Source organism: Crocodylus siamensis, chromosome 5 (assembly GCF_052110815.1).
Source record: "Crocodylus siamensis isolate JL-2025a chromosome 5, ASM5211081v1, whole genome shotgun sequence".
NCBI lineage: Eukaryota > Metazoa > Chordata > Crocodylia > Crocodylidae > Crocodylus > Crocodylus siamensis.
This window is the reverse complement of record NC_143399.1, coordinates 108228595-108516952: the sequence shown is the minus strand read 5'-3', so window position 1 is coordinate 108516952 and position 288358 is coordinate 108228595.

Here is a 288358-nt window from a genome sequence, read left to right as displayed (position 1 = left end):
TTTGAGTGACGTGCATTGCCCCCTCATTCAACACTTGTTTTTGTTTGTGGGGGGGCTATATCCAGGGGTTAATGCCCCCTGTTATTTTCTTGCAGTGTGGAGAACAGCTGAATGTTTGTAGTACTACATACTGCATCCATGCTCATTTGGATTTAGCCTCAATGGCTGAAACCAGTTTAAGATAAACCTGAATGAATGTAGTATCAAGCTTAACTGATGTAGGTTAAAACAGTTGATTCAACTTCTGTCACAGATCCCCTCCAGATTCAAATTAACTCATAGTCCCCCAGCATCCCAGGAAGTTTGCAACTCCCCTGCAAACCCCCACTCTCAGGGTAGGTAGGCTGACCTTGGCCCAAACTGTCTACTCCAGCCAACCAGGGAGGCATTGTCCAGCTTCTGACCTGGGCTACTGCAGGCTTGTGCTTGCATTTCCAGAATCAGAAGTGAATGTCTGGTCACTTGCTTATCAGTTCAATCTATGCATCTGAGACTTACCTGCAAAGATTGAATTGATTCACCCTTGGGCTTTTTGATTGTATTTATCCTTAGAGTAGATGACAGTGGTTTGCAGGCTGATTCTCACCCATCCCCAAATGCAAAGAAAAACATTATATTTTAAAGTTTTATTACTCCTATTGCTCATATTCCAGATTTATTGAAAGGAAATAATGGATTCATGGAAACTGGTGCAGGAAACTGATCAAAAGCTGCTTGTTGGTGCCACATATGTGACCAAAAGGTGATGGAAGAGCACATAAAGAGATGTTTGTACAGGAATGGGTTTCACCCACTGAAACTGATTCTCTCTGTGAACAGTTTCTGTCTTAGGACAGGCAGGATGCTTTCATAGCCTGTTGTTAGTAATGGTCAGTGTTTGGAAACATCCAGAGTGTGAGCCTTAATACCCTAATTTTTCATTGCAAATACTTTAAAGCATATTTGTAACTCCATTGACTTTGGAAGGGCTTAATAAATGTAAGTGGTTTCTTCAGTATGATATAAGGTCTTCTGAGAGTATCCTGTTGGCTTACAAGAGAAATCAAGCTGTATGTAACTACAGAGCACTTACGTTTTGTTTACACACAGTTGCACCAAAATACCTAAGTCACTTCCAATTAAATCACCTGGTATCTTGGTGAATAAGTCAGTGTGTGGCCTTCCTTATTACAACCCATTTCAATATAGATTAAATCAACAATATTATAAAAGCAATTGAAATAGGACACTTAATCCAAAATAAGAGTGTTTACATGTAGACTTGTGAGAAATTAGCAAGAGACAGGATGCTGATTTGGTTGCTGTGGTGAAAGTTTGGGTGTAGATGAGTAAGCAGCAGCCTCATAATAAAAGTAAAAGACAATGTTGAACAAAAATATAGGCTGCTAATTATATTTTTGTATCAAATCTGAAGCGTTATTGAAAAAGAAAGAAATATTTAACTAGCTAAAAATTACTTGAATGTTAAGAACACAAAAAGGGAATGAATATGACCAGTTTTGACAAACTAGAAAGAAACTCTAAAGAAGATAAAAATATTTACACGGGATTTTACATTTACTCGTAACTACACTTATCTAAAATAGAAGTTCACCCAGAGGCATTTTCTATACTGGTAATAGATCATGAGAAAAGCAAAGGCTTAGAACTTGTTAAAGCTCAAAGACTCCTGGGGATGGTGCTTCTCTGCTTAGTTTTGCATTGCCTCTAAAGATTTCTTTTCTTTTTAGACTCCAGAGATTATACTTTGATTCTTTTTAATCAAATTTCCTCTTGGTTTATTCCATGAAGCATTAATTATCTGTAGGAAAACAACCAGGTTAAAAATGGCTGTGACTGGAATGAGGGGTCCAGGGAGGTTAGGGGCAAAGGGGAGGAAGGGGCAGGATATTAGAACAAGATCTCTTGCACAAAGTTGGATTTTGTATTCCAATATAATTTTTATCCAGACCAGATCATATTCTTAAAGTATAGAATTAGATTTTTTTTTTATTAAGTTCACAAGGCCAACTAGATGTTGAAAAGGCATTTGAGTTGTCTAAGTATAAATATTATGAATTTAAAAAGTTTGGCTTGAAGCAGACTTTTATTCATCCCATTTCTATATGCTTTTAATAGTACAACAGTCTAGATGTGTGCAGTAATTTTTTAAACCAAACAATGGGGATGCTCAACTAGATTGTTCTCTTTTACATCTCCCATTCATTCTGATATTTTAGGGCACTGACAATCAAACTTAGGATGTCTGATATCACCTCATGAAGCTAGGTTTTAAACATCTGATTTTTTTTTTCCACCCACAGTATTGTAGTGATATCTTCTGGTTATATTTAATCTGTATTTAACATAATTAGATGTCTATATATAAAATATTGTGTCCTGAGTGACTTCAGCAGTTAAACTGTGGCCATTACAGGGGAGACCAGATTCAAGACAACCAGAAATCAGGCACAAATATGAAGTGAACAAGAAATATGTTTCAAATTGTATCCCTGTATGCTTATCCATGTTCCTTGGATGTTGCACAGAACACTGTGAAAGATCAGTTTTGCGGTTATACTTCCATGCACAGAAATATGGGTTCAGTTTTAAACACTGTGGGAATCTACACATGTATTTACTTTACTTCAGTGTAAACTAAGCCTCAGTAAGGGTTTTTGGCACTTGTGAGGGTTAGGGACCCAATTTCCACCCAGTTCCCTGCAGTCCTGCAATGGGCCCTTGAGGCCATAGTGGGGAGCGCTAGGCTGTAGCCACAGCTGCCAGCAACTGGCAGCCCTCTTTAAAAGTCAGCCTTTCTTGCTGCTTTCTGGCCAGCCTCTTCCTTGACCAAGAGCAGAGTGTCAAGTGCAGGGGCAGCATGCAGCAGCTTTCCCCTTGGCCACTCTGCCTTCCTACACTATGGCTCTTCTAGCCCTATCACTGGCAGTTATGACCAGTGCCGTAAGCTCTGGCTGGTCATCATGCTGGTCCTTCTGGCCCACTGCGCTGTCAAGTGGCCCAGGGCCATCTCACCCTGCCCAGCTATCCCACAACCAGCAACTTCCTGCCTGGCCACAGTGCACCAACCCAAAGCTGTCTCTGCCACTGCTGCCTCCAGCGACACCAAAAAGGGGCCATTTCTAGGGCTTCTCTCAGCCTCCTGGGCCTTCTTCCCCACCCCGTCTGGGCCTGCTGTGCCAGTCAGGATTGATAGTGGCACATCATCCGACAGATGGATGAGAACAGGATGAGTTTCAATACTGAAAAGTACAAGGTACTGCACATAGGGAGGAAGAACCAGCAGCATACCTACAGGCTGCGGAATTCCCTTCTAGTCAGCACATAGGAAGAAAAGGATCTTGGTGTCATTATTGATTGCAAAATGAATGTGGGCCGCCAATGTGGGGACGCGGTCAGGAAGGCCAACCACATCTTGTCATGCATCCACAGATGCATCATGAGCAGGACCAAGGAGGTGATCCTCCCCCTCTATGCGACATTGGTCAAGCCTCAGTTGCAGTACTGTGTCCAGTTCTGAGCGCCACACTTCAGGAGGGATATGGCCAGCATCAAGAGGGTTCAGAGGAGGGCCACTTGCATGATCAGGGGACTGAAAGGGGATTTGGTGGCCATCTACAAACTGGCCAAGGGGGACCATCAGGCTATGGGAGAGTCCCTGTTCCCCCGAGCACTACTGGGAGTAACAAGGACTAACGCCAATACATTGTCTGAGAGTAGATTCAGGCTATATATCAGGAAGCACTACTTCAGAGTCAGGGTGGCTAGGATCTGGAACCAACTTGCAAGGGAAGTGGTCCTTGCTTTTACCCTGGGGGTCTTCAGAAGGAGGCTTGATAATCACCTTGCCAGAGATGTTTGACCCCAGCATCCTTTCCTGCCCATAGCAGGGGGGTCAGACTTGATGATCAGCTCAGATCCCTTCCGACCCTACCAGCTATGAAACTATGAGACCTGGGACAATAAGCAGTGGCTAAACAGCCTGATACAGCAGCTCAGACCCCACCAGGAGTGGCAGGACACTAGCATACACCCAATCCTCCCTGCAGATGCCCAGCTGGCCATTGCTATGCTGAAGCTGGCTATGCCTGCCAGCCTCTTGTACATCAGACACCTATTTGGTGTGGGCAAGGCAGCACCAGGGAGGCTATCCTGGAGGTGTGCAGGTCCCTCCAGGATGTGCTGGAGCACACCATGCTCTGCATCCATGACCCCCGGTGGTGGTGGCAGAGTTCCATGCCCTGGGATTCCCCTAGTGCATTGAGGCCATGGATGGGACCCACATCCCCATCACCTGCTTGTCCCATGGAGATCATCCCTATTACAATCACAAAATTTCACTCCACTGTGGCACATTCACCCACATGAGCAGTGGCTGGGCATGAAGAACCCATGATGCTCACATGTTTTGCGACTCCAGGCTGGTGGAACTAGTGGAGAGTGTGCACTTTGCACCAGAGGTGTGCGACCCGCAGCTGGGCACCATCTTGGTCCTGCCCCTGATTATCAGAGACTCTACCTACCCACTCCTGTCTTGGTTCATGTGGCCCTACACCAGCCACCTGTGGCAGTAGTGGCAGGGCCCCCACTGAGGCTCCAGGAGAGCCACACACCCACCAGCAGGGGCTGGGGAACCAGGTGAAAGAGGCAGTAGCTGACCACTTCCTCCTGCACTCCCAAAAGTCCACTTGCCCCCCTGCGCACAGACCCACCCACCCCCATTGTCACACTCACTACAGACACATCAGATGGAAAAGTCTTTATTCCCTTCGCATTACACAAACCCCCTTCCCTCCCCAACAAACACAGACGCTCTACCACCCACCCCACCCCACCCCACCTCCACTCACCAACAATAAAAAAAACCCTTCCCAGGGCAAAGTATTTACAAAATGATTTTTGTGGTGTCCACAAAAGTGGAGTGGGGAGCCATGGAATGGGGTGCCTGGGAGCAGAGCCTGAACCCAGACAGCCAGCCCCACAGCATCTTGACATTTCCCCATCAGTCTGGATGCTGCAGCAAGTGCAGCAGGTGGGGATCTCACTCAGGGATGATGGTGGCTGGTGCTTCTTTAGTACAACTGACTCCCCTTCCACCAGGCAGAGTCCAGGCCCAGCAGGGCTGGTGTTCAGTCCTGGTACTGCTTCATGCACCTCCAGCTCCATGTCCACATGGAGCTTAGGCAAGTGACAGGACTGGGCCCAGGAGGGTGGTCTGGTTGGCAGTGGACCCAGGTCCACTGGGCATGGGGACCTGGGATGGTTGGAGATAGTGAAGGTCCTCCTTCAAGTCCAGGCTGAGTCCTGTTGCAGGTGATGGGTGGTTGCAAGAGGGTCTTCAGGGATGAGGGCTGGGCAGAAACATGCATAAACAAGACTGCCAGGCCCAGGATGGTGGCCAACACTAGATGGTTGTCCTTTGGGGCCTGCACTGCCTGGCCCATCATGACATTCTGCTCCTTCAGCACTTGGATCCACTCAAGCTCCAGTGCCGGGAGCTCAGCCCAGAACTCCCAGTCCACCTATTCCTTCACCTCATCATGGGCAATGGCCTCTGTATATGACCTATCCTGGTAGGCCACATCATCCACCATCAGGTTTCTGAGGGCCTGATGCAAACAGATGGTGCCACACTGCACAGAAGCTGCCTGTAGGTGGCTCTGGGGGGGCTCACAGGTTCAGTGAGGGGCTACAGCAGTTTGTAGCACCCTTCAGTTCCCTGCTGATGCCAAAAATGCTTCCCTGGAAGCCACACAGCAGTGCAGTGACATTCAGCAGCATAGGGGCCCAACCAGGCAAGCACAGATACCCTATGGCCTGGCTAGAGGGACACACAGGGCTTCCAGTGCCCTCAGGCTGCCTGTGGTATGTACCTAGGGCACAAAATGTCTGCAGGCTTTTATAGCTTGTAGACAGTGGGCTGCCATAGAGGCAGCCCAGCCCTGAAGCAGGAGAGGCTCCTCTCCTGCAGCCCTGGGCAGACCTGGGAGCAAACTTGCTCCCAGGTCACATCTACTCATGTGTCACTGCGCAATAAATAATTCTGCTTATATTTGCTACTTGCATTTGCAAGTGGCAAATTTAAGTAAGATTAAGGATTTTTACTGCAAACTAAATGTGTGCACATGTAGGTGTGCGTGGTTACTGTGCAGTAAATTACGCTAATATGCAGTAATACATCTTGTGTAAATGCACCCTGTGTGAAGTACATAAAATGATTTAATGTCCAGGAAAACAGGAAATAATGCGTATTCTGCAGAAACAGAAAAGCAAGATGACATTCTGGTCTCTGTGTCTGCAAACAGATCCAGCGTTTGCTATCCCCTTATCTATGTAACATTATGGGCCTTGCTCAACAATTAACACACAGAACTGGAAGGGATTTCTGTGTCTTGCCTACTATCATAGGCAGCCACTTGATATAATCCCTTTCATAAACTGATCATACTACCATTATTGTAAGATTGTTCTATAGCTGCATTCCTCTGCTGCTTAGAAACTTTCTAATTTCCAGCCTAAATTTGTTCATAGCTGATTTATGCCCATTTGTTCTGACGCCAATGTTGCTCTGTGGCTTAAATAGCTTATCTCTCTTTTCAGATGCTCACTGCCTTGTAGCAAACATGTCCCTTTCAGAATTCATTGTAGTAAGCTATATGAGCCATGCTTCTTTTGGGTCTTGTATATACCACATCAGAGGTGGGTTTTGATGAGCATGTACTACCCATGCTTGGCTTGCCAAATCCATTGATGCCCTCCAAAGTTGGAATTCCACCAGTGAGGCTGCTTGAACTTGCCCCCAGTGCCTACTCTTCAGCCCTAGGTCTTTGGTGAACCTGAAAATGGACTCTGGTAATGGCTCTGCAGCAACTTCATGAACAAGCATCCAGCTGTGTGTGTCAGTGGATGTCAGTGGACAGGGCATGGATAAAATCTGTTCAAGCCTATCCTCATTAAGACTTGCCACTGATAACCAATAGACAAGTCTCTCTACTCATCACATAAGTATAGTAGTCCTTTCCTGCCCTGTTTTATTTTCAATTAATTTACGTGGCTGTAAGTATAAACAGCATGCCAATTGCTAACTTTCCAGGGCTTTATACAATGGAATTAATACTTTCCTATCTCTAATAGTAGTACATCTCCTGATGCATAGTAAGATAGCATTTATCTTCATCGTAACTGTCATTCTGCTGGTTTACAGTTATCCCATGATCAGTTAATTCACCTGCACTATTTTGACTTGTAACCAATGTTACTATTTAAATGCAAAATATGTAAACAATTTTGGCAGCAAAACAAAAGCCAAGCCTTCCCCTTCCCAATGGAATCATCTCTTTACTAGAATGTAGATTCAGGTCCTGTCTTGCTTGCTGTCTTCTTTGTCCCATGAACTTTGCACTCTCTGATGCCTAGCAGGTCAGCTTCAATAGGAGAAGCAGAGCAGCCTTGCTTAGCTAGTGGTTAGAAGGTTCTTCTGGGATGAATTTGAGGCCCCTCACAATGAAGTGGTCTTGTTAGCCAGGTCTTTCTCTTTCCAGCTGAGTGCTCTAACAACAAAATTACTGAGCAAAAGATGTACACCATTCCTCTTTTTCAGCTGTATATTTTAATTAACTTAATGAATGCTGCCAGATAGCTACTTTATGTGTTCCATGGCTGTCTCCCAGCATGAATTTGAACCACAACAGAGTTTGGCAGGAGTTAGGTGTCTAAGGGGCTGATCTGGATTTCTTTTTGAGCATGTGCAGTAGCCTAGGTATCATCTCAGGCCAAAATGTAAGTGCCTGAGCAGTATTGAATTTCTTGGATTATGGTAAATCTGGATCTTTTTTGGTGGCCAAATTCCATTTAAACCCTGTGTATTTATATGATCTGTTTGGATCTGGTCCTATGTGATGTTCCCACATCATACAGGAAGTGTGTAGCAGAGTAACCAATGGACTTAGGAGACCCATCTTCCTGAACTAGCATCCTAACACTGGACCATTCTTCCTCATGGATTTATAAACAGTTACATTATTCAAAACAATGATGCATTCTCTTCTAGGGTCATACAGGACATGCAAAAAATGCTTCCTCCTTAAATCTTCCTGAAATTGTACTGTTCATCTCTAAACAGAAACATATTAACATTTAATACTTACAGGAATTAAATGCTTTTGCATTCATATATCAAGGAGACAGCAGTGACTTATCTGATATTTCAAATAAGGTTAGTAAGAAAAATAGCCTCTTGCAACATTATGCATGCATGCAAGCATTCAGGCAGACCGATGGAAGTTTAACAGCTTAGTTTAAGTGGTTGGAAAACCTACAAGGAGAAGACTGTGCAAGTGTTCAGAGGGTTGTCTGGGTGCTCTGCAGATGGCACCCAGCCAGGGACCCCAGACCCCAGTATGCTGTGCAGGCTCCACAGCCCAACTAGAAACACTTGACAGCACACAAGGGCACAAGTCTAAATGGCTGGCCACCCCAGGAGACTATTCCCCTTTTCTCACTGCGCTCCCTCCCTCTTTCTCAGCAGTCAGGCAGCAGATCCAAAATGGGTCTGCTGTCTTTTCAAACCAATCATTTTCCCCTCCAGCAGTCTGCAATGGATCTCTACCCCTCTGGAACGGGCCACCAGACCCAGTTTCAGTGCAAGACAAGGGAGCCTGGTTGGCCTGAGGTGCTGGTGGGTTGGGGGCTGCCATGGAAGAAGCTGGGGGACTCCATTCTTGGGGTGGTGTAAGTCAGGTCTTTTCGGGGGGGTGACGGGGAGGACATTAGTGGCAGGGCTTTGCCAGTGTGCTGCTGCAGCTACCAGCACCTGGCTTTCACCAGACTTCTGTCTCAGGAAGCCCTGCAATTACAGCCAGAGCTCTCAAGTCCTGGAGGGGGAGCTACATCTACGTGTGGGGCTGCAGACACAGGCTCTTTATACCCTCCACATATGATCCCCCGAACATGGGACACACTAAAGCTTGTGCCTGTAGCCCCACATATGGGGCTGTAGATGAAAGGCTTTCAAGTACTGGGGGGATACTTCTTCTCCATGGAACACTTGAAAGTCTGCACTTACAGTACTAGGCACAGTGTTCTGCATGTAGGGGGACAAGCTTCCCTTCTCTCTATGCTTTCAAGGGGGAGGGGGGGAAACAAAGAGCTCTGAAATGCCACACAAAAGTAGAAGCATCTCCCCTGTGGGACACATACAAACCAGCTCCCATAGCACTCCTCTCCCTACCCAAGGAGTAGAGGGAACAGGGAGCAAAGCATCTATCCTGTTCTCCATACCAGGCAGTCCCTGGTTTAGGGAGGAAGCAGAGAACATTACTCCCTGCTCCCTCCCTCTCCCTTCTGTTCCAGACTGCCCCTGGTGGGAGGAGGTAGGCATTGTAGCAGCAGGAAAATGCTCCTTCCTTCTTGTCACACTACAGAGTCCAGCCCAAAGAGCAGGAAGCAATAAGTGCCCAGCCTCTGTGATTTTAAATCCTCATCCAGCCAGGGGCTTACTACTAGCTGCCCCACCTGTGGATCAGGGCAGGGGGCTGGGAACTGCCTCTCCCCTGCAGTTCTTTCCAAGTCCCCTGGCCCAACTGGGGAGCCAAGGTCAGGAATTCCTTCCTGCTATGGAAGGGGGCATTGTCCCTGCCTTGGTAACAGGGAGCCCGCTAGGGGCCGGGAACAATGTCCTAGACCTGGCGAGGAGACAGCTGTCTCCTGCCAGCCCTTGGGCTAGCCACCTCCTGGTGGTGGCACACTCCTTGCCAGGCCCTGGGTTAGCCTAGAGCTCCTCCTGGTGGTGGCAGAGGCTCACTGAAGACTCCCAGAAGCAGTAAAAGTTTGCTGCCATTAGTAGCAAATCTGCTCTTGCTTCCCTGCATGTGTAGACACCTTGTGACAGGGAAGCAAGCTAAGACCAAAATACATTTTGTTACTAAGGACCCTACTGAGAGGGTTATAGTACTATAATGTCTAAGAGATTTGTAATTCTGTGTTCTGTATCTAGCTATTAAAATGTAATTGATTGCCAGCTGAATTCATTTCCTTCAATTTTTAATATAGAGTGTGCAGCAATACTTACCAAAATGCTTTGTAAAATAAAGCATATATGCCTCTCCTACTTTGGAAAAAGCAGAAGATTTCTACGTAACAGGGAACCTCTAACCCCTATTAATTTAAGCAGGGTTGAAAGCAGCATTAGTTGGCTACAGGAATGCTGCCATTTTAAGGGGTGCCAGCTGCAAGCACTGAGGAGGCAGAAAAGAGCTAATGAAACCCCCCTAGGCCCGGTTAAAGAGTTAGGGTCACTTGACTAGAAGGGGGAAGAGCCCAGGGTTCTGTAAGCTTGTCTTCTATATCAGAGAGGGTATTCTGTCTCAGGATACAGAAGAGAAATTGTTCCCTGGAAACTGCTGCAGAGCTGCTATTGTCAAGCCTAGTGAAGGATTGTCTAAGAGTGAGGGATGATCTTGTAAGTAGCCCAGAAGGACGTGAGCTTGGTGGGCTCAGAATCCTAGAAAAGTGGAACCTGGGAACAGAGAGAAGTGTGGAGAGCCTCAGAGAAAGGCAAACCCCAAGTTTCATGACAGCTGTGAGGCATGGGCTGGCTAGTAAGGGGTGAGTGGAGAGCTCCCAGAGGATTTCGATGGGGTGCTGTGCATTACATAAAGCAGAGAGTAGCTGATAGTAGGTGTATGAACCAAGGGGTTACTCTAGGGATAGGGTAAGGATCCTGGGAATATTGAAGAAGAGTCTGGAGCATGGTAAAACTTGGGGTAGAGTCAACAGGAAGTGGCCCAATGGGGAGGGGGGATAAAAAGTGCTGGAGGGGAGCGCACCCCACAAAAACTGTGGCTGACTGTGGAAGCTAAGATTACATTAGGGAGGCCCTGTGAACTATGCAAAGTGGGAAGTACACCCCAGATAACTGTTCTGAGAGCAAATTAACCCAGAGGGTGAGGTGGAGGGGTAAAGAAGACATGAGGTCTATGCCAAGGGAGAAAAACCTCAAGAGGCTACTGCAGCTTCCAGAAGCAGCCTCCAAAAATTCATCCTACCATTGAACACTGAAGACATGGCTGGCAGGAAACAGGGCGGGGGGATATATAGGTAGAAGGGCCCAGCTAGCAGATCTGACCACTTGAGGGTGGCAGACTCCGGAGTTGGAACCCCAATCCTGGTATATCCTGCATATATATCTTTGACAAGAGGAAGGGATAGTATAATTCTTATCAATTTGAAAATTAATGCATCTTATATACACTGTTACAATTTTAGGGCCAAATGTTAGTAGTAAAATATCTTAAAATCATATTAATCTACCCAGAATAATGGAGGTAATTTTTTTAAATGGTTACAGTAGTATCAGATAGCTGTTTCAGTATTAAATCTATTAAGAACAATTCAACAATTTACGCTATGTAATGAGTATAAAAAAAAATCTACTGTTGTATCTTAATTAACATGTCACCACTGGGAAAATCTATAGTTCTTGGAGCTAAAACAACCAGTTAATTATCTACAACATCTAACTTTTAGCCATGTACTACATTTTTACAATTTTAAATGACATACGTTATGTTACTTTATGCTTATAGTCTCATAGAATTATAATTTTCATTTGAATTAGATGGAGTCCAATATTCAGAATGCCAAATAAGTGCCTACATAAATTTAATCTCTCAGCATTTTGGTTAACTTTGCATGTGGTCTTTCTGCATACCTTTTTGGGGGTAATTTCTGTTTACAGGAAAGGCTGACTCCATAAGAACAGAAATGAGTGAATGTAAAGTTTTATCTTTTAGAGTTGACTTATTTTGTTTAGTTAGAACATTTTTGTGTAGTGTGTTTAATTTGTTTCCACTTTGTTTTATTTAGTTTAAGTATCTTCCTTCTTCCTCCTAGACCCATATTGCATTTCTGGTAAAAAGCTTTAAACAAAATAATGGTTTTTACCAATTTCTTTTAAGCAAGTATTGCTTTAAAAACTGGTTTAAAATGGATGTCAGTTTACAAGATATGCACAAATGATGTTCCTTTAGAGTAAGATTAATTTTATCTTTTATCTCTTTTTTTTTTGAATGCCTATATAAAAATTAGTAACTGGGGGGGAGGGTTAATCCACAAAATGTGCCTAATTATAACTTTTCAATCTCTTTGAGACTTTTAAAAGAAATAACTATAGACGGTCATGCATTCAGTCATCAGCTGGTAGAACTGATGTAGCTTCAGTGAACTTCATTCCTGTATTGTTCAAAAAGGAAAGAGACATTTTTGCCTGTAAATGAAAAATGCCAGCCTTTAATCCACCTCATTCCTGAAAATGTGTCAGGAGATAGAAGTAACAGAAAAGGGATGAATCAGATGCCATACCCTCAAGGACCACACACCTGGCTCTGTTCAGAACAACAGGAGAAATGATTGCAAAGGTGAGAGCCATCATCTAAAAATATTTTGCCAAAAATGACCGATACATTACATGTTAATTATGGGGGCTGTTGGCTCAATGTCTTCAACTGATGGCAGCTATTACATCACAAAATAAAAAGAGCTCGTGTACCTTAGCTGACCAGAATGCAAATTATAAAGATGTGTTTTGGTATCTGAACATCTTGAATTGTCTTTGAAAGGAAAATAAATTGGCTTGTTTTGTTTAAGGTACTTGTATACTGTATAACCAACAGCTAACACAGCTTATCAAATTGCAAATGCATTTTGTTCCCACAATAGCTTACAAATATATTTATTTAAGATACAGTGTGAAGAATATAAGAACAATTCAACCCTCAAATCCTAGAAAGCTGGGTGACTATGGAAAGATACAATATTAAGAAAGAATTGTTCTACTTAATAGGTAGCTGACATAAGCTTCCCTTAGTCACCCTGTAAGCAGGTTCCCTAGCCTGCTGACTTTTACAGGTAGGTTTGGCTCACCAAGGAGCCCTACAGCCAGTTCTGAAAAACAAAACACAGTTGTTAAGCAACAAATAAATGAACAAAAACAAAACCTTCATCCTATCCTGGGTACTAAGGGCATCTGACTGTTCCTTCCTAAAATCACAAACCTCCCTGTTACACATCTATATAACCCATATAACCAATGAACATTTGCAGGTTCAAAAAAGATTCCAGATGCTGAATTCCTTTGAAGAATGAAGAGACCTTATTAATAGTTGGTAAGGAATCATTCTAGTCATATAATGAAGAACTATTCCCCAATTAATAATTGATATTTATGCCTTGTTTGAATTTAAATATTAGATATCTCCCAACACTGGCAACTGCTATGGGGTGCATGTGCCCCCCCGACAGGGCCAGTGTCCTCCCTGATGGCCAACTCTGATGCTGTCAGCAGGGCTGGTGGCCCCCCTGACAAGGCTGCCGCCATTGGTTGGTCCCCCCCAGCCAGACTCAGGCGGCACCAGTCACTCATGTCTCCCAATTTCCAGTCCTCTCTAGGAACTATGAAAAGAAATACTGTTCATTATCATGGTCTGACAAAAACAAAGCTATGTGTCTGCTGACATCCCAGATAATAACACAACCCATGATGATTTCTTCTCTCTATCAATCATTTTACTGAATGGATAGGATGATAAAATAAAACTTTTGAAATTCCATGAGATTGTTATTGGTTCATATGAATGATTAAAACCACCTCTGAACAGAAAAGAAGATGCACTTTTCTCGTGGGAACTTTGGTGAATATATTCTCACTCACATGTTTGCATCAACATTATAGGAAAAAAACCCCAAAACAATGGAGTATCCATGACAGATATCACACAGTATTAAGTTAGGAGTCTGAACATTGGAACACACCACTGTGCTCCAGTACAGATTTTCTGAAAGACGGTGAAAAAGTCATGTACTTCCATTCTCTTAGTTCCCCAGTGAGATCCTTCCTTATTTCATGGGCATGTCAGGAAAACTGAGAGAATGGTTATTTCACCTGAAGTTTCTGGCTGACAAGACATGTCAGGTTGGCTTGGAATTTTCTTGACTGGGCTTTTGTGGCTGGGAAAATAACCAGGTGGGAGTGGGGGAGCTGAAGATGAAAAATTAGCTAGGCTAGGGTACCTGTCTGATTATAAGAAGTACTATGTTGGGGGAGAGTGAAACAAAGTGAGCAAAACCATGTGGAGAAACTGTGTAGGAACAGAATGGATGATATCAATGGACCAGAGGAGGAAGAATTAAGTAGAGTTAGGCAGAGCAATGAATGAGGGGGAGGAGGGAACAGAAACTGAGAGCTAAATTCCATTTTGTCATCTTGCTATACTTTCTCAATTTTCTGTATCCATCACCCCATTATTTGAGCACCTTCCAGGTCAAATAATTTGCAATAGAAAAGACCGTTGTTGTTGACTTCCTAGAGTCTCTAATACTTCAACCGTTTTGGGATGGGAGAGGAAATAAGGGGTTTGGTAGAACTTATTGGTATTTTCCATAAACTTCAACAGACTTTATACCACTAGACACCAAGCCATAGTTTATTGATTAATGGGTAAAAAAGAAGTAGGTGCCTACATAAATCCTCTAGAGAGAAACAAACCTGTAAACAGCAAAAGAGAAGTATGGAGGCAGACAAAAAGATCAGAACAATAACTTAAGAGTTGTTCTAAAGAAATGTAGACAAGACCATACAGAAAGTTAAACATGGCAAATAAGAAGAGAAACTGACAGCCAAAGCACATATTAAAGCTTTTATTTATTAATTTTAATGGCTTGGTATTGTTATAAAAGCGGTTATGCCATTGATAATGTACCTGGACTCATTAATAAGAAAAATAGTTTGTCACATACTATTGGGATTGACTTCAGGACAATAAAAGTCTGTCCAGTGACCCTAGCCCATGAAGGCAATGGCACCATCAAGAAATTACAATTTAACGTGTAATCTCTAGAATACCATCTCCCCCCATGTAATAAGTCAGTATTGAAGAAGTATTGGGCATGGTATTTTATTTTAGAGTCCTTAAAGGAGTCTCCTGAAAGCCATCTTTCTTCTGAGATGCACACTAGTGAGGAAGATGAAAAAGGTGCCTCAGTCAGTATAGTTGATAAGTGATGATTCTTTGATACTATACATTCTTACTGCCACAGTGTTGGAACACTTTAATTACTCCCAAGAAGGAAATCAAGATAAAAATTCAGATCAACCCAAATGACTGCCAATAAAACTTTTGTATCAAGCTACCATGCTGTATATGGCACATATGCTGAAAATATTTTACCAAAGTCTTAGAGAGTTTGAAAAGATTGGTTTTGGATTGTCCTTTGTATCTATCCTTCTATAAAACTAGAGGCTTCAGGTGCTTTGAGTCCAACTGTAAAGTAATCAAAGGAGTCATCAATCCTCCTCCACTCCGAGCTCCTTCAAAATAGTTTTTAAAACTTTTTTTTTTTAATATATAAAAGTGTACTAACTTTATGATCAAATTGCTTGGGTTTTTCTTGGACTACCAGTCAGCAAACACTGTTATTCACTGGAAAGTTATCTTCCTTTATGGGGAAAAGTGATTGGGAAATGTTGTGTTTTTTCTGAAGGGAGGGATGGGCCTTTTATTCTATTTATTTCTAAGTGTTGCTAGAGTATAAATTAGAGCAGTTATGAATTAATGAAAAGGGGGCAACTAACAAAACAATGATAAATAATGTACTTATAAACTAGATCTTCAACACTTTTTACAGTATTTATATGTAAAACAGCAAAATTATGTATTCAAGTGATAAATCTACTACTCTGCCCCCACCCCTCCCTACACCCCGCTTTACCTTTTTTCTGACAATGTATTATGTTAAAGTTTCTTGGGAAAGTTCAAAACATTTTGCAAGCAAACTGAGCTCTAGCTATCATGCATAATCAAAAAGCTCTCTCTTTCATACATCCACCCCAATCAACTGGAAAAAAAATCTGAAGTTGAGATCACAGTTGCACTCAAGTCAGCAGGAGGTCAGTCATTATTTCAGTGGGTTCAGATTTAAAAAAAATTGTCTTCCTGTCAAATGTTAGAGCATCTTTTTCGTTCAAGACATGGCCAGCATTTCTGAAGTCAAAAGATGAAACACACTATTTGTAGGTGCTTATAACAGGATAACTTCCAGTACATATTGGAATTTAATAAGTCGGGATCTAATTTGCTTAGATGCATTGAAAATATCCCCTATACTTTGTTTTTGTCATCTAGAAAGCTCACAGGGATGCTGGTTTGATCTTGGAAAACAACAATTCTCCAGTCATTGGATGATAGGCATTTTGTTTATATCCTGGTGAACAGGGCATTAACTGTGGTGAAAATACAGCAAATGACAATGAAGGGCTTCTTTAAAAGAAAAGTAAGGATGGCACTCATGAGTGCTGCATTTGATCATTTAAAAGCAGCAAGCATGGGAAATCAATATGTAGTGTGAGAGAACTCAGGAAGAAGCTATTTGGATGACATGTATAGAACAAAGAATATTAACTCTAATCTGCCATTCTTACTCTTTGATGATGAGAACCCCCATTAATTATCCTAAGTTTGGGATTAGTTTGAATGATAGGGTGTGTCTACATGTGCTATTAATTCAAAGTAGGCTTACTGCATAGTAGGTCTACCTGGGAGCACATTTACCTGTGCTCCTTTGCTCCCTCTTGAGAGCAGATTTGCTCCTAGTGGGTGCAACCCTGCTCTGCCCCACTGCAGCATCCAGGGAGAGCTCCAGAATCCCCCTAGGTGCTATCCTGGGAGTTGCCAGGGAGCCCAGGACCAGTCCCCATGCGTAGCTGTCTCCTGTACACATTGAGAGGTGTCCTGATGTGCACAGGGCTAGGAGACAGTTGCTGCTGCAAAGTGCGCCTGGCCCATGCACATGGGAACAAACCTTGCATGACTTCCCCATACATCCTGAGGCTGGCCGGGAACTGTCCTCTTCTGGGACAGGTCCCAACCAGCTCTAGACTCTGTGGAGAGTTCAGCCCTCACTTGTCCCCTGGAGCAGCCAGTAGACTGAACAGGTGCTGGGTATCTCCCAGCTGGATTCCCAGCCTCCCTCACTCTCCAGCTGTATTCCCACTTCCCACTCGCTCCCCAGAACATCCAGCTCCATGTGGGAAGCTGGGACAGGGGACACAGAGCTCCCCAGCCCCAGTGCTGATCAGCTTCTGGGGGGAGCTGAGCAGCATCAGAAATGGGGACAGAGAGTACCCTGTCCCCTATGGCTTCCTGCTGGCTTGGCTGACCAGAAGCAAATGTTTTCCTGCATTTATAGGTAGTAGCTAACTGCATAATAAACTAATTTACTGTGCAATAAATATGAGCTTGTGTAGACGCTGATGCTGTAGTATGCAGTAGACTAATACCCAATATGAGTATATTCATGGCTGTAACACAATGGTCTTCAAAGCATAATGTAAGTTGACAGGATTTGTTTTGTTTGTGTTTAGAATAAATCCATATGCACCAGTTTTCAAGGATAACTTAATATATTTGATTTCATTTACCTTTTGCTGTAGTTTACCAATGCTATTTATGCTAGTATGCTGTAATTGCTGGCTTGCTGGCATCTTTCATAGACCTTTATTTGCAGTTATTCAACTGAAAATGTATTTTTTTTTACAAACTTGGAACATAAATATAGTTGGACAAATATGGACTGCATTTTTATATACTCTGTGTGCCGTGCATAATTATGGACTTTCATGTTCATTTTTGAACAAATTTAAGAATTTAAATAATAAAAAGTAGACTCAGAATCATTTCCTCTGTTGCTTTTTTTGAATGTGTAAGTATGTACAGACACTCAGGAAAGTTATATAGGGAGGCTAGATTGTATTAAAAATGGCAACCTGATCTAACTTAGTTCTGCCACACATAGGAGCCTTACACATAGATCCCCAATTAGGTTGATATAAGTGAAAGTTGTACAGAAGTTGCAGGACAGTTATATCAGTTAAAAAGTGGGTGACTTGATTTAATTTAACTGTACCTCAAGGGTGCATTCAGTTAAATCAGCTATGGCTAAACTATTCTAAGTTAACTTCTATATATGCTCCCAGAACAGGTCTGGGACTGGGAAAGTCCAGCCACTGGACCCAGCACAAGGGCTCCATTCCCCCCCCCCCCCCCACTCCCAGCACTGGGTTATTTTAAACCCTTGGCCCCTCCCCCCCAGACAATCTCTCCTGAAGATAAATTAATACCTGTGAGCCCACCAATCCCTCTGATCTTGTAAGTCACTCCCAGTACTGGTTTTACTGGCATTCACTGATTCCAGAAGCTCATGAAAGTAAGTGGCGGTTTAGGGAGGGGCAGTTTGGACTTGGGGGAGGGGGGAGGGTTAGTTTTCTGGGGGTCAGTTCTTTATTTGGGGCTGCGGGGTCAGCTGGCTAAAAATATTCCTTGGCCCTGGGTGGGAGAGAGCCCCCCACGATCCCAAGAACCCTCCCTGTGAAGCTGCCAGTCCCCAGATCCCTCCACCCCTCCCCCACCCCAAATTACTGCAGTCAGGCTCCCAAGACTGCTGAATGCTGGTAAAAACTAGCCATAAGAGCAGTCTGTGGGATCAGGGGTGGTTTGGAGGCATTGTGGAGGGTTGGGGGGGGTTGATATGATCAGAGAGCCCCTCTGATCCCACTGCCATATGCCCCCATTAGTTCTCCTATTTTGCCTGCCCCTCCTCCCGCTCCTCTGACTTACCTTAGATCAAGGGCTATTTTAAATCTAATGCTATGAACTTCTAGCTGTAATGTATGCATGAAGCCTCAATGTACATTGATATGAGCAGTGCATTTGTAGATGAGTGCACGTGTACAAGGATAAACCATGCTCCTGTGCACTTAATTGTAATTGTATAAAATAGATGGAGCCATGCAGAAAAAGTTTTTTCCTTCATTGGGAGCCAGGCTGTAAACTAGAACCCAGGGTCTGCTCTTTTCTAAGCCAACCTCCATCTCACTTAGCCATGTACCTTCTAGTTTATTCCAGGGCTAGGAGACCAGATCCAAAAGGAGGGCTAGAGAGGCAAATTGAACAACTGCTAACCTTTGGTGTAGTTGGAGCACTATGTTGGCAAGGCAGAGGCTCCCTCTGAGCAACACTGGGGAGGAGGCCTAACGTGGATATCTCCAGTTTTTTGAGCAAGTGGACTAAATTATTTAGCTATTTAGGGACCCTACCTCCTCAATCTAAAGGTTCTTGGGTATAGATTTCTAGATAGTTGTGTTTTTACAGATATGCAGGTATGGCCAGAATGGGTATGTGTACTTAGCTGAATAGCCAGTACATAGTCTGTTGCAGAAGTTCAGCCCATGCATACATGCTTATTGCATCTCTACTAATGCATGAATACCAAAAACACCAATTGCACAGCTAGACAGCTGTTATTTATTTGAACACAAATGGATATAGAATTCCACCCTACAAAGAGTAAACATGAATTGGGTCCACAAAATTGATTATCTTAAAAGTATAAAAAACAGGCATCCAGCTTTGTCTGGGTTCAGTTTAGTGGAGCTGAAGTATTTCTAAACAAAACAAAAAACAGAACAACCCCTCCCCCACATGTTAGATATCAACAGAAATGTATATTATTTTTCCTGTAACACTTATTATTTACCTGAGAGATACACTAAGTTATATCAGGCAGCGGTTAGCCTGCTCTACCAAATACGTGTACACATGTGTACATGTTCAGAATGAAGTCCTGGGGTTGGAAAAACAAAGTTCTCATGCAGCCCCAGGGCTGTGCTTTTTCCTACCTCGTTCCTTCTGATTGGGCAATTTTTAGCCTGCCAACCCCCAAGATGGAACTCCCCATATCCTCTCACCCACCAACCCACCATCTATCACTTCCTCTCCCTGGCTTACTCACAATTCTTGAAATGCACCCAAGAGTGCTAAAAGAGCTAGCTGGCATCATAGCATGGCCAATGGCAAGAAAATTTGGGAACTCATGGCACTCAGGGGGGGTTCCTGAAGATTGGAAGAGGGCCAATGTGGTGCCTATCTTAAAGAAAGGGAGGAGGGAATATCCAGGGAACTATAGGACAATCAGTTTGACTTCAATTTCTGGAATGATCTTGGACAAAAATCATAAAAGAAACCATTAACAACAGGCTAACAGAAGGTGACATTCTGACAGAAAGCCAACATGGCTTTGTTGCAGGTAGGTCTCGTCTGTCGAACTTCATTTACTTCTATGACCAAGTGATGCATCACCTGGGCAGAGGTAAAGAGGTTGATATCATATATTTGGACTTCAAAAAAAGCCCTTGACTTGGTCTCCCATGATGTCCTCATGGTAAAATTGGGGAACTGCAGTCTCGACAACTGCAGACATGATCTTTACAGCAGGTCAAATCCAGGAGAAGTGTCATGAGCAAAATCGACCTCTCTATATGGCCTTCATTGACCTATCTAAAGCCTTTGATTCTGTACACCATGAAGCTCTATGAAAAATCCCGTCTAAAATTGGCTATCCAAACACGTTCATCAGTGTTTTAAGACTTCTCCATGAGAACATTGTCGCAGGACACTCCCGTGCCCTGCTTCTAGTGAGTTAGAAACTTAAGGGGAGAGGTGTGTCGCAGGGCACTTCAGTGACCTGCTCCTAGGAAAAGGTACAGGTTACTTCAGTGACTGGCTCCTAGGAACAGGTGCCAGTTGCAGGGGCAACTGCAGTTCGGTCAGCGGACCAGAAGGGAGCAGGGCCTGGCCTATATAAACAGCCTAGGCTGAAGCCAAAGAGGCAGTTTCCTGTTAACATCAAAGGGTGAAGGAGCTCTGCTGGAGCATTGCAGCCTAAGGAAGCGAGACGCCCTGAACAGCTTCAGCTCAGGGATACTGGGAGGAGAAAGCCCGGGAGGGGATTTGATTGATGAGTAGCCAGAGGGCTTAGAGTTTACATTTAGCCAGGTGGCTTAGTTCTGAGTTACAGCCGGTTGGCTCGTGTTGTTGCGTTTGTTGTTTGTAATTAGACTGGAGGACTGGGTGAGGCTATAAGGGGTTGGAGGAGGCTTCATTAGGGGCTCCACAGTGGTGTGGCGACCCCGGTGCCAGTGAGGGCACTGCACCTAGGGGTGCACTGACCCCAGAGCCCTGAGAAGGGGCACAGTGCATTGGAGGGCCAGGTAAGGCTGAAGGCCGCCTGAGCCCCACAGGAGTCGTAGACCCAAGGAGGGGATTTAGGGGACAGGCACGGCTATAGCCACCTGAGCCTCAATGATGAGGAGCACCAGAGCAAGAAGGGCCCGGTATAGCCTCGGCCTAAAGAGGCCTGGGAACGTCCACGAGGGCACGGGCAACAGTAATTGACTAGACAACGTCTGGGACATCTGAGAGCCTTGAGGCATGGTATTAGGGGTGGTAGGAGCCACGCATAGCCCTTGAGGCTATAATTCACGGATTCCACTAAGATGGGAGACAAACTGGGATACATCAGGGTACCATGTCCAAAGGGGTTGAAAAGGCAGCCTCCCTTAATACTTTTGTCATCGAAGACGTGGCAGGCGAGAACGGTGTATATATGGTGCATTTATACCAACTTGGCACAGTAGGGAGCGCTAGTAGAGATCACGGCCGCTCCTAGGTCCCCGCTCCGTGACAAACATCTCAGCAAACCTTCTCAGCAACAGGAATCAAACAGAACCATTTGAAGTGAAAACTGGTGAAGCAAGCTTGTGCCATCACTCCAACTTTGTTTTCTATCTTCATCTCCACCATAATGCATCTTTTCAACAGAAAGCTTCCACCTGCAATTGAAATTGTGTATAGGATGGATGGAAGCCTCTTCAATCTCAACAGACTTGAGTCCCAAATGAAGACCATGACCACATCCATAATGAAGCTCCAGTATGCAGAAGACAATGCTGTCATTGCTTAATCTGAAACTTACCTCCAAATCATTCTTAATGTATTCTTAGAAGTCTACGAGACTATTGGCCTAACTCTAAACATCAGGAGAATGCAAGTCCCTTACCAACCTGTTCCAAAGGGAGAAACACCCCCCCCCACACACACACACACACTTCCATTCAAATCAATAGGGAATTGCTGGAAAATGTAGATCACTTCACCTATCTTGGAAGCCATCTTTCATCAAAGGCAGGCATCAATGCAGAAATACTACCCCGCTTGAAATGTGCAAGTGCAGCCTTTGGATGTCTGAATCTCTTGGTTTATTTAGCCATTGTCATTCTCTCTCTACTGTATGGCTCAGAAGCTTGGACCACATACAGAAGATATCTCAAGAGCTTGGAAAAGTACCACCAATGGTGCTTTTGCAAGATCTTTTGAATTAGCTAGGAGGATAGAAACACAAACATCAGCATCTTAGCTGAAGCAAATTACAGCAGCATTGAGGGCATGGACATACTAAACCAGCTTTCCTGCACAGGTCATGTTATTCACATGCCTGATTCACAACTTCCCAAGAGAATCTTTTTTAAGAGCTAAAAGAACATCAGTGAAGGAGTGACGGGCAAAGAAAGTGCTTCAAAGACACCCTTATGGCAAACATGAAGAGGTGTAACATCAACACTTGAGAGAACCTTGCTCAGGACCAACCAAAATGGCAAAAAGCTCTTGGGGAGGGACCTCAACACTTTGAAACAGCTTGTCAACAGGCAGAAGAGGAAAAGAGGAACAGGCAAAAAGAACATCAGAACTTCTAACACAGGAACACAGTGCCCATCCATCCTGGAAACACATGTCCTCACTGTGACAAGACATGTGGATCTAGAATTTGGCTATGGAGCTACCTGTGGACTCACTATTAAGATCCTTGGGAAACAATCTTACTCATTCATGAGTGATCACCCATCAGTGGTGGCAGTGAATATGTTCACAAGTGAATTGTGGTCTATAATCATGTGGCTTAAAGCAAGGTGATTGTAGACTGGGTCTTGGAAACAGCTCTGTGGCCCACCAAACCTGTGTACACATTTGGAGTACAGCCATGGGTCTGGGAAAAAACAGACACTCATTTCAACCATGGGGGTGCTCTTGTTCTACCCTGAGCCCCAGTCAGGCTACCTTTAGCCATCTAACCACCCCTTCCTGAACACCACCCCATCAAAATTATGCCTACCTACGGTCAAATGGGTCGGCAGTTTTATCTGGAAAAGCGAATGATTAGAGGTCTTGGGGCCAAAACGATCTCAACCTATTCTCAAATGGGTCGCCACGGTCAAATGGGTCGCCAACTGGTTGGAGGGCCGCACCCAGAGGGTGGTAGTGGATGGGTTCTTCTCGACCTGGAAGGATGTGGGCAGTGGGGTTCCGCAGGGCTCGGTCCTCGGGCCCGCACTGTTCAACATCTTCATCAGTGACTTGGATGAGGGGGTAGAAAGCACCCTGTTCAAGTTTGTTGATGACACTAAGATGTGGGGGGATGTGGGCGCACTAGAAGGGTGCAATAGGCTACAAGCTGACCTTGACAGGTTGCAACGGTGGGCGGATGAGAATAGGATGGGTTTTAACACTGATAAGTGCAAGGTGTTGCACATGGGGAGGAAGAACCGGCACCACACTTACAGGTTGGGGAACTCCCCTCTTGCCAGCACGGAGACGGAAAAGGATCTTGGAGTCGTCATTGACTCCATGATGAACATGGGCCGGCAGTGTGGGGAGGCAGTCAAGAAGGCCAATCGTACCCTGTCATGCATCCACAGATGCATCTCGAGCAGGTCCAGGGAGGTGATCCTCCCCCTCTATGCGGCACTGGTCAGGCCGCAGCTGGAGTACTGCGTCCAGTTCTGGGCGCCACACTTCAAGAGGGACGTGGACAATATGGAAAGAGTTCAGAGGAGGGCCACTCGTATGATCAGGGGTCAGCAGGGCAGGCCTTATGAGGAGAGGCTACGGGACCTGAACCTGTTTAGCCTCCACAAGAGAAGGTTAAGGGGGGACCTTGTGGCCTGCTACAAACTGGTCAGGGGGGATCAGCAGGTATTGGGGGAGTCCCTGTTCCCCCGTGCGCTGCCAGGAGTGACCAGGAATAACGGTCACAAACTGGCGTAAGTTTAGATTAGATATTAGGAGGCGCTACTTCACAGTCAGGGCGGCTAGGGCCTGGAACCAGCTTCCAGGGGAAGTGGTGCAGGCTCCTAGCCTGGGGATTTTTAAAAGGAAGTTAGATGAGCACCTTGCCGGGGTCATCTGACCCCGGTGCTCTTTCCTGCTAAGGCAGGGGGTCGGACTAGATGATCTACCTAGGTCCCTTCCGACTCTAGCTACTATGAAACTACCTCGACTTTGAACCTACTACCCCCGCCTCAATCCTGCCCACTCCTCCCATCACCCTGACTTTGCTTAGATTGTTCCTGGTGTGGAACATAGCACCAGCAAATATGTGCAAGAGTGGGGATCAGATCTATGATCATGCTGCTTAAAGTAAGCCATGTGATTGTAGATTGAGTCCTGAGAGTATCTGCATGAGTGTCTGCACATAGTGTGCATATGTGCCCCCCCCCCCACACACACATTTATGTCCATTACAATGAGCAAAACAATAATACATATGTATATTTGGGAGACACAACATCTATTATTCTTATCATCCCTCAAAAGTTTTCATGCTTTCTTATACCTTCCAGTTTTGTCTATGAACATGATCCATCCCTCACTGTATTTGGTGGGAGTTTTTCTACTGAAATAGAACCAGGTCCTATGAAGTAGCATTCATACACTATTTTCTTCTTAGCTGATTTTTAATAATTGGTCTTTTGGATTACTCCTACCAAGCTTTGTGTGGACTGGCAGCAAAGCTTCTTATATGCAGACTTGAATGAAATGTTAATAAAAAGTCATCCATTTCTCCCCTGCTTCTGGTGTTCTTCCTAGGATAGGAGGGTTTTCAGTGTTTCTCTACAGTTCTGGAGGCCTTGTTAAATAATTCTATGTTAGGGTTTTTGCACACCTTGGATTGGGTGGTGTCAGCAATATAAATATATGCCTCTTCCCATTCTCCCTACTGTGACAAATGTGGCACATAAATATGTTGCCTTTGGGCACTTTCAAAGGTGTTCTGTTGTGTTCTGATTAGAACATATCAGAGCAAATTTGATTGAGTCTAGAGCATGCTAATCGGAATGTTCCAGTATGCTGCAGTCTCCTGGAGTTTCAAAATGGGGGTGGGGGCAGGGAATGTGCTTTAACTAAAGCTTATAGAATGATCTTTAGTTAAAGTGTCTCTGCTGCCAGTTTGAAAGTTCAGGACACTGAATACATGAGATGCAGATATTTTAATTAGAGTGATTCCTCAGAGCTACTCTAATTAAGACACTGCCCCACCCCACCCTGAAGCATGTGTATATATACACACACATATATACACACCCTTTATTCTTAAAACTTAGAGGAAGAAAGGGGAGTCCATCTCTGTCCAACACAAAGCTTTTAGTGTGGGGACCCAGAAGACAGTAACCTGTGTTTTTGTTGACATTTTTGCTTTATCTAGTTTGGTGGGTACCACTTGTTCCCCTGTAACACATGCTTCTGTCATTCCTGGAGTTGGAGAGAAACAGAGCCCTTTTGTACAAAGATTCCTGGAATGGCCAGACTCCCCACCCTCTCTCCCCTCCCTTCTATTTCTACAAGACCAGTGCAGTGCGTTTGTTACATTCTTGCTTTAATTCCATACGTAACACTATGTAATTATCCATTTAAATACTTACATTGGTTACCCACTCACAAACTAAAGATTTTCTTCTTGTGCATAGAGACACCTCCAAATACAGTGGAAAAAACAGATTTTCAAACATTTCTAAAGAATTATTTTACACTTACAAACAGATCTATATTCATTGTGCTTCTTAAAATTTTTATGGCCTTTTTGTGGGCTACTGTAACAGGGGGCCAATCTCAGTGTGGCCCACCCACCTGTTCCTGGGCTAACTGCCTGTGTTCTTGCCCACCACACCTTGCTGGTATAAGTAAGTAGTTAAAGATTTTAACATGCAGGAGGCTGCCCATTTCCTGCCCTGATGCCAGGGGGCACTATCTGCAGCTCCATTCCTCTCCTACACTGCAGCCCAAGCCTCACAGATGGCATCTGGGCATTTTCATTATCACCGGCCACACACCAGGCCCCAGAATCCTCCTATTAGGACCCCTCCAAGATCCCTCCATTCGGGCAACCTACCTCACCTTCGTTCAGGCTATCTAGCTCCCTGAAACTATTTTCCCCTCTTGGGTGTGGTCCCCCCAGGACCTTTGGCTAGCAGCACTGGCTCAGTCAGAACTCCAGGCCCTTGGCTCTTGGGTGTCCCTCATACTGGGCCCCTGGTCCTTTTGACCATCCTGGTCCTGGCCCCAGCATGGGCCAGACAAGGGTACTCTCTCAATCAGGTCCAAGTCTCTAGCCCCTCTCTCTCTCGGGGTCTGCTTTCTGGGCCCTACAAAACAATGGGGTTACCCACCCAGTTGTAGGGGCTAGGGCACCCCAACCTGCCTTTCACTCAGGTGATCACTGGCCTGGCATTTCTTGGGGGCTCCCACACCAATGAGAGCCCCACCAGGCCATCCACTCCCAACAGGGTCCAGTTTTAGGTCATGCCCAGACCAGAAGCCTCTTATCCATCCCCTACAGCTCCTCCCTTACCTCCAGATGAAAGCAGCAACTCTCCAGCCAGGCAATGTTGTTGCCTAGCCTCTAGCAGCAGAACTGCCTTGCTTATATGGGCAGCCTGAATCCAAAATGGCTGCCCTCATCAGGCACCTGGTGGCTGCCAGCTCCAGGCCCTTAAAGCAGCAGGCACACACAGTGCCCTGCCACAGCTACATAACAGAAGGCAGTGGTGTGCTCACTATCTATAGATCTGGAAACAGTATAGTTGCAAAAAGCCAAATCTATGCCATCTCCCTGCCAACTAGGGTGGAGAAACAAGACCTGGCTCCTCACTCCTGCTCTAGGTATGCTCAAGATTAACAATTGGGCAAAACAGATGACTTAAAAGGCTCAGAGATTTTTTTTTCTCATTTATTACTGGATTTGATAATATTACTTAAGTAATAAGTAATAGGCTGTTAAAGTTTAGAACATTATACATAATACAACACTTTTATCTGTCTTTAGATGCCTGAACATATCAGAGAGACACAAGCTAAATAAGGGGTGAAATTCTGACCCATTTGTGTCAATGGGAGCTATGCTTTTGATTTAATGAGCCTAGGATTCTATCAAACTGGGAATAAAACTTGTATAAGGGAAGGAAAACAAGATATTCCAGAAGATCAAAAATGTGTTCTGATATATTTCTATAAAACAAAATGAATCCATGGAAGCAGTGTAGTTTTTTGCAGAGCTAAGCTAGGTCACTTATTTCATCATAAAAGTTCAAACTAAATATTTTAAGAACATTTTCAAACCAGTAGGAAAAATAAAACATCAACTGAGTTGAATATGCTTAAAATGATATCTCAGTTCCTGCACATCTTGGGGTCTTCTTACACATTAATTTTAGGTGGCTTCTGCAGCTCTTTAACCCCTGGGTTGTCCACACATTAATACAGGAAACTAATTTTAAGTACACTTTAAGTGGCTTAAAGTTATACCACTCCAGGAGAGGTTTATCTCTGATCTGTGTTACCCAACTTGTGTTCCGTTAATGTGTAGTCACTCTCCACAGATGAGCCACTCAAGATGCAGTCCTCCAGTAGACAGTGTTCCCTTCCCCTGAAGCCCAGGAGGCAGTTCTGTCACAAAACCAACTCTCCTTTTCACCCCTGGGACTGTGATCTTTCCAACCTCAGGGAATGACTCCAGCTAAAGAGCCTGTAGTGCATAGACTAGCTAGTCAAGTAGCAGGGCATAGCTAGGTCTAGAAGTAGGGGGGAACAAGGTAGGGAGCTGGATTGCATTGTTACCAGATTTGCCCATCACTTTGGGGTGCGCTCATTTATTAGGGACATGTTTCTAGGGTCTTTGTAATTCTATCAATGCGCTGCTTGTGTACTGGTGTTTCTATACAGAGCTGTATATCTCCCTTCTGCAAGTCCTCACCCCCAATGGAGCTATCTTGCAGGACTCAACTTCAATTGGGCTGGGTTCCTCCACTCACCAAATCAGTCATACACACAACCACACACAGATTAATGTGATATGCGGGACCTGGCTGGGTTGATCAGTATGGACAGGCTGACACCCTCATATGCCAGGAATCAGTTCATTAAGGTAACAATAAAATGCAGTCAGACACAAGCACACAGGTGAACAGAATACCTCTGAATCCAGCTGGGTGTCCAGCGGACACCCTCATGGGCCAGCATTCAGTTCATTAGGGTACATCTGAGCCAAACTGGGTCAATCTGCCTGTACAAGCTGATCCTCTTATGTGTTTAAAACTCAGCACATCCCAATCTTTTGCCCTAACTTTCCTAATACTGGTAGACTGTTGATGAACAGACCCCACAGTATTTCTGGGCTAAACAGGGATCTTTAGCTTAGGTAAAAGAAGCGTTGCTGCAGAACAAGTGGGGAAGGAGAAGTAGAAGGAAACATACACCTGGTTACCACCAGTTAGACTATAAAAGTTATTTATTGCTGAGTATATGAAATGTATAATGGCACTAGTAGTAATAGACATGCAAAGGAAAACAATCAAAACAATTACAATACTACCCTGGTTTCACTAAGTATTTGGGGAGACTTAGCTCAAGTTTAACTAACACAATTCAGGTTCAGAAATCTATGCCTAGTGAGAATAGAAAGAGAGCAAGAGCTAGGGTCTCACCAGTCCAAGGCACTTGGGTTCTAATGCTGACAGGTAAATTTCTTAGCACAATCCTCGAAGGGAGATGATCTGTTTCTTCCAGCTTCTCTAGAACAACAGTGGATGGTGTCAGAGAGATTTCTTCTCTTTAAGCACACAGGTTGCTGCTTTTACAGATTTTTATACCCTCAGTTCAGCTTCTTCAAAGTATTCTTTTAATTGTATAAATAATTGTCTTTTCTATTGACAAGGGGTTATCTGGTTTGGAACATCTCAAGAAACTGATCAATAACCAGGAAAAACATAAGGTTAAGAAATAACCAGACACTTAGGAGCCAGCTTGAAATTCTTATGGATAGCAGATATACTGGATGGGATACCTCGTTGTTTCTTCAGAAACAATAAATGTCTTGCAAAGTCACGTTTTTGTATTTTTACCTATTATAAATAGGCCTCAGATTAGCATGAATTTTCCAGATCTTGCTAAAAGGGATTGATTACTTAGAGTGTTCATAAACTTTAAGGGGAGGACTTCCACCAGTCATCCCAGGAAAAGTATGACAGCATTTATGGTTAGGGCTCCAATGGGCTGGATGCTGTGATGAACCCTTTATCATTGTCCAAATGTTGCCCATACCACCTCTGACTTGGTCTCTTGCCTCAGCATTCCCTAACTCGGTAACCAAGTTTTAGTCAATCAAATTTAAATAGGACTCCCATAGTGGGAATGGGGAATGTATGGCCTGAGATGCCTATTAAACTTCAGCTAAGTTCTGGTTAGATGAGGTGTGGGAGGCAGAAGGAGAAGGTCCTTTGTAAATCCAGATCAGAATTGGTCTGATACATGCTGAGCTGTGTGTGTGGATTGATTAGCATTTGGAGCACAGATTCCCCATCATGCAGTGCTCCTCTGCTTTTCTGATCCCAGAATTCAGTGCAGTTCTTGCCTTGGAATCTCTGTTTTCTATCCTGAATGCTAATGAAGGTGCATTCCTGTCCAATCTCCCATTTAAATGAGTTGTCATCTGGTTCCATCTCGGATGAAAATGAAACCAGGGAAGTTGCTCCCTTATCTGGAGGGCTTTAGGTGTTTCCCACTGCATCTTCAATGTCTTTCATAATCAGTTCTTGTTCAGGTAGAGGAGGGGAAAATTCTTTGTGAGTCAGACAGGCTGTGTCCTGTATCAGGGTTCCCCAAGAACACGGAGCTAAGAGGTAACAGGGTCTCCATGAACTGGGGCTTTCTTCTGGGGAAGAGGTAGTAGCTCTCCCAAAAGTACTCTCTCTCACCACTCCTATCACCCATCTACTAGAAAGCACAACCAGTGCCCCTTATACTCCAACGCCAAATCCTAATTTATTAAAACACAAGAACTTCTTTAATTTACTTCTGTTCTTTCCAATGTTTTATTACTTTTTGTTTTATCTTTCCATGAATGACTTCCTTCACTTCACCACTCTTCTCCCACCTGCATTTCCTTTTCATTTCCCATTCCATTACCTACCCCATCCCATTAACTCTCTACCTCCCAACTTCATGTTTCCACATCCCTTCCAGCCCATCTCTCACTTCCCCACCACCTAGATCAGGGATAGAAGCCTATCCTGGCTCATGAGCCACACAGTGGCAATGCACAGCTGTAGCTCCTAGTTAGGTCCCTGCTTGCCAGCATTCTAGTGACAAGTGACAGCTGTGTAGGCAGGGGGCAGTCAAAAAAGGTTTTTAGCCTTAAGGTGTGACTGCTCCAAACTCAACCTAGCACTCACACTGATCAACATTTGAGATGCTTAAAGTGCAATGTGTAACAAGGCCCTCAGAGTTAAAAGCAGATATGGACAGTTTATTCGGCTACTGTGGCATAACAGCAGGATTGAAGCAATGGTACACCTCCTGGGTTTATATACAGAGTGGGGGGCAAGGATGTACAGGCTGGATGCCATAAATATCTGAGAATACCTGCTGACCCTGTGGGAATGCTTAGGTCAGCAGTCAGCTCAAAAGCTAGTGGGCCTCTGGTGTTCAAGGAAACTGTTCATTAAGGCAATGCAAAGCTTCAGATCGTGATTCAGATTTGGAGATGATTTAGATGATTCAGAGGCTGAATCTATGAATCAAAATCAAATTTCTAGAAGCTCTACACTTTCCCAATCAATTCAGAAAAGATTTGGAAAGCCAGTCATTGAAAATGGAAATGGAGGCATCAGGGAGTGAAGGACAGGGTGGGGTCAGGGAATGTAGCAGTGCAGGTAAAAGTGCAAAGGTACCTGGGGAGTCAGATGTCTGGCAGGTTGTAGTGTGCCAGAATTCCACTGTGTATCTTGAGTCAATGAGTTAGTCAGGGAGGAGGCCTCACGGGGGCACACTACCATGATGTGCAGAGGCCCCAGTGCTAGGAAGGGCACACATGAACACACACACCATCCCACAACACCCATGTCATGAGTTTTGCCTGCCTGTGGACCCTTTTGGCACTGGATTTATGACCCAGATACCTTTTTCTGGGAAGACAAACACTGAGACCAACCACAACTTTTTGCATTCAATAATACACAAATTTTAGTTATACATAGTGATAGCAGACAAGAATGATGCAGGCAAGGCAAACAAAATACCCCTCCGTCCCCTGAATTCTATATCTACCAGTCCCAGGGCTGTAATAGAGGGAAGGTACATTTGGCCAACACGCGAGCATCACCCTGTGGCTCTTTCTTGAATGTCAGATGCCAGCACCCTGGAGGTCAAAGGCTGAGGCCCATCCTCCCCCAGTGAGGTGGATGAGATGGGCTGGTGGTGTGCCCTCTGTCCATGGTGGCCTCAGGATCTTCTTTGGGGACTCTTTGCTGCTCTGAAATCCATCCTTTTGTATTCTTTTCCTCCTCCGATGACTCTTAATCTCTGGGTACTGTTGACGGGTTTCCCTGTGGTTGTCATACTTTCCATGCCCTGTTCTATCAGCATATTCCTGTTTCCCAGACCCTTCATATGCACACATCTTAATTGGGTCATTTACTGGTGTCTTAACTTGAGCATGCCCTGACCTCCTGATTTGGTTGGTCCACCAAAACTGGAAATTCCAAGCGCTCCGTGACCTAGACAATGCTGCAGAGTCCCTTATCTCTGTTATGGGTACACTGTTCTAAATTTCCCAGCTCGTTTATGCCGCTTGTCCATTGGCCTCAGACACAGTGTCTGCCCTGAAAGAAGCTGTGTCACAAATAGGCTTTGAGAAACCAATTAACCCTTACTGTTCCTCTGGACTGTTGTTCTAATGCAATAACTACAAGCCAATTCCTAAAAGCAAACTTCCAAAATATCATTTTCTAGCCACTATACCCCACAAACACAAATGAACATATATATTCTCTAATTTTATATACTCATGGAGATATCTATACTTATTTCAGTTATATATAAATTAGTTTATCTATTTCCATGAAGAACATGGAATTGTCTAGTTGGCGCTGTCACTTGGAAGTGAAGTGATAATTAGCTGGCCTCAAGTTAATTTATTCACCTGCATGGCCTGGCCACAGCTTCACTGCTTTCAGTTTAGAAAATAATTCACTTGAAGTATAGTGCTTGAGGCTTCTACTATTGGGGCTGGTAACTTCACTATCTAGAAAGGCCTGTGTGTGCTACTGATATATTATAGGAAATTCTGGGAGGCATTCCTAGTGTCTTCATGCTGCTTCAGGACAGTGGAACTGACCACCCATAGAAGTGTCCAGGAGTCAGCATTTTTCAGGATCTGTGTTCCTTTGTACTGCAGAGTTTACTGAAGGTTATGGTCCTTATTTGAATACTAAGTTTAAAAACAGTGAATAGACATTCCTTAAAGTATAGTGTTTGTAAGTATTGATCTGAAAAAGTAAAATTCTTAAGGGGTGTATACCAGAAGCACCCTATTTAATATTTTTTGGTTCTCTTTCTTCATTTCATTATACATATAAATAATTATTTAATGGATGGAAATTATTCTCTATATTAATCCAGGGGTTGGAACTAAATATCAATTCTCAGACAGATCAATGATACTGAATTGCTTCCAAATCCATCTATGTGCATTTGCTGTCAATTTTGGGTCACTGAAATTTAGATAAATTCAGGCTGTTGCTGGAAATAATGTTTTATGCCTATTAGAAAACTGCAAGATTGAAAATGCCTTTAAAAGCCTGTCAACACTTAAGAGTAGGGAAAACTCATGTATTCTAAAGTACAATGGGTTCATTAGGTTTCTGCATTCTAAAAGCTTTTATGTGCATCTATTATTTATAGCCATTAGCACGTGCTATTAATAATGAAGACTAATGGAAACCAGAGTATATAGGAGTTCACTTTTTCCACTAATTATTTTATTTGTATTTTTTTAAAAAGAAAGCAACAGCTCTGCCATTATTACAAAGAAAAATGTTTTGAAATGGAGATGAAATAAACGAGTAGGAGTACTGCACCTCAGGAAATGGAGCTGCCCACAGGTGTTTCTATGAAGTGAACCATTTAACTTCAAAACCAGAGGGTCTCAAAATGTAAAAAGAGAGTGTTAGATTCTCATCACCATGTAGATGAGTTTTGACCTGTCTCCATATTAAGTAGTGAGTTGGCTAATGTGATTACAGAGCCACTGGCCAACACCTTTGAAAACTCATGGCAATCTGGAGAGATCCAAGATGACTGGAAATGGAATAGTGCCTACATTTAAGAAAGGGACCAGGGAACTACAGACCAGTAAGCCTCACCTCACTTCTTGGAAAAATCATGCAGCAGTTCCTCAAGGAATTCATTTCTAATCACTTGGAGGAGAAAAAAGGTGATTAGGAACAGTCAGCATGGATTCACCAAGGGCAAGTCATGCCTGATCAACCTGATCACCTTCTATGATGAGATGACTGGCTTAATGGATGTTGTGTACCTTGATTTTAGCAAGGTTTTTGACACAGCCTCCCACAACATTCTTTAAGGCAAACTAAGGAAGTATAGGCTGGATGAATGCACTGTAATGTGAATAGAAAACTGGCTGAAGCAGCAGGCTCAGAGAGTAGTAATCAATGCCTCAATGTCTAGTTGGTAGCCAGTATCAAGTGGAGTGCCCTAAGGGTCAGTCCTGTGGCCTGTTTTGTTCAATCAACGACCTGGAAGATGACAGAGTGCACCCTCAGCAAGTTTGCAAATGACACCAAACGGGGGGGCGGGGGGTAGTTGATACACTGGAGGTTAGGGCTAGGATACAGAGTGACCTAGACAAATTGGAGGATTGGGCCAAAAGAAATCTCATGATATTTAAGAACAAATGCAAAGTCCTGCACTCAGGACAGAAAAATCCCATGCATCAGTGCAAGCCGGGGTCTGACTGGCTGGGCAGGAACTCTGCATAAAAGGACCTAGAGGGTTACAATGGGCAATAAGTTAAATATGAGACAGGAGTGTACCCTTGTTTCCAATACAGTTAATGGCATATTGGGCTGCATTGGTAGGTGTGTTGCCAGTAGGTCAAGAAAAGAAATTATCCCCCTCTATTCAGCAGTGGTAAGGCCATATGTGGAGGACTGTGTACAGAAAGGATGTAGAAAAATTAGAGAGAGCTATGGAGGCCAACAAAAATGGTGAGAAGGCTGGGGCACATGACTTCTGAGAATAGGCTGAGGGAACTTGGCATATTTAGTCTAGAGAAGAGAAGACTGAGGGAGGATTTACTAGGAGCCTTCAACTACCTGAAGTAGGGTTCAAAAGAGGATGGAGCTAAACTTTTCTCTGCGGGATGGCAAATGATAGAACAAGGAGCTGTAGCAAAATCCCCAGTTTTTCTTTTTTTTTTTTTAAATTTAAAAATACACTCCCTCCCCTTCTCCTAACATTTCAAACTTTTTCTCTGCCCTCTTTGTCCCTTATAATTGATTAGAAGTAGTACTAGGTAAGCTAAGTTCTTGTATGAAATTATTGTAATAAGCCCCTTTTTATATTGTAAATAGTGTTCTGTTATGTTTGTATTGATTCCATTTTGTATGTCAAGCCTCCATCTTGTGTCCTGGGTGTAACCTATGACTCATGCCTAACCAGTATCATGTAAATTGGTTCCTGAATGAATGGGGGTGAATGAGGGTGTTTAAGAGACAAAGGCTGTAGATCTAAAAATAGCTCCCTCTGAATGACTAAACTATCAACTAGCCGACCCAGCCATCACTCTGCATTGACCCTCCCTGGCTAAAAATTTGAAAGACAAAGACTGCTGCAGAAACCAGCCAACCCACCATTAGAGACACCTGAAACTGTATGTCCTAACCTGGAATGCACATGTTCAGTACACCAGGGTTTACCCTTGCCTGGGCATGCCTCTGCCACTAGGGTCATAGAAGGTCTGCCCCTATAAAAGGGGGCAGTGAAGACAGACCCAGAGGGATGCCTTCTCCATCTGGACCAGCACCACGCCATGCCACCTATCCACCCAGAGGCCCTGCTGGCAACCCCCCTCTGGACAACACCTTGCTGTAGAAGACCCTGACTGGCCATTGAGGATCAACTCACAGCCCAGGATAGGTAGCTATGACCCACCTTCCTTCCCCAAGCAAAGGACCTGGATTTGTCCCTACACACCTTGATTTCAATCCCTCCACCAAGCCTTTTTCTCTCCTGCTACCATTGTGTGGGTGTGTATGGGAGTACTTGTGTGTGTGTATACGTGTGTAGGAACCAATAACTTTGCGGGGCTGTGTAGTATGTTGTCTAATAAACCTGTCATTTTGAAAGCCCGAGTTGGGTTTTTGTCTTATTGACCTCCCAGCCCTCCTTCTTGGTTTCCCGGTTATCTCCTGGCTTTCTGTTTCAGTTTCCAGCATCAGTCTCCCAGCTTTCTGCTTCTCTGTTTCCAGCCCTGCCTCCCCCAACCTCTCAGCTTTCTGCCTTTCAGTTCCAACCCCCTCTGATTTCCCAACATTCTGCCTCTCAGTTGCCAGCCCTCATCTCCCAGCTTTCTGGTTCTCTCTTTCCTGGCTGTCTCCTCCTCACCACCAGGCTTTTCCCTTGCTTCCATCCCAGCACCAGTGCTTCACTTCTTCAGCCCAGCTTCTCTCTGGTCTATCAGTTCTAATCCCAGTCCAAGCAACTTTCACTCCCTACACTTTCACTTTTTCCCCTTAACCTTCCCCCAAGTACCCCAAACACACACAGACACACTGTGTCCAAGTTAGGAACTTACCTGTGTGTACATGTAGGTGGGTGGTATGTGTGTGAACAGGTGAATATATATATTCATGTGCATATATATAATCATGCACGATATATATAATCGAGTGCATTATATATGAATTAGTGATCTGTGTATATGTTTTTGGTGTGCAGGTGTTGGTAACTGATTTTGTCTAATTTTTGGTGTGTATAGTGTATATGTACTTGAATTGGTGATAGATGTGCATGTGTCTAGGCTGGTAATTTTGTGTGTGTGTGTGCCTGAGTTGGTGGTGGGGGTGCATGTACCCAGTGTGTGTATGTACCTAATTGATTTGTGTGTGTGTGTGTGTATGCGCAATTGTGTCACACCCTCCCTTCTAACAGCACAATTTTGAGATCCTGAGTGTTGGCCTGGCCTCACAGGACAACAAAGCGATGGTCTCAAGTTGCAGCAAAGGAAGTTCAGGTTAAATATTAGGAAGAATTTTCTCACTAGGAGGGTAGTAAAACATTGGAACAGATTACCCAGAGAGGTTGTGGAAACTCCATCCTTGGAAGTTTTCAAGACCCAGCCAGACAAAGCTTTGACTGGGATGACCTAGTTGGGGATGGTCCTGCTTTGAGCAGGGGGTTGGACTAGATGACGTCCTGAGGTCCCTTCCAACCCAAATTTTCTATGATTTTATGATGTCATGGCTGCACATGTAGACACTGCACCCTGAAGTAGTTTATTCCAGCTCAAACTGCTATGGAGTTTATTGCTTCAAATTAAGTGCTCATGTAGATGCACCTTGTTACTATCAAAGATTAATTAAAAAGTTATTTCATTTAAAAGAGTCCTTCTCAGTTATTTGCTATTGATTAAATGATGTATGGTTAATTTTGGGGACAACAGATATTTTTTCCACTGAAGTCCAAAGTAGTATGTCTGACTGATGCTCACTTGGACACCATAACTAGTTTTCAACTGGAAAGCTTGGGTTCTGATGTCAGGGCAAACAAATATCAGCCTGAAATGGTATCAGTTTAAAGGGAGCTTGGCCATAGTTTAAAACAAATTATTTCCGATAGGACAAGCTGGGTCCAGATATTCATCAAATTAAAATAAACTTATAGCAGTCTCTGTTTTTGTATATAGGATTATTTTACATGAATTTTAATAAAGCTGCTTAAGATATTTTACTTCATGGTAAGAAGTGATAGATCTATTATTTTCTACTTTACACTAATCTACCTACATTTACTTAAATTATGTCTAATTTATATCAGCATAAGTGGTAGGAAAATCTGGCCTAATGGCACCAAATGGCCTCAGATGCTGAAGCATCCACAAATGAAAATTTCCATGTCATTCCTTCTCCTAAAACACTACCTTATACTCTTGCTCCAAACTACATAGTACAATTCTTCTCCACCTTTAATAGAAAACACCCCTGTACCAGGACCGAGTCCCAGGAGTGACCATTAAGTCTGACCTTGGCAGCCCAATGGCTCTAGCCCTTTTCTGCCTCTAAAGCTGCTCACCCTTTTGCTCTTTCCTGCCACATCTTGATGTTCTTTAGTAAGTTTGGAAAAAGGGAGGTGTCCCAGGAGTCATAGAGAGAGACTAGGTCTATCATCTTACCAGCGCACTGCTCTTAATCTTACTCTCATGTTCTGTGGCCCTTCCTGGTCCATACATTTTCTCCCTCCCTCCCCTCCACACTTCTCAGTACACCTATTGCCTGATAGGCTATTCATAGCCTCTGATCTCTGCTACATCCATGCCCATGCCCCACAGGTATTACCTGTCATCATTCAGGTGAGGGCAATGTGCCCCAAGTCAATATTATTCCTCTTCAGGCCACTGTTCCCTTATTGGGGTCTCAGCCTCCACCCTTTTCCTTTATCTGAACCTATCCTGTTCAAGCACTGAGTTCCCTCCCTGGTTTCTACTCTGCTTGAGCACCTTAAACCCAGCCCCAAGTGGGGCTAAAAGCCAAATCACATTCCCTTCAGGCACCACTGGTATTTCCCAAACCCAGTCCACTAGTTCAAACTCAAACAGAACATACACACACTGTCTATAACACAACTTTCTAGAACACTGGCTGTCTACCAAAATATCCCCATTCTGGGTCTCCATTTTCAACTCCTTACTCATTGTTCTCAAGCTTGGCAGGAACTCAGTAAGTCAACCAGCAACAGCCATCTTCTAGCAGAGCTCTTTCCCCTTCAGTCTCCATGGCCAGAATGACTGCCTTGTCTCCCAAGTTCTGCCCCCTTTCAGTCATATGACTTCTCTGAGCTGGCCACAGGTGCATTTGAATTTGGTTTGCTGACTGCTCTACAGGGTAGCTTACTGACGTTGGCCCCTGTTATAGCAGTATCTTGTCTCTACCCTATTGAGCAAGGCCCACGCAGGCCCTGCTCTGCTGTACCACTACAGAGCTATTTGCTCTGCATTAGGCACTCAGCCTAAAACACTTGGATAGCCAGTTCTACTGCCATCTCTCATGCAGAATCTTCCATCTGGGGACATCCCTGGGCATTTTCTCCTTGAAACTAACAGGATCCCTAGGCTCCCTCTTACACCCATCCATCAAACCATTTTTATGTTTTTTATCCACTATCAGGTTGGAGAAAAAATAGTCATACATTATTAAAAGCAGCATTATTTGTAACAAAAGGATATGCAGAATCCTAATATTAGTTTTAAGATAGTACTATAGCAGTAAAGTATTTTGAATTGAATGTTTCTACCCTTGAATGTGAAGGTTGATGTAACTTTATCTGAATTAAAAGAACCTCTTCCCTGCAGTCCTCCTCACACCCTGCCTCCCCCCGCTCCCTCCACACACACAACCTCCTGCCTGCCCAAGAATATGTTTATGTTTCCATCTAGTGGATGCAACTTACTGTGGTTGAAAAATTTAATACTACTATACAAGTGTCAGTATTCACAGATGACTGTTAATGTATTGGTCCTATTAAAGTGAATCAAGGTTGTATTCCCACACTGACTAATACTGTTTACAGTCCAAGCAAAAGTAGCACAATTTGTTCTAATAAGCACTGAAAGATGAATTTTGAATGCAGGCCAGATCTATCCTAACTGAGCAAGTAAGGAGCAAAATGGTACATCATCTATCCTCTCTCTCACCTCCCCCCCCCCAAAAAAGCTAAAGTATTTAGAACCTAATGCTAAAGTCAAACGATAGAAAATAAGTCTTTTTAGTTGACTTCAATGAGTTTTGCTTGTAAAGTAGAAGTAGATAATGCAATACCTTTACTAGAGTTGATGAAATTAGCTCCTTGAATAATTTATGTGAATTAATAAACAAATATTTTAGTGTATTAAGTGATTAGTACACATTGTTTTTCATTATGCATACAGCTTACAGAGTTGACTGCATCTTTTATGAATATTTTTGAATTTGTTAGTTTCTCTGAAATATTTAAAATTATTACAAATAATTATTTTCATTTTGTGTACAGATCAACATTTCATAGGACTAGCAAATGAATTTTAGTATATCTGCTTTGAGGTAAAAAGATCTTTGCAATATGTGTTCTAGAAAAAAGTATAGTTCATATTTATGTGAAGTATGTAACAGTGCCTGTCACCATAACAGCTAGATACTTATACTCATGAGAGGAAAGATGATCTTATGCATTTTTAGGGTAAGGGCAAAGTTTATTTTCTCCTTATACAGCTAATCATTACCAACACATGAAGGGTCCTAGTGCATGGCTGCGTCATAAATGCAATAAAAATAAATGCTGACAGTTCAATTTTATTCTTGCGCTTAAGGTCATGATAGAACAATTTAGGGTCTGATCTCTGGCTTAGAACAGGCTTGTTTTTATAACCTTAGGCACATTCCATAAAATCTGTGCTTCATTCTACTGAGCTATATATTAAAGTGATTCTATTTTTTACCTTAGAAGGAAGTTGTAAAGAAATATTCATTAGTGTTTATGTGCTTCTGTGACATCATTTTATGAGGGTTATATATAAGGACAGGAATAGATATTCTTAATATAAATGAAAACATCATCAGACATCCCTCACAGTCCTGAATGATATTTTCTATGATTGCCTTACCTGTGGGTCCAAAGATGGATGATGAGTTTGATCCAGAATTAACAGACTCTGTTGCAACTCAGGCACGTGTTTCTGTGGTGGGTGAGTAACTGGATTATTTTTGGCTTGTAACATGTTATTTCTGCTTCTACTATTTTTCCGTCTCCTGTTGCTGTTGTATGTGAGCAAAATATTACTATTATTACTTGTATTACAGTAGCACCCACATACTTTGAGATCAGGGCTCTATAAAATGTACCCTGAATATTCATTAAGTAATGTTCATTCCATGCTTTAAAAAAGTTTATGGTCAAAACAAACCATACAAAAATGATAAAGAGAATACTTCATACAAAAGTAAGATTGAAAATGGATGTACTAAGAAATTAGGTGACTCTTCCAAACTCCGCTGTTGAACTGATGTGATCCTGCATTTCCTGAGACCCAGTTCAAAGATGTAACTACAAGACCACCCTCCTTACTTTCACCTTGAAGAATATTTTGAATTTCCTAACTTAGGTTGAAACAGTTCTATATCTTTATTGAACTATTATAATGTATGAAGGAGCTAGTTGTCATCCGACTCCAATTGCACCACAACTTCAACCAAGCAGTAGCCTATTTCAAGGTAAAGCATCTTGCCCTGAAAGAGAAAATGGAGAAAGGAAAAGGAATGAAATCCTAGTGTATATCCTTCTGTCCCCTGAGGAAAGAACCACAACTTCCGAAGATAGGTCTGTGGCTCAAGGATTAGACTCTTAAATCACTTCAAGATCCATCAATGAGCCGTGGTAGAGATAATCCTCAAATTGAGGTATTGCTGATGGTATCCTGCCAGCATGCACACAGGCAATCCAAACAGAGGGAGGCTGACATGATCAGTAACACTTAACCTCCTAACAATGCTGACAGAATCCTACAATAATCTATTAGAGAAGAACCAAAAGCAGAAGCCAGGACAATTCAACTGAAAAATTACAGATTATTGAAGTGAAGGTATTAACCATCAGAATTAATGACCAAAGAAAGTGGGAAGATTTCTTGATGTCTTCAAATCAAGACAGGCTGACTGGTAGTTGTGCTTTTGCCAAACTCATGCTATCCTGGTTTATTCTAAGGGTAATTATTTGAAATATAATGGCCTATGGCATATAAGAGGTCAGACTGGTTGACATAATAATGGTATCTTCTGGTCTTAAACATCATGAATCCATAAATAATTCTGTTTTAATTCCCAAAACTTTTCACTTCCAGTCATCTCAATGTGATGTCCTTGAGGACCAAGCTGAGTGGATCTCATACTTACGATTTGAGTTGAATTTGCTTAGTTGTATTAAGAGGACCATGGATCCTTCCAGGTAACCTTTTTTATATGGCAGGGGTCAGTAACTTTTAGTTTCAATAGATACTGTTATAGATTAGAAATCTGACATACAGGTTGCATGATATTGGTGCTACTCTTTTAACTGGGTGGCAGAACTCTTAGAATAAAATATTGCTTTACTATCTCAATATTTATATAACACAGTTATTTTAACTAGATATGAGAGAATTAGTTTTCATGAAGATTCCTTCCTTAAAACTCAAACATAAAAGAATGCAACCACAGCAAAAATTTAATTGAACTGTTTATTCTAGTGAATACATAGAATATGATGAAGTGTTGCACAGTGTAATAGGTTTGCCAGTCCTTTATATTCATGTAAATATGAACAGGGAATGTGCTGAAACATTTTTCAGTATAATGGTTTGGTCACTGTTTAAGGGGGACTATAGATGTCAAGTTGCTTGCTCCTTTTTATAAACCCAGGGCAAAGGAATTTAGTAATTGGAAACTGTTAGCTAAGAGCAATGCTCACTGGGAAAATATGTGGGATATAAGAAGAAAACCAGAGTGCTATAGATATGATGTTGGGGAGGTCTCTAAAAAGAAGAGGATAAACAAGGGTTTGGACAGAACTCACAGTGGATCAGGAACTACAAGTACAGCATAGGTGGTTGGAAAGAACCATATGGAATCCAGGAAGAAAAGAGGTCTGTGCTCTAGGTGGATATATCTCAGAACTATTAGCAAAAGATTTTGAAGTACCTGAAGGGGAGGAGGCAAGACAGAGGAAAAAAAGACCTATGAAAGATGGAGACTTGGGATACTGCTGATGCATTGCTTTGCTGTTTTAAGACTCATGGCTGGGTGTTTTAACAGAATGAAAAGAAACTGTGCTCCTCCCATCAAAGAAAAATAAATATATCCTCATAGGACAGCTCTATTCTATAGCTATAAACTGTCAAATCAGAGGGGGAAAAATGAAAGAAGAGAGAGAAAGAGAAACCAAACCAGATACGTCCATAGAGGAAGATGTTTAGAAGCAAAGGTAAAAATGCTGTAGATAACATTATCTGTATAAAACATAATTTAGATTTTTCAGTGAGTCTGGTAAATGTTTTGAAAAATCTACCTGTAACACTTGCAAGTTCCTATTCAATTGGACTGACAGCCAATAGGGGTGTGCAAAGCTTCGGTCTAAAATTTGATTTAGAGAAGACTTGGCCTGATTTGGAGGCTGAATATCTGAATCTGAATCAAGTTGGGAGAATAAAAAAAACACCTCTGAATCAATTCAGAAAAGATTTAGGATTTCAGAGATTTGAAAAGCAGTCTTTCAGGGGAACAAAAAATGAGAAGAGTGAGGGGGAGCACAAGGGGAAGACTGACATCTCTAGCTGGCCAGTGACTATAATCTTCCTCTGAGTCCCCTTCCAATCACAGTGGTCTGGGGGAGGAATGTAGAAACAGTATATAAGCCTCTGTCTGCAGGCTTTCTGTGCCTTTTGTGAGCTGTTTCTGCTTGAGCAACAACATATGAAAGGTACTGGACTGGCTTGCCTTCCTACCTAGTCAGTCTCCTGCTACTTTTTGTTCTTGGAAAGGATTGGATATAGCTTACTAACTAGAATCCCTCTGCTTATCTTTCAATTTATATTTGTTCTTTTTTTCCCAAAAAACTTTTTAAAAAGAAAGGTGTGTTTTATCTGGCAGTGTAATCCATCACTGTGAAGGGGAGCACATATGCTACACACTCACACACATACATCATAGATGAAGTCAGATATTATTACAACACAGAAGAAGCCAGACATTCATAGAAGAAGAAATTATATATAGTTATTAATATTATTAGTTATAGTTACATACAGACTACAAACAACACAGAAGTCCAATAGCGATTCAGATAAACAAAACAGAAGTCAGAGAGCCATAGAAGAAGAGATCAGATTATATATAGTTATTATTATTAATTATGTTTACGTTCAAACTACAGACAACACAGAAGTCAGAAAGTCATAGAAGGAGGAAGAGAAGGAGCAGGAGGAGAAGGAGAAGAATTATTTTAGGTATACACACGACCATAAACACAACACAGAAGAAGAAGTCAGACAGTCATACATGAGAGAAGAAGAAGACACATATTATTAGTTAGTTACGCACACAGAGACACATTTTCCAGCACAGGAAAGATTAATATGAAGTGTGCTGGTCTTCTGGCAGGGGAGGGAGAGGGGCTACAGGGGGTATGGGGAGAGCTAGAGCTGTGAGTCATTTCCCCTCCCCCAACATAGATTCATCCTCTTTCCTGGCAGCCATGAGTCTTCTGCTGCCAGTGGAAGCAAGGAGGTGGGAGCAGTACCTGTCCCTGCACCTGCACCACCTCTCTAGAAATAGGCACCAGCAGCAGAATAACAGTCTTCTCCACCCTAATTTCTTCTCCCAGAATAAGCCTTCCATTGCCAGAGAAGGAGCTGCATCTGGAACCAGGGGACCTGAGCACCATAGCTAAAAAAATTCTGGGGACCAAGGGAGAATCTGAGTTTGTGCTCCACACCCCTCAAAGTTCCCCTGGACTCAGGTCTCCTTGTCAGGAAGGCACCTCAGAGGAGGTTGTGGGGGCAAGTGGCTCAGCTGAGTCAGCTCTTCCTGTTGTTGAGAAGAGGGATAAGGCAGCATCCCCACCCTCAATCCAGTATTGGGGTGTAGTGTGGGATCGCTTTGAGGTGGCAAATGATATCAAGTATGCTATCTGCCAGCACTGCTGAAGACAGATCAGCCGGGGCAAGGAGGTAAAACACTTCACCACCATGGTGATGCTGCATCTCAGAAGGCACCACCCCCTTGCTCTTCTTCCTCCTCAGCCTAGCACTAATGGGAGTGTGCCCAAAGGGAAGTTCCCTGCTCACTCCAAAGCCCTCGATTCCCCAAAGCAAAGGGTGAAGCATTGCAAGGCCGAGCAAAATCACCCACAGCATCGGTGAGATGGTTGCTCTGGATGGCCAGCCCTTCTCCTTAGTTGAGCAGCCAGGGTTCAGGTGACTTATGGTGCTTGTGGCCCCATCCTACCAAGTCCCCACAAACACCACCTTTAGCAAGACAGTGGTGCCCTCCATGAGGCATGCAGGGAGTACTCGAGGGAGGAGCTGCACAAGGCAGGGCTTCAGGTAGCCTTTCACTTCACCTCTGATATCTAGAGCATACAGGGTAAAGATCATACCTCCCTCTCCTTCACAGGGCACTGATACTATCACTCAGGCCATTGGTGGACTCTCCTTCAAGGCTAGTTGATGCAGGAGTCCCACACAGCAGGTGGAGGGAGAGGTACTGCTCCCACCTCCTTGCTTCCACTGGCAGCAGAAGACTCATGGCTGCCAGGAAAGAGGAGGCATCTATGTTGGGGTGTGGGGACTTGCAGCTCTAGCTCTCCCCCTGCCCCCTCTAGCCCCTCTCTGTCCCCTGCCAGAAAACCTGTCACTTGCCTTTCCAAGGGTGGTCATGAACTGCCTGGTTCAGGGTTGGCTCATTGGGCAGTGTGAGCTCACCCACAGGTTCGTGGTCACTGACAATGGGGACAGTATGGTCAAGGTCATCCATGCTGTCAACTTTGTTGGCATCCACTGTGGCGCATAAACAGCACCTCATAGCCAGGGATGCCTTGGAGGGATGAGATGCCATCACTACCACCCAGCTGATTTCAAAATGAAGGAAGGATGTGCTGCTATTTATACCACAGCTTCAAGGGGCGCAAAATGCTGTGGGAAAAACAGGCAAAGCTGAGCATCCTGCAATACAAAATCATGCAGGATGTGGAGACTCAGTGGAACTCCGTATACTTGATGCTGGAAAAGCTGATGGAGCAGTAGAAGGTCATCCATGAGATGGCTTTGCTCAGGAAGGCTGGGATCAGTGGTCCCCTTAACAGAGCTGAGTGGGATACCATTTCCCCGATGGTGGTCCTCAAACCCTTCCTGGAGGCCACCAAGACATTCGGCACTGCCAATGCCCTCCTTAGACAGGTGATCCCCATAGTGAGGGAACTTGAGAACCAAATGAGGGGATCAATGCTTCTGGCTGGGGCAAGCCGCTGTCACCAGACATTCAGGCACTGGTGAGGCAGCTAAAGGAGGGCATCAGGAAATGACTGGAACCCTTGTGGCCCAGTATGGTCCACATGCTGGTGGGCATGTGTGACCTGAGGGTGAAGGGGAGCATGTGCACTGGCAGCAGCAAAACCCTCCATCACTGGGTGAAGGTGCTTGTAAACAGAGTTAGGGAGGCAAAAGGGCAGAGATGAGGGGATGTGGAAGAAGTAGATATACTTTCCCATGCCAGCTCTCCCAGCACCAGCCTTCTCCAACTTCTGCCAATGTGGGCCAAGGGCATGGCTTAGATGTTGGGGTCCAGATGCACCAGACCCCAGCCTTGGGAAGATAGCATTGAGGCTTTAGTGTCTACCTATCTTGCTGAGCACAGGGAGCTGCTGGACTGTGACCCCTTGGCCTACTGGGCAAACTGCAGCCAAATCTGGCAGGATCTGGCCACTGTTGCCTGGGAACACCTGTTCTGTCCAGCAACCGGTGTTCCAAGCAAGAGGGTGTTTAGCATTCCTGGGGATGTTGTGACACTCCACTGCACCTGCTTGGATCCTGGTTTGGTGAAGCAGCTGGTATTCCCGAAGGTGAACCTCCCACTGCTGGTGTTCCCCAAACTCCACCTGCAGATGGAGTGCCACCCTTCTCATTCTGTATGCACCTATTCCTGTTTTATTTTTTTAAACCAGTTAATGCTCCACTCTCCAAGCTGGAGGGGACACTCACTGTATCACCAGCCAGCAAGAAAAGATTGTGTCCCTGCTGAGCTTCTGTGCTAGGATGAATTTGGAGGTATTATCTTGGGCTATGGGGAAGGAGGAGACCCCAGGTCCTGGGCATGACCACTAAAACCGCACTCTGCCAAGGCTGAGGCCTGGTGGGACTGCTAGCAGTGTGGCAGTTCCAGGAAATGATGGTCTGTAAATTCCTTTTGAGTATCAGGACTGAAAGACTGGAGAGAGAGTGGGGATTTTTTTGTGAAAAATGTGCCCCCACAGGTAGTTGGGTATTCTTGTCTTTGTTAGATTTTGATGTGCAGTTTGTGGGGGTACTGGAGATTGTTAGCAGGTTTTGTGGTGTGAGCTGTAGAAAGTTGTCTTCTGGTGATGAGGTTAGGTTAGCAAGGTTTGGTGCTTGTTTAAATTTACAAACCTCTTTTCAGAGCTGGGCAAATGAACTTTACTTCATCAGCCTCCTAGGTACAGAAACTCATGGATTCAATACAAACAGTGGAATTCTGAAACACTACAAACTGCTGGATATCTGACTCCCCAGGCACCTCTCCAGTCTTACCTGCTACATCCTCCTTCCCCTCCCTGCGCCCCCCTCCCCCCCCCGCCCCAGCCTGTCTTTCACCCCCTGATGCCTCTATTTTCATTTTCACTGACTGGCTTTCTTGTCTGCATTGCATGCCAGCCTCTGGATTATTTACTATTCCTTCCGTCCAGTAACAGCCCACACACACAACAACTACAGGTGCTTCCTCGGCCTGATGAAGGGCTTTTCAACCTGAATGCTTGCTAAGATATATTTTTCTAACTATTCAGTTGGTCTACTAAAGATAACAGATTGACCCAAAGGATCTTGTCTGCTAGTGCCATGTCCTTAGACCAACACCCCTAGCACCTTCAGCTGACTTTAAGGACACAGGGCCCTGGGCACATCTAAGCCCCAGGGCTGGGGCTGTCAGGGAGATTTCTCTGGCAGCTGCTAGAGAAGAAGCTTTTGCAGGAAAGGAAAAAAGGCTATAGCTTGTGACAGTTTGGCTGCCTGAAATGCTAATGCTACTGTGCTGCAGTACACTGCTTACTGTTATTATTTAAAGAGGTGGACTGGACTAAGGCTGTAGGGGAGGAGGACTCCCCATTGGATTACACTACCGTGTGGCCTAGAGGCCCCAGTGCCAGGGAGTGCACCCTTAACACACACACACACACACACACAGTGTCACCCATGTCATGAGTTTTGCTTGTCAGCAGCTTGAGGTCCAGTTTGCCAGAAACCCTTGCACCTATCTCCTTGAAACCTGACAGGTCTTATGCTACCATCCCTGTTGTTTTCATCCATATATGTCATAACACACACACAACATTAGTTTAGCTTTCTGGACCTTGAGGTTGTTTCCCAGAAACCCCTATACCTACCTCCTTGAAGCGTGACAGGCTTTATGCTCTCAGAATGGGCTACCATCCCTGCAATTTAATCTGAATCAGTCAAAAAATGATGCAGTTGTAGATATTTCAGTGATTCCCCATGGCCAAATCTCTGAATCTCTGAATCAGCACTGAATCTTCCAAAGCCAATTCAGCTGAATTGATTCGAGGCAGTGATCCGAATCTCCGTATCAAATCAGTGTCCTCCAAATTGGCTGAATCCAATCATGTATTTCCCTATTTTCACAGGCCTAACAGGCAATGTTTAATACATCAAATAAAATTTTAATCGGAGGATATGGGGGTGGAGGATGGGAGGAAGATTATTTATCAGGGTATGGACCATAATAACAGTTTGAAATGAACCTTGACATGGCTCCTTGCCTGGTAATAGTGGTAGAGCAGCCTAGCACACAAGAACAAATCTAGTAACAATCATGTAATCAGGAATTCTGATGGCTGAACAGAGTCCCATGTCATGAGTTAATTTTGCCTGACATGTTAAAGAAACAAGAATCCTGTGCTTCCAGTGATTGCTCTTACAAGTTGAATTTTGCATGTTCAAAGAAGACTTTTTTGGTTTTTTATTACTATTTTTTTTTTGGGGGAGCAGCAGTAGCTTATGATTCTCTAGAAATTTTGACCAAAAGATCCTGGGTTTCCTTGAAATTTCCACTGATAATGAAGACATTTGCAATGCAGAGTGTTCTCACGATGACAATAATAATAGGGAGTAACAAAGTAATAAAAATATAATGGTATAATAAAGGGAAGTAAATAGTAATAAAGTTCTCTCTCCAATGTTAATAATGATAAGAAGAAAATAAATAATATGCAGTAAAGATTACAAACTAAGGTTATCTACCCAAAGTTAATAAGAATAACAATGTCCATAATAAGAATGCCATCTTTTAGTGGGTAAAGCATTCTTGCTAAGCTACCATATTAGGTCAACTATTTAATCAAATATCCAGAATTTTAAACTTAATACATCCATCAAATTAATTATTATAGTATATAAAGGATCTAAATAAATATTATATTTATATTATGAATTTAATTAATACTGTCCCTTGTATATTAACATGTTCCTTGCCTTTCAACATCCCCATTGTATCACTAGGTTAGATATTTGACTATATTTTCCTAATTAAGATGTTGATGATTTCATTACTCTCATTTTTCTAAGGAAAATTATTGAAGGATTTCTGAGCAAGCAATAGCTGTTCTATTTCCTGGTAGCTTTCAGTGTTTTGAAATTGTGTTTTTATTCTACGTAGGGACAAAATCAAAACTATGTGTGTGTATCACTGTCTAATTGGCCAATCCAAGTGCCCTACAGTCATAAACGAGTGACCAAACACAGGCTAACTCTGAGGTTGGTCTCCCTCAGAAAATGCCCAATGACATTTTCATGGAAAAACCTCTTTCTCTCCAAAAATCATTTTGGCTTTCATAACAGCCTTTTTTTTTAATGGATATGCTTTGATAACAAGCATATTTTGTTAGAAAGGAAATCCTCTCTCCAGCTCTATTTCAAAGCATCAGGCAGAACTTCCTGCACTCTACCAGTCTCCTTTTCATTCTTCTCTGCAGATAACTCACATTGTTACGTTTCAACTGGTGGAATCACAGTTCCATGACTTGGAATGTGCCACCTACAAGCTTTCAAAACACTTCATCAGCTCTAAAAATGGCCAGCACAGGGGACATCTGCACTGTGCTAGACCAGGCTCAAGTGCTGATCAATCAAAGTGCAAGCATTTGAATGAATGCTTGCATGCATTCCTAAGTCTCTTCAATAACTGCACTAACCTCTGCAATCCCACTATCCCACCACAGGAGGACACTCTGCAAGTTGGGCTGCATTCTAGTGCTTCAGGGACATAACAAGCTCCTCCCCTGATACCTGAGGGAATGAAAAAGCCAAACCTCTCTGCATATCTCAGATGCTGTGCTTCTGTCATACCCTGATCAGGTGGGGGAAAGCCACCTACCAGCACCTTTAAGATATACCACCAACCTTGGACTGATCCTACAGACTCCAGACCTCTGACTTATACCCATCAGCCTTGGACTCTGTAGCCCCCACCTCTGCTGAACCTTTATCTCCCTGACCATGAGCCCTGCAGACCTCAGACCCTGCACTGGTCCCTGAGCCCCCTGAGCCCCACCTCTCCACCCCAGACCCCAGACTGTGCTCTGGTTTTCAGCCCCCTGACTCACCCCTGCCACTCAATTAAATCCTGAAGACCCTATTTTAGTCAGTTCTTGAAACCCCTGACACCTGACTCCAACACCTGACACTCCACCAGTCCCTGACTCTCCCCTGCCAGAGACCCTGAACATGCAAATCTCACACCCAACCCTGTGACTTAGACCCTGTCCCTTTCCCTGCAAACTCCAGACTCTTGCCACTCCTCAGGCCCTGAGCCCGCCCCTTGAAACTGCTGACCACTTCCCCTACTGGTCCTCCACGCCCCTGCCCCTACCCCCATCCCCTTCCATCCATGAAGACTCAGGACCCTGCACCAGTCCCTGGATTCATCCCACCCCGGTGAGGGTAGGATCCACTGTTTGTTTGTTTTTCATTAGAGGCAGTGAGGGGCCTGATGGATCTGGGTCCTACTTGATTTGACCCAGATCCACCAGATCCCACTACTCTTATATTCAGATAGTATGGATCCTGACCCAACAGGAACCAAAGACCATTGAGCTACTTCCACATAGACATAGCCTAACCTGACCAGGTTCCCCCTGTTCCTGGAACCCCTCCCCAGATCCTTCTACCCTGGATGTTAGAAATTGACCATGTTGCGTGGGGTGGGCAGGAGGGGGCAGGCCATTGTTCCCCCATCCCAGTGAGAGCACTATCCACACTTTTTGTGTAGAAGAGGGATTGGGTCTGGAAAATCCAGGTGCTTCTTGATTGGACCAGGATCTGCTATATGCTGCCCTATCCCATATTCCAACTGCATGGACCCTGCACCCCACAGGGACTGGAGATCCCAGAACCTCCAGCACAGACACTGTTTGGAGCCTGTGATCCACACCTTGCTGGGACACTGCCAGTTGACATGAGGACTGTATCCCCCAATCCGCTGCTGAGTCCACCGCTACTTTTGACACTATGTGCTAACCAATATAACACCTGAGCAGAAGGCAAAAATTAAAAAGCCCAAGCCAAGAAGTATGTAATTTGTGGTATTGCTTTAGGGGTTCAAATGATCATCATAAGATCACATTCAGAAGTTCCCTTTCAGAAGCTAGTACAAAACGGTGATTTTTTTTTTTGTACTGCACATTTAAATCTGCTTAAGGAAAGTGTTTATGAACTGAAATGTAAGGAAGATTTTTACTATGATGAGTTTGTAATTGTTGCGTTAGGAATTTGGACTATGGAATAAAAACCTCTGATGTCACAGAGAGTCAACTGAACCCTGAAGACCTATTCCACCTATTCAGTGCCTTAAGTGGATTTAGGTGCCAAAATGAGATTCTGTTCTACCTTGCTTTCAAGTCCTGAAAATCCATTAATGAATCTATTATTTTTTCCAACATACTTGGTTTAAGATAGCTTCACAAAAATCAGCAAGGAGGAGGACAAACCTACCCACGTTTTGAAATAATAAATGTTCAGGAATTTGAGCAGAATGGAATAGAATGACACTTAGTTTATAGGAAAGTAGGGCTGGAAGGGAACTCACAAAGTCATCTAGAGGCAATTCACTGGCTCCCAGGAAAATACAAAAATTAGATGAATAATATATTTCAAAAGTGGGATTGGAGGAAAGTAGGGCTGAAAGATTCAGTCCTGCCCCACTAAGCCAAGTGTCTCTCTCACCTGCTCTTGAAAACATCTAAGATTGGAGATTCCGTGACTTATGTAGTTCAAATGTTTGACCATCCTCATAGTCAGAAAGTTCTTCCTACTTTCCAACCTAAATTTTGCCTGATGAAGCATGAGGTCATCCTGCTGTCCTGTGCCCACAGCCATTAAAATTTCACCTCCATTCTTTCTATAATTGCTTTCCAAGCATCTGAACACTGTTTTCAAATCCTTCCTCCCTCGTCTCTTCTCCACAGTTAATAACCATCGTTATTCCAGCCTTTCCTTGTTAGTCTTTTATTCACAGCCCCCAATAATTTTAGTTCCAAAGTTTGAGGGTCAGTGAATTTTTGTGGCACCTATTCATGATACTGCTGAACAGAATTCAGCTCACTCAGTTTTAAGAGTCTTTCCAGGACTAGTGGTTAGAACTAAGTTTCTTCCATGCTGGGCATGTCTACACTTGATCCTACATAGCCATAGCAACATATTATGGTGACGTAGTGTCTGTGGGCATCTACACATGATCAGCAGCTACTTTGCCATAGTAATGCACTGCCCTACTATAGTGCACCGCTACAGCAAGGTAGATGCTAAAAATAACTGTGTGCCAAATATATGACACAGTATGGGCTGTTACTGCCCCATGATTTAGTACTTCCAAAAAGAAGCACTAAATCATGGGGCAGTGACAATATTGTCATACCAGCATATGTAGTTGCACCCACTGGGCACATCTACACATTCATTAAGTTCTGTACTTGTATAACCAAGTACTAAATCAATGTGGAGTGACTGGCATTGCTACACAGTAGTGCCAGCACACACCTTTTTAGTGATGCTACTGAGCTGTAGTCAAATAATACTGCACAGTAGTGTGTTAGCACTGTTTTTGCTGTGATGTGCTACCATACGGTATTATTAGGCTATTGAGCATTTAGTAACTCATGTAGACACACCCACTGTCAATGCAGAGACATGTCTCTGCCTCAATCAGTCCAACATCACAGTATTTTGCATCCTAATTGAACTGAAGGAATTGGAGCTTATGGTCAACATCTAGGAGAAATAAGCAATCCCCTCTCATTCCACACCTCTATTGTACCTTATAGGCAAGAAGAGGTAGGAGAGGGAAATGAAGCAGAAGGAATGCAGACAGCAGACACTATCACTGACTCTTTCTGTACTTTGGGTTTTCCTAAAGCTCCCTTAAGTGTTTTGTTTGCTTTACTCTGTACTCTAGTTTGTTCCTATTTGGTCTTTTTAAAATTTTCATTTTGGCTTTGTTTTCTTTATTTTTTTTTAATTTGAATTGCACACTGCTGTGATGTTGTGTGTGGGGGGGAAACTATTTTTGTCATGTTATTTGTATTATGGAGTTTAATAAAGTTCTTTGATACTTTTACCCAAACAATTATGAAAAGGAATATGTGGCCTTAAACAAAGATTTCTTGAAAATGCATTGAGTGAAAAAGCAATCAACAGTCTTTGCAACATTTATTCCACCCCTATGTTGAAAGTACTTATAATATAATTGAATATTTTCTCTGGTCTCATGGTGTCTGTGTAAGCCACACAAGGGTGAATAGATTATACAGGTGGATACTGTACCCAACTGATGATTATGCCATAAAGTCCCATTGTGATGGCTACAATTCTAATCATTATACTGAGAGCTTAAAAATAAAACAGAAAAAGGGAAGTAAGCGGGGGCTAAATGTAAAATCTAAGGGTCCAAAAAAGTACTGTAGTAAACTTCTATTTCCCATGGATTAGGAGATGGGGCACTGTCTACTACATTATTTTTACATTGCTTTCCTAGTAATAAATCTTGTTATAACAAGATGCTTGGCTGGCTAGATGCCATCTATTTTTAACCCTGAGAGAACTTCAACGATGTTAGAACAAGATAAAATTTTGTTCTTAACTAAGTCTTAGCTTTTGACTGATTGAAGCTCCATTGACATCGATGAAATTCTAACTTGTATGTAGGTTGATTTCCCCTACCCCCTAGTTTACCTGTATAAACTGTATAAAATAAAAGATTATTAAATATCCATAGATCGTTTATACAGTATGTGTAGTGGCAAACTTTCTTTTGATTCTAAAACTCTTGTTTGGGCTTTAGACTCAAAACTTTATGATACTATAGCTAATTTCAGTGGTTATGATATTGCAATGGGAAAGATAATTTTGAAAAAAAGCCAAAATGATTTAGATGCAAAAGTTTCATTGACTATATCTTGACCCAATCTCCATTGTCATTTGTGTGTCTGAAAATGCCACCATCAAGCTATATTTTAAATAAAAAATTGAAAGAAACCTGAATAAATGAACAACCTCCTTCGCTCCCACCAAGCCCAAACAGAAGTTTAAATAAGCCAGAAGTTAAAATACTATGTGCTTAAAAGGTCTTGAATAAAGTAACTAAACAATTATGGTGTTGGAGAGCCTTTGTAGTGTATTGTGGAAGATGCATTTAAGGAACTGACTTACTTTTTTTGAGGAAATGGGTTGGACTCTATAGATATAGGTTTTAGTTTTGACCAATTTTTTTAATCCAGGAAATTTTACAATACTGAATAGACTATCTGCTAAGAGCTCAGGCTATTAAATAATTAAAAAGGAAACAGAAGAATAAAGCGCGATAAAGAAAATATCTTTGTCTGTACATGGCACTTTTTAGTGGAAATTGGTAGCTAGAAAAAAATGGTGAACATATTACATTATTTATATTCAGCTATATTTCCAGCTTGGTAAAATTGATTTCCCATCTGATTTTAGGCTTTTCCTTAGAGTAGAGTAAAAACTCTTTAGACTTTTTCTGTTCTATCCAAGCTAACGTAAAATATGAAACAAATAACAGCTAAGTCAGTTAGGAGTCTAATTGATGAAGAGGTTTGGGGTTAATTTGGGTCTAAGTAAATTCAAGCTACATAGTAAATTTTTGTATTTATATTGCTTTGTTTTAAAATCAAACCAACTTGAACTCTTTATTTATAAATCATAGTTAGATCACCCTCCTTACAGTTTGAATGACAATATCCATTTGAAGGAATGAACATTTCATTTGCATGTTGGAACTGAAAATATTTGGATTGTGCCTGTGAAGCATAAACAAGGTAGAAATTTTTTATGGAGCTTTGCCAGCCCTTGTACTATTGTATACAATCTTAGTCCATGGCTTTACAATCTCTAAATCTTTGGTTAACAACATAAAGATGGTAGGAGTATGGCTTGCGTACATGTGACTACCAAACCTTTGCACTGGCTAATGAGGGAAATAGATTGTGCATCCTTTTGCAAAGAGTAGTATCATGAACCCTACCACATAACCTCCAAGACTCCTAAAGGGGTATGGTCCTGTGTCAGATACTTTCCCTTTGAAACTATCATTGGATCCAAATCCAGCTAGAGGTATTAGCTATGAGTTCACTGTGAGCACACCTAAATGTAGCCCTACAGTACCATCATTTCTGTGCCATCATTTAGTACTTCGTTTAGAAAGTACTAAATGATGGTGCAGTAACAGCCATTACTGTTCTGTGCCAGCAGTGCATGGTTATTTTTAGCTGCTATGTCACTGTAGTGAAGTGATATAGGGAGGGGTTGCGTCATTATGGTGAAGTAGCTGCGGCATCACTGTTTGTGCCTGCCAATGCTTCGTAATTGTACTGCATTGCTATGGCCACATAGTGTCTTGTGTAGATACACCATTTAAGCATGAAAGTGAGAGAAAAATAAAAATAGACTGCTAGCTTTTGAGGAGGGAGAATATCTTCATAATATATTATTTTTTTAAGCACATAGCACAACACAGACCCAGTGCCTGAATGGGACCTTTTTGGTATAGCTGTACTGTTTCCACTGTGCTCTTGAAAGCAGAAACACAGAACCAGAAACACACTCTACCCACACACTCCTATTCTAGATGCCTTGATGTGAATCAATGAACCTTCCCTGCTGGTCTAGAGATCTCTTTTTCCAGTACTCTAGAAAACAACAGGAGACCGCGGTAACGATGAAAACACTGTCTTATTTCCTGGTACATGTGGGTAGGTGAGGCATATTTCTTGTCAGCGTTCTGAGGAACATCCCAGAAGTGGTATAGTCATAAACACAGGCATTGCCTTAGTACAAATCCATTCTTTAATGGACTGTAAATTATGCTTTAGTCAAGTACAAGTTACTGGGTCATATAGAAGCAACTGGCTGAAATGTACTGCCCAGTGATACACAGTAGCTCAGATAAGATAGTGTAATGATATCTTCTAGCCATAATCTCTGTAAATCTATGAATACATAATGTTATGAAATGGGTAACCATTTTACCTCTGTGTGTCATGGCATACTATGACATTACAGTTACCATGAGTGGCTTAGAGAAGCAACATGTGATTATATCAGATCTTCACGAGATCTGTATTCCTTTGCACAATAGTCTTTCATCATTAGTATGATTTTAAAATGTAATAGCTTGTATTTCAAAAGTAGTCCTATGCTACTATTTGTACATAAGCATGTCTTATATTTTACTGGGAGATTTGCCTGCTTAAGCATTGAGAGATTTGCCTACTTAAGGTCACTGGAGGGTGCTATATCCATATAACAGTTTTAATATTTTTTCTTCCACTAGGTGGAGCATTGTTATTACAATAGAATCTTTTAAGTTACTAAGAAGTGTTCCAAGGAGAGAGAGAAAACTGAAAATTTTGGATCAAGTTCTGGATTAGAATTTTCCCAAAGTTATATAAGATCCTCTTTCAGTTTGATTATTCTGTTTGCTTGTATTGTGTGTTTTCTCTCTCGCTATCTTTTCCCCATCACCCAGGCTATCATTACCCTCTTTAAATTTTTGATAGTAAGAGTGAATATTTTAAAAGTAAAATATACAAAATAAGGTGATTTTTCACACTTTGAGAAGAAGGTTCAAGATGGCTGCAAGTTTGTGGCTTTATGTATGAAACAGACAGATGCCACAGAATAGAATTAAAAAACACAGTGGATGTCTTAGAAAGCATATCATGACAATTTTTATAAACGTTATGCTTCATTCCCAAAATTCTGTAGATTGCATCTCTAACAGGCTCCAGAGGGAGAAAGAAGCCTCTTTTAAGTAGAAATGGCAGGTCAGGTTCTAATATTACTTGCTTTCAAGCTTATCACGAAAAAGCAGGAAGAACTGGTCTAATAGAACAGCATCTGATCTTCTATCTGTTATTAGGGAAATTTACTATGAAGCAAGCATGTACACATGTAGATGCACATGCTTACTTCACAGTAAACTATGCTAAAGTAAAGGCAAGCATCTCATATAGACACGCCCAGTATGCATTATTTAATAGACCACTGACATCACACCATAGTATAATGGACATTTTTTTTGTTGTTCTGTTCGAGAGTAAATACCTCCAAAGGCTGCCTATAGTATGTATGTATGTATAGAATGCATTGGCATTCTAACTAGAGTGTGTCGAAGCAGACTCAATCAAGTCTTCTCCATGTTGTAATTAGAACACCAAAGGGTTGCCACAATGTCATGTGTATTAAGCCCCCACATTTTTTTAAGTGGCTGTGGGGTGTTATAATTAAACTTTGTCAAATGAGGTTTAGATACAGTATCCTGTGTGAATGTTTAAATGCACAAGGGCTTAATACATGTACTGGTGAGGTATTTGAATTAGAGTGGCAGTCCAGTAACTACTCTAATTAAAAGGCCCTCCCCCAACTTTTGAGCACATGAATAGGCAGCCAAGCGGGGTAAGTGGGAGGAAATACTCCCTCAAGTGATAGAGGTTACTTTTTTGAACCTGACTCCACACTGTATTCGAACATGGAAGCTGAGAGCAATCCTGCCTATGTGATGTTGGGTTAATACTTTAGAAAGCCTTCAGCATCCCTAATGATGTGGTGGAGGTATCTGCACATATCCAGGGGATGAGACAGAACAGTTTCAGAATGGTCAGTGAGAGACTTTTCAGATGTCACAACCTGAAAACAGAACTGTCCAACTTTAGAGTTACCAGAGGCCATACATTTGGGTCACACACCCACAGGGCTACATGTATGCATTTGAACCCCCCCACCCCCTTATTTTTCCAGTGCCCTGCACACTGGACCATAATAATATTCCCATCCTATATTAGATCCCAGGGTTCCCCCCAAGTCACTTGCTGTGTGCTACCTTGGCCCCCAAGTTTGAAAGTGGGAAGCCAGAGACTCTGGAAGCAGCACCAGAAAAAGAGGGATGGGGGAGCCTCTTGAGCACTACAAGAGAGTGCCTGGAGCAGGAACCGGGAGTTTTCAATTCATCCTTTGTGCCAACAGCATTGCAATGTGGAGCATATAAGGAAGGGGCTAGACACAGACAAATAGTGTTAGGAGGAGATGGAGAAATAAAGAGGAAATATAAGTATCCAGAAGAGTTGATGAAGAACCACAGAACTTTTCCAAATAGGCAATGCTTCTTGGTGACTCTCAACACTATCCTGAGGACCAAGAGTCTGTAAACACCTTCTGTGAAAGGTGTTCTTAAGTGAAGTTGAGACATCTGGACCATAGGAGATATTCCTATGTTTGTGCAAGTAGCTACTATATTTTCTTGCTTACAACACTCAACTTTTCCCCAAAAATCCATCCCCCCACAAAAGTGGGGTGTGTCTATTAATCAGGGAATCTTATTTTCTGACAGGGACAGAAGTACCTTGCTTTGATTACTGCTCCACAGTGAAGCAGCTGTGGCATTACTATTAAAGTAGCAGAGGGTATCCAATTTACTTTATGCATCTTTGTTCTTTTTTCCAGAGATATTAATGCTCTTTTCTCCTTTTTAATGATTTTGATATTCCACTACTGTATTTGGACCTCCTGAAGCTCAAAAGAGAAGCCTATGCCAGATGGGAAATGGAAGTCATCACCAAGAAGGGCTACACAACTCTAGCCTGTACCTGTAGAGAGAGGACCAGAAAAGCCAAGGGAGACACTGAATTCAGGCTAGCCATGGGAATCAAGGACAATTAAAAGTCCTTCTTAAGATATATAGGAAGTCAGAGGAAGAACAAAGGCAACATTGGACCCTTGCTAAATCAAATGGGGTAGCTGACATCTGCCGCTCAGAAAAAGGCGAATCTCCTAAACGATTGCTTTGCATCGATCTTCCACACATCCAAAAGGGTCACCCTGTCAGATAGCACACAAAGCATCCAGTGAGTGGGAGATGAGCCCACAATTGATACGGATCAAATGATGGAATACCTTGAGAGACTTGACATCCACAAGTCCTCGGGCCTGGACAGTATGCACCCAAGAATCCTGAAGGAGCTGGCAGACATCATAGCATGCCCTATGGCAAAGATATTTGAGAACTTGTGGTACTCAGGAAAGGTATCAGAGGATAGGAAAACAGCTAATATGGTCCCAGTTTTCAAGACAGGAAGGAAGCAAGCCCCAGGCAATTACAGACCAATCAGTCTGATGTCTATCCCTGGAAAGATCCTGGAGAAAATTATCAAAGGTTCCATCAGCAGCAGGCTGATGGAAGGCAACTTTCTGAGTGCTAGCCAACACGGTCTTGTTTCTGAAGGGTCTTGCCTGACCAAGGCCGTCTGCTTCTATGACCAGGTGACCATTGCCTGGACAACGGAGATGAGGTTAATGTCATATTTCTGGATTTTAAAGCCTTTGACTTGGTCTCCCATGATGTCATCATGGCTAAGCTGAAAAACTGAAACTTCGACTATCTCACGGTCTGATGACTTGGGAACTGGTGCTGGGGTCAGATCCAAAAAGTACCAGTTGATGGGAGCAAATCAACATGGCACAACATGACTAGTGGTGTCCCTGAGGGCTCAGTAGTCAAGCCAGTAACCTTCAACATTTTCATTAACTATCTGGATTTAGGTGTCAGATGTGGACTGTCAAAGTTCACAGATGACACTAAATTATGGGGGAAGATGGTCACACTGGAGAACAGGTTAGGGATACAAGCCAACTTGGACATGCTTGCAAGGTGGGCGTATCAAAACCTGATGGTATTTAATGCAGAGAAGTACATTGGGAGGAAAAAACAGCAACATACTTACAGGCTCAGCAGTGCTACACTCGCTAGCATCATGACCAAAAGAGATTTGTGGGTCTTGATTGACCACAAGATGAATATGAGCCACCAATGCGAGTCCATACCCAGCAAAGCAAAGCAAACTCTGGCATGCACCCACTGATTCTTCTCAAGCAAAACCAGGGACATCATCCTCCCATTCTACTCAGCCTTAGCAAGGCCTCAACTGGATTAGTTTAGAGGCCCCCACCCAATTCAGGAGGGATGTGGATAAGCTTGAAAGAGTCCAGAGGACAGCCACCCACATGATCAAATGCCAAGAGATCAAGCCTGATGAGGAGAGGCTGAGAGACATGGGACTCTTCAGCCTGGAGAAGAGAATGCTCAGGGGGGACTTAGTGACAGCTTAGAAGTACATAAGCAAGGTGTACCAGGATCTGGGAGAACAGTTGTTCACCAGGGCTCCCTAAAGAATAAACAAGGTCTAATGGCCACAAACTTCTGGAAAGCTAATTTAGATTGGACATAAGAAAAAACTTCTTTAAGGTCCAAGTGTCCAGGGTTTGGAAAGTACTCCCCCCAGAGGTGATACAAGCACCTACCCTGGACTCATTCAAATGGCATTTGGATGCTTATCTTGTGGGGGTAATTTGACACCAGCAGACTTCCTGCTTATGGCAGGGGGGCTGGACTCGATGATCTTGCAAGGTCCCTTCCAGGCCCTAATGTCTATGAATCGATGAGTCTATAATCAAGCTAGCCTTTCTTAGGGTGATTTTACTGTCTGCTATATAATACTGGTCTATGGACCTCCTATTCTACAACCATGGAGGCTCTTTAGCTCTTTTCAGAATTATAGGTTAACCTAGGAAAGCCAGTCTTCAGAAGCAACTAAATATCTTAGATTGCATCTGTACTTACTCAGGAAAGAGAGGGTAAGTCAGAAGTATGGATGAGCATCACAGAAAAGAGTTCTTCCAAAACCCATGATATGTAAGCAAGGCAAACCACAAATTGCAGTCATTGACTGTGCAGTATTAAATAAGTGCTTTAATTGAGGTGATGCTAGTTAATATTAGTGATGCTTTAGCCATCAGGAGGTTGTGATGTAGGGAGTGAGGCTTTCCTGTGGGACGTGCTGTATGGGGGTAACTGACCACTGTTGTGTCTCTCCTTTATAGTAGGAGAGTAGTATTTTCCATCATTTTCCTACTATTGAAGAATGAATTTAATATAGTTCAAGGTATTAGGGCTGGGCTTTTAAAAAAATTGTGAAACTAGACCATAACAACTAGACCTTTGTTTCAAAGGAAAATGAAAATGGGTACGACAAGGCATTTAGCCCACTGTAGGATATACAAAAATGTATACCTGTGTACACAGGCCTCTGGGGTACAAATAATTTACAGCTGAAAACATGCCTATATTTGCCTTCAGCAGGCCAAAGTTGTTCTTTTGAGTTGCCTTATCAAGTAAGTTGTTTCATATACAACACCTGGGGACAAATAGGCAATGAATTCTGGAGTAATCTGAGGCAACTTGGCAAAGCAGAAGCAGTGTACGGCTGTGTGTTAACATAGCACTTGTCTACACTACATTCAAAGCTCTGTCCCAGTTCATAGCGATATCCCTGAACTAGCTTTAAATTGGCCTACTTGGGTTCTGATAGTAATGAAAGTAATGGCAGGCTAATTGTCCAATTACTTATCCAACTTCTCAGGAAGGTTTTGCAGCTCGTGTTCTGCCATAGGTTACACCGTTACAAGAATCGCGTTATACCAGGATATTGTTCTAAGTATACAAGCTATCTAATTTAAAGCTGCAATCAGACCTGTGACTGAAGTGCAATAATACCCCCATTAGTTAACCCCTACCTCATAGAAAGAGTGGAGGTAGTGGCTTAGAAAGCAAGCATTTCTGCACAAGAATTTACTGGAAATGAGTTAGTTTCCTCAATGCGTTACAGCAATACTACTTTCCAAAACACATGAAGTACACACACTCTTCCTAGGCTTTCTGAAGTAGTACAGCAGGACCTTAGAAGTTGCAAAAGAAAAGGAAAAAATAGTATGTAACAGTAAATGTAGTAAAACATCTGAATTAATCCAAGTTAAGATAGGAATCAATATGATTAATGTCAGGACAAAGGAATGCCATCATATCAGCATATATTTTTGGCATTTAGCTACTTCTCTTTTTTTCTTTTCAGATTTTTGAATGTAGCAGCTTTTGAGCAGATAAATTAGGTGCATTAGCCACTTTCATAACATACCCCCACAAAAGGCAGTAAAAAGAGAGTCTATTCCCTATACTCTTGGCCACTTGCTCCCTACAATGATCCCTGGAAAACAAGGAACAAAAGGAAGTTGTATTCAATAAAGCACATGTCCTGTAGCAAGTTTATCTCATTCCTGATTCTTGGTTCCACAATGCCCTGCTGTGTCCTATTCTTGCCATACCTTCCTCCTTACACTTCTAATATCTTTTCTTTCTGGCCATCAGAACACTTATCAGTATCTCCTCTCCTAAACACCACAGCATCTGATCTCTTTAATGTACATCTTTTCCCTTCCAGTATATTCAAACAATTTTCACCCCCATACTGTTGGCCCATAATCAATGGCCCTGACATCTTTTTAGCCCTGCACCAAACCCCAGCATAAGCCTCTGTACTAGCTCCCCGTTTCTTCATTCCACCAATTTAAACTTTTTGTCATCTCTTCCAAAGCCTTGTATAACTCCTTCCTAACTTACTTCTCAACCATTATACATAAATAATGCAGGTGCTTTTCAAAAGGGCAGTCAATTGAGTGATGGTGAGAAACACTAAACATTTACATCACTTAGCTTGAAGTCTTCTGACCCTAACTTGCTGGGTATGGCCTAACAGGGGAGAGAGGCGCATTTAAGATTTCTCTTTTGAAAATACCTGATTTTCATTGAATTGCCAGTTTCAAATAAGACTTTATTATGCAACTAAATATTTCCTTAATTTTCTAAGGGAAAAAGCTGTGCTGAAATGTCTGCATTATTGCTGACTTATTACCCAGTGTATCTATTAATATACAATACTTAACCTCCATTTAACCTCCAGGCAAATGTAGTTTAAAAACCAGATACCTCTTCCCTTCCTGCTCATCCACACACCTATGGAAAATGGAAGTTTGCTTCACAACCTGAGTGACCTGTGCGATGCCTCATATGTATAACACATCAGTGAATTTCATCTCCATTTTGCATCTCTGTATAACACATCAGTGAATTGCATTCTCCTCTTGCACCATACATGTGCCATGTGAAGAGTAACTGTTCTACCAGCATGTCAGGATCTGAAAAACAAAACAAAACCCCAAAACAAATGCTTTAAAGACTACTAAATGAATTCTGTCAGCACACAGAAGGCAAAGTGAAAAATATCAGTAGGAAGGCTTCTGCAGAGTTCAGTATGCTTTTCTGGGATGTGGATTTCCATAATTTACCTGTCACTCAGGTGCAGTGAAGGGTTTTTGAAGAACAAAGTGGAAATTTCAAATGGTACCTTCAGTATGATTCTGTAACTTGCCTACATTTTGTATGAAAACATATATTACACACACAGGCTACTGGTAGGGGGAGCACAGGGGAGGGGCACATGCCCCCCTCCCAACAGGGCCATCCCTGCCACTGACACCAGCAGTGGCGCCTGCGTGTGCTCAATGTGCCTCTTCTGACAGGGCCACACCTGCTGCCAACACCTTCCATGGCATTTGAGGGTGCCCCCCTCCCCCCCCAGACTCAGGAGGCACCAGTTGCCCACGATTACATGACATACAAATAATGTTTAAAAAGGGACCTAAGAGTAGATTGATCCTCAATGGACATTACAAGCTGAGAAAAACAATACAAGAGAGCTTTTCTAAAGCTTATATAAATGGAATACCTAGAGGCAGAACATACATGGCTCTCCATGAGATTGTGAGCTCCTACTGAATTTTTAATCAATCATGTTATTTTTATTCATACATTAATGCAATTATTTTTCCACTTATATCAGTAAATGGGTAACATATTGCAGGTTTAAAACAAACACCTCACTTTGCTTTAATCAGTTGGGTTCCTCTTCACATAGAGTTTAGCTCATTATCTAATGATAATTCAGAACAGTTTTTTTCAATGAGATGGAATACAACTAAATTGATAATATGTTTATGGACATTGTTAGAAGAGTACAGTACCTACCACCTGTCAGAAAGTAATTAGTAGTCTAAAAGTTAAGTACAGAAGAATATAATAAAATGCATTACAATTCCTTTTTTTTTAAAGTGTGCTATTCTTAAACATGTCAAAAAATGTGCCAAAGCTGACTACAGTACCTACTATTTGGAACTATTGCACTAAATTGTATCATAAAGTTTTTGTAAGTCATTGTAGCAGGAGATAAGTGGAAATGGTGAAGTGAAACCTAGTTTTTCTAAAAAATGACTAAGGGAAAAATTGTAATACAGAAAGTCTAAGACTGGATGGATAAAGATGTTTAGGTCAGAAAGGGGATAGTAGTGGGATGTGTCATTAAGTTAGTTACATACAGAATCTTACAGAGAAAATGTTTACAGTGTACAACAATCATGTCAGAAGTACAGGCAGTCCTCGACTTACATTTTGAGTTACAATGTTTTGCACTTACAATGTTTATAAATTGACACCCTATTTCAACTTTATGATGTCAGTTTCAACTTTACAATGTTCGATCTGATGCAATGCCATGCCAGCAAACAAGTTCACTGCATCACTCATCTCCATGGAGAACATCTGTCCAAACTTCCTTGCACACTTCTTTTAAGAAGACAACACTCCAGGAAAACCTGCAACCAAGACTCCTGAGAAGACTCCAGCCAAGAACCCTTCAAAAAGTTCAACCAAGAGTTTTTCAAAAAGTCGAGCAAAGTCACCTCAAATAAGTTCTTCCAAATCAATATGATTGCTATTTACAATACAAATGCATTAATGTAGCTATATTACTCATCTATAATTGATTGAATACAAAATTCTGGGGTATTTTTAGTGAAACTAGGGTATCATACCTTAGTTCAGGAACCAATCCCCCATTTATAACATTGTTTCTTACAAGAAAATTGGTTGTGAGTTACAAGGTTTCAACTTAAGATGCGGTTTTCAGGAACCAATTGTGTCATAAGTCTGAGGACTGCCCGTATATAGAAAATAATGTAAATTGTAATGGATTGCTCAATGCCTATCTTGTATGTCTACATAAGCCTGTTTCCAGTGTGTAGGACAGTATGGAAGAAGGATCTGCCACAGTGAGAATGAAGGCAAGGGCCAAAGTTCAGAAACTAAGCAGAGAAAAGTTTCCTGATTCATCATAGCTACTAGTTTCAGCAGTTGTCAGGATTCAGTGGGAATAGTTAAGTTTTTCTGAGATATTAGGAGTGGGGAGGGAGGACAAGGTCACTTAGATGCACAAGGAGAGAGAATACATGATACAACAAGTCTTCACTACCCAGCAAATGTTGGCCAACATGAGTAGAGGATGCCAATAAATTTAACACATAATTTTCATAAAGTACGCAGGCTAGGGGTGTTGAAAAGGTTCAGCGTACAGCTGCTAGGTTTTGCCAAATTTGGGTTAGGGGTTTGGCTGATAAGCCGGTGTTGGCTAAGTAGCTGTGAGGGGTCCCTTTCCTGCTCATGGTGTCTGTGTTAGTGTTGGTGTTCCAACTGTGAGGGATCACTAGTGAAGATAGTGATCACACATGTTATGAATTTACTGATTTACATAGACTTACAGTTGCAGCTTTTTGGCTTCGGAACTAGGAGTTAGGCTTAGGTTTTTTGGAACAAAGCACAGAATGGTAGCCAGCTATTCCCTAAAATGGCTGTCCATCTTCCAGGTAGCTGGGGGCTACATGTCATGAGGGCTGCAGATCTGGGAATTGCATGTGGTGTGGGTGGACAGACAGGAACTCCCTACCATGTCCCTGACTGCACAGGCTGCCCAGTGTCCCACCTCTGCTGTAAATATAGCTCAACACAGCATCACCCCATCTGTGTGTGCTGCATAGGCAACACCCCACAGCACAATCAGCCAGACTCCACTCTGCCACACACACGGCACCCTTTCCTCTTCCAGTCACTTGAGGTGTGAGCCGCCCAACTCTCTTCTTTGCTGCATGTGCAACTTGGGCACTCCAACTTGCTCATGACTGCTGGGACTAGAGCAACTGGTAGAGGGAACGAGTGGTAGCTAGGCAGGAGTCTGCAGGCCTTATGCTAACCCTTTAGGGGCTGCATTCAGTCCACAATCTGAACATTAGAAAGCCCTGTCCTAGAGTATCTCCAACCGAGTGAATGAACTCATGATGTCAAAACTTAAGCTTTTATATCCCAGCTTCTATATTCTGGCTCTTTAATAGTATGATAGACACCTGAGACACTAGGGCCCTGAGTGAAGTAAGCTAAAGGGAAAATTCAAGTTCTTATATAGGATTTTCATAGTCTACCATATTCTGATGTATTATATCTTCATGCTTCTTTTTTTGTTGTTGTTTTGAATACTAGGGGAAGAAAATACTCCTCTCCACCCCACTCCCTTTGTAAGGGGAATTGTTAGAGCATGGGGGGACTGGCTCAAAAATCACTTGTTTTTTTCTGGGCCAGAAAAGTTTAAGGTAGAAGTCCTACATTGGTTTATTAGGTAAGGCTGATTTTAGTCCATAGAGTGCAGCAAAATATACATGTACTAGCAAGATCATTATAGTATATGGCAGTCTATTGGTAACTGAAAATTGATATTTTGCCATATTTATGACAGTGCTTATTATAAGATATTGGATTCATTATCCTGGAACAAAACTTTTTAGTTCATCTTGTCCAGTAAGTTATGTGCTGCAGCAGTGAATAACTGATGCTTCACAACAAGCATACAAATAAACAAAATGCATTCCTCCAGTTGTGCTATGCCAAATCTCTACAGGCGATTAGCTGACACCCTCAAGCATGAGATCTGATTACTTTATTATCACGTTGGCTTGCATAGTCATAGATTTTCTTACCGTTGCTATTAGTTATCCAGTCCTTTTGGAAAATAACAATGTAGAATTTGCCTCAGTGATTGCCTGTGGCAATGAATTTTGCAAACCCAGCATGAAAGCCCCTTTCTTTTGTTCATCCTTATTACCTATACCTTAACTAGTGAACCAGATGCTTATGTAGGAATTCTAGGAGAAAATCTCTATCTTTTTAGATTCATGGTATTGTCAATCCTAAATCAAAAGTCATGTGTAAATCCCCCAGACACATGAGAAATCATGTAAGAACTATAAGTTTAAAAATAATAAATTTAGAGTTCTTCTTTTACCTTCTGGAAGAAAATGCAAAAAAGAAAAACAAAGTTTAGAATTTTAATTTAAAATGAATGACAGAATTATCTCTGGTCACATCAAGATTATCCTTTTCTAAACCAGCCCATCCAAATATCTGTCTATCCTGCTATTAAAAAATTCCAAGGATGGAGATTCTACAGTCTCTCTAGATATTGTTCCTATGCTTAACTACCCCCCACCAGAGTGAAAATGTTGTTCCTAAGATCTAACCTAATTTCCCTTGCTGTAATTTAAGACTGAATCCCCTTGTTCTGTCACCTGTGGCCCTTCTTCAAGTATTTAAATATGTTATCATATCCTGTCACCATCAGCTCTTCTCCCAGTTCTGCCAGCTGTTTCCTTAACACAGGTTTCCTAGATGTCTGATCATTTACTTAATGGCAGCACAATTTCAACCAACTGAGCAAAAAGAATAAACTCCCACTAACTAAACCACTACACTCTCCCAATGATTCCCTTCTTCTGGCTACTTGAAAGAGGAGGATAAGGAACGATGAGCTTTGAAAAAGCCTTTTTTTCCAGATAATCAGAGTCATTATCAGACTCACTTTCATGCAGTCTAGCTAATAAGTTCTTAGAATCTGTGTATGGTCTGCTTATCCTTAATATGATTCAGTACTTCTACCTAAATCATCCACCTTCTACTAGTTGTTTGTAATCATACATGGTTAATTACTCTTTTTGCAGGTTGACATATGTTATACCTTTTCCTTTAAATGTCAGTGAGATGTTGCAGATTTTACTGTACTGTATAAATCTTACATAATTCGATGCTGTAAAGAAACCATGAAGTGTCAAATGTCATACTTCAGAAAATGTCATCAAAAGATCTAAGTAGAAAACATAAATGTGAGTTAAGCATTCAAATTGCACCAATGCTTTTTTTTTTCAAGTAGTTTTGTTGTTGTTGTTGAACCACCAAGGGGGTACAAGAGGCAATTGTAGGACTGAAATAGAAAGCTCTTGCAAAATGTACATAGAAAGTGAACCAGTATAAGTTCAAATGAAATCTTCCCCCTTTGTATCTTTCTTCATAGCAAAAAGAGAGCCCAACTGAAACAGTGTGTGTAATAATCCAGAGTAATAGAGATGTCCCAGATGACAAGCTGAGGCACAAAAAGTAAAGGAGAGAAAATAATCAGTATATATCGCTGTTTCCTCCCCCTCCTCCCCCCTTCCCCCTGCCCTGTGCTATACACCTTTCAGCAGAGAGCACAGATATTACAAAAGTAAATACAATCCCGGTGCTGATTCTTGAAGTCCCTGCTCCTGGGATTTTCTGTATTTTATATTCAACAATCATTGGATAGAACATAAAAACACCTCTGGAAGCAAGGACTAAATCTTGGGACCCTGTCTCCCAAGTGACAGTTCTAATCACAAGCTTACAGACTCATTCTCCTTTCTCCCTTCCTCTGGTCCCAATGCATATTGAATTATTTTCTCCACAGTGACAAAATAGCAGTACCATCACCACCATTAGCATAATTTTGAAAGAAAGTGTCTGCAAGTGCAGTTTGTGTGGAATCCGATTGTGTGATATGTGAATAGGACCTGTCAGGGGATTTAAGAAGATGAGCACCTTGTTTCCAGATTCCAGTCAGTCTCAGCCATAATCTTGGCATTAATCTGTTTGGCCTTGCCAAGGTTGGAACAGTTCTCTGCCTACATGGAGATGCTTATAGACACTTGTGAAACTTTAAAGGCAAAAAGTAAGTTGCCATAGAGTTTAGGTACTTCCAGGGTTGATCAGCAGCCAATCAGCAGTTTTCAGGATTGTAATTTTGAACTGGGTGTCAATATCTGCTGAAGTCCCTCTGTGATTTCATTCATAATCTTGTTACAACCAGGTTTTCCCTGAGGGTAGGACCTAGCAATTTTCTGACAGTCTCTGTCCTGATAGGTAAAGTGTGGCTGCTCCTCGGACACTCCAGAAGTTCTTACCTAGTCATATAAAACTTTTACAACACTTGTTATAACTATCATTAACATTCTGTAGGTTATTTTTTTAAAAAGTCTCACCAAAGTCATTTGTCAAATGTAACATAACAATAAAATCCGACATGAGGTAATTGTTGACTTCTTTAGTTGTTTGCCAACTGAAAATTACACTTTTCATTTGCTTTTGGGTTTTTTTGACCAAACTAGTGAGTTTTCCATGGTCTTTTCCTTCATGTCCCAGATTCCTTCGTGTCCCGACATAGTGATCGATGGGAAGCTGGGTGACAGTGACCATGAACTGATCACCTTCACCATCCTCCATAAAGCTGGCAAGTCAGTAAGCATCATTGAAATCCTTGACTTCAGGAAAGCTGACTTTGAAAAGCTCAGGAGGCTTGTCAGTCAGGCCTTAAGGGGCCACAACCCTAAGGGAATGGGAGTTCAGGAAAAGTGGTTGCTGCTTAAGGGAGCAATCCTCAATGCACAAGCTAATTCCATTCCATCTCAGAGGAAAGGCAGCCAGAGGGCACAGCAGGCCCCCTGGCTCTCCAGGGGTCTAGCAGACCTTCTGAGGCTAAAAAGAAAGGCCTACAAAGGATGGAGGATGGAATTCACCTCCAAGGAGGAATATTCTGCACTGGTCTGGTCCTGCAGGGAGCAAACCAGGAAAGCCAAGGCTGCAACTGAACTCCAACTAGCTTTGAGCATCAAGGACAATAAAATTCCTTTTTCAGATATGTGGGGAGCTGGAGGAAAAGCAAGGGGAGCATTGGACACCTGCTGAAGAAGATGGGACAGCTGACAGTTGAGGCCCAGGAAAAAGCCAACCTATTCAATGGGTAATTTGCATTGGTCTTTCATCAGTCCCATGGGACGCCCATGCCCACTATGGGACATGGAGGTTCAGGTGATGGAGATCCTCTGCCCTCCATCAATGCTGACCTCATGAAGGAACACCTTGAGAGGCTGGATACCTTCAAGTCAGCCGGCCCTGACAATCTACACCCCAGGGTACTCAAGGAGCTGGCAACCATCATAGCCCAGCATCTGGCATGAATCTTTGAGAATTTCCGGTGCCCTGGTGAAGTGCCCGAAGACTGGAAGAAGGCCAATGTGGTGCCTATTTTCAAGAAAGGGAGGAAAGTGGGTCCAGAAAACTATAGGTCCATCATCCTGATCTCTATCCCGGGGAAGGTCTTAGAAAAGTTTATTAAAGAGGCCATCCTTAATGGACTGGCCAACACCAACATCCTAAGGGATAGCCAGCATGGGTTTGTTGTGGGTAGGTCTTGCTTCACCCATCTCATTTCCTTTTACGACCAGGTGACCTATCACCTGGACAAGGGAGAAGAGATTGATGTCATATATGTTGACTTCAAAAAAGCCTTCGATCTGGTATCCCCTTGGTAAAACAGGCCAATTGTGGCCTTGGGTCCACCATGACCCAGTGGCTGGGAAATTGGCTCTGTGGTCAGACCCAGAGGGTGGTAATTGATGGAAGTTATTCATCATGGTGCCACATGACCAGTGGGGTCCCCCATGGCTCTGTCCTTGGACCCATATTGCTCAACATCTTCATTAATGATGTGGACACTGGAGTCAGAAGCAGACTGGCCAAGTTCACTGATGACACCAAACTTTGGGGCAAAGCATCTACACCAGAATACAGGGGGGCAATCCAGGGTGACCTTGTCAGGCTCAGCAAATAGGTGGATCAGAACCTGATGGTGTTTAACACTGAAAAATGCAAGGTTCTCTGCCTCAGGAGGAAAAACTTGCAGCATCCTTATAGGCTTCACAGTGCTACACTGGCTAGCACTATGGAAGAAAGAGACTTGGGGGTCATCATTGACCACAAGATGCACATGAGCCTGCAATGCTATGCTGTGGCTAGTAAAGTGACCCAAACGCTGGCTTGCATCCATAGATGCTTCTCAAGCAAATCCTGGGACAACATTCTTCCCTTGTACTCGGCTTTGGTGAGGCCACAGCTGGAGTACTGTGTCCAGTTTTGGGCCCCACAATTCCAAATGATGTGGAGAAGCTTGAGAGAGTCCTGAAAAGAGCCACACACATGATCACTGGTCAGGAAAACAGACTTTACGATGACAGGCTGAGAGCTATGGGGTTCTTTAGCCTGAAAAATAATAGGCTCAGGGATGATCTGGTTGCCACCTATAAGTTTATTAGGGGTGACCACCAGTACCTGGGTGAACATTTGTTCACCACAGCATCCCAAGGGATGATGAGGTAGAATGGTTATAAACTCCTGCAAGACCATTTTAGGCTGGACATAAGGAAAAATTTCTTTACTGTCCGAGCCCCCAAGGTCTGAAACAGCCTGCCATCAGAGATGGTTCAAGCACCTACATTGAACACCTTCAAGAGAAAATTGGATGCTTATCTTGCTGGGATCCTATGACCCCTCCTGCCCTTTGGGCGGGGAGCTGGACTCAATGATTTTCTGAGGCCCCTTCGAGCCCTAACATCTATGAAATCTATGAAATTTACTATCCCATTTTAAATCCCATTTAAAATATTGAGTCTCTTCACCTTTCCACTAAGTCTGATCCTCTTTGGTATTGGATAATTAAATCCAGTGTTCCATGCAACCGTGATTTGATCATTGCCTTGTCTTCATGAAAAATCTGCTTGTCTTCACACAAAATTTTGGGCATGGAGTTGCCTTCTGCCCTTCCATTTCAACCTCTTGGACTTCTTTCATCATGACCTCCACTGCTACCTGTTTTTTTTGTTTTTTTTTAAAGTTGATTCCTTCTTCCTTACTGCTATCAGCCTGAACTTTATAGCCAGGGATCTTATGCATACTCCTTTTTAGTTTCTCATTTGCAGTTTTACTCAAACATGCCCTTGGTCCATATTAACAGAGAAAAGCTCTTAGTCTAGACTTTACTGTACAGCTATGTCCCATCTAATGTAGGTTTTGACTCCAGCTGTCTTACCATCCCATGTAGGCTTTTGTGTTTAGATATCTGATCTGACTCCCATAATCTCCTATCACTTATAGATTTTCTATTCTGCAAATGCTGCTTGAGACCAGTCATAGAATCATAGAAGTAGGCTTGGAAGGGACCTTGTAGATCTTCAAGTCTGACCCCCTGCCTGGGCTGGTGAAAAACTGAGCTCAAATGTCTCCAGCCAGGTAGGCATCAAGCCTCTTCTTAAAGACCCCCAGGGTAGGAGCCAGCACCACTTCCCTTGGAAGTTGGTTCCAGATCCTAGCTGCCCTAACAGTGAAGTAGTTCTTATGGATGTCTTATCTAAACCTACTCTCCAACAACTTGTGTCCGTTATTCCTTGTTATGCCAAGGGGCGCTAGGGGAAACAAGGTCTCTCCCAAACCCTTCTGTTCTGAAGGCTGAACAGGTTCAAGTCCCACAGTCTCTCATTGTAGGGTCTGCCCTGTTGTCCCTGGATCATGCGAGTGGCCCTCCTCTGGACCCTCTCAATGTTGTCCCCATTCCTCCTCAAATGGAGCGCACAGAACGGTACACAGTACTCCAGCAGTGGCCTGACCAGTGTTGCATAGTGGGGGAGGATCACCTCCTTGGCCCTACTTGAGATGCACCTGTGGATGAACGACAAGGTCCAGTTAGCCCTGCCAACCGTGACCTTGCATTGTCGGCCCAAGTTCATCTTGGAGTCGATAATGACTCCAAGATCCCTTTCTGTCTCCGTGCTTTCAAGAAGAGAGTTTCCCATGTTATAAGTATGCTGCTGTTTACTACTGCCCAAGTGCAGCACCCTGCACTTGTCAGTATTGAAACGCATCCTGTTTTTGTTAGTTCACCCCTGTAACCTATCCAGGTCTTGCTGCAGTCTTTCCCTCCCTACTAGCGTGCTCACCTCACGCCAAATTTTGGTATCATCAGCAAATTTAAACAGGTTGCTTTTCACCCCAACATCCAAATTGCTGATAAAGAAATTGAACAGCGCAGGCCCAAGGACCGAGCCCTGGGGGACTCCGCTGCCCACTTCCCCCCAGGTAGACCCATCTGCCAATACCCTCTGAGTACAACCATTGAGCCAATCTGCAATCCATCTGACTGTGTAGGCATCAATCAGTCGCCTAGATTTTAATGATGATGGGATGGGAGATGGTGTCAAAGGCCTTGCTGAAGTCCAGAAAGACTACATCCATGGTGACACCTGCATCCAATGCTTTTGTGACCTGATCATAAAAGGCAATTAGGTTGGTCTGAGATGACCTGCCCCTAATGAAACCATGCTGGTTGCCCTTAAGTATCATCTCTGAAGCTGGCCCATCACAGATGTGCTCCTTGATGATCTTTGTCAAACAATTTCCCTAGGATTGAGGTAAGACTGAGGGGCCTATAGTTGCCCAGGTCCTCCCTTCTTCCGTTTTTAAAGATGGGGACCACGTTGGCTATCTTCCAATCATCTGGCACCTGACCCAAACACCACGAGTGCTCGTAAAGCCGTGCCAAGGGCCCTGCAATAAACCCTGCTAGCTCCCTCAACACCTTGGAGTGGAGAGCATCTGGACCCACTGATTTGAACATGTCCAGCCCCTCCAGAAGCTCTCTAACTCAGTCCTCCCCAACCTGAGGTCTGGAGGTGTTCCCCTTGAGTCAGTCCTGCATCACGGTGGGGAAGTCCTGGTCCCTGCACAAGAAAACGGAGGTGAAGAATTGGTTAAAGAGGTCTGCTTTCTCCTCTGTTGCAACCACCAGATTGCCCAGAGAATATCACAGGGGCCCCACATTTCCCAGTGCTTTCTTCATCCTCCCTATGTATTTGAAAAAGAACTTTTTATTATCTTTGATTTTGGACGCTAGTCCTAGCTCTATGTCCGCCTTAGCTTTCCTGACAGCCCCCCTACAGGCCCAAGCAGAGGAGATAGCACCCCGCCTTCCACCAATTGTATGCCACCTTTTTGGCAATCAGGTATTCCTGAATGCCCTTGGTGAGCCAGGGAGGCTTTTGGGCACTCTTGCCCCCCTTGCTTCTTGTTGGGATGGTCACCCCTTGGGTGCTGAGTATCGTCTCCTTAAGGAATGATCACTCATCTTGGGCACTGAGTTCCCCTGCTCTCGAGAACCCCAGTGCCTCTCCCACTAATCTTCGCAACTCTTTGAAGTTGGCCCTCTTGAAGTTCAGGGCTACCGCCTTGCTGCAGGCCCTTGACACCCTGCACTGGATGGTGAATTCCAGCAAGCAATGATCACTATCATCCAGGTGGTCAAGAACCTGGAGGCTCCTTACCAGGTCATCACCTGTGGCCAGGACCAGGTCCAACAGGGCGTTTCTTCTGGTGGGACTGTGCACCTCCTGAATTAAGTGAAGGTCCCGTATCTCGGCCAGGAACCTCCTGGAACGGTCCAACCTGGCTGACTGTTCCTCCCAGCAGATGTCCAGGTAATTTAAATCACCCATGACAACTACATCCATTGCCTTAAGTGCCTCTGCAAGCTGACCCAACAATTCCCATTCCAGCTCCTCCCCTTGGTTGGGGGTTCTGTAGTAGACCCCCACCGTTAAATCCCTCTCCTCATGGCCCCCTGTATCTTGACCCGGAGCACTTCAGCTTGCCCCTCCTCTGACCCCATTCTGCTGACAGAGGATGTGTATTGTATTGTACCACATTCCCACCTTTCCTTCCTTCTCTATCCCACCTGTGAAGCCTATAGCCCCTAATGCTAGCTGCCCAGTTGTGGGATGAATCCCAGCACATTTCTGTAAGCCCTATTATGTCTGGGTCTGAACTAGCTATTCTGATGGCGAGTTCCTCCTGTTTGTTCCCCATGCTACAAGCAATTGTATATAGGCCTAGCTGCGTGTGCCATCCCCTGATTTGGGAGACTGCCTGGACCCCTGTTTCTTACCTGGGCACTCCTCATCTTGTGAGGAAAGACTGAAATTCCTCTTGGTTTTATAATCCACTTGTATTGAGAGTAGAAGGGAAATGCAAATCTGCATTGCCCTGCATTTCAGCAGCAATATCAATGAAATCATTCTGTCTTGTGCAATCCATTCAAAAGGTCCTTTTCAGCTCTTTTAGTTAGGCATAAAAATGGATGGTTTCATCTATGTCTTCACTTTCTTGAGGTTCTGTGACACTCTTTTTACTGCTTTTATCCACCATTTTACATTCTTCTGTGCTTACTGCTTGTCCTACATGCTGCCACCAGTATTGCATGATCCTGTGGCCTGCTTTCTAGTAAGTTTGAGGCAATAGGCAGAGCTCGTGGAGTGGTGACAAAGATCTCAGCTCAATAAACAAAGTATGCATTTATAACTAGAAGAGAAAAAAGAATCAGCATCCCTCCTGATTCTGGAACTGCTGACACCTCCATCTTTCCTCCAGCTAGGAAGTATACTTCATCCTTTAGTTTTCTGAGAACAATATTCTTTCTTGTGGAAGAAGCCTCATCCTTAAGAGGTGTCTTTGGATGAATGAAATATGTAGGCCCAGATAACACAGTTACCCTGTTACCTTGCCTTACTCCCTCATATATTGAGTTATACTGAAAATGGGTTTTTAAGGCTTTATTTTTCACTTTACCTAAATATATATTCAGCTGCTTGTTAATGAGTGTTAGTGTGAACCTAATGGTCTCCCATAGAAGCACAGATATATCAGTGAAGCTGTTGGCCTTAATGATTCTATGATTTATCTTTCTGGTGAGATGACACAAATCTCTACAGGAGAAACCCAGAAGTGACGATTTTTATCAATCTTCCATCTCCTGCCATTTTATTTCAGTCTGGGGCCAGGTACAGACAATATATTTTTATGTGTATAAGTGCTCAGAAACTGATACAAACCCATAACAGTACAAAAGTTCAGTGTGCACAGACTGGTTTAAAAATGGTGGAACCTGGATCCATGGATTGATGTGCACTCAAATGTAATAGATTTAGGTTAGACCAGGTAATCAAGCTTCTGTACCAGATCTGCTGTTGAATCATGTTAGGTCACTGTCTACCAACATGCTGGGCACCTTGGTAGCCCCCCACTAGCCCTCCCACTATGCTCAGCTGCTCCAGCCAAACACCCCACTGACCCTGCTCCCAGACTCTCACAGAGTCAAGTCAGCACAGTGAGGAGGGGAGGAAGGGGTTCTTCCTTGTGCCTTGTAGCCTAGTCAGCATTGGGGCTGCCCTGCTTGCAGTGTCCACGGGAGTCCCTGGGTTGGTGAATGGGATCTCACCAGGGGATGGGTGAGTATGGGTGCCTCCATTCTGACTCCTGCTGAGATATGATGGAAGAGTATGGGTACCTGCACTCTATGGCTGACGATGATGGAGAAAAGGGGAGGCATGCTTCCCTGTGCCTGGCAGCCAATCAGGAGTGGCCTGGCATCTCAGCTGGGCTTGACTGCATTTAGAAGTCTCCAGCACCCTGGAAAACCTGCTGGGACGTGTGCAGGACCACCCCCAACCTGCTGGCCTTGGCCAGTGCAGGCAGCCTACATGTCTCCTCCTGCCACCCAAATGGTGAATATGTGTTCTGTTCACTCTCAGACTAACCTATACCGCTTACAGAAACCTGAATGATTTTGATATATTCCTCCTTGGGCTTTTTGAATGTTTGTACTTAGCCTGGGTATATCTATGCCTTTGTCTCCAAAAGATTCTGCTCAGTACAGAATCTACTTGCTGCAGTGCTGCTTTGACTAGAAAATAGATAACCAAAAAAATGCTTTCTAGTTCAGAAAAGAACTGGAAAAGAGTGTTCTGTCCCAAAGTAATTTCTCTCAGAGACAGAAGGGCAAATACAGGCATGAAATGCAGGACGGTAGAGCCAGCGGAGACTTTTTCCTTCAAAAATGCTTTTCCAATTAAAATGATTATTCCATCAAAATGTTTTTTGCTGAAATATTTTGACTTTCTGTTGAGAATCTCAAGGGATTCATAGTTTGGTTCCTTCATAACTCCATTCTACCTTATGGACTGGACTGTATAGCTGGATTGCAGGCTCTCTTTAAATGGAATTATAGTTTGACTGGGGCCCAAGGCCATAGAAAAGAATTAAGGTGCTATGCTCAGTCATTCACAGTTGATCTTTTTAAAAGATTTGTAAGGAAATGTTTGAATTCATATCAAATTTCAAGTGTTTATGTATATTTCGGATTCAGTTTTTTGGAGCTGTTTTAAATTTCTTGTTTGTTATTTATACCAAAAATATGTCATAGGAATTACCCATACAAGAAATGCCAAGTTCCTTCCTACTCTAAAGCTCAGCTAATCAGAAAGAAGAGCACCTTTATGACCAAAAAGGGACCAAGATGGTCCTGAAACTGCTTATAACTTGCTGCTGTCATTTTAGGACTGGGATGCTGATTTTATGGAGAGGTAAAACAACATTTTGTGAGATATTGAGAGACATCCAGGAAAATAAGGTTATTGCCCAGGGGTCTTAGGTTGTGCAGGGCTTTTAAAATCTAAGTTTCATATACTGTTCCTGTTCCCTGTAGATATCAGATCCCAAAATTGCAATTAGAAGTGGGTCTGCCATGTCCCCATTGCCTAACACAAGGAACAGCAACAAGAGGAAAGGATATAATACAGGATTCCTTGAAATCCATCTTTCTGCAAGTGTTAACCTTGGCTGAGAATTTAATTGGCCTCCTGCTGCCCCCAAACTATAGGTTTCCCCTTATTCTTTACCATGTAGGCAGCTGTAAATGGTTGTTGTTTCTTTGTAGTTATAAATTGGCACAGAGTGCGAAAAAAAGTGTGCAGCTCACTTGCATACTCTGTTTAGCTCCTTGAACACTTCTCTCTCTTATGACTATAGACAGAGGTCTGAGTCATATCCCTTTGACTTAATTAATTAAACTAAAAGTGCAGTGCTCAGGACTGCCCGGAGGTCTCATTCGTATTGGGGCCTGTGTAACAGAAGTATGACATGTGGAAAAGTAAATTGCATGCTTGATTTATTTCCCTTAATGTTTCCCCTTTTTTCAAAGAGGAACTTCTTGTTGTTTAATATAAAATAAATGAAGAAGGTTCAAGGATTATTATCTTCTGTTGGGTCCTGATCTGCTGCCAGAAAACTATTGCATATTCTCAGTGAAAAATGCATAGATATTACCTTTAAAATACTTGACATTATTCAGGCTAATAAAAATAAGGAACAGGAAAAGGAAATAAGCTTACCCTCTTTTTTCTTTTGTTCCCATAGTTCCCTGTAAAAATAGTTTCCCAAACAATGGTCCAAAACATGTACCTGACCAGGACCAATTAACCAATGACCTTTTAACCAACTTGACATTTTCTTTGGCCATTGTGGATGGAGCAGCCTGCCTTATACTCTTACTATTTCATTGAAATGCAGTTTAAAGATTTCATAGACATTAGGGCTGGAAGGGACCTTGGAAGATCATGGAGTCCAGCTCCCTGCCCAAAGGGCAGGAAGTCAGCTGAGGTAATAGGATCCCAGCAAGATAAGCATCCAATTTACTCTTGAAGGTGTTCAGTGTAGGTGCTTGAACCACCTCCAACAGCAGGCTGTTCCAGACCTTGGGGGCTTGGACAGTAAAGAAATTTTTCCTTATGTCCAGCCTAAAATGGTCTTGCAGTAGTTTATAACTGCTCAACCTCATCATCCCTTGGGGCACTCTGGTGAACAAACTTTCCCCCAGATATTGGTGGTCAGCCCTGATAAACTTCAAATCATCCCTGAGCCTGCACATTTCCAGGCTAAAGAGCCCCATGCCTCTCAGCCTGTCATCATAAGGTCTGTTTTCCTGACTTCTGATCATGTGCGTGGCTCTTCTATGGACTCTTTCAAACTTTTCCACATCCTTTTTGAATTGTGGAGCCCAAAATTGGACGCAGTACTCCAACTGTGGCTTCATCAAGGCCGGGTACAATGGGAGAATCACATCCCAGGATGCAAGCAAGCATTTTGGTTGTTTTACTATCTGCAGCATCGCATTGCAGGCTTATGTTCATCTTGTTGTCAGTCATGACTCCCAAGTCTCTTTCTAGTGTAGTGCTAGCCAGTGTAGCACTGCAAAGCCTATAAGGATGCTGCAGGTTTTTCCTTCCAAGGTGGAGAACCTTACATTTTTCAGTGTTAAAGACCATCAGGTTCTGATCCACCTATTTGCTGAGCCTGTCCAGGTCAGCCTGGATCACCCTCCTGTCTTCTGGTGTGGATGCTTTGCCCCAAAATTTGATGTCATCAGTGAACTTGGCCAGTCCACTTCTGACTCTAATGTCCACATCATTAATGAAGATGTTGACGAATATGGGTCCAAGGACAGAGCCTTGGGGGTCCCCACTGGTCACAGGGCACCATGATGATTGACTTCTGTCAATTACTACCCTCTGGGCAAGACCACAGAGCCAATTTCCCAGCCAGTGGATTGTGGTGGACCCAAGGCCACAATTGGCCCGTTTCACCAAGAGGTGATCATGGGATACCAGATCGAAGGCTTTTTTGAAGTCAACATATATGAAAGCAATGTCTTCTCCCTTGTGCAGGTGATAGGTCACCTGGTTGTAGAAGGAAATGAGATTGGTCAAGCAACAGCTACATGCAACAAACCCATGATTTTGGCATCAGTCAGTCCATTAAGGATGGCCTCTTTAATAAACTTTTCTAAGACCTTCCCCAAGATAGAAGTCAGGTTGAGGGGCCTATAGTTTTCTGGACCCACTTTCCTCCCTTTCCTGAAAATAGGCACCACACTAGCCTTCTTCCAGTCTTCGGGCACTACACCAGAGCACCAGGAATTCTCAAAGATTCATGCCAGATGCTGGGCTATGATGGTTGCCAGCTCCTTGAGTACCCTGGGGAGCAGATTGTCAGGGCAGCCTGATTTGAAGGTATCCAGCCTTCATGAGGTTAGCATTGATGAAGGGTAGGGGATCTCCCTTACCTGGACCTCCCTGTCTTGTAGTGGGCATGGGCATTCCATGGGACTGATGAAAGACCAAAGCAAAGTACCCATTGAATAGGTTGGCTTTTTCCTGGGCATCAGTTGCCCCATCTGGTTCAGCAGGGGTCCAATGTTGCCTTTGCTTTTCCTCCAGCTCCCCACATATCTGAAAAGGGACTTTTTATTGTCCTTGATGCTCAAAGCTAGTTGGAGTTCAGTTGCAGCCTTGGCTTTCCTGGTTTGCTCCCTGCAGGACCAGACCAGTGCAGAATATTCCTCCTTGGAGGTGAATCCCATCCTCCATCCTTTGTAGGCCTTTCTTTTTAGCCTCAGAAGGTCTGCTAGACCCCTGGAGAGCCAGGGGGCCTGCTGTGCCCTCTGGCTGCCTTTCCTCTGAGATGGAATGGAATTAGCTTGTGCATTGAGGATTGCTCCCTTAAGCAGCAACCACTTTTCCTGAACTCCCATTCCCTTAGGGTTGTGGCCCCTTAAGGCCTGACTGACAAGCCTCCTGAGCTTGTCAAAGTTGGCTTTCCTGATGTCAACGACTTCAGTGTTGCTGACTGAAATGCCAGATTTATGGAAGGTGATGAAGGTGATCAGCTCATGGTCACTCATAGTCACTGTCACCCAGCTTCCCATCGATGACAAGGTTGCAAATTAAGTCATCTCCAGTAGCCAGTACCAGGTCAAGCAGCACTTTACTTCTCGTAGACTTCTTGAGTAAGGTAGAGGTCATCCACACATGATAGGATGATTTGCGACCACTCGGATTTTGCTGAGTGATCTTCCCACATGATGTCTGGGTAACTGAAGTTTTTAATAAGACTGTAGTTTCCCTTGGGATGCTCATTCAAAAGAGATACATGTTTTCCATCACCTGAAATGAATACATTTTAAACAAATACATCTACAGTAAATATACAAAGGTGTATAAAACATAGAAAAATATATCTTTGATAATGTGAATGGAGAGGCTTATGTCTTTACCTAGATTTCAACCATAAAAGCCATAGTAGCAAGTTATGCACTTGTTTAAGGGTAATGTATTTAATTTTATGATATGACTTTAGCAAGAGTAACCACAAGGATACGAAGGACATAATGTGCAATGCAGAAAAATAAGTGGGAACAAAGGAAATAATTCAAGAGGAAAATTGAAAGCTTGCTTTTTGAGGTCTGTGGCCCTTGTAATTGTATTAAAAAATGTAAATTCATTCAACCTTTTTTTGACAGAGAGATTTATTTTTAATAAAATTTACATCATGGAAAAATCATTTCTTTTTTTTGTAAATAATGACTTTTCAATACTCCAATTTATGCCTCACATACTAGATAGTCTCATCTTTCCATTATATTTCATACTAGTGCTGAATGGTTTTCATTTGCTGGTCTTGCTACTGTAAATGGAATTCATTAATCTGAGGCAAAAGTAATTATAACAAAGAACATAAAATATCAGATTATTAAGATGATATCTTTCTCTGTCAAGATGGGTTACTTCAATCCATTCATCATCTCATAGAAACACTAAGTTACTGTAGAGGGAATGTGTTCTGAATTTAAATCTGGGGACATATATAATAGTATGGGTTGTGGTAAAGAAACAGAAGTACTCAGGAATGATGCATGCAGTATGCTTCATCTATTAATAGACCTATTATTAAGACTCTTGAAATACATGTGGTGATGTCTAAGCATTCCACCTCACATATTGTAAGTTTCAAATGAGGATTCTCATACTGAATCAAACTTCACACAGGGTAAATTTTATTTCTGAGAAGATATTTCTGCCAGTCTGTTTCTAGCATTTGATTAGGGAGGTTGTTTCTTAAGAAACCTCATGCCTCTGAACCAGAAAGACTCTAAGGCACCTTGCCTTCCCTTCTGCTTGACTAATCAGCAGGCTACCATTGCTAACCATCTTTGATTCCTGAGAACTGTGTCCATTGAGAATTCTGACTGGTTGTGGTAGGAGTTCACTTTTAGTCTTGGGTATTGTCAGTGCTCTGGTCTCCTAAGGCTCTCTCTAGGTTGTTCAAATCTGATTTGTTCTTGACATTAGAAGATGAGCTAACTTAATCAAATTACATCTCTGTTATCTAGGACTGTAGGACTCTATCAGTGTCCTCCAGGAACATGTCAGCTGATTCTGTGAAATTGCCTCCAGTATGCACGGACTATGCATAGTAGATTCATCTACTGCTCACCATCTGTGATCATCTATTAATCATCTCATTGTTGTATTATACAACTGTTCGAGCTTTCATTTCTTTTTCTTTTTCTTCTTCTTCTTTTTTTGCTAGAGACTAGAAACAAAGTTTTGTAGTTTACTGACAGCTGAAAAAGACTGAAGAAACATAGCTGGGGTTCACCTGTGCTTGGGTCTCAGAGAAGTAAATAAGACCATGCTTTTTTGTGACTACTAGTTATATCATTTTTGAATCCATGGTAGTGAACTCACAATACCACAGTGCTCTGTGTATCCCACCTGGCACATTGACAATTATTTTTTTCTCTGCTGAAACATCTTTGGACTGATAATAAAAAAATAAATAAATTTTAGTCTTCTTTGTGACATTACACAGCCTAAAACTTGTATGTGGCAGTAAGCCTCTAACTCTTTTCTCTCTGATTTCTTTTGATCCCAAATATATTGAGTACAGGTTTCATATGTTCTTTCAGTTTCTCCTGCATTTGGTAGGATCTCAACATTGCAAATACTTCCTCAATACAACAGTAAATTGTTACTCAGGATTTTTCATATTCTAAAAATCTAAAGCAAGGAAGAAACTCTGAAATCACTTTTAATTGTTTTTACCCATAACCTTTGAAACAAAGCTGCTGCTGATTCATTGGTGCCAGAACTAGAAAAATATGCTTGAATGTTGTACTGTTTGTGATAGCTTTATTTACTCTTCTGAAATGGTGTATAATTTTTGCAGAGGTACACAAATTCAAGCAGATTTTAAAATTCAGATTTAAAATGCAATTAACTTTGATGGACAGCTTTATAAGAATGTCATGAGCATTGGTCAAATGTTATAATTCTGTTGTATGGTCTCTCTGCTGTTTCTAGTTGTTCTATTTGTTTTAAATTAGGTGACTGATCAAAAAGAGCTATCAATGCAGCTACTGGTTTAGGAGGCTATAAGCAACACTGTCTATTAATATTGAACCTATTTTATAACAAGGATGTATTTATATGGAGGAGACACTGAGTGGCAGCATATGTAGGTGAAAGCACTGCTCTCTAGGAGCATATAAAGATAGTATAGCATTCAAAGGAACATAATTACTGTCCACTGAAGCATAGGCCCATCTGCTTCTGATGCAAGTTGCAAGTGGAAGCAGAGTTTATAAATGGGAGTATTGCCATCCTCCAAGCATTACAAATTTTGAATGTAGTTCCTGAAATAGTAAGGGTGGGTTAAGATTCATGATATTTAAGCAAAATATAAAAGGGTGAGGGGGGTCCCCTTTGTCTTCAGCTTTTTGCTGCAGTAATGAGGTCCAGAAACTTATAATATGACCATTGAAATACTCAAGTTCATGACATCAAAAGCTTCAAAGTAAATGTAAATATCATTTGACTTGCCACAAAGAAAGAACCCTTAGCTCCTCTATATGGATGAAATGGTCCCAAAAGAACTGATTTCTTTTGAAGCTAAGTATTTGAGTTTCTACATGATCAAAATAGCCTGTCACAATAATTGAGGCAAGTAAATGCTGTTAGAAAACAAAGGAAGAATATTCTTGCTTCAATAGGAGCTCGTTTTTGTGAATTCTTAACAGTGTTTTACATTATGGACTGTTTTAATATGTCCCTGAAGCTAGAAGTAGTGTCCATAGTTCATAGTGCATTGTCCAGTGACATCTCTCTGTCTTAAGGCACTAGTAAAAATGAGTTATTTCTTGCATTTTCCACAGTTTAAATGACAGAAGTCATCTTCATCCTGTTCTTTTTGTGATAGTTGTGAGAGACAATCAGACTTTAGGTCCAACAAGAAACTCCACTATTCCGTCATTTTGGCAAAATAGTGCTATATATGTCCATAGAAGTAAAAAGATCTGAAAAAAATGGATTAATGTCAGTTCAGATTGATATAGATTTCATAGACATTAGGGCTCAAGATCATCAGGTCCAGTCCCCTGCCCAAAGGGCAGGCAGTCAGCAGGGGTCAAATGATCCCAGCAAGATAGGTATCCAAGTGTTTCTTAAAGCAATATAATGTAGGTGCCTACATGACCACTGTGGGGAATATATTCCAGGGTTTGGGGACTCAGATACTAAAGATTTTTTTCCTTATGTCCAGCCTAAAATGGTCTTCCAAGAGTTTGTGACCATTGGACCTAGTCTTCCCATGGGGTGCCCTGGTGAAAGATGTTGTTCCAGTTTCTTGTGCACACCTTTTATAAACTTATAGACTGCCACCAAGTCACCCCTTGAGAATATGTTTTTCCAGGCTGAAGAGTCTCATGTCTCTCAGCATAACCTCATAAAGCCTGCTCTGTTGTCCTCCAATTATTCATGTGGCTCTCCTCTGGACTCTCTTCACCTTCTCCACATCCTTTCTGAATTGTGGAACCTAGGACTTAGTAAATTGGGAGGATGACTTCCCGAGTCTTGTTTGAGATGCATCAGAAGATGCAGGCCAGAGTTTTGTTTGCTTTGCCAGCTGTAGCATCACATTAGTGGCTCTTGTTCATTTTGTGGTCAGTCATGACCCCCAAATCTCTTTCAGACATAGCATAGCATGGCCGGGCCTGTAACCGTCATGTGGGTTCTTTCTCCCAAGGTGGAGCATCTTGCATTTTTTTGGCATTGAATGCCATCAGGTTTTCATCAGCCCATCTTGTAAGCCTGGTGAGGTCAGCCTGGATTGCCAGCCTATCCTCTAGGGTGACCACACTTCCCCATAGTTTGGCGTCATCAGCAAACTTAGCCACCTTGAAGAGTACAGGTCCAAGAACCCTGGGGGATGCCACTGTGGCAAGTTGATTTGGTTCCATCAACTATCACTCTCAGGGTCCATCCACAGAGCCAGTTCCCTAGCCATTGGACCATATCTAGGCCACAATTCCAAAATATTTCCATGAGGAAAGATGTAAAACCAAAACTGCCAGTTATGCCTTAGTGTACCATGAAAGATGTAGTTCAGATGCCTCACAAACTTATTCTTTCTTACAGGTCTGTTCTCCAGCTTAACTGCATCATGAAACAATGTACTGGAGGGCAAAACCTTTTGGGAGAAGTATTCTGGTGATAAAAGCCAATCTATAAATTCTGTCATGTGCTGTGGCAAGCAATTGAATACTGAATGATTTATATCAAAACATTTAATGTCAGGTAAACACACTGGAACAGTTTGATTTTGATTAGGATCAAACTAATCTAGAGCTAAATGGAATCTGTACACATGCAGGATGCCTGCTCCAATGCATTCTAATTAGAATGCATCAGAGCAAACTTGATTAACTCAGTCAGCCGGAGTGTTCTAATTAGAACGCTCCAGCAGCCTCACCATCACATGTATTCAGTGTCCTCGCATTTCAAAATGTCAGCAAAGGTGCTTTAACTAAAACTTGTCAAATAAGCTTCAGTTAAAGTGCCCCCACCACACTTCTGAAGTGTCAGATGCTGAATACACAAGATGCTGCAAAACAGCAAAACAAACATTTCCACTCTGAATTTTTTTTTAAATCTATACTATTTGTCAAAATAATTTCAATGCAAATTTCCAGTTTCACTCTTAGTAATATGTCTTATGATACAGTAAGTATAAGAGTGACGTATAGGTAAAGAGCAAAATTAATTGAAAATTTAGTGAAGCTAGAGTTTACTGTGAAGGTGGATGTCCCTCTAATTCTGTGGCACAGTTATTATCTTTGACAGCTTTATCCAGATGGCTGTTAAAGCTTTCCATATTCCTCAAATGACTCTCTTAAATTGTTTGTGAGAAAGGCTCTACAATCCTACTTTAATGTTACTTTAGAAGTCATATACAATGTCCCCCACCGCCCCCGCTTTCTTTTTTTTCTCTCTGCCCCTCCCTATCTCCCCTATACACACTTCACATAAGACTTGGAGGCAAAACAAAAGCGAGGTTTTTTGGCTCTAATCAGTTATGATGTCTTTTACTCACATTATTTTAAGAGAGGAACTTTATTTTCAGATTGTTCAAGATATTTATTTTTTATTTGTTTTTTTCTGTCGTGTTTGCTATGTGATATCTAGCTGTATGATTGACTTGGTGTTATGCTGTCAGGGGCATGGCATACTGAGGACTCTTACTCCTATGGAAACTAGCATATCAGTCCTTCAAGGTGCTGAGCAATCTGATACCTCGCCAACAAAGCACTTAAGCATATGATATCCTAGATGTTGTCCAGCATCCCAGAATCCTCCATTATTAAGGTGCAAGGGGATCTCATTTAAATTAGTGGGATCCTTTCTAATTACTCCAAGTGACTTAGATTAGGCTTGTACATCTCTGGTTTTGGGTGCAGAATACCCTAATGTATTTCTGCTTTCTCCCATTGACTTTGGGAGGAGTCGTATTGATCTTCTCAAGCTCTTTTTCTATTCCACAGTCATAATGTTAGAATACTTGTATTTTATGCAGCAGTGAATTTATCCAAAAATGTAGATGGTCTTAGATACAGCTTTAAAGTGATGCATAAGGTCTTAAGCAGACCTTCTGCACATGAATGAATTTAATATGCAGTACACAAAAGAATTGAGTCTACACGATTGAAAACATCCTCTTTTCCCATTTCTCTGAAAACATTTTCTTGACAATAATAATATAACTGTAAAGAATACAATGCAAACTTTTGATTGTAAAATATGAACTTCCCTGCAAAAAACATCTCAGAAGATAAAACGACCATGGCTATACATTTAATAAACTTTACTAACCAATATGACAAAAGCATATAGCCACTTTATCTCATCCATCTATAAATGTTCAAACACCATTCTTTGTAAGCATCATTTGTCATAATCACCAAAAGATTGGCAAATAATTATTGCTCTCAAGAGAACAAAGAGCACTTGGAGTGAGATGCTAAGAAACATCTTAATTATATATCTTTGTAGGGCTGATTCATATTAATATGAACATTGAATTTAAAAGGGCTAATGCTGGACAACCCACTTTGTTTTCCTGCATGCTAAGCACTTACAGTTCTACACAGCTCACATAGTTCATCAGTATTCTAGCATAAATTTTCTTTATTTTAGTTTAGAAAGCGATGGCCTATTTGCTTAAAATATGTAGATGAGCATCATTGCTGTTTCAGTAAAATGTTGAAAATTGAATTTCTGGGGCAACGTCATTGCAACCAATGAGTTATAAAAATGATGCAGTTAGCTCTGGGTTCATCACAAGTCCTATTAAAATCAAAACTGAAGGTACAAATATGGTTGTTGGCTAGTTATTTAAAGTCAGAATCTCCAAACTTTGCTAACATTTTTGGAGGGTGGAGATTAAGGATTTCAGTATATATATACTGAAATATATATTCAGATATATATAATGAAATCCTTAATCTCCACCCTCCAAAAATACTGTATATATATGTGTGTGTGTGTGTGTGTGTGTGTGTGTGTATGTGTGAGTGATTTCATTTTGGGTGTTCTGGGATCCTAAGAACATACCCCAAACCACCCAAAACTTATGAATTAAATGATATTGCAATTGTGACATATTGGGTACATGAGCTGCTCACTGTAAAGTGGTTACTCCGCAGTCATTTAGTACTTGAATAACTAACTACTAAATGACTGGACAGTACCTAGTGTTATTGCATAGTAGCATCCTGGTACAGTTGTCTAGTGATGCTTACTGCACAGTAGCTCATTACTACTATGCAGTAGCTTTGTGTCATGGTTCAGGTCTGGTGATGCTCAGTAGTAATGAACAACTGTGAAGCAGAAATGAGCTATTGCACAGTAAGCATTACATGTTGACATGGCCAAAGAATACTGCTACCATCCCACCTCTTTTAGTGGTGTCACTATTACTCAATTTCAGATTATTTTCCTCTTTTAAATTTCAGTTCCATTTCTTCAGAACTTTCTCTATAATGTCATTTTGGATTATCCATAACAAAGCTTGTTGGGGTGTTAGGGAAAAATATCTTTTTGCAAACACAAGAAAAAATATCATAAGCTTCTTTATCATGTTTGTGAAATTTGAGTTGATTCAAACAACTCCTTGCTGTGGTGTGGCAGGGCACCTGGGGTGCCTGCTACATGAAGAGGTTAGGCAGCCTGCAAAGCCACTAGCATGCATGGGCCAGAGCTGGTTGGGAGTCAGTTGAGTCAGAGGCAAAACCTGATAAAAGAAGTCATCTGACTTAGGAGTAGGGATGGGCTTAAAGCAGGTAGAGTCTTAGGTCCTGACAGAATCTGGCAGTAAGAATTGGATCCTGCTAAGAGAACATCACTCAGAAGGAGGATTGCAACCCTGGAGCACCTGGACAGGGAGGTTTGGGTAGGAAGTAAGGGGCTGGAGGAGGTTCCTAGGGATGCAGGCTGGGATCTGAGTGAGTTCAGAATGAGTTGCTCAGTGCAGAAGACCTACTGTGAGTTGTGGATGTGTCCAGGATGAGGGGCTCAGAGCATAAGACCTATTGTGAAGCCTGGGGAAGCTCAGATTGAAGGGCTCAGCACAGACATATTGTAGGGTCTAGGTGAAGCCCAGAGAGAAAGTGTTACCCCAACACAATTTCTGTGTAAATGACAGGCCTGGACCTGTTTGGCCACTTTGGGTGGATGCATCTGAAAGTTCAGCATTCATTCACACCTCATTTATATCCACTTCAGGTATCCATGGTAACTAATACATAATCATCCTCCACTCTGCTTTTGCAGGACATGTAGTAATCCCTTTTGCTAACCACTTTGTTTGCAGGCTGCCAGGTCATGAAAACACCCTGCCTTTCGCCAAAAAAAAAAATCCTTTGTCACACCCAAATCTGCCTCTGCTCTCTTTTCTCCTGGCAAAACTCTGCCTCACCTGCCCCTTTCATAACATACAAGCTAGTTTGCCCTGCCTTTGCTGGAAAAGAAGACAAGGAACAAAGGGACAACAGGGAAGAAACAGAACAACATCATACCGCAATACAGCATACACTGTGGAGTCCCCTTCAATGGTAAGGGCTTGAGACCCCCCCCCATGCCCCTTTTACTTGCTGTCAATAAGCCCCTGCATGTGGAAGGAGAGGAAAATATATATATTTTCCATTTCACACACACATCACACACCTAAACATATACACAGGTAAATTCCTAACCTGGGTGGTGTGATCTGTATGCATCTGCTTAGGGTACTTGGGATACCTAGGATACTTGGTGACTATGGCAGGGGGAGTTAAGGGTCAAAGATTTCCATAAGGAGGGAGATGGATGTGGATTAAGATGAGAGAGGGAAAAATAAGAGTGAAAGTGCTAGGAGTTAAAGTCACGAGGACTGGGATTAGAACTGGCAGACTGGAGGGGAGCTGGGGTTATTTGAGGTAAACTAATGTCAATTGATTAAAGGACAATGCCCAAAGCCTGCAGAACAGAGGAGGGATGCTAGGGAGAAGCTGGCACAGAGGCTGAGGCCAGAGCCAGAGCTGCAGGGGAACCAAAAGTTACCAGGAGAGGGAAACTGGGATTGGGGGGAGCCAGAGGGGCTGGGGGAACTGGGAGCTGGGATGGGAAGCTGCAGGTGCTGGAGAGGGGCTGCAGGGGAGTGAGGAAACTGCAGGGCTGCCCAGGAAGCCAGGAGCCAGACCAGGCAGCAGCAGGGAAGGCTCTGGGTGCCGGAGACAGACTGGGGAGCAATGGGGAAGTCTCTGAGTGTTGGGGCTGGATCAGGGAGCAACAGGGAAGGCTCCAAGTGCTAGAGCCAACTCAGGGAGTAGTTGGCAAGGTGCTGGGGCTCGATTGGGGAGCATCAGGGAAGGCTCTGGGTGCTGGTGCCAGACCAGGGAGCAGAGGGGAAGGTTCTGAGTGCCAGGACCAGATTGGGGAGCAACAGGGAAGGCTCTGGGTGCTGGGGCCAGATCAGGAAGCACTGGAGAAGGCTCTGGGTACTATGGCCAGACCAGGGAGCAGAGGGGATGGGCAACAAAGTTAGAAAGTGGTGGCAGCAAGCCGGGGCTGGGAGGCTACTGAAGAATACAAATGGAAACAAAGAGAGATTGGGGAGAGGAAGCAGAGGCAGTGACACACAATGGGGGAGCTGGAGAACACAGAGAGAAGGGGAGAGGAAGGATTGGGGACAGAAGGCAAAAAGAGGTAGAGATTGCAGGGAATGGAGAGGTGGTAGAACTGAGATGGGGAAGACTGGAACTAAAGCCAGGAACAGAGGGAGACAGCTGGAAGTTAGAGAAAGTTGGAAAGCGGCAAGCAGGGAAAGGGAAGCCAGGATGGAACCAGAGGCTGGGAAGATTGAGAGAAGAGAGAGAAATCAAAGAGAAGATCAGAGGGGCAGAAAGTAGAGATTGGAGTAGGGCTGAGAGGTCAGAGGCAAAACCCAACTCAGGTTCAAATTAACAGCTTTATTAAACAAACAGTACACTGTACAGCTCATGAGGCTACTGTTTCCTATATACACACACAAGCATTCTTACACACTCACTCCTTCACAATGGTAGCAGGAGAGGAGTAAGGCTTGGTGTAGAGATTGAAATTAAAATGTACAGGGACAGAGTCCAGATCCTGTATTTGGGTGATAGCTACCTATCATGGGCTGTGAGTTGATCCTCGATGGCCAGTCGTGGTCTTCTCCAGTGAGATGTTGTCCAGAGGGGATCACCGGCAGGGCCTCTGGGTGGATAGGTGGTGTGGCATAGTGCTGGTCCAGATGGTGAGGGCATCCCACTGGGTCTGTCTTCATTATGCCTTTTTATAGGGGCAGACCTTCTATGACCCTACTGGCAGGTACATGCCCAGGCAAGTGTTAGCGCTGGTGTGCTGGGCATGTGCACTTCAGGCATGGATGTGCAGTTCCAGGTGTCTGTATTGCAATAGTGGGTTGGCTGATTTCTGTAGGGTCTTTGTCTTTTTCTGTTCTGCTCCTGGGTGAGTCAATGGAAGGCAATAGTCCGGTCCTTGAGTTCATTATTCAGTAGAGGCCTGCTATCACTGTATCTCAAGCACCCTCATTCATCCCCATTCATTCAGGAACCAATTTACATGAGACTAGTTAAACATGAGTCCTAGGTTACCCCTAGGCAGAGGACAAAAGATGGAGGCTTAACAGACAAAATGGAAACTTGATATGACTACATATGTAGGCCTAAACTATATCGTATCAGTAAAACAGTACTATAAACAGTAGAAATCAATATAAACATAATAATTATACAATATAAAACTGGATATCCATAACAGGACACTTATTTGCAAAGAAGGAGAGAAAAAATAAAACTTGCTACCAAAATAAAATGCTAAAGCTTATCCTATGTCTTAGCTTACTCTATGTCCTCGCTCACTCATACTTATCTATAGGGAATGGAGGGGGAGAGAAAAAGACATAAATAGTTGGGGAAGGGAAGAGAATGCATATCTATCTATCTATCTAAAAAGAAAAACTGGTGCTTATGTTACAAATGTAGGCTTGAGTAAATGCATCTGTAGATGCACCCAGTAGCACATCTACACATGCAATGAATGTACCTGAATTTACTGCACACTAAATTCAGGTGCATTAAACTGCTCTTGAGCATGTGTCTACATGTATGCCTGCGTTGGGAGCAAATTGAGGCAGACAGGCCCAGTGAGAAAGTCAGTGTTGGAAACAATGTACCTCAAGTAAAATGACACTCTAATAGAGTGATACTTTGCCTGAACTAATATAGGATGCTTTTTGTCCTGTATATCATACACCTAGGTAGGAGCCTAGAAGAAAGTAAAAATCTGGAGAAAAATATGAAGAGAAGGGATGGCATTTCATTTGAACAAAGACTGAGAGAATTGAAGGGAACATGGGATGCTTTGGGCCCCTCCAGGAGCATGCAAAGATCATGGCTGCAGAATTGCAATCTGTGCAGGAGTCTGACAAGGAGCTATGGAAACAAGCCTTACAAAAGACCAGAAAGCTAGCTTCAGAAGGACTGTAAAAAAATATGTGGTTTCATTTTGCAGAAGCAAATTCATAATAGCAATTGTTTGGTAGGAGATTTATTTGGCTGGAGTAGTAAACTATTTTATAAGTGAACCTTGGACCACCAAAAGGAAGACTGGGAGTTCCTGCATGCAGTGTCACAAATGTAAGATATACCAAAAATACAAAGACAACTCAAGCAGAGATGTCTAATATCTTGTTCCTTCTTTCCACCATAAAGTTTACTTTAAAGGTGCAAGATCATTTTTCTTTATTCAAGGTGTAAAGAAGTATAAACTCTCCTAATTTGTTAGTGATAGTCAATATTTCATTATAGACCTATCTTTCCTAATTTCTTAGCAATGAAGTTCGGTACTGTTGATGAAGGAAGCTCGGAAAGAAGCTTAAACATAAATCTTCACTTAACAAAGTCCACCACTATCAGTCTCACTTTCTTGAGTAATAAACTATAACACAAATAAATCTTGTTAGACCTGATATTTCTTATTCAAATATCACACACAAATCAACTAAACTAGTAATGCAAGGACTATCACAGTAAATGTTAACACTTTTCATAACACATATGTACACATTATATGAATCTTAAAATTCTCTTCAGACACCAGCGGTATCTCTAGAGAGTGTATTACACTTGATTATTCCACTTAAGTATTCATAAATATTTATGCACCGATTGATGTTCGAGATGTAATCTTTCAGTGTCTGGTACAAATATGTCACTAAAGAACAGTGAGGGAATTTGCAATTAGCAATTAGTAATTCAAACTTACCATGTGGGAAGTTGAAATCTCAGTAGTATACAATAACTATCACTGTTATACAGATGAATATTTGCAGTTTTCAAAAGAAGCAACAGGTACTACAAATATGCAGTTATGAAACTACCTTATTTTATAATAGCGTAAATGCCTTATATGACTAGGGACTTGATTTATCCTATCATGGTATCATAGGTACCTGTGTAGGCGTCAGTGCCAAGATTCACCAAGATTTTTTAAGAGAATGTGGTGGGAAACCATGCCAAAGGCCTGGAAAACTACATCCACCCCGACCCCCTCATCCAGGAACTTTGTAACCTGATCATAGAAAGAAACCAGGTTAGTCAGGCAGGACCTGCCCTCAATGAACCCATGTTGGTTGCCCATGAGCATTACCTCCCCTGCTGGGCCCTTGCAGATGTGCTCCTTGATAATTTTCTCAAAGATCTTCCTAAGGACCAAGGTAATGGTCAACCAATATCACAGACTGACCTATAATTACTAGGGTCCTCCTTTCTCCCCTTTTTGTTAATGGAGACCACATTGGCCCTTTTCCAATCCTCTAGTACTTGGACAGTGTCCCACAAGTGCTCATAGAGCCATGCCAGGGGCCCTGCTATGACCCCCACCAATCTCTCAGCACCCTTGGGTGAAGAGCATCTGGACCTACTGATTTAAAAACATCTAGCCCCTCCAAAAGTTACCTAACTAGGTTGTCCCTGACCCTAGGCATGGAATTGCCTCTCATGGGTCCGTCTGCAATTCTAGTGGGGGAGATGTCCCGGTCCCTGTTCAGGAATATGGAGGCAAAGAATTCATTAAAGAGGTCAGCTGTTTTCATTTGCCACAATCACCAGATTGCCAAGCCTATCCTGTAGGAGCCCCACATTATCCGATACCTTCTTCTTACTTCCTATGTATTTGAAAAAGGACTTTTTATTATCCTTATTTCTTGTCACTAGCCCTAGCTCCATCTCTGCTTTGACTTTTCTAACAGCCTCCCTGCAGTCCTAAGCAACAGAGGTGTAATCCTCCTTAGTGATAGCCCCTTGCTTCCAATGTTTGTAAGCCTCCATTTTTGCCCTCAGGAATCCCTAGATGCTTTTGCTGAGCCATGGGGGCTTCCTACCACTCCTGCCCCCTTTGTTTGTGATGGCCAGAACCAAAGAAATTAATAAGCAAAGAATATGTGCTTCTTAGAGGCATTTGGAACTTTTGTCTAATATAAAGCTTGTATTTTTGTAACACACAAATGTAACTTGTAACTTGATATACTTACCATGTGCAGCTGGCCTGTGACACTTGGTGCACATTGGGACTGACTTCCTTTGAGCTTGAAGGATCATCTCCTTGAGGAACAACCACCTGTCTTGGACTCCCATCTCATTGAAGCTCCAAGACCACAATGCCATCCTAATGACCTTCTTAGCTTACAGAAGTTAGCACTCCTGAAGTCGAGGACCTCTGCCTTGCTGCTTGCTTTCACCACCCTGCACTGGATAGTAAAATCCAGCAGACAATGATCATTGTTGCCCTGCTAAGTACCCGCAGACCCCTCACCAGGTCATCGCCTGTGGCAAGGACCAAGTCCAACAAGGCATTTTACCTGGTGGGGCTACACACCTCCTGGGTTAGGTGGAGGTTCTGTTTCCTGGCTAGGAACCTACATGAGCGGTCATACCTGGCTGACGGCTCCTCCCAGAAGATGTCTGGGTAGTTTAGGTCACCCATGACAATCACATCCCTTGATGTTATAGCCTCTGTGAGCTGACCTGAGAATTCCAGGTCCAGCTCATCCCCTGGTGAGGCAGTGTGTAGTAGATGCCAACTATCAAGTCCCTTTCCCTATGTCCCCCTTGCATTCTTACCTAGAGTGCCTATTTTCATAGTTTCATAGTTTGTAGGGTCGGAAGGGACCTGAGCAGATCATCTAGTCCGACCCCCTGCCATGGCAGGAAAGAATACTGGGGTCAAATGACCCCAGCAAGATGTTCATCTAACCGCCTCTTAAACACCCCCAGGGTAGGAGTCTGCACCACTTCTCTTGGAAGCTGGTTCCAGACCCTAGCCACCCTGACTGTGAAGTAGCGCCTCCTGATATCTAACCTAAACCTACCCTCTGCCAGCTTGTGACCGTTATTCCTGGTCACTCCTGGTGGTGCTCAGGGAAACAGTGACTTCCCCAATGCCTGCTGATCCCCCCTGACTAGTTTATAACAGGCCACAAGATCCCCCCTCAGCCTTCTCTTTTGGAGGCTGAACAGGTTCAGGTCCCACAGCCTGTCCTCATAGGGCCTGCCCTGTTGTCCCCTGATCATACGAGTGGCCCTCCTCTGGACCCTCTCCATGCTGTCGACATCCCTCTTGAAGTGCGGCACCCAGAACTGGACGCAATACTCCAGCTGCGGCCTGACCAGAGCCGCATAGAGGGGGAGGATCACCTCCTTGGACCTGCTCAAGATGCATCTGTGGATGCATGCCAAGGTGCGGGTGGCCTTCCTGACTGCCTCTCCATACTGCCGGCCCATGTTCATCTTGGAGTCAATGATGACCCCCAGATCCCTTTCTGCCTCCGTGCTGATAAGAAGGGAGTTCCCCAACCTCCTCTGACCCCATCCTGAAAATTGAGGATGTGTATTGCTCTTTGACATATAGAGCTACCCCCCACACACTCTTTTCCCTGCTCTGTCTCACCTGTACAGCCGGTATCCCTTGATGTTCACTGCCCAGGTGTGTGTAGAATCCCACCAGGTTTCCATGAGCCCCACAAGGTCTGGGTTTTTGCTAGCTAGCAGGAGTGTGAGTTCCTCCTGTTTATTCTCCATGCTTTGAGCATTTGCGTAGAGGCATTTGAGGCCTCCTGTAAGTGCCCATGCCATCTCTTGTTCCTAAGTCTGGCCTGGCCCCTGCCACTTACCTGGGTACTACCTGTGTGTGTGCTACTCGGTTTGACGGCGAAGTGTCCTTGTGTTGTTCTGCATCCCTGTCCCTCAGCATACCTAGTTTAAAGCTTGCTGTATGTGATCAACCAGCATGGAAGAAAAAACACCAAAGCCAGCCTGGAACTTCTTAAACTGTATTCAGATCTTTGAGGCATAATTCATTAATCCCCTTTACTTTTTCTCTGCCTTTTCTTCTGGTGTTCAAATTTACCCTTGATCTCTTTATCATTGTTAGCATTCCACAGTGATCTTATTAACTAATCAAATAGGACCTTTGCATCCTTCTACATAAGAAGCATAGTTTAGTCCAGTTTATAATGTAATATCACTTACCTAGGGAACACAGAGTACAATTCTGGCTAATTATCCACTTCCTAGTCCTCTTTTGTTTTTTCATAGACTTCGTCATCAGCTGGTTGTTTTATCCATTGACATTATGCCATTATAACCCCAATTTTATTTATTTGCTTTTACGGAAAGGATTTCAAATCTATCATAATAGAAGGAACTATAGGATAATTATACCATCATTTTACCTATGTATGAGTAGTGCTTTTGTTTGAATGTATCATATACAAAACAATGTCAATGTTTCTTATAGTATTGTGACTTGTAGTTGTGTGTGAGTGTATGACGGACCACCTGTAAATGCACGCAACTTTTCTTGAGAGCCGGAGTCCTCTTCTTTCCCCCTCTCTCCTCCAGTATGTTCCAGGCAACCAGAACTAATAAATGCTGTTTACTTCTCCTCTTAGAATCAGCCTTAAATATAGATCATAATACCTTGCCTACAGGCAGATGGTGAAAAAGAGTAAGAAACTTCAAAAGCCATCTTTGGAGATATTCTTCCTGATTATCCTGTTGGATCCCCTCCTTCACAGGACCGATCTGTGGTTGGCTCCACAGATCTTCAAGAAGTTCACAGAGTCAAGGCTTCCATGGTGTCTCCAAAGTCTGATTATGACTAGGCATGAAAGGCTGCTGCTCTGTACCCATATTTTAAACAATCTTCCAAACAAAGAGGAGCTGTACAAGAAAGATAGTCTCTGATGCCACATCCAGATGAGTATGGCCATGCAGTATGTGGCACCAGAGACCCATCTGCAGCATCACACACCACACATTCAGGCATTCTCATGTTGTTACCTTGAAGTGTGCAGTATTGGGTTTTTTTTAACAACTTGAAATCTTATGGTTAAAAGACCCATGTGGATAAAACAGTAAGGTGGTGCATATGGTAACAGCACATGCTGCCCAAAAACTAGAGCCTGGATGGCCGGAGCCACACTCTAGGTTCCCAGCTGCAGGAGCTAAGTGGCTGCAGCTTCCCTGGATCCCCTGGACCCCAGGTAATGCTGCTGGAGCCATCACAGTTGCTGGCCCCAGTCTCTCCTACCCCACCTGGGGTAACCTGTCTCATGCCAGAGTGTGCGTGGTACAGACATTCCCCAGGGACAAACAGCAGTGGCACAAGCGGTGCCACTGCTTCTTGTCCCTGGGGAAACAAACATGTAATCTCATAAGGAAATGGTCTGAGAAGTAGTGAGAAAATTAAATGCTCCTTGACATGGCTTTACATATCATGGGGTTGATAACTCCAATCCTTGTTACCTAACCTTGCATGGATCACAGCCCAAGGGATTAACCTTTTTTACTACTGTGCTTCTATGAAAATGACTAATTTCCTTATCTGCTTTGTATAGAGGACTTCAATCTTCATAGTAAATTGGCCAGTGCTGTGGCTCTTGCCATGCAATTTAGGGTAATGTTATATGTTATACTTAGACCATGTTAAAAGCACTTAAAATATGAGCGTCCAGATGTTAAACTTATGCTAACTGCCCTCTAAGAATCTCACACTACTTCAAGAGATTACTTTGACTGTCTAGCTCGTATTAGGGTAATTTCAGTATGCTGGATGCACGCTTCCAGCCCCTTCTCTTCCCCACCCAACACCAAGAGCAGCGATAGAGCCCAGAAGTCCTGGCTCCTAGTCATGCTCTTGGTCACCAGCCCTCTATTGGCAAGTCAGAACGGTACAGGCAAGAAATGGTATTAACCTTTAACTTGTGACTGCTTTATGTTTTAAAGCAGTCACAAGTTTTAACTTTAATACCATTTAATTTTCCACAGATTTAGTATGGTCTAAATGTGGCATGGAACTTTACCCTTAAACAATCAAGTTGTAAAATGTGTCAGAATTTAAGCATTTAGTTAATTATCTAGAACAGTGAAAGTGTAGCTGAAAAAAATAATGTACATATTTATCAAATGTATACAGACTGGCAGTATAAACTGCAACAAAAAATAATTTTTTTTAAGTATTGTAGGAAGAGGTTGAGCTCATGTTGTTTTGTGTTTAATCAATAAACAGATTTTTCTAACTGTACTAAGCTTTTTGGTTCTCTCAATTGCCCACCAATCAATTCCTTGCTTGTTAACCTACATGCTCCTTTCAGTGTTCACTTTCATTTGTATTGCATAAACATGCTCTAACAGCTCCTGTTATCTCTGCATGCATGTAAAAAATGGCCTTGGTACAAAAAAGTTCAGCATGTGAAAACCTTTGTTTAATGATGTTGAAGCCAAATTGGTTATCTTACAATATGAATGTCTCTTTCAGTTCCTCCCAGAACTTAAATTACAATCAGGAAAGATTATGAAACCTCATTTCTTAATTGTTGAAACCTAACCCTTGCCTAAATAGCAAAGACACCTATGGGCAAAGGAGAGAAAACACCTCTCCTTAATCTATATGTTTCAGTACATAGATGCAAATCTACTGAATTGTTGGGATTTTGATAGGCAGATTTGCCAGCCATTTCATATTTACTTGGACTCTGGTGAATACATTGAATTTGGAACTTTCACATTCCAGGAATATGTTATTTGTTACTTGTATTAGTGAATTAGGCAGAAATTATGCAGGAGGAAGATTTTTTTATTATAGCATAACTGAGTATATCTAGATCAGGGGTTCCCAGACTGTGGTACATGCGCCCCTGGGGGTATTCAAGGCATCTCTGGGAGATAAAAGGGAGAAATTATGTAATGGTGGATTTAATGTCATTACAATTGGCATTTAAGGGGTTAAAGTATAATGTATATGCTGGTAGAGGTACATGAGTAGCTAGTAAATCTGGAAGTGGGTACACAATAAGAAAAAGTTTGGGAACCTCTGATCTAGATGTTTCTATCGTCATTTTATATTTTGTTTTAATTTTTCTAACAATCTATTCAATGTAATCTTTGTAGATGTACTTTGTTTTGTGGTTGTCCCTTTAGCTTTTAAGATTAAAATACATATAATATTAGATTAAAAATAGAGAAACTATTTACAATTGTTCGCAGTCAAATATTTAATATCGCAATAATTTGAAATCGAGTAAATATTTTTTCTTGAAGGCTTTGGTTTAGGGTCTAGGGTAGTTGCCAAAGGTAATTTCAGATCTGCTGGCTCTCCTTTTTGAGAACTCATAGGCTGTATCCACATGTGTGTGGACATTTGTTTCTCTGGGGACAAGAACCAGTGGCATACTTTGTTGCACTTCTTGTCCCCGGGGAATGCCTGTGCCATGCACTCTCTGGTGCATGGCAGGTTACCCTGGGTTGGGTAGGGGAGGCTGGTGCCAGCAATTGTGCTAGCCCCAGCAGCCTTACCTAGGATGCTGGGGGTTTTGGGAAGCTGCAGCCATGGTGATCCTGCTGCTCAGATTCTAGCCAGCAGCCAAATCATGGCTCTGGCTGACCAGGCACTGGTTATGGGTGGCATGTGCCACCCTGCTTTTTTAGGTGTGGGTTATTTGACCCCAAGATCTGATGGGGGCAACCCCCCCCACCTCCCCCTGTGCTGTTACATTGCAGCATAGGGAACACCTGAATGTGCAGTATGTGGTGCCACAGATGGTTTGTGGTGCTGTGTACTTCACGGCTACACTTGTCTGGACATAGCCACAGAGTTTGTGTCAGGTCCCAGATGATTGGAAAAGGTCAAATACAGTGCTCATCTTTATGAAAGGGAAGAAAGAATAAATAAAGACCAGTCAGCTTCACTTCAGTACCTGGAAATACCGTGTAAATGTTCCTCAAGGAATCTATTGTGAAGCAACTAGAGGAGAACAGGCTGATTAGGAGCAGCCAGTATCGATTCACCAAAAGTAAGTCTTATCTGACCCACCTGATTTTCTTCTTTGATAAGGTGATAGGCTCTATGAATGGGGTGAACAGTGGGGTTGATAGTGAACTGTAACCTGAATATGAGCTAACTGTTGCCAAAAAAGCACAACAGCATTCTGGGTTATATCAATAGGAGTGTCACTTTCAAAGCAAGTGAAGTGATTCTCCTGCTCTACTCAGCACCTGGAGTACTGCATCCAGTTTTGGGCTCCACACTTCAAAAAAGATGTTGACAACTTAGAAAGAGTCCAGCACAAACAATTATTAGGTGCCTGGGAAGCAAGACTTATGGGGAAAGGCTGAAAGAACTAGGGTTATTTAGTTTGGAGAAGGGAAGGCTGAGGGGGTATTTGATAGAAGTCTTCAAATACCTGAAGTGTGAATACAGAGGATGGAAATGGGCTTTTCTGTGTGACCATAGGGCACAGGACTAGGAGCAGTGGCTTCAAGCTTCAGCAGGTGATGTTTAGATTGTAGATAAGGAGGAACTTCTTGATTATGAGGGTGGTCAAAACTTAGGACAGGCCACCTAGAGAATTTGTAGAATCTTCAGCACTTGAAATTTTCAAGAGAAGGTTAGACAGATACTTGGCTGGGATGGGCTAGAAAATGGATGATCCTGCCTTGAGCAAGGAGGCTGAACTACATGACCTTGTGAGGTCCCTTCAAACTTTACTTTCCTATGATCCTATATGTCTAATTGTTATCAAAGTCACTCTGGTAAAACTTGCTTTATCGTTGCCTATGTTACACCAGTTCTGTGGATAAATAAGAGACTTCAGTGTGTACATTTCTTTAAAATTGTATGTATACATCTATCAAAAAAGATCTCTGATGTTTCATTTTTATTCTAATTTCTAAAGGCAATTCATAAAGCTCTATAATGTATATTCATGCTACCATATTGATTATGCCTAAATACCTTTCAATATTAGGAATGAGAGGATAATCTTTTTTTCCATGAAAAAAATGCATTAAACAGTGGTAAATAATTCATCTGAACCTCGGTTATTTATTCCTATAATGTACTAACTCCATTTTCTGAAGAGCTGTACAGTTTGGGTGTACTCAAATGCCCTGTTTTAAAATAGGCTCTCATAAATATATATCTTTATTGTATTAAAACACAGTATGAAATATACACAGAACAGGATAAATCAGTTCCTTCAAAGGAATCAAAGAGAACTATTTATAACTAGTCTTTTAAGCCTTCTTCTGTTTTTTTTTTCTTTCTATTTTTTATTGGGACATAAAATTTTTCATTGAATGTAAGATATTTAATGTGACTAACTAATAAAGCATCTGATGTTATTGCTAATACTTTAGATAATTACCTTAAAGTGGCCAGTGATGATATTGGATAATATTGTTCCCTGTCTGAGGACGGGGGGGTGGGGGGCGGGTATTGACCCTGTGGGTGTCTTTGTAGGGCTCCAAACTTCCCCTTTACCCCACCCTTACCATGTCCTTGGTCTGGGTGGATGCTGCTCCCTGCAGGTCTTCCCACACTGCCCGCCTTTATAGGGTCATGTCTTCTTGGCTGTTAATCTTTAAGGGTCTGTCCCTCATCTCTGGGTCCCCTCTCCTGAGAAACTAAACCTGCCCTGTCCGGGGTCAAGCTGTAAACAAAGAAACTCAACTGAAAATGACCAGCTTTTGCTGGTAGGCTCCCAAGATTCCCTCTCTCTGGGCTCTCAGATCCTTGGGGAAGACTTGTCTGTCTTCTTTATTTTAATAGCCATGTGCACAAGCAACCACCCTGTGTCCAGTCTTTGCTGGCTCTTCTGGCATCACCTGTGGTCCTGTTGCTTTGGTCACTCCAGCCAGCACCATCTACTTCCTCCTCTTAGAGGCATGTGATTCCCCATGCTCTGCCTGCTGTAGGGCTGCCTGGGGATGCTTGTGGTCTGAGGAGCTGTCCCCAGCCCCAGAGTCTGAGCTCCTGGTCGGAGCCCCTCTTCTTCCCAGCGGCTGCTGCCTCTCAGTGGGGTTCACTTGCCCCAGCCAGCCCCCAAGGGTGCCCCCTCACCCATCTGGGTCCTCCAGCAGGCACCTGGCTCTTTCTCATTTCAGCTGGAGCTGGTGTCTACTAGCTCCGCAACTGGCGTCTCCCAGCTGGCATTCTGCTCCTTGCTCTGTGGCGTTGGCTCACCTGGACCCCCAGCTGCCTTTTGAGCACACACTGATATGGAGGGTCAAGCAGCTGTGAAACTGCTGACCTTGCATTTGTGTTGGTGTCAGCGTTCAGGTCTCTTTACAGCCGCTGCCCATCTCTGTTCCTGTCGTAAGTATCAGAGCATGCTGATCAGGGTCTGGGCCATGTTGGGGAGGCTCCTGCCTCTCCTCTCTCAGATATAATGATAGGGCAACATCATAGGACCATGAAGTTTTCTGAAGACCACAACTTGAGGACCATTGAATGAAAAGACTTGATAGCTCTTGGCTTCTTTAATCTTTGTGATTCTCTATATGAACTCATCCACTAAAAATACAAGCTAGAATTATTGTCTCTACTGTGCTGAATCCTTATTTGAATCCATAGTCACAATACCAAATTAAGTTTCAGTTGTAAAGTAATTAAAAGTAGATTATGCAACCCATACTTTCCATTACTCAGTGTTTTTCTAGTCTACTTTAAATACTATCAAACAAGCTTCTCTTAAATATAACCTTTCTATTTCTCTGAGTTTTTTTAGTAAAGATCTTTTGATTCAGGAGGCACTCTACCTAAATGTAAATTATAATGCAGCTGAGGAATGAATTCTAAAGGCTTCAGATTTGCTTAAAAGTATACCATTAAAGCTTAGGAAACAAGATCCTAGTAACCACAAGGGCAGATGAAACCTCAGTAGATGAGCTCAGAGCTTCCAGCAACATACACAATTCACTTAATGGCTCTGGATAAAAAACCTTTTCTAAAAGGAGATAATAGGTCTGTTGTTGGTTTCAAAACAGTTCTTGAAGGCCGAGTGTCTTGAACTGTCACAAAATGTTGCATCCATCTTATCTATTAACAGCCTAGGGAAGACCATTTCCAGAATGCAAAAATTTAAGACTGGAGTTCACTTCTCAGGGTTACAGCTGTTAATGGACTGGCTGTCATTGATAAGAAAATGATGGAGGAGCACAATGTTCTTGCAATCTCATTAGCTGGATGTATTGTGTGATGTTAAAGTTACCAACCTACAGCATACTAACACATACCAGCTGCAGAGGAGTGAAGGAGAAAGCAATTTAAAGTTATACGTGAAACTGTAATACTTCAGCTGTGGATTTAAAATAACAGTTTGCAATACGTTATAATTCCATCTGAGCCATGAAAAGTTCAACCTGATATTGTTTTAGGATACAACCCATCAGTGCTAAAAAGAAAAAAGCAAGCTGTTTCCTGCATCTAATTTCCTGTAACAATGATGTATTTTTTCATATATCAAAGATTTCAGCAACGTTGCCTTCTTCAAAAAGACATGAATTTACCTAAGCTAAGTGTCACTTGTGGGGAGGGGAGGGTTACTCCTCACAACTGCTTGTCTAATACAGTTATTTAAGTGTAAATGTGACATTTTAAAATACTTATCTAAGGGGAAATCTAACTAGATGAACTGACTTTTGGTTATTTACTCATTTGCAATAAGTGTGCTATTGATATTTTATAATTCTCTGTCACAAACATTGTTTTTAATGTCTAGATATAAGCATAGATGAAGCTTCTAAACTATGTGATTACCTAGTCTCCCCTCAAGATACAGCACACAGTATTCAGTGGAAACATGAACTTAAGGGACTGAATTATTACTACCTAGGCCTGAGATTAGCAACTCCATGAGGAAACATACAAGTGAAAGATAAGAAATTCTGAAATGTTCTCTTTATGGCACTTCTTACAAATTAATAATAAGGAAGCTGGATTGCCCATCTATAGATATGGCAGGTGATTCAGGCCAAAGTAAAATGTGATTATCCAGTAGTGGCAGAAGGTAGTTTGTCTAGAGTTCCCTCTTCAACCTTCCCAGTAGTAAGGCTCCTCTTCTTGAGACGCTCATTTATGTGACTGACCCAGGATTTTGTCTTGAGGACAGTTCTTCAAGCAAGGAGTTCCATGGGGAAATTCCTACCATTTCAAGCTATGTTAAGCTTCCTTATGGTTGCCTGTAAATTTGGCTTAATGAACATTCCTGTTTCCTCAGCTGAAAGAGTATTCAGTCATTTCATGGGTGGATCCTACGAGGGCTGAGAAGAGAGGCCAGTTCTGTGAGGGCGACTTTGATACCTCTGGTGTCTATGTGGGCAGGCACTAATCCATGTACAGAAATGAATAGGAATATGGGGGAACGTTCAGACTAGCAAAGGGCTACAGATAATTTGTATCAGTTTTTTCTAAGAGTATGCTCCTTTGTGCCTTTGTGCTTAAGTGAATAACTTAAGCTGCTTTGTTTCAGAGAGGAGGTTATTTTGATGCAGTTTTGGATATTATTATACAGAACAATTTCTTGAAACATGTATAACATTTATATAAGGAAGTTGTGGGTGCAGGACTCTTCTCCAACGGGTAAAGATGAAGCAAGCAAAGGGAGAGAATACTCAGGGTGCATCAGTGCATCTCATCTATAGTTTCAGACTTTTTAAACTTTCCCTTTTTTCTGCCTTGTGGCATAAGTACTCTTGATGCACAAAAAATTCTACCCTAATGAGATAGCATTCTACTGTCTGCACTTCCTTGAAGTTCTGTTAAAGTCAGATTAACTTCTTTTATTGAAACAAAAGAGATTACATATATAAAGAAGGAGAAAACTAATGTACTAAAACTAGGAAAGCACACAAAAGAATGTCAGAAGAGAGAAATATTTCCCTGTATTTACATTATTATTGGAGACGAAGAAGCCCTTGGCTAATGCTGTATTTCATGAGCTCTTTCTTCTTCTTGCACCTGACTATTCATGCTTTGTGTCAATACTAATATATTTTTTTTAATGGTTTGGAGGTTCTATGGAACTTTATGCTTCAGAATTTAACTGCCCCCCGCCATATATTTTGGAACAAGGTTGAGATCTTTGCAGATGGCTTAGTTATCCTATACTTCCCACGTAGTCAAGAAAGGTACTATAGGTTCTCTTGAGTAATTTTCTAAAATATCTGTTGGTAGTCACAGTCAGAGACAGAATATCAAACTAGATAAACCACAGCTCTGATTTAGTTTGGCCATTCCTATGTTCTTGTAATAGAGCTGACATTGTTCATCTGATATCAACTCATTAGGAAAAGTCTTGTTATCTGATGTCAAGGTTTCAAGCGGACAGAAAAGGGGTCATCAAAATCCTAGTGACAACATTTCTTGTTTAGCTTTTTCTTTTAACTTATTACAAAGCCATCATATAATTGAATAAATAACTGAACCTTCTTATTTTAAAAAATGTCATAACATTTTGCCTTAAAAGAGAAAAGATATCAATTTACTTCAGTGTTTCTGATCTATGAAAGCTTGATTGTGCACTGGTTGCTCCAAGGAAGCAATATTAAAAAAATAAAATAAAAAAGGATATGTAAGTGCCTACATTCCCTAGGGTAAAAGAAACTTCCCTCTCCTTCATTTCACACTATCTACCATAGAAGGGTAGGACACAGGTAAAGTGTGGAGCCTCTAAGAAGATATAGGAGCAGGCTTGCTTCCTTCTTATGCCAGGGAGCAAGAGAGGTTTTGTCAACAGGGCTTCTTCCAGGTTAATTGGTTAATCTCTAGCCATATAAAGTAAGGAGAGAGATGCACTAGAAGTAACACTTTCAAACCTAGGTGACTTGCATTAGATCATTTGGTTGCTCGTGTTGGCAAGAGTGACAAGCTGCACCTGGCATCCATAGCCTGCAGAGTGCAGCAGCTGCCCCTCACCCCCAGGGAAGGAGTTGGTGCTGCTGTTGGCCAGCAGTGATATTTCCAGCCACTCCTTGTGGTGGTGTCTGGGGCAGTGCTGAGAGTGAGGCAGCCACTAGTCAGGGCTCCCCAAGCTGCCAGTGGATGCAGCAGCCAGGAAGGAGGGCAGGGTGGGGTACGGAAAGTCCGAGGTCCCCTCCTCCAGTGACATGTCACAGGAGAGGTCAGAATGGAGTGAGGGCTTGGGCAGGCTGCCCCTGCTGGTGACACTTGCAGAGGTCTGGCCTGCATCCTGGGACACCAATAATCCAGGTCCCCTCTACATAAAGGCCATGGTATTACAGGCATTACTGGACCAATTATTGTAGTCAACCCAGACATCCATTGTGCCTTCAAGGCCTTGACCTTTTGTAGCAAAACCTCCAGGTTTCCTTTTTTAAAATTTATTTTAAAATGCATTCCTTTCCCTTCCCCAACCACTTTGGACTTTTTCTCTCCCTCTCTATTCCCTATAGATAAGTATAAGTAAGCTAAGATGTAGGATATGCTTTAACATTTTATTTTAGGTAGTAAGTTATATTTTTCTCTCCCGTCTTTGCAAATAAGTGTCCTGCTATTTTGATATAGATATCCACTGTTTTATAAGTGATAGTTATTATGTTTGCATTGATTTTATTTTTACTGCTTTTATATTGTGTGATTACCGTTTTAGGCCTATATGTGTAAGTTAGCATAAATCATGTCAAGTTTCCATCTTGTAATGTCAAGCCTCCATCTTATCCCCATGCCTGGTTGTGTAACCTATGACTCACACCTACCCCACCTATGTAACTTGGTTCCTGAATGAATGGGGATGAATGAGGGTGCTTGAGAGACAATGGCAGTAGGTCTAAAAATAGCTCCCTTGGAATGACCAAACCACCAACACCAATACCTGGACCAACGACCCAGCCCTTGGAACCACCCTCAGCATTCAAGAAACAAAAGATGAGTCAACCCACCATTATGCCAAGCTGCACCTGGAACAGGACTGACCTTGCCTTGACAGGCCCTCCCCATAGGAGATCAGAGGTGGTTTGCCTCATAAAAGGGATAGTGAAGACTGACTCCTTGGGACACTCTCTCCATCTGGACCAGCACCATGCCACATCACCTATCTACCCAGAGGCCCTGCTGGTGACCCCTCTGTGGACAGCACCTACTGGACAAGGATCCCTTTCTAGCCTGGATAGATAGCTATTACCCCCTACTCCCTCTTCAACCAAGGACTTGGACTCTGCTTCTCTTCCCCACCTGGACTCCAGCCCTTCCACTGAGTTTCTTTCTCTTGCTGCCATTGTGTGTGTGTGTGTGTGTGAACCAATAACTTCATGGGGCTGTGTAGCATGTTGTCTGTTTAATAAACCTGTTATTTCGACCCCTGAGTTGGGTTTTGCTTTACTACAGTTCGGCACTACTCCAATCTCTACTCCTCACCCCTCTAATTTCTGTCTCATTTCTCCCTCTCCTGCTTTTGGCTCACTGCCACCTCCAACACCTGTCCTGAGCTCCTTTCTGCCTCCAAACCCCCTGTTTCTTTGCCACTGTCTTATCCCCACTGCCTCTTCCCCTGAGCAACCAGGTTTCTAGTTCAGCTTCTTTCCTGACTGTCTCCTCCTTGCCACCACTTTTCTGCTCCCAACCCCAATCTCTAAGCTCTCTGCCTCAGTTTCCAGCCCCAATCTACCTTAAGTAACCCCAAGCCTCAGTTCCTCAACCAGCTTCTTTCTAGTCCACCAGTTCTAATCCCATTCTGGCAACTTTCAGTCCCTACACTTTAACTCTTTCTCTCTCACGTGAACATTCCCCCAAGTATCCCAGGTACCCCAAGCACACACATACACACTTTACCATCCAAGTTAGGAAATTACCTGTGTGTATGAACTGCTGTGTGTGTGTGTGTATATATCATTGTGCGCATGATATATGAATTAGTGATCTGTGTATGTGTACTGAGTGTGTGAGTATTGGCAATGGATTTTTGTCTAATGTTTAGTGTGTGGTGTGTATGTGCTTGAATTGGTGATAGGTGTGCATGTGCCTACGCTGGTTTGGATGTGTATGTGCCTGAGCTGGTAGCATGTGTGTGTATGCACCTAATTGATTTGTGTGTTTGTATATGTGCAATTGTGTCACACCCTCCTGTCTAACAGCACAAGATTGAGAGTTGCCCTGACCCCTCCGGGCAACACTTTATATGGCACTGCCATGCCAACCAGGAGTATCCTCACTCCCACATGCTACATGACAAGGCCTCATGAACGTGGGTGTTTGAGAGCCCACCCTATTCAAACTGCTCCAGCACCTCAAACCACTCCAGGGAGTTATGAGATTGCTAACCTCTTCCCAGCTTCAGTTGGCCTGGGCAGTCAGCAGAGGCATGGACACACATGTGAGGCTTGAGGTCATCAGGGAGGATTGTGAGGACATGGTCTCCCACACCAGCTCTCTGGATCCCCATGTGGCTGTCCCTGTTATTCTGGCTCTCAACAGCTGCTAGCAGCACACAGTTCAGGGGCATGGCCAGGGGCTGGAAGCCACATGGAAGAGGCACTTCACCACAGAACCAGTGAAGACAGGAGACACTGCTGGGAGTGAGCAGCAGCAGGGAGCAAGTGCTGTTCCTGCTGCCAGAGACAGCCAGCCAGCAGCCCTGGGGGGATATCAGGGCTTTGCAACACTCACTTGTGGCTAAGCAGCATCTCTGGAGAGGGGCCAGGCCAGGCAGAGGAAGTCTATATTCTATCCAGGGGGCACACAAGGACTGCAGTGGTCTTGGGCATTGCACAGGACCCACCTTTCTGTGCAGTGTGCCTCAAGGCTCAAAATGGCTGCAGGCCTTTATAGCCTGCAGCTAGGGGCTGCTGGAGAGCAACCCAGTCCTGGCCCAGGACAACATCCCAGCCAGGAGCCCTGGAGCTGGGCTCAGACTGCCCCTCTAGTGGTAGGGCAGACCCGGCACTAAACTTAGCGTCACATTGTGTCTACATATGTAAATCGTGTCTACACAGTTACTGCATGTTAATTAATTTTCAGGTATCAAATTTGCATTTGATCAAATCCATAATGCATTTACAGGTATCAAATTTAGTCAAGATTTGACATTTTTTACTGGCACATATGCTAGTGGTAGAAACTAATTTATAAGTGTCACATGTCACTATCAGATATTTCCACAGGAAGATTCAATTTCTTTTAAAGTTGTCTATGGCATTTTAGGTATTAATTCCCCTGCAGTTTGTGTTTCTGTTTTGCTGGTCTATTTTTGAAGTGAAAAACAAATTAATTGCGAAAAATAGAATGTAAAGTTATTGCAAAAAAAATGCAAGAACCAACACTATTAATTCACATAACACTGTTAACACTGATAGAATAATTCAAGAGCTTTTGCATAACAATTGCCACCTTACCTGAATAGCTTCTGTATTAAGATGAATGTCTTTACTTTTGCATCCCACATTTCTTTCATAATAGAAAATATCAGTTCTTCTTATTAAAGGGAACTCCATTCTAACTAAGAGAAATATTTTCTCAGATCTGTCCAGCACTGTTATACTCCCCTGATGGCTATCTGAATGAAAACAGGATTGGTAGATCACTCACTGTTTCCTACCTACCTTCTTTTAGCTATAGGAATGCAAGTTATTTTACTACTCTCTCTATGCTTTCTCTCACTCTCTCTCCCTCTCTGTGGGCTTTTTCTGCTTGCCAGAGATTGCTTTATCCCAGAAAATCCATTTGTATAGACATTTTTGATATTCATCTCCTAAAACTGATGTCCTGCCCTTTGAGCCATCACTTCTGAAGGTGATAGAAACTGGGAGTAAGTTACATGTTGATTCAGGCACTTTATTTTTTCCTATAATTCTGGTATTTATATACTTTCATTGCAAAATTTATCTATTTGTCCTCTCAGAATTTAACTTGCACAGATTTACAGATTTTTAACCACAGGAGACATCAATAACAATCAGTAATCAATATATAGTTAAGTAATATTGTTAGCATGTCTGTGCAGGGTACCACTGGATCCCCTGGTTCTCACCCGCCATGACTTCAATATTGTTAAAGAAATGGGGAGGCAAGGGATGACTTGATAATTAGTACCCACGAAAGGACCATGCTTGTTCTATTTTATAATCTAAGTGCTTTTTATTCTCTTTTTTTACAGGGAACCAGTTGGGAGGCAGCAGCTCATTGGAGTTGTCCCTGGGATCGACCCCGTACTCCGAAGAGGATCCCTGGCCCCTCAATTGGGAAGGTAAGTGAAGGTAAGCATTTCACCCCCTTGTGGCTACATTGAATGATCAGTGCCTGCAGGGTCCCCTCTACGTCCTCTGCCCCGCAAAGGGAGTCTTTGGGCTTCTCAGTCTTATTTGAGTCCTTGCCCACTCCCCATAATCAGAAGAAAGTAGAAGAAAAAGAAAAGTTTCCTTTGTTCTGTTCTGGTAGTGGATGGGTCCTTCTCAACCTGGAAGGATGTGGGCAGTGGGGTTCCGCAGGGCTCGGTCCTTGGGCCCGCACTGTTCAACATGTTCATCAGTGATTTGGATGAGCGGGTAAAAAGCACCCTGTTCAAATTTGCTGATGACACTAAGATGTGGGGGGATGTTGGCACCCTAGAAGGAAGGATCAGGCTTCAATCAGACCTAGATAGGCTACAAGGGTGGGCAGATGTGAATAGGATGGGATTTAACACAGACAAGTGCAAGGTGATGCACCTGGGGAGGAACAACTGGCACCATACCTACAGGTTGGGGAACTCCCCTCTTGTCAGCACAGAGGTGGAAAAGGATCTTGGAGTCATTATGGATGCCAAGATGAACATGGGCCGGCAGTGTGGGGAGGCAGTCAGGAAGGCCAACAGTACCTTGTCATGCATCCACAGATGCATCTCAAGCAGGTCCAAAGAGGTGATCCTCCTCCTCTACGTGGCACTGGTCAGGCCTCAGCTGGAGTACTGCATTCAGTTCTGGGCGCTGCACTTCAAGAGGGATGTGGACAGCATGGAGAGGGTCCAGAGGAGGGCCACTCGTATGATCAGGGGACAGCAGGGCAGGCCCTATGAGGAGAGGCTATGGGACCTGAACCTGTTCAGCCTCCAAAAAAGAAGGTTTGGGGGGATCTAGTGGCCTGTTACAAATTAGTCAGATGGCAGTACTGCTACTTGCTAGGTTTTATTACTATTTTTTTACTGTTTGTTGCAACTTCTCGTTAGCCTTACTCCTTACTTCTGCTGCTGTTGGAGCAAAGGAAAGAGCAACCATTATTAAAGGGCTTGTTAATGGTATAAAATATCATCATTACCTAATAAATCTAATTTCCTAATACTGTATTTCTCAAATCTAAGAGAAACTTGAATTTAAGAGAAACTCACAATAATTAGATTCTATATATGAAAAAATTATAAATTTCTTATAATTTTCCAGGTATAGATTGTAATTGGAGGTTTGTCTTGAATATGCCCCCCTCCCACTGCTACAACATGGAAAATAGTGGCTGGCGGGGTCAGTTGGCTCCCTTGCTCTCTGCCTCCCTCCCAAACTTTTTCCCCCTGCAGCCCCTTCCCCCAACTTACTGCCAAACCCTACCCAGGGCTAATCTACACATTGTCTTATGGCAATGTTGTCACTGTGCTGTACTTTAGTACTTCCTTTTGGAAGTAACTGCCCATATTTTACCATGTGTACAAATACAGTAACTGCATATGGCACATGGCTAGTTTTTGCCACTACTTTGACATAGCAGGACACTAAAATGGGGGAGTACACCATGTGGATGTGCACTCAGGCTCTATTCCTTCACTGAGCATGTGCTAATATATGTGACAGTAAGGGAGGAAGCACAAGGGACCAAAAAACACTGAGTTTGAAATAAACATACTTGTACTAATTTGCAGGAATGCAAATTATTGTGGGTACCTACAGACTTAGTTCATCCAGATTTAATGTATTTTCTTTTTTTTGGAAACTGCTAAAAGTTTGAGCACAAGTACTCCATAAACACACCTTTAAGCAACACTTTTGTACCTAATCATGAGTAAATTTGCTACCTGTAAATATAAGTAGTAAATTTACTTGTGCATATGGCATGTAGACAGCTGACCAGGAGCACATTTGCTCCTTGGCAGTAGGGGATGGGAGATTGCTCCCTGCCTCTGGGAGCTGCCTTCTGTCAGGGTGGGCCCTGCCACCAGAGGCCAGGTGTGGACAATATCCCTCTGCCCTGGGAGCAGGGGGCTCCCAGAAACCTTCTGTGATCATGCTGTGGGGACTAGGAACAGTCAAGGAGCTTGTACCCATCCTCTGTTCTGCAAACATGGAGCAGGGGATGGGAATAAGATCCCAGCCTGTTCCCAGCTCCAGCTCCATAATCATAGACTGAGGGCTGGGAGCTCCCTGTATAGGGAATGTTCCTCACTCACCCTGGAGCTTGCCTGACTGGAACAGTTCCCAACCAGTTCTGGGCTGTGCAGGACAGTTTGCATATGCAGCCTGGAGGTGCCCGAGGACTGCTCCATTCCATTCAGAGGCAGATCCCAGCCCAATGCTTTGATCAGTAATTGAGGAATGGGGGTTGGAAAGAGCTGAAAGAGAAGGGCAGGTCCCAGCCCTCTGCACCAATCCACCAGTGGGGCAGCCAGCAGTGAGTAGCTTCTCCATCAGCAGATTGCAGCAGGAGGCTGGGACCTGCCCCTCCCATGCAGCTCTTTCCAAGTCCCCAGTCCCTGATCAGGGACCTGGGGCTGGGATCTCCCTGCTTCTGGGGCAGGGGGATATTGTCTTCAATCAGGCTTCACCACCAGAAACTGTCCCAGCATCAGGCAACTCCTGGGGGAAAGGAGCAATCTCCCATCAGCCACAAAGGCTGTATCCTGTTCTGTGCTTTATGCCAGCCCCTGGGGGTTGTACAGAGCCAAAGGGAGCCAGAACAGACTCCTGCCAGAAGCAGCAGCAAATTTGCTACCACATCCCTGCCCATGTAGCTGTTTGTTCTAGAGTAAACCCACCTCATAGCATTTCCCCATGTAGACACACCCACTATGCATGATATTAGTCCAAAACCAGATAATTCATTATCAACTGTATCATTCACTGGGCTGGGCCCCAGCATAGTCAAGAGCATTCAAGCCATGGTGACCTTCCAGCCCAGCACTGCTCACTCAATATGTGTGTGTACTCCATGCATCTTCTCCCAAGGATCCATGTACTAATTAGCTCCCTGCACTCAATTTATAAGCAGATAAGTCATGGGCCTGCCTGGTCCAGCTTCACTCCCTGGAGGATAAAGCCACACCAGTCACATGCAATGGGATGAGGGAGGGAGCAACAGAACCTCTCACCTATATAGATGTTGGTGTTTTTCAGACATTTAAGGCTGATGAAGAAAGAAATAATTAGAAACAGGAAAAAAAAAAAAGGTTATGCTTATCTGTGATAAGAAAAAAGAAGTTGAAATGTATTCAGTGTAGCCATTCACCATGAGGTGACAGAGTCAGCACTAAGGGGGACTGAGAACAATGAGCAATATACCTTATTCAGATAGGCTGCCCATACCTAGCTTTGTGGTAGGTTTCCATTAGTAAGTTGCTTCTCAGCCTGTGGGCCAGATCTGGATGATGGTCTGGTCTGGTTGGAAGGCTTAGCAGGGACAGGCAGAACCCAGAGCAGCACTAGTAGCAACAGCAACCAGAATGTTTGGAATGGTAGCAAGGAGAGAGATAGGATGGACTACCTCTGGTTGTGGACAATGAATGAGAGGTAGGAGAAGAAAGCAGCTCTGCATAAGGATCTTCAGAAGGCAAGGATCTTTTAATTAGGTGTTTCAAAGAGAGAAATGACTCACCTGGATTTCAACAGGCTGATACTGCAAAGGATGTTGAAGGTTTGGGCACTTGATATAAATTGCCTAATCCAGATGCTGAACAACTAAGACTGGGAGGTAATGTTTAAGAATGAGACATCATACTGATAATTCTGGGAGAACAACAATGAATGCTGGGAAGACCCTGTACTAGCATATTTTGATTTGGGGACTGTTAAGGACACCCAAGAAAGTCATCATAATTAAGATGTATACAGCTTTTACTAAAGAGGAGGATATAAGATTTGAGCTGTTGAGGCACTGTGAGAGATTGGAGAACATGGACAAGATCCAAGGCCCAGACAGGATATGGATGGGCCTGGAGAGCTCAGGTATTACTCAGTAGGAGCAGGTGGGAATAGAACACCTGCCTTTGGAAACTGACTTGGGGTCACACAACTGTCAATTTAAGATGGACAATAAAATTATGTCTGAGGTGCAAGAAGAAGGGGCATTTGGAAATGGCCTGCCTGTATAAGAGTTGTATGGCATGAAAGGATGCCAGGGTGTGGGAGTATAAGAAGGAATGTTAGTGTAATTTGTGTGGAGAATTGGGCCATATGGTCTGCATGTGCCACAAATAATTTGCAAATACAATCAAAAGAAAAGGTGGGAAGAATCGAGCAGGAAAAAGGGAGGAAGCACTACTGGGGATGCAGATAAGTGAAGAGGAAGCAGATGAGACAGGGAAAAATGATAGGCCAAGGGAGAGGGAGAGATGGGGCCCACAGAGGATGAGGAGTTGGGAGGGAGAGAGGAGAAAATGAGAAAGTGAAAGGGAATGAGAATGGGAATGGGGTATAAGGGAGAATAGGAGTAACAGGAGGAGGGGAAGGAGGGTATAGAAAGAAGATGGGGGAAGGAGACAACAGGGAAGGATAAGTGGAATAGAGAAGAAGGAGGGAGGGAAGGGCCAGAGGAAAGATGGGAAGACATAGAAGGAATAGGAAAAGGGAGAATGGAGGCCAGAAGGGTTAAAGGAAAGGGTAGGGAGTGGGAGAAGAAGGAGAGGAGAAGGATGAAGAGGATGATCATATGGAGTGGTCTGGAGGATGTGTGCAGTGGAGCTGGTAGTGGCAGGTGTTTGAGAGGAGGTGGAGATGCTGAAAGGAAGAAAACGATATGAATAGACAGTGGGAGTCTCCCTTTGAGTTCCCCCTTCCCTCACCCCGACCCTGGAAACTGACAGGTTTATCAGGTCTTTCAGAGGAAAGCCAAAATTGCCAGGGTAGATTTTTTACAGGAAAAAAAAATACAAAGTTTGTTGTGTGCAACAGACATGGTAAAAGGAGAAGGCAGAGGAGGAAGAATACAAGAGGAGAAAGAAGGATCAATCTTGGTTTGAAATCAAAAGTGGACTCATGCCCAGACCTAGGCCTCAGTGCACAGACTGGACCTGGAGGGTGGTGGGCAATATCTCAGGGTAAATATATTATTATACTAATATTGGTTAATGTAAGGGCCACTCCCAACCAAACAAAATAGGTGGAGGTGGAGCAGTATTTGGAACAGATGGAGGCATACGTGATATGCTTGCAGGAATAGATTATTAGATGTTAGGGTTGGAAGGGATCATTGAGTCCAACCTCCTGCCCTGGGTGAGAAAGAGTTCTGGGGTCAGATGACCCAAGTCAGGTTCCTGTCTAGCCTCCTCTTAATGGTGTCCAAGGTAGCAGCACCCCTGGGGAAGACCAGGAGCAATGAATACCAACTCCTGGAACGCCGCTTCAGGATCAATTCCAGGAAAAACTCCTTCATAGTCAGGGTGTCCAGACTGTGGAATAAACTCCCTGCAGTGGTGGTGCAATCACTTACCCTGGAAATATTCAAAAGGAGACTGGACAGTCGCCACGCTGAGGTCACTTGACCTCAGTTGTCTTTTCCTGCCTAGTGCAGGGGGATTGGACTGGATGATCTACAAGGTCCCTTCCAGCCCCAAATAATTTATGAATCAAAGTTAGTTTCTTGTGGCCTAATAGGGCCACAGGTGTAGATGTGGGACATTTACTGCAGAGCTAATTAATTTATTCTGCAGTAAACATCTCACATAGACATGTCAGAATGCAAACCATGCTTTCATCAGCTTCCAGAACTTCATCAAATAAGACCAAGAAAAACTGAATATTTATATATTATCCTTCCCCACATTCCCATTAATACAGGGACCTGAACTCTTTCATTTCTTAATACTGCATTATTCCCTGCCATGTTCCAAGCTTGTCTATTGATACCTATCACCGTTTATCTTGTATATATCTTGTCTTGGCCCCTAGCAAATCTTTTGTTTGCCAGCCTCAGGCCAGTGGCTATAGGTCTGCCACCTCTCTGGCTTCATCATCTTTTCATTCACCTAGATCTACTAGGTATCTCCATTTTTCTCTTTTCCATAAATTCACTGGCTACTCCTTACCTAGTTCTCTTATGTCCCAGCAGCAATACCACCCCAGTTTGCTAAGGCCCAAACACAAGGCATCTTCTACAGAGAGTTCCAGTTGTTTCAAGACTAGTAAGTTTCTTGCATTCCCGAGTGCCTCTCAAAAACGCACTACAGTTTTTCATACTCTTCCTCCATCCTTCCTCTGAGCTCTGGCCACACATAACCACTCCTAGAATGAGTTAGCTCTTAGCATCCAGCTGCTGTAGGACTTTCTCTGTCTTCCCCCAAACTGTTCTGGCAAACTGACATTTCCATAGGACCTGTTGTATGCTTCCTTACTTATGGCACATTTTTCTGGGGCATTTCACTGTTCTAAACAGTCCAGCTTTAATGGAGTGCCTGTACCGGTATAGTCCAATGTGTTGGCAACCAACAGAAGTCCCAGCACCACTTCTGAAAACTTTTGTTCAACACCTTCATCTAAATTATCCATTCTTTTTCCCCAGTAAACCTCCCCACTGAGGACACAATCTCCTTTTTCCTGACAGAGGCCTCCAACTTCTTACAGTCTACAAGTTTTCTTGTGGTTCTTGTCTGCATCCCATACTGGTTCACCAATTTTACAATCTTCTCATACATTGGTGGCATTATCCAGGCCCTGGGAGCTGGGCCTTTTACATACATTAAACCTATGCAATAAGATTTGTGCATAGTGCTGGACAAACCCATCCCATTTGGTACCACCTTTTATCTCTTCTATGCAGCATAGATTGACAAACTTTGCATAAACAAGCAGAAACATATCTGGGAAGCGGTCCACAATGGAGGGATCACCAGGTCATATGCAGTATTATTGGAAGTACCAGCACCCTAACTACATTTACCTGCCTGACCATCTACAGATTATGGTCATACCAGCTTCCCAGGTTTTGTTTCACCTTCCCTTTCACTTTTCCCCAGGCTGCTTTTTTGTGACTCATGCATCTACTTCCACTCCCAATATCTTGACTTGGTCTTTCATAAAATGTAACCTCAGTTTTTCCATTCCTTTCATCCTCTCTACCATCAGGCATTTACTTTTTTGTGCATTTAGTTTTGCCCCCAACACCTTCTTGTCTTCATTTATATATCTCATTGCCCATTCCAGAGAGACACTGTCTTTTGCTAAAATATTAACAGTGGCCATATACCACATGCATTTTGCTTTTATGCCCTTTTCTCTGGGGATTGGCACACCCTCAATCATGTGATCTGTCCTAATCCTCTGCACTAATGGTTGATGGCACAGATGAATAGGAGTGGTGGCAGGGAGCACCCCTGTTTCATGCCTGATCTGACCTTGACTTCCTCCATCAGAAGACCATTCGCTCCTACTCTATACCACACTCCTTTTTATAAAGTCTTGATACAACTTCCAAATTTTAGTGAGACCTCCATCTTGTTCATCTTGCTAAACAGAAACTCATGCCGCACCCGGTCATACTCTTTTTACATTCAATCCTCATTCTTGACAGTACCAAACCACATCTCTAATTAGTAGTAGTGTCATAGTTACTACTCTGCTAGGGACTGTTCAAGTTTGGTCACTGTGGACCACCTTTACCATGACTTTATTAAAATCTATTTGCTAACCCCTTGACCATTATTTTATAGTCTAGGTTCAATAAGGTTATCAACCTCCAGTTCTCCAACTTTTCCCACTCTCCTTTGTTGTACAATAGTGTTGTTATTCCTGTGTCCATATCTGCCCCCCACTGCTTGGGACACTCCTGGAACATGGCTAACAGGTCTGGTCTTAGTCCCAAAAAGTCTTGTAAAATTCTGCCAGGAGCCTGTCATTCCCAAGGCACTTTCCTGTGCTGAAATTTCAGGATGCCTCCTATAGTTTTTCCAATATCCACATCTTCTCCAGCTGCTGCCCCTCATTTTCCTGCACAGCTCTCAGCTCCTCATCCCTCCCCTCCCCTGCAGAGCCCCACTCCCCGCTGCCACTGCTTGCCGCACTCTGCTGGGCACAGCCGCTGGAGCTGGAGCCTGCAACCGGGGACGGGCTATGCTGTTCTAAAGACTCTGCATAGCCCACACCCTTGTATAGCCTGCACCCACCTGTCAAGTTTGTAAAAACATGTATACTCTGCAGACTATATGTGTGAAAATAAGGTACTATGCTACTGCAGAGTTTTTTACTCTGCGGTACTGCACCTGTAGATGTTCACATGGTTGGCTAGGGAATGAGGGTTCTTCATGAAGGGGCTGCCTGCCAGCTAGCCCTGCACTATAGTACCCTCATGTTGCAGTCAGCCTCTCCACAGCATTTTGAGCCAGAAGCTGCATTCTATTGACTTCATACTTGGTTTTTATTTCTGAGCACACGATGGTTCTGGCAGCACTTTAATGATTGGCAATGCATATAATGAGAAGGTTTTCCTGTGTGCAAAAATGAGATGAGGGGATGCTGATGCTGATCGGGGGAAAAAAAGGTCACGTATTTGGGTAAATACAGTATGTTTCCTTGCTAGGATACAATGTCTTGTAGGTCCACCCTGGTTCAAGCTGATTAACATACTCTACTGTCCTTATTTGTAGCTTGGTATGCCTCTTACACTCTTCATGTAGCACTGTGGTCTCATAAGTGTTCTGTAGTTATTGTGAATGCCTGTTGTCACTGGATAGCGACACTCATAACCTGCTACCTGGAAGGTACCAAATATTAGGTGTTCTCTCCCCTCACTCCTTCCTTTTTCCTTTCCCACTTCCAGTCCCTGTCAACCACAAGTAATTGAATGATGCAGTTTCTACCCATTCCTTCATCTTAGTTAAGAAGAACTAATTGAGTGGGACTGCTTTGAAGAAATAGCATCAAAGTAGTGCTTGTCACCTTTACAAATTTTTTTATTTTATTTGGCAGATCTGCTTAATATTCAGGAACAAAGAAGCTGATACTCTAGGTTCATGTAAAGGACAAAGAGCATTTCAACTCCCTGTTTCCACAAAGCTACTTGACAGTACTTATTCTTTTTTACAGGCAGAGCTGGAAAAATTGATTTTAAACAGTGTTATTTATCCCTGGGCTATTATCAGTAAGAATAGTTTCATATAACATGACTATTAAATGCAGATTTTTAATTAAGGTGTATTTGCACTATAAAAAAAGTTTTCATCTGCAGAAAATATTCTGAAAACATTCACATTTCTGCCATTTGCACTTTTATTATTCTGTATTGTTTGGGGTTTTTTTAATTATTATATTTTTTCTAATGCATTGCTATACTATATACAATTCAAGAGATATTCTTTTATAGCATGTTTGGAGGGATTACAATTACAAGCTAGGAACTCTTGACCATAACTAATATGGTGGGTTGTGTTATTTAATGTCGTATAAAAGGATCGGGTACTTTTTTTTTAATCGTAATAAAAATCCTGTTTGTTTAGCTTTGGCTATTTCAGTGAAGAACCATACACACACACACACACACACACACACACACACACACACACACACACACAGAGCGCGAGAGAGAGAGATCTATAGAGTACTCTTTCTGTCAATGCCACAAAGGGGTATATTTTGAAAGCAGTGAAAGAGATAAAGCCTCTCAGCCCCTACTGTTCCTAATGGAAGTTCTCTAACTAAATCCCTTAACATTGCTTTGAAAATGTACCCCTAACATAGATAAAAGTATGGGATTCTTCTTTTGCTTAGCCAAAAGGAAGTCTAGTAGGATTTTTTTGCCTTCCTTTCATTACAATGAACTATCTTAGGTGGGCTCAGTGAAAAACTACTCAGAGACATCTTTACTCTTTTTCTAGAAAAAAGGAAAACAAAGTCTGTGGTTCAAAATTAAAGGCAAACTTCATTAGCTTTCTTCTTTCTTTTAAACCAGTAAGCTTCTGCTTTTCTTTTTTTTTCTAAAAAAGAATTCATGAAGGAAACGTGAAGCAGGAGATTTAAACTGCTGTCATGTTAGCAGGCGAGGTGACCACCAATATAGGTCCTTTGAGGTTCCAGGGTGCCAATCCCTGGAGCCAAGAGCTTCCTGTCTTTATCGTTTTGCTGGGAAAAAATCCTTAGTAATCATTGAACTGAGACAGTTTTGATTGAGTTGACCTTCTTACCCTGCTAAAATGATATAAAGTGCCTAACTCTTTTCCAGAAGAGCTGCTTGTACTGAACTCTGAAGAACTGTATGTCTGGGGGCCTTTCCAGTCCCCTGGGCTCCAGGTCACTGAGTACCTCACCGCATTCCTCCTGTCCCAAGTCCACCTCCCACTTCCCTTGCTCCCAGTCAGTGTGTCAGAGTGGCCACTCACTCGTACCTTGTCTCCAGAGGTCCCATCTGTGGGATACCTATTCTTCTTGCCCCCAGGAAGACTTTCCAAAGTGGAGCACAGCATGCTAGCAGGTGCTTGTCAGCAGCCTGTCCCAGTACATATAGCCCAGCAGGTTACAGAGTCTCACTGGAAGACAGTGCTGTCACCAGTAAGAGGTGTCAGAGGTGACCACAAAGCTGCCCAGAACCCTGTTCATGAACTCTTTCTCTTGGTGCTGGAACTCTGCCAGCCCTATCAAGATGTGGGTAGGCTCCTCAAAACTTTTAGTGGTCATGTTGATCCCCCTTTTCCACACCCTAGTAGCTTAGGTGAGGGCATCCCCCAACTGGAGGATGTCCTCCCTCCACAGTTGCAGTCTTCTCATGTTGACACCTTAGCTTAGAGCACCAAAAATCTGCAGTTCATGTTCTGTCCTCAAAAAAAGCTACCAAGGCCTACAGTATCTCTTCCTTGCTGCTCTGCTGCCGACCTCAGGTATTTTCATGCACTCAGCAGCCTGTACTTGAGCTGTTATTGTGTTTTTGGGATCCCTTCACATACAGGTGTTATCTCTGAAAATAGGCAAGGGAAACATGTGGCTTGGTATAAGGTAACAAACATTGCTGATAAAATGGAGTATAACTGCAGAAGATTTGGTCCACAAGTTCTTGGCAGGGTACTCATGCTGCAATAGGATTTTGGCAATAGTCAATCCTCTCTCCTACCTGCTGAGTCCTTAAACTATGTTCCAGTTCACCATCCAGAACACTTGAGAATGGGCTTCTGGTTGTGCTGTGAGTGGACAGCAGGCTCTGAAGCAGTGCTGCAGGGTGGACTTAGGAAGGAGGGGATTGGTCCTTCCCAAGAGCACTTGTTCCACCCCCTCTGTGAATCGGGGAACCAGGAGTCCTCTGCTATGATGCCCTGATACCACCTTGTTGATCATGGTGTTCAGCTGTGATGATCTGCCTGAGCAAAACTCCATCTCTCCTGCCACTCCCTGCACAAAAAAACACACAAATATAGCCCTTGTCTTTCATGATGCATTCCTCTGTTTGGAATTTTGTTACTCGAGTGGTTAGGAGTGAGTCCTAAACCACTGACCCTGGGGTTTAAAAACCAAGCACCACCACATCCATCCACCAGGCCATTGCTCAGGGTATAAGGCACAGTGCCAAGGAAAGGAGTCTTCCTGGGAAAAGGCCTTCTATCTCTAGCTTCTGATTGGATCCTGATTGCCCAGGGCTTCTGGCCCCTGTTTGGATCCTCCCATCTATGTAAGTCTTCCTGCTTCCTGGGGAAGTTCTCTGGATAATATAGCTTCTTCTGTTCTTGGACTGCTGTATGGTTTCTGTGTCTTTGAGCCCTGACCTGATCACCTGTTGTTGACCTTGTTTTGACTTCTACTTCCACTTCTACCATGAATCTCAGATTGTTGGAATCTCAGATTGTTTTCATGGGTATCTGACCTGTCTTGCTGCCTGATCTTGCTGTCTGGCATTTTGTCCCGGGTTTGGATTCTGACCCTATGGTTTTCACTCTGACTACACCTTGAACTTAAGCTAACAGCTTGTGAAAATCACCAGCCAGACCACCAACTCATGCCATTGATGGGGAGGAGGTTGTGGGTTTGGGTGTGGGACTGCTGCCTGGGGATAGGATGGGGTTGTGGTTGGACAAGGGGTTAAGTATTTGGTACAGTGACTGCTGGTATACTGTGAGACTCAGCTGCCTCACTCTCATGGACTTTTCCCTAGGATCAGGGGCAGGATTGCTCAAGTGACATCTGCAAGCCTTTCCAGATGCTTAACCTGGGAGTCAGTTTGGTTCCTGGACCAGTTACTATTTACCCACAAGAGTTCTACCTTCTTATCAGTGCGTTTTGTAGAAGGGTGGAAATCCTTTCTTGTTCCTGATGTACTGCAATTCCAGTGGTTCTGAGAACTTTGTGTTTTCACATGTCCCCAACCTATCGTCACATCTATCACTTGTCCCTGTGGCACTGAGGAGCATAGCAGAATGTGGAGTGTGGAACTCTGACACCTACAACTGTTTCTTATACTTTTTATGCAGAGTTAAATATTTTTTTGATAATTTCCATGACTTACACTGTGGGGTAGAGGGTACACTATTGCCTAGCTACAGAGTGGGTGGTGAGGTGGGCCCTGAAATCAAAGCTGTATGAAGAACACCAAGTGGATTGTGCTGAAGGTGGATGAAGGGGGTTATCTATGACTTTTGCTGAGGTAGTGGGGGTGGAGTGGGGGTGCAATACCACAACTCCCATCTCATGTAGTGATAGTGTTCAGTTCTGCTTTTTGTGTCAGCGTTTGGGTTGGGTGTGAGGAGCCGTCAGCAGCTCTTAGTAGCTGAAGATGGATAGCCCTGAGAGATAAGGGTGGGATGGGAAGAGATAAGGGTTCCCTTAGTTTCTTGTTCCTCCTACTCACCATGGAAAATTAGAGAAGATGGAAATATAGACCAGGACTTTGGAGTCTTGCTTTTTGAGTGAAGTAGCATTCAAAAGTGCTGCTTGGGAGAAAGAAAACTGATTGAACTCTGAATTAGAACAGTAATTTAATGAACTAGTAAGGGGCTTGGTGCTACTGCATGGATTATTTTTGTCCTAATTCAAAAGGAAAAATATATACAAATACAGTTTTCTCCTTTAAGTTTTCCTCCAGGCCCGAGACTAAATTCACATTCTGCTGCAAATCTGCTGAAAAGTGAAATTGGCTTGGCCTATGGACATCCATGTTTACTCTGATCCTATATATCATGTACAAATAGTATGGTGGATTTTGAGTGCTTTGCAAGTTTATGTAGGTTGTAGCCGTGTTGGTTTTAAGACATAGACAGACAAGGCTATAAATAGATGGGAGGGTGGGGGGGAAATAGCAAGCTTTTGGGTTTAAAAACCCTTCATCAGGCTGAGAAAGTCTCTGCAGTTGGTGTGTGCTCTTCCTGGATGGAAGTCATAGTCATTCATGCCATCCAGGAAGAGCACACACCAACTGCAGAGACTTCCTCACTCTGACAAAGGGATTAGAAACCCAAAAATTTGGTAAACATTTTTTTTCCAACCGCTCTATTTAGGCTGGTCTAATAAAAAATATCATATTCACCCAAAGAACCTTGTCTTGCAGGTTTGTGGCCTATATCAGAAATTATTATAATACAAATTGGATAGATGTAAGAAGCTTTTCTCCTTCAAAGGGGCTTAAGGCTAGAGGAGGGGAAAAATAAAAACCTATCAAACTGTTTTTGGAGTAACTGTAATATAATTCTATTCTGTGTGTGCATTCCCCTCTTAATGTAAGTAGGCTACCAGAGGTCAGGGTTATGAAGGAGTGGAATGTAGAGTGGAGTGTAGAGGCTTCACTAGGCTGAAGGACATAGAGATCTTTCCCTTATGGAATTCTTATTTAACCACTTTACTTTAATGTAACATAAGTACACTTGACTGAAAGCACACACTTCCTTTCTTGATGTTTCTAGCATGTTTTCTTGAATTTCTGGTGATGCATATTATGAATTTTCATTTTCCAGACTGTGCATAAATAAACTATATGTTCTTAACATTCTGGCACTTCTAACCTCAGAAACTGTGACAATCTGTTTTTCCTGTCTTAGAGCTGCAAAAGGTCACCTAAGACAATAATGTGCTCACCACCTAATAACAGAACATTCTATTTTTTTAGTAGTTCTTGAAACTTCAGGTCAATGAGTGACAGAATAAGGTTATAACCCAGGCCCCTCTAATTCACAACTAAATATTGCCAGTGCCTGACTGAAATCATTAACAATGACAAACTCTCTTAACACCTGCAATCGTACAGGGCAGCAGGAAAGGAACTTTATTATCTCAATTGTCACAGCAGGGTGTACCCAACAAGAAAGGCCAGGGTAGTAAGATCCTGAGAGGGTCACCCCTCCTGGGTACAGACACCACTAAACCACCTGGGTCCTGGTACTGACCTCCCGAGCCAGCTGCGGTGCAGACCAAAAAGCCCCAGGCACTGCATCCACCCCAGTTCATAAGCTCATGCTGGCTGCGGATTGGTCAGCATGCTGGGGAAGATGTCATAGAAGCACACCCCCACATGGGGCAAAGATAGAGTCCTGGGACCATGGCAGAAGGAGTGTGGTGCCCAATTGCAGGATTGCTCCACAGGGGTGAAGTGAGAAGAGCAGGAGCCTGTTCATCATCTTGGAGGAACCTCCAGGCTTAGGAGCCTGAATAACCACAGGAAGCAGTGAAAAACTTGATGTAGGAAGTCCCAGAGAGATGCCACCTTACTCAGAGAGACAATGGAAGAGGTAACTGTAAGTTTTTTCTAGGAGGAGATCTGGGGCACCCACTCCTTCCCTGGTGAGAGGGAGGGAGAGCACATTATTTTTGAGTTCAGCATTCCTGTTGTTTGAGGTGAAGACACACCAGACCGACCCACTTGTCATAGGTACTGAAGGCTAAAAACTGTGTTGGGGATTAAATAATTAAGCCTGGGCTAGGAATGGGCTAGTAACCAGTCATAGGAGTGATGTAAAGGAGACATGATTTACTAGAGGGCGTTGGGACCAGTGAAAGGGCTTGATGCTATTAGGCCATGCAAGGGAGGGAAGACCCCAGGCACCCTGTGCATAGCTCAGGTATGGACTGCTTATCCCTTCAATAAGGCAGATAAGGGATAGTGGCAGTGCCACATCTGATGAGGGGGTGGTCCCCCAATGTTGACACAACTGTGTGCCTCCTGGCTGGTAACTTAAGCTAAAGCTGGAAGTGACTCTTTAACTTACCAAGCCTATAAGCCACAAACATGGCCAGTTGACTGAACCACTGGCTGCATTATTCTTCCACCAGATGACTGGGGGCCTGGCTATCCTGTAAGATCTGGCTGGTGTATGGACAGGTGTAAGCGGGGGGAGCCCCAAGGACCAGTGACTTGAGACACTTGTGAGAGCTATCATAAATAACTAAGGATCCTCCCTTTCTTCTAAAAGATCAAGATGTGGTGAGTTGGAGGGTGTGCCCTACAAGTAAGAGTGAGTGGAAGTCAAGCTGTCTGGCCCTAAGAACTAGCACTCAACAGATGGGAGTGCCTGATCCTGGCGACAGAACTGAGTTGGGCACCGCCGTCCACACCAGTGAATAAAAAGAGTTAAGAGGAAATCCCACTATTCCGCTCATACTGCCAGGCCATCACTGTTTATAATATTTTTTTTCTAGATCTTTCTTTAACAGGAATGTTTCTGCAAATGTAAGAATTAAATTCATGTTCCAAAATTAACGATCCACATTTTCACATTTCTAGAATGTTTGGATCTGGAGTTTTGATTTTGCTTTCAAAAACATACAGCCATTGTCAGGAGATAATGACAGGTTATAATTTCCAATTAAATTACAGATTGAATATCCCTTACTTGTCCTGTCATATGAATTATAGAGACACTTCTATTTGTCATTCTCATCTAGAAAATTAAATTTTCTGTTGTTTTTCCCATTTTATTTTTTTGTCTATATTTTTAAAACCTCATGTTCAGAAGTAGCCACCAAACCATCCTTCAAACGATATGCAACTGTGAAAATTCCAAAAGGAAGGAGAGGTTACTCAAATACTGGTTTCTTTCTTCTTTAGTAAAGTATAACTTCATTTTTTTCCATTTTTTCAATTAAAAATATATAATCTTTACTTTTCATGGTTGTTGCTTTATAATCAACCCTTTCTGCAATTTCATGCAGTTACAAATTTCTAAATTATCCAGTTTATTTGGATAATAAGAGTCAATTAAATTTGTACTACAGGGGTTCTTCTCTGCATGCTTTTCTATTTCCTGTAGGGATTTAGATTTAGTACCTAAGTATTTTATTCTCTCTTCAGTAAATTCATCTGACCTAGCTCATTCACAAGGAGTCTTTGTACAGACAACTGCCACTCAGCTTGCTGGTAGCCTTATAAACCCCTTCATTTTCTAAGTGATAATGTTTTTATCCCAATACTCCAAGTCTTTGAAAGAAGGCATGTGGTAAATTATCTGTTTTCTCATAAACAGTAGTGTATGTTGGATTTTCCCATGGGGCTGGGTGGGATAACCATGGGAATATGCATCATGTAAGTAAGTGATATGCAAATTAACATAACATTTATGAAATATTTTTAAAGCATTCTTTGTTTCTCACAAAGTGGGTAAGTGCATTTTCTAACTATTTTATCCTGGGTTAGATTGTGTACCTCATGCTTAATCTGTTCACGTGCCCTTTATTCACTCTATAGTAATTATCTAAAAAAGTCACAGGTAAAAGAATGGAAAAAACTTATCCCAATAACTACATTCACAAACATGTAAGAAAATAGTCTTACTAATATATGATTACTGTAAAAGAATTATGGGTTGCATTGAGCAAGAATTTCAATAGAAGTACTGATTATAATATCTTTTTCTTACCTGTATCACCTCCATTCCAGAGGAAAGTGATGTTTATTAACATTTCAATATGACAGTTTGCTCTATCTAGGGGCACGTTGTGAGCTTCAATTTGCATAAGTAGAAGATCCAAAGTATACTAATGATCTTTTAATATTGCTGTAGGAAGTTGAAGGGTACATGTTTGTCATTTGACAGTCTGGAGCACAGAAAATTCTAGTCATACACCACCTCCCATTTGTTTTACTTTGCTAAGTTTGTCAAAGTCATTTTCATGTAATCGTCAGGTCATACCACCATCTCTTGTAGAAGTCTCTTTTTGTGTAGGAAGTTCTTTCTAGTTACAATTAGTTGTAACTAGAAACAGAAGGATCAGTTTATTCCTTTCTCCCTTCCTGCCTTGCTTCTTCTATAGTCACACAGCCATCAAATTATTGTGTTTCATAATCACTGTTTATTTCTTGACCAATATACTCAAACACCTCATTTTGAATAGTGTTTTTTTGTGTAGGATGCATTTTTTTGGAACTACGTTCTCATTCTTTATTTCATTGCCACTATTTCAACAAAAACACAGAACCCTCCAGAAGGATTGACTGAATCATTCTGAATTTTTCTCTGACCCTGATAGATTAGAACATTTGGGGCATGAGTCTGATGCAACATAAGTGTTCTGGCCAGGATGTTCCCAAATATGTCCATCCCACTGCCTCCCACTTACATACTAAGTTACATACCAAGTTATAATAGGCAAGTGAGGTCATCACAGCTACTCACTAGATAGCAGCCTTCTGTGGCTTGACAACAGTGACTGAGTGATGCCCCCAAGCAGACTTTCTGGTGTATTTCTGGGCTTGGAGCAGGTCAGCAGCAGCAAGACAGTGGGATTTGCTTGGGGCTGCCTCTGCTACTGAAGGGTGGACTGTAGAGGGAATTCCTCTGTCTCGGGTCCTGATACAACAAAGTACTTACAGGGTGCAACCTACATATGTAATTAATTTGACTGAATAAATTCTGACCTAACTCTTGCTAGAGTTTATTGCTCCCTGGCACTGTGCTTCCACCTGTGCCCAGGACCACAGCACATTAAGTCAGGTCAGAGTAGGCCCAGCTGACAGGGACCTAGGGGGTCAGCCTGAGAGCCCAGGAATGCTCTGACTGGGTTCAATGTGCTGCAGAGGGGCTGGCAGGGACAGGAACGTGCTTCAATGTGGGGCCAGCCAGAAAGCAGCAGCACATTGAAGATGAGACTTATTTAAGGGTTTGAATGCTTGTTCTTTCAGAGCTTAAGATGGAAAGATCCTTTCTGTGTTCAGAAAACATTTTTCTACAGCAAGGGTGTCAAATTTACACAGCAAGAAAGCTGGATCTGACTGGTGGAGCTGCTCTATCTGGCCCTTGGTGTCAGCAGCAGGAAGACCTTGCCTTGTCTCATTTATTGCCAGTTCTGGAACCACCATTGGGACAGAGCTGGATTCAGGCCCAAATCCAGAGCTGCTGATCCATGCCCAAGCCAGAGCTGGATTTGTTGGTGCTGCCTCAGGCCAGAACTGAAGCTAGAGCTGCCACTGCCATTGTGCGCCCCAAGCAGGATCCACTCTGTGCCCAGAGCTAGTTTTGGACTGAGAGAACTCAATGGTCTGGATCTGGCCTGGGGCAAGAAGTGAGTTTGATACCCCATTCTATAGCTTTACAGAACAAACACGGGTCATGCAATTCATATAGAATTCATTTTATTGCTTCTACATACCACAGCTGATATGGGTGTGGAGAATAAAATGTCTCGTTCCCCCATTACTAGGCCCTATGGCATATTTGCTAAGACTATATTTTGCTTTAATTTTAGTGGTATAGTATTCAACTTTCCTGTGATTTGAGTGTATCCAGCACTTTGTTCAAATTCATTTGACATTAACCAAAATCACCAGCTTTTCTGAATCACAGTCACCTTTCCAGTGCTCTAAAAACATATTACATATATATTACATATAAGATAGCTCTCTTATGCACAGTGGAGTAAGTTGTTCTATCATACATTGAAGTACCTCATGACAAAAACATGCTTTATCTGAAGTCTCTCATTGTTCAGATAGAATAAAGAAGAATTTAAGTGTAGCTTAGAATCTATATATTCATCAAAACATCTTAGCATTCTTGGTCACTAAGGTAGCTAGACAAAATAAGAATCAGTCAGCATTTACAAAATAAAAAGGATTTTCTTTTCCAACATGTTTTTTTGTTTGCAAGTGTCTACTTATTTTATTTCTATATTAAATTGTTTAGATTTTTTAAATATCTTTTTTCAAAAGTAAATATATTCAATTAGAAAAAACAAAAGATTAATACAATTCTATGACAGTGAACAACTAACATGGTATCTTTTTCATGAAATAAGAAAAATAAATGCAAATGGAGACAATTTGAAAAATCTGACTCTCCTAAACAAAGAATTTTTAAAATGAAACCTTATCATTATCCACCGCCCCCCCCCCCCACCCATCAGGAAATTGCCATGAGATATTAGCAGCCAAGTTCAGCTGTAAATAAATGATGCACTGGTCTTTCTGAAGAATCAAAAAATGGGTTAACACAGAAGGTTCGTGCAATGAAACAAGCAAATTTTAATCTAGTTCATCCTGTTATTTAGATGCCAATTCAGTACCTTGCAATATAAAACCTTCAAAGAAAGTCCTAGTTGTAATGCTGAAATGCATGCAAGGAATAAAGATATGAGCAATTTTGTTTGTACCCTTTAAAAGAGTTTTACTACTTCTGAAGTGAAGCAATGTAGGCAATAACAATTAATTCAAGCAGGCCACAAAAGTGCAGGCCCCTCTTAAAACTTGATTGCTATTAAGTTAGCAAATAGGAAGTACAGTATAGTTACAAAAGAGATTATTTTCAAGACTGGAAAAAGTAAATTGATGTTGCATCTTTAGGGGAAAAAAAGGAAAGAAAGGGACCATACACTCACCTTATAATGAAATTAAGAACAAGGAATACAGATAAAGTGAGGGAGGGCCCCCATCATAGAGGATGAAGGTATTGACTGAAATCATTCTCTGCTCTCAGAGAAGATTAAGAAACTTGGCAGAGGAAATGATGGAAATCCTGGCTCCATGAAAGTCAGTGGGAATTTATGAGACTTATGAGCACTAATAAATGTGTTGGTGGTATAGTGGTGAGCATAGCTGCCTTCCAAGCAGTTGACCTGGGTTCAATGCAGAGTGATGCCCTTTAACTCAACCAGGTGTAGGATTGGCTCAGGTATATACCAAGGGGCCAGTTGTCTCTCAGGAAGGGGTGTGTGCCCAGGGCTCCCACAGGGGGATTAAGGTGTCTCTTCACTAATGTAAGAAGCAGGAGGAGCTTGCTCTCCTGCTTGCAAGTAGAAAAATCAACTGGTTGACATGGTGGAATGAAACTTTTGACTGGGCACTAGTAGGCTATAGGTTGTTTAGAAGAGATAAGAAGGGGAAAAAAGGTGTGTGTGTGTTGCACTGTATGTTAGGGAGCAGTATACCAATTCTACCTTCCAAATGGGACCAGAGGAAGGCTTAACTGAGACCCTGTGGGTCAAGCTCCAAGGAGGATGGGGGGAGAGGGATCTCGTGGTACGGGTTTACTACAGGCCACCACATCAGGAGGAAGAGCTAGATCTGGAATTCTCCAGGCAGCTGGGGGAGGCCATGTATGCAAAGGATGTTGTGGTCATGGGTGATACGAATTACCCTGACATCAACTGGGAGGAGAAGTCAGCCAGGTCTAGCCACTCACAAAAGTTCCTGACGTGCATACAGGACCTACACCTCATGCAGGACGTACTCGTCCCCACTAGGGGAAATGCCATACTGGATCTGGTGTTAGCCTCTGGGAACAACCTGGTGGGGGAGGTGCTAGTACAAGGTAGGCTAGGGGACAGTGATCATGAAATGATCTAGTTTGCTATTCAGAGAAAGGTGGGGAGGATAACTGGCACAGTGCAAATGCTTGACTTTAGGAAAGCAAACTTAGATGTGCTCAGGGCAGTAGTCAGGGAGGCTCTCGGAGCCCAGGGGTAGCTAGTATGGCGGTCCAGGAAAGGTGGTCCTTCCTCAAGGAGGCTATCCTTGGGGCGCAGCAGGATGCAATTCCTCTGCGCAGAAAGGTGGGAAAAGAGTCCAAGAAACCTTCATGGCTGAGCACAGATATCCAGGCTGGCCTGAGGGCAAAGAAAAAAGTGTACTGGCGGTGGAAGCAGGGGGCAGGGACAAAGGAGGAGTACACATCCCTGACCCAAGCTTGTAGGGATTTGGTGAGGAAGGCTAAAGCAGCACTGGAGCTTAGATTAGCTTCTGGGATTAGGGATAACAAAAAGTCCTTTTTCAAGTATATAGGTAGCAAGAAGAAGTCTTGGGGTAACATTGGACCCCTACAAGGCAGGGCAGGGTAGGGCAGTTGGTGACGGATGTGCAAGAGAAGGCAGAACACTTTAACAAGTTCTTTGCCTCCGTGTTCCTGTCTGCTGACAATGGGGCGCTCTCGGGTGACAGCGTAGAGAGGCCTGGGAAGGATGTGAGTCCCCCAACAGTTAGTTCAGACTTAGTTAAGGATTACCTGGAGGGCTTAGATGTGTCCAGGTCAGCGGGTCTGATCTGCGGAGGCTGAGGAAATTGGCTGTTGTCATTGCGGAGCCTTTGGCACAGCTGTACAAGGACTATTGGTGCTCAGGCCAGGTCCCTGAGGACTGGAAAAGGGCCAATGTGGTCCCTATTTTCAAGAAGGGGAAGAAGGAAGAGCCTGGCAACTACAGGCCAGTCAGCCTCACTTCCATCCTGGGGAAGGTCTTTGAAAAAATTATCAAGGGCCACATTTGTGAGAGCCCTGCAGGGGAAGTGAGGTTGAGGGGTAACAAGCATGGGTTCGTGCAAGGTGGATCCTGCCTGACTAACTTGGTCTCTTTCTATGACCAGGTAACAAAGAGCTTAGATGTGAAGGAGGAAGTCGATGTCATCTTCTTGGACTTCCAGAATGCCTTCGACACAGTGTCCCACCCAATTCAAGCTGAGGGACTGCGGCATTGATGAATGCATGGTCACATGGGAGGCAAACTGGCTCCAGGGGCGAACATGGAAGGTGGTGGTGGACGGGTCAAAGTCGACCTGGAAGGGTGTGGGCAGCAGAGTCCCCCAGGGCTCAGTCCTTGGGCTGGTGCTGTTCAACATCTTCATTAGCAACCTGGACGAGGGTGTGGAGAGCACCCTGTTCAAGTTCACTGATGACACCAAGCTGTGGGGTAAAGTGAATACACCAGCAGGCAGGGTCCGCATCCAGGCAGACCTGGATAGGTTAGAGAAGTGGGCAGATCTGAACAGGATGCAGTTCAATAAGGACAAGTGCAGGGTGCTGCATCTGGGGAGAGGGAACCAGCATTATTGTCATAGGTTACGGGCTGACCCTCTCAGCAGCACAGAGGCAGAGAGGGATCTTGGAGTCAGGATTGACTCCAGGATGAATATGAGTCACCAATGCGATGAAGCAATAGGCAGAGCCAACTGCACCCTCTCATACATCAACAGGGGCAGCACTAACAGGTCCAGAGAGGTCTTGCTCCCCCTCTATGTGGCACTGGTCAGGCCGCAGCTGGAGTATTGTATCCAGTTCTGGGCGCCGCACTTCAAGAAGGACACGGGGAACCTGGAAAGGGTCCAGAGGAGGGCCACTCGTATGGTTGAGGGCCTCCGTGGCCAGCCCTATGAGGAGAGGCTGAGGGACCTGAATCTCTTCAGTCTCCACAAGAGGAGACTGAGGGGGGATCTTGTGGCTGCCTACAATTTTATCAATTTTGGGGCCACCAGCAGGGGCTCGGGGAAAGTCTGTTCAGCAGGGGCCCCCTTGGAGTCACCAGGAACAATGGCCACAAGCTGAGGGAGGATAAGTTTATGTTAGCTATTAGGAAGAACTACTTCACAGTAAGGGTGGCCAGAGCCTGGAATAGGCTTCCCAGAGAGGTGGTGCTCTCACCTTCCCTGGAGATCTTCAAGAGGAGACTGGATAGGCACCTGGCTGGGGTCTTATGACCCCTGCCACGCCCAGTGCTTCTTCCTGCCTATGGCAGGGGGTTGGACTAGTTGATCTGTCTAGGTCCCTTCCGTCTTATTGATTCTATGATTCTATGAACTCATTGTCCTCTGTTAGGCTTTGTAGTTGTTATAATGTTAAATCTTGTAACATAATAAGTACATGGCATAATTAAGGTAAATGATGGCCTGGCTCTTCCCAAATGCAAACAAACAAATAGAATTCCAGTTAGCGTGAAATTCCTTCCTTCCACTATTGTTTGTACCATGTTCCTAGTCCTATGCCTATTATGAAACACCATAGTGCTTTTGGTAGCTGCTTATGTTTTTTTGTTTCATGTTCTAATTTTCTTTCTATGATTGGACTCTAGATCTACCCTGTTAAGATTATTTAATCTATTGATTATTCTAACCCTAATTATAGCACAAGACACATATGGATTTATTCTATTAATAATACCTGCAAATAAAAGCCTCTGTAATTCACAGAAACATAGATTTGTAGTTGACATTAAAAATTAATCACAATTACAGGTTTTTATCAACTAATTCTGTCCCATTTTGTAGTTGACACTTAATGTATTAGGGGTGTTTTAATCCACTTATTTCGAGTCTCTTGCAGCTTCAGAATGAAGATTTAAACATTCGTAGGGTGCTGAATCTGTTTTTCAAACCAAGTACATTATTGAATCCTAGCATACAAATATTATATATCATGTTACAGAGTTAATTGTTTCCCTCTTGTTAAATTATTTTGTCTTCTTTTTTCTCTTTATATGTATAAGCTCTTGAACAAAGTATTCTGGATACAAAAACATCTTTAAACGCCTATCACAAATTATAGCTTATTTAAATAGATTAATCTATTACAACTATACAAAGGGTTTTATTAAATATTCATTCTCTTCTATCAGTACTGATATTAGTAATTTCAGTTTGGCTATAGTGTAATCAATTAAAGTGAAACATGCTGTGAGAAAGTGAGCCTAGCACATTAATTTAATCTATTTTAGCTACTCCTGCTGTCTTGGAAATCATTTCTATGGTTACAAGGCATTTGTCAAAGATACCTTAAAGAAAAAACATCCTGTATTGTTGAACCCTTCTCAAATAAGGCTAACATTTTATTAGTCTCACTTGAAATACCTTACTTAGGTTTCTGGTATTTCTATCCGTGTCACACATGGTAAAAAATTAAAATAATGTCATCAATTTCCATTTTGTACACAAAGAATTGTTGCTAACTTCTTATAAAACAGATCCATGAAACTCACAAATTTTCTGAATAGTTAGGAGGACGTGACATGCTTATCAGAGATAGCAGAAAAATCTTTCAGGAGGTGTGCTGACAGATTACAATCTGTAGAACTACATTTCATATTTCGTAAGCAGAGAGGAATGCAGACTGAAAATTAAAATATGAATAGGGACATAAGAAAAAAGTTTGAAGTTGAAAACCCTAGAATGAATCAATGTCCATTCCTTTGGTTCAATGTGTTTGACCTGCCTCTAAATGGTAGAAACCAACTAGAAGAGTTATTCTCAGGAACTTGCATTCAGTATGATAACATCTCAGGAGAAAGAGCTAGTTAGCCATGCTAGTTTGCAATCAGGTAGAAGGCAGGGTAGTTTTTCACCTTTATATGGTATGTCTACATGAGAGACTTTAGTCTGCAGTAGACTCATTTACTGCACAGTAAAGCACCACTGTCTACACATGCAGGTGCCTGTAAATGCAAGTAGGAAAGATAACTGTGTAGTAATTTCTATGCAGTAGTGCACATGGAAACACCACCTGGGAGCAAATTTACTCCTGGTCAGCCGCATCATCAGAAGGGCACCCTCAGGTTATCCCCAGGGCCCATAGCTTGGAAATTCTTCAGCCCTGGGGCTGGAATGGGTCTTTGCATGCCCCAGCCTGACCTTTACAATTTGTGGTGAGCCCTGGGGCCTGTGCCACCTGCTGCGTGTCTCTGGCCACCAGGTCCTGCAGCAGTGGCCCCATGCTGGTTGCAGCAGCCTGCATGGATCCCAGTGCTGGCCCCCAAGTCAGCTCCACCACCTGCCTGCCTGCCACATGCTGTGGCCCTGCACTGGTGGCACCTCCCAAGGCCCAGCCATACATAGACTCTAAGCTGTAGCTCCTGAGGGCCAACAAGAGAGCCATGTTAGCATCATCCCTGATAACATGCACCACATTCTGGGAGCACAGCTGGTCCCAGGACAAGACCATTGACCTTGTGGCCCTGTGTAGTGATACTGAGGCCCAGAGCAGTTTGCCCAGGATGAACACTCCAATGCCCTAGCAGACTGCATGTGGGAGTATGAGCATGACTGGTTGCCATGGCAGTGCTACATAAGGGTCAAGACCCTGCGGGCACAGTGGGACCATACCATCGACCACAAGTGCCAGTCAGGGGCAGCCTTCAGGGCCATGCCCTGTATGTGGAAGCTCAACCACATGCCCCAGGACCCTGGCTGGATCTGTGTCATGTTTTCCACCAGGAGCATAGGCACAGGTACCCCTCCAGGTGGTGGTGAACATTGCAAAGGAGAATGGGCTTGCCTATCTCACTTTCAAAACTCAGGTGCTTGTGCCCAGTTCTCAGGTGTGCCTGGGGTACCATGGTGATCAACGGCAGCAGGGCTTAGCAGACCAGACACCCTTCGTGTGTACACACAGCTCATCACAGAATGCCTGGGGCACTCACCAAGGACATGCTTGGGTGGCAGGCTATGCAGAGGAAGGGAGGGAGAGACCTGTTCTGGTCTGTTTGTCCAGAGATGCCCCCTGAATGGAGGGCAGTGTATCACCAGTTCCATGTCCTAGTTGGCCAGGAGCCCCTGGCTTTCTGAGCCTGGGAAGCAACGGCCTAACAGCACAAGAGGAGGCTGTATGCCCTTCAGGAGGGTGGGTCTGGAGCACCCATGGCAGGTGCTGCCAGGAGACAGGCCTGTTGTGGCCTGGGAAGGTGATGGAGAAGGCAACCTGTCTGCAGCAAGCACCAAACAGCCCACCTAGGTTTGGCCTGAGGTGCAGTGGCACCTCCAGCAGCCACGGCCCCCTGCTTCAGCACCCATCCCATGTCTCCCATCAGTCAGCCCACTCACCAGCCCCTCCCCGCAGTCACCCAGGCTTTATACAGCCCCTGCACAGTACCTTCCCACAGCAGGCCCAGAACCATGCATGTGCCCTGCTGGTCATGGCCCCATGCTGCAGGAGGGAGAGCCAGCTATACTGGCAGAGCAATGGCCACCCTTGCCCCTGGCTGATCCCCCCCACCTGCTGGCCTTGCTGCAGCATGTGCACCCACATTGGTGCAGCCAAAGAAGGAGTGCTAAGTTCCCCAGAATCCATCCTGTAGGTGCCTTCACCCCACTGCCTCCACACCATGAGGGTACACAGAGCACAGTGTACATAGTTTGCACAGGAAAGAAGGTGCTTTATTGGTCATGAGTGGGGTTGTTTGTGGTGGATCTCTGTTGTTCAGGAGGGAGGGGCTCTGTTGTTTGGGAGAAAGGGTGGGATGGGGTATTTGCTTGTAGAGCGAAATAAAGTTCTTTGCAGAAAACTGTCCACAGTGAGCGTGGTGCTGGAGGTGCATGGTGGGCTGGGGTCCATGGCCAGCTAGCCAGGTGGCCTACAGTGAGGGGTGCAGGAGTAGGTGGTCCACCAGCGCCTCTCACACATGGTGCCCTGGCCCTCATTGCTGCTTGTACAGCTTGCCCAGGGCCTTGATGTGGGGTGGGATGGTCTGTTGCTGGTACTGCCACCACAGCTGGCACTCCTTTTGCCAGGCATTCTTCGCCTGCTGCACCTCCTCTGCCCATTCCTTATGAAGGAGCTTCTCCTGGGTCTTACAGATGTTATGCAACACTCGGACTGTGATGATACCCTGGAGACGTTGGCCTCCATGACCTTGAGGCAGGTGGTGAGGGTGCATCAGCATCCCTTCAGGCAACTGAAGGGGCACTCCATTAGTGTGCAGGTCAGGACCTAGCACCCATTGAAATGTGCCTGGCAGGGGTCCACCTGGCTAGTGTAGGGACACATGAGACAAGAGAGGATTGGGTAGACAGGGTCCCCATTGAGGAAGGGAAGGACTATCACTCACCCAGCTGAAAGTCCACAATTCTGGTGTAAAGCAACCGCTCTCCACCAGGGATGGGAGGGTGGAGTTGCGGAAGACATGGGCATTGTAGGCATTGCCAGCCCAGCTGGCATAGATGTTGGTGAAGGCACCCTGGTGGGTGATGACGGCATGTTGGAGCGAAAGCCCCACTTGCTGTAGTATGGGTGGTTGCCACGAGTCAGGCAGGTGATAGGGCAGGTGGGTCCCATCCAGTAAATTACTGCACAGTTAACCCAAATAGCATTAATTGCATGTGTAGAGGTGGCCATAGAGTAACTAAATTGGAGATGTATATCATGAGTTTTCATGAGCCCAATCTCACTTCATCAGATGTTATGAAAGGAGATGCATATAGTGTCTATCAAATGAAGAGAGTGATTTGAATACAAAAGATTAGAAGGGAGGAGGAGGAGGAGGAAGAGTGGCAATTCTGGGAAAGGCAAAGAAGAAGTCACAAAAATTAATCCAGGTAATGGGATAAGAATCTGTAGTTCCTGTTCAGATCATATTTAACAGAAACCCAGCATAGTGGGAAGTACAGTTTCTCAGCCACCGTTTGAGGTAAAATCTCACAGATTGTTCTTGAGATTTCAAAACAGTTCCATCCAATTCTTTGTCTGATTTTGGCTTAAATATGAATTTTTTGGAACTATAAAATAGTCCTAATGTTAGCTGAAAGTGTCAAGATCTGAATGCTACTTCCTTGGTCAATCCCCTTCACACCAGAAAAAAAACAGTCTTAACCTTTATGATATCAGCCATCCAAATATGGAGAATATTATCTGTTCTGTGAGGTATTTCCTTCCTATAGGTAAAAATCTTTCAATTAGCAGAGAAAAGGAGAAGCATATTGCCGTAATTTGTACTGTGATAGTGCTTGAAGACTCCAGTTAGAATCCAAGACAAGGAAAATGGAAACATTGTTATGCTAGACACATTAAATTATAACCACTTTTAAGGACTGCTACTCTAAAACCCTATTGAGAGAGCATATCCTATTGTTTCAGTCTGCTCATTGTGATTTGTAGTTTTTTGGGCAGCAGGAACAAATTCATACATATCCATCTTCAACTCCAGGGCATTTTTATGGAACTTTGGCTCCTTGAAAAAACAAAGCAATTCAAGTGCAATATGCCTTAAACTCATCGTAGTATTATTTGTAGTTGCTACAGTTCAGAATTCAAAAACCTGAAAAATTTTCACCTACACCATTAAATATTATTAAAGGATGACAGTAATTACAAATATATAAGACGCTGATGGGGGAAAATTGGCAATTGAAATAAAAGACAAGAGATGAGATTCATACCTGTTCACTGTATGTAAATTCTTTGTTAAACAAACCTTTTCTAAAAAAGCATTAACAATCCTCCTCTATTCCTGCATGTTACAAAGCAAGTAGCAGATGTAATTCCCACGTGCTAGCAGGGGATTGCCCAGATTAATGTCCATGGTAGACATGTAAACAAAATGATAAGTTTAATGAAAATTAATTACTTTCTTGAATTATATCCACAGTGCCTCTGCTCTTTTAGAGGTCAAGTGAAAGTACATATGAATAAGTGAAAACTGACTAGCCTCTAGCCCTCATATTAAAAATAATGTAAGAAAAATAGAATACATTTATAAATAGATGGTCCATTTAATAGCTTTTGAAATACACCAAATATGACTGAAATAGCATTAAGTCACCAAGAAAAATTCTAATCACCATATTTGTTTCCCCAAATAGAAAACTAATGTGGCAATTTAAAGGGCAGCACCTATCACTTTAAGACATCTTGGTGAATGAAGGAGGAGTAATATATTAATAGTTCTTTTAATGATGTACTTTTCTAAGTTAGAATCATATATTCACTCAAGTTTTCTTTTAAAAAACAAAAAAAGACACTTTCATAACCAGATTGAGATTTTAGTATTGACCAGCTTATAACATCTTAATTATACCACTTTATACATTCCTAAGTACAATGCTATGATTTGGAGAGGTCCCAACTTTCTTTACAGTCAATTTCCTATATGATAGATTCTGTAAGTGGAAGTAAAGTGAAAACAAACACCATAATTTATTACATACAGCTTGCCACACAATAAGATCAGAAGTTATAGGAAGTGTTTTTGAAAGACAGAATGAAAAATAAAAGATCTTTCTTTGAAAATATTGGTAAGTACCAGTAAGTAACTGAGTAGCACCTTCTGCAATAGGAACCTCTGCTCAGAGGGGAAGGAAGCCACAGTCAGTAGCTAGGATGCCCCATATGCACCAGTGTAGAGGCAGGAACTGTTATAAAAATATTTCCTTTCTTATTATCAGCAATCTTAGTTTTATCTGATTTAAAAAAAAAACTCCACTTTTCAGTAAAAAAAAGAGTAACCCCAAATCCATATTTTTCTACAATTTAAACGAAACACCATTAATATACATGAAACTGTGTTTAATTTAAATCGTGGGAAAATGTGGATTTGGGGTTACTTTTTTTGAAACCGAAAAGTGGGGATTTTTTTTAAAATCAGAGAATACCAAGATCCCTGCTTATAATGCAGACCCTAATATCTGGCAGCTGAATTTGGGGGAGGGGAGAGGTGTGTGTCATGTGTGAGAAAATATAAGTCACGTACTGCACAATATATCAATTGCTATAGCTTTGAGACCCAACAGGTCTCCTATCTGACTTTGAATGTGAAAAGTAATATCTGTAGGATCAGTATTAATAATTTGGTGGGTCTGCTGAATCTACTCTTATATTGGTTTAATTGATCTCTGTGAAGTAATTGGAAATGTTACCACTGATTTTAATACTTAGCGCTTTTGAAAATCCCAGTCATTTTTGTTAAATGTGTTATTCACTGCACATGATAATATATCTACATCATCATAAAAGCCAGTTTCTGCATTCCTTACTCAGGCAAGTATCCCAGTTGAAATCAGTGGTAATTTTGCCAGAGTAAGAAAACATATCTGAGGCTTCTAAATATTGATTGTGGAATATACCCTATACAGCTTGATCCAATTGCACTACAGAATACTTTTATAGATAAGCAGAGGTCATGCCTCTGCCTATTTATAGTATCCATACATGTAGTATGGATCTTCATTCTGGTAGTTTATTCTAAACTCCTATATTTTGCCTGGTGCTGAGGAACTATCAGCAGGAATTCACACAGGAAATACTTCAGCATCATTAATGCAAGTTATTTACATGAAAACAGATGGTCCAATTTATTTCAGTCCTTCTATCATACTTAAAGGCACTTCTTGCCTGTTATCCTCTGGTTACTTCTTGTATTTCATGTGACACAAGATTCTAGTGACAATGCAGGCAAGCTACTCCCTGCAGCAGTTGCCCAGTTCTAAACCCCAGGTTCTGGGCTAACCCATGCCCTTGCCATGAAAAAGATAATTTAAGCTTATTTAGTATTAAAATAGTATGGTTATAAATGGTATAGGTGAGTGCTCTAACCACTGAATTATTGGACTAAAATGGAAAGTGCCTTTCTTTTTTTCCCATTAGGGTTTCTTGTTTAATGACATTTTGTGCAATTAAGTTGTGTACACATGCTTAGCAGCTGTATGGTTGCTTGTGAATACAGGCAGTCAGTCCTCAGACTTACAACACAATTGGATCCTGAAAATGGTGTCTTAAGTTGAAATGTTGTAACTCAGAACTGATTTTCCCATAGGAAACCATGTTATAAATGGGGGATTGCTTCCTGAACCAAGGCCTGATGCCCTGTTTTCACCCTCCAAAAAACAAAATTTTGTATTCAATCAATTATACATGAGTAATATAGCTACATTAATTTATTTATATTGTAAATAGAAATCATATTAATTTGGAAGGACTTCTTTGAAGTGACTTTGCTGGACTTTTTGAAGGGCTCTTGGCTGGAGTCTTCTCAGGAGTCTTGGCTACAGGCTTTTCTGGAGTCTTGTCTGCTTTCTTAAAGAAAGTGTCCAAGGAAGTTTGGACAGATGTTCTCCAGGGAGATGGGTGACACAGTGATTTGCACTGGCATGGCATCACATCAGATCAATTATTGCAAAGTTGAAATTGACGTCAGAAAGTTGAAACAAGGTGTCAATTTAGAAACAGTTGTAAGTGCAAAACGTAACTCAAAACATTGTAACTCAAGGACTGCCTGTATACAAGATCACAAAGACTTTACAGATGTTAACCCCCCCACACCCTCAAAAAAAAATGAGTGCACTCCCATGATGAGCCCACTGCATGCCCAGAAGAAACATTGCATTAGTTGGACCTGGCTCGCTTAATGTCTGTATAAATCAGGCACTATGGCGGGGCTTTTTTAGTGCTTTTATCTGATACCTGACTAAATTAACTTTAGATAAAAGCACCTAAAAGTCCTGTTGAAGCTCTTGACCTATGCAGATGCTACAGATCCAGGTCCAGCTAAAGTAGTACTTCTTCTAGTAAAGAAAGGATTTTTTTTTTTAACATCTGTAAGCAGCCAGACTTGTGCACGTATCAAAAGCAGCATTTGCGTAGCTGGGTAACTACTACTTGGGTGCACAACTGAAAGTGAAGTAGGATCCTTCCTTATCAATGATCCCTATTTCATATATTATGTCACTATTATGACTTCCTTGGTCAGCCACTCAGTGCTTTCTACCATTATGTTCATTCTTAATGTTTCCTTTTGTCTATGAATAAATCAGAAGGAAAAAAAAAATGTTAAGCCCAAATCTATTCTTATTAAAGCCCCTGAAGACTTCTATTGGTTCTAATGGTGACACCTGCTGTCCACTAACATGAATAGCCAAAATATGTATTTTGGAATGTGAGAATTATGCATTTTGGAATGTGGTATCTTCTTTGGTTTAACTCTACTAGAATAAGTAGTTCTGATTGAAGATTACTAATTGCTTTATGACACAAACTCAGTCTGGAAGTACCACCGAAGCCGAATTTTGTGACTTTTTAACATTTGTACACTGAGAGAAATAAACAGCTGTGGTAAGCAGCAGGCATTTCAATCTGTTTTATTTATATACACAACTTTAAGCATATGTCATATTGATGGCATTTACATCATAATATATGTTGTTTCCTATAGCTCTGCAAATTCATCAGAAATTGTCTGAATATCTACTGAATGTTAGGACAGGAACAGCTTACCAAACTTTCTTTCTCCATCTGGTTCACATCCTGCAGGCTCAGCTTTTCTACACAAAGCACAGTTAAGGAATTGTACATTTAAAAAACATAATGGCCTTCCTCAAAAAATGAGTGTTTCCTTTTCTTAGTCCCAAAGAAAGAAGAAAATGAAATAGAAGTGAGAATTCAGTATGTACCAGCAGTTAAAACAAAGGGAAAGGGAGGAAAGTGGCCATTGGGAGAGATAAGTACAAGGATTCATTCTAGATTAAATTGAAGACACTGGAAGAAGTGTTTTTGTGTAATAAGTTTTTGTAAGCAGTGTATTCTTATTTCAGTAATATATATATTATAATATATTCAGCGTCTAGGCCCCAGCCCTGGCCCCCTTCAGTAAGTGTCCCATGGTGAACTGAGGTGGCGTGCTCATGGACCACTAGTCCTTAGAGGGAACATTGTACCCCAGACCCCCCAGTGGCTGTCCCACCCAGCCTCACCCCCCAACTTGCACCCCCAAGCCCCCATGGCTACCCCCACAACCCCAGGCACCATCACTTAAAAACCCCCCCACCAGAACCCCCCAATGGAAAAAAAAGCCTCCACTTACTTTAAAATTGGGCGGGGGGTGTGCTCTGGGGCCTCCTGGCAGAGCCCTGCCAGGAAGCACAGGGCAGCAGGGGGCAGGAGGGCCCAGGCTGTGGCTTCTGGGGCTGTCCCTCTGCCCAGCACTGTGCAGGAAGAGCCCCAGTCAGCCAGACAGCAGTTCAAGGTGCCAATAAGTGCTGGGGGGGTTGGTTTTTTTAAAACTATGGGGTGGGGGGCAGGGATCAGGGGGTTGGGGGACTAAGGGGTTTGGGGCTGGGCAGGACAGGGTTGGGGTGGTCTGGGGGGCTAGCAGGGGGACGGGGCCAGGCAGGGCAGGGTTTTGGGGGGGAGGGGCCAGGCACGGAAGTGATTGGGGGGATCAGGGGGAAGGTGGGGGTTGGAGCCAGGCAGGGAAGTGATAAGGAGTTTCAGGGGGGCAGGTGGGAAATAGGGCTGGGCACGGCAGGGATCAGGGGGGCTGGGGGAGCAAGTGGGGCCAGTAGGGGTCTACTCCATGGTCCCCTCTTCCCTCCTCCAGCACCCCCTGACCCCTTACTTAACAGTACTGGAACACTGATGCTGAGCAGCCGGCCGCACATTTCATCACCAGAGTGAGGGGCCAACCATGGAGATCCTCTGGCATCCAGAGCATCTTCCTGGAGGATCCAGCCTCCAGTTGCCTCAGGGCATGGTCCAGGACCGTGTCCTGTCTCATTTTTTTAGCTTTAATTTTTTAGACCCCCTGGATATCCAGGGGTCTAATTTTCTCCCCATACTGCAAACTTGTTAAGGTGTCATGTCCTGCGGTTAATTGTATTGTTTTGTTAATAGATTAGATTATGGATTTTTATAGGATGGTTTGGATAAGGATGATCCTTCCTTATGCAGGAATATGGATTAGATGATCTATAGAGGTCCCATTCAGACTTACTATTCTAGAATTCTTTGCTGATTATCTGCTCTCTCTCACTATTGCAAATCAGGAAATATTCCATGATATAAATGGCAGTGCTGTCTAAATTATGAAAAGGAGCTGAACTAGATTGGAAGGTTCAGGAAGCGTAATCAACAGCAGAGCATTTTATCGCTTCAGTCCAAAGAAATCCTTTCCAATGTGTGTCTGCATCCAATGGTGGAGTGCAAAATATTTTCTCTTAATACATTTTTTCTAGTTCCATGGTAAAAAAAGAATCTAAAAAAAGAATACGCTTCCTTAGTGACATGGAAATCACCTTACTCTCCATTTTATTGGTTCGTAGAATTTTAACATGGAAAATCATGTGCTCCTCCCCAGGGATACATAACTTCATTTGTTGTTTAACTTTAATTATCATTTGCAACATGAAACAGATGTTTCTCATAGTATCCTCCTCTACATTAGTATCACTCTAATACATGTGCTAAATGACCACCTTGCAATTAGATCAAGTGATGAAGAAGACTGCCAGATGGCTGCTTAATCTAAATGAACAATGATAGGTTTGAAAAAAATATGTTTTATAGTAATAATTATCCTTTTATTTTGAATGGTTACCCTTTTAGTAGCATGAGGCAAACTGGTATTGATGGACTTTCAGTGGGCCTTAAAAGGGTCTATGATTTTTGCTTTATGAAAGGGATGCAAACTGCTTTGGAAAAGACTAGAATATTGAATGATCATATTAGGAAGATAAAGGGTGGAATGTAGCTCTGCTAGCTAATGAAGCTAACAGGCTTATCTCATTCATCTGTTGCACTATTTTTTTCTTTCTTTCTTTTTTTTTATTAGCAATGTACACAGTTTTCTTCTCCAAGGGAGCTACACTACTACCAATCTTACTGTCAATTTTTTTGGACTGACAGTACCCTAAAATAATAAGACTGACTTTAAAAAATCTTACTTTTTAAAAGGAAATACTGCTTCGTATTATTAATTTTTTAGGGAGTGTAGCAGGGCACTGGGATGTGCATGCTCCTTTGAAAGGTGGTGGAGAGCAGCTAATGAAAGACTCATCTGACTGGAAGAGGGTTCAGTCTGGTGCTATATAAGCCCAGGGCCTGCACCAGTCAGGTAGTCTCTCCGCAGCAACCAAGAACTGAGGAGTTCCTGGCTGCAGAGCCACTAAAGGGACTCTGTTGCTGGACAACTCTGCAGGTCTAGGAACTGACCCCACAATCTGGGTCTACAGAAAAGTGGCCTTTGTTTATGTTAAACCCCTAGAGGGGTGAGATATATATATGCCAAAGGGCAGTGATGCCTCTTGTTTATTTGAGTTAGACAGTTGTTTAGCCTTGAGCCCTATTGGAGCAGACTGTTTGGAGAACTGGTAACCAAGAAGCCTAGAAAAAGGCTGAGACCCAAACCAGAAGGTCCAAGAATTCAAGGAAAGGTTGAGCTGGGCCGAGGAGCCACAAACCCAAAATGGGCCAAGCTGGACTAGGCCAGAGGAGAGGCTGCATATGGGACCAGGGGTCCATGATCCCAAAGCAGACCAAGCAGGACTAAAGGGTCTGGGAGCCCTGAGGAGGGGCTGTGTATGGGATCAGGGGTCTGAGAGTACATAGACAGAGAGACTACACAGGAGACCAGGAGAGTGTGAGGGTCCAAGGGGGGCACATGTATAAAGAACAAGATCAAAGAGAAAATACCTGTGAGTTTTGAGGCATGGTGAAGGAGCTGCACAATTTGCTCTTAAGGCTCTTGGTGCCCTACAAGGGCCTAGTCAGGCTGAGAGGGATTTACCAAGCCTGTAGAATGGTTTGAGGTCAGTGGGGCTTAAGGACAGACCCAGCAGAAACTTACTGGGATTAGGGCTTGCTCTGATGCCTGTTGGTAGCCGCCCTGAACCAATTTATAATATTTAAGGATAGGGCATGGCAGGAGAGTAAGGGGGGGCATTAGAGTTTAAGCCAGGCAGTCAGGCCAGTAGAGGGCATCATGGCTACCCCTGTGGCAACAAGCCTGTCACAGGGAGAACTGATAATTGTCAACTTCAATGACAACTTCAAGCCACAATTCAATATCAGATAGTTAGACAGGTTTTCTCCTGGCTAGTCAAATTTCAGCTTCCATTTACCCTTTTGGCATCTGTTATTCTTTTTATCTCCTTCATGAACATTAAAATTGGCTGACTGGGAGATATAATAACCCTTCTGCACCAAAAAACAAACAAACATGTATATAAAGAATAAAGGGAAACCAGAGTTTGTGTTGAAAAGAACATTTATCTAGACAAGTAGTGTTCATCCTTTCAGCCTCATTGGGCTGGTCTGTCAGCTGGATTGGGTTCCTGTGCTGGGATCAGGCCCCATGCTACCCCATGCGTGTTGCAGCCTCGACTGGATCTTATACACACGGATCAAGCTCTGGGCTCCTGTGCCACCCTGCCTGGCCTCCACGTCCCAGAATTGGGCCCTCAGGCTCCATGCCACCTCCTTCTCACCACTGAAATCAGACCCAGGGGTCTTGGGCCCCCCCACACACTAGGATTGGGCCCTGTAGCTCCCTGCTGCCAAGTCCTAGCACAGCAGTTTCAGATCTGGCTCTGCGCACCCAGTTCAACACACAGTGTCATGCCATCCAGTCTGTGGGATCCAATAATTTAACAGCTGGGGAGTGGTACCAGTGATCCCCTGTCATCAAATTTTCAGATCTACCCACTGGATTACACCAGCTAGGGGTTGAGCACCACTGATCTAGACACATTTAGCTACAGCACAACACTATTCATTAAACCATTACTTTTTTAAAAAACAGGAGGGAAGAAAAACAACTTACAAACCAGAAAAAGTTTGAAAGAATGATCTTTGCCATGAGTTTATTGAAATTCTTCATCACCATGTAATGATAAGTTACAGTTTACAGGACTTTATATGTGCTTGTGTACATACAAAGACTTACATGATTTGTAGTGATTGACCCATTGTTGGTTGACACTATGTTTAGAATGATGCAGAGCACAGAAACTGATTCACTCTTACAGTGTTGGCCATAAATGGTGCCTCAAAATAATTTTTTTATCAGCTTTTCACTTTGCAAAACAGATGATGCTTGACTGAGCACAACTGGGATATTTCTGACTGATGATATTGCAATACGTTGACAGCTGCCTTATAGCACATGAAGCTAAGTAATCAGTTGAACTTAGCTGAAATCAAAACCATGCACCTGAAGTATTCCTGAATTTGTATGTTTGTTATGAATGTGAATAAATTTTAATTACATAAAATTACTCAGGATTTTGAATAACTTTGCAGCCATTCAGTTCAATTGTTGGTAGAATACTGGACACTGCAAAATCAGTTCCTTCAAAATTGATGTATTTATAAAACTCTGCTTCATTTGAATTTTACCTGTCTTTATTTGTAGACTTCTCTTGTGTGGAAACTGAAGCATTCAAATCCTCCTTGACTTCCCAATGTAAGTTGTAACTCTGACTGCAATGATGAAAGTGCAACAAATATCCTTGAACTTCAATTCCCAAAACATCTCCTCCCTGTAGAGCTTTAGACAAATTGGTTAGTTACTACATTTGGAACTCATCAATCTAATCCAGTACAAAAAAGGAAGTTAGTGCTTTGTTTGGTTGGTTGTTTTTTTTGGTCGCGCCCCCGCTCCCCCCTTTCCCCTCCCCCATTTTGAGTTGTTATGCTATCAATTCAATGTTTCTTTCTTGGATCTTTCACTGCATCCTTCTCAGCCACATACACTGAGATGTAATTCTTAGAAACTGATGCCAAAGTTACTGCATGAAGAGTCAGTCTTGGGCAATGTAATACACTACACTTAAGGCATGTTAACTACACTTGAAACACCAGTGTCCATGTGTTCAAGCAATTAAATGTATTCTAAGTGCAACTGTATCATAGCAAAGTAACAACTTTTTGAGAGAGGAGTATCTTCAGATTATATTAAGTAATATGTGTTCAGCTAGTATTGGACTTCTCCATAGAGATAATATAAATTCAATATTCTGGTGTGGTGAGGGAGCTGGGACTAACAATCAGATGACTGTTAGTCCCAGCCTCAGTCTGTACCATAAGACTTCAATGCAGTGCAGGGACTGAAACCAACAACCAGTTGACTGTCTGTCTGTCCTAGTCCTAGGACTGCACCAGAGCTGGTTCAAGGTTCTGGTGTAGTAGATCACAGATATTTCTTAGTTTCAGCCTTGGTAGTGTACCAGAGCCAGTTCAAGACTACTAGCAGCAGAGTCTCAGCTCACCCCACAGATCCAGCAGCAGATGCATATCCAAGCATCAGGAGTGGCATCCTCTCCCATGTTTAGCCTCCCAAGTCTTCCTGCTCCCACCAGCAGTGGCAGAGATTTGGCTCACTCCCACATGTCAGGGCCAGGCACTCCTAGCAGCACATGGTGGGGAGGGCATGAAGGTTGAACTTTTTCATGGGTAAACATGCAAGCTCCAGTGCCTAGTGCCAGAAGCAGTGTTGAGGGCAGGGAGGGCACAGCAGCTGAGATGAAGCAGGGGCATGGTAAGGCTTACTACAGAACATGTTATAACTTTTAACATGGGACTGTAATGCTTACTACAATCTAAATACTAAGAGTCCCATGGAACAAGGATCTTGTTTGATAGAGTGCCCTCCCCTCCCAAGCACATGTAAAAATGCCCTAGAGTCCACCTGACCTGAGCATTTTATGCTTTACTATATAATAATTTGTAGTTCCCCTGGGTTCTCTGTTACCAAGAGACTAACAAGAAAAAAAAATACAAATGAAAGGGCATCTGGAGACCCTTTGATCCCCAATTATTTTCAGGGTTATAGGACAGAAGGGAAACTCCCCTCCCCACCAAAAGATGACAATCTACATAGTGTTGTCCTTTGCCATACCCTTTGTGGAAACAGTATGTGGAGATTGTTGGTATGGCATGTAGGGAGAAATAATCAGTCAAAAGGTTGTGCCGGACAGCCACAAATAGCTTAGAAAAGAGAAGAAATCATAAGCATTTTTATCATAGACAAGTGATGAGTAGCCTTAAAGAAAGAGGGAAATGAGGGAGAAGGCAAAGAACAGAGAGGTAAGTCTCATTCAAACCCTCTCTCACAACATTACCCTATTTTAAATTTTCTGAGGTTGTTAACCTGCAAAGTTGCTGCTTCAGACATGCTGAATGATACCTGGATTGACCATTTTTACCCTTCTCCTTTGAGTTTGTTTGGGGAAGCTACTAACCAAAGCATGGACAGGTCATATGCCACAACCCCTTACCTATGGCCTTTCAAGACTTCTGGTTCCATTAGAGCATCTCACCTCTTTCAGCATACCTCTCTCTTATTTCTCCCATTTACTAACTTCCAGTATTTTACAATGGTTTTTGTGATAACTGGTGTTTTAAAGTCTCAGCTCCTGGAAAGCTATGACAATATCACCATCTCACTAGAGTACTCACTAGTAAGCACTAGTACAACTTTATTATACTAGTATAATGGAATAAAATTAGTCTATTGTATCACCTAAACTGAAAAAGAAAGGAAAGAAGTAGTCCATTTCAAATTCTTGGGGGTTGATTTTCTTATTGTTTCTGCTAACACACATCAGAAGTCAAACTCAAGAAAATGTAATCAAGAATTCAGCTCCATACGACACTACAGTATATTATACGGGTCAATAATCTGCAAAATCTTTGCATCTGACCCAAAGACACAGAGCCCAAAGACATGAGAATTGGCAGTATTCAGTGGTAGAAGGTACCTTCTGTGGGAGTTCTGCCTGTGCTGTCCAGGAAACAAGCAATGGAAGCAGCAGGTTCCTAGTATCCATCTACCGAGGCACCCTCAACCTAGAATGGGTCAGTCTGGCCTGCATCTGGAAAGTCACCTCCCACACCCTAACATATTGTGATATATGGTAGCCTCTTGCCAGATGTGCAGATAAAGGCACAATGGGATCTGATGTGCAGTCCACAGAATCATGCTTCGTGACTGGGGATCATGCGTGAGATCCCTCCAAGACTTATTGCTAATGCAGAAGGAGTCTGATCCAGAGCTCCCCCTGTACTGACAAAAAGCAAGTTCCCAGATCTGGGAGCCCCCGCAGCTAATGGGCCTTCCAGTCTTGGGGATGCACTATGCAGCTCCAAGGCTAGAAGCCTCATCAGTAGATCAGGGCTCCCAGCTGACACGGCACATCATGCATCCCTGAAGCTGGAAGCCCAAATCAGCCTTGGGAGCACATAGTTTGCCCCCATGGCTCAGAGCCTGGACCAGCTGCAGGCTCATGTGCCCAAATAGCTGGGGACCCCATCCACAGGGGCTCCAAGCCACAAGGGTGCACATGTTTGATTAATGACATGATAGAAACCAGCCACTAAGTTACTGACCTTTTTTTTTGTGGAATAGCTTTTTGGCCTATTCCTTGTTTTATCATGCAATTAATTAATACAGAAACTGGCTAGGTCACAACTTAAAATATGATTAACTGGTTAGTCATGTCTGAAATGTAACTTGAGGCAAGGGCCTTAGATGTATAGTTTCATTATAACAGTATGAACACACACACACAATTTATGTATATATAAATAGTAATGTTGATTTCTTTTTGAAAGAAAATAAGGTTTATTAGGTCATAGGAGAGCTCTCTCCTATGAATGACTATTTGCATATGTTATGTTCTTCTTTAGAATACTTTTAATCTTGTTTTCAGATTGTCATCCCTTTGGAATGAAAATCACATCTTTTCTGCATGTAAAACATGCTTAATATAATGTGAGCATTGCCAGAATCCAAATAATAATGTATGTTAAAAACAAATAAAATACATTTTTGAATAGTAGAGTATTGCTTAGCATGTTGACCCAATATTCAAAGTATGATTTTCTATAAAACAAAGCAGCAAACTTTTTCAATTCAGTTTATTCAATACTGTCTGTGTGCAGAGCCAATGCATGATTCATGAGGAGAACATAAGTATTTGCAGTATGTAAATGGTATGTAAATGTGTCCCTGCTTGGAGAGACAGTCACTGATACTCAAGGATACCTGCCCTTCCAGATGAGATGCAACGCATGGAAATTGTTTCCGATCAGCAAACTTCAATTACCAAGCTCTGCATTTAATATGTCAATAATTCAAGTAAATGCATAGCACACTAATGAGTAGTTGTGGGTTATCATTAAGAAATAAATCTAGCAAAATATATGTAGATAAAAAAACACAGGTAATAAAAAAATGACATTTTTGCATATGCCTCCTGACAAAGTAATATTATCCATATCAGGAGAATAATAGCAATACCATAGAAATAAAGCCCAATGAAAACAAGAACAATTAAAGAAAGATTTAATGGGAGTGAGGTAGTTTAGAAAGAAGGAGGATTCTGATAACTGTGACCTTTCAGTATTCATAAAAAAGGATGACAGGGGGTGAAATATATTCCCAGTCACTTACTCTCCTTTGGTTTTAATGTGGGAAAATAAGAAAGTTGAAAATATTAGAGACTGTAGTATAAGCACCAGATCCTCAGATTGTGTGGCTTCTTTGAAATTAATAGAACTATCCTGATTAGCACCATCTGAAGATTTGGTACTAAATATTATATGAGCCATATTAAGTGTTCAACTTCTGCACATGGCATGCACTTTATACAAAGGATATATCCCAATATAAGCAGTTTGCCTTTTAAATTATATTTAATATTTTATGTAATGAACACACAGAATAGTTCATTTTCTTTTCCTTCATTAGCGTATGTGTGGTTAATGAAATATTGCAACTTTTTCAAATAGCAGCATATGTGTAATATGGAAAAGGGGTATATTTTAACATTACCAGTATGTTTCTACAACTACACCTTTTCTGAGAAGGGGTGCACATCTGAAAGCACAGAGCCTGGGTGGCAGCCAGAGAGTTGCTCTGGATCACCAGCCCACCATTTGTTCCAGCATACACTACTGATATGTGCTGTATACCACATTTTCCCCCGAGGTTTTTTTCCACACATTTTCATGTTCCCTGCATACAGTTTGTTGTGCTGCAAGCCACACACCCCTGCATGTGGGGACCTTCCCTATTAGTTTAATTTTTGGAATTTTTTTATTTTCAAAGTGCCCTGATTTTGCAATGCTTATTCATTCCTTATTCAAGGAGAATTCCTAATGGAAACCAGTGGGAGTTTTGTCTGTGTTAGAAGTGTTCAAGAGGGACCCTGAAATATAACTCTGGAAATGTACAAAAATATCAAGCCCTTTCTCTAAATCACACTTTTATCTGTCTATAAAATCCATCCAGCACATTTAACATGTCCAGTAAATCAGTTCAAAGATAACTTGATAATAAACTGTGCTTGCAAAGGGCAGGCCATTAGGAAAAGTTTACTTTAGGCCTTTAAAATTCTTCTCCTATCGTCCACTTGCTCTGACTCTACAACCCCAGGGGAAGTAATCCCTTAAAATGCAGCTTATCTTCAATTAGCAGAAAGAACATATGTATGTTCTTCATTAAGATCCCCAGGTACCATGCAATTCAGTTCACTTGAGATTTTACAGTTAATTAAAGCCTCAGACACGTTTTCTGATTTTCTAGCTGGCATCGGAGAGATTTACACTTAGGCCACTTTAGTTATTACACTGCTGAAAAGAGTGATAATAAACATTAATGGCCACACAGCTTTTATGCTGTCCAACCACTGTTATGGGAAGTTCATAATTATAACCTCAACTCTCCTGTCACAAAAGGAGAATTGGAAAGAACATGGGTAGAGATAGAGGGAAGAACTTGAGTTCCCTTTCTAGGATAACCCTTGCTCAGCAGTAGTAATCAGAATTCATTGGAAAATTGCAGCCTGAAGAGACTTACTGGCTTTGAAAGGGGAGTAGAAAATGTTTCTGGTTTTTAATCCTTTAGACAAGCGGTACTTTTTCTGAATAATATGTTCAGATATCATGGTGACAAAAGCAATCTATCTCCCTAGGAAGAACTGACTGACTGAAATTTTTTTAAAACATTTTTTAGAAGTTTTATGAAAGGAAAGAGAGCACCTTGTCAGCATATGCTACCAACCGCACAATATAAACGTAGAAAGGACCCTTTATATTTTGTGTTCCGTGAAACACAAATAAAAGAATCTCCGTTTTCCTTGCACCACAGCTGACCTGATCTCTCAGGGTAAGGTTTCAGGGCTAAACTTTTGTCTTACAAACAATGGCACTATCTGTTTCTCTTTAGGTGGATATTTTTGATTATCTTACTTCTGTCTCTTCCAGGCCTTTACTCTATATCTTAACTAAAGCTGATCCCTTTTCTAGCTGGCTGCTTTCATTTTTTTCTGAATCTCCCTTTTCTTCTCCCATTGCTTATATTTTTATACTTGAGTTAGTCTCTCTTCCACCACACTCTGAAGACATTTCAGTGTAATTCTGCTTTGAGGGCTATATAAAAATACAGTTGGACTGGGTTTTCCATTGCAATGGTTAGTTACTGTCAGATCAAATTTTCTTACTCTACAAACTAAAAGGTGTGTTGGTTTAGAATCATAGGGATTGGAAGGGACTTCATGAGGTCATTGAATCTCTAGACAGGATCATCCCAATCTAAACCATCCCAACCAAGTGTCTAACCTGTTCTTGAAATTGAACAAGGATGGAAATTCCACAACTTGTTTAGGTAGCCTGTTTCAATGCTTTACCACCTTCATAGTCAGAAAGTTCCTCTCAATCTCCAACCTAAATTTCCTCTGCTGTAGCTTGTTTCCATTCCTCCTAGTCTTTTCCCCTATGTCCACAGAGAATAGTCTATCTAAATCTTTCTTATAATCATGCTTCTGGTATATGAAAACTGTTGTCCAATCCCACTTCAGTCTTTCCTTCTCCAGACTAAATATTCTGTTGTCTTTTCTCATAAATCATGCTTCCCCGCACTCTAATATATTTTTTTGTCAGTTGCCACTAAACTCTTTTTCATCTGTCCTCATCTTTCTTGAACTGTGAGGCCCAAAAATGAACACAGAACTCCAGGGAAGGCCTCACCAGATTTGAATGGAGCAGAAAAATCATCCCTTGTGTAGCCACCGGGCTTCGATCAGTCACTCTCGTGCAGCTCTCGCTCGAGTAATTGGTGTTAAGCGCCTTGCAGGTTCGTGCTTCTGCCTGAGCTGGTGTTTTCCACCTGAGTCTTCAACCCTGTGCTTTCCTGCCATGACTTGTTGGACTCAGTGTCTGGGGTCATTCATAAGGCATGCTCGTCGGCCCACGGTTCTCCCAGCGGTTACTCATGGGGCTCCTCCACCCCTAAACCCCAGCCTTACGCCTCCTGTGGAGCGGTGTCCAAATGGCCGACACCTTTCTCCTGGGACCCCTTAAAGCAGGGCCACTCCAGGGGCTTCGGCACTGTCTACCTAACTTAAGGACCTCCTTCCTTCCAGTATCCCTGGAGCCTGGGAAGACAACTCAAAGAAGAAAAAAAGAATGCTCCAACACAATCTCTGGGTTCCCTGCCCCTTTAATTTCCTTTCTACTCCTCCCAGGCCCCTAAGGGGGCACGGAGTGCCTTATCCCTTAGTTTGTCTGGTTCCCTGCCTATTCCCGGAGACCTCCAGGTCCGGCGGTGATGTCCGCCCCTATGGCAACCCTTTCAGGGTTTTCCTGTAGTCCTCCTCTCTGGGGTCAGACTTCTTCAGGTGTCCCACTGTCCCTGCACTCCCACCTGCAATTCACTCCATCTCCCTGGGTTGTTCCAAAGTCGTCTTTGTCTGAAGTCCCTGGCATCCCTTTGTCATCCTGTCTGAGGCACCATTGAGGTGATCCTCCTCCTGCCTGCACTCATCCCAGCTGGTTAGCTGCATCTCTGCTCCCTGATTCCCTGCCAGCTCCGCAGCATGTGCCACCATTTTTATCTTCACCAGCCGGCATTCGGTGCTGACATCACTGGCTAGCCGCAGCTGGATAAACAGGCAGCTGATGAGCTGCGCGGGCTCTGCCTTCTGTCCCTCGTGTGTTGCGCTCCAAGCTGCTGGTAAGTATTCGCCCTTATGGCACATCCCAGGATGCCTTGATTTTTAAAGATACTCCTGTAAATATAACCTAGTATGCCATTGGCTTTTTTGGCAACAGTTGGCTCATATTCAGGGTATGGTTTACTATAACCCTCAGGTCCTTCTTTGTAGTACTGCAGCCTAGCCACTCATTCCCTAGTCTGTATTTGTACATGTAATTATTCCATTCCAAGTCCAGGACTTTCACTTGCCTGTGCTAAATTCCATCTGGTTGTGGACCATTTTTTCCCCATTCTATTCAGGCTATTCTTAATCCTAACTCTACTCTCCAGCCCTACTCTAACTAAATTGGTGTCATCCCCCCAAATTTCTAAGGGTGTACACAAGGACATAAGAATGTAAGAACTACCATCTATTGAGTCAGAACATAGGTCCATCTTGCCCGGTATCCTGTATCACACATTGGCAGAGAGTGAATGCTGAAAGGGAGACTCAATTGGGTATGTCTAGGGTTTTTTCCATTTTTCCTGTCTCACTCTAGCATCTATAGTTCTCTCTTTAGAGGCTATATCCCTAACTCCCATCCTCCAATTACCTAAATCATTACCAACAATGTTAAACAACACCAGACCTAGTACAAAGCTCTGAGGAACCCTATTTGATACTTCCTCCAAACTAGACTTTGTTCTCATTGAACACGATGATTCAACCAGTTTTGTATCCACCCTACAATACATCCATTTAGTTTGTATTTCCTGAGCTGGTTAAAGAGAATGTTACGGTAGATGGTACCAGTAGCTTTGCTAAAATCAATATATAAGGCATCTGCTGCTCCCTCCACAGAGCCTCACCTTATCATAGAAGGAAATTAGGTTGGTCAGGCATGCCTTTTTTTTTTATGAATCCAGCTGACTGTTCCTGATCAACTTGTTTTCTAGATGCTTCATAATCGAGCCCTTGAAAATATTCCTTTTTATTTAAAAAAAAAAAAAAGAACTATATTTGTCCCTTTTCAATCACCTGGGACCTTATTTGACCTGCACAAGTTCTCAAAGAGGAGTGGCTCTGAAATTACCAATTCTTTTGGTACCTTAGTGTGTATCACTTTTGGGCCTGCTATCTTGAAAGCATCTGGCTTTTCTAAGCAATCTCTAACCTATTCTTCCACTACTCTAGGATGTTTGTCTCTTTCCCTAGATTATCTGTGCTCGTCATATGGTAGTTCACCTTATCTGTGAAGACTAACATAAAAAACCCCACAAACAATTATGTACTTCTGTCTTCTCTGTATCATCCATAACTGAATTACCTTCTTCCTTCTATAAAGGACCTATGGTTTCTTGCATATTTTTATTACTTTTGACATACTTGTAGAATCCCCATCCCACAACCCTTTTTTTTCACTTTTAAGTCCCCTTTCAACTGAATCTTAAGTTGTACCTTCCTAATTTTCTCCCTCCATGCCCATGCAATACTTTTGCACTCTTCTGTAGTAATATGACTGCGTTGCTACTTTTCATTGTAATCCTTTTTTGTTTCAACTCATTGAAAAGATTGTTGTCTAGCCAGCCTAGTCCCTTATCTCACTTCTTGTTCTTCCAACACATCGGGATAGATGCTTCTTCACCCTTTAGAGGGCCTTTTTTAACTACAGCCAGTTCTTCTCAATCTTTACCCCTCAGAAGTGATTCCAAGGGGATCCTGTCCACCAGGTCCCTGCTTATCTGAGATCCAGTGTTGTTATTCTGATGGCCTCCTTCCTTCTTCCCCTTAGCATTTGAACTCTATCATTTTGTATTTACGGTCACCCAGGTACCTTCCACCTTCACAGTCTCAATCAATTTCTTCCTGTTTAAAAGCAGCAAGTTGAAAAGATCCAGGACATACCTCCCCCACCCTGCCCCCTGAAAAGCTGGAACTTGGACTTCTAGAATCGTAGCACAATACCTAGACCCTTCTTCCATCACAAGAAATTATATTGCACAACTGTAAAAATGAGGTAATATAATAGTGAATAAGGCCTCCTATTTTGCAGAGGAAAATGGAGAATTTTCTTTTTAGAACTATTTATTTTGTATAACGTCAGCACAGAAATTGTGTGTGTGTGTGCGCGAGCGTGTGCATGTGTGTTTCAGATGGAATGTATAGTGCTTCCTTCCTTTTTTCCCCTTCCCAATTGGCTTTTAAATGAGTCTGTAATAATCTTGGTAAGCCTTCTTGATGTGCAGTGGAGGAACTTTAACAATATGTATGTATACTATTGTATGGCTTTAAGAAATATATTTTGTATGTGTGTATATATATACATATATGTGTGTGTGTGTGTGTGTGTGTGTGTGTGTGTGTGTGTATATACCAGATTGATATATATATATCAAACTTCATTGGTATGTTTCATTGGTGTATATATATATCAGACTTCATTGGTATATCAAACTTTATTGCATGTTTCCAGAGGTGATTATTTACTTAAAATAATCTTTCAACATAATTATAAGATTCTTTCTTTCCAATGAGTAAAAAAAAATTGTTGAAATGTGGCCAAGTGAAGTAAGTAAGGTGAATGGAGTGTCTTTACCTTTCACAAAATAACCCTGTTTTAAGACTGCTGTCCCTACAAGATCAGGTAAACAAAAAATTGCTACAGGAAGAAAACATATACACTTTCTTAAAGCCATTCAATACTATACACGTATATTGTTACAGTCCCTCCACTGCACATCAAGAATGCTGAGCAAGTTTATTACAGACTCATTTAAAAGCCAATTGGGAAGGAAGACAAGGGAAGGAAGCACTATACATTCCATTTGAAACTGGTGGTTTTTTGCTCACTCATCTATAAAGTTATTGCTGAATAAAGGGAAATTGCAGTAAGAAATTTGTTCCTTCTCTATCAATCCATGACAACATTTCACCTGAACATATAAGAGTTGAAACGCTTGCTACAGCAGTTTTCCTATTAGTCATCTTTTATTTCTTTAGCTTCCCAGGAAAATATGAGCTTTTTTCCCTCAAAGGGTCTTTTCAGAAATTTGTGTTCCAAGGCAATATCCACAGTTGATGTATATTGGCCTGGTTAATTTAAAATGAGTGGAACTACAATGATTTATACCAGATAAGGAACTGGGCCCTTAGTTACACAAAAATACTTTGTATATAAATAAATCTTAAGCACCAATTAGCAAAATTAATATATTTAATAAATTCAACTTTTCAATGTATTATTTTTGTGCTTCATTTTTACTGCAAGTGAAAGTAGTGAATATCTCAAAAGATACCCAAATAGGAAGTAAGTAAAATAAATTGTGAAGAGAGCCTTCTCTGTCCCTTTAAAGCTATTGCTCCCATGACTTCCTATCTAGGTAGTGTGTGAGTGAATACTTAGCCAGTGAAACCAGGGAAGTCATCCTCCCATTTTACTCGGCCCTGGTGAGACCGCAGCTGGAGTACTGCATCCAGTTTTGAGCCCCACACTTCAGGAAGGATGTGGAGAAGCTTGAGAGAGTCCAGAGGAGAACCACTTGTATGATCCAAGGCCTGGAGGGAAGGCCATATGAGGAAAAGCTGAGGGACTTGGGACTCTTCAGTCTGGAGAAGAGAAGGCTCAGGGGGGATTTGGTGGCAACCTACAGTTATATAAGAGGGGTGTATCAGGACCTGGGACAACAGCTGTTCAGCACAGCTCCCCAAGGAATAACAAGATCTAATGGAGATAAACTCCAGAAATCCTGATTTAGACTAGACATAAGAAGAAAGTTCTTTACGGTGCAAGTGTCCAGAGTCTGGAACAAACTCCCCCCAGAGGTGGTGCAAGCTCCTGCTCTGGACCCTTTCAAAACATGTGGATGTAGTTCTCGCTGGGGTCACATGATCCCAGCTGACTTCCTTCCTATGGCGGGGGGCAGGACTCAATGATCTCATGAGGGCCCTTCCAGCCTCTAATGCCTATGCAATCTACAAAATCTATAAGTTCAGGTCATGAGATCATTGTTTTAATCAAGGGTTTTTCCTGAGGCCATGAAAATTGTATATAGAATGTGGACAGTCCAGCTGGTTCTAGGATCTACTATCCATTCTAACAGAAATAGAGAAACTTCCCTAAACTGAAGGAGGTAATGGAGGATTTGTAGTTCAAATTTTGGCCTATGTTTCAAATGTCTCCATGCCCAGTGCTATGTGTTGGTAGCCCTCTGAACTTTGCTCTCATACTTTGTAGTGTCTACAAGGCACAAGAAATATTTTGGAAAAGGAAGGAAGTTTGCGCTGACTCTAAGGAAAAAGAATAAGTTAGAAAAGAAAGTAAAAAAACCCAGAACAAATCAAGTATAATGCAGAAGATAAGCCAGTAACCAACTATGAATAATGTATTTAATTAATGTAACCCAATGCCATCCTCAGTCCTCTATTATGTATCTGTGTTTGTATTTATATGAGATTTTTGTAAGTGGGAGAGAGTAGAAAAGTGTGTATATAACTTGAATAGCCTGGTAATATTACAAATATATTAAATATATTACATTTGAAAAAAATTCAAAAACAGTTTTCCTCTCATGTTCAGCTGAAATTAATACTGTTATTTATGGATATATCTTTAGATTCCTCAGACATATATACTATTGTCATCCTTTTTTATTCTTGTTTTCCTGTTTAGCTCCCTTTTTTACATTATCAGAAGCCTTTTCATAATTATTTTGACTGGTTACATATTTTTTTTTATCTCAGACTAATAATATGCCATTTGTAAATTATATATGGTATTTTTGGAAAGTAGATTTTATTTTGCTTCAAAATTCATCACAAGGCAGTCATAGCACTTTCCATGGTTTTGTCATAATCTCAGTCTGCACAACATAATGAGAATGAAACATTTTCTTTTTGATATCAGTTGATTGATTGGTCAGTTTTTTAATCCAGTGTTACTACTGATCTTCTTCTTCCACAGTATGTACAGTATGACTAATTTACAGTTGTGTCTGCCATAGCACACATGTGTGTGCAGTATTTTTAATAATGCTTGAATAAAAGGAAATAAACTTTATTTCCTAGCAATGTTAGCCTTGAAGGAGACTAGGTAATAGTTAAGCTCAACAAATGTGTCAGTAAGTTTAGATCATAAACATTAGTTACAGTGAATAAGTGGAGATTCTATCTCATAAAAATTCGAATGTTTTTCTCTTGTAAATGTGCCAGATGTTGAGTCATATAATGTGGGAGGTTTAACATTAATTATTCAGATCATTTGTCTGTCGTTATATTCCCTTATGTCATACATATTTGGAGCTAATAAATATAAATTGGAGTATGGATCTAAAGTTTGTTCAGAGTGAAAAGTTCATACCATTGCCTTCTGTATCTAAAATACAACACACATATTCTGAAGATATTTGAATGCTTTAATCAGTAGGTGTTTTAAGAATCATATAAGAGCACAACTGGAGCTGCTTAATTCTGAGCTCTGCTTGATTCAGTTCCTGAGGACTAGATCCAAAATGCAATGAAATAAAATAATTTCCTCCCTTTGATTTTAGCACATATTTATTCTTATATTCTTTGTTGGATCAGGGTCTAAGTGGCTGGCAATTTGCAGACTCAAAACTTGAAAAGTTCCATAATATTCCTATTAATTGACTTGATCCAAATTTCATTGAAGTTAATGGGAGATTAGTATGTTATTGTGTCAGGGCAATGGCTGTACATAATATGACATGCAAAAGGGAATGGAAAACCCTGACTGTACAAGAGATATTTGTCACAGAACCAAATAAAAACTGTAATAGATGATGACCTTAATAAAAGAATAAGGTATTGCTGCATCAGCCTTTTTCCCGCCAGAGTCCAAGCAAAGAAAAATAAACAAATAAAAACTGCTTCCTATTATCACTCCCAGAGTGTACACCACAATAAACTTCTATATCTGCCTGAAATGTGTGTATTTAACTATTCTTCAGCTTTCTTCAGTTGGACAAGCTAGTTTGTTACATGAAAATTTTAGAATTGGCATTGACTGCTACACCTACAATAATTATCTAACAGACGGCGCATCTACACATACAATTAATTCTCAGAAATAAACTCCCAGAGTTCTACGATGCCAGAGTCACCTGCTCCTGGGAGCAGCTCTGGGCTGGCAGCAGGCTCATGAGGTAAGTCCTGGACTCGAGATCACAGCATTCGGTGGTGAAGAGGCTGGATGGAGCATGAAGGTGGTCAAAGAGTGGAGCCATGTGGCTAGGTAGTTGGCAAGGGTCTGGTTCCCTGATGCCTGGGCTGTCTGGGTAGAATTTACACCTGGGTCAGTGTTTAAACATGCTTTTAGGCACAGCTATTTTGACCAATGTAAGATAGTACCCGCCCCTGATAGTGCTATGTTGTGGTGGCGAAAATTAGTTTGCTGTGGTCAAATACTGTCACATTTATAAACTGAGGATTTACACTCCAGTAAATTAATCTACTGTGCAGTTAAATGTATGTGTAGATGCACCCAGAAAGTGATAATGGCTGGTGCTTCAGCTAGATAGAAAATGATTTTAAATGTTAGAAATTACTAAATGCATGTATGAGAAGATTAGCCTCATATTCTAATAATCACCACTAGCCCAAGATAAAGAGGATAAAATGTATGTTAGGAAAAAAGCTCAGCATTGAAAAGAAAGGAAAGAATCCCATTCAGCTGTTTTTGTGGTTGCACTTTTATTGCCTGTCTTCTAATTTATACAGTATGAGTAAGGTTACAGAGAAAGAACAATAATATACCTATTACAGAATATATCAAAATCCTCCAGAATCCAGAGATAAGGCTTACACAAAGTCACAGAATAATGTGTTTTTAAAATATTCCTCCCTTTCTCCTCTTAGATATAAATCAAAAAAGGGAAATGGATTATCTGGAAGGGTTTCAGATTCCTTTATTGGAAAGTGAAACATGAGTAGGAGTTTCAGCTGGATGAAAAACTAAAGGCCTACTCCCACTGAAGTAATTAGCCCAACTGTTGTTGACATCATTGGGAGCTAAAGAAGGCCTTAAACATATTGCAGTTATATTGTTCCAGAAAGTGAGAGTGATAGTAAGAAGTGAGATTCAAAGCCTATGTAAGGTTCATCAAAATAAAAAATGTAGACAATGAGAATCAGAGCACAGGATTTTTCTTCCCAAACTTATCTTCAGAATTCCAATTTCTTAACTGTTTTCTGAGATACAGGATATTAAGTAGCATTGGCATGGACTATACAAGGTATTTAATGCAGAATTGCCTATTTAGCTCCACAGTAAATGTCACGGGACTTCTATACATGTGCAGGGAGCTGGCCCCAATGCACTGGAAATCCCGCACATTGGAGCATATTCGATTAATTGAGTCTGCTGGAGCATGGAAATTAATGTGTTCCAGCAGACTAGTGTCACAAGTATCAGTGTCCCGGGCTGAAAAATAGCAGTGAGGTGCTTTGACTTCAAGCTCATTTAATGAGCTTTAGTTCAAAATACCCCACCCCCATTTTTCAGCACAGAAGACACTGATCCATGTAATGCTCAGTTGCTTTTATTTAGCACAGCTTACTGGTTAAAGTGTCCCCTCCCCCACAGGTCCTGAAACACATGTAAAAATGTCCCCAGAGTCTATATGTTCAATGCTTTTAGGACAGAGTAAACAGATTAACTCCACCATAGACTAGTACTTGTAAACATAATTACTATCCTGTGTGTCAGAGTTTTTTGCTCTGCAGCAATGCATGTGTAGACAATGACAGGGCTTCAGTGTGGGGGCTGTTTGCTAGCTGACCCCACATTGAAGCACCCTTGTGGCCCAGCCAGCCCTCACTGCAGCATGTTGAATCAGATCACAACAGCCCTGGGTTGGCAGGCTGACCCCTGGGAAGCAATATACTCCGGTTTAGTATGCACTAGAGTTTAGTGCTATACAATAATTGCACATGTAGATGTGCCCTGTATTTACTTAAATACAAGATAAGTTCTTTCTCCCTGATCAGCATGAGAAGCAAAGCCCCTCATCTTATATTTGTTTACAAGGAAACCTCATTAAATACATGATCTATTATTAAACTACTGCCAAAAGCAGCATGTGTTATGTAATGAAACCAACGATGAAGTTGATTAAATGCAGCCAAGAGCATAAAACACATGGTCCATATTGGGAAAACACACTGATGGGAACCTTTTATTATTATTAATATTAAACAAATAAAAAAAAACTACATTAATATAAAACTTGACAACCTCCCCTACAATACCATTAATCTTTTCACCATTAACACACTAATCTCTCACAAGCCACCCCAACCCTAGGAGGGTGCAACAACTTTCACGCAATCCCTTTGTCCTTTTGAAAAAAAAGGAAAAAAAAAACATACTACCATTCTTCTTTCCTTCCTCTTCTCTGCCTTCCCCTTCCTTATTGACCAACAGTAGGTTTCTCACTTTCCATATTGTTACAGTTGCACATAGTAGTATGGTTCTCAATCTCCTGTCTCCAGTTCTTTGGGAATTTCCCCATACAACACCATTTCACATGTTAAGTCACAGTTCATATCGATTTGCCTCAAAAAAGTCACACTCCCTCCCATACCCCTTGCATAAAAGAGCAGTCTCAAAATACATGTTGTACAGATTCTTCAGCCCCACATTCCTCTCTCAGGGAGACTACCAATCTTACCAAGCCATATTTATGCTGAATAATCCTCACAAGAATATATTCTGTATCATCATCCATATGATATTTGTATGTTCTCCTTTCACTCCATTATCTGTCACTTCTTTTCACACATATGATCTGTCACCTGTTTTTCTATCAGATCCCCAAGTACTATCCTATCCTTCTTTCTTATTGTTCTTTCAAATACTTTAATCCCACTCCCCCAAGTTTATTTACTATTACAAAGCTCTCCATCTTTGCATATTGAGCTGGTGGCTGCCATGCCCATGGCTTTTTCCATTCACCCCTGTACATGCCCCATATTCTTAACATTTTCCCTCTCAGATAATGGCAGTAACATGACACCTTCCCTACACCCCCTATTATCTCTTTACAGATCATATAAAGCAGGGACAGGCAAAATATGGCCCACAGTTTGGATCTGGCTCACCAGGCCATTATATCCAGCCTGCAAGGCCCCTAAAAAATTTAGAAAATTAACATTTATCTGCCCCTGGCAGTCTGTCAAAAAGGACGGGAGCCAAGGGCAGTAGACCCAGAAGCAACCAGTGGTAGGACTAAGCAGCCACAACAGCAAGTCTGGGAAGGTCCCAACCCTCCCTCCCAGTTCCAGCACCAGGCTCCCCCACCCCCATCCAGAAGCCTGTGCCTAGCAGAGGTTTCTGGCCTGGGGACCTGGGGCTGTTCCTGCCTCCTTGCACAGGAGGGAAATTCAGAGAAGAATGTTGGGGGAAGGGAGGCAGGGAAGGGCCACAGGCAATCACTCCAGTCCTCGGGGCCAGGCTGGGCCGACTCTTGCAGTTCTGATGATGCAGCCTGGAACCACATGGTGCTGGAGTGGCTGGAGAGCAGAGTGGGAAGTGGAGAAATGGGTCTGGAAGGGTGGGGAGAAGGAGTAGTGAGTGCTGTTCAGAGCACAACAACAGCTGGGCAGGAGTGTGGGGCCTCTGCTGGTGTCCTGAGGCCAGGAGTGGCAGAAGCACAGACCCCAGGCTTGGAGGAGTGTTTGTGAGACCTCTGCCTGATGCTGGGGGTGGGGTCTGTAGACAGACCCTCCTCAATACATGCCACAACCCTCCCCAGCCACCCTCCCACCACACTCTCACAACCCCCTATAAACCCCATACCCAACCACACCACACATCTACACAAACCCACATGCTCCCCAATCCCACATACACACACCCCCTGCCTATCCAACCCCCACAAATGCCCATATCCCACCATCCCACCCACAATATGCAGGAGTACAACTTCATTTAAGCTATTGTAAAATCACCTCTATGTAAACTACACAAACACATGTAAATCAGGACAAAATATTTTTTGAAATGAAATTAATGGAAGTTGTAGTACATGTTTGATTTTCAGAATATAATTTGGATTTTTCACACTCTGAGATGACAAAACCCCTTGCTGAAAGGAATACTTCCAGGAAGCAAGGGGAGCAACTTCTGGTGGCAAAGTCCAGGGGTTAGGGGTGGGACTTCTAGTCCCAAGACAGCAACCAGGGAATGGGGCACCTGTTAAGGGGCAGGGCTACCCTTGCAGCCCTCAATGGCTTGCCAAACTTGGGAAGCAGCTCTCCACCCGAAATAATTGCCTGCCACGATATAAAGTAAGTATACACAAAACTTTCCAAATCAGGCATTTCCCAACCTCCTAATTCCCTGGCTTTGTATAGCTTCATTCTGGCTGTGCTTTCTCTTTTACTTCCCCCACAAAAAATGCATATTTGACTATGTACCCTCCTTACCTCTTGCCATGATGGTACATACACCATTCCCATGTCAAGGATGATCAGCAAGAGTACTGTTTTCACCACAGCCATTTTACCCTTGAAAAATAATGTTGTACCACTCTAAAAAATCACAATATCTCTTTTGCTCATATCTTTAAGTTTTCCCATGACTTTGCTATTTTCCCTTCACCATCCTTTAAGATTCCCAAGATCTTGACTACACCCCCAACCACCCACAGCCCAAACTTCTGCAAATTCTCCCAGTTCCCCACCATATCAACATACTATTCATATTATTTAATTTTGTCCATGATACTTAACTGTAGTCCTCAGTATGCTTCACTACCCTCTCAATTGATGTGTTTTCCTGAGCCACTACGTTCACATCATCCAGGGAAGCCAGGGAGCCAGGCCAGGTGGCCACATGGTGTGGCAGAGCCTCTAGGGCTAAGGCGGCCACGGGCCAGGTGATGGTCCCCACGGTGGGCCAGCAGGACCAGCACTGGGGCCAGCAGGAGCCCAAGGTGGTAGACATCAAAGTGCTGCTTAAAAGTGTGTTCATAGAGGACCTGTGGGAAAACCAGAAGTAGTTTCAACCAGGGCAAAATGAACCAATTCTGGATGAGCCAGGTTTATGATTGCCTGTTGTAATTTGCCTATATGCAAATAATTTCAGGCATATTTTTCAAGGTCAGTGTTTTCAAATTTGGCCCCTACATCCATGTGTTCAGGGAGAGCAGGGTCTCACAGTAAAAGGAGTGAGAAGAGGCTGCAGGAGGAAGATGTTAGTGGTGAGGGGGTGCAGGGTGGAGCTTTGGGCAAGGGCACATCTTGACCCCTTCCTCAGATCTGTTTTCCCTGCAGTGGGACAAAATCAATGCAAACTGCCAATAATTAGATTCTGTATCTTGCAAATTATAACAAATTTGTATATTTTCCATATAGAATCTAATTATTGTTGGTGGTTGGCTTATATTCAAATAAATATGGTATAATTTGTCTTTCAAAAGGAAAGGTGATAACATCAGAATAAACTTGTGATATTCTGAAAGTTAAATACTTCTATTATCCACTTCCTCTACAATTTATCTCAGAGGCCTTAGGTGCCATTGTAGGCACTTTGAGCCTTTTATGAAAAATCTATTTGATATAAGCAACTCATATCTTCATAGTATATGTGAGGTATTTCTCTGTGTACCCACATTTCCTCTCCATATGTGATTAATGAAATATATGTATTATGATCACAATCCTGCATACTTTTACTCATTTGAAAAATACCACTGATACTAATAAAGTTATCTATGTGATTAAGAATCACTCATGCAATTAAAACTTTGCAGAGTGGGATGCAGTGCTTGCAATGGTAAAGCTTTGCAGACAAATATAGGAGAGAGGAACATTTACTCACATGCTGTCCCATTGATCTTAATGTTGCTAATTAACACATGTGATTAAAGACCAGGAGATGGGGCTCTAAATTTGTCACAGATAGATTCTCAGTGCCAAACTTGAAAAAGTCTTTAGTGGGTGTTATAGATTTGTCAATATTAAAAACATTACTTCTACTGTTCTACAAATAGATTATGTTTGCTTTAATTAACACCCTGGTCTGATGACAACACACCATGCTGCCCATATGCTCCATTTTGACAATAAATGAGGTACTAACTTATTTCCTGCTTGTGGTATCAGTGCAGCTGCCATCCTTACCATTCATGTTTCCTCAGGCCCTCTGCAGGCTGCTAGTGTTTTTTGGTGTTAATGCAGACTTTTTAAATAGAGTATTCCTGACTTAAGCACATATGGAGAGAAAAAGTAAAAGAAAGCTGATATGATTCTGAGCAGACAAAAATGAATTATATAAAAATTTAAACTTATATTTCAGTGCAAGAAGAGAAGTATCCTTTTCACCCTTATATTGAATGCATACAGAAAAATATCCTCATTAAGACCAAAGCAAAACAATGAAAAACAAATAGAAAAAAAATCCCAAAGGGATGCATGTGTTTGAAAGCCTCAGGCCTACTAACTTTCTATTCTTTGCTCTTTTTTTTTTTTTGTCGTTTCAATGGCAGTCTAAAAGGAAGTAAAGCTTCTGCAACATAATAATCACATTTTATCCCCAGGCCCCCAAACCACTTCCTTCCAGCCTTTTGTGCTGGGACCAAGGACCCATGCTGCCCTGTGCAATTGACCTAGCACACAGGGTCACGAGGAGCCCATATGACAGATAACATGGTGCTAGGGGTCAGATCTGGCCTATGGACTGGAGGTTGAGCACCCATGCATTATGTCATTTGAATCTGTGCTCCAGAAGCAGAGGTAGTACTAGTAGGACATTTTTTGCTATAATCCTCTTAGGTCAACAAGCAGACAGACACTGAAGCAAAATTGCATTAAGGAGTAGTAAAGAAATGAAAAAAAGTAGGATGGCAAGGAAAAAAAGAAATAGAAATACAAATGCCACTAAGTGAAATGGGAAGCATTTTAAAGATAATATTTCACAGTGTATGATGCTTATTTCATATTATATTTCTGCTTTAGTGATTGTCTGGCAAAATAAAAATCTGGGAACAGTGTGCTTTGAGAAGAATACTTTTAGCTAACTGAAAACTAGGTCTTTTTCTTGCAAAATATGTATTTTTTAAGTTTTAAAATTTGATCTTTATGTTTGGGGACATCTTCAGTAATAATCCACCTAGTACTACAGTTAGCTATGCACAATATAGATTCCTCTCCTTTTCTATAAATTTCTAATTAAAATCACTTAGCACACTATTTTCTTATGTCCTGCAGAAAGTAAATATCAAATATTTGTGTTCTGAAATAATTAACACATTGCAGCATATCCCACAGAAACTGTATGGAGAGTATGAAGGGTAACACTGTTTTTTCTTTAAAATGTTAACAAGTATACACTGTAGTAGCCCTAAGCTTTATTTCTTATACTATGGTAACTAAAGAATGAAGTCACTGAAATTATTGCTCTGGTCCTGCCTGAAATCTCTGTGGACAGACATTTGCACATATACAGAGCCTCACTGACTGTCAGTGGGATCCCTGATGAGCAGGCTTCTGCTTCACGGTCTGCTCATTCTAAATCCACTGCAAGAAAATAACCTTCAAAACACCTAGAATGCATTACTTCTGAATTAAGATGCATCTGAAATATAGGGTGTTATTTGTGGGGGTGGAGGAGGATTTGGGTGGGGGTGGCTGTTATGTGGCAAAAGAAAGAAAATCCATGGCAAAGTTACAGTAAATAAATGAGATTCTAAGTGAAGTTCAGTGACTCTCCCTATGTACTGAATGATAGCAAATATTACCAAAGGCAGCATTAGGAATGGGCAAAAGTTCTAGTCCTAAATAAATCAATCCTATTAAGTTCTCCATCAGATCATTTATATAGAGTAACATGTGTTGAACTATTGTACCTGTCTTTTGGAGACTGGGACAAAGGCCAGACCTCAGTAAGGTGACAACAAGAAAGATTCAGCTCTTGTGATGTTATTCAAATTGATACCAAAAATTGGATCAATAATGCCAAAACCAATAGATCAGAAATTTTAACAGAGGGTTCCTCTAGTAGCCATGCATTTAGCGCAGTCCCAAAATGTCCATTTATTATTAACATCAACTCACCAAAAAAAAAAAGGCTTTCAGAACAAGAGCCATTCATTAGAACTAAAAGCCAAATGTCAGCAGTAGAAATCCATGTCCTTACAGATTCATAACAAAATTTTCACCCATTTCCCCCCACTTCTATCTTTAATATTCTGGGGTATCTGATAGACTGGTTAACTTTGCACCCAGTGGGCATGTCTAGACAAGCGCAGTCGTGCAGTATGTGGTGCCACAAACATTTTTGCAGTGCCACATACCACACAGTCCAGGGTTCTCTGCACTGCAGAGGCAAGCATGTGCTGCTCCATTTTTTTCTGTGGGTTTTTTTGAGCCCTGGATATCCAGAGGTCAAAGAAACCACAGGACAAAAAAAAAAAAAAAATACAACTGAAGCAGTGCATGCTTGGGCAGCATGCACTGCTGAAAAGCAAAGCTGGGCTGCCTGGACCTGCACTATGGCTGCTGGCCAGGCTATGTCTGGCAGGATCACTGCAGCTGCAGCCCCAGGAGGCCCCCAGGACCCCAGGTAGGTAACTTGCTGCATGCCAAAGTGTTCATGGCACAGGCATTCCCTGGGGACAAATAACTGCAGTGCAAGGTACACTGCTGCTAGTTGTCCCCAGGGAATCAAACAGTGGTGCCTGTAAATGTAGACATCAATGGATATGATTAAACTCCAGAGCTTATTGCTTTGAAGTATATTTCTCCTGGGTACGCATCTTCACGTGCCCCCAGAATTTGCAGCATGTTATGCTGGGGAAGAGCAGCCCCAGGGAACCGAGGGATCAGCCTGCCAGCCTGGGGATCCTCCCCCTGGCTCAAGGTGCTGTGGAGGGGATAACTGTGGCAGTATCTACATATGCACTGCTGAGAAGTAAAAAACACTGCAGCAGGCTAGTACTTGGGTTTGAAAGTACTGTCCTGCAGCAGAGTAAATTAGTTTGCTCTAGCCTAATCAGGGCACACATGTAGATAAGAGATGTTTACTATGCAGCTAATTAGTCAACTGTGCAGTAAAAACCTTCTGTAGACATGCCCATTGACATCTTCCAGTTTTAATCTTCAGTGGAGAAGGCTAGCCCTTTTTTTTTACATTTAGAACACACAAAAAGACAACCAGAGAGATTTGTTTTAATGTTTAGTTTAGTGGTGTTGAGTTTGCACAAAACCCAAAACTTTAAGGAGATCTTCAGAGGCTTCCAATGATATTTAATTATTTCACAAATGGAAATCTGAAGCACCTCCACCTTGCTTCTTTCCTGCAGGCTTCTTTCTCTTTTTCTTTCCTAGGATAGCTGGGCTCCTTTATTTACTCTAAAACCTGCTGTTGTAGAATAGTGAGGAGACACTAGTGGCCCTGTGGTTTTTATAGGAAACCTCTGAATGATCCATTTTACTTTTCTGACTCTTCTTGGAGCAATGTAATAGTCTGCTCCTCTGGACCCATTTGTGTCAGGCCTTTAGACTGATTCTGCCATCCCTCCTCTTGTCTGTCTTGTTTCTTTTATGGTTTGTGAACATGGCTGACTTACTGTCCTTTGCCTGTAATTATCTGAGCTAAAAAGGTCACACATGGTAGAAACCTAGCTAGCAAATGGGAATTTACTACTACTAATAGTTGGACCGGGATTTCACCTGCAAGTCTTTGTTTGAATTCTTTTCTGTCCCTTTTTCTTCTTAGAATGTAAGATTCTCAGTGCATATTCCTTTGGACATTGGTGGCTGGTGTGTCCTGACTCTGGGGGGGCACCAGCAGCCAATCACCAACTGAGCTGATGGGGGGGGCAATCCCTCAGCAGCTGATCTGCAAAACTGGAAGTGCCACCAGCGCTTCTCTCAGCACCCCCACTCCCTGGATGGTGCTAATCTCAGGGGGGGCACCAGCCAGTGCCCCCACTCCCTAGTCAGAGAAGGTCAGTCTTGTGCTGAGGAGAACATGTGTTTCCCCCCCCCCCCCATGTCGCCTATGCCTTCGGGTTTTCCATGTTGCCTAATATCTGACCTTTCTTCTTGTCTTTAATTTCATTTTGGTGTTTTGGTGATCAGGCTGCTTCTATCATAGGACACCTATTGAAGTAGACTCAACAAGTGCCTGTAGATGTGCTAGGTTACTGTGATATGCTGTAATTACAGTGCATCGGAGCAGACTTGTTTAATCAATTCTGCTGGAGTGTGCTAATTACCACATTCCAGCCAGCCTCCACAGCTCATATATCAGGGTCCCCATGCTCCAAAATGTTGGCACGGGTGCTTTAACTAAAGCTCATTCAATGAGTTAAAGCACCCCTGCAATCACTTTGAAGCATGGGGATGCTGAGGGCTGAAAGTGCTTTAATAAGAATAGCTCTCAATGCTGCTCTAATTTAAGCTTCCCTCCCTCCACCCCAGAGAACATGTAAAAACTCCCAGTGTTATCTCTGTTTTTGACAAAGCACTCAAACTAATACTTTCACCTCTCTATGACATCAAATTTATATTGTGTTGCCAACTTTTGTGATTTATTATGATTTCAGAAAATCTGGTTTCCTTGCCTATTTCAGAAAATTGTGATGAAAGGCTGCCAATTCATAAAATGTCCCTTATTCAAAATGCTAACTATTTACCATTACTCTCAATGGGTATGAAACTAGTAAGATGTATAACATTTCCCTAGTCTGTACACATATTGAAGTGAATGTCTTCAATTAAGATAATAGCCTTGCTGGTAATTTTCAGTTAAGCTAGGGCCCTACCCAAGAGGCAAAATGGTTACCACTCTAGGGTTCACCGGGGAGCTAGAATGGACACCAGGACACAAGAACTAAGGTGCAACAGAGAGACTCTAAAAGGTGATTTGGATTGAGATACATATATGGAACCAGGAGGCCAAGGAGGAGTAGGAAAATGGTAATGGAATAGAAGTTGGACAGAATATTACTTTTTCACTGTGGAAACAGTGCACTCTGAACAGTGATAGGCAGCAGCAGTGAATAATATTTAATGCTGATTTTCACCCTAACAACTCAGATATGTTTTTAGGTAAAACTTTAGAAATTAGAAGACAGATAAAAAGCTTCATAAAGTTGTTTCAGGAAATCTCATGATATATTTTTTTAATGCACAAAGTTGGCAATACTACTTCTGGTTTTCTTCTCACTTGAAAATCCTGCTTGTGGCTAATACTTATAGAAGTGACCAGTTCCATTCTCTTAAGTAATATTTCAAATCAAGATAAAGGACAATAAATTAGAACTAAACCTGGTGTGGGCAATAGCTCAAGAGACTTGGTAGACAGAATTATGTTTTGCCATTAGTGTTTGTATAAAGCAAAATCCAAAATCTTTCATTCTTACAATCCCTGGAACTAGATCCCATGTCTAACAGTGTCAGGTCCCTTTATCTCATTCAGGTCTACACTTCAGGATTAGTAAGACATTTTTTATGCCTGTTATGGGAATGCTAATGTTACATGTGTAGCAGACTCACCTTTCAGAGCTTGGGTTGAGTCCCAGGCTTGACAGTCTGCTATTTTGATTGGTGGAGCCCATCCACCAATCAGGAGGCAGCAAGAGAAATAAAGTCATCCACTTTTCCTGAGGGCAAGGGGAGAAGAGCTCCTCCAGATTTGATTGAAGACTGTAAACTGTTAGGTCTGGAAGACTTCATGGGCAAAGACCTGGAGGGTATAAAAGGAGCTGCATGCTCAGCACAAGGGGATATACAGCAAGTGGACTCAAGAAGAGCAGAGCCAAGAAAAGCTGGGGAGCCATCCCCCAGTGGGCAATAGACCCAAAGCTCCTGAAGCAGCCACTAGAGGGGCAGCCTTGGGAGCAGTGCAAGACTGCTCGGGCTGTTGACGTTGCACAGAGACAGTGTGTGGAGACCTGGAGGAAAAGCAAGGGGAACATTGGACCCCTGCTAAACCAGATGGGACAACTGATGACCGATGCCCAGGAAAAAGCCAACCTACTTAATGGGTAATATAACTGTTTTATTTTTTTTTCTGTATAACTGCCGCGCGACACTCTCACATTTATGTAACCTTGAAGTCTTGACTGTTAATCAAAATGAGCGCTTTGTACTTTTCTCTGCTGGCATTCAGCTACACATGCGCATTCTGTAAATTTCATTTCTTATCTAGAAGTGTTATTTCTGCAGAAATGAAACTTATGTAGAAAGTCTGCCTAGCAATTACTGTGTAAAAGAAACTATCCTATCCCTGTATACTTAGCTTATATCATAGTTAGTGTCACAGAGGCAGTCCAACCAACATCTATAAAGAGGCAAAGAAGCAGGAAACAGCAGAGATGACAACTGGAGAATTCTGTAGGCCTGATCACCCTGCAGACCAGTTCTCAGCCTCCCCGCCTGGGCGTATCCCAGTGAAAACCAAGGCCTCAAAAACCCGACAATCAACAATGACTCACCGTGTTACAGTTTTGTATTCAACATCCCATTTATGAGCTGTTGACCAGTCTGGGACTTAAGGAGCAGGCAGCCGCACCTAGCATTGGACTGGTTCCAGTGTTGGAACGCAAGGCCTTGCTCTGGAACCCTGTGAACCAACAGGCCCCCTTTGTATCCGGCATACTGTAACTGAAGAAACATCGGAGACTCCACTTCTTGACTGCCTCTCATCATAGCTTAGACAACATATCTACACCCTCTATACTTATATTTACTGCAACTTCGTTCCAGCTGGCCTTCCCTCTTATTCGTAAGAGGGTGAGGCCAGGTGAGTGAATAAAACCTTTTGTTTTACCTTATATCTACTCTGTAATAACTTCTACTACTAACATCCCATCTCAATGAGCCATTGACCAGCTCTGGGACTTAAGGAGCCGGCAGCCGCACCTAGCATTGGACTGGTTCCGGTGTTGGAATGCAAGGGCTAGCTCCGGAACCTCGTAAACCAACGGACATCCTATAGACTTATTACAAAGAAACTAACAACTTACTCTAAGTCGTCTACTTGTGCCAGCTCGGTGAACCTCGAGGGCGGTTATAAAGCTACCTCCAATCCCACCCCACAAGCCGCACGCTCACCTGCTCCACAAAGCCCATGGCAAGCCCAGCATTCTGCCACATGGCGTCACAAACAGGATCCCAAGTAGACGACCAGGCCATGCTAGTCTGCATGTGTCCCTGGTGACTGGGACACCGTTCGCCCCCACAGACCTCTGATGATCTTTGGAATCATCTCGCCTACCATGTGGCAGGCAATAGCGACCCCAAAACGCACATCTCTGGTCGCATTTGGGTGAACGAGCCAGAAAGTAAAAACTGGACATGCTCGCTAGCTGCACGGGATGGACCGGACCAGTGCAGAATATTCTTCCTTGGAGGTGAATCCCATCCCCCATCCTTTATAGGCCTTTCTTTTTAGCCTCAGGAGGTCTGCTAGATCCCTTGAGAGCCGGGGGGGCTGCTGTGCCCTCTTGCTGCCTTTCCTCCGAGATGGAATAGAATTAGCTTGTACATTGAAGGATCGCTCCCTTGAGAAACAACCACTCTCCTTGAACTCCCCATATGTATGTATGTATATAGGTTTACATGTTACTTCAAAGTTTTTCAGTATTGCTTATGAGAGTCTTATTTGTTAGTTGTTATTAAGATCATTTGAATTTCTCTCTGTTTTGGAATGCTATCTGCAGAGTTTGGTATGGTACCTTTCATATATTTACTATAAGATGTTTGTTTCTATTCCTCTTATAAGCTATGTGTTTATGTTTGCTAATTGGCCTACAATGTTGTAGGTGTAGCCAGAGGCAGCTAAGGTGCATCAGCAACATCTCAGAACCAGGGAGGTATACACTCAAACTTTTTTTTCTTAGTCTGGAAGGGATTATTAGAATAGTAGCTGAACTAGTATCCATAAAGGTGTTATTCAGAACATGCAAAGAGAAGGAGGGGATGAAATAAACCTTTCCACAAAGCTGAAACTTTATACAACTTCAGAAGAGAGCCTTTGTTGAAGAAGGCATCTCTTTCATAGATTTCATAGACATTAGGGCTGGAAGGGACCTCGGAAGATTGTCAAGTCCAGCCCACTGCCCATGGGCAGCAAGTCAGCTGGGTCATAAGATCCCAGCAAGATAAACATCTAAATTTCTCTTCAAGGCATTCAATGTAGGTGCTTGAACCACCTCTGATGGCATGCTGTTCCAGACCTTGGGGGCTCAGACAGTAAAGAAATTCTTGCTTACATCCAGCCTGAAATGGTCTTGTAGTAGTTCAACCTCATCATCCCTTGGGGCACTCTGGTGAACAAACCTCCCCCCAGATCCTGGTGGACACCCCTTATAAAATCTATAGGTGGCCATCAGATCACCCCTGAGCCTATGCTTTTCCAGTCTGAAGAGTCCCATAGCTCTCAGCCTGTCTTCGTAAGGTCTGTTTTCCTGACTTCTGATCATGCATGTGGCTCTTCTCTGGACTCTCTCAAACTTCTTCTCCATATCTTTTTTGAATTGTGGAGCCCAAAACAGGACAAAGTACTCCAGCTGTGGCCTCACCAAGGCTGAGTACATCTTGGGATTTGCTTGAGAAACATTTCTGTATGCAAGTCAGCATTTTGCTCGTTTTACTAACCACAGCATCACATTGAAGGCTCATGTTCATCTTGTGGTCAATCATGGCTCCCAAGTCCCTTTCATCCATAGTTCTAGCCAGTGTAGCACTGCCAAGCTTATAAGGATGCTGCAGGTTTTTCTTCCCAAGGTGGAGAACCTTGTATTTTTTGGTGTTAAACACTATCAGGTTCTCATCTGCCCATTTCCTGAGCCTGTCAAGGTCAGCCTGTCCTCAGGTGTGGAAGCTAGACCCCAAAGTTTGGTATCATTAGTGAACTTGGCCTGTCTGCTTCTGTCTCCAATGTCCACATCATTAAAGAAGATGTTGAACAATATCGGTCCAAGGACAGAACCTTGAGGGACCCCACGGTTCCTTTTGGGCCACCATAATCTGAGGATATTGATTATCATTGGTGGAACTGGTTGGTGTGGTCGTAAATACTCCCCTATTGACTGGCATCTACTCAGGTTTGGAGATTTCAGGCGAAATTTGTCACTGCAGACTGAGTATACTGCTGCATGTGCTGCCGGAAATAGCGATTAATATGAGGCGAACTGCTTGCCCATACTTCTTTCCATAGACTTGACATGCTTCTTCTACTGCTGATGTGGTGATGGGTACTAGACCAGAGTCTAGTAGAAATCGTTGCGGCCAGTTTTCTTCGTATTTTCTTTTGATTTTTGACTGAGTCTATTTTATCTTGGCGAGGATTCCAGTGAAGGATCCGACCCATCCGACGACAGCAAAAAGGAATTGGAGTGGAACCAGTTCTCGGAGGTTATTAGGATCTCCTTCATGCGCCTGATAGCTGCAGCGTAGGAGTCTTCCTGCTGCTAGGGCAGCTAGGGTGAGTATAGTGGGCTGACTGTCATCCTCTAATATCGAGGTATCTATGCATGTTCCCCCACTCCATGTTGATTGGCGCATTAAGAATTGGCATTCTGCGTGGTCGAGTGTCTCCATGCCATGCTCTAGCACTAGGTGGCCTAACCATGTAATGGGCGTCTCGCCTGTCCGTATTCTGGTGTCTAGGTAGAGTTCTCGAAGTTCACCACAGTCTCGGGACTGGATAACAACAACTGTCTTTTCCTCTTTGTCATCTGTTGTGGCTTTACGGGTGGTGATAGGTAAGACGCTTGGCGGCAGAGTTGCTGGCGGCAATGATGGATAAATTGCTGATGGAGGTGTGGTGACAACAGCTGGAGGGTTGGGCTCTGTGGTGGTGACGGCAGCTGGAGGGTTGGACTCTGAATAAGGGGGTGGTTCTTTTTCTTTGTATTCGGTGGGTGTGTATTCTGGAGTGGTTGGGAGGAGGCATGGACGTGACTCCGCCTCCTTTAAGTACTCGGGGCTCTCTTCCGGGTTGGTTAGTATGCCTGATGCCTTCACTGCTGCTAGTTCTGTGGCGCTGCGGCATGCTGTGTGGAGCTGTGACTCTAAGTTTCCTATAGCTCCTACGGCATTTATGAAGTGCTGCAATAAAACTTCTACCGCTTTACCGGGTATAAGTTCAGCTTTACTAAAGGGTCTTTTCTTAGTTCCCCTCTCGGCTTCTATTTCACGGCGGCAGCGGACTAGACTATCATAAGCTTTTCTGGTTTCAGGTATTTGTTGGGGATTGATTTGGCCGGAGAGGTGTCTTCCTATGGCATTATGACGGAGCCGTAAGATGGAGGCCTGTTTGTTGCTGGCTGGCGACACGTCTCCTTTAGAAGGAAGAACGCCTGCAAGGGCTCCATTCCCCCCTGCATTTACTGGGGAAAACATAACTTTGGGGGCAGCCATTACACACTGGGCTCCATAATTCAAAAAGGATGTGGAGAAGCTTGAGAGAGTCCAGAGAAAAGTCACGCACATGATCAGAGGTCAAGAAAACAGACCTTACAATGACAGGCTCAGAGCCATGGGGCTCTTTAGCCTTGAAAAGCACAGGCTCAGGGGTGATTTGATGGCCATCTATAAGTTTATCAATGGTGACCAGCAGTATCTGGAGGAATGTTTGTTCACTAGAGTGCCGCATGGGATGACGAGGTCAAACGGTTATAAACTACTGCAAGACCATTTTAGACTGGACATAAGGAAGAATTTCTTTACTGTCCGAGCCCCCAAGGTCTGGAACAGCCTGCCATCGGAGGTGGTTCAAGCACCTATATTGAACACCTTCAAGAGTAAATTGGATGCTTATCTTGCTGGGATCCTATGACCCCAGCTGACTTCCTGACCTTCAGGCGGGGAGCTGGACTCGATGATCTTCCAAGGTTCCTTCCAGCCCTAATGTCTATGAAATCTATGTCAGTCAAACAAAACTGATATCTAAAAGAGATCACTCCAAAATGCAGCAGCCTCTCTTCCTTTATGTAGGCAATGGTTGCAGAATTCCCTGTGTGGTGGAATTATTTAATCTTGTTTTATATCATCCATACAACAGATGAGAATTGCATGTAGGTGAACCAATTGAAATGGAATGCAGACACAAGACGATGATGATGGGAAGACCACATGACTTAGGGATAATTAGGACACCCTTGTCACTCAGGTTTGCAGCTTTCAAATCCTCTGCTGTGTTTGCATCTCCAAGTGGCAAGTGTGGCTAAAAGTGCTTTCATAGTTTCATATTTTATAGGGTAGGAAGGGAGGTGACCAGATCATCAAGTCCGACCCCCTGCCTTGGCAGGAAAAGTACTGGGGTCAAACGACCCCAGCAAGATGTTCACCTAGCCTTGTCTTAAAGACCCCCAGGGTAGGAGCCAGCACCACTTTGCATGGAAGTTTGTTCCAGATCCTAGCCGCCCTGACAGTGAAGTAGTGCCTTCTGATGTCTGATCTGAGTCTACTCTCTGCCAGCTTGTGACCGTTATTTCTAGTCACTCCTGGTAGTGCTCAGGGGATCAGGGACACCCCCAGTGCCTGTGGTCCCCTCTGACTAGTTTGTAACAGGCCACTAGATCCCCCCTCAGCCTTCTCTTGTGGAGGTTGAACAGGTTCAGATCCCTTAGCCTCTTCTCATAGGGCCTTCCCTGCTGCCCCCTGATCATGCAGGTGGCCTCCTCTGGACCCTCTCCAGGTTGTCCACATCCCTCTTGAAGTGTGGCGCCCAGAACCGGATGCAGTACTCCAACTGTGGTCTGACCAGTGTCGCATAGAGGGGGAGTATCACATCCTTGCACCTGCTTGAGATGCATCTGTGGATGCATAACAAGGTATGGTTGGCCTTCCTGACTATGTCCCCACACTGCCATCCCATTTTCATCTTGGCATCAATGATGACTCCAAGATCCTTTTCTGCCTCTGCACTGATGAGAAGGGAGTTCCCCAGCCTGTAGGTATGCTTCCAGTTCTTCCTCCCCAGGTGCATCACCTTGCACTTGTCAGTGTTGAAACCCATCCTGTTCTCATCCGCCCACCCCTGTAACCTGTCTAGGTCCAATTGCAGGCTATTCCTCCTATCTAGTGTGCCCACATCCCCCCTCATCTTAGTGTCATCAGCATATTTGAACAGGGTGCTTTTTACCCCCTCATCCAAGTCACTGATGAAGATATTGAAGAGTGCAGGCCCAAGGACCGAGCCCTGTGAAACCTCACTGCCCACATCCCTCCAGGTTAAATATGACCCATCCACTACCACTCTCTGGGTGCAGGCCTCCAGCCAGTTAGTGACCCATTTGACTGTGTAAGTGGCAACACCACAGTCGCCCAGTTTTTTTAATGAGAATGAGGTGAGAGATAGTGCCATAGAATCATAGAAGTAGGGTCAGAAGGGACCTTGTAGATCTTCAAGTCCCACCCCTGCCTGGGTGGAAGAAAAGACTGGACTCAAATGAGTCCAGCCAGGTAGTCATCAAGCCTCTTCTTAAAGAACCCCAGGGTAGGAGCCAGCACCACTTCCCTAGGAAGTTGGTTCCAGCTCCTAGCCACCCTAACGGTGAAGTAGTTCTTGGGGATGTCTAATACGAATCTACTCTCCAATAATTTGTGTCCATTGTTCCTTGTCATGCCAGGGGGTGCTAGGGGAAACAGTGTCTCCCCTAAACCCTTCTGGTCCCCGCTAGTGAGTTTATAGACGGTCACCAGGTACCCCCTCATCGTTCTCTTGTGAAGGCTGAACAGGTTTAGGTCCCGCAGTCTTTCAGTATAGGGTCTGCCCTGTGTCGTGGAGTGGGGCCTAGGAGTGGCCGTGATCTCTCTAATGCCCCGTACTGTGCCAAGTAGGTGATCCAGCACCCCCTTTCTCGCCCACCACGTCTTGCTGTTATATATAGTTTTATATGGGAGGCTGCCTTTCTGTCCCCTTGGACACGGTGCCAGGATTGCCCGGGTTCCTACTCTGTACGGAGTGACCTGGTGCACCCCAGCCTTATGAGCTACGCGTGCCTCCAACCTCCCCTTAAGCATGCCCCAAGCCTTGCGGATCTTTCAGACATTATTCCACCAATGTTCTCTCCCTAGAGGCCCTCTCAAAGGCCTCCACCTGAATGTTCACCCTTACCAGGCTCTCAGCTCTTGTACTTGCCCTCTCCTGGGGCTTCTCCCTCTATGCGCCCTTTGCCCTCACCTGGCTTCTCAATGGGCTCTCTCCCCTCTCGGGGCTTCTCAATTACAGGCAGTGCCAGACTGGGGCCTGCCTCCCATATGTCCTGCGGTCACCCACACTTGGGCCTGTGCCTCGCACTTCCCACGGTCTCGCGCACTCAGGTCTCATCTCCCGCGCTTCTCACAGTCAGGGCTCAGGTGGCTGTAGCCATGCCTGGCCCCCTGACCCCATCAGGGTCTTCAGCCTTGCTCGGGCTTCTCTAACTATCGCCCACACAGGGCTGGGGTCAACACACCACCAAACACAGCGCCACCCCGGTGCCAAACTGCTGTGCCTTCCCTGGCACCCGCAACTCCACCCTACTGGGGAGCTCCCTTGAGGCCTCCTCCATCCCCTTATAGCCTCACCCGGTCCTCTGGTCTAACAATAAGAAATGAGGGAACATAAAGCCATGAGCCAACCGGCTATAACTCAAAATAAACCCCCTGGCTGGAACGTAAATGCTGTGCCACCATGGCTCACCTTCCAAGCCTCCCTGTCAGAGTTCTTCCCACTCCGTACCATGCTGCAGCCACTCGGGCAGTCAGGCTGCTGTGCTGTGCTGTGCTGTGCTGTGCTGTGCTGTGCTGTGCTGTGCTGTGCTGTGCTGTGCAGCAGAGCTGCTGCTCCTTAGGCTGCCAGAGGAGAACTGCCTCTAGGCTTCAGCCTGGGCTGTTTATAAAGGCCCAGACCTGCCCCCTTCTGGTCACCTGACAAGTGTGGTTGCCCCAGCAACCGACACCTGAGCTGCCCTGGAGATTGGCAGCTGCCCTTATTCCTTCATAGGCACAGGGCACCTGAGTGCTCCTGTGACACCCTGTAGTCCCCAAATCATACGGGTGGCTCTCCTCTGGACCCTTTCAATGTTATCCACGTCCCTCCTCAAATGGGGCGCACAGAACTGGACACAGTACTCCAGCTGTGGCCTAACCAGTGTTGCATAGAGGGGGAGGATCACCTCCCTGGCTCTACTTGAGATGCACCTGTGGATGCATGACAAGGTCCAGTTAGCCCTGCCAACCGTGACCTTGCATTGTCGGCCCATGTTCACCTTGGAGTCAATAATGACTCCAAAATCCCTTTCTGCTTCTGTGCTCTTAAGAAGGGAGTTTCCCATTCTATAAGTGTGCTGCTGGTTTCTACTGCCTAAGTGCAGCGCCCTGCACTTGAAACGCATACTGTTTATGTCAGCCCACTCCTGTAACCTATCCAGGTCTTGTTGCAGTCTTTCCCTCCCTACTAGCGTGCTCACCTCACCCCAAATTTTGGTATCATCAGCGAATTTAAACAGGTTGCATTTCACCCCATCGATCAAATGGCTGATGAAGAAATTGAACAGTGCAAGCCCCAGGACCAAGCCCTGGGGGACTCCGCTGCCCACTTCCTCCCAGGTTGAATATGACCCGTCCACCACCACCCTCTGGGTATGACCATTGAGCCAATCTGCAATCCATCTGACTGTGTAGGCATCAGTGCCACAGTTGCCTAGGTTTTTAAGGAGGATGGGGTGGGAGACGGTGTCAAAGGCCTTGCTGAATTCTAGAAAGACTACGTCCATGGCAACACCTGCATTCGTTGCCTTTGTGACCTGATCATAAAAGACAATCAAGTTGGTCTGACATGACTTGCCCCAATGAAACCATGCTGGTTGCCTTTGAGCATCATCCCTGAAGCCGGCCCATCACAGATGTGCTCTTTGAAGATCTTCTCAAAGAGTTTCTCAAGGATAGAGGTAAGACTGATGGGCCTATAGTTGCCCGGGTCCTCTCTCTTCCCTTTTTTGAAGATGGGGACCACGTTAGCTATCTTCCAGTCATCTGGCACCTGGCCCGAACACCATGAGCACCTGCAATAACCCCAGCTAGCTCCCTCAACACCCTGGGGTGGAGAGCATCTGGATCCGCTGACTTGAACATGTCCAGCCCCTCCAGAAGCTCTCTAACCCGGTCCTCCCCTACCTGAGGTCTGGAGGTGTTCCCCTCGAGTCCATCTGGCATCAGAGTGGGGAAGTCCTGGTCCCTACACAGAAAACAGACATGAAGGATTGATTAAGGATTTCCGCTTTCTCCTCTGGCGCAACCACCAGATTGCCAATCATACTTTGCAGGGGCCCCACATTACCTGGTGCCTTCTTCATCCTCCCTATATATTTGAAAAAGGACTTTTTATTATCCGTGATCTTGGATGCTAGTCCTAGCTCTATGTCCGCCTTAGCTTTCCTGACAGCCCCCCTACAGGCCCGAGCAGAGGAGGTATACTCCTCTTTGGAGATAGCACCCCCCTTCCACCGGGTGTACATCGCTTTTTTGGCAATTGGGCATTCCCGGACACCCTTGGTGAGCCAGGGGGGTTTTCAGGCACTCTTGCCCCCCTTGCATCTTATTGGGATGGACTCCCCTTAGGCCCCAAGTATCGTTTCCTTAAGGAACAACCACTCATCCTGGACACTGAGTTCCCCTGCCCTCAAGGATCCCAGTGCCTCACCCGCTAGTCTCCTCAACTTGTTGAAGCTGGCCCTCCTAAAGTCTAGGGCTACCATCTTGCTGCAGGCCCTTGACACCCTGCGCTGGATGCTGAATTCCAGCAAGCAATGATCATTATCGCCCAGGTGGTCAAGAACCTGGAGGCCCCTTACTAGGTCGTCGCCTGTCGCCCGGACCAGGTCCAACAAGTCGTTTCCTCTGGTGGGACTATGCACCTCCTGGATTAAGTGGAGGTCCTGTATCTCAGCTAGGAACCTCCTGGAACAGTCCGTCCTGGCTGACTGTTCCTCCCAGCAGATGTCCAGGTAATTAAAATCACCCGTGACAACTACATATCTTGCCTTAAGTGCCTCTGTAAGTTGGCCCAAAAATTCCCAGTCCAGCTCCTCCCCTTGGTTGGGGGGTCTGTAGTAGACCCCCACCGTCAAATTGCTCTCCCCACAGTCCCCTTGAAACTTAACCCAGAGCACTTCAGCCTGCCCTTCCTCTGATCCCATTTTGCTGGCAGAGGATGTGTAGTGCTCCTTGACATAGAGTGCCACACCCTCACCTTTCTTTCCTTCTCTATCCTGCCTGTAAAGCCTATAGCCCCTAATGCTAATTGCCCAGTCATGGGACGAATCCCACCACGTTTCTGTTAGCCCTATGACATCTGGGTTTGAACTAGCTATTCTGAGGGCAAGTTCCTCCTGTTTATTCCCCATACTGCAAGCATTGGCATATAGGCATTTAAGGCCTTGCAAGACTGTGTGTGCCACCCACCATTTAGGGAGACTGTCTGGACCCCCATTTCTTACCTTAGCACTCCTTGCCTTTGTCACCTGTCCTGCTTGGATGGCGTCTCTTCGTCTTCCTGCAGCCCCCTCCCCCGGCCTTCTGAAAGTCGAAGGCCTTCTGAAAGTCCAGAAAGACTATGTCCACTGGTACCCCTGCATCTAAAGATTTTGTTACCTTGTCATAGAAGGCTACCAGGTTGGTCTGACAGGACCTGCCTCTAATGAACCTGTGTTGGTTTCCCATAACCATAACCTCCCCCGCTGGCCCCTCATGGACATGTGCCAAGATAATTCTCTCAAAAAGCTTACCCAGGATTGAGGTAAGACTAACTGGCCTACCTGAGGAGGCCTAACTGGGTCCTCCTTCCTCCCTTTTTTGAAGATAGGAACAACATTGACCCTCTTCCAGTTCTCTGGCACCACACCAGAGCACCACGAATGCTCATAAAGCCATGCCAGGGGTCCTCAGCTAATTCCCTCAGCACTCTGGGGTGGAGATGATCCAGACCAGCTGATTTAAATATGTCCAGTCCCTCCAGAAGTTCCCTGAGTAGATCCTCACTGACCCTTGGCCTAGGTGCACCTCCCCTGGGGCCTCAGTGGGTCCTGGTGGCGGGTCTGATCCGGTCCCTGCTCAGGAAAATGGAGGCAAAGAAGCTGTTAAATAGCTTAGCTTTGTTATCTGGTGTGATGACCACATTTCCTAGTGTGTCTTGCAGGGGCCCCATGTTACCCAGTATCTTCTTTTTGCCCTCTAAAAAAGGACTTCTTCTTGTCCTTGATGCGGGAAGCTAGTCCCAGTTCCATCTCTGCCTTGGCCTTCCTGACCGCTCCCCTGCAGCCCTGAGCAACTGCAGTATAGTCCTCCCTGGTGATGGCCCCTCCCTTCCATTGGGTGTATGCCTCCCTTTTAACTAGAAGACATTCCCAGATGCTTTTGGTGAGCCATGGGGGCTTTTCCGCTCTCCTACCCGCTTTGATTACCTCCCTTTGGGCTTGGAGGATCATCTCCTTAAGAAGCAACCACTCTTCTTAGACACCTGACTCCTCTCCCTTCCGGGACCTCAGTGCCTCCCTGACTATTCTCCTTAGCTCATTGAAGTCCACTCTCCTTAAATCTAGGGCTGCTGCCTTGCTGCAGGCCTTTGCCACCTTGTGCTGGATGGTGAATTCCTGCAGGTGATGATTGATGTTGCCCAGGTGGTCGAGCACCCTCAGCCCCCCCACTAGGTCATCGCCCATGGCCAGCACAAGGTCCAACAAGGCATCTCCCCTGGTGGGGCTGTGCACCTCCTGGGTTAGATGGAGGTCCTGCATTTTGGCTAGGAACCTACATGAGCGGTCAGAATTGGCTGGCTGCTCTTCCCCGTAGATGTCTGGAAAGTTCAGGTCACCCATGATGACCACGTCCTTTGACCTAACTACCTCCATGTGTTGACTTAAGAATTACCAGTCTAACTCTTCCCCTCGGTTGGGTGGTCTGTAGTAGACCCCCATCATTAAGTCCCTTTCCCCTCAACTGCCTTGTATTCTAACCCAGAGCACTTCAGTGTGCCCTTCCTCTTACTAGCTCTATCTGGTGAAAAATCATCAAACCTCACTGCAGTGTGGTCTACATGGAAATTCCCTTGGCTACTTGGAAGCTGCAGCTAGTGCAGAATGCAGCAGCCCACATTCTGAAAAGGGGTGGTCACCAAGAACTAGGGTGACCTTATATCCTCGATTGACTGGGACAGTCCCATATTTCCGAGGCTGGTCCCAGCCAGCCAGTGAATATCAAAATGAGTGTCCCAGGTGTCGGGCATGAGAAATGCGGCACAGGGCATGGAGGCAAAGTGGCAGGAGCTGTGGAAACAGGAAGCCCTATTAACACTAATTGTTACTTCACAGGTAATCATTAACACCTGTGAAGTAAAGAACACTGGATTATTAGTAGGTCGAGTCCGTGCATCCTATAGCATCCTATAGCAGTGGAGGTGGGGAGGGAAGGGCAGGCAGCAGCCTGGATTTCACATTGTCCCATATAGTCACCCTAGCAGGAATGTACAATTCCAGTCTTTTAGGGCATTTGTAAATATGTTTGTGCTGCAGCACCAAGCACTTTTAAAAAGTACTGTGGTGCATGCAGTTGTAAAAGCAGTGAAATGCATGTCAGCACTGAGAAAATGGCAGTGGCGTGGTTTTGAATTAAAACACCTCCAATGTGTTTTAGTTCAAAAGTACGCTGCCATCATTTTCTGCATGCTGACACACATTTCACTGCTTATACAACTGCACGCAAAGCAGAACACTGCACATCAGCTTGCGTGAGGATCAGGCTCAATTAATCAAGTCTGTTCCAACCCACTAGATCTCCACCGCATCGTGGAATGAAAAGGTACGTGTATAAATGTGTGTGCACTGGCTTTCAGTAGCTTTTCAGGCACAGTTCAAGATGCTGGTTTTATAAGGCAAGAAGTGGTCTAGGCCCTACATATCTAAGGGCCCCTCAATGTTCATGTTAAAGCACGATTCGCACTCAACGGAATTGCACCTCCTGCCATACCACACATGCATGGCAGGAGAAGCGATTGTGAGAACCAGCATCAGATCTCATCATGCCTGTTGCTGGTGCAGGGGGACCCCAGGATGATGATTCTGGGCTCCCCCTCCACTAGTAAGTAGCAAGCTCCAGCACCTAATAGGATGCAGTGCCCCAGGCATGCATTGCCATGGCTATGAGTCATACTGCTGACAAAACCCCCAGCTGCATTAGTGCATGGCACATCTCTGCAGATGTGTAGAAGGGTCCCAAGGCACTGCCTTCTCCCTTATATGCCTCATTCTGATCCCTAAGGTCAGCCAAGAGCAACCTCCTACAAGTACCAGCATGCTTCAATTGTGCCTAGCAAAAACACGTGGTAGGCCATTTTCAGCAGTAACTCCTAGGCTATTGAGGTCCCACACCTTAAAGTCTATTAGAACTTGAGCCTAAATGTCTTTTGAAGGGGTTGTTAGACCTTCCTGTTTGGGGAGGCAGTTAGCAAACAAAGCTAGTCTGGGATATTGCTTAAAGGGGATTAGTTTTATGTTGATGTTCTAGTTTCCTTTTTAAACTTTTTTGTTCTATTCTTCATCCTCCTGTTTTAAAAATGATTCTGTCCTCTTGTAAGATTCTCTGAGCCTGTTTTTAGGAAAGTAGCATATAGACTGAATAAAACAAATAACAAATAAATAATTGTAGTTTTTGACCATGAACTGAATATACAAAGCCAGGAAGTGCTAATTAAAGGATTTATGAAATGGTTGACAGTCTCAGATAGCTAGTATGTTTTTACCTTCTTTTTCCATTTGCTATTTTCTTTTCCATTTTAAAAATGCATTTATATTTATTGCAAGTAACATTTGTCATTTTAAACTTAAGGCTAAGAAGACTGAATAATACTGAGAAACATCAACTTGTTAAAACTGTCTGACCCCCCCCACAAGTTATCATGCGCTTAATGGTTAGTAAACATTAAATATCAACTGCATTTTACTCTGTGGGTTTGTTTTTTTTATTATGCCACCATTGCTCAAAGTCAACCTGTACAAAGCAATTAAGGATGAGTACAGACGACTGAGGCTGTGAAAGCAGGAAGGAACCATTTTACTAGGTTGAATTTTTAAATGTATTTATTCTTTCCTCCCTTACTTTAACATGACAGCTTGCATAAGTTTACCAATTTCACAGAAAGAAAGAAAGAGTGAGAAGGGGGCAAATCAACAAAAGGTCAGTCTTGCCAAAAGAGAAAAGCCTGTGGTCCTTCACAACCATGAACATAATTAAGTAGCATATTTCAAAGCAAGTTAAAGGTTAAATGGCTGGAAAGAGAAAAAAATAAGTATTGAGAATTAAGAAAACAAAAATAAGCATAGAGGTGAGGAGTAGGATGATTTTCTGAATACATAACCACTCAGAGCAAAAATGTTTTTCACTAGAATATATCAGTTCACATAATGAATTTAAGTAGAATACGCCTTCCAATTCAGAGAAAAGATATTGTTTACCAAAAAACAATTATTTTTATACTGTCAGAAAAAGGGTATTTCCTGTTATATATATAATATTTAACTAGTACTACTGCCTTAAATACAAGATTAAGATTCTCTTAATCCAAGTATTCAATGACTGGGAATTTTTTTTTCTTTATTACACTTGTTTTACATCATAATAATTATTACCTACAAGCAATTAAATATGAACCTTTGTGAATCTTAGAAGTTCTTATTTTTGTATACTTGTTATGTGAATATGTAAATACATATTTTAATTGATACATTTTATGTTATACTTGAAATGCACATTACAACTTACCAACGTAATATAACAAAAAACCAATATCAAAACATGTTCAAAAATCAAACTTGATTTTACTGCTGTTTTGTTAATGACTGAACATTTGGGTAGCTTGGGGTTTTTGGCCTGCTCTGTTATCTCAGCTGTTTGCACACAGCTTCTTGCAGGTCTGTAATGATCAAACTGAAATTGTCTTAATTTGATAGCTGATCTATACTCTCAGAATTGTTGGTAAATATGGTCAAGTTACTCAGTTTTACCTGACTACTCTAGCACATACATTATGACTACACATGGAACCACTTAGGTCAATTAGCATGTATATATATGGAAGCATAAAATACTTTTGTAGTTGACCCTCAGCCAATTCCCCTTTTCAAGGCCTATAAAATATATACATCTGAAACCCACTAGTCTGTGGGAGTTACAATTTCTTTCCTTCTTTTCACCAATAATAAACAAAATGGTTGTGTTTCTGTCAGTGGTTCTTTAGTTGCAGCTGAAGTACGTCATGTTTTTAGCTGTGGATTACACCCATTTTCTTTCTTTTGCTCCAACTCAGCTCAAAGTTAATGGGTGCATCCAAATGAGCATTCACATGCCTCTTGCAGCATCTCAAAGTCCTTTGATTCCTTTCCATGTGCAGGAATAAAAATTTTCCCCACACTGCAAATTTGGATATCCCTGGATATCTAGCGGTCAAAAAATACCCCGGGCAAAAAAAGCTGGGCAGGGCATGGTACAGGACCATGCCCTGAGTCAATCAGAAGCTTGGGTCCTCCACAGAGATGCTCTGGCAGCCAGCCCGGCTGTCACCCAGGGCCTGGCACTGCTCAGCCTGTGTGGTCCCAGCTGCCTGACAGTGCAAAAAGCCGTGTGGCACCCTTCTGACCTGGGCTAAACCCATGTGATGGGGCAGTGGTAGCGTGGATGCCAAGTGGCCGGGGCCAATCCCTGTTGCCTCCCGCTGCCCCGTGCTGTGTGTGTGTGGCGGGGCTCTGCCAGTAGGCCCAAGTGACACCGATCACCACTGCTGCCACTGCTACTACTGGTGAGTATGGGGCTTTTTTAATTATTATTATTTTTTTGCATCTGGGACTGCTGGAACCAGGCAAGGGGGAGGCATCCAGGGTGGAACCAGGCGGGGGGGTGATCAGGAAGTGAGGGCTAGTCAGAGGGGTTTGCCAGGAGCCCCCAGTGACTCCAACAGGTGCTGCTACAGCTGCTGAGTGGGATGTGGCCCTGTAGGGGGGCAGTCATTGAGCTGTGCAGGGGGGCTGCACCCTGCAGGAGGTGGGGGACCCAGCCCTGCTGAGCAGCAGCCCCCCACAGCCCCTCCATGACCCACCCACACCTACCCACAACCCCATGGCCCACACATCCCTCTACAGCCACCCACACCCTACCCCCATTTCTACTCCCCTCTACAGCCACCCACAGCCACCCATCCTTCCAGAGACACCCCACCCCCATTTCTACTCCCCTCCTGAAAATCCCACACCCTGAATGCCCAGCTGCTAGACAGGATGAGATCTTCTGGAAAGAGCTGTGGCTGCAGGGGCAGCTGTCCCAATCTGCATGAATGAAGGAGTCAGGGGGAGCTCTAACTGCTCTATGATAAGAAAATCACAGGCAAACAGCAAATCATATAGGTTTTTAGAATTCATTTTATTATGATGATAGAGATATCATTAGCCTTCCAAATTGCTTTAACATTGTAGATATATCAATGAAGCATTGCCCAACTGATCACTCTCTGTCTCTGTCTAGTGGTCTTTTGTTTTAATTGTAGAAGAACATGGGTATTTTACAGAGTGACTTTGGGATTTTTTTATCTGGGATTGTTTAGTTTTTAAATAGGGAACACCAGCATTCCTATTAGTTAGCCAAGTGGCTGGAACCAGGCAGAGGAGCCTGCTCAGAGCTCGTACCCAGGACCCAGTTGGAGGTCGCTGACCAGTTGGCCACTTGGTTCCAGGAGAACATTCTTCAACAGTTCAAAGCAGGCCAGCACACTGAGAACTTCTGGGCGACAGCTGCCCAAATGGCCAGGTAAGGGCACACATGGCAATAGTGCCCCACAAAAGCCAGCTCTGCAGCCTCAGCCCACTGGGAGCTGGCCCAGAGGGGCAGAGACCTCTAATGGCTGTACAGTCCCCATCTGGTTCTGGCACAGTCTTGGGACTACATACTGTCGCAGGTGGCAGCAGGCCACAGCCAGGCAGCAGCCCCTACTGCCAGACTCCTGAAGTGGGTAGAGGGTGCAGGGAACTCTCCGGGTTGCTTCAGCAGTCCATCTAGCACAAGGGGTAGTGTCCCCCAGTAGTAATTGGCTGGGCCCCAGAAGCTCCTGAGAGCAAGTGGCATTGAGTTACTTGCCAAGGGCAGCTTTTTACATTGCTGGGGCCAGCACAGGTACTGGCCCCAGCCTCTAGCTCCCACTGGCTGCAGATCCAGGAGAAGCCAGGCAGGGTTATTTTGCCCCAAATAGCTCAATTTGCCCCACAGAAAAGTGCATATCTAGTCGTGTGCTGAGGCAAAAAGCTCCAGCTCAAATTTGCACTGCTTCTATTTTAGCTGCTGCAAGTGCAAGTGCATGCATGTATGGATGTGCCCAATGAGTCCAGTGGCTTTACTGTTACTACTGCTGAGCTTTTTAGTTGCGCAGTTTTCTAGTTCTGGTTCTAGATTTCCATTGAAGTGAAATGTACCATCAATTGATGGCCTGAAAGATTGCTTTATATGTCCACAGTATTACACCTCAACTAATATATATAGCCTAAATAATTTGATGAATATTGCCTAAATATTTTCTGATAATTTATAGCATCATAAATATGTCTGATTAGAGTAAAAGTTCTGTTAACTGGCATCTTACAAGCCGGCATGCTCTGTTAACTGACATGCCGACTTGTAAGATAAAGTGAAACGGGAAGTGCCACGGTGGAAGCCCTCATGGCCTGGGGGCATAACAGGCTGTACAGGGCCTGCCTCCCTGTTCTGCAGGGCCTGAAGGGCCCACAGGAGGGGTGGCAATGTGGTGGGAGGGGCGCCAATGCTGTGGGAGGGGCGGCGGGACGCCCCAGTCGCCGTGAGAGAAGCAGTGGCCTGGACCACTCAATTAACCGGCATATTTTGTTATCTATCATCCCCTGTTTTTGGGGGATGCTAGATAACAGAGCTTTTACTGTATCTCATCAGAAAATATTTAGGCAAACCAATAGTTCATAGAGTGTTCTAAACTTAAGTGTGACTTTACTAGTTAAGATTCGTAAAGAATAGCTCCAGTATTGGAAATATGTTTCTTATGCCCTATCAGTTGAAGGCCAGTCAACTGCTATTTTTCTCCTTTTTATATATTGACTATGTGGTCTACTTTAAAACATGCATTTCTAAACAGTACCTAAAGAAGAGGTCAGGGACTTCTGTGACTGTTATTAAATGCGATGGATGAGGAAAAGACTGGCTGGTGAATAAATATAGCCTTTATTAATTTCTAAGATGCTGTGTAAGGCAGTAGCACTTATTGCTAACAGTTAGTGGAGAACATATAAGCAAAACCAGTAAGTATCATTAAAATTTAATCTATCCTTAAATTTAATGTCAATTTAACACTTGTTGAAGATTATGGATTTAGTGCCTAGTGGCGGTGCAAGGCATGATATCCTCTATACTTCATCATCATCATCTATATTGCAGTAGTGACACATGAGGTCAGATCCTTATTGTGCAAGGCACTGTTAAAAACATTGTTGGGAGAATCTCTATTTCAAGGATCTTACACTTTGACTAGATTAGACAATAAGAAACTACTACCACCACTTTACAAATGAGGACAGATGGATAAGGTGATTTGCCCAAGGAAGTCTAAACGCAGATCACCCATGTGCTGAATTAGTTTGAACTGAACCCTCATCTCCCACGTTCTAGTCCAATGCCTTACCCACAGAACTATACTTCTTTTTGTAGAATAGTTGTAACCTAGGAGAGAAAGTGTCTTCTGTGTTACTGACTATATACTTTCAGTTTGCCTTGGAAAGGCCATGTCTATCAGCATACTTTATACCTTGTTCCCATTAGTACTTGTCTTGTCTATTCCAACTATCAAGAAAGCTGATTATTATTTATTATATTTGATTATTATTTTTGAGTATGTTTATGATGTAGATACTTATCTACAGCCCAAATTATTTCATGTAAGTCATTTAACAAGCACCAGTATGTAGGTTTTGGTTGCTACCAAACCAGTACAAACATAGTTAATCTTTTAACTTGAACGAGTGTTACTTTTTTCCCTCAAAAACCTTTAAAGCATGCAATCCATAAATTACAAGAGCTACTTTGAACACACTTAATACACTCATAATTTAAATGTGACAATTAAAAAATATATTAAGCCTCTAAATGATGCACTTCAGATTTGCATAAACCTATTAAATACACAAACTGCTTTTCAACTGATCTTACTATTTTTAAACCTCCTCTTCTCTATTTTATTTGATAGTTCCAAACTGGCATCAAACTGGCAAAAATATAAAGATCAATGCCAGGTAGCAAAACGTGCAAGAAATTTTACAGGTTCTTGCTCTATTATAGTCCTGTTATATGATAGGCTTCACAGTAGTCAAGACTGACATTAAGGGTACAGAGGCACTTCCATTTTAAATGTATCTTTGTACATTTCTATAAAAATGACTTTTTCAAATAAAATTTCACAACCTAACAGCCAAATAATGTGTTTTTTTCCTTTTCCCTTAATGTGAGTTTTTGTTCCATATCACCCCCACCACCCACATGCATATAGAATTTCACACTAGTCGGGTATGTAGGATAGTTAATATTGACTCCTAGACTAGTGACAGGTTTAGATTTCAGTATCTCATGAGCTATCAGGTTTAAAATGGATGCTTTATCACATTAGAAAGCTAAGAGTCTTCTTTTCCAACAAGAGGCAGCAATCATTCCTAGATCTGGCAGGTTGGAAGATATTGGGCCATAAAATCTTGACATTGGATAGAAATCTTAGGTGAAATTTAGAGCCTTCTACTATTTGTTGGTAATATTTTTCCCTCTTTCTGAGGTCCATATAATTGAACTCACAAGGCTCATTTGGTCTTGCTATACAAGAGGTAAAATAAAGATTGTGTCTAAAATTTAACAAACTTCCTAATCATTTCTGTTAAATATATAACACAAACATAATATTAAAAAAAACAATTAAAATCTGAAGATTGTAAATGGCTCTTTCTTAGATTTGCCTAGCAATTTAGGTATCTGGTAATAGTACGTTCTTTAAGCATATATACCACATCACATACACCCAGGGGTGTTATGCCACCAGTCATTATCAGGCAGGCCATGGTGTTCCCATTTTTCAAGGGAGATTCAAAGTTGAAAGATCTATATTTGAATTTTAAACTGCATTGAACTACACATCGAGAACATTAAGACTGCACATTTAGTACTCAAAACAATGGTTGATTCTGGTTGCATAAGCAAGTGAGAGGGCAATCCTGGGAAGGAATGTTACAGACAGAGAAAAGCAGAGAGGGTAAGGAGAGGGAGTCAATATGTTTTTGCTTCAAAGGAGCAAGTATTTGTGAAATGCACTGAGAGCTTCAAATCAGGAAACTCCATGATGCTATTTAAAAAAATTCACATTTCAGATAGTTTTTAATGTTTTGAAATTAACAATTTTTAAAGCTCTGAACTAGCCAGATAGAGATATACACACTTTTATTTTCAAGTGTATTTGTGATTTGAGAACAGTTCTGAAATATCCCGCCCCCCACCCCACCTCAAAGGATATTTTCTCCAATTTTTCAACAGTGGAAAACAAAAGATTAAATCACAGTGCTTTCTCAGCCATGAATATCATATGGTATTGATACTGAACTTACATAGAACATACAATATGCTTTTCTCTCTTAAAGTCAAAAGAAATTGTCATTTTTCCAACATTAATTGCTGATATTTATTTATAAATAGATACTTGACAAATATAAGATAAATTGCATATTCTTGCTGTATTGGCATATAGCTAAACTTTATATAAAGTACTATGATAACTTTAAAATAAACATTCATTTATCTAGATCAATGGTCCTCAACCTTTTCAGACTCAAAGCATCCCTCTAATTCAAAGCATCCCTTGGACAATGCTAGTTCTTAGTTCCACTTGATTTTTCACCACAAAAAAACAATACAACAATTCTTCTGTTGCAAAGGAAGATCAAAACAGGTCTGAATTTTTTTTAGCACCACGGATTTTTATTTGAAAAATCTGGTTTTATCTTGTGAATCATGTTTGCACACTCTGGTTGAGAATAACTGGTCTAGACATTTTAATACACTTATTTGTACTTATGCCAGGTACAATCATTACACTTTTACCAGCATAAGTGATTGGAAACCAGCCTATACCTGTAACAGAACAGAAGTTTGGCAGACGGAGACCAAGATTTCCTCCTCTCTTCCCTTTCTCCCCACCAAAGGGCAAATGTGTATCCGGCTCACTGCAGATGTAAACTACACTGCTTACAGGAAACCACATAACTTAGATCAATTCTGCCTTGGGCTTTTTGAGTTTCTGTACTAAGCCTTATAGTAGAAAAGCAAACTGCATTAAACTATCATAAACATATACTGAATCAAATTCTGTTCCTAGTAAAACCAGTGCACTTTCACTAGTGTAAATTTGAGCAGGATTTGGGCTCTATAAAAGTGTCCGCTAAAGATTAATAAGGTAAATCACTTTAATAGCTTATTTGGAAAGTTCACAACCCCTAATCAGATACCTTTTCCAAAAAGATTGCTAATAATGTAGCTTTGAAGCATACTACATTTCAAATCTGGATTATGTGTGTATGAACTATGGGTAATTGATTTGCATTATAGTGCTAATTTTACAAATGAGCATTAAAATCCACACATTTGAAGTATTTATTTTCATAAAGACATTAAATGTTAAATGGTAGTTTGATTATTCCTTTATCCTTTTTTTTTTAATCAGAGGCCAGCAATCAAGAATAGGTTTGAAAAATATATCATTATTACAATAAAGATAGTGGAAAAACTTGAACCACATCCTTCTGCTCTTATTCATTTGCAACTATTGGTTTGTTTTTTCTTACTTTTCATTACATGCCACAAGCTGAAGTTTTCAACTAATCTTAGTGATGGTGCTCATCCATCTGACAATAAACACCATTAACTTTTATACTCTGGAGTAACTTGTACCTTTAAATTGCATCCTATTTAGTTTCATTCACTTTGTTTTGTTAAAGCAAGATTACTCAATGCCTGAGATGTTTGTGAGGTATGGTAATATTTCTTTGTGTTGAGTAGTCTAGGAGTCAAACTGGAGACTGCAGGATGCCACACTGCTCCCAGTGCTACATGAAGTAGTATTGTCACACCCTATTGCATTAAGATTCCCATTGTTTGTCCTATTTTGATTTCTCTAATGCTTTGGTTTCCTGACAAATGCTTTTTACCAGGACATTGCTGTGTTTCCTTCCTTGTCCACATAAGGAAGTAGGAAAAAATAATCTGCCCAACCTTTATTTAAGTGAAAGCTTATCTACACAAAATCATCACAAGAAACCTAAAGTAAAATACTGTTTGCTTTTTGTATACTTGTAGGTGAGATGAACACGTGAAATGAACAGACTTGCACAACAAGAGACCAAACTAAGGAGTCCTAGACCTCCATCTTATTTGGTAAATTCTTCCTTGAAGAAATGTTTGGTGTTGACAACAACAGAATGTGACAACAAAAAAAGTTTGATAACGTATTTTCCTATTTATTTCCTCTTCACAGGAGTGGAGAGCTACAGTTCTCAGTCTCTTCTGGTTGCTCTGATAAAGCAATGGATGGAAACTGAAACAAAATTAAAACGAATTCCCTCATGAAGTATAAATTCAATATAAAATAACTACTGCCACATGTCAATACCTACTTCTTGAATGCATTGTTTTATAAAAATATTCAACCACTAGTCTCTCATAGCTGAAGTAAAAGCATGCTGTTACTTTCAAAGTCCCAGTGGCATTGGTAGGACAAGAATAGGGAAGTTATATTGAATCCCTTAAGTTCAGCTGAATCCAAAAGCAACAGAAAAACAATATACATTTGGAATACAAACTATCTGAATATATGAAATCTGGAATATTGGACTATATTTTGGTCAGACATTAGCAGTCACATAAAGAGAACAATGTTTCTCCATGTAGCCTTAAAAGCATGCAGCTCTAGGCAGATGTTTAGATTAGACTCAATACGGTGCTATTTCCCTCCCATACACGTATGGGTAGAAGTTCAGTATGGGATCTGAGGCCACATGCCCATGTTCATGGGACACATTCTATGATCATTCAGCTGGCTTTAGCACTATGATCATAGATCAGATCTCTAGTAATACAGGCATTTGCCAGTGCTGAGCGCTGTGGTGGGAACACAATCTAAGTCAGTCCTAAGGAACAAGCAATGAGCAGGATTGGGAGAGAGCTAGTAGATCCATGGGGCCAGTTGGTTAGTTGGAACGCTAAAGATAATCCAATCAGGATTGGGGAGAGTAGGGAAAGAACAACCCTGGAGCTGGGGCAAGTGGCTAGACTTTCCCAGCTTTGGGGATATGCTCCAAACATGTTCACATGTTCTGTGGGTCAAATGCATACATTCCTAGGGCTTGTTCTATGATCATGAAGCTTACTTTAAACCAAGTGATCATAGATCAGTTCCCACTACTGCACAAAGTCATTGACTCCAGGACCATGATCTAAATAAATCAGGTTAGGAGGGATGGCTACTGGGTCTGCAGGGGACACATTGGGGGGTGGGGGCAAAGTAGCAGGATCAGAGGAGCTGACAATTCTTCAGGGGTTAGTGGGTCCATGGGGTGGGTTGTCTATCCATGGGTTGCGGGGGTTAAGGATTAAAAATTCCTCAGTCAGGATGGAGGTGGGTAGGAAAAACACAGCCCCTGGGTTGGGGTGAGGAGCTAGGCATTTTTCCACCCCCAGGACTGGACTCCAAGGGTGCTTGTACACAGGACAAAAATGGGCCATTTTTGTAATTTATTTGCCTAACACTGTACATGTATGGGAGTTTTTTGTGATTTAAATGAGTTTACTATATTGCAAACTATACCACATCTGCATGTAGTATAGTTTGCACCGTACCTATTTGTAATGTTGCAGCCTTTGACAGCTCACTGTTTCCAACCCCCCCCCCCACACACACACACACACTCCAACTGTGGGAGAGGCAGGCTGAAGGCAGAAGCAGTGAGGGACCCAATCCTGGTTTGTTTGGGTTTTTTTCATGGAGCCAGCCATTGTCTCCTGCAGCTGTGGGTCAAGCTACCAGTAGGCCGAGCGGTCCCTGAGCTGTGGAGGGCCCCAGTCTTTACTTCCATGGTGGCAGCACCCCTGAGCCTGCCCAGGTGGGCTGCTATTGGGTCGGTACTGCCCCAGCTTGGGCTCAGGGAATAGTTGGATTGTGCTGGGTGCTGCCTCCAAGTTGGGGCAGCACCTGCCTGCTAGCTGCCTACCCAGGTGGCCCTGGGAGGTGCCACTGCTGTGCAGGGAAGGTTTGGGATCCCACACAGATCAGGGCCTCTTGGATAATTTTCCAAGGACACCGAAGCAGACTTTTTACTGCACCAACTTTCTCTACAGTGGACATTCAGATTGGTTATTTGTTGTTTATGGAATACAGACAGCTAGGTTATGTAGATTCTGATCTGCATCCAAGATTAGCTTGGCATGAATATTATAGGTTGGCCTTCAGGAATCAATTTATGGCTTCTAAATACTAGTCTGAAATTGTCTTAGCCTTAGTGGAAGTTATAGCAACCTTGGAGAAATTTTAACTTGCTGAACAGCATGTGGACCTTGCTGAACTACACAGTATTTGAACATCTGGAGAGCAAAGTATGCTCCTTAGCCCCTCCCTGCTTCTTAAATATCCTTTCACAAGACTCAGTAGATGAGTAGCACATAAATTGGTTCCATCAGCTATATGCTAAGTGAGAGATCTCCCCCATCAGGAGAATTGTTAGCTGGCAGTAATGATCATGTTTTGGCTCCTTTATATTGCTGGAAGGCATGAAGCTGAATGTGAATCTGGATGAGCGCGTCTCAATGATACGTACCTCTGATAAGGTTCCAGCAGGTCTGGTTACTGCTATCATACAGATGCAACTTTGCTGTATAAAAACAATGAAAACAATGTGATCAAGGGGTAGATTTTCATAGACACAAATAAAGCCTAACTGTCACTGATATTCAAGAGGATTTAGGCACCTAACTGCTAGGCATATTTTTGAAAAACTTTCCCTTAAATCCCAGCTGCTTAAACTCAAGACAAATGAAGCTCTCACAAAAGTTAAGGCAAGACATATGGGACATTTATCCTCCTGCTTCTAAATTCAGACGTGCCCATCAATCTTACTAACGTGAGACATGAAATGAGAAGTCCTTGCTCCAAAATAACATATTGCAAATAGTAGATAACCCATCTTTTGTTCTTAATACTTAGTTTTGTTCTTAGCTTGTTCTTTATCCTTGCCGTCATCGATATGTATTTTAAGGCCTTGCATGGGATTTATTCTTTTTGTTTCCATGGTAGCAAAAAGACTGATTTTTCAGATATGGAAATCTCCATTTAGTCTGAAAAGAGTTTTCTAGCAAAATTTACTTGCATCTGAACCCATCAATGAATGTAAAGTTTTCAAAAATATTTACCTGTTTGTATATTTATGTCAAAAAGACAAAGGTATTTGCTTACTGGCTATCCACTGTATATTTTCCTTTTATTCATTTGCTTCTAGATAAGAACTATTTTGTATAATGATATATTTTTCCTATTAATCACAGTGGTTGTGCTGGCCCTTGGACTTCCATTACCACTTCTTTTTGTTGTATTGCTTGGGTTAGATTCTACTTTCCATGGGACTCCTGTCACTTCTTTAATGGATCCGAAAGGGTTTCACTAATATATCTGTTCTGTACTGTATTTGAGTGTTTTAGCTGAATGACGGTTGACTTTGTGAAGTGAATCTGTTTTCTGGCTTTGTGAAATGCAACCAATCATATAACAAATGACACAGAATATATACATTTTATTGTTCTGATGCTGGGCTCCCATTTTATTTTGCAAGGCTTGTAAGCCAAAAAAGTCCTTCTCTGTTGTTCTCCAACCCATGCGTGTTTTTTTGTAATTTCTTCAAATCCTTGATTAAAATGGAAACTAGGTCATCCTGCCTCAGAGCATAAGAGAAACCAAGCAAGGCACCTGAGCAGAAAAAAAACATGTAAGTGTGGGGAGCTTCTTCGTTAAGGAATTTCATTTGAAGTGAGGATTGGAAGACATGGGGATTGAAACACTAAGAAGTGTGTTGTCTAAATTCTAAATGTTCTGTATGTTTGCATCTTCCCACACCTTTTCTATATTTTGGGGTGAGAGCCACTCTACCATTCTGACCTCTGAGAGAAAAATAGCTGAGGTTGTCAATGCCACTCATTTCAGTAGGGGAAAAAAATTCAAATGGCTTGCTGAAGGAAAATTCTGTAAACTACTATAATTAACCCATCACAAGAAACAAAATACTCACTAATGCTTTTCAAAGTTTAATCTACTAATGAAGCTCAGTGTGTATTAACATTTTCCCCATTTTTATGTGTCATGCATCAGCAGTTAAACACTGATTACCATCAGTTTTATGTCACTTTGAAAGTCCAGGTTGGTAACTGTCATTAATCACAATCTCAGCAGCACACCACTTTGAGCATCTCCATTTCAGAGCTCCATCAATAATGATTCAACGTATTCTAGTGAATGCAAGAATTATGCTTTATCACTTCATATGACAATGTACTTTCTAAAATGAAGAACCTTTAAGCACAGTGAGTATTAAAAAGGATGTCCATATGTTTTGTAGTCAAGACGTCTCCCTCCTCATGAACAATAAAACTGACAGCAATTAAAATGCCAGTGGCTTCCATCATTCTCATTCATATAGTATGATATGACATTCAAAAAACCCCTCTGTGCGCACTACAACTTTGTTTTGAATGGACAAATGATCATGTGCCTTAATATAATACACAATAAGTTTGTACACTCATGCAAGTGCAGCTATCATGGTTTTTTGGATCTATGTGGAAGCTACTATTATGCCTCACCACCAGGTGAGGGGAAGGCAGGTAATCACCTGTTTTCCTTTAGTAAATGGCTAGCAGAGGGTAAGTACAGACACATGACACTTAACTTTGTATAACTTCCTACAATAACATTTTACCTCTGTTTCTTTCAAGAATGATTCTCAGATGCAAGCCTCAGAATATTTTTTTTTCTTAAAACTATTGAATTATAACAGAAATGGGGAGGGGGGACTCCAAAGATATTATTAAAAATTTTTTTTTATGCCAATCTATTTATTTTTGGAATCTTTAAACATACTGAGTTGGCAGTACTGATTAAGTAACAATGTTCAGTTGCTGTAGGGTGGACTGGTGTAGACAGCGGCTCAATTATGCAAAAGTAGATCCATTCAGCTACAAGGATCCACTTGCATGCTTTGGATGCCAAAAATGGACTCTGACCTTTCCCTCCCCCAAGCAATAGGTTGTTCACAAGAAGACTGCAGTTTCCTCAGAGTTATATTTCAAACTTATATATATATATTTATTGTTTCCTTGTACACTATCAATTGATTATAGCCTTTGGAATGGGTGTTATCTAATAATAGAGAAATGAGGAGTTTATAAGCTAGGACTATAAGAATAAGTTTGCATGGGGCACCAGATATACTTTGACCATATCCTACAATAACTTACTGAAGGAAATAGTTATAAATGTCACTGATAAAAATGTGGGAAGGCAAATTACTAAATCACTAAACAAATAACTGATTTTATAAAATATGTCAAAGAGATTTCAAAACATAGGCAGCAATTACTTACTCTATTTGGTTCTAAAATGCTTATTTTTGAAGGTAGGAAAAATGTAATTCCTGCTACTAAGCACTAGTACTTAGATAGGGTGTATGTTGGTGTATCCTATATGAGCATTTGGTGTATGCTATATGAGCATTTAACACAAACAGCAGAACAAACTTTCAGATTTCAAAGCTTTATGGGATGAATTTATTGCATACCAAAAAAGACTGCAGAAGAAAGTGAAATAGGAACCCATTGCCCTTGAAGGTGTTTATAATAAGAAAACATGTAAACATGCCACTGTGGGTATAAGTTACACGGCCTACATATTTTCTATTGACTTATTTATTTATAAATCTCATATCTACTGATTGCTTTGGTCTTTTTGCAAGAATTATTTTTATTTCTGAGAAGCTGGTTTTTTTCATACTCATTCGTGCAGACTTACTTCATTTTAACTGACTTAATTTTTGCATTAACATAAGAGAATAACAAATGGCCTGTTATATACAAGAAGTTAAACCAGAACTTCTAAGTATCCCTTCCAACTTTAAAGACTATTAATCTATTCTTTTTATATAGAGATATATCAATATAGCTATATAATCACAATATTATATTATACACAATGTAATGGCCTTGTTACACACTACATTTTGAGCTGCTCAGATGTTGACTAGTGTTAGTGCTAGCTCAAGTTTGGAGCAGTTATACCTTAAGGCTAAAAACCTTCTAAGACTGTTCCCCACCTGCATAGCTGTGACTTGCTACTAGAGGGCTGGCAAGCAGGGGCCAGATGTAAAAGCCAAAGATGTGAGTTGCCACTACCAGGCTGGCAATCAGTAGGTGGGAGTGTGTGAGATATGGGTTGGTGGAAGAAGGGGCAGGATCATGAATCTGGGAGGTGGAGAGCTAATGTGATGGGGGATGGTAATGAAATGGAAAGTGGAAAGGAAATGGGAATAGGGGAAGGGTGGTGAAATAAATCAGCCCCTGAAGGATAAAATAAAGCAAAGTAAAAAAAAAAAAGAATTTAAAAAGAAATAAAGAAGACATAAATGAAAGGTCTCATGTTTTAATAAAATTGGATTTGGTATTGGGGTGTAGTGGGTATTGGTCATGCTCCCTGGGGTGGCTGGGAGGTGGGATCAGTGAGGGAAGATGCATTTTTGGGGGAGTTATGGCCCCTGCTTGTGTAAGGAAGTTCCATCTCATGGGGAATCTATCTGCCCCCCTAGATTCTCCCTCCACCCTCCCAGAACCCCATTCATGAACTGATCTGTGCCCTGCAACCTGGTTAGCTGGCATGTGCTTTGTAGACTGTTTGCATGGGGTTTCACCCTTGGGGATGGGAGTCACCCTCTACCAGGAGGGGGAGTTGGCTTGGTGGCAGAACAACTCCCTGGGCAGTAGAGTTCAAGGCATGGAAAGTGTCTACAACAAATAGGACAGTGTGGGGATGGGATGATGGAGGACTGCAACTTGGGTGGCTCATCTGTGGGGTCATGTATTAATGGCTGGGTAACGCAGATCAGAGATAAATTTGCCCTGGAGTGGCTTTAACTTAAACTAGTTTAGCACACTTAATTAGTGTATGGACAACCCAGGGGTTAAAAGCTCCCAGAGCTGCCTAATATTAATGTGTAACAGGGGCCTCATATATGTATGTGTGTGTCTATATCTATACCTATATCTATCTCTATCTAGAGATATATATATATATATATATATGCTTTCTCTCTCTCTCTCTCTCTCTCTCTCACACACACACACACACACACACACACACACACAGAGTATTATAATAGCTTTGCCCATGTTGCTTCATCTGTTACATTTCTTTTTTTATCCAAGTTTGTTATTTTGTATTTCCCTAATACCAACCCAGTACATGAAAAGATCATTCTCAGCTAGATTATGAAGTCCTCCATTTTTATGTTGCCATTCCCACCAACAGCTCATTACAGTTAGTTTGGATGCTAAAAGGTTTTACCAACAATGGAGAATTCCAGGGAGCTGTATAGACACTATGAGTACTCAATGTGTGTTGCATGTCTTTCCAATGTCTCTGGTTCAATACAGTCATGAGCACCTCAATGCACTTGCTGTCAAATTTGCTCTTTTCAGACAGCCAGCCCAGGAACTTACATGAGTCCTTTCATTGCTTTAATCTGTACGAGGTATCAAAAGCAGCATGGTAAACCCAGAACAGAGGAGTGCAGCTTGTCCAAACCAGTGGCCCTCAGTTTTTAAACTGCAAAAAATTCAGCTGTGTATTAGCACTGTAAATTATAAGGATAATATTGATTTGTTCATTTTAGTATGCCTGAATTTTGCTTTTTTAAAAGGACTTTCAGTTTAAGATTCATCATTTTGAAAGATGACTGCAATCATTTGGAAAGTGGAGTATTCATTGGAAGAAGGTCGTCTTCTCCAACAGTGCCATTTAACTTTATTTGGATTTTACAGATGCTGGCATTCAGCAGTCCATTCTTGTGTGCACAGACCTCTAATTGAAGCTGTTTCCAGAAATCATCCAAGTTTAAGAGCAGATTCTAGAGTTATGTCTTTGGAAATATCCTAATGATTCTTGTCTTCCATTTCTGAGCATCCAGCTGCTCTGTCCCAACTCATCTTCACTCCCTTGGTAGTCTGCAGGATGTCCTAAACTTTCTCAGTCAAAGGACATCCTTGTTTAGACAGTTTTCACTAAGCACAGGCACATTATTGTTTTCTCTTTCCTAGACTTTCACCTTTGAAATAGCACATGCTGCAAAAGGACAGAAAGGAACAGGTTTTCCTGCTGCAGCTGCTGCCAACCAACTGCTCATTTTAGATTCTGCAGAGTGCAGTAGATGGAAAAGATTATATACTATGTTTTCATTCCTTCCCCTTGGGGTAAGTACCATCTGGTAAAAATTGATGGAAACATTGTTGTGTTAAAGTGTAGCACATACCAGTTTTACTTTAGTTTGTTTAAAAATGTTTATTTTTTAACAACGAAAAGTACTATTGGAAATTCTGTGAAGCTGAATTAAGCAAACATGCATTGATTCACCACTTTACCATACATAGGAGCATGTATAAATATATTTATATGGATCAACATTAATGGATAGTCTCTCCTTTCAGGTCCCACTTCTTCATTCTTAGTGCATCTAAAACTCATTGACCTCCACATGAATAAGTAGCACAGCTTCACGTATGTTATTAAGGTGTAGTAAAGTAACATAATTAGATATGTCAGTGCTAAATATTGTAGCATTACATATATTAATGTATAATATAGGCATTGGTAAAGACAGATCTTGTCATACTTTTTTGTGCTGATTCACCCATCCACATTTTCAGGTGCAACTGTTATGATAGCAATGGCATTTAGAGTATTTTTGGGCCTCAAACAACATCATTTACATATTTTATGGCTGAAAGTCACTGCGGTTTTTTTCCCCCCAATCCCTTCTCTACTCAGGCTCATATACACTGTATCAATTGGGATGGCCTACTTTGTTTCCTAATGCCTGGAATGACTAGCTTGCTTGTACATAGCTGGTGCCTGGGTATTTGTGGAAGAAGTTAACTTGGGGGATTCCTATTACACAGGAAAGGTGACAATAAACATCATGTGACAATAAATGGGAAAACATGTGGATTTCACTGAGAGCTAATGTTAACAACACAGAGCTCTCAGTAAGAACAAAGCTACTTATTCTGTATCTCCTGGAGCATAAGCAGTAAATGTAATTCTAGCACTGGCTGGATCCTTGTGACATAACTCCAATGTTGTTGAATCTCTGGCAGTAATAGCAGAACAATACTAGTGGAATAACCTGCATATCAGGCCATTTGTAGAGGGTAGAAAGTACAGCCTCTGTATACCCAACACACGTGTGATTATACTAACCACATCTATAAATGTAGTTGTAAAATGGTCATGGATCTCAGACCCCGTGATGTTGGGCTGTCAGATGTTTCATTAAATATCAGAGTACTAGCACAGTCTAGAAGTCTACTATGGAAAAACTTTCAGTAAAGCCTGAACCATCTATAGTTCTTAAACCAAGGATGTGGGTTTTTAAAGTAGTTTTAAGAATAAGAAACAAAAAAGTTTGGATGTGGATGGATAAATAGAAGATGACCCTTGAACAGTCAGTCTCCAAATATTTTTATGTATTATATTTGGATCACAATCTAGAGCTATTGTTAGTATGTGCCCCTATATCTAATGGTCTGTAGGTTTAACCAGAGCATATAGTATACCAGATGGACAAGAAAGAGGCTGTCAGAAAAAAAAAATGGTTTCTGTTTTTTGCAGTTCTATACAAAAAACGACAATGATCAATCAGTTTACCTGTTAGCCCAATTTTTCACTTTAAATCATAGAGTAATCTGGGATTATAAAGCCAGCATGCAGCAGATAGCAAAAGAGAGTCTCCACTGCAAATTTGTGTTGGTTCAGTTATATCAGTAAAGGTGAAGGCCTGTGACCCATGACTGATGCAGCTTTGTAGCAAAAGTTCCTGGCATCATTGTAGGTACACTGGCAATAATGCTTTTACTGATCTATACAAGATGCAAGATTTGTTTGGTAATTATCATTTATTTGACCAATAATATTGTTGGAAGATATATTAGATAGGCTTTGGGGCACAAAGTACACTTCTTGAGACATAGGAAAGAAGTAGATGCAGGTTAAATAACAGAAAATATTATTTTTGTTTAATTCCATTATGTAAATGAAAACTGTCACTTAAAAAGGGGTGGAGGTAAAGAACAATAGACCTGTGAGCAAAGAGAAACTTTTAGAGTTTTTCCAAATAAAGAACACAAACTATAGAGCTGTTGAAATAGATAGTCCTAATTATATAAAAAAGACTATTCAAAAGGGAAGAGGTCTACTATTACCGTATAGTACAAGGAGGTTAATAGAGGGAGCAAGTAAATTGTAATAAACCATAAAAACATTGTGGTTTTTGTTTCCAATATATGCATTCTTCTTCCTAGGCCTGTCTTCTGAAATTAAATACAAGGACTACAAGTTCAGCGATGAAGTGATTGTTCTGTGAAATCACTGCCCCCACTGGTAACCAAATGTTTCTGTCCTTTAAGGACAGAAATTCATTCAGGAGTACAAAGTTTGTTTAGTTTCACCCACATAATTTCCAGGAGGACATCTTGTACATTAGCTGAGAAAACCATATTTTGTGAAAGGTGCCAATGGATCTTGATGGTTTTACTAAGAGGTATTTTAGTTGTGATTGCAGTTGAGATGTTTGGAAGATTCTGCTTTTGTTTTTAGGGAGTTTTTTTTTCTCCAGTTGGGGTGTGTGTAAATATTCATAGTTTCATAGTTTCTAGGGTCGGAAGGGACCTGAGCAGATCATCTAGTCTGACCCCCTGCCATGGCAGGAAAGAATACTGGATCAAATGACCCCAGCGAGATGTGCATCTAACCTCCTCTTAAACACCCCCAGGGTAGAAGCCTGAATGAACCAGTCTAAATTGCACAGTTTAGTTTGAGCGGCCTAAACCTGTATTGATACAGAGCACTGTACAAGCATTTGGGAGTGGAGGCATGCAGGCAGCCTGTGCAGGCAGTTACCCACAGACAGGGGGCCCCTCAGTATGCATGGAAGCATGCCCTGTGGGTTCCCCAGGCTGCTGAAGATTTTCAATCATGGTCAAGTGAACAGGGAAGTCCTAACTGGCTTGCTGCCTTAAGGGACCGTGCTTAAGGGCGTGAGGTGGGAGTCCCTCCACTTTGGAGGGAATCCAATCTACCCACTCCACCCTTCAATGCTGGCTGAAAAAACCCCCAGATCAAAGTCGCTTTACCCTCTTCCCCCCTCCTCTTCTTAAAACAGTGAGAGGCTGGGAGCAATGCAGACACATGTTATGCTTTCCAGAGGCATCCACCTGTTCGCAGTCTGTCTCTCCACCCTTTCCTGCCCTCGACCCAAAAGCCAACATGAGTTTCTGCACACTGGGGTTCCATGCTGGGTTCTGAATCATAGGATGCTTGTATCTACATTTTTAATTGTGGGTTTTTTGGGTTTGTGTCTGAGTCTTGGACTCTTCTGGTCTGCCTGTAGATCTTGGGGTGCTTTGGGATGGGGCTTTAGGCTTTTATGCTGCAGGGGTCTGCCTTAGCGTCTCCAGTGTTCAGAGGTCTGGGTCATGTGCAGGGGACACTCTTTCTCTGTCCCCCATGTCTCCACAAGGTGGTGCCATGGAAAGGGTCTGGATTTTTTCACTCCAAGGCAGCAAGCAGATGGGGTTTTCTCTGTATTAATTTGAAGCAGAAGATTGTATTCTGAGTGCCAGAGTGTCTTCATGGGAGGGGAACAGAAGCAATGCATGCTGGAATGATGGAGGGCAGGGGGGTAACTTCTATCTGTAGGGGAACTGTAGAAGCATTCATTAAATCAGTCTAACCCCTGTCAGTCTAGAGTCAGACCACACTGGATGATGTCCTACTTTATGCCTCATGCACAATTTTCAGAGTAGACTGCATTGTGATTGCTTGCGCAACTAGCATTTCTACTGCAATAAACTTGATTCTGTCAATCTAAATGTAATGCTTGTACGTACTCTTGGTGGTTGTTGCACAGTGGAGAGTTTTCTTCTGATGCTGAGATGGAAAAGATTAAAGGGTTATTTAAAAGTCAGGAGTGGAAGGAATGTAGTTTGTAATTGTTTGATGACCTTTCTTATAGGTTCCAGTGCAAGATGATATATGATAACCAGGATGGAAGTCTCCTTTTTGTATTGCAGTAGGCTTGTGTGGAGTACTTTGGTGGCTCATTCAAAGATACAATCTATTTTTTTGCTGGATTACCTTTACCAACTAAGCATAATTTTTACATTGGTGAGGTGGGTGTCACAAGTGTTCTTCTCAGAGAATATATGATAGCATCTGAAGGACTGCCTATAGATTACAGATTTCTTGGTGTGCTCGGATGATTTAAGGCGGTTTTACAGAACAAAATATTGTGGTTTGGTTTTTTGTGGGGGTGTTTTTGTTTGTTTTTTCCATCAAATTGTTTTTAGGGTTTTATTCTAAATTTGCAACTTGGTATCAAGAAACTGTTGTTAGTGTAAAAGTATTCCACAAATATTTTGATAGAAGGATAGTAGGTGTGCAGAAATAGATAAGCAAATCCAGGTTGTTTATTCCACATAATGAAAATGTCTTCTATAGCTTTCTACACATGCAGGGAAAAGCACAATTGGAATTAACATGTGATCCACACAGTTGCCCCTCCTGCCATACCATATATGCAATTCAGGAAGCATGACTGTGGGATTGCAGGGTCTTTGGGTCCTGGCTGCCCACGAAGTACAGCTTGACCCAGATCACCATCAGGTACAAAACTCTCAATCTGTGCATGAGGTGCAGCCCAGACTAAGAGCCATGTGTGGGATTGGGGGCTTTCACATACCCCCGAGCCTTGGGGAATCACAGCAACCATGATCCCTAGGTTTCTGGGGTTGCACATATGTAGGGAAGACCCTTCTAAATGTGCAAATTAAAGCTCAGCAGCAACCAGCTATAAAGTTAGTACATATTTTCAAGGTCTAACTTTATGGCTAGTTGGAGATTTTATTCATATGATAGCTACTTTGCACATGTAGCTGGTCTCAGGGTAACTGCACACTTAACCAGTTATTTGCATGATGCCTGTAATGTGTAGAAGAGGCCTAAGCATTATAGGTATAATGGAGGTTGGGTGATTTTCATTAAAAAAAAATCCTCAAGGTGGCTCATGAAAAGATTGGTATATTAGGGGACCATCTTTGTACCCATAGTTTGCAAGCAGTGTTGCTTATTGGAAGTAAACCTGTTGACAGTGAGAATAAAATGGGTATGTTGTACAATATGCTATGGTTGTGAATCTGAGCACTCTCCATGTTTCAGCTATGTTGGGGAAGCAGCAGTGCCTACCTGGTGCATAAAGTTAGTGTGTAGGCTAGTGACATCTATATTTGCATGGATGGCCTTCTCAGGAAGGTTGTTAAGGTTCACTGGTCTAGCCTGTTTCATTTGTGGTGGGGGTGGGGGGGGTGGTGTTTTTACTATATTCAGTACAAAGCACAACTTCCCTGGTATAGTTACTTGCATCCCAAGAGAACGTTTAAGATCCCTGTTACTGCTCCCCTCCCCCTGTTATATAGTACTGTTATTCCTATACCATTAAAGCACTAAGGCAGATAGATTCAATTTCTAATCAATAGCTACATTTTCATCTCAGTGTCATTTTTACATTACTATCCATAAGGAACCCCTGGCCTAGAGATCATGCCTCTCCTCATCTGAAAGTGATATAGTTTCATATACCACCATTTGTAACACTGTGATTGCATTGCAGCCTAAAATATATACTTGGTATTCTTCTATTGATCTGTTTTACTAATTCGTTGCTCACAGTGTTGAGTACAGGTGGCTAATCTCAGAATAATGGTTGAAATGGTTGCGATTTCTCTAGAGACATATAGGAGATATGATGAGGATTGCTGCTGTTATTGTTATTATTTATATTACTGCATTTCTTTACTGACAGTAGCCCTATAGTCAGCTCTATTATACATCAAAATGTTTTTTACCAGTATAGCTTATTTCACTCAAGGAAATTGTGTAAATGAGACTAGGAAGAGCTTTTCTTGCTGGCTTCAGCTGCTTCACCACTAAGAGTAAAAAATAGCCATTACAAACCTTTTTTGATGTAGACCTAGCCATAACGGAAGATGGCCTTGGCCAGAAGAGCTTTAAGTGGACAAGACAGACAAAGAAAATACAACTAATCCTATTTTAGTGATGGGGAATTGAGCTACATTGTTTCTCTCAAGCTCTTACAAAAAGCCTATGTCAGAGCCAAGAATTCAACTTCTTAAAACCTAGTCTGATGCCTTTATCACAGGGTTGTTTTTTCCATATTTTAAATAAAAATATGCTTTTGATTAGCTGCATGAAAGATTTGCTCTTAGTTCAATACATGCAAGGAGACTATGATCCTTAATGAGTAATGAAAAAAGGACTGTAATAGCACACAGTTATATTTCATGGTAATTCAAAGAAGTAGAGAGAGGTAGTTAGCCATCTTAAGCTGAAGTAAGGCAAAAGTCAGAGTAGACTTGGATCTCATAGACTGACTAAATCTGACATATAGGGCCTGTTAACCCCTGAAGGCAGGTTAACCCTTCTCTCTGCATGCTCCCTAGGAGGGATGGGAGACACCCAAGGGGTTGGGAAGGAGACCAGGGGGACAGGGGAGAAGTCTAGAATAGGACTGGGGGCTTCTTACCTTTCAGTCCTCTGAAGCAGGGGCAGTGCTAGGAGAGACAAGCTAACAATAAGCCCATAGGAACAATGGGGTCACAAAAAGCTAATCCAGGTAATGGGATAAAGTTCTGTGGTCCCCACTTAAATCTACTTAACACAAACCATTGTGTGGATGAGTTTTTTGTTCCTCAGTTTCCTGTTCAAGTTATTTTTAAGGTTTTGCATCTAAGAACAGCTACCTGAAGTTAGTGATGGGATGTCTAGGGAGGTTTGTGGATTTTGCCACAGGGTTTTGTGCCTTTCAATTGCTGATGTGATATCGATGTTCATTCACTCTCACATGTAGAAATCACTCCATCTGTCCAATGTAGAGAACAGAGGAGTGCTGTAGCACCAGAGGTTAATAAAATTATTTAATTCTAGTTGTTTTAGAAAATAATTATTAGTAGCTTGGAAATTGTTGTCTATTGGAATAATATATTGAATTTCATATACATTGATAGACCTATGAGTATGTGTCGTATTTCATTCAAGAAAGAGCTAAAATAATTTGGAAAATAATTATTTTTATACCTTATGTTAATATCCAAGGCAAAATTACTACTTTTAGTAGTGACAGTTTCATAGAGGAAAGAAAGGCACATTGCCTGATTGAATTGACTATGCAAATCAGTTATAGTTTCAGGCTTGCCACCCACTTCTCTCTTCTTTTAAGAGTGGAGGTGATGGACTATCCCAAGTACACATTAATAAGAGAGTTAGCAAGTATGCATATATTCTGTCTAATTCATCACTTTTTTTTCCAGTGGAGTAAAATCTTGGGGGATAAATGCCCTGTCTTAATCAAATGAAGTATCTTTTACAACATTTCTTTTCCATCGTATCTTGACGGACAAGGCTTTTACAAAGATGTATCTTTCGAGTATTAAGCCTTGGACTTTCAAAACAAAGTTAGTTATTTATTAAACAGTTCTAATTGTCAAAAACCATTCAAAACCTAGTCTTGTTCTGCAGTTATTATCTTCCCTAGAGATTATTTTCTATTCAAGTAAATACTTGATCATGCTTTTTATTATCATTTTTTTAAAGATAAAGGTCATTTCTCAGCCAAACATTTTTAAAAGTAAGGCTGACCAATATAAATGTTTTATTCTGTTCTGGTCAGGACCCCATGTCTGCCCATATAATATGTACAATCATGCAACATAGTACATTGTGTTATGCAGTGTTAGGACTGCACAGTTTACACAATAAGAAGTCCTGACCCCAATGAAGTCAATAGCAAACTCTCATTTCTCAGTCTTGCCAAAACTAAGGTTCTTAAAGTTAAGATCTCAAGAGAGTTTGCCAAGTTTTCAAGTAAGCATCTATAACAGGGTGGCCTCCCTGTTGGATCTCTGCTGGGCACCCTACTCCTGGGGCAACCACCTACTTCACTCTCCTGCTATGCCTTGATGGAAAAAATATCAGAATTGTTAGACACTACCCATTACTAGCCCTGCTGACAAGGACCTTAATACCCACTCTGACCCCCTCTCCATGGGTTCTATGCCTTGCAGATGTTACTCTATGTGTGACAGTTCTCTGGCTTATGGCCAGAGCAAACAGGGGACACAGTTATATCCCTTTTCTACAGCCCCAGAGGGCCACTCACATACCACCCCTCTCTCATTGGAGTCCCATTTACTCAGCTGGCTCTCACAAAGCCTCTTTCATACCACCACCTCTCAGGGCCACACGCATCCTGCTTTAGGCTCACCCGGCTTCAGGCTTAGTAGTCCTTGCCTTGTTCAGCCCCAGTGCAGTCTGTTGGGTGTCTCCAGCCTGAGACCTGTCTCAGGGCTCCTTAATGAGCTGAGGCTCCCCCTGCTCATTAGAACACTGCCAGAGATGTGGGGCTAGGGTTATAAGGTGCCCTGACCCACCTTGCACCAGGGAGGTAACTGGCCTGGCATTTCCTGGGGGCCCCCATGCCTACTAGAAGCCCCACCAGACCACCCTTACCCAGGACAAGGAGTCACCTCCACCCCATAGCCCTTGCCCTTGCCCTTGCCTCCTGATATTCCCAGAGCAGCCTCTCAGCCTGATGTTACTTCCTTCCTCCTGTAGCAAACTGTAGCCCATCTTATATCCCTGGGTTCAAAAATGGCTGCCCTCATTAGGCACCTGACTGCTGCCTGTTTTCTGCCCTTCAAGTGGCAGGCACCAAAGATGCTGTGCCACAAGCATCCTTTATGTTATTAAATAGAATTTGTCCCAAAGAAATATTTTGGCTTCTTACTTCATGATAGAATTCTTGGATATGAACATCAGGGTAAGGGAAAGGGGTTCCAGCTGCATTATAATCCATTAGACCTTTCAGCAAGTCACTGAATAGTTAAGGACACTTCAAAGAATATGCAGATTATGCCTAGAAATCTATTACTGCTAACGCAAAGCTGATGCAAAGATACAACATCGGTCATTCACAAATGAAATTCTTCCATTCCTGCCATTCATACTTTACAGCTAGGTTTGGATCTTTGGTTAGTATAAATTGTCAAGGACTGTAATGTTGTTTATTGCAGCTGATTTTTGTTTTATTATAATGTACCATTATCCTGGATTTTTGTTAGTCTTATTCCTCTCCAAATTCCCTCAAATGCACCTTAATTTGTATTTTTTGAAGATGACATTTCTCTTGAGCCTGAAGCAGTAGGATGAAAAATGCTACCTAGTAAATATTAGCAAGTCAGCTCAGTGACAGTTGAAGTAACCTATTGTGCTACAGATCTGAGATCCATGGTTTTAAAACAAACTGAATAATTCCAGCTCTCCAAGGGCTAGATTCAGTGTAAATTCCACCTGGTTTGAACATCACAGAAGCCAGCAGAAAAATGCTAACGTGTTGAAATTGGATACCTGTCCAAGAAATGTTCCATAGCTTGGGAGTCCCCACGACTGAGATAAATTTCTGCTGAACAAATGCATGACAGTATCAGAGAGATGTTTCTAATGCTGAACATCAACAAAGTGAATTAGAAAAGATGCTGACAATCACAGATTACATTATTCAGTTTCACACATGAGGCATTACTATCTCCATTATAAGCAAGCTGAGAAAATTAAAAAGACAGAATGAGGAATTGAGAGCTTATAAATAAAAGAATGACAAAGCCTGTAAAATTCTCTGCAGAGTAAACCTAATGGGAGATTTGTAATAGGTAATTTTTCCCCTTTTTTTCTTTAAGTTCCTCTCATCTTCCCATGAGGCTCCATGCACATGTACGTGTGTGTGTGTGTGTGTGTGTGTGTGTGTATGAAAGATTATCGAGGACTCAGTGCCTACTTTTACATGCCCAGCCCCACATCTGGGGTTGTTTGTTGAGAGAGGTTTTACTCCTTCCTTGTACTCCAGGATATGGGCAGGGATGTGTAAAGACAGCCCATAATCTGGCACACTGTAGGTTTGCGTGAGCCCAGTTCTGTAAGCCTTAGGATGTGTGCATGAATTACATGTACATCCACTTAATTAGGGTTAGGTCAATCTAAGTACCGAACTGTATATATGTTGGCTGAGTTTAGATTGGCCCAAAATGTCCAGCCTGACCTAAATTAGTTCATCAAAGGTAGTTCACTATGCAGATTAAGCTAACCCATGCCCAGTCTAACCTAATAGGTGTACACATTTAGAGGGCAGCCCTCAGCTGCTTGATCTAGTCCAGGGGCTGTACTTTTCTATGTGATAGCAGATTGGGCACATGCATGTTCCTTTATTCAGACAAGCCACCTCTGGGAGCTTAAGGAAGAGGCAGGGTAAAGTGGCACCTTAGAGACTTAACTGGTTCAGAGAAGCATAAGCTTTCAGAGGCAACAGCCTACTTCATCAGATGCTATAACATATCACTACAAAGCTTGTGCCTCCCAGTGCCTTCTGTTTGACTTCATGCTGACACAGCTAACTATCTCTACGGAGTGATCAAATTCTTGCCTGAAGTAAATGGGAATACCCACCTGAATGATAATTTATGTAACACCTACAAAAATGGATCATTAATAAGCATTTTGTTTGTTTGTCAAGAAAAGAAAATTAACATTCTTTTTTAACTCTTAATGCCACAAACCAATACTCCTTTATCTGAATTGCTTGTATTAGAGAAGCACAATTTCTTCCTGCTCTATTCAGCCATTTTTTATTGCATGTGCTTATGTGGAAACCTGAAGTTATTTCATTGGAATATAGCTCTATATTTGCTTTTTATCCTCCTGACTTTGGGCCAAGTTCATCTCTGGTGCCACACTAAAGATTAATAACTTAGTCAGCTTAGCTCTTTCTTATCTCCACTTCTGCTTGAAATATTTTCTGAATATGGTTATACCAGTCTGGCAGACTCCTCAAGGGGAAAAGTTGCAGAGGGGCTTTATCTCAGTAAGTTACAATCATTGCCAAAGCACCATTGTGGAGATCATACCTATGTGCAGCCTGGCTTCTGGCATGCTCTACAGCAGGGGTGGAAAAAGTCTGGCCTGCAGACTGGAACTGGCTGGCAGTGGATTTCCATTTCCCAGCAGCCTCTGCCCACATAGATGGGGCCAGTTTCCATTGAGACTGGTCCCAGCTGCACTGGCAGGGCACATGGCAGGGATGGCAGGGGGCTGCTCAGGAGCCCCTGGGATCTTGCAGCAGGGGCACATTTGTTTGGGGTCAGGGCACAGTTGTGATCTGCCACCTGCATGCTGCAGCAGATACTGGCTCTGCCCTGGCTCCTTGCAGTGGTTTTGGTGTGGTCCCAAGCTGGGGCAGAGCCAGGATTCGCTGCTTGCCCCCGCCGAAGATCCCAGCAGCTTCAGAGCAGCCCCCTGCCCTGCCCTGCCATGAACTCTGCCTGCACAGCTGGGGCCGGTCTCCATGGCAACTCCACCTTGTGCTATTACAGTGCAGGCTATGTGGGCAGGAGTTGCTGGGGACTGGAGTCCAGCTGCTGGCTGGATCCGCCATTTTGCCCATGCCTGCTCGAAAGACTGATCTAGCAAATGTGGCCATGTTTGTATGTTGTGGGAGGGTTCTTCCTCTAGTTCTTATACCGGTGATATGAACCTTTTGGGAGGCTATGGAGAGGACAGTCCCTAAACTTTATCAAGCATAGGGAGCAAAACTTTCCATTACTGTACTTGATAAGTAGATATGTGTAGAGAAGTTCTTTGCATTCCTGTCTTTCCATTTACACTTGAAGGTCTTGGGCAATATGGGTCTTAATATTCACCAGTCAAATCCCTTCTGAGTATCCAAGACTTGTGATTCAAGCATCCACATACCATTTTGTTTAGAAAACAGAACCTCTTTGTCATCGGGGTGCAGTTGGTCTTTTTGTCAATCCTTCTGGTCAGTGATCAGCATCAAGACGCCTGCATCTGAGAAGTCAACCTGTGGCTCAAGAGTTGGTGCCATTGTATGGGTTTTGGCTTCTTTGCTCATGATCTGCACTTCCATAAAAGGGGCATTCTGAGATGTAATGGTCTTCATCTCTCTTCAAAAGGTAAGAGTCTATTTTCTTACGGGTTGGCTTATTTCCTCCATATGGCTTTAAACTAGGTTTACTGGGGGATGGGGATGCAGAAGACAAAGGGAACCTAGGATCAGTGAGCCATGATCCAGTGATCAGTCCAGTACTGAGAGGCCCAATAGGCATTGGAATGGAGGGTACCAAGAGCATCCATTAAGGGCCTTAAATGTCTGTACACTAAAGCTAGGAGAATGGGGAACAAGCAGGAGGAACCAACACTTCTTCTTAAAAGCAAAAACTTCAACCTGGTAAGCACTGAGGGCTATAGGTTGTACAGACATGATAGAGTGGGGAAAAAAAGGAGGGGGTGTTGCTCTCTATGTTAAGGAGCAATACACATCTTCTATAATCAAGATGAAATCACAGGAAGGACAAATTGAGGTTCTGTGGGTTAGAATACAAGGGGGTTTGGGAAAGGGATTTGGTATTTGGGGTCTATTACAGACTGCCATACCAGGAGGATGAGCTAGATGTGGAATTCTCAAGGCACCTCTCAGATGCCATACAGTCAAGGGACATGTTTGTTATGGGTGACCTAAACTACCCTGACATCTGCTGGGAGAAGCAGTCAGCCAAATCTAACTGCTCACGTAGGTTCTTAACCTGCATATAGAACCTCCACCTAATGCAGGAAGTATATGATCCCACTAGGGGAAACAATTTACTGGACTTGGTGCTAGATACAGGGGATGACCTGGTGGGGAATCTGCAGGTACAAGGTAACCTAGGGGATAATGACCATCAATTGATTGAATTCAGTATCCCGTGTAGAGTGGGAAAAGTAACCAGCAGGGAATAAGTGCTAGACTTCAGAAAGACTAATTCCAATGTGCTCCAGGAGATTAGTTAGTGAGGCTTTGAAGATCAAGAGCATTGGCAGGATGGGAGTCCAGGAAAGGTGGTCATTCCTCAAGGGAGAAATCCTTCAGGCACAGAAAGGAGACAATTCCATTGGACACAAAAGAGGACAAAAGGGCAAAAAAATTCTCTTGGCTGAACAGGAAAATAAAGGAAAGCCTAGGGGCAAAGAAAGAGGTATACAGGCTGTGGAAGCAGGGGGTAGTTACTAGGGTTGTGCAAAATGACTGCTTTGATTCATTTTCAGATTCAGCCATTTTGGTGGACAGTGATTTATTCCAGTATTTTGGATCACTGTTCTGTTTCGTTTTGGCCAAATCTGTTTCAGAAATTAGGCTCCATCTGCCGAATCTCCTCCGAATCTGTTTTGAATGGGTTGCAAGCTTTGCACAGCCCTACTGCCCAGCTGGGCAGGACTCCAGGGTCAGGGGCTGCAGGGCCCCAGCGGGGAGCAGGAGGGGCCCATGGTTGGCTCATCTGGGGGAGGGCCATTGCCCTCTGTGCAGGCAAGGAGACCCCCATGTGGATCTCTGATCCCTGTCAAACTGTGTTGTGGAGCAAGGAAGTAGCACAGAGTGGTGACCAAGCCTGCTGGTCCCTGCCACACAACTCAGCTCTGCAGGGAGCAGAGATCCACACTGGGGGTCTTCTCATCACTGCTGCCTGCCCCATGCTGCCCCAGCAATGTGGGGCTGTATGGGGTAAGTAGTGGTGTCAACAATACCCTAGCACAGATCTATGCTCCCTGGAGATCCAGGTTGCACAGCAGGGCACTACCCTGCTGTATGACCTGGCTCTGCAGAGAACAGAGATTCATGCTGAGGGTCTCCTTGCCACCACTGCCCACTCTGTGCTGCCCCAGATCTATGTTCTCTGAAGAGCCAGGTCATGCAGCAGGGACCAGCACTGCCCTGCCATGTGACCTGGCTCTGCAGGGAGCACAGATCTGTGGTGGGGTCTCCTCGCTGCCACTGCCTGCCCTGTACTGCCCCAGATCTCTTTTCCCTGTGGAGCAGGTTGCATGAGAGGGCCAACACTGCCCTGCCATATGACCTGGCTCCACAGGAAGCAGAGATCTGAGCTGGGGTTTTCTCATCGCCACTGACAGCCCTGTGCTTCCCCAAATCTCTGCTCCCTGCATAGCCAGGTGCCACAGCAGGGACCAGGAACACTTAGAGGGGATGAATGTGTTTAAGTCAGCAGGCTCAGATAATCTTCATCCAAGGATTGTAAAGAAATTGGCCAGTGTCATAGCAGAACCATTGGCATGGCTGTTTGAGCATTCGTGGTGCTCAAGTCAGGTCTCAGAGGACTGGAAAAGGGTCAATGTGGTCCCTATTTTCAAGATGGGGAGGAAGGAGGATCTAGGTCAGTTAGGCCAGTTAGTCTCCCCTCTATCCTTGGGAAAACCTTTGAAAAAAAATTATCAAGGATCATATTTGTGGGAGTCCAGCAAGAAAAATAATGCTGAAAGGCAACCAGTATGGGATCATAGCAGGGAGATCCTGCCTGACTAACCTTATGTCTTTTTATGACCAGGTCATAAAATGTTTAGATGCAGGAGTTAAGGTAGATATCATCTACTTGGATTTTAAGAAGGCCTTTGATACTGTTTCTCATCCTAGTCTCATAAACAAACAGAGCAGCTGTGATAGATCGTTTTATGGTCAGGTGAGTGGCAAATTGGCTTTAGGGTCACACCCAAAAAGTGGCAATGGCCTTGTCCTTTGACCTGTGCTATTCAATGTATTCATCAGCAACTTGGATGAGGACATGGAAAGCATTCTGTCCAAATTCAAGGATGACAGAAAGTTATGGGATCAGATCTAGGCAGACCTGGACAGGTTGGAAAAGTGGGCAGAAAAGAATAGGATGCAGTTCAACAAAGATGAGTACAAAGTGCTGCATTTAGGGAGAAGGAATCACCAACATACCTATAGGCCAGTGGATGACCTTTTCAGCAGCACAGTGACAGAAAGGGGTCCCAGAGTCATAGAACACTCCAAGATGAATATGAGCCATCCACATGATGAAGTTATCAGTAAAGCTAACTGAACTCTATCATGCATTAGCAGGTGCATCATGAATTGGTCCAGGGAGGTGATACTGACCCTCTGTGCCACATTGGTCAGGCTGCAGTTGGAGTACTGCATCCAGTTCTGGGTATCACACTTCAAGCGGGATGTGGATAACTTTGATAGGGTCTACAGGAGGGCCACTCCTATGATTAGGGGCCTGCAGGTAAGGCCCTACAAGGAGAGACTGGGTGAACTGGACCTCTTCAGCCTTCACAAGAGAAAGCTCTGTTTACCAGGACACCCCTTGGAACACCCAGGAATAATGGCCACAAAATGACAGAGAGCACATTTAGGCTGGACATCAGGAAGAACTTCTTTACACTAAGAGTTGCCAGAATCTGGAATGGGCTTCCAAGGGAGGTCGTGCTCTCCCCTACCTTGGGGTTCTTTAGGAGGAGACTGGACAAGCACGTGGCTGGGGTCATATGACCCCAGCACTCCTTCCCTCCCAGGATGGAGGGGCTGTACTTAATGATATATTGAGGTCCCTCCCTACCCTAAAAACTACGAAACTATCCCAGTGTGTGTTTTGCAGAACTGAACCATTGTTGAACATAGTCTGTCTATTTACACAGAATGTTAGTAATACGGAGGAAAAACTGCTACGTTTGTATAAAAACAGAGATATGCCTTCAAATTGAGTGCAGCACTTTTAAAGCTATAAAGTTTTGGCTTACAACTCACGTATCCCTAATTGCTCTTCCAACTATCTGACCAGACTTTCATTGTGTGGTATGTTGTACATTTTTAATATAACTTTATGTATATTTCAAGACACTGGTGAAAGTAATATCAGAATGGGGTTGCTTTCTCACTTTACCTGGATTTGACTATGTACTCTGTACTTGCTTTTCTGAAGGCCTTTTAACTTAGAAATGCAAGTGATGTGTAAATGTAATGCTGCAGTATACCCACACTGTGGAGGGAGAGTTATGGGAGAGGGGATTGCATCAAGCCTGCATTTGCTTTAGGCACTGTGGGACACTGAGATACTTGTCAAAGCCCAGCAGGCTTACTGAGTTTCAAGGATTCACAGGATATAAATGACTTGCTCTGGGGGAAATCAAGTGTGTAGGAGTCCCCCCTCCCCTCCTTCCTCCAGAGTCCAACCACCTAATTAAAGTCAGCTTTCTTCTTGATCTTCCTTGTGTAAATATATAATAAAACATCAAAATAGAATCATTCTGTTTACACATCATCTGCCAATCAGAAAGATCAGTGATGAACGCCAACATTTTTATGTTTATTTGCTGAATATGTTACAGATCATCTAACAGATTTCTTTATGAAGATTTGGATCCTTGTGTACAGGTTGGATGCCTGGGGCAGTTCTGAAGTCTTTTAATATGCCATTTTAATGGCATATTTCATGTTCATGTTTTAAAGCTCTATAAAACCTGATTGAAGAGATTTAACTGTTTAAACCTTGCATACTGGATTGTTACAGTTTTCAATTATAGATACATATTCCAGAATCACAAATTCTAGGCAGGAATTTTCTTTACATATACACAAGTTATTTAGTACTGGGGATAGATTTTTAAAGTAGGGACCAAATAACTGAAAGGAAAACATTTCATAAGCTATTAACAGCATAACACAAACAGTGTTTATAGATATGCTCTAGGGGGCCAGACGGAAGGAGACGACTTCAATTAGTGCCTGAAGCATCTCATGTATCAGTGTCACCATGTTGAAAAATGGTGGTGGAGCACTTTGAACTAAAGCTAATTGAACTAGCTTTAGTTTAAAAGCACCTCACTGCCATTTTTAAACACAGGGATGCTGATACATGGCGTGGGAAGAAGCCGCAGTTTCTGCACCAGGATGCAGAGAGGCAACTTGAAGCCAAAGGGGGCAGCGGGAGAGTCATCACCTCCCCAGACCTGAAGAGACCTGGCAATATCCAGACCCCAAGAGGAGAAGGACGCTGGGGGCTGAGAGGGCGAGACCTGGCTGTGGAAGGACTACTAAACCTGCACACCAGCTCTGCACGGCAAAGGAGGCTGGGCAGTGTCCGTAACAAGCCACTAATGAAGTAATTAGTGGTGGGGAGCCCCCAACTAGAACAGAACAAAGGAAGCTTTTCTTTTTTCTTCTACTTTCTTTCAATTATGGGGAGCGCAGCAAGGACTCAAATAAGACTGAGAAGCCCGGAGACTCCCTTCGCAGGGCAGAGGACATGGAGGGGACCCTGTGGGCACTGATCCTTTGACTTAGCCACAAGTGGGAGAAACGTGCCTCCTCACTTACTGTCCCAATTGAGGGGCCAGGGATCCTATTTGGAGTACAGGGGTGATCCCAGGAACAACTCCAACAAGCTGCTGCCTCTCAACTGGTTCCCTGTAAAAGAGAGAATAAAAAGCACTTAGATTATGAAATAGACCAAGCGTGGTCCTCCTGTGGGTACTAATTATCACATCATCTCTTTCCTCCCCATTTCTTTAACAAGATTGAAGTTGTGGCAGGCCAGAACCAGGCAATCCAGCAGTACCCTGCACAGACATGCTAACAAACTGGTGCATTGGCCAGGAAGCAGATTATATGATGGAAGCCATGGACAGCCAGGCTCCTATGGACTGGCAGCAAGCACATAACCTCATGTTAAGACTCCTCCAGGGCCAGCAGGCCCAGCTGGAAGAAATGGTGAGGCTACGAACTCAAGAGGCAGAAGCAAGGATCAACCTCTTTGCTCTTTGCTCGCCAACAAGATCTCTGCGAAAAGATCAAAGCACAACAGATGTCCCTGGTAAGGGAAGAGGGTGGCTCGGGACTAACTCGGATGTTGGCTGAAGATGATGTAGAAGCCTACCTAGAGGCATTTCAGAGGGCAGCAATGGCTGCCAAATGGGAACCAGGAAGCTGGGCGGCCGAGTTGGGGCTCCTCCTTATTGGGCTGGCCCAGGCTGCCTACCACACTCTCAATAGTGTAGAGGCACAGGACTATGATAAGGTAAAGGCATTATTTTATACCGACTGGAAATTTCACAAGAAACATACTGGCACAAGTTCCGGGCCAAGAAGGGACCCGAGGGGGGATGGCCTCATTTACTAGCACAGGCCCTCCAGGACCTCGCCGAGCGATGGTTGTGGCCAGAAGTACACAACACTCAAGAGATAGTGGATATGATAGTCTTGGAGAAATTGTGACAGACCTCACAGATAGCTCAGAGAGATGGGTCCAGTGCCACCAACCAAAAACGATGGAGGAGGCACTCCTCCTCACTGAAGATTATGCAGCAGTCAAGGGGGAAGGGGTGGTACCCAAGAGGGACCGAGATGGCGGCCCTGCTCCTGCCCTTTGACAGATCACCACTGCACCTCCTAGATGGGGAGAGGCCATACAGAAGGAGGAATGGGCTATCGGGAAGTGTCATGCTACTGCTGTGCACTGGCCATGTATCCCAGTTTTGTCCTAGGCTGCCCCACAACCTCCAGCGGGCTTTAAACTAGGCTCGTCGGAGGGAAGGGGAAGATGAGGGCAGAGGAAACATCAGAGTGCCAGACCAAACAACACCCACAACTACAGCCCAGCCCAGACGAACGAGTGAAATGAGCAAACAGGTAAGCAATGGGGGCCAAGGCAATGCTGGGACTAGGGGGGCAGTACACACATCCACGGGCGGCCTCAAATTCCTCTACACAAACACTCATAGCATGGGAAACAAGCAGGAGGAACTCACCCTCCTGATAGCTGACACCAGCCCGGACATAGTGGGGATCACGGAAACGTGGTGGGACTCTACGCATGACTGGGTGGTGAATGTCAAGGGCTATAGGTTGTACAGGAGGGACAGGATAGGAAGGAGAGGTGGGGGTGTGGCACTCGATATCAAGGAGAAATACACATCCTCGTTAATTTGCAAGGTGTCAGAGGAGGGCAACTCTGAGGTGCTTTGGGTTAGAGTACAAGACAGTTGAGGGGTGAGAGATTTAATGGTGGGGGTCTGCTACAGACCTCCCAACCAGGGAGAAGAGCTTGACCAGGAATTCTTAGGTCATCTCACAGAGGTAGTGAAGGCTAAAGATGTGGTAGTCATGGGGGACCTGAACTTCCCGGCTTTCTGCTGGGAGGAGCAGTCAGCCATATCTGACCGCTCATGTAGGTTCTTAGACAGAGTGAAGGACCTCCATCTAACCCAGGCGGTGCACAGCCCCACCAGGGGGGATGCCTTCTTGGACCTAGTGCTGGCCACAGGTGATGACCTGGTGAGGGGGCTGCAGGTGCTCGACCACCTGGGCGACAGCAATCATCACCTGCTGGAATTTACCATCCAGCACAAGGTGGCAAGGGCATGCAGTAAGGCAGCAGCCCTAGACTTTACAAGGGCAAACTTCAGTGAGCTAAGGAGGATAGTTGGGGATGTGCTGAGGTCCCAGAGGTAGGGGAGCCAGATGTCCAAGAAGAGTGGTTGCTCCTTTAAGGGGGTGATCCTCCAAGCACAAAGGAAGGTAATACCAATGAGGATCAAAGAGAGCAGGAGAGCACACAAGCCTCCATGGCTCACCAAAAGCATCCAGGAATGTCTCCTTCCTAAAAAGGAGGTATATACCCAATGGAAGGAAGGGCTCATCACCAGGGATGATTATTCTGCAGTCGCTTGGGGCTGTAGGGGGGCAGTTAGGAAGGCCAAGGCAGAGATGAAATTAGGACTAGCTTCTCAGATTAAGGACAATAAGAAGTTCTTTTTAAAATACATAGGGGGCAAAAAGAAGGTCCCAGGTAATGCGGGGCCCTTGCAGGATGCTTTGGGAAATTTGGTCGTCACACCAGACAAAGCTAACATGTTTAACGATTTCTTTGCCTCTGTCTTCCTAAGTAGGGACCAGAGTAGCCACCTCCCTGCTGGGCCCCCCTTGGGCCCCAGGAGAGGCACACCTGGGCCAAAGGTTAGCGTGGAACTAGTTAGGAGGCTTCTGGAGGGGCCGGACATGTTTAAGTCAGCCGGCCCGGACGATCTCCACCCTAGAGTCCTTAAGGAATTGGCCGAGGTCATTGCAGGACCCCTGGCACAGCTCTATGAGCACTTGTGGTGCTCTGGTGTGGTCCCAGAGGACTGGAAGAGGGCCAATGTGGTTCCAATCTTCAAAAAGGGGAGGAAGGAGGACCCAGGAAACTATAGGCCAGTCAGTCTTACCTCAATCCTAGGCAAGCTGTTTGAGAAAATTATGTTGGCACACATCCATGAGGGGCCAGCTGGGGATTGCATGCTTAGGGGCAACCAACATGGGTTCATCAGTGACAGGTCCTGTCAGACTAACCTGGTGGCCTTCTACGATCAGGTTACCAGATCATTAGATGCGGGGGTAGCAGTGGACACAGTCTTCCTGGACTTCCGGAAGGCATTCGACACTGTCTCTCATCCCGTTCTCATTAATAAACTGGGGGACTGTGGTGTCAACGCCCGCACAATCAATTAGGTCACCAACTGGCTGGAGGGCCGCACTCAGAGGGTGGTAGTGGATGGGTCCTTCTCAACCTGGAAGAACGTGGGCAGTGGGGTTCTGCAGGGCTCGGTCCTCGGGCCCACACTGTTTAACATCTTCATCAGTGATTTCGATGAGGGGGTAAAAAGCACCCTGTTCAAATTTGCTGATGACACTAAAATGTAGGGCGATGTGGGCACACTAGAAGGTAGCATCAGGCTTCAATCATACCTAGACAGGCTACAAGAGTGGATGGATGTGAATAGGATGGGATTCAACACAGACAAGTGCAAGGTGATGCACCTGGGGAGGAACAACCGGCACCATACCTACAGGTTGGGGAACTCCCCTCTTGTCAGCAAAGAGGCAGAAAAGGATCTTGGAGTCATTATGGATGCCAAGATGAACATGGGCTGGCAGTGTGGGGAGGCAGTCAGGAGGGCCAACCGTACCTTGTCATGCATCCACAGATGCATCTCGAGCAGGTCCAAAGAGGTGATTCTCCCCCTCTATGCGGCACTGGTCAGGCCACAACTGGAGTACTGCATCCAGTTCTGGGTGCTGCACTTCAAGAGGGATGTGGACAGCATGGAGAGGGTCCAGAGGAGGGCCACTCGCATGATCAGGGGACAGCAGGGCAGGCCCTATGAGGAGAGGCTATGGGACCTGAACCTGTTCAGCCTCCAAAAGAGAAGGCTGAGCGGGGATCTAGTGGCCTGTTATAAACTAGTCAGGGGGGATCAGCGGACATTGGGGGAGTCACTGTTCCCCTGTGCACTGCCAGAAGTGACCAGGAATAACGGTTACAAGCTGGCGGAGGGCAGGTTTAGGCTAGATATCAGAAGGCACTACTTCACTGTCAGGGCGGATAGGATCTGGAACCAACTTCCAAGAGAGGTGGTCCTGGATCCTACCCTGGGGTTTTTTAAGAGGAGGTTGGATGAACATCTTGCTGGGGTTGTATGACCCCAGTATTGTTTCCTGCCATGGCAGGGGGTCGGACTAGATGATCTACTCAAGTCCCTTCCGACCCTAGAAACTATGAAACCCCAGCCACGTGGCCGAGACACATGCCGAGAAAATGGCTTGCAGCTTTGGACATCGCTGAGGTCCAGCCCAGAAGAGCAAGCCCATGGTGGAGGTTCGTATAGGTGACACAATCATACCGTCAATTGTAGATACAGGCTGCTCCCAATCAATGGTGGGTAGCGAATTGCTGCCCCCACAGCTAGGGAGCATGGGAATCCCTGTCTCCATGATATGCATTCATGGGGCTGCCTACACATATCCTCAAAGAAAGGTGGAACTCTTGGTGCTGGGGTGAATGGAAGAGATCCCGGTGGGGTGGCCGAAACATTACCCTGCCCTATATTGTTGGGCATGGATTAGACACACCTGAAAGAGGTCATTTGCCAGCTGATGGCAGATGTGCCTGAGGGAGACAAAAGGAGACCCCAGACCCTTTGCTTTGGGGACCAGGAAGAAAGTCTCGATATAGATCAGATGATAGGAGAAAGGGATTTTTGCCAAGAACAACACCAGGAGCCCTTATTCAAAAACCTATGGAGATCCCAGCTCGGGGAACCCAAGGAAGTCACAGGAGCAGCACTGAGACCTGCCCCCCCGCCCCCCAGACCCTGTGTTATGAGGTAAGGAGAGGCCTGCTCTACCAGGTAAGACCTGGAGGAGGGAGGAGAGAAAGCTCAGATTCTGGTGCCCTAGAGATATTGGGAGGGCTTACTATGGGTGGGCACCTCGGGAAAGACAAAACAGGAGCAAGACTTAAATGCAAGGTCTTTTGAACTGGCATATACAAGATGGCAGAGAAATTTTGTGACGAGTATCCAGAATGCCAGAAGGCCAGGGGAGTAAAACCAGCCAGGGTCCCCCTAATATCCAGGCCCCTGATTATATGGCCATGTGACCGTATTGCCTTGAACATAGCCAGACCCTTCCCACGTAGTAGGGCAGGGTACCAATTCATTCTCATAACCATTGATTTTGCCACTCAGTTCCCCAAAGCAGTACCATTAAGGTCCGTGATGGCACCAGCTCTAGTGACGGCCTTACTACGGTGGATCACCTGGGTGGGGATACCTCACAAAATCTTGACAAACCAAGGGGAAAAAAAATATGCCTAAGATTTTAAAGGGGGTCTGCCAGGTGCTGAAAAGTAAACTATTGAACACCTCAGTTCACCATCCCCAGACTGACGGCCTGGTGGAATGATTCAACCAAAACTTTAAAGGAATGATTAGGGCATGCATACAGACGGATCCTCAGGAGTGGGACACCATGCTACCCCCATTACTCTTCACCATAAGGGAGGCACCCAGGCCTTGATGGGGTATGCCCCATTTGCATTGATTTATGGGCATAATCCTTAAGGGTTATTAGACCTCATATATAATGAGTGGACACAGGCTGGGATGGACCCATCCCAACCCTGGGTTGTGGAGGAGTTCAGAAAGCGGCTGCTGAAAGCCCAAGAAATAGCACAGAGAAATCTTAGTCAATGCCATGAGATGCAGAAACAGCACTACTACTCTTGAGCTACCAAAAGAGAACTTCAGGTAGGGGACTGAGTGGTAGTAATGCTTCCCAACGATACCCACAAGCTTATGGCCCAGTGGCAAGGGCCCTTCCGTGTGACATGATGCATAGGACCTGTAAATTATGAGGTCTTACTAACAACACCAACACGGAGAAGGCAAATATACTACATTAATCTACTGCGGAAATGGCATCGGGGGAGGGGTGGCTGGTAAAGCCGGTGAATGAGATTGAGGAAGAAAATGGAACTACTGTACAAGATTTGATGGGAGCCCGAGAGGAACCCAGAGTAGACACTCGGTTAGATCTGAGCCATCAGGCCAAAATGAAAACCCTGATTACCGAATTTCAGGACATTTTCAGGGAAATACCTAGGGAAGCTAAGGGAATCTGCCACCATATTGCGACCCTGCCAGGATGCATCATTAGGGATCATTGGAGGAGGCTACCGTGCCACCTCTGGCCAGCCCTCTGGCAAGAAATTGAGCAAGTGAGTAGGGGGATCATCAAAGAATCTAAAAATCCCTGGAGAGCCCCATAGTAGTGGTGCCAAAACAGGATGGGTCAATTCACTTATGTATCAATTACCAGAAGCTGAATGAAATTGCCACGTTTGATGCCTTCCCGATGCCCCAGATTGATGACATGTTAGAGAAGGTAGGACAGGCCCGATTTATATCCACATTAGATCTCACAAAGGGGTACAGGCAAATCCCGATGGCAGTAGAAGATAAGGAGAAAACAGCCTTGGGGACCCCATGGGGGCTCTTCCAATATAAGAGAATGCCTTTTGAACTACACAGGGCAGCTGCCTCCTTCCAATGGTTAACGGAACACACATCTGCCCCACATCAAGACTACGTGGTGGCCTATATAGATGGCATTATCATCTTTTCTCCCAATTGGGAAACCCATTGTAAATATCTGCGCCAAGTACTAGAGAGCCTCCAACAGGCAGGACTCACTGCAAGCCCAAAAAAATGCACCCAAGGAAAGAGGGAGATGCAGTACTTAGGATTTTTAGTAAGTCAAGGGGTCATAAAGCTGATGACCAATAAAGTGGCAGCCATAAAACAACACCCTTTGCCAAGAATGTTGAAGCAGCTCTGATCCTTTCTAGGGTTCACCAACTACTACCGGTGATTCATCCCCAACTTCTCGGACAAAGCAGCCCTACTGATGGAATTGACAAAGGGGCACCGCAACCCATTCTCATAGAGCCCGAAGGCCCTCCAGGCCTTTGACCAAGTAAAAAAGGCCCTATGCCAGTGCCTGGTCCTATTTATGCTGGACTTTCAGAAAACATTTTTTTGCAAACAGACGCCTCATCAGTAGTGCTGGGAGCAATACTATTCCAAAGGGAACAGGGAACTGAAAGACCAGTGGCTTTTGCCAGTAGAAAGCTGAACCCCACAGAGGTCCATTATTCCACCATAGAAAGGGAATGCTTAGTGATACAATGGGGCATAGAACTCTTCCAATATTACCTGTTGGACAAGGAGTTCATGTTCATCATGGACCACACACCCCTGTGATGGTTAAGAACAGCGACATTAAATAACGCTAGGCTTATGAGGTGGTCCCTGGCTTTACAACCATTCTGTTTTTCAGTGGAACACCAAGCAGGCCAGAGGAATGGAAATGTAAATTTCTAATCCCGCCCCAGAGATGACCCTACCAAGGACACAATACCTGTCAAAGATGGCATGCTTGAAGGTTAGATACCAGGCTAGGACCTTCTTATTCAAACAAGAGCTGTTAAGGAGAGATTTGTATCTCCTTTCCCTTTGTTTTACAGTCAGTTCCTTTCCCCACTTTTTTTTATTTTTTCCCCTCTTTTCCCACTCACTGTTGCCCTGTCCTGGGGAATATACCTCACTATCAGGAACAGAACCCCACACCGAGCTGTCCAAGACCCCCGCAAAGGGGAGGGGAACCAAGTAACTGGAGGGGGAGGTGTGTAACAGGGTTCCAGACCGAAGCCCTATTACTTGAGTAATCTTGCAGCTGATAATGATTATGGCCAGGTGGGGCAAGGAGACGCCCCATGCCCACAGACAGCCAATGGGGCTTAGTGCCCGGGGATATGAAGAGAACACTTCTTAGGGAAAGTTGCCTTTGGGCACCACAGAACAAGAGAGGACCTGCAGGGGAGACTCTCTGGGAGAAGGATCCAAGAGGGGGGATCCACAATGCAGGATCAGCGTGAACCGAGGGATCCTGGAGCTCAGACCCATGCACCACTTACCAGGAATCTGCGGGAACGGTGTCAAATGTGGAGAAGAGCGGAGCCGTGGCATGGGAAGAAGCCGTAGTTTTTGCACCAGGATGCAGAGAGGCAACTTGAAGCCAAAGGGGGATGGCGGGAGGGGCTTCACCTACCCAGACCCCTGAAGACACCTGGCAACATCCAGATCCCAAGAAGAGAGGGACACCGGGGGCCAAAAGGGTGAGACCTGGCTGCGGGAGAACTACTAAACCCACACATCAGGTCTGTGCGGCAAGGAGGCTGGGCAGCATCCCTAACAAGCCACTAATTAGGTAATTAGCAGTGGGGAGCCCCCGACATGAACAGAACAAAGGAAACTTCTTTTTTCTTTTAATTTTTTTCCATTATGGGGAGTGGGCAAGGACTCAAAAAGGACTGAGAAGCCCGGAGACTCCCTTTGAAGGGCTGAGGACACGGAGGGGACCCTGTGGGCGCTGCTCATTTGACACAGCCACAAGCGGGCGAAACACGCCTCTTCACTTACCAGCCCAATTGAAGGGCCAGGGGTCCTCTGTGGTGATCCCAGGAACAACTCTGACAATCTGCTGCCTCTGAACTGGTTCCCTGTAAAAGAAAGAATAAAAAACACTTAGATTATGAAATAGACCAAGTGTCATCCTTCCACAGGTACTAATTATCACATCATCTCTTTCCTCCCCACTTTAACAAGATCAAAGTCATGGCAGGTGAAAACCAGGGAATCCAGCAGTGCCTTGCACGGACATGCTAACACTCTTCATTCTCTTTTTATAACCAAAAAGATTAATCCAGATGAAGATCCACAGTATTTAGCATGTTTACTGGAGAGAACTTTTAGTTTTTTGTTATATCCTAGTGTTTTAATTTTGGACAGGGCAAAGTCTGGCCATGGCCATGGCCAGCCTCCACTATTGGGATCTTCACAATGACCCAAACTGTAGCTGAGGCAAAAGACATACCATGTCATATATTGTTAATGACTAAGTTCAGCAATGGAGTCCAGGAACTGAACACAGCCACTGACCATATGGCTCTGATTATGCTCATGCTGACTGACTGCTATAATTTTTACTGAATTGTTTCAGTTCCATAACTTGTGTCAGATTATGATATAGGGCTTGCGTTAAAACATGGAACTGTTTTGTAAGGGGCAAAAGAATTATGCTCAAGGATCTGGCACTAGCTATTATCAAAGACAAAAAAAACCTGGAGAAGATGGACCATGATTCTAATCCAGTGTGGCTATTCTTATGGATTTAGTTAAGTATTTCTGTTTGCTATTATGTTTACCTTTACGGTACTAGTGGCTGAATATACTTTTAGAATATATACAATATCTTAGCAGGAATGTGAGTGTCTTTTATTTATTAATGAATAGAAATGTATAAAGAATATGTAATGGCATCTAGCATGAAGCTTTTAATTGACAACTCTGGTCTAACTGAAATCAATTTATTTACAACAAAGGATTTTGAAGCAATAAAAACAACCTCAAATACAGATAGCCCACTCAAAAGAGTAGTTTAATACCTGCTACTTATTATTTATAGGCCAGGCCTCCAACCGGGCTGAATGTGAGTCAACAGTGTATTTTGTTGCTAAACAAAAAATGAACCAAACCAAAAAAAAAAAAACCCAACAAAAACAACAGCATACTAGGTTGTATTGACAGGAGTATTACAGTCAAGTCAAGGAATATGATTCTTCCACTTTTCTCAGTACTTGTGAGCCTCACACCTCAGAACACTAAATACAGTTTTGGGCACCATACTTCAACAAATACTTAGATTGAAAAGAGTCCGTTGGAGAACAATAAAAATGATTAAAGGTCTAGGAAAAAAATGAATTTGGAACAAATATTGAAAGAATTGGGATTATTATTTAGCATGGAGAAGAGAAGAGTAAGTGGGGATTTGCTAACAGCCTTTACATAGTAATATTAAAGAGGATGGTGATGAATTATTCACTTTGGCTGCAGAGATCAGGAATGAAATAATGCTCTTAAATTGCAACAAGGGAAATTTAGGCTGGATATTAGGAAAAACTTTTGAACTATGAGAATAGTTAAGCACTTCATCTTTGGAAGTGCTTCAGTGGAGGCTAGACACTTATGTAGGATAGTTTAGATGGTCTCTTGAGTCTTCTTCCAGGCCTACTTTCCCATGTTTCTATTGCTTCTGCCAGGCATTACAGTTAAGCACAATTAACCAGTGAATCATGTCTTAAAACATAACCCAGCCACATGTTCATGTAAAAAAATGGTTCAGTAAAATGAGGAGGGAAGGGAGGAGGAGTGTCATAGTTTTGTGACTGGTTTCCATCATGCATTCCAGATCAAAGGGGACTGGTAGGGGGTGCACAGGGGTGAACATGCCCCCCCAACGGGGTTGGTGCCCCCCAATGGCCAGCACTGATACTATTGGTAGGGCTGGTGCCCCCCTGACACGGCCACCATTGGCGGCAGCTTCTGCGGGTGTCCCCCCAGTTTCAGGAGGCACCAGTCACTCATGTTCCAGATGGCTCTGGTTCAGTCCCCACCAGACAACAATTAGCTAATCATTGGCTGGCTCTGGGACCTCACTGAGTTCAAACCAGTCTTTCTGTGGTTCCTGCCAGCTGACAATCAACTGATCACTAGCTGGCTCTTGAGACTCATGAGGGCTGGTTCAAGTCCTAATCATATGCAGGATGATACCACACCAGGGCTGCCTGGTGGGGTCCTAATCCATTGTTGAAGGGCTCTGGGGACCACAGCAGGGCTCAATCTGGCTCCAGTTAGCTCCCAGAACCAGCTGAGAATCAGCTGATTATTTGGCACCTATCTTTCAACTTGCACTGGCAAGTAGTGTGCGACTGGCATCCGATTCCAAAATTGTACATCTAGCCATAGATGTATGATATGGCAAGAAGCATGATTATTGGCATCAGGGATCAGAACCCAATGCACTTTTAAATTAATGTCTGTCAGCTACCTCAGATCCATATTGTAGTAATGCCTAGAAGCCTCCATCAGAGCAGTTTCTCTGGTTGATATGTGCTGTGCAAGCACATTGCAGAAGGCAGTTCCTGCCAGAAAGAACAAATATAAATATAAACTACAGCTACAGAAAAAAAAACATAGCAAGTTATTTAGAAGTATTATTTAATTAAAACTCCTGCCAAGAAACCACTAATCTTCCCTGAATAAATTTATCTAATATTCATGTTACTAGAAGGGAGTAATTATATACTTTATAAGATGCTGTTGTAAAATAGTATTTTGAATTTCTTTTTTTGAGGAGCTTCTGGCTCTTATGTTGCTAAAAGTCAGTATTAAAACATCCCAATTAGATGACTGTTATGATTATAGAATTACTGGCATGTCTTTCACCTATCTGAGTGCAACCCATCATGCATCAGGTTGTTTACCTCTACCTTTCCTGATGTGAAGTTCTGCTGGTGACTGTAGCATGCACCAGACCCCATGGGTGGCCATGAGAGCCCCTGGTGGTTTCATAGTGCCTGCCCTACTTCAACTCTTTGGGTATCTCCCCACCCACCTTTTTCTGTCCTTGGCCATGCCTTCAGGCAACTGGTTAATTTGTCAAAAGGGGGGCTGCCTAGTAGGAGCTTGTTCAGGAACTATCTGTCACCTGGCAGGTCCCTCCCAGACCCTGCTGGTCTCAGTCTTCCCCTCAAGTGATAGGTGTGCCTCCCTGACCCATCTGTGCCCCCTGGGCACTAATCACCTTATGGGCTAATTTTGTGGCTTCCAACCCAACATGTAGCCATGCCCATACATTGCAGATATTACCGTCCAGTCAACCTCCCTTCTAGGGATCTTGGCCTTCCCAGCATCTGCCCCTTTTTCCTCTCTCTGGGACGTCCAGTCCAGGCCAGCTGTGTTTGATGTGGCTTCTGGGCTCCATCCTCTACCCTACTCCCAGGCACGGAGCCTGCTGTGGCTGTCTCTCTCTGCCCCTCTCTGGAGCTCTGCTGGGACTCCACCATTCCTGAGTCTCAACCCAAACTTCTAGTACAAAACTTAAACCAGGAATAAGCCTTCAGGCTATAACCCAAATTCCCAACGAGTCTACTCAAAAGCACCAGCACTTGAGTATATCACAAAGCTCCCCCTTGCCCTGAGTAACATTCTCCTGCAAGTCAGCAGCATACTACTTGCATCACTAGGGTAGCCCAGGTACCAGCCAGGAGCTCCTCTGCAGCACTTCTGCCAAGGAGCTCTTTCCTTTTCAGTCTTCAGGGTCAGACTGCCCTGACCTGGCTTAGGCCTTAGGCTTATTTTTTCCTTAAAAACTGCTCCCTTCCAGTCAGGTGACAGGCCTTGGCTGGCTGCAGGTATGCTTCGTTATCTTGCTGGGCAGCTCATTGCCTAGGCAGCAGCATTTTCTTTCTGCCTTTCTGTTCACAGTTGGCCCCTGTTTAGATGCTTGGGCTATAAGTGCCACAGTGTTTCAACTCTTACAGTAGCCAACATTTTTCAAATCAAAACCACTTATTTTAAATGCTGAGTCCTACAATCAAATACAAACAAAGACAGTGAGAACTTTTTCAGGCACCTGCTGCAGATCACTGTTTACCATCCCATTTCCTATTAATATTTCTCCTGAATAGTTTCTTTTTCTTGAAAGAGAAACCCTTTTTCAAGAATGGTAGTCCCTGAGTCTTTCTTGTGTGTTACCCTTTCTAGAGAAAGCCAGTTTTGTCACTTGGGTGCAGAATAAGTGAAATCTTCAAAATGGCATTATCTCTTTAAAAACAAAATCTCACTTGTATATAAGGAAAAGTTTACCTTAAGCCATTTGACATTTCAATTCTTTATTCCTTATAGCCTTATTGTATTGAAAGCTATATGAATGATTAATGTTGTTTAGCATTAATACAACCACAACATATATTATTTAGGAAAAATGTATAATTTTTATTTATAAAATTAATAGTTGGGGGATTTTTTTTACACTTCCTGACTCTGGTATAGCTATACTGAACATAATTTATGATAGCTCTAAAATGAGACTCATTTCTTTCTTAAGTTTTGTTACTGCTGAATGATTCCTTAAAAATAAATAATGAAGTACAAATAGTAATAATTAGCAGCAGAGTAACTTTAGGGATAAAAGGGGTTTCTTTCTTCAAGTATCTGAACTTCTGATTGAAAAATGCTGAATATCTTTAATTCTCATTGCCTTCAATGGGTTTTGAGGTATTCAAAGTATGCAGTATCTGGTTAATTCTGGTCTAGGGAATTTCAGTTTCTACTATATGAAGCATTTTGCTTGAAGTGAATTAAGGTATTCCAAAGTGTCGTTGTTTTGGCCTTAGATATTACCTGGGGTTTTGCTATTATAATTTAAAAGTGGACAGTAGGGAATGAATTCAATTATGCTTTGAAATTTGATATCCAATCATTAGAAGCTGGCATCATTTGATGCTGTCTAACTACATTGCTAGTAGCTGCCAGTTCCAATTATCCATGTGACCTAAAATATCTAACACAGACAACTTTCAGCACAGGTAGGAAGCTGTTATAATGGACCAAGAGTGCATGGGAAAACCTGTCTAGAATAGGTTCTTGGGCAGGAACACTGGAGATTGTGTAATATTTAATTGTATCTATTTGCAATTATCCCCCTATTTCTTATGTAGTGGATGAAAGCATTCTGAATTCAACTGAAATGTTTAAAAGTATAAGAAGGAAACCAATTCTGCACACATTGAAGTTGCTTCAGTTCAGATGGGTTTACTTTAGCAGTATCAACAAATATCCAGATGTTATTGGTAATGCATAGTCAGTTTAGGATTTACCAGATACTGCATACTTTGAATATTAGTATGTTCAAAATGAAAAAAAAAAGAAATGAATCAGGCAGGGACTTTATTCCAGCATAAACTATCTGTTTGATTGTTTCTTTACATGAGCCCAGCTGCCGAATTACATCTAACATGCTAGCAAGGCAAATCAAATAAATTTGAACTTTTCTATATTGAGCTTATGAAAGGTTTCGATAAATCCACCTGCTCAATAAACTCCTTCTGTCATGAGAATCTGAACTGGGAAAAAGATTTGGTAAAATGACAGGAAGAAAATAGAAGAAGGCAGGTGGAAATACAAAGTAATTAATCCAACCCTTGCACCTTTATCCCAGATAGAAGGGCCAATGAAGAAAAAAGGGCACCTAAACCCTTGTTTGAGATAACAAGGACTCTCCAAACACTACAGGAGGTAATTAGTAGGCGGTCTCCTGAGACCCTCTCACAATCTCACCTATGGGAGACATACTCAGAGGTGCAGTGAACAGGTCCTTGACCCTGGGTGGCAGCTGGGCCAATCAGATTGATGGCAGTACGTGCAGCAGCTGCCACTCTTGTGTGTCCCTCTATGTGGGCCTCTAGGGCTATTATCCCAACTGTCTGCTCATGGTTACACTACTGGATGTACTACCGTTGGAGACAGGACTACAGCATAAACTGTCCACATTCTAGATAGAATATAAATTGCTTTTTCTAGGTTAACCAATGAATCAAAATAACACCTGCGACTGCTGCAACCCCAGAAGCAAGCTGTGAGTTCTGGGGCTCTTAGACACTCAGGGAAATATCTTGCCCCTGAGATGGCTTCCCCCTGTGTAAACATATTCAGTAACATTTCCAGAGTGTGAGAGAAAATAACCAAAATAAATAGAAAGTTCAGCTAAGTGAAAATGACTTCAGTAAAAATGAAACAGGAAACAATACCCATTTTATATCAGATATAGGACCAAAAAAAGAAAGAAAGAAAAATCAATTAGAAATTGAAAGGAAAATGAAGCAAAAATGCTCAAGAAAAATTAATAGCATTTGCTAATTTTCGTGCTGCACAAAAAATAGGCCTGCCTTCAAAATTGGAAATGGATCTATAGTTATTTAGGGACTGAAAGAGAAAACACATCTCAAAATGTTCTAATATTATTATGAGTCACCAGATGGCATTATTAATGAGAGTCTACCAAATAATTTTTAACACATTGATAATTAGAGTTATTATTGAAAGATAGGAAGATGAGGATATAATTAGTAAAGTTTGTTTACTGTCTGAGTCTTACTAAGTCCTTCTGAATAAATTAATACATAGATGGAGAGCTACTGCTTATGCCTATATCTATCCAAAGGCTATTACAAAATGTGTCTAAGAACCCAGAACTCCCAGCTTGCTTCAGGGCTACAGCATCTCTGACATTGCTTTTCTGATGCAAGTAATCTCATTGATTCATTATGCTGTGTTTACAGGATTAGAGCTAAAAAGATCACCAAAACAATTGCAAGCATAAAAAAGATCACAGTTGACTTGATATGCGAGTATTAAATGCAAAACCAGGGCAAAGTTTCCAAATGTCTGTGTATTAAGATAAATTCCAAAATCCATACACAGGAAATAATAGTAAAATTGTTTAATTTTCATGGATAGAAGCTGGGCTCTTACAGCTACTATTGACCTCCTTTTGAACTGATGAGTGCTTAGTGTTTCTTAAAATCTAACCTAAGCAAGTAGTCTTTGTTTGAAGTGCATTATTTTTAAATAACCTGATAATGGACCAATATCTAGCATACTTTGAATGATTAGCATTCAGCTGAATCATCCAATACTACCCCAATGCTTAGTCCTTTCTTTCCTTCTCTCATTCTATTTCTGTAAGAAGTCAGGTTCATTTAGAAAGCAAAGAGAAGAGTGAAATTGATGAGTGCTTCTGTATATTTAGGATACTGCATCTTTATAAGCTGGCAATTCAAACAGCAAACCGCAGATTGCTTTACTTTTATTTATTCATTCATTTTTTAATTTGTTTAAAATTCTTTTAAAATTGCAAAAGCATCAAGGTGCTATTGGAAAGGGAACAGGTATGGACTCAAGGAGGGAAGGGAGTAATTTCACTGACATGTCCAGTCTCCAACGAATGGCTTGCTGCAGCTTTTTCTTCCAAATCTTTGCTAATAACATCAAATTGATGTTGCATTAGTGAGCACTGAAACAGCAAAGAGGACCACAAAAACAGCTGAAAAAGTATAGTAAAAGAAGAACAGAAGAGGAAAGAAAGCTGATGTCTTCAAACTACTTACACACCAATGTTTAATATTTCTCAGGACATACTGCTGAGCATATATTATCAGGCAGAATGCAGCACAAAGTAAATAGCAGACTGACATAAGGTTCTGAATTTGTTCTCTAAAATATATATATGGCTTTTCAATAAGGTTTCAAGAAATGAATGTAACTTGACAGACACAAACACATTTAGAAAATTATCTACTTGATTTTGGGTTCGGGATCAGCCCTGATATCCTTACAAGCAAAGTTTTCATCAGTTAGTGGGTTTTGTTTTGACTAGGTTACAGAATTGCTTATTTAATCATATTCAAATCACAAATATATATTATATATTTACCTTAAATATAGTTTCTAATGGCACAAAGGAAGTAGACTGTGCTTGTCAGTGCTTGGAAATTGTATGCGTTATCCACTGGAATATTTGTTGCTTCAGCAGCTGCATTTGCTAGCATTCATGAAACACATACTCGAGCATTTGCTCCTGCATCATATCAATAAAAATTCACCACTGAGGATTTTGCAGGCTGAGTGGGAGGAGACTTAGTTGGTGGAAGCTAAGTTTTAGAATAATGAAAATGCTTTTATTTGAAGGAGCATGGCTGAGATGTTATTCACAATGGAATGGATCAGTCACCTGGGGCATTTTTACACATGCCTTTTTGTCCCGTGATGCACCGGAGACCCAGTGGGTCAAAGCAAACTCCATTAATTGAGTCTGCGCCGCACATGAGCTGACATGTACTTGGCTGTGTCGTATGCAGTTGTATAAGCAGCAAAATGAGCGTCAGCATGCAGAAAATGGTGGTGGTCCACTTTTGAACTGAAACACCTTTGAAGTGTCATTTTCTCAGTGCTGACATGAATTTCACCATATATACAACTGCAAATGCCACAGAGCTGGGTGCTTTTAAAAGTGTGAGGTGCTGTTGTACAAGCACATGTACAATTGGTCCTGGAGTCCCTTTGGTATGATATCTATTTGCTTGCATCTGGTCAGAAAAATGGTGCCTGAACATACCTTAGCCAGTTTCTTGGGTAGATTGATTGCAGTCCATTTCAGTTTGCTGAGAGAGGTAGTTATCCATGTTAGTCTTAGGTTAGGCAGATGGCAATATAGATATTCATCTTTCTAGGTTAACTAAATTAGTTTATAGAGAGACAAAGAGCGCAAGCTTTTGTGAACCTAAGTTCACTTCATCAGATGCTATGAAAGGACATGCAGAAAGCAAAGGATAAAAATGGGAAAGAAATTAGAATACAAAAGATAAAGGGTGGGGGAAGAGAGAGAGAGGTAGAAGTGGTAGAGAGAGGGCAGAGGAGTGGGGCTAGGAAAAAGCAAATGATTAGTAAACCCATAGCAATAAAGGGGGCAGGGAGCCACAAAAGCTAATTCAGGTAATAAGATAGTCCCTCTTTAAACCGTACTTAACACCAGGACAGTTTGTAGATGATTTTTTGTTCTGCAATTTCCCACTCAAACTGGTTTTTAGCATTTCTTTGCCAAACAACAGCAATCCTGAGGTAGAGTCCAGGGAGACTGAAGTGTTCTACCACAGGTTCTTGTGTCTTTCTTGGACTGATGTCAGATTGGTATTCATTCATTCTTAGAGATCATCCTGTCTGATATAGATAGCATAAGAACATTGTAAGCAGGCAATGGACATATATGGCACTGGTAGAGTTGCAGATGAATTAACCTTAGATGTTGTATTCCTTGTTATTAGGTCCAATGGTCTGTATTGATGTTGGGACACAACAGGCATTTGGGTGACAGGCCTGATGTCTTGGTGAGGATGGGAGTTCATTAGTCTGCTGTTTGAGAGATGCTTTTTAAGGCAGTTGGGAGAGGCAGGGGGCTGTCTGTAGCTCAAGGCAGGTTTGCCCCAAAAAGGATACCTTGAGATGGTCATCATTTTCCAGGAGGGATTGGAAGTCATTAATGATGTGTCTGAGGTGTTCAAACTAGGGTCTGTAGATAATAACCTGGGGCACTCTGCTGTCAGTGTTCTGGGTGTTGATCATGTATTACAGCAGAGCAAGGTCTGAGCCTGACTTTGTTGACCTGAGTGGCTACAGTTTGGGGATTGTGTTGTAATTATAGAAATTGCTGCTCTAGACTTTTAAGGTGTTCATCTGGCTGTAACATAGAGCTTGGCTGTGGACAGTGGATCGAGAGAGATGTTTAAGATGAAAGCTGGTTTCATGAAAGCTAGTTACTACAATGTTACTATAATGTTACTGTAGTGTCTAGGAAATAAATCTGCTGTGCGGCATATTCCAGAGTTAGGGTTGACAGTTGTTAAAGTCTGGGTGAAATATCTTGAGATTCCCCCCCAGGTGGCTATATTATGAAGATGGCATTGATGTACTTGAAGTATAACTTGGGAATGAGAGGGCAGCAGTGGAGGAAGCAAACTTCAATGTCTGTCATAAATATGTTGGCATAGTGGAGGTCTATACATATGCCATGGCAGTGCTATTTTTGTAGGTATAGGGAAACTTGACATAGTTGTGTGAGGAAACAAAATGGGAGGGATTAATGGAAAGAAAATCAGTTTTCTTGTCAGGGATAATGTTCTTTATGGCTTGTAATCCATCCTTATAAGGGATGTTGGTATAAAGAGATGTCACATTCATGGTAATTAATATGGTGTTTTCTGGAAGCTTGTCAATTGGAGTCCGGTTTCTTTAAGAAATTCATATAGCTGGCAGCTCCAGTGGCATGTGGGATGTTATGAACAGTTCTATGAGGCTTCATTAGCCTTTGGGAAAAGGGACATCATTTTCTCTTTTTAATACTTTTTCCTACTTGTCCATTTGGACCATGTCTGACAAGCCATTCTAAAGATTTTGTCTTTTTAATAGCACTTTTATTTTTTTCTCTACATATGAAAATTTAATTTATATATATTATTTTTTTATTTGCTTTTTATATTAAACTTGCCCTCAGAATCATCAATCATCAACAGTATCTTACTGTACTAGGTGAAATAGAAGCACAGGCCCTGTACCTTCTACTAAGTTCCAGATCCAGTAAAAGACTTTAAAGTCTAAAATTTAAGGCTAGAAATAGATATTGCCAAGTGAATCAAATCAGCTCACACAGCTGATCCTCTTCATTGGGTGAAGCATGATGTATATTGTCCTACCTGATGATGTTGTGGGACAATGGATGACATATTTTCTTAGGGTTTGAGGGGGCCCAGTCCTGCTCATTTTGAGAATCTCTGTGCGGGATTTGGCCTCTCAAGCTCTAGAAGTGCTTTTCTGGCTTTTCCTGCTTACTGAGATGCACCTCCAGGGTCTGTGATGCACTTTTTAGTAAGCAATAAAACCTTAACTTTCCCCATTTACAAAGATATGCCCAGAGCACCCACCTCAGGTGACTGGAGAGCACTGGCAGCTTCATGCAGACAATCAGCTGATTGTCAAAACCTTGTGCTCAGCAGGTCTGATTGGGCTACTGGGTATGGGGGATCAGAGAGGTTCCAGGGTGGCGCGGGGGGAGGGCTGGAGGGGATGGAAAATAGAGGATTTCTTTCACTGGGGATGTTAAACTCCAGGTTTTGACACATTTCAGCTCCCAAATCCTGGGGATCCTACACACTGCAATCAATAAATACTGTGGGCGTGTCCACACAGGCAGGCATATGCCCTTGAAGAAACTCAAATAGCAGCAGCACAAATTTATGCTGGAGATTTGTACCTCAGCAAACATGCCTGAACATGCAATTTGGTGTGGGGTAAATTGTGCCACTTGAGGCAAACTGACCCTACCCAGGTCCTCCTGGATTTTCTGCTGGGGGACCTAGAGGCTGGGGCTGGTACCTGTGCTGGTCTCTTCTGGTCCTCCTGCTCTGTTATCTGGGCAGCTATAACCCAGAAGATGTGCTCATTGAGCTGGCCTGCTATGAACTGTTGAAGCCAGTGGCCAAATGACCAAATGACCAAGAGGTCAGGCACCCCATCTGCTCTCCAGCTGGGTCCCCAGTGCAGGCTCCTCTGCCCAGGTCCTGCCACTTGCATCACCAGCAGGGATCCTAGTGTTCCTTATTTAATAATTGCAAATTCTCTGATAAAAAAACTCAAATTCTCTCATTAAAAAAACCAAAATTCATGGTCTTCCATGATTTAAATAAAACACCTGTATATATGGAGAGATCTGTTTGGCAATGTTTTATTGATATATTTATAAGTTTAAAGCAATTTGAAAACCTACCAGCACCTCTATCATCATAAGATGAATTCTAAATATCTATACTCTTTTCCATTTGCTTTTTTTTATTTTAGAAAAATCAGAGCTGCCCTTGCCCCCTTCACTCACCAGGATGTGGGGTGCTGAGTAGCATGGATATGCCAGTGCCCTGCCCCTGTCCTTGCCCCTCACTCTCAAAGCCACAGCCCCACCAGTGCCCCTCACTCCTGACCTGTAGTCCCTGCCCCCCACTAGCTCCCTTCTGGCAGCAGCTCTGTCCCAGCATCAGGACATGAGTCCAGCTGCAGCTGTGCCACCTGCTGCTTTGTGGCTCGGAGAACTGCCAGCCTTTGCTGTTATGCTCCCTGTGCCTGTACTTTATGTAATACCTTAGTGTTTAGCAATGGAAGACACAGGTTTAATTCCTGCCTTAGCTTGAAGAAAAGCAAATCCATGTCTTTCATTACTCAGAGAGCAGCCTAACATGGAGAGGACTTTCTACAATCCTTGATTGTTTAAGCTGTGCTACTGGAAAGAGAAATATTTAAGGCACAGAGGTGGACAGATGCATGAATACATGGATAGATACCCCTCCCAAGGTACATATTCACTGGACTGCTCAATTTGGAAAGGCAAATGCTTTCTTTGTGTTTGATTATCCAAGAAATAAGATTTCAGAGTCTTCTATTTTTAGGTGTCTGGAGAATGTGGTCTATATCTTTAAAAACAACAACAGAAATCCCTCTTTCTTGAAACAGTGAGATCCAAAGATGAAACCCATACTTAACTTAGGAAAAATATTTGATAAGTAATTGTCATAGTTTATTATGCATTGAAATCTCCCTTATATTGAAGGACTGTTCTATTTAGTCCTAATACCTAATTTCACATATTGTGGAAGTATCTCAAATGATGGCTCAGAAGCGTCTCAGACATGGAGCTACATTTTCTCTGCCACTGATTGAGAGATTTGGCCTGGTTCCAAAATTACATAGGTCAGAGATCTATTGTCATGGATTCATGGAATGTTTTGTTGGAAAAAAAGAAAAAAAAGAAATGGAAAAAAATATCAATTTAGGCACAGAAATATTGGTTTGATATAAGTGGGGATTAGCTTAGACCTTGGATCATGTAATTGCTTATATCTCATTACCATTACATATGCTGCATCACGAGATAAATTGGTTTCCTTTATGTATTGGCTTCCGGTAATACTTGTATTTCAGGATTGCAGTCTTGAAGTTACATATCAAGATGTATCAAGATGTCTAGTAAAGCACATTACAATTTATCTAGCTTTTCTGGTAGAATAAATCTTATGTACATTTGTAGCTTTTCAATTTCTTTTTTTTCTTTCATTCTTTCTTTGCCTTAAACATATGATCTTCCTTATAATGAGACATTAGTCAAAAACAGGACACAGAAAAATGATACTCATACAGTGAACATAGTGAAGATACTGGCCTGAGGGCTCAGGAAACATGGCTTTTGTTTCTGGTGCTGGTAAAGCCTTTTTATGCACCAATGGAGTGCTGTAGGGATTGATCCAAAGTTCGTTGAAGTCAATGGGAGTCTTAATTAATAGGGTTTGACATGTGACAATCATACTTAGTGTCTCAATCCCATATTTATAAATAGGGGTGATAATACTACCTTAGTGATAGGGATTTTGTGAGGAGAAACATTCATGTAATATTGAGATACTATGATGCTGAGGGCCAATGCACTCTTCAAATTCTACTTAGAAATCAAAAACATGGATCATTTCACATAGAAACAGGCAGGTGTAAAGGGAAAACAGAATACTGTAGTTGAGATTTGGTTGGTAATGCATAAATACTGTTTTCCTTAAGTTTATTAGAGACTTTGGGAAAGTGCAGCAAAAGGTACATAATTTATTTCAGGGAGGGTTTTAATCAGTTAAAATTCTGAATGATATAATTATAAGAAAGTGAAAAGAAGGTTTAATCATTTTAAAGAGTGAAGTGGGCTTGATGAATTTCTTTTAATTAAGCTTTGCACATGACTCAGACAATATAAATATTTTTTGAAGCTTTCTGTTGTGTTCTTCTGGTGAATTAGGCTGGTACACATTCTTTAGAATTTAAATTAATAAGGCAGCATATCACTCAGTGCAATAAATAGAGGCCACAATAATTATTCCGTCAAATATAGGTTTATATAAAACATTATATTATTTCTCTATATGTCATTGCTTCCCCCTATCCCCCAGGATATATCTATCTTCAAAGACAATTAAACAATCACTGGGGGAAAAAAGTTAATCCTATAATGGGGGGTGGGAGGTGAGGGCAGGAAGAGGGAGGGATGTAAAATAAAGTGGTAATAATGTCTGAGTATCAAATTTCAGGCACAATAAACTAGATATGAATATGAGTCAGTATTCTACGTAAGCTGTCTGCTCAGTTCATGGCTAATACAAAACTTCACACTATTTTTTGTAATATAATATTTCCTGCCTTCAAACCAGCCTGCAAATGGCCAAAAGTTACAGTGATATAATAGGTTTAGAACTGGATTGTCACTTAACAATCTGTCCAAATGAAAGGGAAACATACGGTTGATATATACCCCAAAACAGGTTAGGGAAGTAATTGAATAAACCCCACAATTTAATTTCTTGGTTTTGCTTCCTTGCCTTGAAAGGAAATATTTTGTCACCGGTGTGCACCAGTGTTCTTTCTTCACACTAGCTCAGCATCATTAAGCAAAACATATTTGTATAAGAGGGCTGGAGAACTGGGAGTTGGAAGATATGGTCAATACCAGGCAAGAACTGAGCATTAATGAACAAGTGTAATTTAACTGTTTCTAATTTTGTAAATCTGACTGGTATAACATTTCTTTTTTTGCTTTAAATATATATTTTGACAAATTTAAATGAAATATGTCACTGCTTTTTTAGGGAACATAAAAGCACAGTGGTGTTAGTGATTATGTTGGAAATGAGTTAAGAAAAGGACACTTTAAAGGAAAATAATAGCTGTTAATATAGATGAGGGAATTAATAGATTCATAGATTTATTCATTCATAGATGTTAGAGGCTGGAAGGGACCTCTTGAGATCTTCAGGTCCAACCCCGCTTCTCTTGGGCAGGAAAGACTGCTGGGATCAGATGACCATCCAGGTGAGCGTCCAGATATTTTTTGAAGATATCCAGAATAGCTGATTATTTGTACCAAATTATTTATTAGACAATTAAGGTTTTTTTTTTTCTTTTTACAGAATCTGTGAAGAGATTGCATCATCATCTAAATGCATTTTTATTCACATTTACTCAACCATATTGTAAAGAAAATTTTGCTTAGTTGATCAGAGATCTTAAATATATATCGACTCATTGTGATAGACTCATGAGAAGTTAAATTAAGACTTTTATTTCCCAGTGAAATGCACTCACAGGTATAACTGTTTTTGTATTTGAGTTTAAAGCTAAGAGCTGGTTCTTTAACTGGCATACATGTTTGTGGCTCCTTTGAAATATCTGAGTAAGGGAGAGATGGACAGCGAGAGAGAGAGAGAGGTCTTATTTCCATGAGCCTGATCCAGCTCCCACTGAAATCAATGACAAAGCTCATATCTACTTGACAGAATGAAAAACAAGGACTTGACTTTGCCATCTCTTCCCCTTCCATGTAGATTACTTAAAGGGTAGAAGATAAAATATGGTTGAATATTGACAATTGGATGGATGATTATATTATCAAAAAGATTCATTGAACAATCTGAAAAAAGTGTGAATATATATATTAAACGTATCTATCTTAATGAAAGGCATGAACCAACACTGAACCTGGCTCCTTATGCATACCTAATTTTTATTTGATTTTTCTTGCAAGATGTTATTGATTTTCCAGTAGCATATCACTATTTGTTTTAATCAAAATTGTCTTATGAAATACCTTATTTACTTGAGGCTTTTCTTGGATCAATTATATGTTTTATGACTGCTAAATGTATCTATTTTAAAAACACTGGATCAAATCCTGCAGGCTTTACTCACTGAAATCACAGCTTGCTAGCACTGAAACTAGACACAGTGGACAGACCAGAGAACACATTATGAATGCATCCCTTTTAAATCTTTGATTCTTTGTTTTTATTCATTTTCCAGTTTCAATATAGTTATTCACATAAAAGATAAAGTATGTGAAACAAAGCACTGAACCATATCCAGCTCCATCAGGGCTTATCAATGCTCTCTGGTGAAATGTTCAATTGCTTTATCCCAAATTTAGAAGAAAATCTTCAGCCAACACCAAATAGTTTCCAGCAGACATAGCATTTGATAATACATTTTTCCAAGCAATTACCACAAGAAAAGATGTACCCTTCCACTGCAAACAAATTGTTTTTCAGCCAACTCTCAGTTTCACTGATCAAGAGATTTTTCCTTTAATTTTTTTTAAAGCCTCCATTTAATGGTACATATGATCAGCATCTTAAAATAATTAATTTTAAAGCAAGGATCAGATTATAGGAAATAATTAGTCAATGTATAGGAAAATTATTTTCCTATTACCACAGATTCAGATGATATACACAGAAATGTTGGCCCTGTAGATATCCATGAAAGTTTTCCTATTGACAACAGCAAGGCCTGGATTTCATCCATGTATTTAGTCCTTTCAGTGCTGAGCAAAGCAATGTCTAAGCACCTTTAAAAAATTGGCCTAAGTTCCTGGAACAGATATTGCATCTCCAGTATTTGTCTGAGCTAATGCTTTTTTTTCTGTCAGCATGTTGTAAGGGGGAAAGTAACATCTATTGATGATTTGGAATTTTCTAGATGCCATGCTTTTAGTACATTACTATTTTTGTCCATAAATCGTGAATAGCATTACATTTTAATTCCTTTATGCACTCCTTTTTCCATCCGGTATTTGATTATGTGGTCTCTTACAAGGAAGGAAGGCAGGCAGGCAGGTGGGCTTGTTTCTCAGGTATCTCCCCTGTAATCAATTGGAGCATTACCATTGTCTTTAGTGGAACAGGATTTCACACTTATTCTTTTGGTTTTTTAAAATAATGTTATTAGAATTGTTTGGCCAACTAAAGTAGAGCCATTTCTGTTTAAGTGTGCTCCCTTTTCCCCTGAACAAAGCAGTAGTTGCAAACTCTATAAAATTAATTTTATTCCATGGGCTACCCCTTAAAAGTAGTTTAGTGAAACACTCTCCCTGTTTCTATCATTTCCTCTTTGCAATAAATGAAACTTTCACATAGTAATTTTATTATCATTGCCAAAGAGAAGAGACAGATGAGTGTGGAAAATGTACCAACCTCCTTGAACCTTTCTCTGATATCCACAATGAATGAATGTTACCCTTTTTCAGATTCTTTTAACCATTTCACCTTTGACATCTTGATTTAACAGATGACAGCAGCTGCCCTGAAATATCACCCATGCAATCTTCCAACAACACTAACAAATGTAAAGTCCTTAGATATTTATAGCCAGAGGAAATGTTTGTCATATCAGCCAAGCACAGGGTGATGGGAATCCAATCTCAGTCTTAATGACTTATCCATATGTCTGACTAGCTAATTGAAAATTTTATTTTCAACCATTGAGACAAGGAAATAGATTTTTTTTAAAATTTAAAATCAAAGGACAAGGGCCTCAGTCAGAAGATAACATTGCTATATATGCCAGTTCAGAAATCTTTTCCTATTCCTTTTTACACCCTCAGCGTGGTGCAGCTCTTGCATAGTGGCATCCCAAACGTAAGTTCTTTTTCATTCATTTTCATTTTCTTGTCAATGTTAGATAGACTAATCACAGATTGCAACTAATCTGATGGAATCTACACTCAGCGTATTTTCTTTGTGCATCCCACAAAGGGAACCAGAGGCTGCATACACACTTTCAAATAATCTGGGAGAATTCTCCCAGGTATGTTCTCATGACATATAAATGTGCCCAGATCTGTATATAGATATCTTAATGCTGAGGCCCTGGAAAGTAGAGAGCTTGACTCTGCAGCCAAGGCTGGAGCACCTGTGCACATATCCCAGTAGGCTCTTCAGGTTTCTTTAGTCTGCTTGGCAGTAGATGGCAGCAGTGCACAGGGCACCCCTGGTTAGCTGACCCACCCATACAGCCTGTGTTTCACTGCAGTACAAAGTGGGGAATTTGACGCAGGTATGTTGTGCTCCCTGCTGGAGCAGCAGTGTATAACAGACAACACACTATCTCCCTGGAGCATAGGGGATGCTGGAGAACTATGTTCTTTTCTAAGAGAAGCCATGGCATGTACAGAAACTTGCTCTCTCGGAATAAACAATCCTGGGAGCGATTTAACACTACCTGTTCACAGGTTATTTTTTTTCCTGGAGTGGATATTTTTGCTCCTGCAGAAAAAAAGCCTAAATATCTGTACACTCGTATCTCCTGGGAGAACAGTGAGAAAGTCTGTAGCAGGCCTGTAAGTGCAAGGTCACACAGAATGTCATTAGCAAGGTAGAGAATTGCAACAAGGTCTCTCAGGTTCCAGCCTATCACCAACACTGATAGGCCATCCTTCTTCACTGTAAATTCTTGTTAAGCTTTCATATATTTTAATTGCAAAAATCTCTTTTCTGTTTTGCCTTACATATCTATTTAGATAAGACTCTATGCTTTAGATAAGACTTGTATGTGTTGATATTCACATAGTGATTTATCATTCTAAAAGTTTGTCTACCAATTCATAAATACAATGAAGCCCCTTAAGATCTGTATTGTTTAGTCATTCTATGAATAGTACACTAATAAAACTATTGATTCAAGTTTAGAGCTCAGCTAAAAAGCTTGTTATAGAACTGACAGTACTTCAATAGGTCAATAAAATGAGGAAATACAGGGTAAGCCAGTCAATAACTTTAACAATACCAATTTGTTTGCATGCCAAACCTCCAAATCAATCAAAAGTGCATGCAAATAGCTCTATTAAATCTAATCTGGATTCAGAAGAAAGAATACTTAAGGATATAATGAAAATTGAAGCTCTTCTTTAATTATCTGCATAAAGTACTCCACCAGCAGCATAAAAATGCAGTTAATACTTGTTACATAACACTCAATGGTTTAAGCAATGACAAAAATACTAAGGTTTTCTCAAAGATTGATGGCCTCAATTCAGGAAAGTATTTACCTATATTAAGGCACATAATAGTGCTTAAAAGGCAATGGGACTGTGCTTTATGTTAAACAGTTGCTGAAGTACTTTTCTGAACTAATGTCTATAATGTTGCATATTCTCCGTCATGGTTAAGTGTCCAGGAAATGAAAAATTCTTTCAATGTTCAGTTAGGATAAGCATCCAGAAATTTGGAATACTTTTTACATTGTCATCCCATCACAGATCACAGGGTTTTAGTTAAACTTGCTATTGTGACCATCTACAGTTATTTGGAACTTCCCCAGGGAGGACATAAGCATTTCTGAGAAAAAGAGGGCATCTGATTACACCAATTTCTATAGATGGGATAACAGCCTTCCTTCTAATCCCATATTTTTAATGTCTAATTAATTTCTGCTGCTTGTCTTGTCATCTTTGAATAAATAAGGCTTGGTTTCAATTAAAATATGAATAAATCTAAAAAGTTTAAGCAAATGATTCACCTGATTTAGAATAGCAAGAGGGTGGAGGAATGCAATGGTGCCGTTCTTTTAAACATCATGGGCCCATCTTTAGGACGCTGCTGGTAATTCACAGTTTATTTTATAAGCTGCTGTGTACCCGCATTTCTTGCTGAAGTTTTGTTTGGCTACTCAAAGGACATTTCAAAACTCAAACAAAAATGCTCTCAGAATATCACAGCAATACAAGCTCTATTGTTACTTATCTAAGTGGCTTGTTTTATGAGCTCAAGTGTGGAAAGCAATTGTTTTTGTACATAGTCATGGAAACTTAACATTCTCTTAAAAGAGGGCTTTTTACACAACATGAAACAATTGCATAAGGCAGAAAAACAATTAAGACTGCAAATATGAAACAACTGCCATTTTAAATATAAAAGAAGAATTAGATTAGACACTAAGAATCTCCACCTTATAGAAGTGGTATCAGTACCTAGTAGCCACAACAGAAGATAAGGCCTCACTGTTGTAATACTCTACTTAACTAAATGACACAGTAGAAGAATTTGAAATCCACATGGGAAGAAGAGGAAAGAAAGGGAATATGGTTACTCTATGATTCACAAATGAAAAAGTGAGGAGCAGAGAAATCTGACTTGCTCCAAGTCACCTAATAAATCTGTGGCATAGCCAGGAATCAAATCCAGATTTCCTGAGTTCCCAGCCAGTTACTTAATAACAAGACCAACCTTCACTCAAATGGTTAAATTGCAAAGTAGAATATTGTTCCCAGGGAAAAAGTTGTATGCTTTATTTCCATTTACCATGGTCTGTAATAATGTTTCGGTAATACCTACATTGATTCCACTATACCTCTGTATCCATGTGACCTCTGTAGCAAACGTGGCTTGGTTGAAGATGTGGAGGAAAAAAATGGCAATGTCCATGTTTGGAGGGGAGGTGGATTTTAAGCTGTAAAACACTATTTAATAAAATAAAAGCAAAACAAACAAAATATTTGTTATATATGGTCAAAATGTATAAGCACCTTTCACAGACAAGTCTACTACTGGATACAAAAAATCATAGACTCAATAAAGACATTGGATTTATAACATATTATAACTTACTTAATATCTGACTCCTCAGGTAACCTCCCTTCTATTTCCCAGATATATTCATCCTCTCCTCTCACACCTGTCTCTCACCCATTGCCTACCTCAGTTTGCATTTTTACTGGCTCTTTAGCATGAATACCAGCTTCTGGCTTATTTTCTACTCCATCCAGGAAGAGCACAGACCAACTGCACATGCTTCCTCAGCCTGATAAAGGGTATTTGTACTCGAAAGCCTGTAAAGAATTTCTCCAGCTATTTGAGTTGGTCTAATAAAAGATATTGGATTTACCCAAAAAACGTAGTCTGCTAATATCAACAGTGTTATTATCACTTTCTTTTGGTCTGCTGGAGTTATTAGTAGTCATGTTTACTATGTGATTTGTCACAAATGCTGCCACATAAAATGACAGACTAGTACTGAGGCAAAAGCATTTTATTGCTAAAACTCCTTTGTTATACATTAAGGATATGTTCTGAACCCCACTTCAGTGGACGTAATGGCATTAAATCAGTTGCAAGTCATCTGGTGGTGGCTCATTGTAGTAAAAATGGTGATTAAGGCCCCCTGGATGTTACTCAACTATCAGTGGGGGTAAGAAAACAAAGCCAAAGCATGAGCATATCTGTTTCAGAACCTAAAAACTATTCATTAAGGGGAGAAAAAGAAAATCAAACAAGACTTAGACATTTAGGCCATTTAGGATCTCATTCTCATTGAAATACCAGAGAGTTTGAGTCTTAGGAGCCCTAGCCTTACTGAAAATTACAGTTCTTAATTTGAATCCAAACAGCTGAACCCACAACTGAAGTTAGACAAGTCCCACAAGAGTGCCCTGTACATGCCTAAATCTGAAATTAAGTTCTTCAACCCATACTGGCCTGCCACCTAAAATCTTCAGTAGTATATGCATAAGAGTATGTCTATGTAATACGGAGCTCTGCTAAGCTAACTCTGTCGGCACAGTGTGTCACCTGGGCTAATTAGTTCAGCAATTCTAATTAGCTTGAAAGCACCACTGTGCTGACATAAATATAGATACTGACATAGATACTTTGGGGACCCAACCTAGTATCTGTTCACAGCTCTTGATATTAAGACATCACAGTTTATTGACAAGTAACACAATTTTCTATATGGTGCAACATTTTGCTTTGTAGACATACCTTCAAACTCTGCTACCATATGTAGTAAAAATTGCACAAATCCTGAGAATCTAGGGACCTAATTCCTCTCTGAATCCACCAGATAAGAGTTCATTTGCCTATATTGGGTGCATACAGTCAGTTGTTCAGCGCACCCAGTCTACATTCATGTAACTTTAAGCTATGTGAATGTAGACCGAGAGCAGCTTGAACAGCCATTTGCTTTTTTCAGAACCCAGTGTAAGTAACTCAGGGTGGAGGAGGGGTGGGCAGGATCAGAGAGGGTGGCAGAGGTTGGTGGATCTGGGATTGGCTGACATGTCATTGGGGGACTGGTGAGTTCATGGAGGGAGGGGGAAGGACTTGGCCCCTCAAAGGGTGGATTGAGGGCTCAAAATAGCCCAGTCAGTGTTGCGGGGGTGGTAGTGGCTTGGTTTTCACAGCTCTAGAGCTACATTGTGAATACATACAGTTTCGGAGCAGCTACTCCATATGGTTAAAGCAGCCCCAGGGAAAAGGAAGTAGAAAGAAGCTGGAAGAGGAGCAAGGGAGCAAGGAGTGGCATTCCAGGACTGGAGACATCTGGTGGGGCTCTCCCATCCCTGAAGAGATGATAGGGAGTTGGCAACAGAGCTCTGAGAGCTGTATTTAGCTGGGAGACCTGGCTATGAGAATGCTGTGATGAAGAACAGCGCATGTGTGTGTGGGGAGGGAACCCTGCTGGAAATGAGCCGGCCTGAGACAAACAGCTGAGTCCATTAAGATTAAGTTGATACTTTAAGGGTTTCATAGTTTCAGAGTAAGTAGGGTTGGAAGGGACCCGAGCAGATCATCAAGTCTGACCCCCTGCAGTGGCAGGAAAGAGTACTGGGGTCAAACAACCCTGGCAAGCTGTTGATCTAGCCTCCTCTTAAAGACCCCCTGTGTAGAAGCCAGCACCACTTCTCATGGAAGTTGATTCCAGATCCTAGCCCCCCCTGACAGTGAAGTAGCGCCTCCTGATATTTAGCCTGAATCTACCCTCTGCCAGCTTGTGTCCATTGTTTCTAGTCACTCCTGGTAGTGCTTGGGGGAACAGGGACTCCCCCAATGCCTGCTGGTCCTCCCTGAATAGTTTGTAAATGGCCACTAGATCCCCCCTCAGCCTTCTCTTGTGGAGGCTGAATGAGTTCAGGTCCCTTAGCCTCTCCTGGTAGGACCTACCCTGCTGCCCCCTGATCATGTGGGTGGCTCTCCTTTGGACCCTCTCCATGTTGTTCACATCCCTCCTGAAGTGCGGTGCCCAGAACTGGATGCAGTACTCCAGCTGCAGCCTGACCAATGTCGCATAGAGGGGGAGGATCACCTCCTTGGACCTGCTCGTGATGCATCTATGTATGCATGACAAGATATGGTTGGCCTTCCTGACCGCATCCCCACACTGCCGGCCCATGTTCATTTTGGCATCCATAATGACTCCAAGATCCCTTTCTGCCTCTGGACTGACAATAAGGGAGTTTCCCAGCCTGTAGGTCTGCTGCTGGTTCATCCTTCCCAGGTGCATCACCTTGCACTTGTCAGTGTTGAAACCCATCCTGTTTTCATCTGCCCACCCCTGTAACCTGTCCAGGTCTGATTGCAGCCTGTTTTTCCCTGCCAGTGCCCACTTCTCCCCACATCTTAGTGTCATCTGCAAATTTGAACAGGGTGCTTTTTACCCCCTCGTCCAAGGGTTTTTTTCCTTTCTACTGCTTTATGCGGCCCTAGAAGGTGAAAAAGGGAAGTGGGTCTGAGAGCCACAGGCCTTCCTGAAGAAGAAAAAGGGATAAAGACTGAGCTGGTCAATAAACCCTGCAGGAAAAGGAGGGAAGAGCCTGAGAAGTTTTTTTTTTTCTTTTTTTTTGAACACATTATTTTTACCCGCAAAGGATCAAGGGATGTGCAAACCCTTTCTGAGGGAGAGAGGACACCACATTACCCAAATGCATATGAGACTTACCTGTGGCTGAAGTAAAGCCCAGTAATCCACATTGTCATGTTCCATCGAGATAGGCAGTAATGAAAGTAAAAAATCTAGAAGACAATAGAAAGAATTAAAGCAAATTGCTCAGGAAGACCTAAGAGTGTACATGGTGGTGCATAACATCTGGGTAGTGCTAGGACAGAGTATAGGTTAGAGCCCCAGATGAAAACCCAGAGGGTTTGCTGTTGGCCAACTGTGGTGAAAACAAACACCTGATGATCATTTACTTCAAAGGAACACCAAGACAGAGCAGGCAACAGTCTGGATTCACAACCATGGATATCATGCAAGTGTTTGTGAGTAACTTGAGCAGGGCAGGGAAGGTACTGGACAGCCAGATGCATAGACATAACTGTGTTAAGCCCCTACAAATGCCTGTACATACCCATCACTTCCAGAGACTATGGCAAGCATATGCTGGGAATGCCTATTTTGCAACAGCCACAGCTGAAGGAAGAAGTTGGTAGTCGTCCTTTTGCCAAGTAACTACAATGGGTAGAACATTTGTGCAGGATGTAAAGAACTGGATTGAATTGCTCTATCTGTCTGAATACATTTGAACCTGCTATATAGATGCTTTAACCACCAGATTTTGGGTCATTCTAGATGGCATTGATTTCTTTCAATTTGTATAAAAGTTAAATATCTGTTGCTACAGGGAGTGAAAATTTGAACATGATTCTCACCTCATAATTGAGGTGCTCACTACAGAGATGTAAGATCTACCTTCCAGGTTTAGCAATCATTGGGTTCAATAAGCATAGGCACATATGACCGAGAAGAACTAAAAACGAACAACATACCTAGGGGACCATCTTCCAATTCCCAACCTTTTAAGTTAGGGAGTATATCTAAATTATAACTTTTATCACTACACCAAGTTCTCCAATTATTTAGTAAATGTCTCCTCCTTCCCCAGCTACTATTCTTTCAGGTCATTATCATTCCCTTTCTGGTCCTATGTATATTTAATCATTTCATACAAAGTGGAAAAATGTTTCCTTAAGAGTACCAGAGCATCGGTGGATCCAAACAGTTACCTGGGATGTAGAAAATGCAGATTCAAATTACCTCAAACAGAGACAGTACTTGAATCTGTGTATTACACATTACAGGTAAGTAGCATAGATAATTTGGTATTGGATAGAATGTGGGAGGACACTTCAACCTCTAGTAATATTTTATGAGAAAAGGCTGATGTAAATGCATACCCCTCATTGAGAAGTACAGATCCTTGTGGTGTCTATCCTGACCAAAGGTAGATACTTCCCTGTGCCCCATAAAAAAGACACCTTAATTCAAGAAGGAAATAGGGTTTAAAATGATCCCCTCCCTTAGCATTTCCTAGTGGCTACCTTAGGTGGCTCCATCCTCAGCGTGCCATTTTGCATGGTTACTCCATTTAAGATTCCAGTTTTAAATGCCTCCTTTTATCAAGAGGCTTGGCACCTAACTCAGAGACACAAGTCCTTTAGTGGCCAGACGGCCCTACCTGCCTAAGAGAAAATGAGAGGCAAGCTTCTAAATCACCTAGGCAAACATTTTCCTGAGGTAGCCACCATGTGGATTGTCACTATGTAACAGGATGGCCGCTGTTCTTTGTACAGCTCTCATAAGAATTAAACCAATATCTTGTAAGCCTCAACATTACTAGACACTATACCATCACCCTACGAAGGATCAGTAGTCAACGATAAATACTTAAGTGACATCTGAACAGTGCCACTGAAATGTTTTTAATTGGGAAAACATTTGAAATGCCACATTTCACTTTTTGGAACAGTTTTTTTTTTCCAATAACCTTTTGATTTGGATACAGATAATTAAATGTCAGAAAGAATAGTGGGGGAAAAAAGCCTAAAGACATGTGAGCTTTTGAACGGGACTTTAGCACATATTAAGCAACTTGTAAGTCATAGAGGTAATTGCATTTATTACAAGATTAGCATATTCTTATTCATACAAACTGGAAAACATTTTAGCATTGGATAGCTTTTCTGATACTGAAAGGGTAGAATATGGGATTGAATGCACTGTAAAGATTTTATGGATGCACACATTTCATGTAGTGTAATTTTCTGATACGTATCTTTAGCAATACAAATCAACTCAGATTTCATGCTATGTGCAGCTAAGCACCCAATGCCAAATTTTGCTCATAGTTATTCTGATTCAGAAGCTGAGTAACTGAAATCAGCAGTATAAATTCCATTCAATTTAAGTCATCTTTACTCTCTTGGACAATTGGAAAGGAGACCTTAGGGTATGTTTATCCTATAAACTTGCCAGGCAGCAGTATCCTCAAATACACCACTATACAGCACACAGGCCATCTCAAAACCTAATAGTGTAGCCAGTTTATCCAACATTCTGAATAGGTTAATTAGCACTGCTGAATGATAGGGCCAGTTAGCTTGCCCAATGTAAATATGGCTACATGGCTTCTGATCCATGAGGCAGCCTAAGCAAAATAACTCGGCATGTCTGAAAGTGCTACTGACTGTCATAGTTAATTTGCAGTATAGACAGATCTTGGAGGAGCTGAGAATCCAGGCCTCTGTACTCACTTACTTATGCTAGGGAAAAAAAAATCAGTACTGATTGGGGTGATCAAAAATTATATAGAGTAAAGGTATTTCTGGTGACCTAAATATTCCACATTACAAGACTGATTTCATTATTCCTCAACTTAGCTCTGATACCTGATAGAAGTCTGCTTTACCCATGAATATCTTCAGTAATCCATCAGCTTTCTTCATGGCATGTACGTTCTTACACTAGCACCCATGCCCTATATATTTTGCCTAAATATCTCTTTCCTCATTTAATTTCTTTTTCAGATTAACTATATTGGACTGGAATCTGAGCACTGTTAGCAGTGCAGAGTTGAAGAATTATCTGTCATGAGCCAATTCTTGCTGGCAAAAGGGATTCTTTAAAGAAATGTTTAAATACTATAAATTAAAAACAACTACAGGATTTAATAGGGATTATACATGGAGGATGAATTGTATTATTGCTAGGTGACTAATTCACCCCCAGTCTAGATTATTAATTTGTTAAAAGTCTGGATTGTAGGCCATTTAAATGAATCTGATAAGTTCAGTAGTGAACATTTTACTTTATTTACTTACTTTAGACTTTCAAATCTTTGTCAACAGCTTTAGGAGCAGGATCAGAGTGACCTGAATCTTGAGTTGGTATGGCTGAGGCTGGTATTCCATGCTAGGGCAGAATGAGGAGTCCTATGCTGCCACTTATCTTACTGTATAAATAAAGACATTTTCAAAATGTCAAGGACTATTAGCCTAGCACATTTTGTAAGCACTAAATACACAGAATCTAAACGAATGGCAACATCACCTTGATTCTTCAGCAGAAAGAATATGAAGAAAGGTAGCAGTGATATCTGACATTTCACTGTAGACACCATAAACAAATAGGATAAAATAAAAACTCTAGTTAAGTTAGATTAATTATCTGTAAAATGCCTTGAGATCCTTGAGCAGAAGGTGCTACTTAAGAGGGAAGTTTTTATTATATTGTTAATACCAAGTCCCTGTTCCTGGCAACATTTATGTAAGTACCTAACTTTATTACTGTGAGTAGTTCTATTTAATCAGTGGGACTGCTCACAGGGATAGAGTTTAGTGAGGTTTTTTTCAGGAATGGAAAAAAACATTTATTATGTTTTTGATTATGTCTTTATGCTATGCAATTACAATACGTATTTTAAGTTCATCCATTTGGTGATGTCTTGTGCAACAGCCTTAGTGAGAGCCTAAAAGTTGAGATTTTTCCTTTTGCATTTTTCATTTATTATAAATTTTGAAGTGTATGTTTTAAAATGTTCTGCTAATTAAAAACAGAACAAAACAAAACAAAAAAACCCAGTTTATATTAAATACTCCACACCTTACAAATGCAAACCAGAATCTCAAAAATCATGGTTTATTTTCTGATTCTAGTCCTGTAATGCCTAAGTAGAGAAGCATAGCTTGGGTAGAACTGAAATGTATATTATTACCCTTGATATGAGTCAGGGTTATGAATAATGAAAAAACAGTCAAGTGATATAGTTGAATAACATTAAACAAATGATTCCACATGAGTAGTAAACTTAGCAAATTTCATTTGGAGCTCATCAAAGCAAAGATGCTGCAACCTCAAGATGCTATTTTTTCTCAGTCACTTTTTAGAGAATGGAATATTTGAGGGGCCCAAAAGTGTTAAATGTCTATATCCTGAAATATCTGGGATTAAACATTTTGGGCTCTTTTGGCAATCATCTCAGCCTTAAAACATTATGTGAAGTTATTATCTGTGAATATATATAGCAAGATGCTGAAGACAGGATGATGTTGCATTCACCTAACTATAAATTTCTAGTCTCAGGAAAAAAAAGGGAAAAGTGCATGTATTATTTAGGAAACATAGCGATATACACTTTCCTTATTTTATGTAAAATATGTATTAAGGCTTAAAAAGGTCAGCATTGAAAATCTGAAAACTTCTCCCCATAGTGGTAGTGACTGGTAAGGAAATAATCTGGACATGTATGCTAGTGTTCCCGTTGTATGGTATATGATTAACTATATTATTAACTATAGATATTGGTGCAGAACAACATTTGCAACAGTGCCTGAATCAATAAAAATTATGCCCTTAACTAGCTTTTGAGGATCTGCACCTTTGAAGTTGCAATCCTATTAGCCTGAAAATCCAAGAATGTTAGACTCATGAGTAAAATAAGAGACTTACTGGATCATTGTTTTATTTATTTTGGTATTTGTCTTAGAAAGTATTTGAATTTAGAATATATATGAATCACTCACTTTTGAATTCCACACTTTGTTATACATAAATAGTGTGTGTTTGTGAGACTGTGTATTGTAAATATCTGGGTTTGATTCAGTTTGGAAGGAGCAAAGTTAGGTCACCTTATTTTCTATGACATTGCCATTATGGGAATATGTTCTTGTCTTTTCCTCCTTCCACTTTTTCTCTCTCACTTTGTCAAGCTATTTCAAGATTGCCACTCTCTTCTGTTTTAAGTTTAATTTAGTTGTCTTTTAAGTGGAAGGGGGACAGGTAGTTTCCTTTGTTCTTTTGATAATCTGACTCTAACACTTTCAATTTTAATTGGATAGTAAAGTATGAACCTTAAAAGGTCTCATGTGAAAATCTGACCCCACTAAAGACAATGGTAAAAGTCCAGTTGCCTTCATTACTGCCAGGATTTCATCCCTGGACTTCAAATCCAATTCAGATATAAGCAGTCAAGTGTTTATTTTCTCATCTGAAGTTTCTCATAATTATCTGGTCTGTTTACATAGACAAAACTGAACTGAAAATCTAAAAGGTATGGACTCTTTGGTCATGTGCAGACAAGTGTAGCCATGTGGTATGTCAAACCACAGGCATGTCTGTGGCACCACATACCACACATTCGGCTGTTCTCTGTGCTGTGAGGAAGCAGCATGGGTGGTTGTTTTTTTTCCCCTGATACCCCCTCAAAAATTGGAGTGGCACACATGAGGGCAGTGCACAGCACTCAAAACTGGAGCCTGGCCACCCAGAGCCATGATTCAGCAGCCAGACAGGCACCGAGCAGCAGGATCAACACTAATGCAGCCCAAGGAGAACCCCAGGAGGCCTCCAGGACCCCAGGTAAAGCTTCTGGGGCCAGCCCTCTGCTGTGAGCCAGAGGGTGTGTGTCGCAGGCATTCCCTGGGGACAAGTAGTGGCAGCACAAGATGCGCCACTGCTTTTTGTCCCTGGGGAACCAAAGGTCCATGCTCATGTGGCTGCAGCCTTTATGAGGCTTTTGATATTAACTTCTTCTAATTAGGTTACAGAAAAAGTATGAGAATCTCATGATATGAAAGACTTTCCACTGTTTCTGGTCCCAAACATAACCTAAAAGAGGAGTCTGGACACACAAGCAGGATCCAGATGCTCAGGGGTGTGCACTTGCAGTAGCACAAATAGTAGCAGCACAAATTTGTGCCACTTCTTTGTGCTACAGTGTACACCCCTGTTCATGTGCTTTGTTGAGGGGCACACTGTCCTGCTGTGGGCACACTGCCAGTGCCCAGCTTGTCCCACCTCCCAATGTGCTGCTTCAACTGGCTCCACGTGCTGAGGGGTGTGGGGCCAGCTGGGGCTAGGCAGCAGGCAGCTCCTCTGCTGAAGCAACCTGTGAAACAGCCAGCTGGGGAGTGGCATGCAGAGATGGTGCAGCAGCAGCCCAGTGCTATCTGTTCCCCCATCTCAAGGCACACTGCACACCAGCCACCTGTCCATGGCTGGCTGGGCTGCAGTGTGTCTCAGCGTGCGGGCTCCACAGCATGTGGAGGTGGGAGAGCAGGCAGCCCTGGGCTTCCTCCTCCTCTGCTTCTGCATTTGTCTTGGTGCACACTACTTTTGTGTGCTTTGCACTTCTTTTTTGTTGGTTTGTTTGGGGTTTTTTGCTAACAGGAAATCCTGGTAGCAAATTTTACCCCTGCATTGCAAATTAGCAGTAGTATGCACAGTTTAAAATGCAACATGTGTGGCTTGTGGTACCAGTTGTAGCAGGCAAACTTCCATAGTGCTTAGGGTAGGAAAGGACCTAAACAGATCATCAGGCCAACTCCTTGCCCCAGGTAGGAATGAGTACTGGGGTCATAATACCCCAGCCAAATATCTGTCCAGCCTCGTCTTGAAGACCCCCAAGACAGGAGAGAGTACCACCTCCCTTGGGAGTCCATTCCAGAGCCTGGCAACCTTAACCATAAAGTAATGCCTCTTGATGTCCAGCCTGAACCTTCTTTCTAACAATTTCTGGCTGTTATTCCTAGTAACCCCCAGTGGTGCCTGAGGGAACAGAGCCTCACCCAATTTCCACTGGTCTCCCCTGTTGAGTTTGTAAACAGCGACCAGGTCCCTTCTCAACCTTCTCTTGTGGAGGCTGACACCTTCATCCAGGGACTTTGTGACCTGATCATAGAAGGAAACCAGCTTAGTCAGGCAGGATTTGCCATCCCCTGCTGGGCCCTTGCAGAATTGTTCCTTGATAATTTTTTCAAAGGTCTTCCCAAGGACTGAGGTAAGACTGACTGGTCTATAATTGCTGGGGTCCTTGTTTCTCCCTTTCTTGTAAATGGGGACTACATAGGCCCTTTTCCAATTCTCTGGTATTTGGCCAGATCCCAACACGTGCTCATAAAGCCATGCCAAGGGCTCCACTATGACCAGTCCAGGCCTTCCCAGAACTAAGCAACAAAACTGAACACAGTGCCTTCTGTGGCACTGGTAGATGTGAGTGCTGTGATTGGGCACTAGGCAAGCAAGGGACACCAGTCCCTATAAGCAATGTGGCTGGCATAGTGCCAGAGGAATGGTGCACCATATAAAGAATGCTTGGCACAGGGCCAGAGGATTGGACAATTTGGGACGAGAGAAGTTACAAAAGTAAAAAAAAAACAAAACAAACCTTTGCTGTTTGCGTTGCCACCCTGGGGAGACAGGAGCAGCCTTGGACTGTTTGTTTGAACAAGAAATCCAGAAACTAACATCCCACACACCCAGCTAAGGATCCGAAGCCAGTACCGTTGAAGGTTGCTGCTGTAATGCCTGAAGGAACTACTTGCCAGGCTGTATTGCAAGGAAGAATACTTGTTATAAGCCTAGAGGTTACTATTAAAAGTTCACTTGATACCAAATTGGACGAGGGGCCATGTCAATCCTTGGGGGTTTCTAGTAAAATGATTCCTAGGGGCAACACCAACTAATGGATACAACCATAATGTTTACACATTTGTAAACAACCTTTACACAAGCATATCCCTCTAGCTCTGCTTGCTTCCCCCCTCCCCCCAAGAAACAAACAAATAAAGGAACAAGCACATGACAGACCCACAAAAGTATAACATACTTAAGGATAGGATGTTTTGGGAAAGTCAGATGGGAAATTCCTGCCAGAGAAAGTTACAACCATTTCTGTGTCACGTGTTCACAGCCTAGAGTAGCCATTTGGTCAATGTAAACAGGATTTTACCAGCTCTCCCAACACCCTTCTGAGATTAGGTTGTGAAGGTTGGAAGGGACCTCAGAAGGTCATCTAGTCCAACCCCCTGCTCAAAGCAGGACCATCCCCAACTATGACGTACCAGCCAAGGCTTTGTCTGTCTTGGTCTTAAAAACCTCCAAGGATGGAGATTCTGCTACCTCTGTGCATAACCTGTTCCAGTGCTTTACTATCCTCCTAGTGAGAAAGTTCTTCCTAATATCTAACCTAAGCTTCCCTTGTTGAAATTTGAAACCATTGCTCCTTGTCCTGTTATCTGCTAGCACTGAGAACCACCATTCCAAGTTGTAGGTTGCTATTAAATACCTAATACATGCAGCTACCCCGGGACTGTTGCTCATCTATTTGCGTGGACCACGGTGTAGTTTCCAATTGCGGTACAAAACAATACAGTTATACTGGTGCAAGCCCATTGTATGCCTAGGCCCTATCAAAGATATTCTGAATGCAAGTATATATAAAAATGTTTGATTTGGGTTGGGCTTTTGGCAAGTTTGGAGGTGGGAGGGGGAAGGGGAGAGAGAGAGAGAGGAGTCATTTTAGTCAAGTAAATTAAGTAACATTTTTTTCAGATTGTAAAATTCAGTGGATATAGAAGAGCTCTATACCAAAAAGATTTCTTTGAATTATTGATTTCTAAAACATCTCAACCTTGAAAATTAATGAAATCCCAATTCACGTGATGAACAGGAGCTGATAATATTTGTCATATTTTGTGCTTTACAAAAAATTAAACCCTAGTACAATAATCCACTGAATAATGCTGTGAAGGACAGAGCCCTTGAACATTCACAGCACCTTAGCTCTCCATTCCCAAGTTAATCAAGAGTTTTACTACCTGTTTCCATTACTGCTCAGACAGTCCCTGCTTGGAAATGAAGACATTAGTTTAGCTCAATATTCTCTGCCTCTGTTGGCATTTTGAGGCTTCTTTACTTTCTCTACTTATACAAGGTTCATAACAGGTTTCTCATCCTCTAGCTCACAATATTTTAGTTGGTCATGAGCAAGAAGTAGTATACACATGTATGAGGAAATAATGAAATACTACAGAGTATGGTAAACTTTTGAACAGATTGAGATCAGTGACAACTGTCCCTAAGAACTGTAACAACCTGCCTAGGATTTGAAGACAGGAACACTGGCTACAAAAGAAGAGAGTTTGTAAGGGGCAGCAGCCTATAAGTACATAAGGGGTGTGCATCAGGAACTGGGAGAATGTCTGTTCAGCTGGGCACCCCAAGGAAAAACAAGATCTAAGGGTCACAAACTGCTGGAAGCCTATATCAGACTGGACATACGGAAAAAACTTCTTTACCATCCGAGTCTCCAGAGTCTGGAATAGACTACCCCCAGAAGTGGTGCAAGCACCTACTCTGAATATGTTTAAGAAATTCCTGGATGGTCACCTTGCTGGGGTCATCTGAGTCCAGCTGACTTCATGCCCTTTGGGCAGGGGGCTGAACCCAATGATCTCACAAGGTCCCTTCCAGCTCTAATATCTATGCAATTTATAAACCTGTATTTATGTAAGGGAATTGTAGTAGCTAATTTGTTTCTGGTGCCTGGTGTCTAAGCTCCCCATTCTTAACATCTTCATTTGAAAAACTTCTTAAATAAGTACTTTCTCATATTTTCCTCTTTACATAGTGCCTCTCATGTGTCTCCACTCATCCTAGCTCCTCTCAGAAAGACTGCATAATGGTTCTGCATCATTTCACAGTCAGAATGGGAGTGGAAAAATGTATAAGAATGAGCAATTCTAAGGGAGACTGAAAATAAAAATATAACTTTTGAACTTTTTTTAGAAGATCATTTGATTCAGAAAATTGCAGGAAAATTTCCAAGTGTTCATATCCCTTGTCCTCTCCCCTTCAAAATCCATTAATCCATGTTAAGTGGTAAGATTAAGAAAGTTACAGAAGGAACAGAGCATCTGGTTTCCTCTAGATCTGAGAATGTATTTCTGAGACTTGAGTCTGAATCTTTGCATGCTGCATTGCTATGTTGTTGTTATTTTTGTTTGTGCAGCCCCATTTACCTAAAGGTTCTTTCTTCAGCTGTTTTGATTTTTATTGTCCGTAATACATAGTTTGTCATAGTCAACAAACATGCTAATGCTGCAACTATTTTTTGGGTGGTACAACCACTCTATCATTGAAAAAAGATGGCAGAGTTCTATACTTAGATAAGCCTTAGAACTTCCTCACTATGCATCACGAGCATGACTTACCCTTCATTTTACTTATATCAATTTGAATAATAAATCATAGTTGCTTTACTGTGATAGAATTCAGGACCATTTTCTCATTTAATAGCTTTCATCTTTATGATGTTCTATATAATGGATATCACTGTACACTAATGAGTTTGCCAGCAATATCAGAAGATGTATGACCATCTACATAGTTTCTTTTTATTCCTGAAAAAGACTGCATGAATTTATCAGTTTTATAATTTCTCTTTACTTATATGGATTATATAGATTAAAATTCATAGTTCTTTAAAAGTATATTGAACCATTCTTCTTGTTTAGTAATGTTCTTAATGTACAGGTACTTTTATGTTTTCTCATTTATAATGATATAGTATATCTCAGGCAATAGTCAGTATTTATCTAAGTACAGTCTGAACACATGTGAAGTTATTTAATTTAAAAATAGAATTAAGAACAGAGATGAAGAATAAGGGACTTCATTTATTTTATTCACAAGATATTAATGCTCACATCTGAAAAGCAATATTAAAAATAATGGACTGAATTTCTAATGTCCCTGTTTTAGAATCACCAGATGTTTCTGGAAGGATGCAGTACAAGGTCATATATTTTAAGAAAAGGTGTGAAGCAAATCAAGACAGGCTTAATATACAGAAGCATAAAGCCAGTGTGTGGAAGAAACTGCTTCTGCAAGAGACCTTTAAATAAGAATCATTGTTTTATATGAAATAAAAACTGATAACATGGATATTGAAATGTATTATGTAGATTTGGAACTTAAACTTCTAGTTACACTATTCAGCATGAGCTTTAAAATTGTCATAAGAAATGACAATAGAACTTCTTCACCCTTGGTAGCATGACCTGAGGAAGAAATGTAATTATAATCACTGAGCCAATCACTGTTCAGGGTTTTCTTAAAACAGGCTGTAAGAACTGGAAAACAAATGTTTTGAAACAGCAGTTTATCTTGGGGTATCAGATTCACAGTGTACTGAGTTTTTGTATAAAACTTTGATTTTCACGTTAGAAGAGCTAAAGAAGAAAAAAGTTATGCTTGTGAATATGAATAAAAAATAAATTTAGTGTATTGGCTTTTTAAAATGTTTCTGAGTGTTTATTTTTCTTTCATGCCAGCCACTGTAAATGATGCAGTTTCACCATGGCTTTCCCCTCAAGCCTGAAGAGACAAATGCACATATTTAATATTATGTACCCTGAGCAGCCATATTGCGCTGCCTATCTGTGTTAGGCTAAACTCATGCAAATGCTTTTAAATGCTTTTGCAGGATATGACTTTAAAAAATACTCCTGAGTAAAGGAATAATCTACAGCTGATAGGACCTTCTATCATCTTTCTTTACCTGTAGTTATTACTCATGCTAGTAGCCCTTACTAATGTGAGGACATCTCTTAGCCATTTTGCTTAAGTAAGGATCGCAGACTTGAATGTGTTAGTTAGAATAAGTTTTATGTAGAATGAAAGAGCTTGGATATCTATTGAACTAAGTAATTTACAACTTGATGACAATGTTATGAGCCACTAAAGGGAGAAGAAATTTCCCCTTGCTGATAGTGTGTACAGTTGGCATAAGATCTCTAGTAACCTACCTACAGTAGGGGTTGCAGTGAAAATGAGTTGTACAGGCGAATGGAAGAATCAGGTGACCCAGGGTTGAGGAAGAAGGCATGACAAAATTCACCTCTACTATGACTGCTTTATGCTTTTCAGGGCCATAAGCAGGCAACGTTTAGCAGAAACTATTTGAAGTTGCCCCCAAGGAAGTTGCAGACTTTCAGCTGCTCCAGGAAAAAAAGCAATCCAAAAGCAATTTGGAACTAACCACTTGTCCAGACATGGGGATAAAGAAATTGAATATCAAGGCTAGAGATTCTGGGAGATGTATTTGTAATGCAGCTGAGGGACTGAAACATTTTATTCACTGAAGGGAAATGTATGTGCATGGAGGATGACCTCTCTTTTTGAACCTTAAGGAAAGTCTAAGTCTAGCGTCAGCTAAACATCAGTTTCTTGTGGAATTGCACCTTGTTAGCTATGTCTGAAGCCACGATAAATCAGCACTGGTACAAATCCTGGCTCATCCTTGTTTTGTTTGCCTAATTGTATGGGATTATAAAGGTGCAGCTACACTGGAAGATGCCCAGTTTTGATTGGAATGTAAGAAATCCCTGAAATAGGTAAGTAGTTAGTAGGACTCTTTGATGAATGGCCATGGCCATGGGCCCATTGGAAAATGGTGAAATAGATGGACATAGAGGCTACTCTGAAAGGCAGGTAGCATTATCCACTTAACAACATATATAATAAAGACACCTCTGGATATTGCTTAATGAACCTCATACTGAAGTAGCATAAGGACCTCTCCTGTTCTACTGAAAGATTATCATACAGGGTAAGCAAGAATAAGTTCTAATAGCTTCTTCTATTCTGTATGATGAAGAGATTGATTATTCAAGATTTTCCAATATTTATGGAAATAAGATTGTCTCGTCAGTCTGGGAATACTGGTGTTTACATGAAACATGTATGGTACTGTGTGTGTATATATATATATTTTTTTCTATTACATTTTAGGTTTTGTTTAGTGCTTGTGTAGTATGCTGCCCATACAAGTCATACATGCATGGGCAAATTTAAAAGTACAGTGGCATTACCTTCAGTTTTTTCAGGGGTTATTCTTTTAAAATATGGCTCATGGAATTTTTCCTATTGAAATATTTTAGGATTCCTAGTCTTGTAGGCAGAAGGTATAGATGAGAATATATTCACAAACTCTTTATAATGGGAGATAAGATAGGCTACACCTAGAAATGGTTGTCTTTTTTTTTTTAATTTCCTCCAAATGATTTTTTTCCCCATCATCTGCCTTTTAAAAGAATGAAATCCTTCTTCCATATCCTTTTCATTTCTAATAAATATCACCTGCTCAACATACAGGTTAGTGGTACCTGTATGGGTGAATCAGTTGATTCCTTTTCCTTGAATCATATTTTTGTGTCCCTGTCACTTTTCAAACATTTGCTTAGTATTAACAAATAGTACATGTGTACTATCATAAGCTACTCCCCCCCCAGTTTTGATATTATGCAGGTTTTGTTATGTTTATTTTACAGCTTTGGCATGTATGGTTTTGTTGAAAAGCTAATATTATGTAGTATTTCATTTTTATCAGTGCAAGGATTATGTGGCGTTGTCTGTATGCATTGTTATGATTTTAGATATGGTTTAGTCAAAAGAACTAATCTACATACATATACACACACAGACACATACAAGAGAGAGAGAGCAGTCAGGCAATGTTTATAAAGTAAATGAGAGTTGGTGAAACTGCTAAATATCTCTTGCCATTGTGTCACTAGGGTGACACTCCCAAACGCAGGCACATAACAGGAAAAATCAACCCCTTAACAGCAAAGGCATCTCAGAGTAATAATCATTTAGCTGAAGGAATTTCAAGTGCTTTAAGAAGAACAAAGAATTCATAGACTCATAGAAACATTGAAAATTGTGGTTGGAAGGGACTTTAGGAGGTCACCAAGTCCAACCCCCTGCTCAAAGTAAGAATATCCCCAACTATATAATCCCAGCCAAAGCTTTGTTTAGCCAGGTCTTAAAAACCACCAAGGATGGAGAATCCACAACATCTCTGGGTAACCAGTAGGGGTGTGTGAAGTGGACAGTATTCGATTCAGATTTGACCCTATTCAAGGGACAGTGATTCGATTAGTTGATTTGGATCACTGTCCCGATTCAATTCAGCCACATCTGAATCTGAAGTTTCAATTCTGATTGACAGAATCAGCAATTTGGCCACAGGCACAGCTTTGTATGTCTTTTCTACATACCTCAAGGTATCAGGGATGGCTTATGAATGCTGAGATGGTGGGGCAGATGGAGTGTCCCACAGGAGTTTAGGGTGGTCTGCCACTGAGCGCACAGAAATACTCCATGGAGGAGGTTCCAACTGAGGTCCCCAAGGGCTAGCGGGATGAGGGTGGAGTACAGACTCAGCCACCGGGCTGCTCCGGCCATGCCAGTGCCAAGCAGGTCCTGCTATTTGGTGTCTGGGTGGAACGGGAGGGCAGCATGATGAAGCATGTAGTGGTGGCAGGAATGGATGGTGGAAAAGCAGACCAGTCTGGCTCAGGTAGTGGAGTGGGGAGCACCATGAGGCTGGGTGAGGCGCTGGGCCCACGACAAACTCCAGGTGGCTGAAGAACATGGTGGGGAGGGGACCACCACCATGCAGGACCTGGTTGACAAGGGAAAGGGCACCGGGAGGTAGGGAGGTAGGGCAGACTTCATCTCCTGGACTAGAGATGGCCTTCGCTGCTACTTTGTAGTCCATACAGAGGAAGGACATGGGACGCTAATTCTTCAGGTCATGGGGATTCCTGTCTTTGGTAAGAAGGTCAGCATGGCCCTCCGGCATGACAGGGGGAATTGCTCACTTCCTTAAGTTTCAGCCCAGACTGCAGCAAAGTCCAGGCTGAGTACATCCCGAAAGGCATGGTAGAACTCCATGGTCAGCCCACTGATGCCCAGTGCTTTGTGGCCAGGCATCAGGCAGAGGGAGGCTGAAAACTTAGCCAGAGTGAGAGGAGCCTCCAGCTGGTCCCACTTGCCCATGCTGGCCTGTGGGAGTCCCTTCCACAGGATCTGACAGACTTTAGCATTGGTCGGATCCATGGAGAAGAACTCTTCATAGAAGGCCCACACATGCCAGCACATCTCACCTGGATCCATGAGTGGGGTGCCATTGCCTGCCAGAAGTAGCAGGTGAGCTACTTCTAGGCCCACTTCCTCTTCTCTAGGGCATAGAAGAAGCAGGAGCTGTGGTCCATCTCCCGAAGGAACTGAACATGCAAGTGGAAAAACACACTACGGACGCGGTGGGCATTCAGAGCATGAAGCTCTTCCCGCCTCTCCCAACAATCTTCACAGAGGGACGGGCTGGTGATCAGGTACCTCTCCAGCTCCAGCACTTCCCACTTGAGCTGCTCCTGGACTGCCTCCCTCTGCCGGCTGTGCCTCCATGTGTTGTTGTGGCAAAAAAGCCTGATGTGCACCTTCCCCACATCCCACCATCTCCAAGCCAAGAGGAAAGTTGCCCATTGCTTATTCTAGGCCATCCAGAAGGCCTCCCTGAAGCTCACATCCTTCAGCAGACTGGCATTGAAACACCAATAGTCCAACCCCAGATACCGAGGCCCTAGTGTGTCCTGGGCCCAGACAAGGTGGTGATCAGTGAAAGGAAGTGGCCAGATGCCAGAGGAGTGGGCCCACACAAAGAGTGGCAAAGAGATATAAACCTGGTCCCACTGGGAGTGGCATGCCTGGTCCTCCCCACCCTCACATAGGTGAAGGCATAGGAACCAGTAGGGTGACAGCATGCCAGACATCCACCAGGGAGTAGTGTATAGGGATCTTCCTGAGGACACCCTTGGCAGCTTGGTTATGCTCCCTGCTCAACCGGTCTTCCACGTCTAGGGTGATGTTAAAGTCACCACCAAGGACCAGGCACATGTGAGGGTTGAGGGTGCTGATGTAAGTGGCCACTGGGTGGAAAATATCCACCAACTCTGGGTCCTTCACAGGGGCATACAAGTTCAGAAGGTTCAGGACCAACCACTGCACTTGGACATGGAGGTGCACCAGGAGGCTCAGCACCACCTCAACCTCCTGGAGAATCTCTGGCTGTAGGCCTGGGGAGAACAGGTTGATACCCTGCAAGAGGTAGCCAAGAGGTAATTAAAAATGACCCTGCCTCCCCACTCCAGCCACCAATTAGGTTTGTCAACTGGAGTCATCAGGATCTCCTGCAAGAATACCATGGGATGCACCCCTTCCTGGTGCACCCCCAGCATCTCCAAGACCCTTCCTGAAGCCTTCCTTTTGACATTGAGGGTTGAAATCTTAAAAGACCTTATTGCTGGGGCGGTGGGGGAGGTAGACTAGATGGTTCAGCGGGGCCTTGTGCATCTCAATGCCCGGTGTGGGCTTCATCGGCTCACACAGTGTCCTCCCATAAGTATAGAGGGCATCTATGAAACTGCAAGTTCACCTATAGATCTGGGCATTGCAGCTTTTGGGCCCCTTGCCTTCCCCTGCCAATCCCTTTGCAGTGCTGAACATGATGTCAAAAATCTCCCCAGCAGTCCAAGGTGAGCTGTACCTTGCTGGTGGGTCAACAGCTGTATTTTCAGTCAAGAAATGCAAGTAGTTCACCCCTGGGACCAAGAGGTCTGCAGGCTTCATGAAGCCTGATGGTTCTCAGGCATCCTCCTCTTGGGCCTGGGGGTCAGCAGGCTCCTTAGGTACTGTCTGAACTCCCCAGTTCACTAAGACCCTGGCATCAGGCTGGGATTAGGAGAGCTCTGCAGCCCCTTGGGACAGGGTTGGGGGTAAGTGTGGGGGTGGGGCTCCATCACAAGATGGCAGGGAAGATCTGGAGCCATGGCGGTCTGTGCAGGGTCCCTGACAAGATTGGTCTGTTGATTAGGGGACCCCACCCTGACTCCATCTGGTGCAGGAGCATCAGGCAGGCTGGAAGTGAAGTTTTTTTCTGGGAGGGAGAGAGAAGAGACCTGTCAGGGTCCTGGGAAAGGAGACCTCCCTCCTCAGGACTTACCGGGGTGAGCTCCAGGGCCCCTGTCTCCCCTAGATCATCAGAGGGGGAGGGCTCTTCTGCCAAACCTTCTTTTTGGCCAGCCTCAGTCTTGGTGCCTGTGGTCTCAGGGGGTAATCCCTGGCCAGTGGAGTGATGGGCTTCCTCCATGGAATCCTGTTTGGAACTGTTCAACAGTCCCAAATCCTCCTACATTGGGATAACCCATTTAATCTTTCCTAGGGGTGGGTTGTCAGGTGCAGCTGGGATAGTCCCCAGAAGCTGGGATGCTCCTTCTCCCCATGTGATTATCTTGTGAGCGTGGGGGAGGGTCCTCCATGTCATAGGGCTCCAGCTGCACCCTGGCCTTCCTCTTGGCCTTTTGTCCAGAGGGGACCTCCATCCACTCAGCCATGGGGTAGTCCTCAGGTGGATGGGCTGCAGCACGAGAAGGTGAGGGTTGGGGGTAGGGCAGTTACAGCAGGTGCATGCCTAGGACTGAGGGCGGGGCTGACTCCCTTTCCTCCCCTGGCTGCTGGCCCCCTTCCTGGGACCCTGCCAAACTTGGCTGCGGGGTGGGGTCTCCTGAGCTCACAGAGGGGCTGGTAGTTGTGGCTGGGGTACCAGGGAGGCCTGAGGGAGGTGGGGCACTGGTGGTAAGGGCACCCCTTTTGCCAGTGGGACCCATGGATGCTTTTCCCACCTGGCCCATGGGACTCTTATTATGCAAGTGCCCTGGGTCATGGCACCAGAAGCATTGCAGGTCCCCCAGCATATAGAAAATCCTCACTAGGGCCCCTTGAAAAGGAATCATGAGGCAGCCCTAAACCTTCAGCCATGCTCCCACTGTCAGTTTCGGCACCCCAGCAAGAGGGCTACCACCATGAAAATAACTTTCCCCAGGGTTTTGAGTTGGGGGAGCAGAGACCAATTGGGGCTATAAGGTGGGATGGAGTTGAGGACCACTGTCATCCCTAGCTCTTCTAGGGGCTCAAGCGGGACATACTCACTCTCCACCACAAGCCCCCTCTCCACTGCCTTTTGGAGGCCCCCACTACCCAAGCCAGGGCCTTCACCCAGGTCTCAAAATGCAGGTTATCCCACTTCAGCAGTTGGTATTTCACCCCATGCCTGTAGGTGAGTGCCGGAAAGGGGGCTGCGCCACCCGAGCTGGAAGGGCCGGCAATGGAGGGTCCAGGACCCACAGTTGTGGGTCCCCCACAGCCACCTATACATAGCTGTATATGTATATACAGATCCCCTTCTGGGGGTCTGTATTGGTGAGGCTGGGACTATGGACAGGCTGAGTGGGTGTGATGGTTGGTATGGTGCACCTGGTCCCTTCAGGCACTAGTAGTCTAGGCTTGGGGGTGGGTCCCTTCCCCTTCCCACCCCCAGAAGTGGAGGAAGCTGAAGAGGACCCCTTTCCACTGACCTTGCCTTTGGTCCTTGATGGTGGGGAAAGAGGCTTGGGGGAGGGGCTTGGACAGGGGAGACCCATGAGCCCTGCTGGCTTCCTGCCAGAGTTTCACCTGTCCCCACAGCAGAGGTCTCAGGCTTCTCCACCCCAGAGGAGGTCATTTGGACTTTGCCTCAGGGGTGGGGGCTTCAGGGGTATGCATCCCCTTGGGGGATTGACTGAGATCTCCCCCATAGCGGGGCATGCAGGAAGCTCTGTAGGGGCATCTACCCCCCAAAAAAGGTTCCTTCCCTGCCATTGTTTCACATGAGGGAGAGTAAAACAATGAAGAAACCCAAGAAATACAGTGGGGCCAGTGAATCTAATAGGGGTAGGCTAGGGTTGAGGGGAAAATGGGGTGGGGGTGGCTGAATCTCACTAAGCTACAGGAAAAAAATCTGGGAGGGCTTTGCTTGGGGAATGTCGGGGAGGGGGAAAACACACACAAGGGCTGGGGAGACTTGAGCTAGCTTACTCAGCCACACAACAAACACTAGGCAGGGGGACTGGACCATAGGACTTACCACACAAGGGCAAAAAACACACAGAGAAGGCTGCTGAGGAGGTTGTAAAAGATGGCTGGAGTGGTGCGTCACAGGCCAGCTGGGCACTGTGAGTATATTAATTTAGTTGCAGACTGACTGAGCACTGAAACTTTATTAGCCACTGGGCTTTTTGGTTCGGGATTGAAGGTGATGTTGGAAAGGAAAGAAATGACAAGTTTCACTTACAAAAAGGAATTAATTTTACTTATGACAACAAAATATATAGTTTGCATATATAATAGTTAATAAAAAGGTTAAGCTAATAAGCAGACAACATAACAATACAGATTAAAATTGACAGTGATAATAAAACAGATAAAGAAATTAACCAAATTAACCTACTTGGTTAGTAACTTATCAATAGTCCTTCGGTTAGAAGATGCACATCAAACTGAATCAGCAAAGTCAGACATCTCTGAAATGGGCTGCCCGAAGGATACCAGTGGAAGCCCCTCAGTTGGGATCTGGTCCTTGCTCTCACAGGGAGTAATAGAGATCCGTGGGGTATGGGACAGCAATGACCCTTCTGTCCCGTCCTTCCCGAGGGTTACTGTGAAGTGTGTAATCTAATTATGCTAATTTTTAGTTATATAGCTATTCATAATATTGCCTTATAGCTGTTATCCTATGGGGTTAAAAGGTGTTAGAAATTATTATAATAAGTTACTGCCCAAGCTTGGGTTTATCTAATAAGTAAATTGCAACACAACATCTTCAGGTTTAAAATTAACAATACCCTGCCTAAATCCAGTCCCTTCAAAACTCTCTGACTATGCTTTTTTGAGATGTCTTTTCTTGAAATGTACTAGATAAGCTGGGCAGTTGAATCCAGTTTTTATCATCATCAAGGCTAAAATCTGAGCAAGAAAGAACTATTAGGTCAGGTAATTTCACAGCTATAGCTTTGTCTTTGAGGCCTAGTCAGTTCCACAAACAGTTACAAGTTACATTTGCGGGTTACAAAAATACAAGCTTCATATTAGACAAAAGTTCCAAATGCTTCCAAGAAGCACATATTTATTGCTTATAAATTATTTTGGTTCTGGCCATCACAGTGGTGGAGGGGTTTTTTTAGTTGAAGATCAGTCCAGAAGCCTCTCAGGCCTCCAGCCAGGCACTCAGCAGCAGAGGCAGGAAAACAAAGCAGGATCAGATGCAGTGAGGCAGCTGTGAGGGAGGGCAGGAGTTATCAGTCAATTAGGGAGTAAGCTAGTGCAGGTGTGGTGTTGAGTGTTGCAAGATCATGCAACAGGGAATCTCACTCTCTCCTGAGAGGGGGTAGCAAGAGAACAGAAGGTTAAAGTAGCACCAACAGCAGCAGCGGTGGTAGCAGCTGTCCAGTTCAGCCACTCAGGGTGTGCTTCATGTGAAGGTGAAGGTGAAGGTGAAGGTGAAGGTGGGGGTGGCCTGGCAAAGCAGCCATGGCAGCCAAGACACCCTTGGCACCTTTAGGCTCCAGCAGTGATGCTGAGATAGGGGTCCACAGGCAATGCAGGCTCCCTCCCCAGGCTGTCCCCCGACTGTGGCTTGATGGTGGGCTGGGCAGCAGGCTGGAACAGGGATGCAGAAGCTGAGGTGCGGTGTGGTACAGTGCAGTGGGCCCCTTCCCAAGGTGGGGGCAGTGGTGTGCAGCAGAGGACCCCCTTTGTGGGGTGGGGCACAGCAACAGCAGCAGCAGCAGCCCAAGGCAGGAAGGGGTATGGCGAACTTACCCCCAAAAGGTCTGAGAACAAGCCAGAAGCTAGCAGTAGCCAGAGACAAGAAGGGGTCTGGTCACCTTCTCCCCAGAAACTCCTAAAACTAAACTTGCAGCAGTAGCAGCAGCAACAGCAGCAGCAGCCTGGGACAGGAAGGGGCATGGCCAACTTTTTCCCAGATGCTCCTCCCCCAGAAGCTCCTGAGAGCAAGTAGCCCTGACCTGCTGACCAGGGCAGCTTTTTATACTGCTGGGGCCAACACAGGTGCTGGACCCAGGCTCTAGCTCTTCCCAGCTGCAGATCCAGGAGGAGCTGGGCAGGTTATTTTGTACCAAGTGGCACAATTTGCTCCACATAAAAGTGCATGCCTGGTTATGTGTGCTGAGGCAAAAATCCCCAGCTCAGATTTGTGACACTCCAATTTGAGCTGCTGCAAGTGCACATGCCTTCATGTGTGGACACACCTTCTGAGGTCTAGGTGGCAATCACTAAAAGGATAAGAAACTTGTCTTTTTGATTTGTCTCAAATGTTATGATCTGTTTTACTTATATCATTATTTCCTACTACAAAAATTAAACCCTTTGTTGTTTTGTTACCTTACTGAACTCCAGTGGTAAAAAAAAATAAAAAATCTGTGCTCATGTGAATTCACAGATTCTATGAATATTCGTGAATTCATAGATTTCATAGACATTAAGGCTGGAAAGGACCTTGGAAGATCTTTGAGTTTTTGAGTTGAGCCCCTTGCCCCAGGGGCAGGAAGTCAGCAGGGTTCATAGGATCCCAGCAAGATAAACATCCAAATGTCTCTTAAAGGCATTCAGAGTAGGTGCTTGAACCACCTCTGGCAGCAGTCTATTCCAAACCTTGGGTGTTCAGACAGTAAAGAAGTTCTGCTTTATGTTCAGCCTGAAATGGTCATGAAGGAGTTTGTGACTGTTCAATCTTGTCATCCCTGGGGTTGCTCTTGTAAACAGACATTCCCCCAGATTCTGGTGAACGCTCCTAATAAACTTAGAGGTGGTCACCAGATCACCCATGAGCCTCCACTCTTCAAGGCTGAAGAGTTCCATAGCTTTCTGTCTGTTGTCGTAAGGTCTGTTTTCCTGACCTCTGATCATGCATATGGCTCTTCTCTGGACTCTCTGAAGCTTTTCCACATTCTTTTTGAATTGTGGAGCCCAAAACTGGACACAGTACTCCAGCTGCAGCCTCATCAAGGCCAAGTACAATGGGAGAATGAGAAAGCCAGTGTTTTGCTCACTTTACTAGCCACAACATCACACTGAAGGCCCATGTTCATCTTGTGGTCAATCATGACTCCCAAGTCCCTTTCATCCATAGTGCTAGCCATCATAGCACTGCTGAGCCTATAAGCATGCTGCATGTTTTTTCTCCTAAGGTGGAGAACCTTACTTTTTTGGTGTTAAACACTATCAGGTTATCGTCCACCCATTTCCTGAGCCTGTCAAGGTCATCCTGGATAGGCCTCTTGTCCTTAGGTGTGGACGATTTACCCCAAAGTTTGGTGTTATCAGCAAACTTGGCCAGTCCACTTCTGATACCAATGTCCACATCATTAATGAAGATGTCGAAGAATATATGCCCAAGGATAGAGCATTGAGGGACCCAACTGGTCACAGTGCACCACAGCAATTGACATCCTTCAACCACCACCCTCTGGGTCTGACCATGGAGCCAATTTTGGCTAAACCATTCTATGGAAAGGGGTAACTAATATTCTTTCATCACCCAAAGGCTGCTGTGGAGTCCAGTAAAAGGCAGAGAAGTGGAGACTTGTGTGGATAAGACATACCTTGGTTTGTTTCTTGGGACAAGCAGCAGGACAAAGAGGAGAAACGTGGGGTTTTAGGGGTACCCCATGGAAGGGCTCATGACATTTAGTATTACTGAAATCTCTATATATTACTCTTGGGGTTTTTTTGGGTTTTTTTACAGTAAAATATATGCAGTTCAGAAGTCACAGAGACTTGCCTTGGCATTAATTCATAGGGCAGAGAGAGTAAATTAAGCATAGCCATGAAACCTAATATGCATCAAAAGATAGTTGTGCCCCCAGTCACCGGGATCAATAACAGTTGATATATTACTATCTTTGTTTATATTCTATTACTGCTTACATTGGTTGGGGGAGGGGGACATTGATTTGTACATAATATAACAAAAAACTCCTATATCAAATAGCTCACAATCTCAATCATGAAATAGACTGTCCAGGAATACTGTAGAATTTCCTTTGTTCAAAGTTTTCAAAAAGAGGTTGAATAATCATTGATCAGGGGTGTTTTAGGAGTAAAATTCCTGAATTTTGGGGGGCTTGGCCCACATGACTCTTGAGGTCTCTTCCAAACCTATCATTCTTTTGATTCTATGATAAATAGATAAAGCAGACATAAGGTAGGGAACAGATGCCCAAATAGACTTGTCTACAAGCTACACAGAAAAATAACATCAGTAGAACTAAGACTTAATCCCAGTATTTTAGAATGCGGGTGGGCCAAATATGGCCCTCAGGTCAGAGCCAGCCTACCAGGTGATTTCATCCAGCCCATTGGTTAGGTGCCTAGTCCTACTGTATCCAGCCACTGTATCTGGCGCAGTCTCAGGCTGGCCCTGCTTTGCTCACATGTGGCCAAGCCCCACTCATAAGTGCTCAAACCATGGACCCAAGACAAGCCTGCAGGACTGTGAAGCTCGGGCCAGCAGGGGCATTGGGTCTACCTGGTTCTATTGTGTGGGGCTTGCATGCAGTTCCCAGGTTCGCCACCTGAGCCATGTGCCTGTAGGTAAAGCCCCATGGGATGGAGCCAGTGGCCTAGCCATGTGCAGTCTTGGGACTTGCTGGGATCATGTGCTGCCAGCAGCTCCACCTGCTGCTGCTACTGGCAGCAGGAGCTGAACACATGGGGGTACATGTTTGTAGGAAGGCCCCCCACATACACCCCTATGTACCCCCACACCCACTCCCCACACACATCCCTAATCACCCCTCCCTCTCCATACACTGCACAACACCCACAACCACCCTCACACATACCTTCACATCCCCACAAACATTCCCTCACAAACCCAATACCAACCCACCCATACCCCCACACCCCTCTGAATAGACAAGTAAGACTTCATTTTTGAGCTACTATGCAATTGCATCTATATACACAGTGCAAACACACACAAATGAGGACAAAATTATTTTCTGGAATAAAAGTGAAATATGTTATTGTACATGTTGGCCTTTTAGTGTATAATTTGTGCTTGTTTCAGTTCCAAGATGGCAACCACCCTTACCAAAAGGAGTACCTGTGGAGGCAAAAGGAGGGACTTCCAGTGGCAAAGTTTCATAGATTCATGGATTCCAGTTAGGGCTGGAAGGTACCTGGAAGATCATTAAGTCCAGCCCTGCTGCCCCAGGGACAGGAAGTCAGCTAGGGTCAAAGGACCCCAGCAAAATAAACATCCAGACATTTCTTGAATGAGTCCAGAGTAGGTGCCTGAACCACTTCTGGAGGGTATCTAGTCCAGTCCTTGGGGGCTCGGACAGCAAAGAAATGTTTCCTTATGTCCAGCCTAAAATGGTCTTGGAGGAGTTTATGACCATTGGGCCTTGTTATCCCTTGGGGCACTCCAGTGAACAGATGTTCCCCCAGATCCTGATGCACACCCCTTATGCACTTATAGGCAGCCACTGGTCCCCACTGAGCCTGTGCTTTTCCAGGCTGAAGAATCCCATGGCTCTCAGCCTCTCTTCATAAGGCCTATTCTCTTGCACTTTGATCATGTGTGTGGCTGTCCTCTGGACTCTCTGAAGCTTCTTGACATCCTTCTTGAATTGTGGAGCCCATAATTGGATGCAGTACTCCAGCTGCAGCCTTACCAAGGCTGAGTACATCATGAGATTTACTTGAGAAGCATCTGTGGATGCAAGTCACAGTCTGGTTTGCTTTACCAGCTGCAACATCGCATTGGTGACTCATGTTCATCTTGTGGTCAGTCATGACCCACAAGTCTCGTTCAGCCATGGTGCTAGCGAGTGTAGCACTGCCAAGCCTATAAGCATGCTGCAGGGTTTTCCTCCCAAGGTACAGTACCTTGCAGTTATTGGTATTGAACATCATCATGTTTATATCCGCCCACTTACTAAGCTTATCCAAGTCAGCCTGGATCACTAACCTATCCTCAGGTGTGGATGCTATGCCCAAAAGTTTCGTGTCATTGGCGAACTTGGCCAATGCACTTCTGACACCAATGCCCGCATCATTGACACTGCTGGTCATGGAGCACCATAATGATTCACTACCATCGACTACTGCTCTCTGGGTCTGACCTCAAAGCCAATTTCCCAAACATCGGACTGTGGTGTAGCTGAGGCCACAATTGACCAGTTTTTCCATGAGGAGTCCATGGGACACCAGATTGAAGGCTTTTTAAAAGTCCAGATATATGATGTCAATCTCTTTTCACTTGTCCAGGTGATATGTCACCCGGTCATAGAAGGAGATGAGATTGATCAGGCAAGACCTACCCATGACAAAACCCATGCTAGCTGTTAGTTGAGGGGTTAGTCCCAAGATGATGACCAGGGGGTGGGGCACCTGTTGAGGGTTGGGGCTAGCCTTGTGGCCCTTGACAACTCCCCAAAACTCATTAAGCAGCCCTCCAGCTGAAATAATTGCCCACCTTTGCTCTAGAATCCTGCCCCAGCACTTTAACTACCATACAGATCTTTTTTCCCCTGTGAGCCAGTACATCCCTGGGGAATAGCCTTGGACACAGCATTTCTAAAAACAGAGAAAATGTCATGGTTTTATGTAACCTTTGGGCACATCCCTCATGAGTTTTAATGTCTATTCCTCTACCATAACCCAGGATTGTCCAAAGATACATATTTGTTTCATTATTGTATTTTCTTTTTTCTTTGTAGTGGTCTCCACAGTCGACATGTTTTCTATCTCATCCTTTCCTTTACCTACTCCCAAAATATTATAAAAGTACCTTAGATGAAAACTGTATACATCAAAATACAGAACATCAACTTTGATAAGTTATTTACCCTTACACTGGATATAAAATTCAGTAGCTTTGCAGTGCTAAAGGCAATGACTGCTAACCACATAGTACTAAGAAATAATTGCCATTTTTTCTCTATGATTAAAGTTATTACTTATTTATAGTGTAATATAACCATGTTATCATTCACCCCTTGACCATCCCATCACAATCTTAATTCTAGAATATGAAATAAAATTGCTCAAAGGAGTGATTTTCTACATGCAAATTGCATGAATAATATTAAAAGCAAGAGGCAAGAATTCTTATGGGTGATATTTTTTATTGGACCAACTGCATGGTTGAGAGAGGTTTAGACAAGCTTTCAAGTTCAAGGTCTCTCGCCTTTCTTCTAACTTATTTCCTGGACCAACCTGCCTGCAGCATCACTCCAACACTATTAAAACCAAGGCAGTCATAATAATAAGCCTGTTTTTATGGTGATCTAAAGGCCTTGGAAGCCAGTTGAAAAATTCCCATTTATTTCATTGGAATCAGTTCTTTATTGATCATTTAAAATTCAGAAAATGAAGTGTTATTCTGTCATGCTACCAAAAGTATATAGTTATGAAAAACCATAGATATTGATTAACACTCTCTTTGGTTAGCTGATTTCTTCTTCACTTTCTTTTTCTTTTGCTATTGTCACAGCTTCTAATTTGTCTGAAACAGCTGGGTAGATTAGCTAAGGCCCAATCCTTCCATGTGTGAACAGACCTCTACTTCTACTAACCTAAATGAGAACCAGCATCTTTATGGCCCTTGGTTTCCAGACCATCCCACAGTAACGTCAAAGCTCTTCACCTCCTTAATGTTACAATAAATGCTATTTTAACAATGTCAGTTGACTGCAGAGTTCTTAAAATAATACATTTACCTGTTAAATATGTACATGTATAGCTTCACTTTTGTCTCATTTTATCAAAGTCTTTTGCTTGAACACTTGAAAATTGTTTGGTTTCATCCTTGGTCTGTAATTACAAGGTCTCCATTTATATCTTTGTATCTCCAGCCATCAGAGATCATTGATGATTATTTCTGGAACAGTCAAAAAAGTATGTCTGCCATTTTTAAAAAGACCCCGATCAGTTTATTGCTCTTAAAAAAACAAATGAAGAACTATATTTGATAAAATGACCACTCCTATAAATTAGGTACTTATATCCAGTTCAAAAACACCCATTCTCTTGTAACTTCAATACACTACTTGAAATCCATCCAGGATATGTATTTAACAGGAATATAGCTCTGTCTAGCACAAGAGCTATCGAAGCAAATGGCTGGCAAATTCTGAATTCTAATAGAGTTGTAATTCCCACGTGTCATCTTTTCACTTGTTTAGGTCATTGATATAACATTTCCTATTTCATTTTAAACAGATAAGAGGATTGGATTTTACCTCAACTTTTTAAATATACACTAATTTGGGGTTCTCAGCTTCAGACAGGAAGGTCCACAACCTTTGTCATTATTTAAGCATCCAACTCTTAATAAAATAAACAGAATTTAGGCATTTAAATAGCTTTGAGCATCTGAGCCCTCAGGTGATAGCAAATAGTTTTGTAAACTCCACTTGCCTTTTTTTTTGTTGGGCAATATAGAAGACAACTAGCAGGCTTTCAGACAGAGATTGGAGTTGTGCCTAGCATCTGGAGGGAAAGAAGATAAAAAATGGCAAGGCCAATTCCTCAATCTTGTATTTTGTGGGGGGAGGAATCCCTGACTGTTTATAACAACTTTACCTTTACAAAAGGTCAAAATATGAAATTAAGTAAATGCTATCCAAATTTGAGGAATACTGTATTCCAAAAGACAAATATAACTTTAAAAACACACACATTTCTTACATGCAAACATGGTAGAAAACATTTGCACCTATTTAACATTTCAGTCACATCAGCAGGATGAGATTCAATACCATCCAGATAATATGAAAAGGTCAGCACTGATTTATTTATATAGAATTCAAAGATATATTTAATAGTTACAGATTACAATTCCCTATATCCTGAAGTATGCACTTTGTCCAGTACCACTGGGAAGTTGGTGGTAGCAGTTGCCTTATTTCCAAGGAATGGGATTTTATAAGGTTTTTATGACAATAGACCTCAATTCTCCACCTCTGAATTTAAGTAAATTAAGTCATTTGTTTAGGCTTGGGAATTTCAGCATGGTACACAGAGCCCTAATTATCCCCAGCTGAATGGCTTGCAGAATGGCCTGTCCAGATGATAAAACATGTACTGAAAAATCCATTGACAGTGGAGGTGATTTTTGAAAGCCTGATTGGTGTATCAAAGTATACCTCTGGCAAATGGCTGGTTACCAACACAGCTATTAGTGGATTGATAGCTATGTTCTAACCTGCCAATTTGTGATATCTTGCTAAAATATCAGGATAATGAAAGCATCAGATAGACAAAAGATACCAGAAGTAGAAACAAAAATGACTTTTGGACAGTGGAGCTCAGGGGCTCCCAGTACTACAATCTTAGGACAGAGTGAGTCTGAGGAATTACTTTTCAAATTTGTAGGATCACCATGACACTATCAAGTACCCACTGAATTCAGTCATACCTAGTCCAAATACATGAGGGTACACATTAAGACACAACCGTTGGCATCTATGAGCACTCCTAGAAAATTCTCAATAAAAAAGATGATGTGGACATGGACTGTACCAGCATACCTTAGCACCAGAAATATAAACAGAAGCAGATCATCAACAGGCAGGCCTCTTAGATGCGTCAGAGGGTCAGATACTTTATCCGGCTGGGAGGAAAGTGAAACCTGCTGAAAAACTCATAGATACTTGCTAAAAGAGCTGCAGAACAAGGGAAATAGGAAAGTGAGTGGTAAATATTAGCTTCAGTGAAGTGATAGTAACTTCTCTATAGATGGGTATTGACTGATTTTTGTGTTAATTGATTTTGTAGTTATTGTTAAGAGGAAGGATGTGAAGATAGAGGTTGTAGTTAGGAGACATTCCCATATTTTCTCAACATCAGGGAAAACTTTTTCACAGTCAGGGTGTCTAGACTGTGGAATAAGCTCCTTCCAGAGGTGGTGCAATCACCTACTCTAGAAATCTTCAAGAGGAGACTGCATGGTCACCTTGCTGTGGTCACCTGACCCCCAGTTATCTTTCCTGCTTGGTGCAGGGGGATGGACCTGATGATCTTCCAGGGTCCCTTCCAGCCTTACAATCTATAAATCTGTGAACTTAGACTACAGAGTTTGGGAATTGGGAGATGGCCCCAAATTCATCTAGCTAGTTAAGCTAGCTAGTTAGAGCCAGATATAAGGTCTGCACGCATTGTCTATTGTTCCAGAAATAATACTTATTGTTGGTTCTTTTTATTCATTGCATGCTTCCCCTAATTAGACCAGACCAGACTCTATTAATTGAGTCTCCTGTAGTGTGCTAATTAGTGTGCTCTAGTATCTTCTGTGTCATGTGTATTCAGTGTCTCTGCATTTCAAAAAGGCGGCAGGGGCACTTTAACGAAAGCTTGTCAAATGAGCTTTAATTGAAATACCCCTGATGCCACTTTGAAGCATGGGATGCTGAATACACAAGACATTCCCCACCTCCACTTCGGATCATTTATATTGATGCACTGGGTATACTGGGTGTGTGGGCACATATGCCCGCACACGCGCACACACACAAACCCAGAACCCAGGTGTCTGGGCCACAGACACAAACTTGGCCTGTGCAGGGTGTGCTGGATAGTTATGCGTGCGATTGCTGGCTGATGGCTCATGGCCATGACAAGCCACTGCTGCGTCAGGTCCAGGTGGGCAACCGTAAGGTCCCTGCTGTCCAATCAGGGGAAGATCAGCTGTTTGGTTCCACTTGGAGGTCTTTGGCAGCCTGGGGATCCCATAGGCACACTGGAAGGTGTGCAATAGCTCCCCCTACCTATTGCATTTGGGCTGTGCATGTAGGCTCTCTTCTTCCTCCCCCCACCAAAAGGGCTAAAGTGTGTTCTGTTTCCTCCTGACCTAAATGGAGATGCTTAGAGTAAAGCTGAAAAGTTAACGTGCATCCACTGCTGGTTTCTTAAATATCCGTACCTAGCCTTAGATCCTACTTTGTTCTGTATCAGGCAAAACACTCATAGACTACTGTGGGTGTTTGACATGTGTGAAAGCCTATTGCAGACTGAGGCCAGAGAGAATCCCCTTCCCATGGAAAGGGGTCTCAAGTAGGAAAGCTTTGCAAAAACCATGCAGAATCATACAGAGAAAGAAGAGATGGATTCAGTCTCTTTGCTGATGGAAGGGCTGTCCTTCCCAAAAACCTGCTGGGATCCTACCCTCAGTTTGGAACTTAGTATATATTACTAGCCATACTAACTTAATGCACCATAATTGGTGCTACTGTGCATTACAGCAGATGACTTTTTTGTGACATTAATGCACATCAGACTAAGTCTACTGCGCATTAGTCCATTAGCATTTTTTTTGCCAGCTGCACTGCTGCACAGTAGGATTAGTCTTCTGCACATTGTCTCATGTAGATGCATCCGCTGAGACACAGAGCCATCTCAACAGATGCTTTTGCTTCCACACTGGATCTGAAGATCCTAACTCTTCTATTCCCTTGCAGTTCATGTCGAAGGAAGCCTTGTTACGGGGATGCAATCTTTTGGCCATAGTTGTTTATGGAAGTTTCCATAAAAAAGAGTTACTTAAGCATGAAGAAGCTCCTCTGAAGTGACCACTCAAGCTGGGGCATTATTACTTTTAACAAATGTGGTAACTTCCTCGAGACTCAAAAAGATGGTATGCATCTCTTTCATCATGTTTTGCACTCTGCATTCCCTCTAGAATACAGATCTAGACTCCAGAGGAAGCAAAAGTGAGCAGGGAAAACAAAAATGACCTGAAGAGTAAGGAAGGATGAAATGAAGGCAACTAACCACCTCCCACCCTCCCATCCACACAGAGACCTAGCAGTAGTATTACAGAGTAAAAACCTGAATGTTTGACCTAAGGTAAAATTAAATTCTAAAAAATGAATACTGAGTTCATCCTTGAAAATTAACAAAATCCATTTTATTGTATATTTGTTTACCATATAGAGACATAGAGAACATCAGTAAAATGTGCCTCTAAGGTTATAGAGCACCACAGTACTTACAATGCAAATCTTAAGCATTTCCCCCTAATTTCCATAGCATGACACGACCTTGCAAGTTCTGAGAATATAAGAGTTTGTTCATTCACTCTTTAAATCACTGTGATCAGGTTATACATGACTGATTCTCCAGGTACTGTTGAATGATAAAAGGCTGATTATTGTTCTTCCCTCTTCTTCCCTTCATATTATTTCTTACTGATTTGGTAATGATAGTTGAACAAATGTCTTTGCATGTTTCATTGTCATCATTTTAGCTTTTTCCATATCCTCCTTTTTGGCTAAGACAAGACTGGCCAAATTTTCCAGTGACAAACATACATGTTCTGAGACTGGCAAGATATGAATCTGAGATTTTAATAAATCAAGATTAATTTAACAGCATCTAATACTTAAGTAAAGAAGTAAATCTTGTGCTTTATGTGTGTAGCAAAGGCATTCTTCCCATTCTAGGCTCTGTTTAAGGGCCCAATTTACTACCACCTTCTCCAGCTTGATTGACTAAATGCATTACTGTTAAAAGGTGTTTGTTTAGATCTCAAAGTGAGCTCAGCTCCATACAATACACAAATATACTTCATACCCCCCTCCCCCCACCCCTCCAAAAAGGGCAGGGGTCTACTTATTTGGATGCCCATTATTTTGTTGTTTTGTATTAAGATAAACACACATGCCTTAGTAGCTCTCTGCAGTTTTACATTATGATATTTAGTTCTTCAGTATACATGTTATGTGGTTATTTGAAATAGTACACTTCACCCAGATGCTGAAGGAGGAACACCCAGGTATTTCCCACTATGGAAAAATCTTAGCAAGTAAAATTGAACTAAAAGTAATTTATCTTTAACTCAAATAGCAGCTTGATCTTAAACTCACTGAGTACAAAGGAGCTCACATTAACTTAAAGATATAGATGAGATATATAGGTGCATTTCTCCACTTACCACAGCTGATTACAGAAAAGTATCCTTTTTAGAGGCAAAAAAACTCATCATGTAGGGGCAGCTGCCATGGCATTTCCCTACAATTGTAAGTATCTAGGTGTCTCAAACTCCTCTTTTCCTCATCTCCTTGCTCAACATAACCAGAGATTCAACTCTATTTAAGTTAATTTATTACCGAGTAATGGTGAAATTCACTACTATCTAGGGGGATATGAAAAATGAAAGAATTTGGAATTTCACTTAAATGGTATATGAATGATGCAAAGGGTTTGTGTTGGCCATTTATACAGATTAAGCTTCCTGTTCACTTTTCAATGTTTTTACAATACTTGTTACAGTGTATTTATATTGTATTCATTATATTTATTTAATCGAGCAATCTCATAATTTGGGCCTAAAATGGTCACCTTTAGGAACCAGGATTTATTTTCTCTGTCTTTTGAATGCCTAATTTGATTCTTGGGAAGTTTTCGTTCTTTCTTTCTAGATGGTCACCGACAGATGCATTCAGTCAGAGCTCTGAGAACTTTTCCCTGTTCAGGGATCCTTTCTCCTTCTCTTGCTTTTTTTCAGGCCCCAAACAGTCTGACTCTTTTCCCACCTCAGCCCCCCACCTTTCATTACTTTTTCCTGCATTTTTCACCTTTTTAAGCCCTTTCTCCTGCAGTAACACACTCCCCCTCCTCTCTCCTCCCTCCCTTCCCCTTCCCCTTCCCCTTTCCTTTGGGTTTATTTGGTTCCCCCCCGCTCACTGCAGCTGTTCTGCTGCTTATTCTTTTTCCCTTCCCCTCCCTATAGAAGCATATTGCTCACCTTTCTCACCTCCTCTGGTGTTTCTTTGTTTGTTTTCCAGCTTCTTAGTTCCCTGCTGGCAGAGGGTGCCCATCCCCTACACCTCTAGTTTTTTGCAGTGTTAACCCTTCTTTTGCTGGAATGGCTGAAGGCAGTTTCCAGTGGCCCACTGCTGGGGCTTCTACCCCTCTGGACCAGAGCTTTAGTCTTCGACTTCATGCTCCTCCCTCTGTTGGAGAAGAGGAGTGTGCTGCTGCTCTGGGGACACTGGTGGGCTGCAAAATGTCCTTTATGCTGCCTGAGTGAGTTGAGTCCCTATCATTTTCCTCAGCTCTCCTGCTTTAGTGCATAAGGTCACAGTAGCAAGTGTGCCTGTTGGGAGTGATTTTTGCCTTGCAATACCCTTAGACATACCGGCCATTTAGGCAGTAGCCTCTATTGTCCCCCCATTTCTGTTAGATGATGAGCTTATGCCCTTATGACATCATGGTGACAGGCCCAGTCCATAGACTGCTGCTTGACAGCTTGGTTCCTGAGCTCCAGCATGTCCTGTCCTTTAAATGGCAGAAGTTCATGCTTCTTGACAGGGAGGGTCTAGGTTTGCCCCACTCCATGTCTTTCCTGATTGGCGGGTATGTGGTTTACTTCACCACTGGGGACACCTCATGCTTTTGCTGTGGTAGCAGGTCTCATCTGGCTCACCAGGACCCAAAGAACAATTTGGCTGAACAATTGAGCTGCCTGAAGCTATGCCTGATGGTGGCTCATCTGCCTCTGGTGTGGCAGCCCCATCTGGTGGTGCAGATGGGCCTTCCTCCCAGTTTCTCCCCTCTTTGTTGGAGTCAGCTAGTTCAACAGCGGTGGCCCCAGGGCCCCCCTTTCCTCCCACCATAGGGGAGGTTTTGGCTCCTCCTGCTGGGAAGGCAAGTCCCAGAAACATAAAGCCTCTTCCAAAAAAGGCCTCATTATCCCCTCAAGACCTCACTACCACTTCAGGGGAGATGGGGTTAGTAAGTGGGAACCCCCACCTCTACGTGCCTCCTCACTCTTACGCACAGACCCTGTAGTGGTCAGGGGTGACCTGGGGGCAGAGGTGGTGGCAGGGGAGGTCCACTGGCCCTCCCCACACCTCTCAGCTCCCTGACCTTGATGAGACTGATATAAAAATCGCGGTTTGTTTCTTTGGAGGCTCATGAATAATAATTCCTCAGGCACACATTGTTAGTAACACAAAGGATATATTTGCAAATAGGGTCAGAGTGAAGACAAAAGACCACTCTGCCCCCAAGGAAAACTCTCAGCTGGCTTTTATCCCTCCTCTCCTGGGCACGTGTGCAGAAACAGGAACTCTTACAACTCATTTCCGGTTCATACAAACATACATGAAATGACATCACGTCATCCGTCGCATGTGCGTTATAATTAACTACTTAAGTATGCGGGGCGGATAGGCATATATGCATTAGCTAATTACGCATGCTTAGAAAGCTCTCCAGGTTACCAAAAGTTCAAACCCCTCTCTCCTCCAAGGACACAGCCAATTAAATCACAGTTTCTGTAATCTACAAGAGTAGAGGCAGAGGAGTTTGAAGGTATGTGTGATTTAGTGTTACAAAGAGATAGTAAATTAGCGAGATGTCCTTGGTGGTGTTTCTGCTTATCAGGTACGAGATACAAACTGTGCAGTTCTAACAACACTCTATTCATTATACATTTTTAATAATATTTCTAACAAGACTGCCATGAAAGTTGGGCCTTCTGGGAGCCACAAGCAGCTCCGGAAGCAAGAGTGCCTGGCCCAGGAGAGTGCCCCTCCCAAGAAATTGGACACTGATTCCTCCCAAAGGACCCCATGGAGGATGCTTCTCTCACAAGGCCTGATTCTGAGACTCCTGGTAAAAGGGAAAGCCCCCTTCCTCCCTGCCCCCCCGCCTCAGTGGCTCTCAGTGTAGGATGTTTACAGCTCTTCCTCCTTGGGGTCACATTTTGATTCTGCCTCTGAGGATGAGTTGACGGAAGTCCTGCCTCAGGACCTGGCATCCCCTGATGTGGCTACAGTGCCCCCTTCCATGAGGAAGGTCCCCACCCTAGGGGCGGAAGCTATTCCTGCTTCTGCAGAACTGCCTTGTGCTGTTTATTCTGTTGAGCACCTTATTTAGTTTCTTGATCAAACCAAGCACCACCAGAAGATTTCACAGAGCATTCACAAATGGTTTCCAGAACCTGAAATGTTTATGGTTTTCTCCAAGGCTACAGCAGTGGTGCTGCACTCCACTCCAGAGATCCAGCATTATAGTTTTTGCCTGATCAAGCTTGCAGGTGATGTTTGTTGCTTGCTGCATGGCACAGGCTGGCAGGCTATAGGCCCATATTTTCCCTGTCCTGCACACTTACTCCTCCCTGGTGTTCCTGTCTGGTTTTTTTGGCTTGTCTGTCCCCCATTCTACACCACTCATGCGTGCCTGTATGGGCTTTGGCTGTCTCAATGCCAAACTCTAAAGACTATAGGACTAATTAAACAGCATTTTGATTATATTTGCCTAGTTGATTGTGTTTTTTATATAATAGCAAATTAAAGGATAATCCAATAAAGTTATGTTTGTTTTTGCTTCAATGTTGAATGGAATAACATAGCCATAATCCCTTCTAATATTAGTAAAGCATCTCATTTCTTTTTTAACTGGAGATAAAATGAGTTGTGTTATATGGGATGATGCACTATATCACCCACATGACCGTTTTCAAAATCCTAGATGTGCCCATGGTTCTGGCACATGTCAGAAGCAACATTTTTTAGAGTAGATCAGATCTTTTACAAACTCAACAAGAATAACTGGGAGATAAGAAACAACAATTGATGCTTCAAGTTCCCTTCATTATATCTGGGAAAAAGCAGTCACAGTCGAACCTAAGTACAAGTTAAAATAACAGTTCTAGCAAACTTAAATATATTAACTTATTTGATCACTTACCAAAGTTAGCAGAAGAAGAGGCAGGCTATAAAGAAAGCAATCAATTTCATTGTCCTTGTTACCAATGTCTTTGTTAAATCTTTGGTACTAAAGTTATGAATTTCTATCCCTATGTCCATCTTTTGGAGACATTTTTCAGATTTATTTTGAGGACAAGGATAGTGAAGTTAGAGATAGTGTTGTTTTGTGAACAGTGTTTCCTACTTGTATTGGGGTGTTTTTTGGTTTACCATATTTTTCCTGAGGGAATACATTCTAGAGTAGAGTGATTTGTTTGGCTTTTACCTCTGTAGTTTCCATGGGGACATGTGGTGCATTGGATGAAATATATGATGTGTTATGATATGCATGTGTATGATCCCTAGATTCTTATGGTTTAATTACAAGATATATTGATTCTCAGGGGTGTGTGAAGCAGGCCCTATTCAATTTGGATACAAATTTGGCCCAAATCAGGGACAGTGATTTGATTTGTTGATTTGGATCACTGCCTCGATTCAATCCAGCTGAATCTGAATATGAAAAGTTGATGCCAATTGAGAGAATCAGCAATTCAGACACTTCTAGGTCTACTGCTGAGCATGCTGGGGAGCTCCCTGTACTTCTGTGGGACACTCCGTGCACACCAGTATCACAGCACACACAAGCCCCTGCTGCCTAGAGGTATGTAGAAAAATACATTTAAAGCTGTCTCTATGTCTGAATCGCTGAATCTTTCCAAATCTCTCTGAATCGGTTCAGAGGGTTCTG